Raw genomic sequence first — 288,358 nt, forward strand, 5'->3', positions numbered from 1 at the left:
TTGTGTGAAGTCAGTACTACTAGTCCTGCTTTCTTGTTATGTGCATTTGCATGGAATATATTCTTCCATCTTCTGACTTTCAATTGATATCTGTTCCTCTTTCTAAAGTAGGTCTCTTGTATGCTTCATAATGTAGGGTCTTGTTATATTATCCCACCTGACAATATATATCTTTTGATTGAACCACAATGTCCATTAACCATTGTGATAATTATTGATAGACTGGTGTTTATTTCCATTTTGAACTTCATTTTCCAGTTGATTTGGTATTTCCTTTTTGTTCATTTCTTTTTCTTTTTGTGGCTTGATAAGTTTTCTTTTATCTTGATTTCCTTTTGGCTTTGTGACTTCATTGTAAGATTTTGACTTATGGTTACATTGTTTTGTATTTATATTGACCCGTACAATATCTGTTTAATTTAACTGATAAGAATACAAACTCTTACCCATTTTACAGAAAACAGAAAGAAGGAGAAAATACTCTGTACTGTCCTGTTTCACTCTCTGGCCCTTAAAAATTTTGATGTCCTGTTTTACAGCATCATATTTATTCTGTTGTAAGTAATTTTAGTTATTGCCTTTCTAATTATACTTTTCTCTTTTCTATGGCATCCTGCTTCCTTTTAAATTAGAGTAGATCTTTCATTATTTCTTTTTCTCTTTCTAAATTCTTTTAGTATTTCCTTTTGTGGAAGTTATTTATCTCTCCTTCTATTCTAAAAGATCGCCTTGCTTGATAAAGTATCTTAGATTAAAATTTTCTTTCATTCAGGACTTTGAATATGTCTTGCCACTGCATTCTGCCTGCTGTATTTGTGTAGGAAAGGAGTTTAAAAATATTATGTATATAATTATATATATATGTTAAGAACATCTAGAAATGAAGGTAACAAGTAAGGTGAAAACCTATACGTTAAAAAACAGAAAATATTGGTGAAGGAAATTAAAACTGATCCAAAGGAATGAAAAGATCTCTTATGTTAATGTTGTGAAACAATGTGGTTGAAACAAACATACTAATCAAAGAAATCTATATTTAGTGTGATTCATGTCAAAATACCTATGAGATTTTTCCATTAAGTAGAATAAATAATTTCAAAATTTATATGTAACCACTAAGAACATGAGTTGCCAAAATAATCTTGAAAAAGAGTATTAAAACTAATGGTGTAAAGATCTCTGATGTTAAACAGTCCTACAAAGCTTTAGTAATTAAAACAAAATGATACTGGCTCAGAAACAGACACCAATCTATAGAAGAGTATAGAGCAACCAGATATAATCCTTCACACCTATGATCAATTAACCCATGAAAATTGAAGCAAGAGTATAAAATGAAGTAAAGACATTCTCCTCAATAATTAGTGCTGGGGAGATTGAACATGTAAAAACTTGATTAGAATATTTCCTCACATTGTACACAGTCCATGAGCACAGAATATCTTTCTATTTATTTTGTTTACATATATTTCTTGCCCCTGTAATTTATACATCTATGTTTAGTTCTTTTATTTCACTTAACAAATTTATTCCTATTTTATTCTTGTTGGTATAAATTCACACACAATTGTTTTCCTAATTTATCTTTCTGATAATTTGTTGTTACTATATAAAAATGCAACATATATATGTATATTGATTTTGTATTCTGCAAGTTTACTATGTTTGTTCATTGGTTCTAACAGTCACTGGAGGAGCCTATGGAGTTTTCTATCTATGCAGAATTATGTCATCTGTAAAAACTTTACTGCTTTTTTACAAGTTGGATGCCTTTTATATTTTTCTTGACTAGTTTTTCTGACTAAGACTTCTAGTAGTGTAATTTAGGACTTGTCAAAATGAGCTACTTTTTCTTATCACTAGACCAGAGGAAAAGCTTCCTGTATGTTAACATTGAACTTGATGTTAGTCATGGGTTTTTCCTATAAGGCTTTTATTATGTTTAGTTACATTCTATCTAGAGCAAATTTGTAAAGAATATTTTTATAAAAAATTAAGATCTGATCTGTCAATAATTCTCCTACATTTATTGAGATTGTTATTTTTTAATTCTTTCTTTTTTAATGGTGGTGTAACATATATTCATTTTTGTATGTTAAATAATATTTATGAATGAGCACTAAATCCAACTTAACTATACTTAATAATACTTATAATATGCCATGAAGTCTGGTTGCTATTATTTATTTAGAATGGAATTTACAGATAGTGAAGAAAAATTTTACATTGTAGTTTGAGTGTATATTTATTTATTTAAAAATTTTATCACTCATTTTGAATTTGGCTTATAATTAATGGAATTTATTTCTAAATAAAGAATATAAATTTTGGAAGAACTGGATTTACTACAGTTTACTGATACAGAACATAGCTATTATTTACAATTAGTACACAAAGCACTTCCCTTAAATTGCTGTATTATACTTACAATGCCAACTGTTTAAGGACTGGGAAACATATTGCTTCCTAAAATGCATTACCTGGTCTTTCCACGTCAACCAACATATACTGTTATTTCTTTGTTTTTTGATTCTTTGTCCTTTAATGGATTCAATGCTGATAGAATGCAGGACCTTGTCCATAACTGTATTTATTAACATCATTTTGAAACACTTAACAGAATCCACAAGAAAATGGATTATAAAGATGACAAGAAAAATTTTTCCTTCTAGGGACTGAGAAACCTCTGAGTGAAAGAATGGCAAAAAATAAACATTTGTAAATATACAATAAGGTTGGCTCTTCTGTAATTTAGAGTAGAATATTAAATTACATTTATTACTAATAGCACTGAATTACAATTTAAAACAAAAATTGACCCGTTTGGAATTTCTTACATTTGATTTATTATTTTAATCTAATTTTATTTCATAAATATTTAACATTTATTTATAAACATACCAAATAAACTGATATTTATTCTTCTCATGTTTTGAATATAGTTACTTATTGTAATCAACACAGATAAATACCTACTTCCATTTCCAAATCAAATTATATTTCAGTTTAATTACAAATGATGATGAAATAGTTTTACATTTTCTGTACAGGTTTTGCACAAATTTCACTTTAAATTCCATAACTTTAAAATTATTTTATATATTTTGTGCATTATTTATACTCTGTTCACGGATCTGGTATAAATTTGTGTACAAAACTATGGAGATTGGATTTATTTCATAGACCCCAAAATTAAATTATTTAAAAAGATATTGTGTGGATAATATTTGCATATCACACTATAAAAATAAGCATCCTATATGTTTCATATTAACTGGATGAATGAGAAGTAAACACTAGCTGAATGTTACACTTGAGTTGCTAGGAGACAACTCATTTTGAGATGTCACATCTACTAAGGTTGAGAACCATTGTTATAGACTAGCAGTTTATCTGTGCAGGCCTGCCAAAGCAGCATTTGAAGCTGCAGTGCTCAAAATCATGCAGATTAGGAAAGAAGCTGTAGAAAAAGTTATTTGAGATGGCACATATTTCTTCAGAAATTCAGGATGTGTCTAGTAAATTTAGACCAACAGGTTCAGAAAACTCTGGTAAATCTCTATTGTGTGATCAATCATTCTCTGGGGACTTGGACTTGAGATCTATGTTTGAAGAAAATGCTTTTCAGACTTTGTCTGAAAAATCCTTGATAAAAACACCATGTTAGGCACTTTGTGTCTCTGAACCAGATGAAGATAATGATTTTCGTTCACTGAGATTTACAAAAAAACACTGGAAAATGGCTGGGAATGACCAATTTAAATCCATCTGGTGGGATGATAATGGAACTTCCATAGTGATTGATGAAGATGTCTTTAAGAAGGAAGTTTTGGAAATAAAGCCCCCTTTCAGAATATTTGGAACTGGAAGTATGAAAAGTTTAGTTAGACAGCTTAATCTTTATAGGTTTAGTAAAGTGCAGCAGAATTTTCAAAGGTCTGCTTGTCTAGCTGACTTTCTGGCAGAAGCAAAAGAAGTCTCTGTTTTAAGCAAGGTATTTGGAAATTTTTGTTACCAATTGGTAACTTATATATAAAATTTTATTTTATACATCAATCTTCGGTAATATGAATGTAAAGCTGGATTTTGAAAATTGTATAAAACTACTAGTGTTTAAATCCATTATTTTTTTCTGAAAAATGAGGACAGTGCCTTAAGTAGTCAAGATTATGAGAAACTTTGCTTGCAACTATGAATCTTACCAGAAATCTAAATATAGGTAGAAAAGCTGCTTTTAAAAAGTGGCATTCACCATTACTGCAAATGCTAACTCCTAAAATTTCATGAGTATAATATTTAAATATGCATTTTCCAAACAAGGAACTTCAAAATATCGTCAGCAATGTTCATATTCTGATGATATTATCTTTGCATAGTAAACGTGAAATCTGAGGTTTTATAGGTTAGGCTTATTGTAGCCTTCTATTTTGGATAAAAATTACTAAAATCTTTCTCCTTTGGTTGTAGCTGCACTTCTATCATAATCCAAATTTTAAACGAGCCTGTCCCCAGCTTTTAGTGAGAATAAAAAGAAGAGTTGAGATTAAAAATGCCTCTCTGTTATCTTCATTGGCTGTAGTTTCCAAAAAGAAGCACTTTAAAGCAGGGTGTAATGTGGATAATAATAATTCTATTTTTCTGGCTGACACTAGTGGAGAATGTGCATTTTTACTTTCTACAAATTTAAACATGCCTCTAATAAGAAAGCCCTCAACTAGCCACATAATATGTGATATAAATAACCCAATCAGAGGTGATTTTTCTCCTCCATCATCAATGTCAGTAAGACCACCAGAACAAATTGTAGAGGATCAACGTGCTATTTTAAATCAGTTGACCACTGTCAACGGGCACTCTCAAAGCAGCTACACGGAAGCAAATGGCCGTGTTTTGAACTTCATTACAACTACAGCTTCTACTTCTCAGTACAGGATCTTGTCTCCCATACTGAGCAATTATAATGGACTGATGGTGGAGCCTTCAAATTTTCCAAATAGATATCACAACATATCTGCAGATGAAGGTCATTTTTCGAAAGTTCAACAAGGGAGCAACCCACGGTTTACAGTGCCAGTGATATCTGATACATCAGCTACCTTTCTTTCAACGACAATTCATCAGCCATCTTCAGTTTATGAACGTCATCCCAATTACAAATGATCTACCAGATGACTACCAGTTTATGCAGAATAACAAAGATTAAAACTGATGTTGGCAAATATCAATAAATATCTGCAAATTTCTTATTTGAACAATAAACATAGTTGTGTACCACTATTTTCTTTACTTTATTTTTAAATAGAATTAAGAGTTAAAAGGGAGACTAAGTTACCATTTAAAGAAAAAAGAGATATTTTATTGATATGATCATTTGATGGAAAAATATAGTAAATTTAAATAATTTCTTGTAAGGAAGATGAGAAAATGGAAGAATTTGTAAAAAGACTGAAACATGGAGAGAAGGAAAAGTACTAAGTGGTTCTGGTTCATCCGGGAAAGTGTTAAAAGTGTTAAGTTAGGATAGGTTGGAACAGGAGATAAATGCAGGAACCTGCCCAGGGATCATGGTCTCTATAATGTCATCCCTGGAATCATAAATGTCACATGATATAGTCTCAGATGGCACATTCGTCATGTGGTAGACTATAAGAAGTAATTTTATCTATGGTCTTCTTTGTGCTGTTCTCAAAGCATTCCAATTGGTGCTTTCAATTCCTGCCCTCAACTGCCTACACTATATTTTCTAGTCAATACTTTCTGTTGCTTTTATGTTCCAGCCAAAGACAAGCTTACATCCTCAGGGTGTCTCTTAATGCCTTTCCAAATCTAAGACCACAACTCAACTTAGTTTAGTCATTTCTTTATAAATCTGGCATCTGACTACCTTGGCATGTCTTTATGTTTCACTGTATCTGGAGATCCATGCAGGCAAATGCTTGTCAGCTATTTTAGCTGCAACCTCACCACATTTCAACAACTCATCCTTCGACTTTGGGTGTCCTCCTTTTACCTACTTAGAATTTTTCTGTCTATTCCCCTTTCCCTGTCTAACATGGATACCAGGACACTAAGCACAGTACATGCCACAGGATGCATTTTAGTATTTAGTGAATGAAAAACACATGTTGACTTAAAGCAAAATCTTCTTTCCTGAAACAACAAAACTCTCATGGATTTCAAACTATTTTGTTATGTTCTTTACTCTTTGCCACAAACTAGCTGTTTTCATAGCCCAAGGACTAGTCACTCGAGATAGTAAATAGAAGTAGGTAAGGAGACAAAGTATTATTTCTTCTTAATTCCTGACTCCAGAGGCCTAAAGCATTCCATTCTCATTTGCTGGAATTTTTCCTGTCTCTTCATCACCCATCCACCCCAAATTATCTGATTCTCTTCCACATACCAATAAATCTACTGCCTTCTAATTAATTTACTTCTTAGAATTAGAGATTTGTCCAGAAGAGACATTGCCAGTGCAAACATTTAATTTAGGTTTATACACCCCACATAACTTGTGCCGATTCTAACATTCACACAGTAAGTATCTAAGAGGTATTAGCCCCTTGGATGAGGTGGTCATATTCAGTAACCAGATTGCAGTCTAAAATGTGTGAACTACTAGGAGGCAAGGATGGTAGAATTAAAAATTTGTCCAACTTCAAGAATACCAAATTTCTGCAGATACTAGGAAATATAAAATATCCATGGAAGACTTTGACTATTTCCCATTGATTTAAAATAAACGGTGAAGCATTTTCAGAATGTGAAATGCCAAGATATGCTGGAAAATTGTAGGCAAGGTCAGGGAGCATAAGGCTTCTTCTCACAATGATGCAGCCAGTGTCATCTGATAAGACTGAAATGGCAACATTGAGTCCTGAAACTGTGTCATCAATTGTGAAGAAAGCCTTTGATAATCTGGAGAACTTGAAAATATGCCAGGGTAATCTCTAGCAACATCCCACCAATATGACCTTTACCAAAAGAAGAAAAGAGCCCACTTGCAGCTGGAGAACTCTGTCTGGACAGCAGTGGCTGTTACTACAACAGGAACATCAAGCTTCTTTATTTGTCAACACAACCCTAATGGTGGAAATTTTGTTGCTTACATTAGCAGTCAAGGGTTCAAATGGGCTGGTTCAGTAGCTAGTTTCCATCTCTCTTATCAGAAAGTGTGTCTTAATGTGATCATCTTAACAAGGTTCTATACTGATAAGTCAAAAGCTGCAGTTTAAATTCAAAATTAGAAATTCTAAGGAAGAATATTATTTGTCCATCTGTAATTTTCTACCAGGGTAAAGCTAGACTATTTGCAAAAGTACAAAAGTTGGCTGGTGATTGAAAACTATACTCTGAGCTCTGTCCACTGAATTCTTCCCACTAAATACTACAAATCTGTCTACCACTGTGTGTGTATGAAGATGGATTGTTAAGCAGTAACTAAGTTTGTCTTAGTTTAGTCATCCGCGAATTATTCCTCTGCATCTGGCAGAATCTCTGTGAAATAAGAGATTCATTGAACCACCAGGTTTTCTTCAGATCAGGGAGAGAGAGATTATATTTTTTCCAGTATTCTAATTGTTATCTGTTCATTGAATCCCGAGTTGATACTAGGGCCAAGCCACTGAACCCTTGAATTGGACTGAGGCATATACATTTTCCAGTCCCCAGAACAGAGCACAGGACTGTGTCTCCTTTTTAATTTAAGCTTATGTCTAATTTTTTTCTCTTATTTTCATTGTTGACACAACTTATTTTGGCTTTGAACACCCGTTGACTAATTTATAGAGACTGAACCACTGACTTATTCCTGTTCACTTAGAAATTGCAATAACCTATCTTTCCTATGACTACCTGGAATAGAGTGAGCATAGTCATAATTTTGAAAGCAGTTCTCTGTCCTAATAATGCAGAAACTTTACACTTCTTTGCCCAGCACTTGAGCAAGAATTATTGTTTTGGATCTCAGGGATTATCCTCACATCCCCTAATGCAACCATGAGAAAACACCACATTGTTTTCCAAAATGTAGTCTTTGTCAGTATTGCATTCCCATTGCAAAACCGTTAAGAATTGTAGGAGTTCTGAGATTTTTCCATGCTGAGATTTTTAGCAACCTTGCATATTCATTTCCTACAGATGATATCAGGGAGATGAGACCATCGGTCACAGACAGTGAACTTTGTCACTCAGAGCGAGAGCAGCCAGGGTTAAATTTGAATCCATTCCCTAATCTCAGATGAATACACAGAGTGAAATTTTGATGCCTGCAAAAAGAGTGGGCTGTTAACATGAAGAAAATTTAAGGCATGGTAAAGCACTAATTTTATTATTATCTTTATGCATAATTTATTAGAATCACTTACTTATTATTATCTTTACCTACGATAAGTATATCATGACTCAAGTTTACTTACTGCAAAAACAATCATGAGAAATGACATGGGAAAAAATGACCATTGAATTTCCATTTTTCCTTCCGCTTTTATTGAGATATAATTAGCATAAAACATTGTGTAAGTTTAGGTGCACAGGATAGTGATTTGATTTATAAGTATCATGAAATAAATATCATAGCTTCTTTAGGGAGAATTCATTATCTCATTTAGATACAAATTCAAAGAAATACATTTTGTATTTTTGTTGTGATGAGAAAACATATGGTCTAATCTCTTAACAACTTTCATATAGAACATAAAGCAGTATTAATTGTAATTTTCATGTTACTATGATTCATCCCTAGAACACGTTTATTTTTCGGCTGGTGGTGTGTAGCATTTGAGTGCCTGAATCAATTTCTCCTTTCCCAACCCCGACTCTGTTAACTACAAATCAAATTTTTTTTCTATAAGTATGTTTGTTTGTTTTTCAAGTGTACTTTAAAGTATAAAACTGTTTGTTTCTCTTACATAACATACTGTTTGCTATTTTTAATACATTTAAAACTGATCACAATATTAAATCTATTTATTATATTTTGCTATTTAAAATATTTCATAGTTATTGACTATTCCCCATACTGTATATTTCTCTTCCCTGACTCGTTTAATTTGCAACTGGAAAATTTTCTCTCTTAATTATCCTCAACTATTTCTTTTTCTTCACCACATTTCCCTCCTTCTTGTGAGCAACCTGTTTTTTCTATATCTATATCTCCATTTCTGTTTTGTTATGTTCATTTGTTTTAATTTCCAAATATGTGTAAAACCATTCAGCATTTGTCATTCTCTCTCTGACTTATTTAACTTAGCGTATTACCCTCTTAGTCTACCCATTTGTTGCAAATGACAAGAACTTATTCTTTTTAGAGCTAAGTAATAACCCACTGAATTATATAGATATATTAATATATATATATATTTAGTGTGTTTATATATTATATATATATATAAATCTCTAGTTAATAGATGGGTTGATATATATACTATAAGCACACATCTTCTTTACCCATCATCTATTGATGAGCAATTAATTTTCTTCTATATCCTGGCTATTGTAAATAATGCCACAGTGAATATAGGTTTGAATTTTTCTTTCCTGATTAGTGTTTTTATTTTCTTGCAATAAGTATCCAGATATGGAAATGTTGGATCATATTTCATTTTTAATTTTTAGATAAAATTCCATACTGTTTTCCACAGTGGCAGCACAAATTTACATTCACTCAAGTAGTGAATTAGGGTGCTTTTACTTACATCCTCACCAAAACTTATATTTTTATCTTTTTGATAATAGTCATTCTGACAGGACTGACATAAAATCTCATTGTGTTATGGACTTGCATTTTTCAGATGGTTAGTTATATTTACTGATTTCATGTGCCTGTTTGTTACTTTCCCCCACTGAATATTCATTTTTAAAATGGTCTAAATGACCATAAATCTCTGATTTCATTTTTAGGCATTGCATTGTGTTCCATTATTCTGTTTCTTCCGTGCCACTACCATATTCTTTTTAGTACTGTTGCTTTGTATTATAGATTAAAAATAGGGATAGTGATACATCCTCTTTGTACTATGTCAAAGTTGTTTGTGTTTTTAGTTTGGTTGTTTTCTTTCCTTTTCTTTTTTCTGTGATTTCAACTCTTTTGTGTTTACATGTAAATTTAAGAATTAATTATTTTAAGTGTCTGAAAATGCCCTTGGTATTTTCAAAGGCTCTTAATTTAATTTGTGTAATTTCTTGTCTAGTACTGTCACTTAAACAATATTTTTCCTAATCTATTAACAGAGTATATCCTTTCATCTGTTTGCATTATGTTCAATTTGTGTTATAAATATTTTATAGCTTTTTGAGACTAGTCCTTTACCTCCTTGGATGGATACATTTCTTGATTTTTTTTGTAATGTAACTCTAAATGATACAGTTCCCTTACTTTCTCTGTCTGTTAGCTTGTTGTTAGTGTGTAGAAATGCAAGATTTCTGTATGTTAATTTTACATTCTGAAATTTTACCAAATGCATTGATAAGCCCTCGTAGTATAGTGGCATCTTATTTAGGATTTCTTTTTAAAGTATTTCATCTGCAAACACATTCTTTTACTCCTTTTCTGAAATAGCTAATTTTATTTACTTTTATTTTGGATAGCTATGGCTAGAATTTCCAATACGATACTTAATAAAAGTGGTAAGAGTGAGCATTCTTGACTTCCTCCTGCTCTTAAAGGAGATGACTTCAGCTTTTAATCAGTGAGTGTCATGTTAGATGAGTTCTTATCATATATGACCTTAACTGTGTTGAAGTATGTTTCCTTATGCCCACTTTGAGGAGAAATATAATCTTAAATAGATACTGAATATGTCACAATATTTTATGACTCTTTCTAGGTGACCATGTAATATTTATTCTTCAAATTGTTAGTGTGATGTATCATATTAATTAATTTCTGGGTAATGAATTACTTTTGCATGCCTGGAAGGAAATGGACTTAATCATAATGTATAAACCTTTTAATGTATTGTTTGCTTTGCTAACATTTTAGTGATAATAGTGTGATACAGATAGGTGGTGTAGGAATCCTTCCTTCCTCTTCAAAATTTTGGAATTCTCAGAGACGTATTTTTGATTGCTCTTCTCTAAATTTTTGGCAGGAGTCACCTGTGAAGATGAGTAGGGCTGGAATTTTGTTTCATGGGAGATTTTATTTAATTACTTATTCAATTTCATTAGTGATAATCTGTTCATATTTTCTATTTCTCATTCCATCCTGGAGATTAAGTGTTTCTAAGACATTGTCCATTTCTTCTAGGTTATCCATTTTTATTGGCATATAATTTGTTCTGTCTTCTTTGTGATGCTTTGTGTTACTTTGATATAAGCTGAAACTTCTCATTTATTTTGGAGCTTATTAATCTGTACTCTCTAATTTGCTCATGAGTCTAGTTACAGTTTATCAATTTTATTTTTCTTTCAAAAGGCATTATTTAGTTTGATTAGATGTTTCTATTTTTAATCTTTATTTTATTAATTTATGTTCTGACCTTTCAGCTGTCTTTCCTTCTAATTACTAGTTTGTTTATTATTTTGCTACATCTTTTATTTGTAAGATTATGTTATTTAAGAGAGATGTTTCTTCTTTGTATAAGTGGGATTATTTTGCTATAAGCATCCCTATTAATACTCCTTTGGCTATACCCCATGGACTTTGTTTTTGTAGTCATATTTCTTTATATATTTTTTCTTTGATTTATACAGCAATCCATTTGTTGTTTAATATTGTATGATTTATCCTCCACACTTTACTATTTTTCCCAGGTTTCTATTTTTAGTAAATTTCTATTCTCACAGAATCCATAAGTTTCTTCACAAAACAAGGAGAAAAATACTAAAATTTATACAAAAATATGAAATGCACAAGTTTTCTAAAATTATCTTTCAAAAATGAACAAAGTTGTGGGTATTATCCTCCCTGACTTTAGAACATACTACAAGGCTACAGTAATGAAAACATCAAAATATTGCTCTAAAAGAAACACATACATCAATGGAACAAAATAAAGAGTCCTAAAATAAACACACACACATATGGTCAATTAGTCTACAATGAAGGAGGCAAGAGTATACAATGGAAAAAAGGCAGTCTCTTCAACAAGTAGTTATGGGAAAACTGGACAGTACATGTAAAATGAAGGTGCAAGAGCACTTCCTTCCATAATATATAAAATAAGATAAAAATGGATTAATTTCCTAAATGGAAAGACTGAAACTATACAATTTCTGACCAAAAACAGGAGCAGAACTGACTTTGAGATAAATCAAGGCAATATTTGTTTTTGATCTACCTCCTAAGTAGAAAAAAAGGAAAACTAAAAATAACAATTTTTAGTTTACTGAGGAAGCAATAGATGTACTATGTGTTATTGAGATTCCACTTCTTGTATAAGTGTGAAGTGCAAAACCTTTTGCAGAGCAAATGAAAGCTTCAATATGTAGCATATCAGACTCAATATTTAAAAACAAAGGCCACAAGTTAAAAATAATTTAAGGATCTTCATGGAAAATTTTCAAAAACACACATGTGGATGATTTTCATGCACATAAATAGAAACGTAACGTTGTTACTCATTAGGAAATTGTAAATCAAAACCAGGATGAAATATAATCTCACAGCAACCAAAATGGTTATTAAAAAAATTCTTCAAATGACAAACATTAATAAGAAAGTCGATAAGAGGGAACCCAGGTACAATTTTGGTGGCAATATAAATTGATACATCCACTTTAAAAAATGTATGGAGAGTGCCCAGAAAATTTGTAATAGAAACATTATTTCTTGCAACTATTCAAGTTTTGGTACAAATCTGAAAAAAATGAAAACATTAAATTTAAAGGATATATTAACCTCAATGTTCTTAACAACATCATTTATAATAGCCAAGGATAGATGCACAACTCAAATGCCCATCAACGGATGATTGGCTGAAGTAGATGTGAAATATAGATAACATAATAAATACTTAGTCATTGTCATATCAAAAAATAAAATTCTGCCTTTCAGAGCAATGAGACTGGACCCAGACAGTGTTACACATAGGAAAATAAGTCATAGGGAGAAAAACACTCTACGTTATCATTTACATGAGGAAACTAAAGATATAAGAGAAATAATCATAAAAAATAGAAACAGAATCACATATATATGTGTAGTGTACCAAGTAGTGGTATCATGTGGGGACAGGGAAGAAGGATGGAGAAGACAGAAATGTGCAAGCTTCTAGTTATAAATTAGAGAAGCAACAGGGCTGTATTTACAGCATAGAAATATATTTTAATATATTAAATGACTTTAAAGAGATTATAGTCATATACTATAGTAAAATGTGCATGTATGTGGGAAAAGCATTGAAGAAAAGACCCCAGGAAAAACAAAATATTGTGTAGAACTCTGATATTAAGGGAGGTGATTTGTTCACTTTCTTTACTGTTCTTAAAATTTCCATAGTAGAATTTAAGCTTTTAAATGAAAAAGCATATACTTTTGAAAAAGTGATATAAATTAAATTTATTTCTGTCTCTCCCCTTAAATCAACAATCAGTGAAACGATCACATCTCAACAAAAATAACTACAACACAAAACAATACTCCAGAACGCATGTGTACAGCTGAAGTTTGGTGGGCTAAAACACATAAAGGTGGCTGAACTGAGGGAAGAGCAGGGTTGTTGCCTGCGTCCAAAGCCCACTGACTAGGGTATCTGAGCCCACAGATTCAGAGTACCCAGTAGATACAGGGTCTCAGTGATTCACACAGTTTTAGCCTCCAAGTTCACCAGTACACATGGTCACAGGTAACTAGGAGGGAGCCACAATGGAGACAGAAATTCCATCCTTCAGACACTCAGACATTCATGACACTGTCCCTACTCCCCATTCAAAGTGGTGGAGAAAAGGTACCTTGCAACACTGGATATGGCAAAGGCACTTGCCTGAATCCAACTACCCACCTGTGTTTACACATTTCTTCATTGTGTACACTGAGTCTCAAGGGATATCAAATAAAAGGAAGGGTTTGCTGTCCCAGGGACAACAGTGGCATTAACCTCCATAGAATTCTAAGAAGTTACAATGAAAGCACATGTTTTATCCAAAAAGTAGCGACTGAAAAGTGCCATTTTGAAATATTATCAGAGGTAGATCAGGTAAGTAAAACCAAAAATTGTGCAATATTACAAACTACCAGATAACAACAGGAAAGAATCCAACTCCCAATCTGTTATTTAGTGTCATCAGAGCAAAAATTTACTAAAACCATGACCAATCACAGTAACATTATAACGCACACACACACACAGATACACACGCACAGAAATCGAAACAGACGCACACACACACACACACACAATTTCAACACTGCAACAAACTTAAAGTTATGGAATATTGCCATATAACTAATAGGGGATCCAGAGACATATCATACAGAAACTCAATACAAAAAACAAAACCCAGAAAGCAGTTTACTCAGCTCTGGATTAAAATAAATGATGATAAGGTATATATTACCTAAGAGATTGAAACTATAAAATAACCAAACATTATTGGAGGACCAGATGAACTTAGTAAATGAGATGAAGAATGCAACAGAAAGCATTGGAAGAAGACTGTCTTTGTGAAAGAGAGATTAGCAAACTCCCCAATACAAAACTGGAAATGAAAGGAGATGGCAGAGATACAAGATATTGAAAAGTGAGAAAATTCTATAATAGCCATCAGATTTCTTCAAGAAGTGCACATTAGAGTGAAATTCTGGATGGAGAAGAAACTTAGATGGCAGCTGATGGTTTATTTTAAGAAGTAATAGTTGATAAATTCGCAAACCTGGGTAAGGAACTGATATACAAGTGTGTGAGCCAAGAAAACACCAATAACTTTAAGACAAAGAGACCTCCTTCAATATATGTGATATGCAAATTGGCAAGTCAATGACAGAGTAAAATTTTAAATGCAGCCAAAAAAGGTTATGATAATCTACAAAGGAACCCCCATTAGGCTATCAGCAGTTTTCTGAGCAGAAAACATATGCCAAGTGTAAATAAAATGACATTTTCAAAATACTGAAATAAGAAATCTCTCACTGAGCGGCCCCCCGCCTTTCGGGCAGGAACACAACCCCTGACCGAGGTGCTGGGAGAGGGCACGACCCGCCCTCCTGACTGGCCAGTCTGCAACATCTGACTGCGGCATCCGGAGGGGCAGTGACCCGCCCGCCCGCAGCAGAGGAGAGCTGCATCTGATCCCGTGTTAGGAGTAGGCGAAATCTGCTTGCCCACAGGTGCTGGGAGCAGCACAGAAGAGGGCGCCAACGGAGGGCCTATGAAAACAAACTGAGCTTCCAAAACAGGACGAAGACAGAAGGACTTCACATTAAAAGCACACAGACTCCAGGAGAACACCGACAACCCCCTTTTTTTTTGTTTTGTTTTGTTTTTTAAATCTGCTTTTACCTGTTATATTTTCAATTACTCTCTTAATTTTTACTTCTTAATTCATTTCTATTTCTCTTGGGTTTTGATGTCCTGTTATTGATTAGAAACAGGTTTCAAATACATCTATTCATCTCCCCACCCCCCCTTTTTTTAAAGGTTTAAAAAAGGACGTCTCAACCTGATTAATACTCTGCTTCAACTCGCTCTTCTATTATTCATTATACACTGTTTTCAAACCCTCTTTCTCCCTTCTTTTAAAAATCTTTCTCTCTCTCTCTTTTTTTCTTTGTGTTTTTTTCTACGTTCTATTCCTAAATAGGCATTAGATAGATAAAATCCTTAAGATCCAAAATAGACAACTGATACTCCATAAACCACAGTGCCAAAGAGGTATGAGCAAGATGAAGAAGCAGAGAATCCTTTCCCAATTAAAAGAACAAGAGGAATCCCCTGAAAGAAAGATCAATGAAATAGACATCGATAGTCTACTAGATCAAGATTTCAAAAAAGGAGTGATCAAATTGCTGAAGGAATTAAAAGAGATAGTGTTTAGAGATATAAAATATGTCAAAAATGAAATTGAAGCTATAAAGAAGAGCCAAGTAGAATGGGTAAACTCATTGACAGAGATGAGGAATGATCTAATAGCTGTACAAAGCCGACTAGTTAATGCAGAGGAACGAATTAGTGATCTAGAAGACAGGGCAACAGAAAGCACCCATTCAGAAGAACTACAAGATAAGCAAATAAAAAATAATGATAATAGCATAAGGGACCTATGGGATAATATAAAGCACCCCAATCTTTGCATAATAGGGGTCCCAGAAGGGGAAGAAGGATCAAAGGGGATTGAAAAGGTTTTTGAAGAAATCATGACTGAAAACTTACCAAACTTAAAGAAGGAATCAGATATACAAGTACAGGAAGCTCAGAGGGTCCCAAACAGGAAGAACCCAAATAGACCCATACCAAGACATATCATAATGAAGATGGCCAGAGTCAAGGATAAAGAAATGATTCTAAAGGCAGCAAGAGAAAAGAAAAGAGTGAATTACAAGGGAACCCCCATAAGGCTCTCAGCTGATTTCTCTACACAAACACTACAGGCCAGAAGGGAGTGGCAAGATATATACAAAGCCCTGAATGAAAAAAAGATGCAGCCTACGATACTTTATCCAGCAAGGCTATCCTTTAGGAGAGAAGGAGAAATAAAGAGTTTCAAAGACAAAAAAAAGCTGCAGGAGTTTAGCAACACTAAACCCATGCTAAAAGAAATATTGAAAGGGCTATTCTAAATAGAAAAGCAGCAGGATGCTACAGAAATGAGAAACGTACAACTGGAAAGGTGATAACTCATGAATTCCAAATAAAGAAAACACGAAATTATAAAAGAAGACATACAAATCACTGAAAGTGGGAGAGGGAGGCAGGGAAATATACAATTTTTTTCTTTCTTTTTTAAATTTTTTTAACAGTAGGATGGGTTTGAGATCATGTTATTATCAGTTTAATAAAAACGGGTATAGGTTAATAGATTTACAAAAAAGTGTAACCACAAGTCAAAAATTTACAAGGGAGTCACAAAAATTAAATAAATCCATGATAATACAAAGGAAAATTACCAAACCACAAAAGGAAGAAGAAAGGAACAAAGAGGATATACCAATTCAACTGCAAAGATAAGTTCAAAATGGCAATAAACACATATCTATCATTAATTACTGTAAATGTTAATGGACTAAATGCTCCCATCAAAAGACATAGAGTGGCAGAGTGGATAATAAAGCAAGAACCTTCAATATGCTGTATAAAAGAGACCCACTTTAGGGTGAAGGACACATATAGATTGAGAGTGAAAGGATGGAAAAGGATATTCCATGCAAATGGAAAAGCCAAAAAAGCAGGTGTTGCAGTACTGATTTCAGACAAAATAGACTTTAAAACAAAGGCCATAAAGAAAGATAAAGAAGGACATTTTATAATGATTAAAGGAGTGATACAAGATGAAGATATTACACTCGTTAATATATATGCATTCAATATAGGAGCACCTAAGTACATACAAGAATTACTAACAGAGATAAAGGGGGATATTGATGGGAATACAATCATAGTTGGAGATTTTAACACTGCATTAACATCACTAGACAGATCTTCCAGACAGAAAATAAACAAGGCAACAGAGAAATTAAACACTACAATAGAAAAACTACATTTGGTGGATATTTTCAGAGATTTACACCCCCCAAAAATAGAATATACATTCTTTTCAAGTGCACATGGAACATTTTCCAGGATCGCTCTTGTACTTAGACACAAAAGAAACCTCAACAAATTTAAGAAGATAGAAATTATCTCAAGCATCTTTACTGACCACAATGCCATGAAACTGGAAATCAACAACAGAGAAACAAAGGAGAAAAAAAGAAAATCATGGAGATTAAACAATATGTTATTGAAAAAACAATTGATCAATGAGGAAATCAAAGCTGAAATTAAAAAATATGTTGAGACAAATGATAATGAAAGCAAAACCACTCAAAACCTATGGGACACAGCAAAGGCAGTGCTAAGGGGGAAGTTTATAGCGATACAGGCCTTCCTCAAAAAAGAAGAACAATTCAAATAAACAAGTTAACACACCTCTTGAATCAATTAGAAAAAGAACAAAAAGCCCCAAAAAGCAGCAGAAGGAAGGAAATAATAAAGATCAGAGAGGAATTAAATACAATAGAGATTAACAAGACCATAGAAAAAATCAACCAAACCAAAAGCTGGTTTTTTGAAAAAGTAAATAAAATCAACAAACCTCTGGCCAAACTCACAAAGAAGAAAAAAGAGAGAGCACAAATTAGCAAACTAAGAAAGGAAAATGGAGAAATTGCAACAAACAAAATAGGAATACAGAATATCATACGAGAATATTATGAAAAACTATATGGAACCAAACTGGATAACCTAGAGGAGATGGACAAGTTTCTGGAAATATACTGTCCACCAAAACTGAATCAAGAAGAAACTGAACACTTGAAAAATCCGATCACTAGAAAGGATATAGAAATAGCAATTAAAAACCTCCCTATAAATAAAAGTTCAGGACCGGATGGCTTCACCGGGGAATTCTACAAAACATACAAAGAAGAACTCATATCAGTCCTTCTCAAACTCTTCCAGACGATTGAAAAGGAGGGAATACTCCCAAACTCATTCTATGAAGCCACCATCACCCTGATACCAAAACCAGGCAAAGACACTACAAAAAAAGAGAATTATAGGCCAATATCACTGATGAATATAGAGGCCAAAATCCTCACCAAAATTTTAGCAAATAGAATCCAACAACACATAAAAAAGATTATTCATCATGATCAAGTGGGGTTCATCACTGGGACACAAGGCTGGTTCAACATACGGAAATCAATCAATGTAATACGTCACATCAACAAGAGAAAGGACAAAAACCACATGATCATCTCAATGGATGCACAAAAAGCATTTTATAAAATTCAACACCCATTTATGATAAAAACTCTCGCCAAAGTGGGTATAGAGGGAACATATCTCAACATAATAAAAGCTATATATGACAAATCTATAGCCAGCATAGTTCTCAACAGTGAAAAACTCAAAAGCTTCCCACTAAAATCTAGGACAAGACAAGAATGCCCACTATCACCACTCGTATTCAATATAATCCTGGAAGTCCTAGCCACAGCAATCAGTCAAGAGAAAGAAATAAAAGGGATCCAAATTGGAAGAGAAGAGGTAAAAGTGTCATTATATGCTGACAACATGTTACTATATATAGAAAATCCTAAAAGGTCCACAAAAAAGCTACTAGAGCTGATCGAAGAATTCAGCAAGGTAGCAGGTTACAAAATTAATGTTCAAAAATCAGTTGCCTTTCTTTACACTAACGATAAATCAACAGAAAAAGAAAGTAAAGAAACAATCCCCTTTAAAATAGCACCCAAAGTAATAAAATATCTGGGAATAAATCTAACCAAGGAGGCGAAATTATTATACACAGAAAACTATAAACCATTGATGAAGGAAATTAAAGAAGACTTTAAAAAATGGAAAGATATTCCATGCTCCTGGATTGGAAGAATCAATATTGTTAAAATGGTCACACTGCCCAAGGCAATCTACATATTTAATGCAATCCCTATCCAATTACCCAGGACATATTTCACAGAACTAGAACAAATCATAATAAAATTTATATGGAACCATCAAAGACCTAGAATTGCTAAAGCATTATTGAAGAGAAAGAAAGAGGCTGGAGGAATAACTCTCCCAGTCTTCAGACAATTCTACAGAGCTACAGTCATCAAGACAGCATGGTATTGGTACCAAAACAGACATATAGACCAATGGAACAGAATAGAGAGCCCAGAAATGAACCCACAAACTTTTGGTCAACTCATCTTCGACAAAGTAGGCAAGAATATACAATGGAATAAAGACAGTCTCTTCAGCAAATGGTGTTGGGAAAACTGGACAGCAGCATGTAAAACAATGAAGCTAGAACACACCCTTACACCATATACAAAAATCAACTTAAAATGGATTAAAGACTTAAACATAAGACAAGATACAATAAACCTCCTAGAGGAAAACATAGGCAAAACATTATCTGACATACATTTCAAAAATTTTCTCCTAGAAGAAATAAAAGCAAGAATAAACAAATGGGACCTAATGAAACTTACAAGCTTCCGCAGAGCAAAGGAAACCAGAAATAAAACAAGAAGAAAACTTACAGAATGGGAGAAAATTTTTGCAAGTGAAACTGACAAAGGCTTGATCTCCAAAATATATAAGCAGCACATATGACTCAATAAAAAAAAAATAAACAACCCAATCGAAAAATGGGCAGAAGACCTAAACAAGCAACTCTCCTAGGAAGACATACAAATGATCAAAAAGCACATAAAAAATGTTCAATATCACTAATTATCAGAGAAATGCAAATCAAAACTACAATGAGGTATCACCTCACACCAGTCAGAATGGCCATCATTCAAAAATCCAAAAGTGACAAATGCTGGAGAGGCTGTGGAGAAAGGGGAACACTCCTACACTGCTGGTGGGAATGCAGTTTGGTGCAGCCACTATGGGAAACAGTGTGGAGATTCCTCAAAAGACTAGGAATAGACTTACCATATGACCCAGGAGTCCCACTCCTGGGCTTGTACCCAGAAAGAAATCTACTTCAGGATGACACCTGCACCCCAATGTTCATAGCAGCACTATTTACAATAGCCAAAACATGGAAACACCTAAATGTCCATCAACAGGTGACTGGATAAAGAAGATGTGGTATATTTATACAATGGAATACTACTCAGCCATAAAAACCGACAACATAATGCCATTTGCAGCAACATGGATGCTCCTAGAGAATGTCATTCTAAGTGAAGTAAGCCAGAAAGAGAAAGAAAAATACCATATGAGATCGCTCATATGTGGAATCAAAAAACAAAAACAAACAAACAAACAAAAACAAAGCATAAATACAGGACAGAAATAGACTCATGGACGGAGAATACAGACTTGTGGTTACCGGGGGGGGTAGAGGGTGGGAAGGGATAGACTGGGATTTCAAAATTGTAGAATAGATAAACAAGATTACACTGTATAGCACAGGGAAATATACACAAAATGTTATGATAAATCACAGAGAAAAAAAAGAAATCTCTACTTTGCACAGTTATCACTTAGGTGTAAAGTGAATATAAAAACTTTACCAGACAAACAAAACCTGAATGAGATATAAAACAAAACCGAGACACCTTACAAGAGGTGCAGAAAAGAGCTCTCCTGAAAAGAATAAAATGGCAAAAATACGCAAAACATTGAACAAAATACTAAGTAGAGACCACGAGAAAGTTGCAACTGTTTCTTTGGGTATGTTTTTAAACGCTACTATTCTATATGTATTAAAGAGAGGAAAATAGGAAATCATTTGCAATAAATGTAGATACATCAATCTGGTATGATGTTCACAAAAGTTAAAGAAATAATTTGAGTCAGTATTCATAAAAGGAAAAGAGTGAAAATAAAACAATATTAAAGGAAGATGCTATCAGTGGAAAAAGGACTAAATTATACACGAGATGTTTTATTTTTAATTGACATATGGTAGATGTACTATATTGTCTTGTTTCATATGTACGGCATAGTGATTCCAACCACATTGTAGATTATATTGCATTATAATTTATTACAATAATTGTAACATACAATTATTATATGTTATTGTGTATAATTCCCTGATCTATAGAGATTATCCTTGTTGCTTATCTCCTTAATGTATACTTCTTTGAATCTGTCAATGCCTACCATTAAATACTGTTTCCCTTCCCCTTTGGTAAACATAAATTTTTTCCATATCTTTCAGTCTGCTTCAGTCTTGTCTATCTAATCTCTCTATCTCTATACCATATCTCAATCAATCTATCTATCGATCTGTCATCTATTATCTATCTATCTATCTATCTATCTATCTATCTATCTATCTATCTATCTATCATGTATCTATGTATCTTTCTATGTATCTATTGATCTGTCATCTATCAATAGATATCTATAAATAGATGTACCCAGATATTTGTTATTATTTAGATTCCACATATAAATTATATTATTTACTTTTGTCTTTGTCTAAGTTACTTCACTAAGCACAATATTTACTAAGCCCATTTATGATGCTGAAATAGCAATGTGTTATACTTTTTCATGGCTGAGTAATATTCCATTGCATATTTATAGAAACATCACATATTCTTAAGTCCATATTCAACAGTGGACTCTTGGATTGCTTCCGTGCCTTGCATATTATAAACAGTGCTGTTGTGAACATTGGTTCTTCTCAATTTAATGTTTTTCCCGAGATTTCTCCTAGGAGAGGTATTACTGTTTCATATGGTAGTTCTATTTTAACTTTTTAAAAAATCTGAATACTGTTTTCCATAGAAGTTGTACCAATTTATATTCCTACCAAAGTATACAAGAGATTTGTTTCCTCCACATCGTCTCCAACACTTTCTATTTGAAGACTTTTTGATAATAGCCATTTGACCAGTGTGAAATGATACCTCATTGTGGTTTTGAACTGCAATTACCAATAATTATTATTGTTGTGCATTTTTATCACTTGCCTATTACTCATCTGTATGTTTTCTTTGGAAAAATATTAACTAAGGTACTCTGCTCTTTTTTTGATTGGGTTTTTTTTTCACATTGATTTGGGTAACTTAAATCCATATTACATCTATTAACCTACATCTATTAACCCCTGGTCACTTGCATTGTTTGCAAATATGTTCTCCAATTACACAGGCAATGAATTCATTTCATTGATAGTGCCCTTAGCTGTGCAGAAGTTTTCAAGTTTGTTTATGTCTCACTTGCTTATTTTTGCTTTTATTTCTTTTGCCTTAGGAGACTGATATAAGAAAGTGTTCCTATGATATATATCGAATTGAGTATCACCTATATAACATTCTGGCAGTTTTATAGTATCAGGTCTTACATTTAGGTCCTTAATAAACTTGGAGTTTATTTTTGTATATGATGTCTGGGAATGCTCTAATATCACTGTTTTACATGTAGATGTCCAGCTTTCCCAACACCATTCATTGACAAGACTGTCTTTTCTCCATTGTGTACTCTTGCCTCTTTTATCATTGGTTCATTACTCATAGGTGTGTGGAATTATTTCTAGGCTCTCTATCTGTTTTTATTGATTATATCTCTGTGCCAATGCCATGCTGTTTTTATTACTGTAGGCTTATAATATACTAAGTAATCCGGCAGGTTTATACCTCCAGAGTTGTTGTTTTTTCTAAAGACAACTTTGGCAATTTTTAATGGTTTCATGTAAATCGTAGAGTTATTTATTTTCTTGTTCTGTGTGAAATACTACAGCTTTGTAACAGGAGTTGCCATAAATCTATAGGTTTCTTTGTGTAGTACGGCCATGTTAGCAATATTAACTCCTTCAATCCAAGAGCACAAGGCATCTTTTCATTTCTTTGAGTCATTTTTAATTTCTTTGTCAATTTTTTTTTAATTTTCAGTGTGTAGGTCTTTCATATATGTGGTTACATTTATTCCAAGATGTTTGGTGGGATGGGATTTTAAAAAGTATTGCTTTCAATGGCCATTTTATGGTATCTCATGATTAATGTGTAGAAATGCAAGAGACTACTTTACATTAATCTTGTACCCTGCTCTGTTGCTGAAATTATTGTTCATAATAGTCTCTGTGGAGCACTTAGGACTCTGTGTAGATTGTTATGTCTTCAGTACTGGTGACAATTTTGCCTCTTTCTTTCCATTTGGTATTTCTTTTACTTCTTTTTCTTTCCTTTCCTTTCTTCTTTTACTCTGGAACAGAAGTCCTGAGAGTAGAAATACTTGTGTTGTTCCTGAATTTACCCAGAAGACATTCAGCCTTTCCCCTGGGTATTATAAATTGTTAAAAAATGGCCTTTAGTATGTTGAGAGATATTCCCAATGTAATCACATTCAGGAGAGTTCTGATCATGAATGTATGTCAAATTTTGTCTAATGATTTTTCTGTGTGTATTGACATGTTCCTGTGAATTTTGTCCTTCCATATTAAATTTTTGTCATGCTGATTGACTTATGTATGTTGAACCATCTTTGTGACCCTGGAAGGAATCGAACTGATCCTTGTGTATAATCCTTTCTATGTATTCCTGGATTAATTTGTTGATGTTCTGTTGAGGATTTTTTAATATATATTCATCAAGGATATTTGCTTTACATTTTCATTTTTTTTGTAGTGTCTGTGACTGGTTTTGTTTTCATGGTATTGGTGGCTTCATAGAATAACTGAAGGAATTTTCCTTCCTCCATCATTTTTTGAAATAGTTGGGAGGAAAGAGGTTTTAGTGAATGCATCCAGGCATTTTTTTCAAGGGGTGTTTTTAAAATTATAGATATTATTTAACTTATACTGATTGCTCTTTCAAGTTTATTGTTTTCTCTTTATTCAGTGTTGGCAAGCTGTACGTTTCAAGAAATTTGTCCATTTCTTTAAGGTCCAGTTGTTTGTCACATAACTGCTCAGAGTGCTTTCATAATCTTTGTTTGCATTTCTGTAATATCAGATGTTATTTCAACTGTTTCATTTCTTATTTTGTTTGTGTCCACTCTGTATTTCTTGATAAGCCTGGCTAAATGCTTATCAGTTTGTTAATATTTTTAAGAAAAATTAAAGCTGTTGATTTTATGACATTTAATTTATTTTTTAATTTTTTATTTATTTTGAACCTAATCATTAAAGATTTCTCATTCTACTGCCTTTGGGTTTTGTTTGTTCTTATTTGTAGTTATTTTTGGAGGTAAGCTTGGTCCTTTGTGTCAGGTTTTTCTTTTTCCTTGTAGAAGGCCTGAATTGTTCTAAACTTCCCACTTAGATTTGCTTTTGCTGCATCCTATGCCTTTTATGAAGCTGTGTTTTCACTGTAATTTGTTCCGAGGTATGACTTTATTACCTCTTTGATTTCATCATTGACCTTGTTTTATTTTATTTTTTTAAAGGATGTGGTTTAATCTCATGTTGGTGCTTTTCATGTTCTTCTTTCTAGAGTTGATGCATAGTTTCATACTTTTTTTGTATGGAAAAATACTTGCTGTAAACTATATTTGCTTAAAGTTCCTGAGGCTCTTTTCATGACATAGTATGTGGTTAATTCCTTAGAAAACATCCTGTGCACACTTGAGAAGCTTATGTGTTCTTCTTTTCTGATGCAGTGTCCAATAACTCATTTAGGCTCAAATGATCTAATATGTTATTAAGACCTCTGTTTCCTTAAAGATATTCTTTCAGGGTGATCTGGCCATCAGAATAGTGAGGTGTTAAATTCATCTACTATTATTGTTTTATACTGAATTAATTACTTCATGTTTACTAATATATCTTTTTATACATATGATCTACACTTTTGGATCCATATATAATTTAGTGAGTGTAATACTCTTTTTTAATGTTGATCTCTTATTTCTTTATGTATTCTTATATTTACCTTTCATTGTGACCCTTATTTTAAAATGTATTTTGTATGATTTGAGCATTGCAATCTGCACTTTCTTGTCATTTCCATGAAATATCTTTTGTATCTATTTCCTGGCTGTGTTTATCTTCCACCATAAAGTGAGAAATTTTGGGGTGGGATGCCAAGATCGTGGAGGAGAAGGATGCTTGTAGCTCACCCTTTCTCACAAATGCACCAAGACTCATCCACAGACCCACTCAATTAACCAGAGAACTTGCAGAACTCTGATAGAACATTTTCCTCTTCAAAAGATAAAGATGCAAAATATCTGGTAGGAGAAAAGGAAGAAAGAAAGAAGAAAAGGCAAAACAGATTGGGACAGTTCCCACAGGGAGGGAGCAGCTAAGAAGGACTGATGCTTATTCACTGGGTCTCCCTTCTCCAACTGGGGGTTCGGCAGGACGGAGAGGAAGCCTCCAAGGATTGGATCTCTACAGAGTATAAGTTGATTGACAGAACCAAGTTAAACAGGCACAGAGGATCCTTGTGACACCCAGACCAATATGCATCCTATCAGCTGAGGGCAGGGCCATGCTTCACGAGCAAGGTGGAAGATGGGGATGGCTGCACTGAGGCAGCCCAGGGGAATGGAGGGGTCTGTGTGCCATTGCTATGGGCCCACAGGGCAGAAAAACCTAGGCCTTCCATAAAACAACAGGGCAGACATGCCCTGGGAGGGGAAAGGTGCATTCCCCATCTCTGAAAACCCACAGAATTTTCTAGGTGAAGAGAGCTGGGGCTCAGACACAGCCACCATACCCTCTGGAGCTTTGCACACAGGTGGCAGTGGGGGTAAAACCTGCATCCACTCCTAAGGACTTAGTAGCCTCAAGAGCATGATGGGGACTTGTCTACAGCATAAGGCAGATAGGATACTTCCGTCCTATTTCCACAGAGAATGTGCTCTACCAAGATAAACAAGAAGCTGGGTTCTGGTGCAAACAGTGACAGGGATGTTCCTTAGTCTACCCTGAGCCCAATCCGGTGTGCAAACCTGAGGCGGAGCATAGAGTGGTAAAGAGCAGTGGAGAGACTGGCAACCTGAGGGGCTGTTGGACCCCCACCTTTTGGGATGGAATGCAGCCCCTGACCACGTGGCTGTGAGAGGTCTTGATGCCTAATCCTGCCTGGTCAGTCTGAAACATCTGACTGTAACATCGGGTAGGGCAGTGACAAGCCAGTCCACAGTAAAGAGAGCTGCTTGGGAACAAGTGTTGGGAGTAGGAGAGATCTGCTTGCTGACAGGCCCTGGGAGCAGCACAGAGGCGGGCTCCAATGGAGGGCCAATGGAAAAAGCAAGTTGAGCTTCCAAAACAGGATGAATAGAGAAAGAGTTCACATTAAAAGTACACAATATCCAGGAGGACACTGAACACCCCCTTGTTTTAATCTGTTTTCACCTGTTCCATTTTCTATTACCCTCTTAATTTTTAATTTTTCTGCAGATATAAATACCCCCATTTTAATCCCTTTGAAATTTATAAAAATATTTTTATTATTATTATTTTTCAAAATTGTGCTTCAACTTGCTTTCATATTATTTATTATACAATGTCTTCAAATCTTTATTTCTCCCTTCTTTAAAATTCTTTATCTCTCTCTCTCAATTTTGTCTTTTCTTAGTTGTATTACTACATAGGAATTAGGTTGATAAACACTTTTAGGACCACAGTAGATAACTGATACTCCATAAACCACAGTGCCAGAGAGGTAGGAGCAAGATGAATAAGCAGAGAAACAAGTTGCAATTAAAAGAACAAGAGAAATCCCCTGAAAGAATGAACAGTGAAATAGGATTGATAGCCTACAACATCATGATTTCAAAAAAGGAGAGATCAAATTATTGAAGTAAATAAAAGATAGGGTTTAGAGATATAAAATATGTTAAAAGTGAAATGGAAGCTATAAAGAAGAGTCGAGTAAAATAGGTAAACCCTTTGACTGAGATGAGGAATTAACTAAAGGTGTCACAAAGCTGACAAGACAATGCAGAGGAACTACTTAGTGACTTAGAAGACAGGACAGTACAAAACATCCAATCAGAAGAGCTAGAAGAGAAACAATGGGAAACAAATGAAAAAATCATAAGAGACCTATGGGATAATATAAAGCATGTCAATCTTGGCATGATAGAAGTCCCAGAAGGGGAGGATAGATCAAAGGGAATTGCAAAGGTGTTTGAAGAAATGATGACTGAGAACTTCCCAAACATAAAAAAGGAATCAGATATCCAACTACAGGAAGCTCAGAGTGTTTCAAACAGGAAGAATCCAAATACAGCCACACCAAGACATATAATTAAGATGGTCATAGTCAAGTATAAAGAAATAATCCAAAAGGAAGCAAGAGAAAGTATACATTGAGTTACAAAGGAATTCCCTTAAGGTTCACACCTGATTTCACTACAACAATACTACAGGCCTGAAGGGACTGGAAAGATATATACAAAGTCCTGAATGAAAAAAACTGATATACACTAGGATACTTTAACCAGCAGGGCTGCCCTTTTTGGTAGAAGGAGACATAAAGATTTTCACAGACAAGAAAAACTACAAGAGTTTAGCAACACTAGACCCATGCTAGAAGAAATATTGAAAGGTCTACTCTAAATAAAAAAGCAGCAGAATGCTTCAGAAATGTGAAACTCATAGCTGGAAACGTGATAACTCATGAATTACAAATAAAACACACACAAAATTTTAAAATAAGACATCCAAATCATTGAGAATGTTAGGGGGAGGCAGGAAAAGGGAGAATTTTTTTTTGGTCTTTCGTTTTAAAATTTTTTGTTCTCGGCAGGATGGGTTTGAGACCATGTTACTATCAGTTTAATAAAAGCAGTTATAGTAGTTCTCTAAAAGACTTATAAAAAGGGTAACAAGAAGAAAAAAACTTATCAGGGTGTCACTAAAACTAAATAAAATTCATGATAATACAGAGGAAAATGACCAAACCATAAAAGGAAAAATGAAAGGAACAAAGAGGAAATACCAAATCAACTGCAAAAATAAGGTCAAATTGGCAATAAACACAAGCATATCATCAATTATTTTAAATGTTAGAGGGCTAAATGCTCCAGTCAAAGTCATAGAGTGGCAGGTTGGATAATAAAGCAAGAACCTTAAATATGCTGCATACAAGAGACCCACTTCAGAGATAAGGACACATATAAATTGAGAGTGAAAGGATGGAAAAGTGTATTCCATTCAAACGGAAAAGCCAAAAAAGCAGGGGTTGCAGTACTGATTTCAGAGAAAATATTCTTTAAAACAAATACCCATAAAGAAATATAAAGAAGGACATTTTGTAATGATTGAAAGAGTGATACAAGATGAGGATAGCACACTCATTAATACATATGCACCAAATAGATGAGCACCTAAGCACATAAAATAATTACTAACAGATATAAAGGGGGATAGCAATGGGATTCTAATCACAGCTGGAGATTTCAACACTGCATTAACATCACTGTACAGATCACCGAAACAGAAAATATATTAGGCAAAAGAGAACTGAAATAATACAATAGAAATATTAAACTTGGTGGATATTTTCAAAGCATTGCAGCCCCCACAAAATAGTACATACATTCTTCTCAAGTGCACATGGGATATTTTCCAGGATTCATGATATAGTTGGGCACAAAGGAAACCTCAGCAATTTTAAGAATATAGAAACTACCTCAAGCATCTTTACTGACCACAATCACATGAAGCTAGAAATCAACAACAGAGAAACAAAGAAGAACAAAGGAAGACATGGAGATTAAACAATATGTTATTAAAAAACAAATGGGTCAATGAAGAAATCAAAGCTGCAATGAAAAAGTACCTTGAGACAAAAGAAAATGAAAGCAAAACCACAGAAAATTTATGGGACAGAGCAAAAGCAGTGCTGAGATGGGTGTTTAGAGTGATATAGGCCTTATTCAAAAAAGAAGAAGAATCACAAATAAACAATTTAACCCACCAGCAGAATGAACTAGAAAAAGAAGGAAAAAAAAACCTGAAGGGCAGCAGAAGGAAGGAAATCACAAATATTGGTGAGGAAATAAATAAAATAGAGATTTAAAAGACTATAGGAAAAAATTCAACCAATCCAAAAGCTGGTTTTCTGAAAAAGTAAGTAAAATCGACAAACCTCTGGCAAAACTCAAAAAGAAGAAAAGAGAGAGAGCACAAATTAGCAAAATAAAAAGGAGAATGGAGAAATTACAACAAATAAAGAAGAAACACAGAATATCATACGAAAATATTATGAAAAGTATGTGGAAACAAACTGGATAACCTACAGGAGATGAGCAAGTTTCTGGAAAAATACTGTCCACCAAGAATGAATGAAGAAGAAACTGACCCCTTGAACAAGCAGAGCACTAGAAATGAAATCAAAATAGCAATATAAAACCTCCCTACAAATAATAGTCGAGGACCGGACGGCTTCATTGTGGAATTCTACCAAACATACAAAGAAGAGCTCATACCATTCCTTTTCAAACTCCTCCAGAAGATTGAAAAGGAAGGAATACTCCCAAAGCCATTCTATGAATTCAAAATCACCCTGAGACCACAATCAGAAGGCACTACTAAAAAAGAGGATTATAGGCCAATATCACTGATGAACACAGACGCCAAAATCCTCATCAAAACAGTAGCAAAGAGAATCCAACAACACAGAAGAAAGATTATGCATCATGACCAAGTGGGGATTATGACAGGGACACAGGGATGGTTCAACATATGCAAATCAATCCATGTAATACAGCACATCAACAAGAGGAAGGACCAAAACCACATAATCTTCTCAGGAAAAGCATTTTATAATATTCAACACCAACGTATGATAAAAACTCACCAAAGTGGGCATAGAGGGAACATATCTCAGCATCATGAAAGCTATAGATAACAAACCTACAGCTAGCATAGTACTCAATGGTGAGAAAGTTAAAATCTTCCCACTAAAATCTGGGACAAGACAAGGATGCACACTATCACCATTCCAACTCTATATAAACTTGGAAGTCCTAGCCACAGCAACCAAACAAGAGAGAGAAATAAAAGGGATGAAAATTGGAAAGGAAGAGGAAAAAGTCTCACTATATGCAGATAGTATGTCACTATATATAGGAAACCCTGCGAGATCCAGACAAAAACTTCTACAGCTGATAGAAGAATTCAGCAAGGTAGCAGGTTACAAGACTAAGGTTCAAAAATCAGTGGCATTATTTATGCTAATGATTCAGATAATACTATAGAGCTACAGTCAAAATGACAGCAATGTATTGGAAGGAAAACAGACATATAGGCCAATGGAACAGAATAGAGAACCCAGAAAATAACCCACAAACTTTTGGTAAATTAATCTTCGAACAAAGAGGCAAGAAAATACAATGGAATAGAGACAGTCCCTTCAGCAACTGGTGTTGGGAAAACTGGAGAGCAGCATGAAAATCAATGAAACTAGAACAATCCCAATGAAGCTAGAACACCATACCCAAAAATAAACTCAGAATGGTACAAAGGCTTAACCATAAGTCAAGATAAAATAAACCTCCTAGAGGAAAATATAGGCAAAATATTATCTGACATAAGTCTCAAAAATTTTCTCATAGAAGAAATAAAATCAAGAAAAAACAAATGAGACCTAATGAAACTTACAAGCTTCTGTACAGTAAAGAAACCAGAAGTGAAACAAAAAAACAACCTACGGAATGGGAAAAAATTTGAATATGAAACCAAAAAATGCTTGATCTCCAGAGTATATAAGCAGCTCATCCAACTGAACAAGAAAAAATAAACCACCCAATGGAAAAATGGGCAGGAGACCTAAATAAGCAATTCTCCAAGGAAGACATAAAAATGATCAAAAGGCACATCAGAAAATGCTCAATATCACTGATTTTCAGAGAAATGCAAATCAAAACTACAGTGGGTATCACCTCATAACAGTCAGAATGGTCATCATTCAAAAATACACAAATGACAAATTCTGGAAAGTCTTTGGAGAAAAGGGTACAGTCCTTCACTGCTGGTGGCAATGCAGTTTGGTGTAGCCACTGTGGAAAACAGGATGGAGATTCCTCAAAAGCCTAGGAATATACTGACCGTATGACTCAGGAATCCCGCCCCAGGGCATAAATACAGAAGGAACCCTAATTCAGGATGACACCTGCACCCCAATGTTCATAGCCATCACTATTTACAATAGCCAGGACATGGAAAAAACCTAAATGTCCATCGACTGTTGACTGGATAAAGAAGAGGCGGTATATTTATACAATGGAACACTAGATAACCATATAAACCTATTACATAATGCCATTTTCAGCAACCTGGATGCTCCTGGAGAAAATCAGTCTAAGTGAAGTAAGCCAGATAGAGAAAGAAAAATACCATATGAGATGGCTCTTCAGTGGAATCTAAAAACAAAACAAAACAAAACAAAACAAAACAAAACAAAACAGAAATACAAAACTAAATAAACTCGCAGACATAGAATACAAAGTTTGGTTGCCATGGGGCTGGGGGTGGAAAGAGATAGACTGGGAGGTCAAAATTGTAGAATAGTTAACAGGATTGTACTTTATAGCACAGGGAAATATATAAAAGATCTTACGGCAGCCCACAGAGGAAAAATGGGACTACAAGTGTATATATGTTCATTGTAACTGCAAAATTGTGCTCAACGCTGGAATTTGAGACAACTTTGTAAAATGACTCTAAATCAATAAAAAAGTTAAAAAACATAATCTTAAATATTACAGGTGTAAATATAAATTAGAGAGAAAAAAAATACAAAAGAGTAATAAAACCAAAGATTTTGTTTTAAGATTTCTTTTTAAAATAAACAAAATCAAAAAACCTCTAGCCATGTGCATCATGAAGAAAAGAGAGATGCTCCAAAGAAATAAAGTAAGAAATAAAAGAAGAGAAATAACAATTGTTACCTCAGATATACAAAAAAGGGAACATTTTGTCAACAATTACAAGCCGAAAAACTGGACAACTTAGAAGAAATAGACAAATGTCTAGAAAGAGACAGAGATAAGGAGAAACAAACAATTTGAACAAACTGATTACTAGATGAAAGATAGAATCTGCAATTAAAAAAAATCGTTAAAAACTAGTGCAGATTTAAACAGCTCCCGTGGAGAACTGTTCAAAAATACAAAGCAGAACTTATACTCTTCAAAGTATTGAAAAATATTAAAGATGTGGGAAACTCCCAAATTAATTTTATGATAGAAAAGCCAACAAAGTACATGCAAAGAGAACTTCAAGCTAATATATTTGATTGATTTAGATGCAAAAATTCTACAAAATATTATTAGCAAACTAAATCCAGCAATACATAAAATGAATCATACACCATGATCAACTTGGATTCATTGCAGAATCAAAAGAGAGGTTCAACATACACAAATCAATCAGTTTGATACACCATATTAAGAGAAGAAAAAGAAAATGACTTGATCATCCCAATAAATCCATAAAAATTATTTCACAAAATTCAATATTTATTAATTAATACAGCACAATAGCAACAACAACAACAACAACAACAGAAACCTCTTACCAAAGTAGTATACAGGAAATAACTCTCAACATAACTGAAGTCATTAATTGCAGACCCACAGACAACATAATATGCAAAAGTGAAAAACTGAAAGCCAAATTAAGGAATAAAACAAGGATGCCCATTCTCACCATTTCTATTAAACACAGTATGGGATGTCCGAGAAACAGCAATCGTAGTAGAAGAAAATTTATTCAAGTTGGATTGAATGAAGTAAAACTGTTATTATTTTAGATGACACAATAGTCTATATAGAGAACGCTAAAAATTCTCCACACCAGAACAACTAAAACTATAAAGACATTTAGCAAACTTCCATCATTCATGATTAATGTACAAAAACTATCACATTTCTTTAAACTAAAAATGAAATATTTCATAATTTTAAAAAATCCATATGAAATCAAATCAAAAAATGAAAAACATATGGAAAAACCAAGATAATAAATTCAATAGGAAACTGAAAAACAAATTTGAAGATGATGCAAAGAAATGGAAAGAAATCTCAAGGTCTTAGTTTAGAGGAATTATATTGTTAAAATATATTTACTACAAAAGATGTCTACAAATATAAAGTGATTCATATCAAAATACATGATATTTTCCACAGAAACAAAAAAAGTCCAAAGATTTATAATGAACTGCAAAAGAACCAGAACTGCAAAAGGAACAATGAGGAAAAAGATCAAAGATGGATGCATAACCCACACCCCTCCCAGATCCCAGATTTTATTACAAAAATACAGTAATTAAAACAGCACAATACTGGAAAAAAAAAAACAATGTATATCACTGGAATATAACACAGATGCAGAAATAAAACATCACACCTATGGTCAACTAAACTATGACAAAGGAAACAAAAACATACAATGCCTAAAACACAGTCTTCAGCAAGTTATGTTGAGAAAACTAGACAGCTACATGTAAATCAATGGAATTAGAACACTCCCTCACAGTGTACAAAAATAAAATCAAAATATTTTAAATATCTGAATCTAATACATGAGACAATGTAACTCCTGGAAATTAACATAGGCAAAAAAAGAGATAAAATGTCATGAAAGTTTCTTATGTCACTCTCCAAAGCTGAAAACAGTAAAAGCAAAATAATCAAATAGGTCCTAATTAAATTTAAAAGCTTGTACACAGCAAAATATACTGAATGAAAAGATGAACTTCCAAATGGGAGAAAACATTAGGAAACAATTCAATCAATAAGAGGCTAATTTCTAAAATACACATATCATTCATTCAACTCCATTTCAAAAATCTACAAACAACTCAGCCAGAAAACGAGCAGAAAACAATTCCCAAAAGAAGACACACCGATGACAAACAGGAATATAAAAACATGCACACATTGCTAATCATTATACAAAGACTAGACAAAAATTAAATAATGTTTTTCTTCACACTAGTGAGAAGGGCTGTCACCCAAATGTCTACAAATAATAAAGACTGTCGAGGTTGCATAGAAAAAGGGACTCTCCAACGCTGTTGGTGGGAATGAAAATTTGTGCAAACACTTTGGAAACAGTACGGAAGTTCTTTAAATAATAAAAATAGACCTATCATATCACCCGGCAATCCCACTCCTGGGCATATAAAACATAAAACCTGAAAACAAAGAATCCAAGGGTAAAACATAAGAAGTACACTTGACTTAATTTGATTTTTCATATCTCTCATCTGTCAAGGGAAGCAGAAGAAATTAACAAAAGATGATTACATCAGTTTAAACAGATTTACACTGCAGAAGAAATGATCAATAAAATGAAAAGTCAGCCAACACAATGGGAGAATATATTTGCAAGTGATATTTTCCAATCAAGTGTTAATATCCAATATATATGGTAAACTCATATGCCACAACAATAAAAAACCCCAAGCAATCCAATTGAAAAAATTGTCCATAGGAACTGAATAGATAGATATGAATCAATTTTCTGTGGAATACATGCAGTTGGCTTAATGACACATGAAAATATATTCAGAGTTATAAATTATTAGGAAAGTCATAACCCAAAAATGAGGCAAAACCTCACATTTGTCAGAAGGCTCTCATTAAAAAGAAAAGAAATAGATGTTGGTGAGATTGTGGAGAAAAAGGAACACCGTGGACACTGCTGATAGGAATGCAAAGTATTGATTCCATTGCATATATACATCAAATTTTCTTCATCCATTTGTCTGTCAAGGGATGTTAGGTTTGCAGGCCCCTGTCTAAAGGCTCTAGAGTGTAAGCCCATGGGCTGAACTGATAAACAAGCTGTGAGGAATGTCACATATCCAGGCTGGAGAAGAAATGGCCTACTCAATGTTTCCACTATGGATGGATGGATAGCCTATTCTCGGTAAGATCCTTAGAGGAGGACAACATAAGACAGGCACAGCCGGCTGGAGAAGAGATGGCCTACTTAATGAAGTTCCGTGATGATCTTTAAAGCCTTCCTTTATCATTTAACATCCTGTGCTTACTGCAGAAGCATGGGGACGTAAAGAGCTTAAGATTATTAACATTGTTATAACTTAGATGATATGTGAGGCATTGTGCATGTCCTATATAAACCCTTTTTCTATGAATCAATAGACAGATAACTACTTCGCTTCTCTCCACACAGTGTTTGTGTGTATATGATATCGTGCCACTGACAGGGTTAATTTAATTTGTTGGGAGTATCTTAAAAGGATGTTGCATTATATACAATGTCCTTTCTGCACCTATTGAGATGATTATGTGAGTTTTATTTCTCATTCTATTAGTGTGGCATGTCACCTTTATTGATTTGAATACTTTGAAGTATCCTTAAACCCAGGGATAAATCCCTTTACTCATGTAAGTGTATGATACATCAAATGTGTTTTTTAATTCATTTTGCTTGTGTTTTGTTGAGTATTTTGGCACATATATTCATCAGGGATAATATGCTATATTTTGTATATAATGTCTTTTCTAGCATTGTTATGCAAATAATGCTGGCATCATAAAACAAGTTTGGAGTCTTTCACCCCCTTCAAGTTCTTGGAAGATTTGGGGAAGAATTGGTGAAAAATTGTCTACAAATATATGACAGAATTCACCAGTAAAGTCATCTTGTAAATTTTTTCTGATTTGGGATGTTTGGATTACTGATTTACTCATACACACTTTTGTTCTATTTCACTTTATAATTTCTTCTTCATTCTGTATTGGAAGACACATGTTTCTGGGAACTTGTCATTAGTTCTTGGTCATTAAAATCATTGGCTAGTGGTAATTTCTTATGATGCTATGCATCTCTACAACATCAGTGGTAATATTTTCTCTTTTATTTCTAATTTTATTTGAGTCTTAATTTTCTTAGAAAACCTAAACCTTTGTCCACTTTTTGTTAAAAAGAAACAGACTTAGGTATAAAATTTTCATCTTTTCAATTGTTTCTCTTATTATTTGCCTTAATCTCATTCATTCAGTTTTCTTGTTTATTCTTTCTGTTTTATCCTAAATTCTTCATGTGTAAAGTTAAGTAGTGTGAATCTTTTTATTTCTTTTATTATTAAATTTTATTTATTCATTTAGTATTAATTTATTTATTTGTTTATTTATTTGTTTACATAATAATTTATTTATCTTTGAAGGACTGCCATTTACAATGTGTCAATCTGTAGTGTAGAGCACAGTGTCCCCGTAAACGCAGATATTTTTGTGCCTATTAAAGATTACTTCACGATACTTAACTTACTGCCCTGTGTCATAGAAGAGAAATTTTGAAAAAATCTATTTTTATATATAATGGATAACATTTATAAATCTACAGCTCCCAAATATATCCTCTCACAGCCCCTTTCCGCAGTAATCATAAAATTGTTTAGCTTATCTGCGAGTGTGTTTCAGTTTTGAAGATGAAATCATCCAAATTTTTTTTAAGGCTCCACATATGTCTTGTCATGTATTATTTTTCTTTCTCTTTCTGGCTAACTTCAATTAGAATGACACTTTATGGGGACATCAATTTGCTGCAAATGTCATTGTTTATCATTTTTTATTGCAAAATATTATTCCACTGTGTAAATACGACATAACTTCTGAATACTCTCATCTGTTTTTGGAAAATGACCTTGCTTCCATGTCATGGCTGTTGTATACAGCAGTGCTAAGAACATCAGGGTGCAGGTGTCTTTTTGAATTACTGTTCCCTTTGATATATACCCAGAAGTGGGATTGCTGGAATGTATATTGTCAATTTTTATTCTTTTGAGGAATACCCATCCTGTATTCCACAATGACTGCACCAAACTACATTCCTTCCCACAGTGTAGGAGGGTTCCCTTTCTCCACAGCTTCCCCAGCATTTATTGTCTGTAGACTTTGAATGATGGCCATTGAGACTATTGTGAGGTGATACTTCATTATAATTTTGAATTGCCCTTCTCTGATAATGATAGTGAGAAATTATTTTTTTTCATATTGCTATGTGGCATTTCTATGTCTCTAATTGAGAATTGCTTGTTTAGGGCTTCTGCCCATTTTCAGATTGGGTTTCTTTTTTTTTAGGTTTTATGAAGTATTTATATTTTAGAAATTAAGACTTTGTTAGTTGCATCACTTCTAAATATTTTCTTTAATCATGTAGTTTGTCATTTTGCTTTGTTTATGGTTCCCTTTCTCTGCAAAAGCTTTTAAGTTTAATTAGGTCCCATTTATTAATTTTGCTCTTACATCCATTACCTGGGTAGTCAGTTCTAGGGGATCATTGATGAGATTTACCTCAAAGAGTTTTGTGTATGTTTTCTTCTAGGAGATTTATTTTGTCTTGCCTTACATTTAAATCTTCAAGCCATTTTCAGTTTATTCTTGTGTATGGAGTGAAGGAGAGTTCTACTCCATTGCTCTGCATGCTGCTATCCAGTTTTCCCAACACCAGTTGGTGAAGAGATCCTCTTTTCTCTGTCATATTCCTGGCTACTCTGTCAAAGATTAATAGAACATAGGCCTGTAGATTTATTCCTAGGCCCTCTATTCTGTTCCATTGGTCAACATGCCTGTATCTGTACCAATATCATGTCATTTTGATTATTCTAACCATGCAATAGTTTATGGAGTCATGGTGGTTTATTCCTCCAGACTCTTTCTTTTTCTTTAATATTGCTTTGGGAATTATGTATCTTTTATGAATCTATGTATATCTTAGGATCATTTGTTTCAGTCCTAAAAAGAAATATTTTGCATAATTTGATAGGAAATCACATTTAGTCTGTGGATTGCCTTGGGCAGTATGGCCATTTTATCAATATTGTTTCTTCCATTACAAGATCATTGGATATCTTTCCAATTCTTCAAATCTTTTTTGATTTCCTCAATGTTTTCTTGTTCTCCATGTATAAGCCATTCACCTCTTTGATCAGATTTATTCTTAAGCATTTTATAGTTTTGGGTGCAGTTATAGAAGCGGTTGCTTCTATACTTTGTTTTCCTGTTGATTCAATGTTAGTGTAAAGAAATGCAATTGGTTTTTGTACATTACTATGGGTACCTTGCCCAGTTCCCTTTTCAGCCTAAGCAAATTTTTGTGAAGATTTTACACTTTTCTATATATAGTGTCATGTCTGCATATCGTGACAATTTTACCTCTTCTTTTACAGTCTGAAATTTTACTTCTTTTTCTTGCCTGATCATTGTGGCTAGGACTTCCAAGACTATATTGAATTGAAATTGTGAGAATGGGCAACCTTGACTTGTCTCAGGTTTTTGTGGGAAGGGTTTCAGTTTTTCACCACTAAGTATTTTGCTGGCTATATGTTTGTCATTAATAGCTTTCATAATGTTGAGATATGGTCCCTCTATTCCCACTGTGATAAGAACTTTTATTGCAAAAAGGGGTTAAATTTTATCAAATACTTTCTCTGCATCTACTGAGATGATCATGTAGTTTTTTGTCCTCTCTGTTGTTGATATGGTGTATAACAGTTGATTGATTGATTTGTATATGTTAAACCATCCTTGTATTCCTGGGGTGAACGTAACTTGACCATGGTGCATGATCTTTTTTTACATGCTGTTGGATTCTGTTTGTTAATAGTTTCTTAAGGACATTTACATCTAGGTTTATCAATGATATTGGCCTAAAATTTTCTCTTGGGGAAGTGTCTTTGTCTGGTTTTGATACCATGTTGATGGCCTTATGGTGTGAGTTTGGGAGTACTCTCCGTATCAATCTTTTGGGAGAGATTGAGGAAGACTGGTATGGATTTTTCTTTGTATGTTTGGTCAAATTCCACAGTGAAGTTACTTGGGTCTGAATTTTGTTTTCAGAGATTTTTTTTTTTATTTATAATGCCATTCCATTTCTGGTGATCTGTCTGTTCAAATGGTCAATTTCTTCTCGATGCAATAATGGTTGGCTAATGTTCCCAGAAACTTCTCCATGTCTCCTTGGATATTCAGTTTGTTTCCATGCAGTTTTTCATGGTATTCCCTTATGATATTATGCAAATTTATTGTACTCTTTGTAGTTTCTCCATTTTCATTTCTTATGTTATTTGTGTTCTTTCTCTTTTCTTATTGGTGAGCCAGTCCAGAGTTTTGTCAATTTTGTTTACTATTTCAAAAAAGAGTTTTAATGATTTTTTCTATTTTTTAATTTGCATTTCAATTCTTCCTTGATCTTTCTCATTTCCCTCTTTCTGCTGACTTTTGGTTTTGTTTGCTCTTCTTTTCATGATTAGTTTACATAGAATGTTAGATTATTTATTTGAAATTGCTCTTCTACTTTGAGGAGGAACTTGTCACTCTGAACTTCCCTCTTAAGCCTGCTTTAACTGTATTCCATAGACTTTGATTAGTGTTTTGTCATATTTCTCGAGATTTTTTTTCATTTCTTCTTTTACTTCTTCACCTCCCCCCTTATTTTAGTACCATGTTGTTTAATCTACACACTGTCATTTTTCTCCCTGTTTTTCTGTGATTGATTTCTAGGTTCATGGTATTATACTCAGAAAAGATGCTTGAAATTATTTTTATCTTCTTAATATTGTTGAGGCTTCTTCTGTGCCTGAGTACATAAACTATCCTAGGAAATGTTCCATGTGCACTGGAAAAGAAAGTATATTCTGTTTTGGGAAGAAGTACTGTTTTGAAAATATCAACCATCATCAATTTTTTTTTGTAACATTTAGTATCTTTGTTCCCTTGTTAACTTTCTTTCTGTAAGCCCAGTCTAGTAATGGTAATGGGGAGTCATAGTCTACTTCTGTGAGTGTGTTCCCATCGATTTCTCCATTTTTATCTATTAGTATTTGCTTTATGTATTAAGGTGCTCCTATATTGAGTGCATATATCTTAATGAGTATAATACCTTCATTTTGTATTGCTTCTTTAATCATTATATCATGTCCCTGTTTATCTTTCTCTATGGTCTTTGGTGTAAAGTCTATTTTGTGTGAAGTCAGTACTGCTAGTCCTGCTTTCTTGTCATGTCCATTTGCATGGAATATATTTTTCCATCTTCTGAATTTCAATTGATGTGTGTTCCTCTTTCTAAAGTGGGTCTCTAGAATGCTTCATAATGTAGGGTCTTGTTATATTATCCCACATGACAATATATATCTTTTGATTGAACCACTTAGTGTATTAACTTTTGCAACAATTATTCGGAGACTGGTGTTTATTTCCATTTTGAACTTCTTTTTCCAGTTGACTTGGTATTTCCTTTTTTTCATTTCTTTTTCTTTTTGTGGCTTTATAAGTTTTCTTTAATTATCTTGGTTTCTTTTTGGCTTTGTGACTTCATTTTAAGCTGTTGACTTATGGTTACCATGTTTTGCATGTATATTGACCTGTTACTACATTTGTTTATTTTAACTGATAGGAATACAAACTCTATCCCATTCTACAGAGAACAGAAACAAGAAGAAAATACTCTGTATTGTCTTGTTTCACTTTCTGACCCTTAAACATTTTCATGTCCTGTTTTACAACATCATGTTTAATCTGTTGTAAATCATTGCAGCTATTGCCTTTCTAATTATGCCTTTCTCCCTTCTGTAGTATCCTGCTTCTTTTTTTTTTTTTTAGGGTAAACCTTTCATTATTTCTTTTTCTGTTGCAAAATTCTTTTAGTATTTGCTTTTGTGGAAGTTATTTATCTCTCCTTCTATTCTAAAGGATAGCCTTGCTAGATAAATTATCTTAGATTACAGCTTTCTTTCATTCAGGACTTTGAATATGTCTTGTCACTGCCTTCTGCCACTTGTATTTGCGTAGGAAACGTGTTTACAAATAAATATATATAATTATATATATATGTAAAGAATACCTAGAAATGAAGTTAACAAATAAGGAGAAAACTTTTACATTAAAAAATAAAAAACATCTATGAAGGAAATTAAAATTGATCCAAAGAAATGAAAAGATCTCTTATGTTAATGATGTGAAACAATGTGGTTGAAACAACCATACTACACAAAGCAATCTACATTTCGTGTGATTCATGTCAAAACACCCATGAGATTTTCCATTTAATAGAACAGATAATTTCAAAATTTATATGTATTCACAAAGACCATGTGTTGCGAAAATAATCTTGAAAATAGTGTATTAAATCTAATGGTGTAAATTTCTATGATGTCAAACAGCCCTACAAACTTTAGTAATTTAAACAACATGATACTGGCTCAAAAACAGACGCCAATCAATAGAAGAGAGTAGAGCAACCAGATATAATCCCTCACACGTCTGATCAATTAACCCATGAAAAATGAAGCAAGTGTATAAAGAAAGTGTATAAAAGAAAAGACATTCTCCTCAATAAGTAGTGCTGGGGTGATTGAACATGTAAAAGATAGATTAGAATAGCTCCACAAATTGTATACAATCCATAAGCACAGAATATCTTTCTAATTATTTTGTTTACTTATATTTCTTGCCCCTGCAATTTATTGATCTATGTTTATTTATTTTATATCAATTATCAAATGTATTCCTATTTTATTCTTTTTTGTATAAATATATACACAATTGTTTTCCTAATTTCCCTTTCTGACAATATGTTGTTACTATATAAAAATGTAACGGATATTTGTATATTGATTTTGTATTCTGCAAGTTTACTAAGTTTGTTCATTATTTCTAACAGTCACTGGAGGAGTATATGGACTTTTCCATCTATGTATAATTATGTCAACTGTAAAAATTTTACTGCTTTTTTGCAAGTTGGATACCTTTTATATTTTGTATTGACTAGTTGTTCTGGCTAGGACTTCTTGTAGTGTAATTTAGGACAAGTGAGAATGAGCTACTTTTTCTTATTCCTGGACCAGAGGAAAACCTACCTGAATGTTTACATTGAACTTAATGATAGACATGGGTTTTTCATAAATTGTTTTTATTATGTTTAGTTACATTCTGTCTAAAGTGAATTTGTTAAGAATATTTTTATAAAAAATTAAGATCAGATCTGTCAATAATTTTCCTACATATTTTGAGATTTTTATTTTTGAATTCTCTGTGTTTTAAGGGATGGTATGACATATATTGATTTGCATACATTAAATAATATTTATGAATCAGGACTAAATGCAACTTAACTATAGTTTCTAATACTTATATTATGCATGATTTCATGTTGCTAATGCTGATTTAGAATGGAATATACACATACTGAAGGAAAAATTTACATTGTGGCTTGAGTTTATATTTATTTATTTAAAATTTTATCTCTCATTTTGAATTTGGCTTATGTTTAATTGAATTTATTTATAAATACAGAATATAACTTTTGGTAGAACTTGATTTACTACAGTTAACTGATACAAAATATAGCTATTGTTTAAAATAAGTGAACAAATCACTTGCCTCAAAATGTCATATTTTGCTAACAATGCCAACTGTTTCAGGTCTGAGAAACATAATGCTTCCTAGAATGCATAACGTGGTCTTTTCCACCCCAACCTACATATACTGTTATTTCTCTGTTTTTTGATTGTTTGTTTGCCCCTTAATGGCATCAATGCTTATAGAACCCAGGATCTTGTGCATAAGTGTATTTATCAACATCATTTTGGAAAACATAACAGAAGCCACAAGAGTATGGATTATAAAGATGACAAGAAAATTTATTCTTCTAAGGACTTAAAACCTCTGAGTGAAAGAATGGCAAAAATAAACATTTGTAAATATACAATAAGGTTGGCTCTTTTGTAATTTTAAAGTAGAATATTAAATTACAATTGTTTTAAATATAGCACTGAATTAGAATTTAAAACAAAAATTCCCCCCTTTGGGATTTCTTAAATTTGATTGATTATATTAATCTCATTTTATTTCAGAAATATTTACCATTTATTTATAAACATACCAGATAAACTGATATTTATTCTGCCCATGTTTTGAATATAGAGCTACTTATTGTAAAGTACACAGATAAATAACTACTTCCATTTCCAAATCAAATTATGTTTCACTTTAATTACAAATTATAATAAAATAGTTATACATTCTCTGAACAGGTTTTACACAAATTTCACTTTAAATTCCAAAACTTAAAATTTATTTTATATATTTTTGGCATTATTTATACTCTGTTCACAAATCAGGTATAAATTTCTGTATAAAAGAATGGAGATTTGTTTTATTTCACAGACACTAAAATTAAATTATTTAAAAAGATTTTGTGGGGATAATATTTGCAGATAACACTATAAAAATAAGCATCCTATATATTTCAATTTAACTGGATGAATGAGAAGTAAACACTGGCTGAATGTTACACTTGAGTTTCTAGGAGACCAGGCATTTTGTGATGTCACAGCTTCTCAGGGTGAGAAACATTGTGACGGCCTAGCAGTTTATCTGTGCAGGCCTGCCAAAGCAGCATTTGAAGCTGCAGTGCTCAAAATTATGCAGATTAGAAAAGTGGCTGTAGAAAAAGTTATTTGAAATGGCACATATTTCTTCAGAAATTCAAGATGTGTCTCGTAAAGATGGACCAACTGGTTCAGGAAACTCCGGTAGATCTCTATTGTGTGATCAAACATTCTCTGGGGACTTGGATTTGAGGTCTATGATTGAAGAAATTGCTTTTCAGACTTTGTCTGAAGAATCCTTGATAAAAAGACCATGTTACACACTTTGTGCCTCTGAACCAGATGAAGATAATGATTTTTGTTCTCTGACATTTCTAATAAAACACTCGAAAATGGCTGGGAGTGACCAATTTAAATCCATCTGGTGGGATGATAATGGAACTTCCATAGTGATTGATGAAGATGTCTTTAAGAAGGAAGTTTTGGTAAAAAATACCCTTTTTATAATATTTGAAACTGGAAGTATGAAAAGTTTACTTAGACTGCTTAACCTTTATGGGTTTAGTAAAGTGCAGCAGAATTTTCAAAGATCTGCCTTTCTAGCTGACTTTCTGGCAAAAGAAAAGATGTCTCTGTTTTAAGCAACATATTCAGTAATTTTAGTTACCACGTGTTAACTTATATATAAAATTTTATTTTATATATCAATCTATGGTAATATAAATGTAAAGCTAGATTTTGAAAATTGTATAAAACTCCAAAGTTAAATCCTTTATTTTTTCTAAAAAAAGAGGACAGTGCCATAAGTATTCAAGATTATAAGAAACTTTGCTTGGAACTACGAATCTTAACAGAAATCTAAATAAATGTATTAAAGCTGCTTTTGAAAATTGGCATTCACCATTACTGCAAATGCTAACTTCTTAAATTTGATGTCTATACTTTTAAAGTGTGTATTTTCCAAATAAGGAATATCAAAATATCGTCAGCTGTGCATAGTAAACATGAAATAAGAGGTTTTATACATTACACTTATTGTATTTTGGTTTAAAATATTACTAAAATATTTCTCCTTTGGTTTTAGCTGCAGTTCTATCAAAATCCAAATTTTAAATGAGGCTTTCTCCCACTTTTTGTGAGAATAAAAAGAAGGGTTGCGATTACAAATGCCTCTCTGGTATCTTCATTGGTTGAAGATTTCAAAAAGAATCACTTTAAAGGAGGGGGTAATGTGGATAATTATAATTCTGTTTTTGTGGCTGACACTAGTGGTGAAAGTGCATTTTTACATTCTGCAAATTTAAACATGCCTCTAATAAGAAAGCCCTCAACTAGCCACATAATTGGAGATACCACTACCCTGATCAGAGGTGATATTTCTCCTCCATCATCAATGTCATTTAGACCACCAGAACAAATTGCAGTGTATCAAAGTGCTCTTTTAAATTGGTTGACCACTGTCCACGGGCACTCTCAAAGCAGCTACACTGAAGCAAATGGTCGTGTTGTGAACTTCATTACAACTACAACTTCTATTTCCAGGACAGCAACTTGTCTCCCATACAGAGCAATTATTTTGGACTGATGGTGGAACCTTGTAACTTTCCAAATAGATATCACAACATATCTGCCAATGAAGGTCGTTTTTCTAAACTTCAACTAGGGAGCAACGCACGGTTTCCCATGCCAGTGAGAGCTGATACATCAGCCACCTCTCTTTCAAGGCCAACTCATCAGCCATCTTCAGTTTATAAACGTCATTCTAATTACAACTTATCTGCCAGAGGACTACCATATTATGTAGAATAAAAAAGATTAAAATTGATGTTGGCAAATGTCGACAAATATCTGCAATTTTGTTATTTGAAAAATTAACATAGTTGTGTACCTTCATTTTATTTATTTTCTTTTTAAATAGAGTTAAGAGTTAAACGGGAGACAAAGATACCATTTAAAAAAAGATATTTGATTGATATGATCATTTGATGGAAAATAATGGGAGTAAATTTTAGTGCTTTCTTGTAAGAAAGAAGAGAAAATGGAAGAATTTGGAAAAACACTAAAACATGGAGAGAGGGAAAAGTACTAAATGGTTTCTAGTTCATCGTGGAAAGTATTAAAAGAGTTAAGTTAAGATAGGTTGCAACAGGAGATTAATGCAGGAACCAGCCCAGGGATCATTTCTCTATTATGTCATCCCTGGAGTCATAAAGGTCACATGATGTAGTCTCAGATGGCACATTCAGCATGTGGTAGAATTTAAGAAGTAATTTTATCTATGGTCTTCTTTGTGCTGTTATCAAAGCATTCTAATTGGTGCTTTCATTTCCTGCCCTCAGGAGTCTACACTATATTTTCTAGTCAATAGTTTATGTTGCATTTATCTTCCAGTGAAAGAAAAGCTTAAGTCTTCAGGGTGGCATTTAATATCTTTCTAAATCTAAGCACACAAGCTCAAATTAGTTTAGTCATTTCTTTATAAATCTGGCATCTGATTACCTTGGCATATCTTTAAGTTTCACTGTATCTGGAGATATATCCAGGCAAATGATTGTCAACTATTTCAGCTGCAAACTCACCACTTTTGCTCCAGCTCATCCTTGGACTTTGGGTGTCCTCCTTTTACCTACTTAGACTTTCCGAGTCTCAGCACAGAAACCACCTCTTCCAGATGTTTCCTGTCTATCCCCCTTTCCTTGTCTAACTTGGATACCAGCACAGTAAGCACAGCACATGCCACAGGATGCATTTTAATATTTAGTCAATGAGAAATACATGTTGACTTTAAGCAAAATCTACTTTCCAGAAACAACAAAACTTTCATGGTTTTCAAACTATTTCATTACGGTCTTTACTCTTCACCACAAACTAGCTCTTTTCATAGACCAAGGACTAGTCACTCAAGACAGTAAGTGGAGGTAGGTACAAGATACAGGTATTATTTTCTCCTTAATTCATGCCTCCAGAGGCCTAAAGCATTCCATTCTCATTTGCTGGATTTTTTCCTGTCTCTTCATCACCCACCCACCCCAAAATAGCTGATTCTCTTCCCCATACCAATAACTATACTGCCTTTAATTAATTTACTTCTTAGAATTAGAGCTTTCTCCAGAAGAGAAATTGTCATTGCAAACATTTAATATAGGTTTATACACACCACATAATTTGTGCCCCTTCTAACCTTCACAATGGAAGTATCTAAGTGGTACTAGCCCCTTGGTTATGGTGGTGGTATCCAGTAACCAAATTGCAATCTATAATGTGTGGACTAGAAGGAGGTGTGGGTGGTAGAATAAAAAATATGTCCGAATGCAAGAATACCAAATTTCTGCAGATATTATGAAATATAAAATATTCATGGAAGGCTTTGACAATTTCCCATTAATCTAAAATAATAGGTATAGCATTTTCAGAGTGTGAAATGCTCTGAAATGCTGGAAAATTTGTAGTCAATGTCAGGGAACCTAAGACTTCTGCTCACAATCTTGCAGCCAGTGTCATCTGATAAGACTGGAATGGCAAATATGAGTCCTTAATATGTGTCACCAATTGTGAAGAAAGCCTTTTATAATCTGGAGAATGGGCAAATTGGCCAGGGTAAACTCTAGCAACATCCCACCAATATGACCTTTACCAAGAGAAGAAATGAGCCCACTTGCAGCAGGAGAACTCTTTCTGGAGAGCAGTGGTTGTTCCTACAACAGAAACGTCAAGATTTTAAGTTTGTCAGCTCATCTCTGATGGTGGCTATGTTGTTGCTTACATTAGCAGTCTGGGGTTCAGATGGGCTGGTTCAGCAGCAAGTTTCCAGCTCTCTTACCAGAGAATGGGTCTTACCGTGAACATCTTAACAAGGTTCTATACTGATAAGTCACAAGCTACAGTTTACTTTCAAAATTAAAAATCCTAAAGGAGAATATTGTTTGTTTGTCCATTTGTAGTTTTCTACCTGGGAGAAGCTAGACTATTGACTAAAGTACAAAAGTTGGCTGTTGCATTGAAAACTATTCTCTGAGCTCTGCCCACTGAATTCTTCCCACTAAATACTACAAATCTGTCTACCACTGTGTGTTTGTGTGAAGATGGATTGTTAGGCAGTAACTAAGTTTGTCTTATTTGAATCATCAGTGAATTATTCCCCTGCATCTGGCAGATTCTCTGTGAATTAAGAGATTTATTGAGCCACCAGATTTTCTTCAGATCAGGGAGAGGTAGATTATATTTCTCCCACAATACTAATTGTTAACTTTACATTGAATCTCAAGCTGATGCTAGGGACAAGCCACTGAACCCTGGAATTGGACTGAGGCATATACATTCCCCATTCCCCAGAGCCCAGTGCAGGACTGTGTCACCTTTTTAATTTAAGCTTATGTCTAAGTATTTTTGCTTTAAATTTTGATTGTTGGCACAACTTATTTTGGCTTTGAACACCCGTTGACTAATTTATAGAGACTGAAACTCTGACTTATTCCCGTTCATCTAGAAATTGCAATAACCTTCCTTTCCTTGGACTACCTGTAATAGAGTGAGCATAGTCATCATTTTGAAAGCAGTCCTCAGTCCTAATAATGCAGAACCTTTACACTTCTTTGCCCAGGACTTGAGCAAGAATGTTTGTTGTGGATCTCAGGGATTATCCTCACATCCCCTAATGCAAACATGAGAAAACTTCACATCTTTATCCAAAATCAAGCTTTTGTCAGTATTGCATTCCCATTGCAAAACAGTTAACAATTGTAGGAGTTCTGAGATTTTACCATGCTGAGATTTTTAGCAACCTACCATGTTCATTTCCTACAGATGCTGTCGGGGAGATGAGACCACGGTTCAGAGACAGTGAACTTTATCACTCACAGCAAGAGCAGCCAGTTTTAAATTTGTATCCATTCCCTAATCTCAGATGAATACACACAGGGAAATTTTGATGCCTATAGAAGCAGTGGGCTGTTTACATGAAGAAAGTTTAAGGCATGGTAAAACACTAATTTTATTTTTATCTTTATGTATAATTTATTAGAATCACTTATTTATTAGTATCTTTACCTAGGATAAGTATACCATGACTCAAGTTTACTTGCTACAAAAACAATCATGAGAAATGACATGGGAAAAAATGACCATTGAATTTTCATTTTTCCTTTTGCATTTATTGATGTTTAATTGGCATAAAACATTGTGTAAGTTTTGGTGCACAGGATAGTGATTTGATTTACACGTATCATGAAATAACTATCATGGCAACTTTAGGGAGAATTCATTATTTCTTTTAGATACAATTTTAAAGAAATACAATTTGTCATTTTGTTGCGATGTGAAAACTTATGGTCTGCACTCTTATCAACATTCATATAGAACATAAAGCAGTATTAATTATAATTTTCATGTTACTATGGGGCATCCCTAGAACACGTTTATTTTACGGCTGGAGATTTGGAGCTTTCAAGTGTATTAATCAAATTCTCATTTACCAACCCCTGCCTCTGTTAACTACAAATCTATTTTTTCTATAAGTATGTTTCTTTGTTTTTGAAGTGTACTTTAATCTATAACACTGTCTTAGTTTCTCTTACACAACATACTGTTTGCTATTTTTATTACATTTCCAACTGATCACCAGAATATATCTAGTATGGATATGTTGCTATTTAAAGATATTTCATTCTTATTGACTACTCCCCATACAGTAAATTTCTTGTCCCTGACTCATTTTATTTGCAACTGGAAATTTTTCTCTCTTCATTATCCTCAACTTTTTCTTTTCCTCACCCCATTTCCCTCTTTCTTGTGAAAAACCTGTTTCTTTCTATATCTATATTTGCTTCTCAGTGTTGTTATGTCCATTTGTTTTAAATTCTAATTATAAGTAAAATCATTCAAGAATTGTCATTCAATTTCTGAGATATTTCACTTAGCCTATTACCTTCTTGGTCTACCCATTTGCTGCAAATGACAAGAACTTATTCTTTTTAGAGCTGAGTAATAACCCATTGTATTTTATGTGTGTGTGTGCATATATATATATTTATAAAATGCCTATATATAGTGTGTGTATATATATACATAAATATAGATAAATCTGTAATTAAGCTGTGTAGATATATATAGTATAAACACACATCTTCTTTATTCATCATCTATTGATGTGCAATTAATTTGCTTCTATACCCTGTCTATTGTGAATAATGCTGCAATGAATATATGGTTGAATATATCTTTTCTAATTAGTGTTTTTATTTTCTTGGAATAAGTATCCAGTTATGGAAATGTTGGATAATATTTCATTTTTAATTTTTAGATAAAGCTCCATGTTGTCTTCCACAGTGGCAGCACATATATACATTCACTCCAGCAGTGCATCAGGGTCGTTTTTCTTACATCCTCACCAATAGTTAAGTTTGTTTTCTTTTTGATAATAGTCGTTCTGACAGGAGTGACATAAAATCTCACTGTGTTATGGACTTGCATTTTTCTGATGTTTAGTGATGTTGATGGGGTTCATATGCTTGTTGGTTACATTTACCCCACTGTAAATTCATGTTTTGTAATGGGCTAAGTGACCATAACTGTCTGATTTCATTTTCAGGCTTTCTTTGTTTTTCATTATTCTGTTTGTTCTGTGCCACAACCATATTCTTTTCATTACTGTTTCTTGTATTATAGTTTAAAATCAGGGACAGTGATACATCCTCTTCGTTCTTTGTCAAAGTTGTTAGTGTTTTTAGTTTGTTTTCCTTTCTTTCTTATTTTTTTAGTGATTTCAACTCTTTTGTGTTTACATGTAAATCTTAGAATTATTTTTTGTAAGTGTCTGAAAATGCCCTTGCTAGTTTGATAGGCACTGATTTTAATTGATGTATTTTCTTGGCTTGTTCTGTCATTTAAACAATATTTTTTCCTAATCTATGAACACAGTATATCCTTTCATGTGTTTGCATTATCTTCAATTTCTTTTGTAAATACATTATAGTTTCCTGAGTACAGGTATTTTACCTCCTTGGTTGGATACATTTCTTGATTTTTTTTGTAATGCAACTGTAAATTAGACAGTTCCCCCAATTTCTCTATCTGTTAGCTTCTTGTTAGTGTGTAGAAATGCAAGATTTCTGTATGTTAATTTTACATTCTGAAATTTTACCAAATGCATTGATAAACCCCAGTAGTTTTGTGGTGTCTTCTTTAGGATTTCTGTTTAAAGTATTTCATCTACAGATTCTTTTACTGCTTTTCTGAAATAGCTATATTGTATTTACTTTTATTTTGGAAAGCTATGTGTAGAATTTCCAATACTATACTGAATAACAGTGGTAAGAGTGAGCATTCTTGTCTTCTTCCTGCTCTTATTGGAGATGCTTTCAGTTTTTAATCAGTGAGTGTCATATTAACTGAGTTCTTGTCATGTATGACCTTGACTGTGTTGAGGTATGTTTCCTCATGCCCACTTTGAGGAGAAATATAAGCATAAATAGATGCTGAATTTGTCAATATATTTTATGACTCTTTTGAGGTGACCATACAGTATTTATTTTTCAATTTGTTAGTTGGGTGTATCATATTGATTAATTTGTGGGTAATGTATCACTTTTGCATCCCTGGAATAAAAGAGACTTAAACATACTGTATAATCCTCTTAATCTATTGTTTGCTTTGCTAACATTTTAGTGATGATTTTTGCATCTATGCTTATCAGTAGTATCTAACCTGTACATTTATTAGGTATTTGTTCCAGTTTTAGTAGTAGTGTGATACAGTAATTTGGAGTAGGAAGCCTTCCTTCCTCTGCAAATTTTTGGAATTCTCTGAGAAGCATAGGTGATAGCTCTTCTCTAAATGTTTGGAAGAAGTCACCTGAGAAGCTGTCTAGTCTTGGAATTTTGTTTCTTTGGAGATTCTGTATAATTACTTATTCAATTTCATTAGTGAAAATCTGTTAATATTTTCTATTTCTCATTCCATCCTGGAATTTTGGTCTTTCTAATATATTGTCCATTTCTTCAAGGGATTCCAATTTTATGTCATATAATTTGTTGTATCATCTTATGATGCTTTGTGTTACTTTGATATAAGCTGTAACTTCTCATTTATTTTGGATCTTTTTTATCTGTACTCTCTTTTTTGCTCATGAGTCTTGTTAAATTTTATCAGTTATATTTATCTTTCAAAAGCCATTATGTAGTTTGTTTAGATGTTTCTGTTTTTAACCTTTATTTTATTTATTTATGTTTCTACCTTTCTGCTGTCTTTCCTTCTACTAACAAGTTCATTTATTATTTTGCTACATCGTTGTTTGTAAGATTATGTTATAAGAGAGAGATGTTTCTTATTTGTATAAGTGGGATTATTTTGCTATAAGCATCCCTATTAATACTGCTTTTGCTATACTCCATGGACTTTGTTTTTGTTGTCATATTTCTTTATGTATTTTATCTTTGATTTATGCAGCAATCCATTTGTTGTTTTATATTGTATGATTTATCCTCCACATTTTACAATTTTTCTCAGGTTTTTCCTTTTAGTAAACTTCAGTTCTCATAGAAGCCGTATGTTTCTTCACAAAGCAAGGAGAAAAATAATAAAATTTATACAAAATTCTGAATGACCAAAATTTTCTAGTTATCTTTGAAAAATGAACAAAACTGTGTGTATTATCCTCCCTGACTTTAGAACTTACTACAAAGCTACAGTAATCAAAACATCAAAATATATCACTAAAGAGTCACATAGATCAATGGAACAAAATAAATAGTCCTAAAATAAACCCACACACATATGGTCAATTAGTCTACAATGAAGCATGCAAGAGTATACAATGGAAAAAGGCAGTCTCTTCAACAATTAGTTCTGGGAAAAATGGACAGTACATGTAAAATGAAGATGTAAGAGCACTTTCTTCCATAGTATACAAAATAAGAGAGAAATTGATTAATTTCCTAAAGGTAAAACCTGAAAGTTTAAAATTTCTGACCAAGAACAGGAGCAGAACTGCCTTTGAGATAAATCATAGCAATATTTATTTTTGATCTATTTCCTAAGTAAAAAAAAAAGAGGAAAACTAACCATAACAGTTTTTAATTTTACTGAGGAAATAATAGGTGTATTATGTGATACAGGGATTCCACTTCTTGTATAAGTGTGAAGTGCAAAATCTTTTGCAGAGCAAAGGAAACATTCAGCAAGACTTATGACAATACACAGAATTGAAGGAAGAATTTCAGACAATGAAAACAACAAGGTGTTAATATCCATCTTGTATATATAGCACATTAGAGAAAATATTTAAAAACAAAGACCCCACTTAAAAACAGTTGAAGGATCTTCATGGAAACTTTTCAAAAACAGACATGTGTATGATTTTCATGCACATAAAAAGAAACATAACGTTGCTATTCATTAGGAAAACATAAATAAAAACCAGAATGAAATATAATCTCACAGCAACCAAAATTGCTATTAAAAAAAGTCTTCAAATGACAAACATTAATAAGAATGTTGATAAAAGGGAACTCAGGTACACTGTTGGTGGAAATATAAATTGATGCATCCACTATTATAAAAGAGTGGACTGTGTGAAGAAAACTAGAAATAGAAGCATTATATTTTACAGCAATTCCATTTTTTGATATAATTCCGAATAAAATGAAAACATAAACATTAAAGGATATATTACCCAAATGTTCTTAACATTATCATTTATAATAGCCAAGGAGAGAAGCACAACTCAACTGCCCATCAACAGATGATTGGCTGAAGTAGATGTGAGATATAGATAACATAATAAATACTTAGCAATTGTCATATCAAAAAATAAAATTCTGCTATTTGAAACAATGTGACTGGACCCAGAATGTGTTGCACATAGGAAAATAAGTCATACAGAGAAAAACTCTCTACATTACCACTTACATGAGGAAACTAAAGATATAAGAGAAATAATCATAAAAAAACCAGAAACAGAATCACATATATATGTGTAGTGTACCAATTAGTGGTTTCCATTGGGGACAGGGAAGAAGGATCAGGAAGACAGAAATATGCAAGCTACTAGTTATATATTAGTGAAGCAACAGGGCTATATTTACCGCACAGAGAAATATTTTAATAATTTAAAAGATTTTAAAGAGACTATAGGCATATATTATACTAAAATGTGCATGCATGTGGGAAAAACATTGAAGAAAAGAACCCAGGAAAAACAAAATATTTTGTAGTACTCTGATATAAAGGGAAGTGATTTATTCACTTTCTTTACTGTTTTATAATGTCCTTATTAGAATTTAAGCTTTTAAATGAAAAATTACAGACTGAATAAAGTGACATAAGTTTAAACTATTTGTCTCTCTCTTTAAATCTACAGTCAGTGAAATGATCACATCTCAACAAAAATTACTACAACACAAAACAATACTCCAGAACATATATGTACATCTGAAGTTTGGTGGGCTAAAACACATAAATTAGGCTGAAATGAGGGAAGAGCAGAGTTGGTGACTGCCACCAAGGTCCACTTACTATGGTATCTGAGCCCACAGTTTCAGAGTAACATGTAGAAACAGGGTCTCATTGGTTCACACAGATTCAGCCTCCAACTGCACCAGTATTCATGGTCAAAATTAACTTGGAGGGAGCCGTAATGCAGACAGAATTTCCATCCTTTAGACACTCAGACATTCATGATACTCTCCTTAATCCCCATTCACAGTGGTAGAGACAATGTACCTTGCAACATTGGACATGGCAAAGGCAATTGCCTGATTCCAACTACCCACCTGTTTTACACCATTCCTCAATGTGTGCACTGAATCTTAAGGGATATAAGATAAAAGGAAGGGTTCACAGGCCCAGTGACAACAGTGGCATTAACTACCAGAGTTTTCTAAGAAGTGATAATGTAAGCAATCTTTTATCCAGACAATTGCGACTTGAATGTGCCATTTTGAAATATTATCAGAGGTAGCTCAGGTAAGTAAAACCAAAAATTGTGTAATATTACAAACTACCAAAAACAAAAGCAATGACTCCAAATTCCAATCTGATTTTGCTGTCAGCAGAGCAATAATTCACCAGGATCATGACCAATCACAGTAACATTATAGGGCATGCACACACACAGATACAAACACACAGACACCGACACAGACACAGACACACTCGCACAGGCACATACACACACACATGCTCACGCACACACCGAATGTCAACCCTGCAGGGAACAAACTTAAAGTCATGGAATATTGACATATAATTAATACAGAATCCAAAGAGCTGTCATAAAGAAACTCAATATAAAAAACAAAACTCAGAAAGCAGTTTAGTGAGATCAGGAATAAAATAAATCTTGATAAGGTATACATTACCTAAGAGACTGAATCTATAAAACAAATAAACATTATTGGAAGACCAGATGAACTTAATAAATGAGATGAACAATGCAACAGAAAGCACTGTAAGAAGACTGTCTTTGTGGAAGAGAGATTAGCAAACTCACCAATACAATACCAGGAATGATAGGAGAGGGCAAAGATACAAGATAATAAAAAGTGAGGAAATTCTACAATAGCCATCAGACTTCTTCAGGAAGTGCACATTAGAGTGAAATTCTGGAGGGAGAAGAAAGTTAGAAGGCAGCTGATGGTTTATTTAAAGAAGTAATAGTTGATTACTTCCCGAACCTGGGTAAGGAACTGATATACAAGTCCGTGAGCCAACAAAACACCAACAACTTTAAGACAAAGACACCTCCTTCAAGATACGTCATATGACAATTGGCAAGTCAATGACAGAGTAAAATTTAAAACGCAGCCAAAGAAAGTTATGATAATCTACAAAGAAGCCCCCATTAGGCTATCAGCATATTGCTGAGAAGAAAACAGATGCCAAGGGTAATTAAAATGACATTTTCAAACTACTGAAATAAGAAATATCTCACCCAAGAATACTCTACTTTACACAGTTATCACTTAGATATAAAGTGAAAATAAAGACTTTACCAGAAAAACTAACCTGAGTGAGATGTAAAAAACAAAACCGAGGCACCTTAAAAGAGGTGCAGAAAAGAGGTATTCTAAGAAAAATAAAATGGCAAATATACGCAAAACATTGAGCAAAATACTAAGCAGAGACCACCAGGAATTTGAAACTGTTTATTTGGGTATGTTTTTAAATGCTACTCTTCTATATGAATTAAAGAGAGAAATATAGGAAATCAGTTGCAATAAATATAGATACATCTATCTGGTAACATGTTCACAAAAGAAACAGAAATAATTTGAGTCAGTAATAATAAAAGGAAAAGAGTAAAAAAAAACAAAATTAAAGGAAGTTGCTATCAGCAGAGAAAGGTCTAAATTATACAAGCGATGTTTTATTTTTAATTAAAGTAGATTTGATGAACTATAATATGTAGATTCAGATGTACAACATAGTGATTCCAACCACTTTGTTGATTGTATTTCATTATAATTTATTACAATAATTGTAACATACAATGATTATAAGTTATTGTGTGTAATTCCCTGATCTATACAGATCATCTTTGTTGCTTATCTCCTTTACGTATACTAATTTTTGTCTGTCAGTGTCCTACCATTTAATTGTCTATCCCTTCCACTTTGGTAAACACAAATGTTTTCCCGTATTTTTCAGTCTGCTTCAGTCTTGCCTATCTAAACTCTATATCTCTCTACCATGTCTCTATCAATCAATCAATCTATCTATCTATCAATCAATCTATCTATTTATCTATCTATCATCTATCTATGTATCTATATATCTATCTGTCTGTCTGTCTACCTATCTATCTATCATGTATCTATGTATCTTTCCTTCTATGTATCTATTTATCACTCATCTATCAATAGATAGCTATAGATAGATGTACACAGATATTTGTTATTCTTTAGATTCCACTTATAGATTATATTATATATTTTTGTATTTGTCTAAGTTACTTCACTAAGAACAATATTTACTAGGTCCATTCATGATGCTGAAATAGCAATGTGTTATACTTTTTCATGGCTGAGAAATATTCCATTGCATATTTATAGAAACATCATATCTTCTTAAGTCCATAGTCTACTGTGGACTCTTGGAATGCTTCCCTGTCTTGCATATTATAAACAGTGCTGTTGTGAACATTGGTTCTTCTCAATTTAGGGTTTTTTCCCCAGATTTTTCCTAGGAGAGTTATTACTGCTTCATTTGGTAATTCTGTTTTAGGATTTGAACAAATCTGAATACTCTTTTCCATAGAAGTTGTACCAATTTACATTCCTACCAAGAGTATACAAGAGATTTGTTTCCTCAACATCATCTCCAATACTTTCTATTTGTAGAACTTTTGATAATAGCCATGTGGCCAGTGTGAAGTGATACCTCATTGTGGTTTTGAACTGAAATTAACTAAAAATTATTAATGATCATTTTTATCACTTGCATGTTACTCATCTGCATATTTCCATTGGAAAAATATTAACTCAGATACTCTGCTCATTTTTTGATTGGGTTTTTGTTTTTCATGTTGAGTTGTGTAACCTAAATCCATGTTACATCTATTAACCTACATCTATTAACCCCTGGTCACTTGCATTGTTTGCAAATATGTTTTTCAATTACACAGGCAGTGTTTTCATTTCATTCAAAGTGTCGTTAGCTGTGCAGAAGTTTTCAAGTTTATTTAGGTCCCACTTGCTTATTTTTGCTTTTATTTCTTTTACCTTAGGAGACTGATATAATAAAATATTCCTATGATATATATCCAATAGGGTATCACTATATCCCTTTCTAGCAGTGTTATAGTATCAGGTCTTACATTTAGGTCCTTAATACACTTGGAGTTTATTTTTGTATATGATGTCAGGGAATGCTCTCATTTCACTGTTTTACATGTAGATATCCAGCTTTCTCAACAACATCCATTGACGAGACTGTCTTTTCTCCATTGTGTACTCTTGCCTTTTTTATCATTGATTCATTGCTCATAGGTGTGTGGAATTATTTCTAGGCTGTCTATCTGATTTTATTGATTATATCTCTGTGCAAATGCCATGCTGTATTTATCACTGTAGCTTTGTTGTATAGTAAGGAATCTGGGAATTTTATACCTCCAGATTTGTTGTTTATTCTCAAGATCATTTGGAGAATTTTTAATGGTTTCATGTAAAACTTAGAGTTATTTATTTTCTGGTACTGTGGGAAATACTACATTTTTGTAACAGGAATTTCACTAAATATGTAGTTTTCTATGTGTAGTACGGCAATGTTAACAATGTTAACACCTTCAATCCAAGAGCACAAGACATCTTTCTAATTTTTTGAATCATTTTTAATTTCTTTGTCAATGTTTTTTAATTTTCAGTGTGTAGATCTTTCATATATATGGTTACATTTATTCCAAGGTATTTGGGGGGAAGGGATTTTAAATAATATTGTTTTCAACGTCCATTTTAGGGTATCTCATGATTAATGTGTAGAAATGCAAGAGACTACTTTACATTAATCTTGCACCCTGCTCCCTTGTTGAAATTATTTATTGTTCATATTAATCTGTGTGGAGCCCTTAGGACTCTATGTAGATTGTTATGTCATCAGTACTGGTGACAATTTTGCCTTTTTCTCTCCATTTTGCATTTCTTTTACTTCTTTTTCTTTCCTTTTCCTTTCTTCTTTTACTATGGAACAGAAGTTCTGAGAGTAGGAATCCTTGTCATGTTCCCAAATTTACCCAGAAGTCTTTCTGCTTTTCCCCAAAGTATTATAAATTTTTATAAATGTCCTTTAGTATGTTGAGAGATGTTCCCATTGTAATCTCTTTCATGAGAGTTCTGATCATTAATGTATGTTGAATTTTGTGTAATGCTTTTTCTGTGTGTATTGATATGGTCCTGTTAATTTAGTCCTTCCATTATTAAAAATGTGTCTTGCTGATTGACTTGTGTATGTTGAGCCATCCCTGTGACTCTGGAAGGAATCAAATTGATCATTGTGTATAATCCTTTCTATGAATTGCTGGATTAATTTGTTGATGTATTTTGGATTTTTAATGTATATTCGTCAAGGATATTGGCTTTACATTTTCTTTTGTTTTTTTTGGTAGTGTCTTTGACAGGTTATGTTATCATGGTATTGGTGGCCTCATAGAATAACTTTGGGAATGTTCCTTCTTCCTACATTTTTTGAAATAGATGAGAGGAAAGAGTTTTTAGTGAAGACATCCAGGCATTTTGTTCAAGTGGTGTTTTTAACATTATAGATTATATTTAACTTATACTGATTGCTCTTTTCAAGTTTTCAGTTTGCTCTTTATTCAGTGTTGACAGGCTGTACATTTCAAGAAATTTGCCCATTTATTTAAGGTCGTCCAGTTTTTGTCACATAACTGCTCAAAGTGCTTTCAAAATCTTTGTTTGCATTTCTGTGCTATCAGATATTATTTCTTCTGTTTCATTTCTTATTTTGCATGGTTCCACTCTGTATTTCTTGATAAGCCTGGCTAAATGATTATCAATTTGTTAATATTTTTAAGAAACAAAAGCTGTTGATTTTATGAATTTTAATTTATATGTTAATTTTTATTTTATTTATTCTCAACCTAATCATTAAAGATTTCTCATTCTACTCACTTTGGGTTTTGTTTGTTCATATGTCTAGTTATTTTTGGTGGCATGTTTGTCCTTTGTGTGAGGGTTTCCTTTTTCCTAGTAGAAAGCCAGAATTGTTCTAAACTTCCCTCTTAGATTTGCATTTGCTGCATCCCATACATTTTTTGAAGCTGTGTTTTCATTGTAATTTGTCTCCAGGCATGATTTTATTACTTCTTTGATTTAATCATTGACCTTATTTTATGTTATATTTTAAAGGATGTGGTTTAATCTCATGTTTGTGCTTTTCCTGTTCTTCTTTCTACAGTTGATGCATAGTTTCATAATATTGTGTATTGAAAAATACATGCTGTAATATATATTTGCTTAAAATTCCTAAGGCTCATTTCATGACATAATATGTGGTTAATTCCTAAGATAACATACTGTGCACACTTGAGAAATTATGTGTTCCCCTTTTCTGATGCAGTGTACAATATCTCAGGTTCAAATGATATAATTTGCCAATAAGACCTCTGTTTCCTTACAGATACTCTTTCTGGATGATAGGTCTATCAGAATAGTGAGGTGTTAAACTCATCTACTATTATTATTTTATAATGAATTAATTCCTTCATGTCTACTATTATATCTTTTTATACTTAGGATCTACATTGTTGGGTTCATATATAATTCAATGAGTGTAAAGCTCTATTTTTATATTGATCTCTTCTTCTGTATATAATCTCATATTTATATTTCATTGTGGCCCTTATTTTAAAATGTATTTTCTATGAGTTGAGCATTGCAATCTGCACTTTCTTGTCATTTCCATGGAATATCTTTTCCATCTTTTTACTGGTTGCTTTTATTTTCCACCATAAAGTGAGACTTTTTGTGGGGGAATGCAAGATGGTGGAGCCAAAGGATCCTCATAGCTAACCCTTTCCCACAAATGCACCAAGACTCATCCAGAGACCCACTCGGCTAACCAGAGAACCTGCAAGACTCTGATACAGCATTGTCCTCTTCAAAAGATAAAGATGCAAAAAATATGGTAGGAGAAAATGAAGAAAGAAAGAAGAAAAGGCAAAACAGATTGGGACAAGTCCCACAGTGAGGGAGCAGCAAAGAAGGACTGGCGCTCATTCACTGGGTCTCCCCTCTCCAACTGATAGGTCGGTATGATGGAGGGGGAGCCTCCAAGGATTAGACCTCTACAGACTATAAGTTGACTGACAGTACTAAGTTAAACAGGCACAGAGAATCCTTGTGACACCCACCCCAATATGAATCTAGGCAGCTGGTGGCAGGGCCATGCTGCCCAAGCTGGGTGGAAAATGGGGATGGCTGTTCTGGGGCACCCTGGGTGAATGGACGGGACTGTGTGCCATTCCTGTGGGTGCACAGGGCAGGACATCTTGGGCCCTCCATTTAGCAACAGGGCTGACGTTCCCTGGGAGGGGAAGGGTACATTCCCCATCTCTGAAAATCCATAAAAGTTTCTAGGACAAGAGAGCTTGGGCTCAGACACAGCCACCATGCTCTCTGGTGTTTTGTACCCAGGCAACAGCGAGAGCAAAACCTGCATTCACTCCTAAGGACTTAGACTCAAGTGCCAGATGGGTACTTGTCTACAGCCTGAGGCAGATAAGATCATTCCGTCCTATTTCCTCAGAGAACTTGCTCCACCAGGACAAACAAGGAGATGGGTTTTGGCCCAGATCAGTGACAGGGCATAGTGCAGTATAGAGACCGGCACCCTCAGGGTGCTATTGGCCCCCCACCTTTTGGGATGGAACGCAGCCCCTGACCATGTGGCTGGGAGATGGTGTGATGCCCAATCCTGCCTTGTCATTCTGAAACATCTGACTGAGGCATTAGTCAGGTCAGTGACAAGCCAGTACTTAATAAAGAGAGCTTCACTGGAACAAGTGTTGGGAGAAGGAGTGATCTGCTTGCCGACAGGCCCTGGGAGCAGCACAGATAAGGGCTCCAATGGAGGGCCTCTGGAAAAAGCAAGCTGAGCTTCCAAAACAGGATGAATTCAGAAAGACTTCACTTTAAAATTACACAGTCTCCAGGAGGACACTGACCACCCCCTAGGTTTAATCTGATTTTTCCTTTTCCATTTTCTATTACTCTCTTAATTTTTACTTCTTAAGCAAATATTTATACCCCCATTTAAATCCCATTTCAATTTTTAAAAATATTTTTATTATTATTATTTTTCTAAATTCTGCTTCAACTTGCTCTTCTATTATGTATTATAGAATGTCTTCAAACATTTATTTCCCCTTCTTTAAAATTCTTTGTCTCCCTCACTCTTTTTTCTCTTTTTTAGTTGTATTAATAATTAGGCATTAGGTAGATAAACTCATTTAGTACCACAGTAGGTAACTGATACTCCATAAATCACAGTCCCAGAGAGGTAGGAACAAGATGAAAAAGCAGAGAAACCATTCCCAATAAAAAGAACAGGAGAAATCCCCTGAAAGAACGATCAGAAAAATAGATATCGATAGCCTTCTAGATCAAGATTTCAAAAGAGGATTGATCAAATTACTGAAGGAAATAAAAGATAGTGTTTAGAGATATAAAATGTGATAAAAATGAAATGGAAGCTATAAAGAAGATCCGAGTAGAATAGGTAAAACCGTTGAATGAGATGAGAAATGATCTAAAGGTGTCACAAACCTGGCTACGTAACGCAGAGGAATGAATTAGTGACCTAGAAGACAGGACAATAGAAAGCACCCAATCTGAAGAGTTACAAGAGAAACAATGAGAGACAAAAGAAAAAAGCATAAGAGACATATGAGATAACAGAAAGCATTCCAAATTTTGCAGGATAGAATTCCCAGAAGGGGAGGAATGATCAAAGGCGATTGCAAAGGTTTTTGTAGAAATCATGACTGACAACTTCCCAAACTTAAAGAAGGAATCAGATATCCAAGTACAGGAAGCTCAGAGTGTCCCAAACAGGAAGAATCCAAATAAACCCACACCTAGACATAATTAAGACGACCAGAGTCAAGGATAAAGAAATGATCCTAAAGGCAGCAAGAGATTAGCAAAGAGTGAGTTACAAGGGAATTACAATAGGCTCACAGCTGATTTCACAACACAAATACTAAAGGCCAGAAGGGAGTGGAAAGATATATTCAAAGTCCTGAATGAAAAAATGATATAAACTAGGATACTTTAACCAGCTAGGCTATCCTGTATGGTAGAAGGGTACATAAAGAATTTCACAGACAAAAAAATCTACAAGAGTTTAGCAACACTAGACCCATGCTAAAAGTAATATTGAAAGATCTACTCTAAAAAGTAAAGCAGCAGGATGCTACAAATATGTGAAATTCATAGCTGGAAAGGTGAAAACTCATGAACTACAATTAAAATAAACACAAAATTTTAAACAACACATACAAATCATTGAGAGTGAGAAAGGTAGGCAGGAAAATAGAGAAAAAAATTTTGGTCTTTCCTTTTAAAATATTTTGTTCTCAGTAGGATGGTATTGAGATCATATTATTATCAGTTTAATAAAATCAGTTATAGTAATGGTCTAATACACTTATATAAAAGGGTAAAAACAAGGCAAAAATTTATTCCTGGAGTCACTGAAACTAAATAAATTTCATGATAATAAAAAGGAAAATGACCAAACCAAAATAGGAAGATGAAACGAACGAAGTGGAAATACAAAATCAGCAGCAAAGATAAGGTCAAAATGGCAATAAACACAAACATATCATCGATTATTTTAAAAGTTAATGGACTAAATGCTCCTGTCAAATCATTGAGTGATAGGCTGGATAATAAAACAAGAATCTTCAATATGCTGAATACAAGAGACCCACTTCAGAGAGAAGGAAACACATAGATTGAGAGTGACAGGCTGGAAATGGTTATTCCATACAAATGGAAAAGCCAGAAAAGCAGGTGTTGCAGTACTGACTTCAGAGAAAACAGTCTTTAAAGCAAAGGCCATAAAGAATGATAAAGAAGGACATTTTATAATGATTGAAGGAGTGATACAAGATGAGGATAGCACACTCATTAATACATATGCACCAAATAGAGGACTACCAAAGTACATAAAATAATTACTAACAGATATAAGGGGGATAGTGATGGGGAACTAATAATTGTTGGAGATTTCAACACTGCATTTAAATCACTGGACTTATCATCGATACAGAAAATAAATTAGGCAATAGAGAATTTAAGTAATACAATAGAAATATTACACTTGGTGGATATATTCACAGCATTGCACCCCCCACAAAATAGTATATATATTCCTTTCAAGTGCACATGGGACATTTTCCAGGATTCATGATATACTTGGTACAAAAGAAACCTCAGCAATTTTAAGAAGACAGAAATTACCTCAAGCATATTTACTGACCACAATGCCATGAAGCTAGAAATCAACAACAGAGAAACAAAGGAGAACAAAAGGAAAACATGGAGATTAAACAAAATGTTATAAAAAAACAAATGGGTCAAAGAAGAAATCAAACCTGAAATGAAAAAGTACTTTGAGACAAAAGAATATTAAAGAAAAACCACACTAACCTTATGGGACACAGCAAAAGCAGTATTGAGAAGGGAGTTAATAGTGATACAGGCCTTCCTTAAATAAGAAGAAAAATCACAAATGAACAATTTAACCCATCAGGAGAATGAACTAGAAAAAGAAGGACAAAAAACCCCAAAAGGCGTCAGAAGGAAGGAAATCATAAATATTGGGGAGGAAATGGGTAAAATAGAGTTTAAAAAGACCATAGGAAAAATTCAACCAATCCAAAGGCTGGTTTTTCAAAAAAGCAAGTAAAATCGACAAACCTTTGGCCAAACTCAAAAAGAAGAATACAGAGACAGCACAAATTAGCAAAATAACGTAGGAGAATTGAGAAATTACAACTAATAAAATAGAAATACAGAATATCATATGAGAATGTTATGAAATTTATGTGGAAACAAACTGGATAACCTAGAGTAGATGGACAAGTTTCTGGAAACATACTGTCCACCAAGACTGAATTAAGAAGAAACTGACCCCTTGAACAAACAGAGCATGAGAAATGAAATCAAAATAGCAATATAAAACCTCCCTACAAATAACAGTCTAGGACCGGACAGCTTCACTGTGGATTTCTACCAAACATGCAGAGAAGAACTCATACCAGTCCTTCTCAAACTCTTCCAGAAGATTGAAAAGGGAGGAATACTCCCAAAGTCATTCTTTGGATCCACAATCACCCTGATACCACAACCAGGAAAAGACACTACCAAATAAGAGAATTAGAAGCCAATATCACTGATGAACACAGATGCCAAAATTCTCACCTAAATATTAGCAAATATAATCCAACAACACAGAAAAAAGATTATACAACATGACCAAGTGGGGATCATGCCAGGGACAAAGGGGTAGTTCAACATATGCAAATCAATCAATGTAATGCAGCACATCAACAAGAGAAAGGAACAAAACCCCATGATCATCTCAAAAGATGCAGGAAAAGCATTTGATAAAATTCAACACACACTTACAATAGATAGTCTCACCAAAGTGGGAATAGAGGCAACATATCTCAGCATCATGAATGCTATAGATTACAAACCTACAGCCAGCATAGTACTCAATGGTGAGAAAGTTAAAATCTTCCCAATAAAATCTGGGACAAGACAAGGATGCACACTATCACCACTCCTACTCAACATAGACTTGGAAGTCCTAGCCACAGCAATCAAACAAGAGAAAGAAGTAAAAGGAATGCAAATTGGAAAGGAAGAGGTAAAAATCTCATGATATGCAGATAATGTTACTATATATAGAAAACCCTACAAGATCCAGACAAACACTCCCACAGCTGATCAAAGAATTCATCAATGCAGCTGGTTACAAGATTAAGGTTCAAAAATCAGTGGCATTTTTTACACTAAAGATTCAGATAATACTATAGAGCTTAAGTCAACATGACAGCACTGTATTGGTAGGAAAAGATACATATATTCCAATGGAACAGAATAGAGAGCCCAGAAATGAACCCACAAACTTTTGGTCAATTAATCTTCAACAAAGGAGGCAAGGAAATACAATGGAATAGAGACAGGCCCTTCAGGATCTGGTGTTGGGAAAACTGGACAGCATCATGTAAATCAAAGAAGCTAGAGCACTCCCAATGAAGCTAGAACACCATACACAAAAATAAACTCAGAATGGATCAAAGACTTATACATAAGAGAAGATACAATAAACCTCCTAGAGGAAAACATAGGCAAAACAATATCTGACATATGTCTCATAAATTTTCTCGTAGAAAAACTAAAAGCAAGAATAAACAAATGAGACCTAATGAAACTTAAAGCTTCTGCACAGTAAAGAAACCAGAACTAAAACAAAAAGACAACCTACGGAATGGGAAAAAATTTGAATATCAAACCGACGAAGGCTTGATCTCCAGAGTATATAAGCAGCTCATCCAACTGAATAAGAAAAAATAAGCTACACAATGCAAAAATGGGCAGAAGACCTAAACAAGCAATTCTCCAAGGAAGACATACAAATGATCAAAAGGCACATCAGAAAGTACTCAATATCACTGATTATCAGAGAAATGCAAATCAAAACTGCAATGAGGTATCAACTCACACCAGACAGAAAGGCCATCATCCAAAAATCCACAAATGACAAATGCTGGAGAGGCTGTGGAGAAAAGGGAACCGTCCTTCACTGCTGGGGGCAATGCAGTTTGGTGCAGCCACTGTGGAAAACAGGATGGAGATTCCTCAAAAGTCTTGGAATAGATGTACCATATGACCGAGGAATCCCGCTCCTGACCATAAATCATGAAGGAACCCTACTTTAGGATGACACCTGCACCCCAATTTTCATAGCCAGCACTATTTACAATAGCCAAGACATGGAAACAGCCTAAATGGCCATCGAAAGTTAACTGGATAAAGAAGAGTTCATATATTTTTACAATGGAGTACTGGTCAGCCATATAAACCAACAACATAATGCCATTTTCAGCAACATGGATGCTCCTGGAGAAAATCAGTCTAAGTGAAGTAAGCCAGAAAGAGAAAGAAAAATACCATATGAGATTGCTCATATATTGAATCCAAAACAAAACAAAACAAAACAAGAAAACTCAAATACAAAACAGAAATAGACACACAGACATATAATAAAAAGTTTTGGTGGCCAAGGTGGCGGGGGGTGGGAATAGATAGACTGGGAGTTCTATGTTGTAGAATAGATAAACAGGATTGAATTATATAGCACAGGGAAATATATAAAAGATCTTACGGCCACCCACAGAGGAAAAAAATGGGACAATAAATTTATATATGTTCATTGCAACTGGAAAATTGTGCTGTACGCTGGAATTGGAGACAACTTTGTAAAATGACTGTAAATCAATAAAAAAACTTAGAAACAGAAAAAACATGATCCTAAATATTACAGGTGTAAATATAAAATAGAGAGAAAAATAAAACTATGCAAAAGAGCAGTAAAATCAAAGATTTTTTATTTTTTTTAAGATAAGCAAAATCAAAAAACCTCTAGCCAGGTGCATCATGAAGAAAAGAGAGATGCTCCAAAGAAATAAAGGAATAAATAAAAGAAAAGAAATAACAACTATTCCCACAGGTATACAAAAAAGGGATAATTTGTCAACACTTACATGCCAATAAACTGGACAACTTAGAAGAAATAGACAAGTGTCTAGAAAGAGACAGAGATAAGGAGAAACAAGTAATTTGAACAAACTGTTTACTAGAAGAAAGATAGAATCTGCATTTTAAAAAATCGTTAAATAGAAGTGCAGATTTAAGAAACTCCCATGGAGAACTGTACAAAAATACAAAGCAGAACTTATACTCTTCAAACTATTAAAAAATACTGAAGATGTGGGAAACTACAAAATTCTATGTAACTTTCATCACCCTGATAGTAAAGTCAGCAAACAAAGTAGAGGCAAAGGGAACTTCAAGCCAGTAAATTTGATAGATTTAGAAGCAAAAATTCTACAAAATATTATTAGCAAACTATATTCAGCAATACCTAAAATGAATCATACACCATGGTCAACTTGGATTCATTGAAGGGTCACAAGAGATTTTCAAATACACAAATCAATCTGTTTGATACATCACATTAACAAAAGGAAAAGAGAAAATGACGTGGTCATCCCAATAAATCCATAAAAAGTATTTCACAAAATTCAACATTTGTTCATTAAAACAGTAATAACAGCAACAACAACAAAAACAGCAACAACAGAAACCTCTTACATGAGTAGAATTCAGGAAATATATCTCAACATAACTAAAGTCATTAATTACAATCCCACAGACAACATAATATGCCAGAATGAAAAACTGAAAGCCAAATTGAGGAATAAGACAAGGTTGCCCAATCTCACCAATTCTATTAAACACAGTATGGGAAGTCCTAGCAACAGCAGTCGGGCAAGAAAAAAATTTATTCAAGTTGGAATGAATGAAGTAAAACTGTTATTATTTTAGATGACATGATAATATATATAGAGATCCCTAAAGATTCTCCAAACCAAAACAACTAAATCTAATAAAGAGATTTAGCAGTTGCATGATTCATGATTAATATACAAAAACTGTCACATTTTTTACACTAACAATGAAATATTCCAATTTTAAAAAATCCATATGAAATCAGATCATAAAATGAAAACTCTATGGAAAATCCAAGATAATAAAATCTATAGGGCACTGATAAAAAATTTGAAGATGATGCAAAGAAATGGAAAGAAATCTCAAAGTCTTAGATTAGAGGAATTAATAATGTTAACATATACACACAACAGTATGTCTACCGATATAATGTGGTTCAGATCGAACTACATGATATTTTCCACAGAAGTAAAAACAGTCCTATGATTTGTATGGAACTGCAAAAGAAACAGAACTGCCAAGGAAAGAATGAGGAAAAAGAACAAATTTGGAGGCATAACCCATAACCCTCCCAGATCTCAGACTATATTACAAAAATACAGTAATCAAAACAGCACAATACTGGATAACAAACAAACATCTATATCAATGGAACAGAACACAGAGGCAGAAATATAACATCACACCTATGGTCAACTAAACTATGAGAAAGGAAACAAAAATAAACAATGCCTTAAAGACAGTCTTCAGCAAGTGATGTAGAGAAAGCTAGACAGCTACATGTAAATCAAAGAAATAAGAACACTCCATCACACTGTATAAAGATAAACTCAAAATGTTTTAAATATATGAATCTAATACATAACAGAATAAAACTCCTGGAAACTAACATAGGCAAAACAAGACAAAAATCGTAGCAAAATTTTCTCATGTCACAATCCCAAGCTGAAAACAATAAAGGCAAACTAAACAAATAGGTCCTAATTAAACTTAAAAGCTTCTACACAGCAAAATAAATAGAATGAAAGTTGAAGTTCCAAATGGCAGAAAACATTATGAAAGAATGCAATCAAAAATTGGCTAATTTCTAAAATACTCAAATCGTTCATTCAACTCCATTTCAAAAATCTACAAACATCTCAGCCAGAAAATGAGCAGAAGACAATTCCCTAAAAAAGACACACAGATGACAAACAGGAACATAAAAATGTGCACACATTGCTAATCATTATACAAAGGCAAGACAAAAATAAAATAATGTTATACCTCACTCTAGTGAGAAGGGCTGTCATTCAAATATCTACAAATAATAAAGACTAGGGAGGTTGTGGAGAAAAGGGACTCTCCAATGCTGCTGGTGGGAATGAAAATTTGTGCAACCACTTTGGAAACAGTATGGAAGTTCCTTTAAATAATAAAAATAGACCTATCCTATGACCCAGCAATCCCACTCCTGGACATATAAAATATAAACCTGAAAACAAAGAATCCTAGGGTAAAACATAAGAAGTACACTTGACTTAATTTGATTCTTTATATGTCTCCTCTGGCAAGGGAAGCAGAAGCAAAACTAACAAAATATGATTAGATCACTCTAAACAGATTTACACTGAAGAAGAAATGATCAATGAAATGAAAAGTCAACCAACACAATGGGAGAATATATTTGCAAGTGATATTTTCCAATCAAGTGTTAATATCCAAAATATATGGCAAACTCTTACCCCAAACAAAAACGAACAGACCAAAGAATCCAAATAAAAGAAAATGTCCATAAGGAACTGAATAGATAGATCTGAATCAATTATCTGTAGAAAACATACAGTTGGCTAAATGACACATGAAAATATGTTCAGAGTTATAAATTATTAGGAAAGTCATAAACCAAAAATGAGACAAGACCTCACAATTGTCAGAAAGCTCTCAACAAAAAGAAAATATATATATGTTGGTGAGATTGTGGAGAAAAAGGAACACCGTGCACACTGTTGATAGGAATGCAAAATATTGATTCCATTGCATATATACATCAAATTTTCATCATCCATTTTTCTGTCAAGGGATGTCGAGTTTGTAGGCCCCTGTCTGAATGCTCTAGGGAATAAGCCCATGGGCTGAACTGATAAATAAGCTGCGAGGAATTCACATATCCAGGCTGGATGAGAAATGGCCTACTCAATGTATCCAGTATGGATGACTGGATAGCCAATGCTGGGTAAGATCCTCAGAGGAGGACAACCTAAGTCAGGCAAAGCCGGCTGGATAAGAGGTGGCCTACTTAATGAAGTTCCATGATGAACTTTAAAACAATCCTTGATCATTTAACATCCTGCACTTACTGCAGGAGCATGGGGACATAAATAGCTTAAGATTATTATCATTGTTATAACTTAGATGATATGTGAGTCATTGTGCAAGTCCTATATAAACCCTTCTTCTAAGAATCAATAAACAGAGAACTGCTTCGCTTCTCTCCACACAGTGTTTGTGTGTAAATGATATCGTGCCAGTGACAGGATTAATTTAATTTGTTGGGAGTATCATAAAAGGATGTTGCATTGTATACAATACACTTTCTGCACCTTTTGAGACGATTGTGAGTTTTATTTCTCATTCTATTAGTGTGGCATGTCACCTTTATTGATTTGAATATTTTGAAGTATTGTTAAACCAAGGGATAATTCCCTTTACTTATGTATGTGTATGATACATTAAATGTGTTGTTGAATTCATTTTGCTTGTTTTTTGTTGAGAATTTTGGCACATATGTTCATCAGGGATAATATTGTATATATTACATCTAATGTCCTTTCTAGCATTTTAGTGCAAATAAAGCTCACATTATAAAACATGTTTGGAATCTTTCACACCCTTCAAATTCTGGGATGATTTGGGGAAGAATTGGTGATATTTGATTTCAAATATATGACAGAATTCACCAGTAAATTAGTCTTGTAAATTTTTTCTGCTTTGGGAAGTTGGGATTATTGATTTACTCAAACACTCTTTTGCTCTATTTTACTTTCTAATTTCTTCTTGATTCAGGATTGGAAGACATGTTTCTGGGAATTTGTCTTTTGTTCTAAGTCATTCAAATCGTTGACTAGTGGTAATTTCTTTTGATGCTTTGCATCTCTACAACATCAGTGGTAATATCTTCTCTTTAATTTCTAATTTTATTTGAGTCTTTATTTTCTTAGCCAACCTAAAATTTGTCCAGTTTATGTTGAAAAGAAACAGACTTAGGTATTTTCTTTTTTATCTTTTCAATTGTTTCTGTTGTTATTTGTCTTACTCCCATTCATTCAATTTTCTTCTTTATTCTTTCTGTTGTTTCCTAGATTCTTGAGATGTAAAGTTAAGTATTGTGTATCTTTGTATATCATTTATTATTATATATTTTTATTTATTTATTATTTATTTATTTATTTATTTACATATTTTTTCATTTATTTATCATTGAATTACTGCCATTTACAATGTGTCAATCTGTGGTGTATAACACAGTGTCCCGTACATGCATATAATTGAGTGCCTATTAAACATTACCTCACGATATTTAAATTATTGCCCTGTGTCTTACAGGAGAAATTTTGAAAAAAATCTATTTTTATATATAGTGGATAACATTTTTAAATCTACAGCTCCCAAATATATCCTCTCACAGCCCCTTTTCACAGTAATCATAAAATTGTTTAGTAGATCTGCAAGTGTGTTTCAGTTTTGTAGATGAAATCATAGTGTTCTCACCCAAATATTTTCTAAGGTTCCACATATGTCATGTCTTGTATTATTTTTCTTTCTCTTTCTGTCTAACTTCAATTAGGATGACACTTTTTGGGAACATCCATTTTGCTGGAAAAGTCATTGTTTTATCATTTTTCATTGCAGAATATTATTCCATTGTATAAATATGACATAATTTCTGAATACTGTCATCTGTTTTTGGGAATTATGTTGCTTCCATGTCGTGGCTGTTGTTTATAGCACTGTGAAGAACATTGCGGCGCAGGTATCTTTTTGAATTAGGGTTCCCTTTGATATATACCCAGAAGTGGAATTGCTGGATCGTATCTTAAGTCTATTTTCAGTCTTTTGAGGAATCCCCATCCTGGTTTCCACAATGACTGCACCAAACTACATTCCTTCCAAAAGTGTAGGAGGGTTCACTTTCTCCACAGCTACCCCAGCATTTAAAGTTTGTGGACTTTTGAATGATGGCCATTGTGACTATTGTGAGGTGATACTTCATTATAGTTTTGAATAACCCTTCTCTGATTATGATAGTGAGCAATTTTCTTTTTCATATTTGTATGTGGCATTTGTGTGTCTCTATTGGAGAATGGCTTGTTTAGGGCTTCTGCCCATTTTCAGATTGGGTTTCTTGTTTTTATTTTTTTATTACTATTAGGATGTATGAAGTCTTTATATTTTAGAAATTAAGACTTTGTCAGTTGCATCACTTCTAAATATTTTCTTTAATCCTGTTGTTTGTCATTTTGCATTTTTTATGGTTCCCTTTGCTGTGCAAAAGCTTATAAGTTTAATTAGGTCCCATTTATTAATTTTGCTCTTACATCAATTACATAGGTAGGTTCTTCTAGGAGATCATTGCTGAGATTTATCTCAGAGTGTATTGCCTATGTTTTCTTCTAGGAGTTTAACTGTGTCTTGCCTTTCATTTAAGTCTTCAAGCCATTTTGAGTTTATTCTTGTGTATGGAGTGGTGGAGTGTTCTAACTCCATTGCTCTGCATGCTGCTATCCAGTTTTCCCAATGCCAGTTGGTGAAGGGATCATCATTCTTTGTCATTTTCCTTTCTACTCTGTCAAAGATTAATTGAACATAGGCCTGTAGATTTCTTCCTAGGCCCTCTATTCTGTTCCATTGGTCCATATGCCTATTTCTATATCAATGTCATGTCATTTTGATTATTATAACTCTGCAATACTCTATGGAGACCTGGTGGTTAATTCTTCCAGCCTCTTTCTTTTTCTTTAATATTGCTTTGGAAATTATGGATCTTTTATGACTCTATGTAAATCTTAGCATCATTTGTTTCAGTCCTTAAAAGAAATGTTTTGCATAATTTGATAGGAAATCACATTAAGTCTGTGGACTGCCTTGGGCATTGTGACCATTTTAACCATAATGTTTATTCCATTACAAGACCATTGGGTATCTTTTCAATACTTCAAATGTTTTTTGATTTCTTCAATCAATCTTTTCTAGTTCTCCATGTATAATTCATTCACCTCTCTGGTCATATTTATTCTTAAGCATTTTATTATTTTCAGTGCAGTTATTAAAGCGGTTGTTTCTACACTTTGTTTTCCTGTTGATTCAATGGTAGTGTAAAGAAATCAAATTGGTATTTGACCTTACTCTGGGTACATTGCCCTGTTCCTTTTTTAGCCTTAGTAAATTTTTGTGAAGCTTTTATATTTTTCTATATATAGTGTCATGTGTGCATATTGTGAAAATTTACCTCTTCTTTTCCAGTCTGAACATTTAATTTCTTTTTCTTGCCTGATCGTTGTGGCTAGGAATTCCAAGACTATATTGAATTGAAATTGTGAGAATGGGAAACTTTGTCTTGTCTCAGGATTTTGTGGGAAGGTTTCAGTTTTTCACAATTGAGTATTTTGCTGGCTATATATTTGTCATAATTAGCTTTTATTATGTTGAGATATGGTCCCTCTATTCCCACTGTGATAAGAACTTTTATTGCAAATAGATGTTAAATTTTATCAAATGCTTTCTCTGCATCTACTGAGATGCTCATGTGGTTTTTTGTCCTCTCTGTTGTTGATATGGTGTATCACAATTGATTGATTGATTTACGTATGATAAACCATCATTTTTTTCCTGGGATGAACCTAAGTTGACTACGGTGTATAATCTTTTTTTACATGCTGTTGGATTCAGTATGTAATAATTTCTTAAGGACATTTACATTTATGTTTATCAATGATATTTGCCTATAGATTTCTCTTGGGGCAGTGTCTTTGTCTGGTTTTGGTATCAGATTGAAGTTGGCCTTACAGTGTGAGTTTGGGAATACTCTCTCTATATCAATCTTTTGGAAGAGTTTGAGGAGGACTGATATGTATTATTCTTTGTATGTTTGTTCCAATTCCGAAGTGAAGCTATTTGGGTCTGAATTTGTTTGCAGAGATTTTTTATTTTATTGATAATTTTTTTCGATTTCTGGTGATCGGACTGTTCAAATGGTTAATTTCTTCTTGATGCAATATAGGTGGGCTGAATATTTCCAAAAACTTCTCCATTATTTCCTGGTTATCCAGTTTGTTTCCATACATTTGCTCATGGTATTCACTTATGATATTATGCAAATTTGTTGTACACGTTTTAGTTTCTCCATTTTCATTTATTATGTTAATTGTGTTCTCTCTCTTTTTTTGTTGGTGGGTCTGTCCAGAGTTTTGTCAATTTTGTTTGCTATTTCAAAAAATAGTTTGATTGATTTTTTCTATTTTCTAATCTGTAATTCAATTTTTCTTCCTTGATCTTTCTTATTTCCCACTTTGTGCTGACCTTTGGCTTTTTTTAATCTTCTTTTCATGATTAGTTTACATAGAACGTAAGATTATTTATTTGTAATTGCTGTTCTACATTGAAGAGGGCCGTGTCACTTTCAACTTCCCTCTTAAGCCAGCTTTAACTGTTTTCCATAGACTTTGTGTAGTGTTTTGTCATAATTGTCAAGATATTTTTTAATTACTTCTTTTCCTTCATCACCTCCCAGCCTTGGAATAGAATCACATTTTTTAATGTACATGTTTTCATATTTTCTCACAATTTTTCAGTGATAGAATTCTAGTTTCATGGTATTATACTCAGAAAAGTTGCCTAAAATAATTTTTATCTTCTTAAATTTGTTGACGCTTTTTCTTTGCCTGAGTCAATCCTAGAAAATGTACCATCTGCACTGGAAAAGAATGTATATACTGTTTTGGGAAGTAGTACTTCTACATTCATAACCTGGGTTGGGATGGTTTGGTTTGAGGCACAGGATGCACAACAGCTCTGTGGTTGTCTTCATGCATCCGGGCCACAAGGATGAGAGGACAAGGAAGAGTGGTCAAAGTCCACAGCATGAGAAAATGAAGCATTCCTCTCAGCATTATATCCCAAAAGCAGATGCTACATTTTGGATGGCACAGAAATGGTACGGCACAAAGGACACCAAGGTCGGTCTGCGGGATCATTCCAGCAGGCACTGATATATGACATCCATAGGTATGTTTCCACTGGTGTTTCTGTAGACAGACAAGCTCTGGGAAGAACTAGTTTCATTGGGACATTCCCATGGAACTAGAGAGCAAAAGCACACTCTCAGTTTGCTGTTTTGGTAACACTCCAAAATGAAATAGAGCCGAATGCAGAGCTGAGAAGCTTTAGAAGCTTTAATTCCACAAGAGGAAGTGTCCTGTGCACTTTCAGAATTGAGAGATCAGCATAATAAATGTGTGGTTATGCTAATCGAAATAGTATGGGGTGTTAATCACAAACAAAGGAAACAACAGCAATTGGAAATATGCCAGACAACACACACAGGAACAGGACATGGCATCAATGTCTAGGAGAAATTGTCCTCACAGAAATCCCATGGAATTGCGTAGTGCCAAGAGTCTAAAATTTTCACTTAACAAAACATAGAATTCTGCATTAGATACCTGATATTACCTGACCAGTACAGATGAAGAAGTACAGTAAAAGAAACAGGAAGTACCATTTTCAGTTCCAAAGAGAATGAAGGCACAAAAGATAAGCTTTCAAACAACTAGACTGCAAAACGCTACCAGAGCAAGTATTGAAAACAGAGGTGAGGGAAACACTGAAGAACAACAGGGTCTCAGAATCACAAAAGGCAGAATACCAGAAAAGGGGAAGAGAAAGTCTCAAGACGAGCCAAAAACTATCAGAAAACTCAGTGGATGAGATAATATCAGGGCTAAAATTCAGTCCTAAGCAGACTAGATAATGCAAAGGGATGCGTGAATGTCTGTGAAGACAGGGGAACAGAAATCCCTCGGTCACAAGCACACATAGAAAAGCAAGTGCAAACCAATGAACACATTGCTGTTGAATCCTGGGTAAGAAAAGGCATGAAAGACAAGGAGTCATAAGAGTCCCAGATGGAAAAGCAAGAGATAAAGAGAAAAAAATATCTGAAAAGATATCTGAAAAAAAAATTTGACTGAAACTTGCTTAAAGCCAAGAAAGAATCATCTATTCAGATTCAGGAAGTACACAGTGTCCAAAGGAGGTGGAATCCCAATAGAACTACCAGCAGCGGTATGATTCATATCAACAGAGTTCACGAGCACCCCAGTGATTAAAATTGCACCTGGAGGAAAACAACATAGTCACCAGAGTACATCCAGAGGGGTTTCAGCTGATATATTGGCAGCAATATTGTAGGACATGGAGGAGTGCCAGGACATAGACCATATCCTGAATGGCAAAATGCTGCCATCTCTGGTAGCCTATGACACATGACCCCCATTTCTAATAATGGCAGAGATAGAGAATTCCACAGACCGGCAAATCTTAAAAGAATTCAGCAGTTCGAAACTTTTCCTAAAAGAAAGGTTGAGAATATTCCCCTGAATAGAAAAGCAGCAAGATGAAATGGAAAAGAAGCAAACCATTATTGGAAATGCAAGAAGAGCTTGAGTGGCAAAGAAGAAACAATAAGGCAAGGAGGACATCAAAACCCTAATGATGGGAGAGGGAAGCAGGAAATCCTAGGTGATTGGAAGCACTTTCTTAAGTGAATCAGCTTATATGACTCTCTCTTTGAAGCGAACGGAGAGATGAATGGCATGACATTTTGCTAAACAAACGAGAAGCAGGCCAACAAAGAATCAAACAGACAAACAAGTAACAAAAGGGTACGGTTGACTGACATATACCAAGGGAACCATGATTATTCAAAAGAAAATACTCAAGGTGATGTGAAGGATCATTTAGCACGCATCGACCTAGTATCGCGGCTTGCATATATTCAACACACTTGTTTTTGTAAATCGAAGGCGTGCATTTCTATTCATAAATATTGATTCATAAGAGCATATTGTGACCTAAACCAAATGCCGATTTGGTATCAGATGGATTCCTAGTCAGTGATATATACTTGCAAGTCTTCCAACAGGATGAATGAATGCCATATTATACCCTACATAGAGAAGAAATGGCATAAGCCTATAACAAAGACAAGTAGCTCTGCAAAAGTGTACCAAGAGCAAAAGGGATAGACATTAAAGTGCACATTGTTGTTGGTTTCATCTCTTGGAGTTTCAGCCCCAATGAAAGCAATGGATCCATGTCCTGAGATTGTGGGGGTTTCAGCAGAAATCAACCAACGTATATGTATCCCGGATGTACGGGTATTACAGGAACATAAGATTCTTTATTGGGTCTCTGTGTACTGTGAAGTGTAAGAAAGTTAAAAGACGTGTGGAACCATCAACTGAAAATGGACACACTTCCCTCCTTTGGTATTGTGCACACAAATCAGAACAAAAGGATACAGGGGAGAACAAAGGCCCATGGGACGCTAGTGGGTAGAATCACATTTGCCTTAGGAACCTCTCGTCGGATGCAGCCACTCCCCTAACACTGACAAGAGGCAGCAGGCTTTGGGGGTGGCAGTTAGCGGTTGGATTCCAGGTGGAATGTTGGTGTGTACCGCGAGGCTTGTTGTGGCTGGTGGATCCTAGGTAACCGGGCAGAGTTCTGTGGGTGGATCAGTGTGATGGAGGGGCTGCCGCCCTCTGTGGAGCATGGCTTAGTTCTTTCGTCTGGGAAGCTGTGTAAGTTCGAGATTCTGCTGCTCTTCCCCTAAGACCTGAGTTCACGGGTAAGTTTCCAGAACCTGAAAGGCAGACAGTGGAAGATCAGCCTATCATCAGCTTACTGGTAAGGCTCCAAAGTACTTTCAGACTTGCCCAGTCATGTTGAAGTTGACTTTATGGGAGAAACGAAGAGAAGCTGGCCAAAAAGCTGGCTGCACGGACTGAGGAGAGATGCGAACACACTGAATAGAAATATTCTGCTACAATGGAGAATACTGGCCTGGAGACAGCTGTAGACAATACCAGGATCGAAAGACATTAATGAGACATATTGAACCTTGCTGATACTGGCAGAAACATACAGAGTGCCAACGTGGACTTGAGGAAGTTCATCAATTCTCTGCTCCAAGAACGGGTCCAAGATGCCTGACGTCTAAAAGAGAAGAGATGGCAGAGATGATCAAAACGCTCATGTTCTTGGAAGAGGTCGTGAGAATCCACACTTCCCAAGGGGCATTTCCAAGCCATTCAGACCAAAATGAACCAAGCCCAGGTAAGCCTTATTCCAGGTTTGGGCCTAGCTAGCAAGCACTTTCTCTTCCCTCCCCTCCACTCAGGCATCCATTTTGAAGGATCAGTACCTGACCTGCAATGAGCCAGTAAGAGAAATGCAAGCCCCTCCTAGAATCAGAGTTCCTCCTGCTTCACACTCTGTGAACAACAGTGAACTCCTTAAAGGTCAAATAGTCTCGACTGAAATAGATAGGAATTGAATACTTAGCTCACACCTAGAAACGATGTCCTTCCTCTAGATTCAGCAAATGCTGGGTTTATGTCTACTCTGGGGTGAAGGGAATGTGGTAAGTGAGGGGAATCTTTGATTGAACTTGAATATGTATTAGGCCTCATATTTTCAAGACAGTATAGGTAAATATTATAAGTCTGATAGTGAGCTGAAATGTAAAATTCGCCAAAGACATTAAAGATTCAGCTTATGTGGACCGTCCTTCACTTGATTCAAGCCCCCGGGGCACTATATCATGGAGGAGCAGACTTGGTTGCGTTAAATGACTTTAACCAACATGATCGGAAGATTAAGCGTTCTCATCACGGATAGAAAAACACCTGGTTCTCAATAGCCTAACATAGCTGCAACAGGGTTCTCAAAACTATAATGCTTCTAGGTGGTTTTGGATTCAAACCTAAATGTATATATTTGGGTTGATTTCTTTTGTATTTTCCTAGAGTGGGATGTTACACCTAGAAATGCCAACACTGGCCAGTAGGAGTCATTGGGAGTAAAGGGCACAACATGCACAAGTGAATCCAATGTTGGGGGTTATTGCTATTTTCCAATAGATATTTCATGTTTCCTGTTAGTTTCGGTGGCTTCAACAGGAAAGAGTTGACATGACTGCCTCAACAGTTTGGACTGCTAGTTTAGATTCTATCTGTCTATGTTTTCCTTGGAGCTGACAAAATGTTACCAAAAATGACAAGTCTCACTTCTAGGTCAATTTAGAAAGTTTCAAAAACTAACTTAATTTCCGTATAACTTCCAAAACATGTAAATCAATTCTATTAAGATTTTTAAAGCCTGCAAATGAGATATCAACACAATGTCAAAACTGGAGTCTTTGGACAATCCCTCCCAACACGGCTATATGGAAACAAATAACAAAACAAAACACATTTCTGTGAACTGTATCTGGAAAGTGTCGATTCATCGATGCCCAGTTGGCAGAGAAGCTGTTCAACCTGCGCTCACTCGTTCCCATGTACACAGAAATGGAAACATCCACTCACACAGCCCTTGGCACAGGACACTTGCAGAAGAGAGGTCTGTTAGTTCCAAAGACAGGATGAGACCACAGAACACCTGGAAGTTGTAGAAGGCAAAGCAGGGAATGGAAGCAAGTGCAGGGTCTGATCCCTGGTGATGGAGCAGCAAAGGTGAAACTCTGTTTATCTTGGACCCACAAATTCAAGCGGACAGGAGACTTGGGATTGAATGTGATGTGCTGAGTGTTAGAAGAGTGCAGAGCAGATGCTTGGATGACAGAATTCAAAGAAACCAGTGCAAAATATACCCACATTTGAATCTGAGACCAAGATCCGAGCTGCCAAATTTGAGGTAGCAGAGGAAACGGTCAGTGAGGGATAGGGCTACAGATGACGGCACACGCTGAATCTCAGGGATCTGGAGTGCGTTGTGGGATGTGGTGGGTTGAATCAAGAGAGCAAACCAAACTGTGTACCAATGATAAAACAACCACACTGGCCGCGCGGTTGAGATTACCGATATGTCCCATGGCCACACCCAGTGCATCTGCAGGACCAGGGACCAATTGGGCATTTTGCCAATAGAGCACGTGTGGGGCTGAATCAGAGCTATCGTGCATCTGGTCTGAGGGATCCAGGGGGCCTTGGGTTTGAAATCAGAATAAAAAGCCTTAGGATCTGCTACATTCATAACCTGGGCTGGGATTATGGTTTGGTTTGAGGCACAGGGTTTGCAACAGCTCTGTGTATTCCTTCGTGCACAGGTGCCACAAGGATGAGAGAACAAAGAAGAGTGGTCCAAGTGCACAGCGTGAGAAGAGGAAGCATTTCCTTCATCATTATCTCCCAAAAGCCGATTCTACATTTTCGATGGCACCGGAACGGTACGGCACCGAGGACACCAAGGTAAGTCTGTGGGATCATTCCAGCAGGCCCTGATGTGTGACAACCATAGATCTGCTTCCAATGGTGTTTCTGTAAACAGAGAATCTGTGGGAAGAACTGGTTTAATTGGGATATTCCCGTGGCACTACAAAGCACAAACGGACTCTCAGTTGGCTGTTTTGGAAACACTCCAAAATGACACAGAACAGAATGCAGAGCTGAGAACCTTTAGAAGTTTCATTTCCACAAGAGGAAGTGTCCTGTGCACTTTCAGAAATTTAAGATAAGCATAAACAAAATGAGGGTATGCTAATCGAAACAGTATGGGGTGTTCATCACAACAAAGGAAACATCAGCAATTGGAGGTGTACCAGACAACACACACAGGAACAGGACATGGCATCAATGTCTAGGAGAAATAGTCCTCACAGTAATCCCATGGAATTGCGTAGAGGAAAGAGTCTAAAGTTTTCCCATAACAAAGCCATAGAAGTCTACATTAGATACCTGATATTACCAGAGCAGTAGAGACGAAGAAGTACAGTAAAAGAAGAAGGAAGTACCATTTTCAGTTCCACAGAGATTGAAGGCCAAAAAGATAAACTTTCAAACAACTAGACTGCAAAATGCAATCCAGAGCAATTATTGAAAAGGGAGGTGAGGGAAACCCTGAAGAACAACAGTGTCTCAGAATCACGAAAGGCAGAATACCAGAAAAGGGGAAGAGAAAGTCGAAAGACGAGCCAAATAATATCAGCAAACTCAATGGATGAGATAATATCAGGGGTAAAATTCAGTCCTAAGCACAATAGATAATGCAGAGGGACGCGTGAATGACTGTGAAGACAGGGTAACAGAAATCTCTCGTTCACAAGCACACATAGGAAAGCAAGTGCAAACCAATGAACACAATGCTGTTGAATCCTGGGGTAAGATAAGGCATGAAAAACTAGAATTCGTAAGAGTCTCAGATGGAAAAGCAAGAGAGAAAGAAACACAAAATGTCTGAAAAGTGATCTGTAGAATAATCAGACTGAAACTTGTTGAAAGCCAAGAGAGAATCATTTATGCGATTTCAGGAAGTACACAGCGTTCAAAGGAGGTGGAATCCCAATAGACCTACCAGCAGCTGTAGGAGTCAAATCAACAAAGTTCATGAGCATTCCAGTGATTTAAAATGCGCCTGGAGGAAAACAACATAGTCACAAGAGAACCTCCAGAGGGGTTTCAGCTGATATCTCGGCAGAAATATTGCAGGACAGGGAGGAGTGCCAGGACACAGACCATATCCTGAATGGCCAAATGCTGACATCTAGGGTAGCCTAGGCCACATGACCGCCATTTCTAATAACGGCAGAGCTAGAGAATTCCACAGACCGGCCAATCTTAAAAGAATTCAGCAGTTCGAACCTTATCCTAAAAGAAAGGTTGAGAATTCTCCCCTGAATAGAAAAGCAGCAAGATGAAATGGAAAGAAGAAAACCATTACTGGAAATGCAAGAAGAGCATGAGTGGCAAAAAGAAACAAGAAGAAGGCAAGGAGGATATCAAAACCCTAAAGACGGGAGAGGGAAGCAGGAAATCCTAGGTGATTGGAAGCACTGTCTTAAGTGAATCAGCTTATATGACTCTCTGTTGGAAGCGAACGGAGAGATGCATGGCCTGACGTGATTGCAAAACAAACGAGAAGCAGACCAACAAAGAATAAAACCAACAAACAAGCACCCAAAGGGTACGGTTGGCTGACAGATACCAAGGGAACCATGATTATTCAAAAGAAAATACTCAAGGTGATGTCAAGGATCATTCAGCCCGCATCGAACCAGTATCGCGGCTTGAATGTACTCAGCACACTTGTATTCGGAAATCAGAGGCGTGCATTCATATTCGTAAATATTGATTCATAAGAGCATATAGTGACCTACCCAAATGCCGATTTGGAGTCAAATGGATTCCTAGTCCGTGATATAGACTTGCAAGTCTTCCAACAGGATGAATGAACGCCATATTCTACCCTACGTCGAGAAGAAATGGCATAAGCCTATCACAAAGACAAGTAGCTCTGCAAAAGTGTACTAAGTGCAAAAGAGACAGACAGCAAAGTGCACATTGGGGTTGGTTTCATTTCTAGGAAATTCAGCCCCCATGAAACCAATGGATCCATGTCCTGAGAATGCGGGGGTTTCAGCAGAAATCAACCGACGGATATGTATTCCGGGTGTCCGGATATTACAGAAAAAATAGTTTCCTGTAGTGGGTCTCTGTGTACTGTGAACTGTTAGACAGTTTAAAGACGTGTGAAAACATCAACTGAAAATGGACACACTTCCCTCCGTTGGTACTGTGCATAGAGATCTTAACAAAAGAGAAGAGGGAAGAACAAAGGCCCATGGGACGCTAGTGGGTAGAATCACATTTACCTTAGGAACCTCTCGTCGGGTGCAGCCCCTCCCCCAACACTGACAAGATGCAGCAGCCATTGGGGATGGCAGTTAGCGGTTGGATTCCAGGTGGAATGTTGGTGTGTACCGCGAGGCTTGTTGTGGCTGGTGGATCCTAGGTAACCGGGCAGAGTTCTGTGGGTGGATCAGTGTGATGGAGGGGCTGCCGCCCTCTGTGGAGCTTGGCTTAGGTCTTAGGTCCGGGAAGCTGTGTCAGTTCAAGATATTGCTGCTGCCCAAAGACCTGAGTTCACGGGTTAGTTTCCAGAACCTGAAAGGGCAGACAGTGGAAGATCTGCCTGTCATCAGCTTACTGGTGAGGCTCCGAGGTACTGTCAGAATTGCCCAGTCCTGTTGAAGTCGACTTTAGGGGAGACACGAAGAGAAGCTGGCCGAAAAGCTGGCTGAACGGATTGAGGAGAGATGCGAACACATTGATGAGAGATGTTGTGCTACAGTGGAGAATACTGGCCTGGAGACAGCTGTAGAGGATACCAGGCTCGAAAGATTTTCATGAGACATATTGAACCTCGCTGATCCTGGCAGAAACCTACGGAGTGCCAACGTGGACTTGAGGAAGTTCCTCGATTCTCTGCTCCAAGAACGGGTCCAAGATCCCTGACGTCTGCAAAAGAAGAGATGGCAGAGATGATCAAAATGCTCATGTTCTTGGAAGAGGTCGTGAGAATCCACACGTCCCAAGGGTCATTTCCAAGCCCTAGAGACCAAAATGCACCAAGCCCAGGTAAGCCTTTTCCCAGGTTGGGGCCTAGCTATCAAGCACTTGCCCTTCCCTCACCTCTACTCAGGCATCCATCAGAAGGATCAGAACCTGAGCTGCAATGAAGCCAGTACGAGAATGGCAAGCCCCTCCTAGAACCAGAGTTCCTCTAGCTTCACACTCTATGAACAACAGTGATCTCCTTAAAGGTCAAATACCCTCGACTGAAATATATAGGGATTGAATACTTAACTCCCACAAAGAAACGATGGCCTTCCACTAGATTCCGCAATTGCTGGGTTTATGTCTTCTCTGGGGTGAAGGGAGTGTGGTAAGTGAGGGGAATCTTTGACTGAACTTGAATATGTATTAGGCCTCAGTTTTTCAAGACAGTCTAGGTAAATATTAGAATCAGATAGTGAACTGAACTGTAAAAGTCGCCAATGACATTAAAGACACAGCTATGTGGACATTCTTTCACTTGAGTCAAGCCCCCAGGGGCACTATATCATGTGGTGCAGACTTGGTTGCGTTCAATTGCTTTACCCAACATGATCGGATGATTAAAGTATCTCATCACTGATAGGAGAACACCTGGTACTCAATAGCCTGGCATAGCTGCAGCAGGGTTCCCTGAGCTACAATGCCTCTAGTTGCTTTTGGATTCAAACCTAAATGTATTTATTTGGTTTGTTTTCACTTGTATTTTCCTAGAGAGGGATGTTACCCCTAGAAATGCCAACATTGGCCAGTAGGTGTCATTGGGAGTAAAGTGCACCACATGCACAAGTATATCCAAGGTTGGGGTTATTTCATATTTCCAATAGTTATTTCATGGTTCCTGTTGGGTTCAGAGGCTTCAACCGTAAAGAGCTGACATGACCCCTTTAACAGTTTGGAATGCTAGTTTGCATTCTATCTGTCTAGGTTTTCCGTAGAGCTGACAAAATGTTAGAAAATTGACAAGTCTGGCTTCTAGGTCGATTGAGTGTGTTTCAAAAAGTAACTTCATTTTCGTATAACTCCTAAAACATGTAAATGAATTCTGCTAAACTTCTTAAAGACAGCAAATGAGATATGAACACAATGTCAAAAAAGGGGTCTTCGGAAAATCCCTCCCACCACGGCTGTATAGAAACAAAGAGCTAAGCAAATATCACATTTCTGTGAAATGTATCTGGATAGTGTAGATTCATCGATGCCCAGGTGGCAGAGAAGAAGTGCAACCTGCACTCACTCGCTCCCATGAACAGAGGAATGGAAACACCAACTCACCCAGCATTTGGCACAGGATACTGGCCGAAGAGAGGTCTGTTATTTCCAAAGACAGGATGAGGCCTCAGGACACCTGGAAGCAGGAGAAGGCAAAGCAGGGAATGGAAACCAGTGCAGGGTCTGACCCCTGGTAATGGAGCAGCAAGGGTGAACTGTGTTTAATTTGGACGCACACTCTCAAGCGGACAGGAGACATGGGATTGAAGGTGATGTGCTGAGATTTACAAGAGTGCACAGCAGATGCTTGGCTGACAGGACTCCAAAACCAGCGCAAAATATCCCCACAGTTGATTCGGAGTCCAAGATCCCAGCTGCCACATTTGAGGTAGCAGAGGCAATGGTCAGTGAGGGATAGGGCTACGGATGATGGCACACGCTGAGTCTCAGGGATCTGGAGTGCACTGTGGGATGTGGTGGGTCGAATCAAGAGAGCAAACCGAACTGTGTACAAATGATAAAGCAACCACACTGGTCGCGCGGTTGAGATTACTGATATGGCCCATGGCCACACACAGTACATTTGCAGGACCAGGGACCAATTGGGCATTTTGCCAATAGAGCACGTGTGGGGCTGAATCAGAGCTATCGTGCATCTGGTCTGAGTGGTCCAGGGGGCCTTGGTTTTGAAATCAGAATGAAAAGCCTTAGGATCTGCTACATTCATAACCTGGGCTGTGATTATGGTTTGGTTTGAGGCACAGGATGCGCAACACCTCTGTGATTGCTTTCGTGAACACGTGCCACAATGATGAGAGGACAAGGAAGGGTGGTTCAAGACCACAGCATGAGAAGAGGAAGCATTTCCTTCAGCACTACCTCCCAAAAACAGATGCTACATTTTGGATGGCACCGGCACGGTACGGCACCGAGGACACCAAGGTAGGTCTGCGGGATCATTCCAGCAGGCCCTGATATGTGACATCCATAGATATACTTCCACTGGTGTTTCTGTAGACAGAGAAGCTCTGAGAAGAACTGCTTTCATTGGGACATTCCCGAGGCACTACAAATCACAAGCGCACTCTCAGTTTGCTGTTTTGGAAACACTCCAAAATGACATAGAGCAGAATGCAGAGCTGAGAACCTTTAGAAGCTTCATTTCCACAAGAGGAAGTGTCCTGCGCACTTTCAGAATTGTGAGATAAACATAATCAAAATGAAGTTATGCTAATCGAAATAGGATGGGATGTTCATCAAAACTAATGCAACACCAGCAATTGGAGATATACCAGACAACACACACAGGAACACGATATGGCATCAATGTCTAGGAGAAATTGTCCTCAAAGAAATCCCATGGAATTGCGTAGAGCCAAGAGTCTAAAATTTTCACTTAACCAAGCTCTAGAAGTCTACATTAGATACCTGATATTACCTGACCTGTAGAGATGAAGAAGAACAGTAAAAGAAACAGGAAGTACCATTTTCAGTTCCAAAGATTTTGAAGGACCAAAAGATAAGATTTTAAACAACTAGACTGCAAAACGCTATCCAGGCCAGGTGTTGAAATTGGAGGTCAGGGAAACACTGAAAAACAACAGTGTCTCAGAATCACATAAGGCAGAATACCGGGAAAGGGGAAGAGAATGTCTAAAGACGAGCCAAAAAATATCAGGAAACTCAATGGATGTGATAATATCAGGGCTAAAATTTAGTCGTAAGCAGACTAGATAATGCAGAGGGACGCGTGAATGACTGTGAAGACATGGGATCAGAAAAACCTCGGTCAGAAGCAGACATAGGAAAGCAAGTGCAAAGCAATGTAAACATTGCTGTTGAACCCTGGGTTAAGACAGGGCATGAAAGACTAGAATTCATAAGGGTCCCAGATGGAAAAGCAAGAGATAAGGAAACAAAAAATGTCTGAAAGTTTATCTGTAGAAAAATCAGACTGAAACTTCCTGAAAGCCAAGAAAGAATCATGTATGCGAATTCAGGAATTACACAGCATCCAAAGGAGGTGGAATCCCAATAGACCTACCAGCAGCTGTATGATTCAAATCAACAAAGCTCACGAATATCACAGTGATTTAAAATGCACCTGGAGGAAACAACATAGTCACAAGGGAACCTCAAGAGGGGATTCAGCTGATATCTCGGCAGCAATATTGCAGGAGAGGGAGGAGTGCCAGGACACAGACCATATCCTGAATGGCCAAATGCTGCCACCTAGGGGAGCCTATGCCACATGACCGCCATTCCTAATAACGGCAGAGCTAGAAAATTCCACAAACCGGCAAATCTTAAAAGAATTCAGCAGTTCAAAACTTATCCTACAAGAATGGTTGAGAAATCTACCCTGAATAGAAAAGCAGCAAGATGAAATGGAAAGAAGAAACCATTATTGGAAATGCAAGAAGAGCATGAGTGGCAAAGAAGAAACAAGAAGAAGGCAAGGAGGACATCAAAACCCTAAAGATGGGAGAGGGAAGCAGGAAATCATAGGTGATTGGAAGCACTCTCTTAAGTGAATCAGCTTATTTGACTCTCTGTTTCAAGCTTAAGGAGAGATGCATGGCCTGTCGTGTTTGCAATACAAGCGAGAAGCAGACCAACAAAGAATCAAACCAACAAACAAACACCAAAATGGTACGGTTGGCTGATATTTACCAAGGGAACCATGATTATTCAAAAGAAAATACTTAAGGTGATGTCAAGGATCATTCAGCATGCATCGACCCATTATCGCGGCTTGCATGTACTCAGCACACTTGTATTCGGAGGCGTGCATTCATATTCGTAAATTTTGATTCATAAGAACATATCGTGACCTAACCCTAATGCCGATTTGGAATCAAATGGATTCCTAGTCCGTGATGTAGACTTGTATGTCTTCCAACAGGATGAAGGAATGCCATATTCTAGGCTACGTAGAGAAGAATTGTAAGAAGCCTATAACAAAGGCAAGTAGCTCTGCCAAAGTGTACTAAGAGCAAAAGAGACTGACAGCAAAGTGCACATTGGGGTTGGTTTCATTTCTTGGAATTTCAGCCCCCATGAAACCAATGGATCCATGTCCTGAGAGTGCGGGTGTTTCAGCAGAAATCAGGCGACGCATATGTATTCCGGGTGTACGGATATTATAGGAACATAAGTCTCCTTTAGTGGGTCTCTGTGTACTGTGAACTGTTAGAAAGTTTAAAGACGTGTGAAACCATCAACTGAAAAGGGACACACTTCCCTCCATTGGTACTGTGCATAGAGATCTGAACAAAAGGAAAGAGGGAAGAAGAAAGGCCCATGGGACGCTAGTGGGTAGAATCACATTTACCTTAGGAACTTCTCGTCGGATGCAGCCCCTCCCCCAACACTGACAAGATGCAGCAGCCATTGGGGATGGCAGTTAGCGGTTGGATTCCAGGTGGAATGTTGGTGTGTACCGCTTGGCTTGTTGTGGCTGTTGGATCCTAGGTAACCGGGCAGAGTTCTGTGGGTGGATCAGTGTGATGGAGGGGCTGCCGCCCTCTGTGGAGCTTGGCTTAGGTGTTTGGTCCGGGAAGCTGTGTAAGTTCGAGATACTGCTGCTGCCCAAAGACCTGAGGTCACAGGTCAGTTTCCAGAACCTGAAAGGGCAGACAGTGGAAGATCTGCCTGTCATCAGCTTACTGGTGAGGCTCCGAGGTACTTTCAGACTTGCCCAGTCCTGGTGAAGTCAACTTTAGGGGAGACACGAAGAGAAGCTGGCCGAAAAGCTGGCTGAACGGATTGAGGAGAGATGCGAACACATGGATGAGAGATGTTCTGCTACAATGGAGAATACTGGCGTGGAGACAGCTGTAGAGGATACCAGGCTCAAAAGACATTCATGAGACATATTGAACCTCGCTGATACTGGCAGAAACATACGGAGTGCCAACGTGGACTTGAGGAAGTTCCTCAATTCTCTTCTCCAAGAACGGGTCCAAGGTCCCTGACGTCTGCAAGAGAAGAGATGGCAGAGATGATCAAAACGCTCCTGTTCTTGGAAGAGGTCATGGGAATCCACACTTCCCAAGGGGCCTTCCCAAGCCATTCAGACCAGAATTCACCAAGCCCAGGTAAGCCTTTTCCCAGGTTTGGGCCTAGCTAGCAAGCACTTGCCTTCCCTCCCCTCCACACAGGCATCCATTTTGAAGGATCAGTAGCTGAGCTGCAATGAAGCCATTACGAGTAAAACAAGCCCCTCCTAGAATCAGAGTTCCTCCAGCTTCACACTCTGTGAACAACAGTGAACTCCTTAAAGGTCCAATAAGCTTGGCTGAAATAGATAGGAATTGAATACTTAGCTCACACCTAGAAACGATGGCCTTCCGCTAGATTCAGCAAATGTTGTGTTTATGTCTTCCCTGGGGTGAAGGGAGTGTGGTAAGAGAGGGGAATCTGACTGAACTTGAATCTGTATTAGGCCTCAATTTTTCAAGACAGTATAGGTAAAGAGTACAAGTCAGAAAGAGAACTGTACTGTAAAAGTCGCCAATGATATAAAAGACACAGCTTATGTGGATCGTCTTTCACTTGAGTCAAGCCCCCGTGGGCACTATATCATGCGGGTGCAGACTTGGTTGCGTTAAATGGCTTTACCCAACATGATCGGATGATTAAGCGTTCTCATCACTGATAGAAGAACACCTGGTTCTCCATAGACTAGCATAATTGCAGCAGGGTTCTCCTAGCTAGAATGCCTCTAGGTGCTTTTGGATTCAAACCTACACGTATATATTTGGTTTCTTTCCTCTTGTATTTTCCTAGAGAGGGATGTTACCCCTTGAAATGCCAATATTGGCCAGTAGGTGTCATTGGGAGTAAAGGGCACCAATGCACAAGTGTATCCAAGTTTGGGGGTTATTTCAAGTTTCCAATAGTTATTTCATGGTTCCTGTTGGTTTCGGAGGCTTCAACCGTAAAGAGCCGACATGAACCCTTTAACAGTTTGGACTGCCAATTTGCATTCTCTCTGTCTAGGTTTTCCGTCGAGCTGACAAAATGTTACCAAAATTGACAAGTCTGGCTTCTAGGTCGATTGAGTGTGTTTCAAAAAATAACTTCATTTTCGTATAACTCCCAAAACATGTAAATGAATTCTTTTAAACTTCTTAAAGACTGCAAATGAGATATCAACACAATGTCAAAACAGGTGTATTCGGACCATCCCTCCCACCACGGCTGTATAGAAACAAAGAGCTGAGCAAATATCACATTTCTGTGAAATGTATCTGGATAGTGTTGATTCATCGATGCCCAGTTGGCAGAGAAGAAGTGCAACCTGCACTCACTCGCTCCCATGAACAGAGCAATGGAAACATCCACTCACCCAGCCCTTGGCACAGGACACTTGCCGAAGAGAGGTCTGTTACTTCCAAAGACAGGATGAGGCCTCAGGACACCTGGAAGCAGGAGAAGGCAAAGCAGGAAATGGAATCCAGTGAGGGTCTGACCCCTGGTGATGGAGCAACAAGGGTGAAACTCTGTTTAACTTGGACGCACACTCTCAAGCGGACAGGAGACATGGGATAGAAGGTGATGTGCTGAGATTTACAAGAGTGCACAGCAGATGCTTGGCTGACAGAACTCAAAGAAACCAGCGCAAAATATCCCCACAGTTGATTCGGAGTCCAAGATCCCAGCTGCCACATTTGAGGTAGCAGAGGCAACGTTCTGTGAGGGATAGGGCTACGAATGATGGCACACGCTGAGTCTCAGGGATCTGGAGTGCATTGTGGGATGTGGTGGGTCGAATCAAGAGAGCAAACCAAAATGTGTACCAATGATAAAGCATCAAAACTGGTCACGTGGTTGAGATTACCAATATGTCCCATGGCCACACCCAGTGCATCTGCAGGACCAGGGACCAATTGGGCATTTTGCCAATAGAGCACGTGTGGGGCTGAATCAGAGATATCGTTCATCTGGTCTGAGGGATCCAGGGGGCCTTGGTTTTGAAATCAGAATGAAAAGACTTAGGATCTGCTACATTCATAACCTGGGCTGGGATTATGGTTTGGTTTGAGGCACAGGATGCGCAACAGCTGTGTGGTTGCCTTCGTGCACCCGTGCCACAAGGATGAGAGGACAAGGAAGAGTGGTCCAAGTCCACAGCGTTAGAAGAGGAAGCATTACCTACAGCATTATCTCCCTAAAGCGGATGCTACATTTTGGATGGCACCAGCACGGTACGGCACCGAGGACACCAAGGTAGGTCTGCGGGATCATTCCAGCAGGCCCTGATATGTGACATCCATAGATATGCTTCCACTGGTGTTTCTGTAGACAGAGAAGCTCTGAGAAGAACTGCTTTCATTGGGACATTCCCGTGGAACTACAAAGCACAAGCGCACTCTCAGTTTGCTGTTTTGGAAACACTCCAAAATGACATAGAGCAGAATGCAGAGCTGAGAACCTTTAAAAGCTTCATTTCCACAAGAGGAAGTGTCCTGCGCACTTTCAGAATTGTGAGATAAGCATTATCAAAATGAAGTTATGCAAATCGAAATAGTATTGGTTTTTCATCAAAACTAATGCAACAACAGCAATTGGAGATATACCAGACAACACACACAGGAACACGATATGGCATCAATGTCTAGGAGAAATTGTCCGCACAGAAATCCCATGGAATTGCGTAGAGCCAAAAGTCTAAAATTTTCACTTAACAAAGCCCTAGAAGTCCACATTACATACCTGATATTACCTGAGCAGTAGAGGTGAAGAAGTACAGTAAAAGAAACAGGAAGTACCATTTTCAGTTCCAAAGATATTGAAGGCCCAAAAGATAAGCTTTCAAACAACTAGACTGCAAAACGCTATCCAGACCATGTGTTGAAAATGGAGGTCAGGAAATCACTGAAAAACAACAGTGTCTCAGAATCACATAAGGCAGAATACCGGAAAAGGGGAAGAGAAAGTCTAAAGACGAGCCAAAAAATATCAGGAAACTCAATGGATGTGATAATATCAGGGCTAAAATTTAGTCGTAAGCAGACTAGATAATGCAGAGGGACGCGTGAATGACTGTGAAGACATGGGATCAGAAAAACCTCGGTCAGAAGCAGACATAGGAAAGCAAGTGCAAAGCAATGTAAACATTGCTGTTGAACCCTGGGTTAAGACAGGGCATGAAAGACTAGAATTCATAAGGGTCCCAGATGGAAAAGCAAGAGATAAGGAAACAAAAAATGTCTGAAAGTTTATCTGTAGAAAAATCAGACTGAAACTTCCTGAAAGCCAAGAAAGAATCATGTATGCGAATTCAGGAATTACACAGCATCCAAAGGAGGTGGAATCCCAATAGACCTACCAGCAGCTGTATGATTCAAATCAACAAAGCTCACGAATATCACAGTGATTTAAAATGCACCTGGAGGAAACAACATAGTCACAAGGGAACCTCAAGAGGGGATTCAGCTGATATCTCGGCAGCAATATTGCAGGAGAGGGAGGAGTGCCAGGACACAGACCATATCCTGAATGGCCAAATGCTGCCACCTAGGGGAGCCTATGCCACATGACCGCCATTCCTAATAACGGCAGAGCTAGAAAATTCCACAAACTGGCAAATCTTAAAAGAATTCAGCAGTTCAAAACTTATCCTACAAGAATGGTTGAGAAATCTACCCTGAATAGAAAAGCAGCAAGATGAAATGGAAAGAAGAAACCATTATTGGAAATGCAAGAAGAGCATGAGTGGCAAAGAAGAAACAAGAAGAAGGCAAGGAGGACATCAAAACCCTAAAGATGGGAGAGGGAAGCAGGAAATCATAGGTGATTGGAAGCACTCTCTTAAGTGAATCAGCTTATTTGACTCTCTGTTTCAAGCTTAAGGAGAGATGCATGGCCTGTCGTGTTTGCAATACAAGCGAGAAGCAGACCAACAAAGAATCAAACCAACAAACAAACACCAAAATGGTACGGTTGGCTGATATTTACCAAGGGAACCATGATTATTCAAAAGAAAATACTTAAGGTGATGTCAAGGATCATTCAGCATGCATCGACCCATTATCGCGGCTTGCATGTACTCAGCACACTTGTATTCGGAGGCGTGCATTCATATTCGTAAATTTTGATTCATAAGAACATATCGTGACCTAACCCTAATGCCGATTTGGAATCAAATGGATTCCTAGTCCGTGATGTAGACTTGTATGTCTTCCAACAGGATGAAGGAATGCCATATTCTAGGCTACGTAGAGAAGAATTGTAAGAAGCCTATAACAAAGGCAAGTAGCTCTGCCAAAGTGTACTAAGAGCAAAAGAGACTGACAGCAAAGTGCACATTGGGGTTGGTTTCATTTCTTGGAATTTCAGCCCCCATGAAACCAATGGATCCATGTCCTGAGAGTGCGGGTGTTTCAGCAGAAATCAGGCGACGCATATGTATTCCGGGTGTACGGATATTATAGGAACATAAGTCTCCTTTAGTGGGTCTCTGTGTACTGTGAACTGTTAGAAAGTTTAAAGACGTGTGAAACCATCAACTGAAAAGGGACACACTTCCCTCCATTGGTACTGTGCATAGAGATCTGAACAAAAGGAAAGAGGGAAGAAGAAAGGCCCATGGGACGCTAGTGGGTAGAATCACATTTACCTTAGGAACTTCTCGTCGGATGCAGCCCCTCCCCCAACACTGACAAGATGCAGCAGCCATTGGGGATGGCAGTTAGCGGTTGGATTCCAGGTGGAATGTTGGTGTGCACCGCGAGGCTTGTTGTGGCTGTTGGATCCTAGGTAACCGGGCAGAGTTCTGTGGGTGGATCAGTGTGATGGAGGGGCTGCCGCCCTCTGTGGAGCTTGGCTTAGGTGTTTGGTCCGGGAAGCTGTGTAAGTTCGAGATACTGCTGCTGCCCAAAGACCTGAGGTCACAGGTCAGTTTCCAGAACCTGAAAGGGCAGACAGTGGAAGATCTGCCTGTCATCAGCTTACTGGTGAGGCTCCGAGGTACTTTCAGACTTGCCCAGTCCTGGTGAAGTCAACTTTAGGGGAGACACGAAGAGAAGCTGGCCGAAAAGCTGGCTGAACGGATTGAGGAGAGATGCGAACACATGGATGAGAGATGTTCTGCTACAATGGAGAATACTGGCGTGGAGACAGCTGTAGAGGATACCAGGCTCAAAAGACATTCATGAGACATATTGAACCTCGCTGATACTGGCAGAAACATACGGAGTGCCAACGTGGACTTGAGGAAGTTCCTCAATTCTCTTCTCCAAGAACGGGTCCAAGGTCCCTGACGTCTGCAAGAGAAGAGATGGCAGAGATGATCAAAACGCTCCTGTTCTTGGAAGAGGTCATGGGAATCCACACTTCCCAAGGGGCCTTCCCAAGCCATTCAGACCAGAATTCACCAAGCCCAGGTAAGCCTTTTCCCAGGTTTGGGCCTAGCTAGCAAGCACTTGCCTTCCCTCCCCTCCACACAGGCATCCATTTTGAAGGATCAGTAGCTGAGCTGCAATGAAGCCATTACGAGTAAAACAAGCCCCTCCTAGAATCAGAGTTCCTCCAGCTTCACACTCTGTGAACAACAGTGAACTCCTTAAAGGTCCAATAAACTTGGCTGAAATAGATAGGAATTGAATACTTAGCTCACACCTAGAAACGATGGCCTTCCGCTAGATTCAGCAAATGTTGTGTTTATGTCTTCCCTGGGGTGAAGGGAGTGTGGTAAGAGAGGGGAATCTGACTGAACTTGAATCTGTATTAGGCCTCAATTTTTCAAGACAGTATAGGTAAAGAGTACAAGTCAGAAAGAGAACTGTACTGTAAAAGTCGCCAATGATATAAAAGACACAGCTTATGTGGATCGTCTTTCACTTGAGTCAAGCCCCCGTGGGCACTATATCATGCGGGTGCAGACTTGGTTGCGTTAAATGGCTTTACCCAACATGATCGGATGATTAAGCGTTCTCATCACTGATAGAAGAACACCTGGTTCTCCATAGACTAGCATAATTGCAGCAGGGTTCTCCTAGCTAGAATGCCTCTAGGTGCTTTTGGATTCAAACCTACACGTATATATTTGGTTTCTTTCCTCTTGTATTTTCCTAGAGAGGGATGTTACCCCTTGAAATGCCAATATTGGCCAGTAGGTGTCATTGGGAGTAAAGGGCACCAATGCACAAGTGTATCCAAGTTTGGGGGTTATTTCAAGTTTCCAATAGTTATTTCATGGTTCCTGTTGGTTTCGGAGGCTTCAACCGTAAAGAGCCGACATGAACCCTTTAACAGTTTGGACTGCCAATTTGCATTCTCTCTGTCTAGGTTTTCCGTCGAGCTGACAAAATGTTACCAAAATTGACAAGTCTGGCTTCTAGGTCGATTGAGTGTGTTTCAAAAAATAACTTCATTTTCGTATAACTCCCAAAACATGTAAATGAATTCTTTTAAACTTCTTAAAGACTGCAAATGAGATATCAACACAATGTCAAAACAGGTGTATTCGGACCATCCCTCCCACCACGGCTGTATAGAAACAAAGAGCTAAGCAAATATCACATTTCTGTGAAATGTATCTGGATAGTGTTGATTCATCGATGCCCAGTTGGCAGAGAAGAAGTGCAACCTGCACTCACTCGCTCCCATGAACAGAGCAATGGAAACATCCACTCACCCAGCCCTTGGCACAGGACACTTGCCGAAGAGAGGTCTGTTACTTCCAAAGACAGGATGAGGCCTCAGGACACCTGGAAGCAGGAGAAGGCAAAGCAGGAAATGGAATCCAGTGAGGGTCTGACCCCTGGTGATGGAGCAACAAGGGTGAAACTCTGTTTAACTTGGACGCACACTCTCAAGCGGACAGGAGACATGGGATAGAAGGTGATGTGCTGAGATTTACAAGAGTGCACAGCAGATGCTTGGCTGACAGAACTCAAAGAAACCAGCGCAAAATATCCCCACAGTTGATTCGGAGTCCAAGATCCCAGCTGCCACATTTGAGGTAGCAGAGGCAACGTTCTGTGAGGGATAGGGCTACGAATGATGGCACACGCTGAGTCTCAGGGATCTGGAGTGCATTGTGGGATGTGGTGGGTCGAATCAAGAGAGCAAACCAAAATGTGTACCAATGATAAAGCATCAAAACTGGTCACGTGGTTGAGATTACCAATATGTCCCATGGCCACACCCAGTGCATCTGCAGGACCAGGGACCAATTGGGCATTTTGCCAATAGAGCACGTGTGGGGCTGAATCAGAGATATCGTTCATCTGGTCTGAGGGATCCAGGGGGCCTTGGTTTTGAAATCAGAATGAAAAGACTTAGGATCTGCTACATTCATAACCTGGGCTGGGATTATGGTTTGGTTTGAGGCACAGGATGCGCAACAGCTGTGTGGTTGCCTTCGTGCACCCGTGCCACAAGGATGAGAGGACAAGGAAGAGTGGTCCAAGTCCACAGCGTTAGAAGAGGAAGCATTACCTACAGCATTATCTCCCTAAAGCGGATGCTACATTTTGGATGGCACCAGCACGGTACGGCACCGAGGACACCAAGGTAGGTCTGCGGGATCATTCCAGCAGGCCCTGATATGTGACATCCATAGATATGCTTCCACTGGTGTTTCTGTAGACAGAGAAGCTCTGAGAAGAACTGCTTTCATTGGGACATTCCCGTGGAACTACAAAGCACAAGCGCACTCTCAGTTTGCTGTTTTGGAAACACTCCAAAATGACATAGAGCAGAATGCAGAGCTGAGAACCTTTAAAAGCTTCATTTCCACAAGAGGAAGTGTCCTGCGCACTTTCAGAATTGTGAGATAAGCATTATCAAAATGAAGTTATGCAAATCGAAATAGTATTGGTTTTTCATCAAAACTAATGCAACAACAGCAATTGGAGATATACCAGACAACACACACAGGAACACGATATGGCATCAATGTCTAGGAGAAATTGTCCGCACAGAAATCCCATGGAATTGCGTAGAGCCAAAAGTCTAAAATTTTCACTTAACAAAGCCCTAGAAGTCCACATTACATACCTGATATTACCTGAGCAGTAGAGGTGAAGAAGTACAGTAAAAGAAACAGGAAGTACCATTTTCAGTTCCAAAGATATTGAAGGCCCAAAAGATAAGCTTTCAAACAACTAGACTGCAAAACGCTATCCAGACCATGTGTTGAAAATGGAGGTCAGGAAATCACTGAAAAACAACAGTGTCTCAGAATCACATAAGGCAGAATACCGGAAAAGGGGAAGAGAAAGTCTAAAGACGAGCCAAAAAATATCAGGAAACTCAATGGATGTGATAATATCAGGGCTAAAATTTAGTCGTAAGCAGACTAGATAATGCAGAGGGACGCGTGAATGACTGTGAAGACATGGGATCAGAAAAACCTCGGTCAGAAGCAGACATAGGAAAGCAAGTGCAAAGCAATGTAAACATTGCTGTTGAACCCTGGGTTAAGACAGGGCATGAAAAACTAGAATTCATAAGGGTCCCAGATGGAAAAGCAAGAGATAAGGAAACAAAAAATGTCTGAAAGTTTATCTGTAGAAAAATCAGACTGAAACTTCCTGAAAGCCAAGAAAGAATCATGTATGCGAATTCAGGAATTACACAGCATCCAAAGGAGGTGGAATCCCAATAGACCTACCAGCAGCTGTATGATTCAAATCAACAAAGCTCACGAATATCACAGTGATTTAAAATGCACCTGGAGGAAACAACATAGTCACAAGGGAACCTCAAGAGGGGATTCAGCTGATATCTCGGCAGCAATATTGCAGGAGAGGGAGGAGTGCCAGGACACAGACCATATCCTGAATGGCCAAATGCTGCCACCTAGGGGAGCCTATGCCACATGACCGCCATTCCTAATAACGGCAGAGCTAGAAAATTCCACAAACCGGCAAATCTTAAAAGAATTCAGCAGTTCAAAACTTATCCTACAAGAATGGTTGAGAAATCTACCCTGAATAGAAAAGCAGCAAGATGAAATGGAAAGAAGAAACCATTATTGGAAATGCAAGAAGAGCATGAGTGGCAAAGAAGAAACAAGAAGAAGGCAAGGAGGACATCAAAACCCTAAAGATGGGAGAGGGAAGCAGGAAATCATAGGTGATTGGAAGCACTCTCTTAAGTGAATCAGCTTATTTGACTCTCTGTTTCAAGCTTAAGGAGAGATGCATGGCCTGTCGTGTTTGCAATACAAGCGAGAAGCAGACCAACAAAGAATCAAACCAACAAACAAACACCAAAATGGTACGGTTGGCTGATATTTACCAAGGGAACCATGATTATTCAAAAGAAAATACTTAAGGTGATGTCAAGGATCATTCAGCATGCATCGACCCATTATCGCGGCTTGCATGTACTCAGCACACTTGTATTCGGAGGCGTGCATTCATATTCGTAAATTTTGATTCATAAGAACATATCGTGACCTAACCCTAATGCCGATTTGGAATCAAATGGATTCCTAGTCCGTGATGTAGACTTGTATGTCTTCCAACAGGATGAAGGAATGCCATATTCTAGGCTACGTAGAGAAGAATTGTAAGAAGCCTATAACAAAGGCAAGTAGCTCTGCCAAAGTGTACTAAGAGCAAAAGAGACTGACAGCAAAGTGCACATTGGGGTTGGTTTCATTTCTTGGAATTTCAGCCCCCATGAAACCAATGGATCCATGCCGTGAGAGTGCGGGTGTTTCAGCAGAAATCAGGCGACGCATATGTATTCCGGGTGTACGGATATTATAGGAACATAAGTCTCCTTTAGTGGGTCTCTGTGTACTGTGAACTGTTAGAAAGTTTAAAGACGTGTGAAACCATCAACTGAAAAGGGACACACTTCCCTCCATTGGTACTGTGCATAGAGATCTGAACAAAAGGAAAGAGGGAAGAAGAAAGGCCCATGGGACGCTAGTGGGTAGAATCACATTTACCTTAGGAACTTCTCGTCGGATGCAGCCCCTCCCCCAACACTGACAAGATGCAGCAGCCATTGGGGATGGCAGTTAGCGGTTGGATTCCAGGTGGAATGTTGGTGTGTACCGCGAGGCTTGTTGTGGCTGTTGGATCCTAGGTAACCGGGCAGAGTTCTGTGGGTGGATCAGTGTGATGGAGGGGCTGCCGCCCTCTGTGGAGCTTGGCTTAGGTGTTTGGTCCGGGAAGCTGTGTAAGTTCGAGATACTGCTGCTGCCCAAAGACCTGAGGTCACAGGTCAGTTTCCAGAACCTGAAAGGGCAGACAGTGTAAGATCTGCCTGTCATCAGCATACTGGTGAGGCTCCGAGGTACTTTCAGACTTGCCCAGTCCTGGTGAAGTCAACTTTAGGGGAGACACGAAGAGAAGCTGGCCGAAAAGCTGGCTGAACGGATTGAGGAGAGATGCGAACACATGGATGAGAGATGTTCTGCTACAATGGAGAATACTGGCGTGGAGACAGCTGTAGAGGATACCAGGCTCAAAAGACATTCATGAGACATATTGAACCTCGCTGATACTGGCAGAAACATACGGAGTGCCAACGTGGACTTGAGGAAGTTCCTCAATTCTCTTCTCCAAGAACGGGTCCAAGGTCCCTGACGTCTGCAAGAGAAGAGATGGCAGAGATGATCAAAACGCTCCTGTTCTTGGAAGAGGTCATGGGAATCCACACTTCCCTAGGGGCCTTCCCAAGCCATTCAGACCAGAATTCACCAAGCCCAGGTAAGCCTTTTCCCAGGTTTGGGCCTAGCTAGCAAGCACTTGCCTTCCCTCCCCTCCACACAGGCATCCATTTTGAAGAATCAGTAGCTGAGCTGCAATGAAGCCATTACGAGTTAAACAAGCCCCTCCTAGAATCAGAGTTCCTCCAGCTTCACACTCTGTGAGCAACAGTGAACTCCTTAAAGGTCCAATAAACTTGGCTGAAATAGATAGGAATTGAATACTTAGCTCACACCTAGAAACGATGGCCTTCCGCTAGATTCAGCAAATGTTGTGTTTATGTCTTCCCTGGGGTGAAGGGAGTGTGGTAAGAGAGGGGAATCTGACTGAACTTGAATCTGTATTAGGCCTCAATTTTTCAAGACAGTATAGGTAAAGAGTACAAGTCAGAAAGAGAACTGTACTGTAAAAGTCGCCAATGATATAAAAGACACAGCTTATGTGGATCGTCTTTCACTTGAGTCAAGCCCCCGTGGGCACTATATCATGCGGGTGCAGACTTGGTTGCGTTAAATGGCTTTACCCAACATGATCGGATGATTAAGCGTTCTCATCACTGATAGAAGAACACCTGGTTCTCCATAGACTAGCATAATTGCAGCAGGGTTCTCCTAGCTAGAATGCCTCTAGGTGCTTTTGGATTCAAACCTACATGTATATATTTGGTTTCTTTCCTCTTGTATTTTCCTAGAGAGGGATGTTACCCCTTGAAATGCCAATATTGGCCAGTAGGTGTCATTGGGAGTAAAGGGCACCAATGCACAAGTGTATCCAAGTTTGGGGGTTATTTCAAGTTTCCAATAGTTATTTCATGGTTCCTGTTGGTTTCGGAGGCTTCAACCGTAAAGAGCCGACATGAACCCTTTAACAGTTTGGACTGCCAATTTGCATTCTATCTGTCTAGGTTTTCCGTCGAGCTGACAAAATGTTACCAAAATTGACAAGTCTGGCTTCTAGGTCGATTGAGTGTGTTTCAAAAAATAACTTCATTTTCGTATAACTCCCAAAACATGTAAATGAATTCTTTTAAACTTCTTAAAGACTGCAAATGAGATATCAACACAATGTCAAAACAGGTGTATTCGGACCATCCCTCCCACCACGGCTGTATAGAAACAAAGAGCTAAGCAAATATCACATTTCTGTGAAATGTATCTGGATTGTGTTGATTCATCGATGCCCAGTTGGCAGAGAAGAAGTGCAACCTGCACTCAATCGCTCCCATGAACAGAGCAATGGAAACATCCACTCACCCAGCCCTTGGCACAGGACACTTGCCGAAGAGAGGTCTGTTACTTCCAAAGACAGGATGAGGCCTCAGGACACCTGGAAGCAGGAGAAGGCAAAGCAGGAAATGGAATCCAGTGAGGGTCTGACCCCTGGTGATGGAGCAACAAGGGTGAAACTCTGTTTAACTTGGACGCACACTCTCAAGCGGACAGGAGACATGGGATAGAAGGTGATGTGCTGAGATTTACAAGAGTGCACAGCAGATGCTTGGCTGACAGAACTCAAAGAAACCAGCGCAAAATATCCCCACAGTTGATTCGGAGTCCAAGATCCCAGCTGCCACATTTGAGGTAGCAGAGGCAACGTTCTGTGAGGGATAGGGCTACGAATGATGGCACACGCTGAGTCTCAGGGATCTGGAGTGCATTGTGGGATGTGGTGGGTCGAATCAAGAGAGCAAACCAAAATGTGTACCAATGATAAAGCATCAAAACTGGTCACGTGGTTGAGATTACCAATATGTCCCATGGCCACACCCAGTGCATCTGCAGGACCAGGGACCAATTGGGCATTTTGCCAATAGAGCACGTGTGGGGCTGAATCAGAGATATCGTTCATCTGGTCTGAGGGATCCAGGGGGCCTTGGTTTTGAAATCAGAATGAAAAGACTTAGGATCTGCTACATTCATAACCTGGGCTGGGATTATGGTTTGGTTTGAGGCACAGGATGCGCAACAGCTGTGTGGTTGCCTTCGTGCACCCGTGCCACAAGGATGAGAGGACAAGGAAGAGTGGTCCAAGTCCACAGCGTTAGAAGAGGAAGCATTACCTACAGCATTATCTCCCTAAAGCGGATGCTACATTTTGGATGGCACCAGCACGGTACGGCACCGAGGACACCAAGGTAGGTCTGCGGGATCATTCCAGCAGGCCCTGATATGTGACATCCATAGATATGCTTCCACTGGTGTTTCTGTAGACAGAGAAGCTCTGAGAAGAACTGCTTTCATTGGGACATTCCCGTGGAACTACAAAGCACAAGCGCACTCTCAGTTTGCTGTTTTGGAAACACTCCAAAATGACATAGAGCAGAATGCAGAGCTGAGAACCTTTAAAAGCTTCATTTCCACAAGAGGAAGTGTCCTGCGCACTTTCAGAATTGTGAGATAAGCATTATCAAAATGAAGTTATGCAAATCGAAATAGTATTGGTTTTTCATCAAAACTAATGCAACAACAGCAATTGGAGATATACCAGACAACACACACAGGAACACGATATGGCATCAATGTCTAGGAGAAATTGTCCGCACAGAAATCCCATGGAATTGCGTAGAGCCAAAAGTCTAAAATTTTCACTTAACAAAGCCCTAGAAGTCCACATTACATACCTGATATTACCTGAGCAGTAGAGGTGAAGAAGTACAGTAAAAGAAACAGGAAGTACCATTTTCAGTTCCAAAGATATTGAAGGCCCAAAAGATAAGCTTTCAAACAACTAGACTGCAAAACGCTATCCAGACCATGTGTTGAAAATGGAGGTCAGGAAATCACTGAAAAACAACAGTGTCTCAGAATCACATAAGGCAGAATACCGGAAAAGGGGAAGAGAAAGTCTAAAGACGAGCCAAAAAATATCAGGAAACTCAATGGATGTGATAATATCAGGGCTAAAATTTAGTCGTAAGCAGACTAGATAATGCAGAGGGACGCGTGAATGACTGTGAAGACATGGGATCAGAAAAACCTCGGTCAGAAGCAGACATAGGAAAGCAAGTGCAAAGCAATGTAAACATTGCTGTTGAACCCTGGGTTAAGACAGGGCATGAAAGACTAGAATTCATAAGGGTCCCAGATGGAAAAGCAAGAGATAAGGAAACAAAAAATGTCTGAAAGTTTATCTGTAGAAAAATCAGACTGAAACTTCCTGAAAGCCAAGAAAGAATCATGTATGCGAATTCAGGAATTACACAGCATCCAAAGGAGGTGGAATCCCAATAGACCTACCAGCAGCTGTATGATTCAAATCAACAAAGCTCACGAATATCACAGTGATTTAAAATGCACCTGGAGGAAACAACATAGTCACAAGGGAACCTCAAGAGGGGATTCAGCTGATATCTCGGCAGCAATATTGCAGGAGAGGGAGGAGTGCCAGGACACAGACCATATCCTGAATGGCCAAATGCTGCCACCTAGGGGAGCCTATGCCACATGACCGCCATTCCTAATAACGGCAGAGCTAGAAAATTCCACAAACCGGCAAATCTTAAAAGAATTCAGCAGTTCAAAACTTATCCTACAAGAATGGTTGAGAAATCTACCCTGAATAGAAAAGCAGCAAGATGAAATGGAAAGAAGAAACCATTATTGGAAATGCAAGAAGAGCATGAGTGGCAAAGAAGAAACAAGAAGAAGGCAAGGAGGACATCAAAACCCTAAAGATGGGAGAGGGAAGCAGGAAATCATAGGTGATTGGAAGCACTCTCTTAAGTGAATCAGCTTATTTGACTCTCTGTTTCAAGCTTAAGGAGAGATGCATGGCCTGTCGTGTTTGCAATACAAGCGAGAAGCAGACCAACAAAGAATCAAACCAACAAACAAACACCAAAATGGTACGGTTGGCTGATATTTACCAAGGGAACCATGATTATTCAAAAGAAAATACTTAAGGTGATGTCAAGGATCATTCAGCATGCATCGACCCATTATCGCGGCTTGCATGTACTCAGCACACTTGTATTCGGAGGCGTGCATTCATATTCGTAAATTTTGATTCATAAGAACATATCGTGACCTAACCCTAATGCCGATTTGGAATCAAATGGATTCCTAGTCCGTGATGTAGACTTGTATGTCTTCCAACAGGATGAAGGAATGCCATATTCTAGGCTACGTAGAGAAGAATTGTAAGAAGCCTATAACAAAGGCAAGTAGCTCTGCCAAAGTGTACTAAGAGCAAAAGAGACTGACAGCAAAGTGCACATTGGGGTTGGTTTCATTTCTTGGAATTTCAGCCCCCATGAAACCAATGGATCCATGTCCTGAGAGTGCGGGTGTTTCAGCAGAAATCAGGCGACGCATATGTATTCCGGGTGTACGGATATTATAGGAACATAAGTCTCCTTTAGTGGGTCTCTGTGTACTGTGAACTGTTAGAAAGTTTAAAGACGTGTGAAACCATCAACTGAAAAGGGACACACTTCCCTCCATTGGTACTGTGCATAGAGATCTGAACAAAAGGAAAGAGGGAAGAAGAAAGGCCCATGGGACGCTAGTGGGTAGAATCACATTTACCTTAGGAACTTCTCGTCGGATGCAGCCCCTCCCCCAACACTGACAAGATGCAGCAGCCATTGGGGATGGCAGTTAGCGGTTGGATTCCAGGTGGAATGTTGGTGTGTACCGCGAGGCTTGTTGTGGCTGTTGGATCCTAGGTAACCGGGCAGAGTTCTGTGGGTGGATCAGTGTGATGGAGGGGCTGCCGCCCTCTGTGGAGCTTGGCTTAGGTGTTTGGTCCGGGAAGCTGTGTAAGTTCGAGATACTGCTGCTGCCCAAAGACCTGAGGTCACAGGTCAGTTTCCAGAACCTGAAAGGGCAGACAGTGGAAGATCTGCCTGTCATCAGCTTACTGGTGAGGCTCCGAGGTACTTTCAGACTTGCCCAGTCCTGGTGAAGTCAACTTTAGGGGAGACACGAAGAGAAGCTGGCCGAAAAGCTGGCTGAACGGATTGAGGAGAGATGCGAACACATGGATGAGAGATGTTCTGCTACAATGGAGAATACTGGCGTGGAGACAGCTGTAGAGGATACCAGGCTCAAAAGACATTCATGAGACATATTGAACCTCGCTGATACTGGCAGAAACATACGGAGTGCCAACGTGGACTTGAGGAAGTTCCTCAATTCTCTTCTCCAAGAACGGGTCCAAGGTCCCTGACGTCTGCAAGAGAAGAGATGGCAGAGATGATCAAAACGCTCCTGTTCTTGGAAGAGGTCATGGGAATCCACACTTCCCAAGGGGCCTTCCCAAGCCATTCAGACCAGAATTCACCAAGCCCAGGTAAGCCTTTTCCCAGGTTTGGGCCTAGCTAGCAAGCACTTGCCTTCCCTCCCCTCCACACAGGCATCCATTTTGAAGGATCAGTAGCTGAGCTGCAATGAAGCCATTACGAGTAAAACAAGCCCCTCCTAGAATCAGAGTTCCTCCAGCTTCACACTCTGTGAACAACAGTGAACTCCTTAAAGGTCCAATAAACTTGGCTGAAATAGATAGGAATTGAATACTTAGCTCACACCTAGAAACGATGGCCTTCCGCTAGATTCAGCATATGTTGTGTTTATGTCTTCCCTGGGGTGAAGGGAGTGTGGTAAGAGAGGGGAATCTGACTGAACTTGAATCTGTATTAGGCCTCAATTTTTCAAGACAGTATAGGTAAAGAGTACAAGTCAGAAAGAGAACTGTACTGTAAAAGTCGCCAATGATATAAAAGACACAGCTTATGTGGATCGTCTTTCACTTGAGTCAAGCCCCCGTGGGCACTATATCATGCGGGTGCAGACTTGGTTGCGTTAAATGGCTTTACCCAACATGATCGGATGATTAAGCGTTCTCATCACTGATAGAAGAACACCTGGTTCTCCATAGACTAGCATAATTGCAGCAGGGTTCTCCTAGCTAGAATGCCTCTAGGTGCTTTTGGATTCAAACCTAAATGTATATATTTGGTTTCTTTCCTCTTGTATTTTCCTAGAGAGGGATGTTACCCCTTGAAATGCCAATATTGGCCAGTAGGTGTCATTGGGAGTAAAGGGCACCAATGCACAAGTGTATCCAAGTTTGGGGGTTATTTCAAGTTTCCAATAGTTATTTCATGGTTCCTGTTGGTTTCGGAGGCTTCAACCGTAAAGAGCCGACATGAACCCTTTAACAGTTTGGACTGCCAATTTGCATTCTCTCTGTCTAGGTTTTCCGTCGAGCTGACAAAATGTTACCAAAATTGACAAGTCTGGCTTCTAGGTCGATTGAGTGTGTTTCAAAAAATAACTTCATTTTCGTATAACTCCCAAAACATGTAAATGAATTCTTTTAAACTTCTTAAAGACTGCAAATGGGATATCAACACAATGTCAAAACAGGTGTATTCGGACCATCCCTCCCATCACGGCTGTATAGAAACAAAGAGCTAAGCAAATATCACATTTCTGTGAAATGTATCTGGATAGTGTTGATTCATCGATGCCCAGTTGGCAGAGAAGAAGTGCAACCTGCACTCACTCGCTCCCATGAACAGAGCAATGGAAACATCCACTCACCCAGCCCTTGGCACAGGACACTTGCCGAAGAGAGGTCTGTTACTTCCAAAGACAGGATGAGGCCTCAGGACACCTGGAAGCAGGAGAAGGCAAAGCAGGAAATGGAATCCAGTGAGGGTCTGACCCCTGGTGATGGAGCAACAAGGGTGAAACTCTGTTTAACTTGGACGCACACTCTCAAGCGGACAGGAGACATGGGATAGAAGGTGATGTGCTGAGATTTACAAGAGTGCACAGCAGATGCTTGGCTGACAGAACTCAAAGAAACCAGCGCAAAATATCCCCACAGTTGATTCGGAGTCCAAGATCCCAGCTGCCACATTTGAGGTAGCAGAGGCAACGTTCTGTGAGGGATAGGGCTACGAATGATGGCACACGCTGAGTCTCAGGGATCTGGAGTGCATTGTGGGATGTGGTGGGTCGAATCAAGAGAGCAAACCAAAATGTGTACCAATGATAAAGCATCAAAACTGGTCACGTGGTTGAGATTACCAATATGTCCCATGGCCACACCCAGTGCATCTGCAGGACCAGGGACCAATTGGGCATTTTGCCAATAGAGCACGTGTGGGGCTGAATCAGAGATATCGTTCATCTGGTCTGAGGGATCCAGGGGGCCTTGGTTTTGAAATCAGAATGAAAAGACTTAGGATCTGCTACATTCATAACCTGGGCTGGGATTATGGTTTGGTTTGAGGCACAGGATGCGCAACAGCTGTGTGGTTGCCTTCGTGCACCCGTGCCACAAGGATGAGAGGACAAGGAAGAGTGGTCCAAGTCCACAGCGTTAGAAGAGGAAGCATTACCTACAGCATTATCTCCCTAAAGCGGATGCTACATTTTGGATGGCACCAGCACGGTACGGCACCGAGGACACCAAGGTAGGTCTGCGGGATCATTCCAGCAGGCCCTGATATGTGACATCCATAGATATGCTTCCACTGGTGTTTCTGTAGACAGAGAAGCTCTGAGAAGAACTGCTTTCATTGGGGCATTCCCGTGGAACTACAAAGCACAAGCGCACTCTCAGTTTGCTGTTTTGGAAACACTCCAAAATGACATAGAGCAGAATGCAGAGCTGAGAACCTTTAAAAGCTTCATTTCCACAAGAGGAAGTGTCCTGCGCACTTTCAGAATTGTGAGATAAGCATTATCAAAATGAAGTTATGCAAATCGAAATAGTATTGGTTTTTCATCAAAACTAATGCAACAACAGCAATTGGAGATATACCAGACAACACACACAGGAACACGATATGGCATCAATGTCTAGGAGAAATTGTCCGCACAGAAATCCCATGGAATTGCGTAGAGCCAAAAGTCTAAAATTTTCACTTAACAAAGCCCTAGAAGTCCACATTACATACCTGATATTACCTGAGCAGTAGAGGTGAAGAAGTACAGTAAAAGAAACAGGAAGTACCATTTTCAGTTCCAAAGATATTGAAGGCCCAAAAGATAAGCTTTCAAACAACTAGACTGCAAAACGCTATCCAGACCATGTGTTGAAAATGGAGGTCAGGAAATCACTGAAAAACAACAGTGTCTCAGAATCACATAAGGCAGAATACCGGAAAAGGGGAAGAGAAAGTCTAAAGACGAGCCAAAAAATATCAGGAAACTCAATGGATGTGATAATATCAGGGCTAAAATTTAGTCGTAAGCAGACTAGATAATGCAGAGGGACGCGTGAATGACTGTGAAGACATGGGATCAGAAAAACCTCGGTCAGAAGCAGACATAGGAAAGCAAGTGCAAAGCAATGTAAACATTGCTGTTGAACCCTGGGTTAAGACAGGGCATGAAAGACTAGAATTCATAAGGGTCCCAGATGGAAAAGCAAGAGATAAGGAAACAAAAAATGTCTGAAAGTTTATCTGTAGAAAAATCAGACTGAAACTTCCTGAAAGCCAAGAAAGAATCATGTATGCGAATTCAGGAATTACACAGCATCCAAAGGAGGTGGAATCCCAATAGACCTACCAGCAGCTGTATGATTCAAATCAACAAAGCTCACGAATATCACAGTGATTTAAAATGCACCTGGAGGAAACAACATAGTCACAAGGGAACCTCAAGAGGGGATTCAGCTGATATCTCGGCAGCAATATTGCAGGAGAGGGAGGAGTGCCAGGACACAGACCATATCCTGAATGGCCAAATGCTGCCACCTAGGGGAGCCTATGCCACATGACCGCCATTCCTAATAACGGCAGAGCTAGAAAATTCCACAAACCGGCAAATCTTAAAAGAATTCAGCAGTTCAAAACTTATCCTACAAGAATGGTTGAGAAATCTACCCTGAATAGAAAAGCAGCAAGATGAAATGGAAAGAAGAAACCATTATTGGAAATGCAAGAAGAGCATGAGTGGCAAAGAAGAAACAAGAAGAAGGCAAGGAGGACATCAAAACCCTAAAGATGGGAGAGGGAAGCAGGAAATCATAGGTGATTGGAAGCACTCTCTTAAGTGAATCAGCTTATTTGACTCTCTGTTTCAAGCTTAAGGAGAGATGCATGGCCTGTCGTGTTTGCAATACAAGCGAGAAGCAGACCAACAAAGAATCAAACCAACAAACAAACACCAAAATGGTACGGTTGGCTGATATTTACCAAGGGAACCATGATTATTCAAAAGAAAATACTTAAGGTGATGTCAAGGATCATTCAGCATGCATCGACCCATTATCGCGGCTTGCATGTACTCAGCACACTTGTATTCGGAGGCGTGCATTCATATTCGTAAATTTTGATTCATAAGAACATATCGTGACCTAACCCTAATGCCGATTTGGAATCAAATGGATTCCTAGTCCGTGATGTAGACTTGTATGTCTTCCAACAGGATGAAGGAATGCCATATTCTAGGCTACGTAGAGAAGAATTGTAAGAAGCCTATAACAAAGGCAAGTAGCTCTGCCAAAGTGTACTAAGAGCAAAAGAGACCGACAGCAAAGTGCACATTGGGGTTGGTTTCATTTCTTGGAATTTCAGCCCCCATGAAACCAATGGATCCATGTCCTGAGAGTGCGGGTGTTTCAGCAGAAATCAGGCGACGCATATGTATTCCGGGTGTACGGATATTATAGGAACATAAGTCTCCTTTAGTGGGTCTCTGTGTACTGTGAACTGTTAGAAAGTTTAAAGACGTGTGAAACCATCAACTGAAAAGGGACACACTTCCCTCCATTGGTACTGTGCATAGAGATCTGAACAAAAGGAAAGAGGGAAGAAGAAAGGCCCATGGGACGCTAGTGGGTAGAATCACATTTACCTTAGGAACTTCTCGTCGGATGCAGCCCCTCCCCCAACACTGACAAGATGCAGCAGCCATTGGGGATGGCAGTTAGCGGTTGGATTCCAGGTGGAATGTTGGTGTGTACCGCGAGGCTTGTTGTGGCTGTTGGATCCTAGGTAACCGGGCAGAGTTCTGTGGGTGGATCAGTGTGATGGAGGGGCTGCCGCCCTCTGTGGAGCTTGGCTTAGGTGTTTGGTCCGGGAAGCTGTGTAAGTTCGAGATACTGCTGCTGCCCAAAGACCTGAGGTCACAGGTCAGTTTCCAGAACCTGAAAGGGCAGACAGTGGAAGATCTGCCTGTCATCAGCTTACTGGTGAGGCTCCGAGGTACTTTCAGACTTGCCCAGTCCTGGTGAAGTCAACTTTAGGGGAGACACGAAGAGAAGCTGGCCGAAAAGCTGGCTGAACGGATTGAGGAGAGATGCGAACACATGGATGAGAGATGTTCTGCTACAATGGAGAATACTGGCGTGGAGACAGCTGTAGAGGATACCAGGCTCAAAAGACATTCATGAGACATATTGAACCTCGCTGATACTGGCAGAAACATACGGAGTGCCAACGTGGACTTGAGGAAGTTCCTCAATTCTCTTCTCCAAGAACGGGTCCAAGGTCCCTGACGTCTGCAAGAGAAGAGATGGCAGAGATGATCAAAACGCTCCTGTTCTTGGAAGAGGTCATGGGAATCCACACTTCCCAAGGGGCCTTCCCAAGCCATTCAGACCAGAATTCACCAAGCCCAGGTAAGCCTTTTCCCAGGTTTGGGCCTAGCTAGCAAGCACTTGCCTTCCCTCCCCTCCACACAGGCATCCATTTTGAAGGATCAGTAGCTGAGCTGCAATGAAGCCATTACGAGTAAAACAAGCCCCTCCTAGAATCAGAGTTCCTCCAGCTTCACACTCTGTGAACAACAGTGAACTCCTTAAAGGTCCAATAAACTTGGCTGAAATAGATAGGAATTGAATACTTAGCTCACACCTAGAAACGATGGCCTTCCGCTAGATTCAGCAAATGTTGTGTTTATGTCTTCCCTGGGGTGAAGGGAGTGTGGTAAGAGAGGGGAATCTGACTGAACTTGAATCTGTATTAGGCCTCAATTTTTCAAGACAGTATAGGTAAAGAGTACAAGTCAGAAAGAGAACTGTACTGTAAAAGTCGCCAATGATATAAAAGACACAGCTTATGTGGATCGTCTTTCACTTGAGTCAAGCCCCCGTGGGCACTATATCATGCGGGTGCAGACTTGGTTGCGTTAAATGGCTTTACCCAACATGATCGGATGATTAAGCGTTCTCATCACTGATAGAAGAACACCTGGTTCTCCATAGACTAGCATAATTGCAGCAGGGTTCTCCTAGCTAGAATGCCTCTAGGTGCTTTTGGATTCAAACCTAAATGTATATATTTGGTTTCTTTCCTCTTGTATTTTCCTAGAGAGGGATGTTACCCCTTGAAATGCCAATATTGGCCAGTAGGTGTCATTGGGAGTAAAGGGCACCAATGCACAAGTGTATCCAAGTTTGGGGGTTATTTCAAGTTTCCAATAGTTATTTCATGGTTCCTGTTGGTTTCGGAGGCTTCAACCGTAAAGAGCCGACATGAACCCTTTAACAGTTTGGACTGCCAATTTGCATTCTCTCTGTCTAGGTTTTCCGTCGAGCTGACAAAATGTTACCAAAATTGACAAGTCTGGCTTCTAGGTCGATTGAGTGTGTTTCAAAAAATAACTTCATTTTCGTATAACTCCCAAAACATGTAAATGAATTCTTTTAAACTTCTTAAAGACTGCAAATGAGATATCAACACAATGTCAAAACAGGTGTATTCGGACCATCCCTCCCACCACGGCTGTATAGAAACAAAGAGCTAAGCAAATATCACATTTCTGTGAAATGTATCTGGATAGTGTTGATTCATCGATGCCCAGTTGGCAGAGAAGAAGTGCAACCTGCACTCACTCGCTCCCATGAACAGAGCAATGGAAACATCCACTCACCCAGCCCTTGGCACAGGACACTTGCCGAAGAGAGGTCTGTTACTTCCAAAGACAGGATGAGGCCTCAGGACACCTGGAAGCAGGAGAAGGCAAAGCAGGAAATGGAATCCAGTGAGGGTCTGACCCCTGGTGATGGAGCAACAAGGGTGAAACTCTGTTTAACTTGGACGCACACTCTCAAGCGGACAGGAGACATGGGATAGAAGGTGATGTGCTGAGATTTACAAGAGTGCACAGCAGATGCTTGGCTGACAGAACTCAAAGAAACCAGCGCAAAATATCCCCACAGTTGATTCGGAGTCCAAGATCCCAGCTGCCACATTTGAGGTAGCAGAGGCAACGTTCTGTGAGGGATAGGGCTACGAATGATGGCACACGCTGAGTCTCAGGGATCTGGAGTGCATTGTGGGATGTGGTGGGTCGAATCAAGAGAGCAAACCAAAATGTGTACCAATGATAAAGCATCAAAACTGGTCACGTGGTTGAGATTACCAATATGTCCCATGGCCACACCCAGTGCATCTGCAGGACCAGGGACCAATTGGGCATTTTGCCAATAGAGCACGTGTGGGGCTGAATCAGAGATATCGTTCATCTGGTCTGAGGGATCCAGGGGGCCTTGGTTTTGAAATCAGAATGAAAAGACTTAGGATCTGCTACATTCATAACCTGGGCTGGGATTATGGTTTGGTTTGAGGCACAGGATGCGCAACAGCTGTGTGGTTGCCTTCGTGCACCCGTGCCACAAGGATGAGAGGACAAGGAAGAGTGGTCCAAGTCCACAGCGTTAGAAGAGGAAGCATTACCTACAGCATTATCTCCCTAAAGCGGATGCTACATTTTGGATGGCACCAGCACGGTACGGCACCGAGGACACCAAGGTAGGTCTGCGGGATCATTCCAGCAGGCCCTGATATGTGACATCCATAGATATGCTTCCACTGGTGTTTCTGTAGACAGAGAAGCTCTGAGAAGAACTGCTTTCATTGGGGCATTCCCGTGGAACTACAAAGCACAAGCGCACTCTCAGTTTGCTGTTTTGGAAACACTCCAAAATGACATAGAGCAGAATGCAGAGCTGAGAACCTTTAAAAGCTTCATTTCCACAAGAGGAAGTGTCCTGCGCACTTTCAGAATTGTGAGATAAGCATTATCAAAATGAAGTTATGCAAATCGAAATAGTATTGGTTTTTCATCAAAACTAATGCAACAACAGCAATTGGAGATATACCAGACAACACACACAGGAACACGATATGGCATCAATGTCTAGGAGAAATTGTCCGCACAGAAATCCCATGGAATTGCGTAGAGCCAAAAGTCTAAAATTTTCACTTAACAAAGCCCTAGAAGTCCACATTACATACCTGATATTACCTGAGCAGTAGAGGTGAAGAAGTACAGTAAAAGAAACAGGAAGTACCATTTTCAGTTCCAAAGATATTGAAGGCCCAAAAGATAAGCTTTCAAACAACTAGACTGCAAAACGCTATCCAGACCATGTGTTGAAAATGGAGGTCAGGAAATCACTGAAAAACAACAGTGTCTCAGAATCACATAAGGCAGAATACCGGAAAAGGGGAAGAGAAAGTCTAAAGACGAGCCAAAAAATATCAGGAAACTCAATGGATGTGATAATATCAGGGCTAAAATTTAGTCGTAAGCAGACTAGATAATGCAGAGGGACGCGTGAATGACTGTGAAGACATGGGATCAGAAAAACCTCGGTCAGAAGCAGACATAGGAAAGCAAGTGCAAAGCAATGTAAACATTGCTGTTGAACCCTGGGTTAAGACAGGGCATGAAAGACTAGAATTCATAAGGGTCCCAGATGGAAAAGCAAGAGATAAGGAAACAAAAAATGTCTGAAAGTTTATCTGTAGAAAAATCAGACTGAAACTTCCTGAAAGCCAAGAAAGAATCATGTATGCGAATTCAGGAATTACACAGCATCCAAAGGAGGTGGAATCCCAATAGACCTACCAGCAGCTGTATGATTCAAATCAACAAAGCTCACGAATATCACAGTGATTTAAAATGCACCTGGAGGAAACAACATAGTCACAAGGGAACCTCAAGAGGGGATTCAGCTGATATCTCGGCAGCAATATTGCAGGAGAGGGAGGAGTGCCAGGACACAGACCATATCCTGAATGGCCAAATGCTGCCACCTAGGGGAGCCTATGCCACATGACCGCCATTCCTAATAACGGCAGAGCTAGAAAATTCCACAAACCGGCAAATCTTAAAAGAATTCAGCAGTTCAAAACTTATCCTACAAGAATGGTTGAGAAATCTACCCTGAATAGAAAAGCAGCAAGATGAAATGGAAAGAAGAAACCATTATTGGAAATGCAAGAAGAGCATGAGTGGCAAAGAAGAAACAAGAAGAAGGCAAGGAGGACATCAAAACCCTAAAGATGGGAGAGGGAAGCAGGAAATCATAGGTGATTGGAAGCACTCTCTTAAGTGAATCAGCTTATTTGACTCTCTGTTTCAAGCTTAAGGAGAGATGCATGGCCTGTCGTGTTTGCAATACAAGCGAGAAGCAGACCAACAAAGAATCAAACCAACAAACAAACACCAAAATGGTACGGTTGGCTGATATTTACCAAGGGAACCATGATTATTCAAAAGAAAATACTTAAGGTGATGTCAAGGATCATTCAGCATGCATCGACCCATTATCGCGGCTTGCATGTACTCAGCACACTTGTATTCGGAGGCGTGCATTCATATTCGTAAATTTTGATTCATAAGAACATATCGTGACCTAACCCTAATGCCGATTTGGAATCAAATGGATTCCTAGTCCGTGATGTAGACTTGTATGTCTTCCAACAGGATGAAGGAATGCCATATTCTAGGCTACGTAGAGAAGAATTGTAAGAAGCCTATAACAAAGGCAAGTAGCTCTGCCAAAGTGTACTAAGAGCAAAAGAGACTGACAGCAAAGTGCACATTGGGGTTGGTTTCATTTCTTGGAATTTCAGCCCCCATGAAACCAATGGATCCATGTCCTGAGAGTGCGGGTGTTTCAGCAGAAATCAGGCGACGCATATGTATTCCGGGTGTACGGATATTATAGGAACATAAGTCTCCTTTAGTGGGTCTCTGTGTACTGTGAACTGTTAGAAAGTTTAAAGACGTGTGAAACCATCAACTGAAAAGGGACACACTTCCCTCCATTGGTACTGTGCATAGAGATCTGAACAAAAGGAAAGAGGGAAGAAGAAAGGCCCATGGGACGCTAGTGGGTAGAATCACATTTACCTTAGGAACTTCTCGTCGGATGCAGCCCCTCCCCCAACACTGACAAGATGCAGCAGCCATTGGGGATGGCAGTTAGCGGTTGGATTCCAGGTGGAATGTTGGTGTGTACCGCGAGGCTTGTTGTGGCTGTTGGATCCTAGGTAACCGGGCAGAGTTCTGTGGGTGGATCAGTGTGATGGAGGGGCTGCCGCCCTCTGTGGAGCTTGGCTTAGGTGTTTGGTCCGGGAAGCTGTGTAAGTTCGAGATACTGCTGCTGCCCAAAGACCTGAGGTCACAGGTCAGTTTCCAGAACCTGAAAGGGCAGACAGTGGAAGATCTGCCTGTCATCAGCTTACTGGTGAGGCTCCGAGGTACTTTCAGACTTGCCCAGTCCTGGTGAAGTCAACTTTAGGGGAGACACGAAGAGAAGCTGGCCGAAAAGCTGGCTGAACGGATTGAGGAGAGATGCGAACACATGGATGAGAGATGTTCTGCTACAATGGAGAATACTGGCGTGGAGACAGCTGTAGAGGATACCAGGCTCAAAAGACATTCATGAGACATATTGAACCTCGCTGATACTGGCAGAAACATACGGAGTGCCAACGTGGACTTGAGGAAGTTCCTCAATTCTCTTCTCCAAGAACGGGTCCAAGGTCCCTGACGTCTGCAAGAGAAGAGATGGCAGAGATGATCAAAACGCTCCTGTTCTTGGAAGAGGTCATGGGAATCCACACTTCCCAAGGGGCCTTCCCAAGCCATTCAGACCAGAATTCACCAAGCCCAGGTAAGCCTTTTCCCAGGTTTGGGCCTAGCTAGCAAGCACTTGCCTTCCCTCCCCTCCACACAGGCATCCATTTTGAAGGATCAGTAGCTGAGCTGCAATGAAGCCATTACGAGTAAAACAAGCCCCTCCTAGAATCAGAGTTCCTCCAGCTTCACACTCTGTGAACAACAGTGAACTCCTTAAAGGTCCAATAAACTTGGCTGAAATAGATAGGAATTGAATACTTAGCTCACACCTAGAAACGATGGCCTTCCGCTAGATTCAGCAAATGTTGTGTTTATGTCTTCCCTGGGGTGAAGGGAGTGTGGTAAGAGAGGGGAATCTGACTGAACTTGAATCTGTATTAGGCCTCAATTTTTCAAGACAGTATAGGTAAAGAGTACAAGTCAGAAAGAGAACTGTACTGTAAAAGTCGCCAATGATATAAAAGACACAGCTTATGTGGATCGTCTTTCACTTGAGTCAAGCCCCCGTGGGCACTATATCATGCGGGTGCAGACTTGGTTGCGTTAAATGGCTTTACCCAACATGATCGGATGATTAAGCGTTCTCATCACTGATAGAAGAACACCTGGTTCTCCATAGACTAGCATAATTGCAGCAGGGTTCTCCTAGCTAGAATGCCTCTAGGTGCTTTTGGATTCAAACCTAAATGTATATATTTGGTTTCTTTCCTCTTGTATTTTCCTAGAGAGGGATGTTACCCCTTGAAATGCCAATATTGGCCAGTAGGTGTCATTGGGAGTAAAGGGCACCAATGCACAAGTGTATCCAAGTTTGGGGGTTATTTCAAGTTTCCAATAGTTATTTCATGGTTCCTGTTGGTTTCGGAGGCTTCAACCGTAAAGAGCCGACATGAACCCTTTAACAGTTTGGACTGCCAATTTGCATTCTCTCTGTCTAGGTTTTCCGTCGAGCTGACAAAATGTTACCAAAATTGACAAGTCTGGCTTCTAGGTCGATTGAGTGTGTTTCAAAAAATAACTTCATTTTCGTATAACTCCCAAAACATGTAAATGAATTCTTTTAAACTTCTTAAAGACTGCAAATGGGATATCAACACAATGTCAAAACAGGTGTATTCGGACCATCCCTCCCACCACGGCTGTATAGAAACAAAGAGCTAAGCAAATATCACATTTCTGTGAAATGTATCTGGATAGTGTTGATTCATCGATGCCCAGTTGGCAGAGAAGAAGTGCAACCTGCACTCACTCGCTCCCATGAACAGAGCAATGGAAACATCCACTCACCCAGCCCTTGGCACAGGACACTTGCCGAAGAGAGGTCTGTTACTTCCAAAGACAGGATGAGGCCTCAGGACACCTGGAAGCAGGAGAAGGCAAAGCAGGAAATGGAATCCAGTGAGGGTCTGACCCCTGGTGATGGAGCAACAAGGGTGAAACTCTGTTTAACTTGGACGCACACTCTCAAGCGGACAGGAGACATGGGATAGAAGGTGATGTGCTGAGATTTACAAGAGTGCACAGCAGATGCTTGGCTGACAGAACTCAAAGAAACCAGCGCAAAATATCCCCACAGTTGATTCGGAGTCCAAGATCCCAGCTGCCACATTTGAGGTAGCAGAGGCAACGTTCTGTGAGGGATAGGGCTACGAATGATGGCACACGCTGAGTCTCAGGGATCTGGAGTGCATTGTGGGATGTGGTGGGTCGAATCAAGAGAGCAAACCAAAATGTGTACCAATGATAAAGCATCAAAACTGGTCACGTGGTTGAGATTACCAATATGTCCCATGGCCACACCCAGTGCATCTGCAGGACCAGGGACCAATTGGGCATTTTGCCAATAGAGCACGTGTGGGGCTGAATCAGAGATATCGTTCATCTGGTCTGAGGGATCCAGGGGGCCTTGGTTTTGAAATCAGAATGAAAAGACTTAGGATCTGCTACATTCATAACCTGGGCTGGGATTATGGTTTGGTTTGAGGCACAGGATGCGCAACAGCTGTGTGGTTGCCTTCGTGCACCCGTGCCACAAGGATGAGAGGACAAGGAAGAGTGGTCCAAGTCCACAGCGTTAGAAGAGGAAGCATTACCTACAGCATTATCTCCCTAAAGCGGATGCTACATTTTGGATGGCACCAGCACGGTACGGCACCGAGGACACCAAGGTAGGTCTGCGGGATCATTCCAGCAGGCCCTGATATGTGACATCCATAGATATGCTTCCACTGGTGTTTCTGTAGACAGAGAAGCTCTGAGAAGAACTGCTTTCATTGGGACATTCCCGTGGAACTACAAAGCACAAGCGCACTCTCAGTTTGCTGTTTTGGAAACACTCCAAAATGACATAGAGCAGAATGCAGAGCTGAGAACCTTTAAAAGCTTCATTTCCACAAGAGGAAGTGTCCTGCGCACTTTCAGAATTGTGAGATAAGCATTATCAAAATGAAGTTATGCAAATCGAAATAGTATTGGTTTTTCATCAAAACTAATGCAACAACAGCAATTGGAGATATACCAGACAACACACACAGGAACACGATATGGCATCAATGTCTAGGAGAAATTGTCCGCACAGAAATCCCATGGAATTGCGTAGAGCCAAAAGTCTAAAATTTTCACTTAACAAAGCCCTAGAAGTCCACATTACATACCTGATATTACCTGAGCAGTAGAGGTGAAGAAGTACAGTAAAAGAAACAGGAAGTACCATTTTCAGTTCCAAAGATATTGAAGGCCCAAAAGATAAGCTTTCAAACAACTAGACTGCAAAACGCTATCCAGACCATGTGTTGAAAATGGAGGTCAGGAAATCACTGAAAAACAACAGTGTCTCAGAATCACATAAGGCAGAATACCGGAAAAGGGGAAGAGAAAGTCTAAAGACGAGCCAAAAAATATCAGGAAACTCAATGGATGTGATAATATCAGGGCTAAAATTTAGTCGTAAGCAGACTAGATAATGCAGAGGGACGCGTGAATGACTGTGAAGACATGGGATCAGAAAAACCTCGGTCAGAAGCAGACATAGGAAAGCAAGTGCAAAGCAATGTAAACATTGCTGTTGAACCCTGGGTTAAGACAGGGCATGAAAGACTAGAATTCATAAGGGTCCCAGATGGAAAAGCAAGAGATAAGGAAACAAAAAATGTCTGAAAGTTTATCTGTAGAAAAATCAGACTGAAACTTCCTGAAAGCCAAGAAAGAATCATGTATGCGAATTCAGGAATTACACAGCATCCAAAGGAGGTGGAATCCCAATAGACCTACCAGCAGCTGTATGATTCAAATCAACAAAGCTCACGAATATCACAGTGATTTAAAATGCACCTGGAGGAAACAACATAGTCACAAGGGAACCTCAAGAGGGGATTCAGCTGATATCTCGGCAGCAATATTGCAGGAGAGGGAGGAGTGCCAGGACACAGACCATATCCTGAATGGCCAAATGCTGCCACCTAGGGGAGCCTATGCCACATGACCGCCATTCCTAATAACGGCAGAGCTAGAAAATTCCACAAACCGGCAAATCTTAAAAGAATTCAGCAGTTCAAAACTTATCCTACAAGAATGGTTGAGAAATCTACCCTGAATAGAAAAGCAGCAAGATGAAATGGAAAGAAGAAACCATTATTGGAAATGCAAGAAGAGCATGAGTGGCAAAGAAGAAACAAGAAGAAGGCAAGGAGGACATCAAAACCCTAAAGATGGGAGAGGGAAGCAGGAAATCATAGGTGATTGGAAGCACTCTCTTAAGTGAATCAGCTTATTTGACTCTCTGTTTCAAGCTTAAGGAGAGATGCATGGCCTGTCGTGTTTGCAATACAAGCGAGAAGCAGACCAACAAAGAATCAAACCAACAAACAAACACCAAAATGGTACGGTTGGCTGATATTTACCAAGGGAACCATGATTATTCAAAAGAAAATACTTAAGGTGATGTCAAGGATCATTCAGCATGCATCGACCCATTATCGCGGCTTGCATGTACTCAGCACACTTGTATTCGGAGGCGTGCATTCATATTCGTAAATTTTGATTCATAAGAACATATCGTGACCTAACCCTAATGCCGATTTGGAATCAAATGGATTCCTAGTCCGTGATGTAGACTTGTATGTCTTCCAACAGGATGAAGGAATGCCATATTCTAGGCTACGTAGAGAAGAATTGTAAGAAGCCTATAACAAAGGCAAGTAGCTCTGCCAAAGTGTACTAAGAGCAAAAGAGACTGACAGCAAAGTGCACATTGGGGTTGGTTTCATTTCTTGGAATTTCAGCCCCCATGAAACCAATGGATCCATGTCCTGAGAGTGCGGGTGTTTCAGCAGAAATCAGGCGACGCATATGTATTCCGGGTGTACGGATATTATAGGAACATAAGTCTCCTTTAGTGGGTCTCTGTGTACTGTGAACTGTTAGAAAGTTTAAAGACGTGTGAAACCATCAACTGAAAAGGGACACACTTCCCTCCATTGGTACTGTGCATAGAGATCTGAACAAAAGGAAAGAGGGAAGAAGAAAGGCCCATGGGACGCTAGTGGGTAGAATCACATTTACCTTAGGAACTTCTCGTCGGATGCAGCCCCTCCCCCAACACTGACAAGATGCAGCAGCCATTGGGGATGGCAGTTAGTGGTTGGATTCCAGGTGGAATGTTGGTGTGTACCGCTTGGCTTGTTGTGGCTGTTGGATCCTAGGTAACCGGGCAGAGTTCTGTGGGTGGATCAGTGTGATGGAGGGGCTGCCACCCTCTGTGGAGCTTGGCTTAGGTGTTTGGTCCGGGAAGCTGTGTAAGTTCGAGATACTGCTGCTGCCCAAAGACCTGAGGTCACAGGTCAGTTTCCAGAACCTGAAAGGGCAGACAGTGGAAGATCTGCCTGTCATCAGCTTACTGGTGAGGCTCCGAGGTACTTTCAGACTTGCCCAGTCCTGGTGAAGTCAACTTTAGGGGAGACACGAAGAGAAGCTGGCCGAAAAGCTGGCTGAACGGATTGAGGAGAGATGCGAACACATGGATGAGAGATGTTCTGCTACAATGGAGAATACTGGCGTGGAGACAGCTGTAGAGGATACCAGGCTCAAAAGACATTCATGAGACATATTGAACCTCGCTGATACTGGCAGAAACATACGGAGTGCCAACGTGGACTTGAGGAAGTTCCTCAATTCTCTTCTCCAAGAACGGGTCCAAGGTCCCTGACGTCTGCAAGAGAAGAGATGGCAGAGATGATCAAAACGCTCCTGTTCTTGGAAGAGGTCATGGGAATCCACACTTCCCAAGGGGCCTTCCCAAGCCATTCAGACCAGAATTCACCAAGCCCAGGTAAGCCTTTTCCCAGGTTTGGGCCTAGCTAGCAAGCACTTGCCTTCCCTCCCCTCCACACAGGCATCCATTTTGAAGGATCAGTAGCTGAGCTGCAATGAAGCCATTACGAGTAAAACAAGCCCCTCCTAGAATCAGAGTTCCTCCAGCTTCACACTCTGTGAACAACAGTGAACTCCTTAAAGGTCCAATAAGCTTGGCTGAAATAGATAGGAATTGAATACTTAGCTCACACCTAGAAACGATGGCCTTCCGCTAGATTCAGCAAATGTTGTGTTTATGTCTTCCCTGGGGTGAAGGGAGTGTGGTAAGAGAGGGGAATCTGACTGAACTTGAATCTGTATTAGGCCTCAATTTTTCAAGACAGTATAGGTAAAGAGTACAAGTCAGAAAGAGAACTGTACTGTAAAAGTCGCCAATGATATAAAAGACACAGCTTATGTGGATCGTCTTTCACTTGAGTCAAGCCCCCGTGGGCACTATATCATGCGGGTGCAGACTTGGTTGCGTTAAATGGCTTTACCCAACATGATCGGATGATTAAGCGTTCTCATCACTGATAGAAGAACACCTGGTTCTCCATAGACTAGCATAATTGCAGCAGGGTTCTCCTAGCTAGAATGCCTCTAGGTGCTTTTGGATTCAAACCTAAATGTATATATTTGGTTTCTTTCCTCTTGTATTTTCCTAGAGAGGGATGTTACCCCTTGAAATGCCAATATTGGCCAGTAGGTGTCATTGGGAGTAAAGGGCACCAATGCACAAGTGTATCCAAGTTTGGGGGTTATTTCAAGTTTCCAATAGTTATTTCATGGTTCCTGTTGGTTTCGGAGGCTTCAACCGTAAAGAGCCGACATGAACCCTTTAACAGTTTGGACTGCCAATTTGCATTCTCTCTGTCTAGGTTTTCCGTCGAGCTGACAAAATGTTACCAAAATTGACAAGTCTGGCTTCTAGGTCGATTGAGTGTGTTTCAAAAAATAACTTCATTTTCGTATAACTCCCAAAACATGTAAATGAATTCTTTTAAACTTCTTAAAGACTGCAAATGGGATATCAACACAATGTCAAAACAGGTGTATTCGGACCATCCCTCCCACCACGGCTGTATAGAAACAAAGAGCTAAGCAAATATCACATTTCTGTGAAATGTATCTGGATAGTGTTGATTCATCGATGCCCAGTTGGCAGAGAAGAAGTGCAACCTGCACTCACTCGCTCCCATGAACAGAGCAATGGAAACATCCACTCACCCAGCCCTTGGCACAGGACACTTGCCGAAGAGAGGTCTGTTACTTCCAAAGACAGGATGAGGCCTCAGGACACCTGGAAGCAGGAGAAGGCAAAGCAGGAAATGGAATCCAGTGAGGGTCTGACCCCTGGTGATGGAGCAACAAGGGTGAAACTCTGTTTAACTTGGACGCACACTCTCAAGCGGACAGGAGACATGGGATAGAAGGTGATGTGCTGAGATTTACAAGAGTGCACAGCAGATGCTTGGCTGACAGAACTCAAAGAAACCAGCGCAAAATATCCCCACAGTTGATTCGGAGTCCAAGATCCCAGCTGCCACATTTGAGGTAGCAGAGGCAACGTTCTGTGAGGGATAGGGCTACGAATGATGGCACACGCTGAGTCTCAGGGATCTGGAGTGCATTGTGGGATGTGGTGGGTCGAATCAAGAGAGCAAACCAAAATGTGTACCAATGATAAAGCATCAAAACTGGTCACGTGGTTGAGATTACCAATATGTCCCATGGCCACACCCAGTGCATCTGCAGGACCAGGGACCAATTGGGCATTTTGCCAATAGAGCACGTGTGGGGCTGAATCAGAGATATCGTTCATCTGGTCTGAGGGATCCAGGGGGCCTTGGTTTTGAAATCAGAATGAAAAGACTTAGGATCTGCTACATTCATAACCTGGGCTGGGATTATGGTTTGGTTTGAGGCACAGGATGCGCAACAGCTGTGTGGTTGCCTTCGTGCACCCGTGCCACAAGGATGAGAGGACAAGGAAGAGTGGTCCAAGTCCACAGCGTTAGAAGAGGAAGCATTACCTACAGCATTATCTCCCTAAAGCGGATGCTACATTTTGGATGGCACCAGCACGGTACGGCACCGAGGACACCAAGGTAGGTCTGCGGGATCATTCCAGCAGGCCCTGATATGTGACATCCATAGATATGCTTCCACTGGTGTTTCTGTAGACAGAGAAGCTCTGAGAAGAACTGCTTTCATTGGGACATTCCCGTGGAACTACAAAGCACAAGCGCACTCTCAGTTTGCTGTTTTGGAAACACTCCAAAATGACATAGAGCAGAATGCAGAGTTGAGAACCTTTAAAAGCTTCATTTCCACAAGAGGAAGTGTCCTGCGCACTTTCAGAATTGTGAGATAAGCATTATCAAAATGAAGTTATGCAAATCGAAATAGTATTGGTTTTTCATCAAAACTAATGCAACAACAGCAATTGGAGATATACCAGACAACACACACAGGAACACGATATGGCATCAATGTCTAGGAGAAATTGTCCGCACAGAAATCCCATGGAATTGCGTAGAGCCAAAAGTCTAAAATTTTCACTTAACAAAGCCCTAGAAGTCCACATTACATACCTGATATTACCTGAGCAGTAGAGGTGAAGAAGTACAGTAAAAGAAACAGGAAGTACCATTTTCAGTTCCAAAGATATTGAAGGCCCAAAAGATAAGCTTTCAAACAACTAGACTGCAAAACGCTATCCAGACCATGTGTTGAAAATGGAGGTCAGGAAATCACTGAAAAACAACAGTGTCTCAGAATCACATAAGGCAGAATACCGGAAAAGGGGAAGAGAAAGTCTAAAGACGAGCCAAAAAATATCAGGAAACTCAATGGATGTGATAATATCAGGGCTAAAATTTAGTCGTAAGCAGACTAGATAATGCAGAGGGACGCGTGAATGACTGTGAAGACATGGGATCAGAAAAACCTCGGTCAGAAGCAGACATAGGATAGCAAGTGCAAAGCAATGTAAACATTGCTGTTGAACCCTGGGTTAAGACAGGGCATGAAAGACTAGAATTCATAAGGGTCCCAGATGGAAAAGCAAGAGATAAGGAAACAAAAAATGTCTGAAAGTTTATCTGTAGAAAAATCAGACTGAAACTTCCTGAAAGCCAAGAAAGAATCATGTATGCGAATTCAGGAATTACACAGCATCCAAAGGAGGTGGAATCCCAATAGACCTACCAGCAGCTGTATGATTCAAATCAACAAAGCTCACGAATATCACAGTGATTTAAAATGCACCTGGAGGAAACAACATAGTCACAAGGGAACCTCAAGAGGGGATTCAGCTGATATCTCGGCAGCAATATTGCAGGAGAGGGAGGAGTGCCAGGACACAGACCATATCCTGAATGGCCAAATGCTGCCACCTAGGGGAGCCTATGCCACATGACCGCCATTCCTAATAACGGCAGAGCTAGAAAATTCCACAAACCGGCAAATCTTAAAAGAATTCAGCAGTTCAAAACTTATCCTACAAGAATGGTTGAGAAATCTACCCTGAATAGAAAAGCAGCAAGATGAAATGGAAAGAAGAAACCATTATTGGAAATGCAAGAAGAGCATGAGTGGCAAAGAAGAAACAAGAAGAAGGCAAGGAGGACATCAAAACCCTAAAGATGGGAGAGGGAAGCAGGAAATCATAGGTGATTGGAAGCACTCTCTTAAGTGAATCAGCTTATTTGACTCTCTGTTTCAAGCTTAAGGAGAGATGCATGGCCTGTCGTGTTTGCAATACAAGCGAGAAGCAGACCAACAAAGAATCAAACCAACAAACAAACACCAAAATGGTACGGTTGGCTGATATTTACCAAGGGAACCATGATTATTCAAAAGAAAATACTTAAGGTGATGTCAAGGATCATTCAGCATGCATCGACCCATTATCGCGGCTTGCATGTACTCAGCACACTTGTATTCGGAGGCGTGCATTCATATTCGTAAATTTTGATTCATAAGAACATATCGTGACCTAACCCTAATGCCGATTTGGAATCAAATGGATTCCTAGTCCGTGATGTAGACTTGTATGTCTTCCAACAGGATGAAGGAATGCCATATTCTAGGCTACGTAGAGAAGAATTGTAAGAAGCCTATAACAAAGGCAAGTAGCTCTGCCAAAGTGTACTAAGAGCAAAAGAGACTGACAGCAAAGTGCACATTGGGGTTGGTTTCATTTCTTGGAATTTCAGCCCCCATGAAACCAATGGATCCATGTCCTGAGAGTGCGGGTGTTTCAGCAGAAATCAGGCGACGCATATGTATTCCGGGTGTACGGATATTATAGGAACATAAGTCTCCTTTAGTGGGTCTCTGTGTACTGTGAACTGTTAGAAAGTTTAAAGACGTGTGAAACCATCAACTGAAAAGGGACACACTTCCCTCCATTGGTACTGTGCATAGAGATCTGAACAAAAGGAAAGAGGGAAGAAGAAAGGCCCATGGGACGCTAGTGGGTAGAATCACATTTACCTTAGGAACTTCTCGTCGGATGCAGCCCCTCCCCCAACACTGACAAGATGCAGCAGCCATTGGGGATGGCAGTTAGCGGTTGGATTCCAGGTGGAATGTTGGTGTGTACCGCGAGGCTTGTTGTGGCTGTTGGATCCTAGGTAACCGGGCAGAGTTCTGTGGGTGGATCAGTGTGATGGAGGGGCTGCCGCCCTCTGTGGAGCTTGGCTTAGGTGTTTGGTCCGGGAAGCTGTGTAAGTTCGAGATACTGCTGCTGCCCAAAGACCTGAGGTCACAGGTCAGTTTCCAGAACCTGAAAGGGCAGACAGTGGAAGATCTGCCTGTCATCAGCTTACTGGTGAGGCTCCGAGGTACTTTCAGACTTGCCCAGTCCTGGTGAAGTCAACTTTAGGGGAGACACGAAGAGAAGCTGGCCGAAAAGCTGGCTGAACGGATTGAGGAGAGATGCGAACACATGGATGAGAGATGTTCTGCTACAATGGAGAATACTGGCGTGGAGACAGCTGTAGAGGATACCAGGCTCAAAAGACATTCATGAGACATATTGAACCTCGCTGATACTGGCAGAAACATACGGAGTGCCAACGTGGACTTGAGGAAGTTCCTCAATTCTCTTCTCCAAGAACGGGTCCGAGGTCCCTGACGTCTGCAAGAGAAGAGATGGCAGAGATGATCAAAACGCTCCTGTTCTTGGAAGAGGTCATGGGAATCCACACTTCCCAAGGGGCCTTCCCAAGCCATTCAGACCAGAATTCACCAAGCCCAGGTAAGCCTTTTCCCAGGTTTGGGCCTAGCTAGCAAGCACTTGCCTTCCCTCCCCTCCACACAGGCATCCATTTTGAAGGATCAGTAGCTGAGCTGCAATGAAGCCATTACGAGTAAAACAAGCCCCTCCTAGAATCAGAGTTCCTCCAGCTTCACACTCTGTGAACAACAGTGAACTCCTTAAAGGTCCAATAAACTTGGCTGAAATAGATAGGAATTGAATACTTAGCTCACACCTAGAAACGATGGCCTTCCGCTAGATTCAGCAAATGTTGTGTTTATGTCTTCCCTGGGGTGAAGGGAGTGTGGTAAGAGAGGGGAATCTGACTGAACTTGAATCTGTATTAGGCCTCAATTTTTCAAGACAGTATAGGTAAAGAGTACAAGTCAGAAAGAGAACTGTACTGTAAAAGTCGCCAATGATATAAAAGACACAGCTTATGTGGATCGTCTTTCACTTGAGTCAAGCCCCCGTGGGCACTATATCATGCGGGTGCAGACTTGGTTGCGTTAAATGGCTTTACCCAACATGATCGGATGATTAAGCGTTCTCATCACTGATAGAAGAACACCTGGTTCTCCATAGACTAGCATAATTGCAGCAGGGTTCTCCTAGCTAGAATGCCTCTAGGTGCTTTTGGATTCAAACCTAAATGTATATATTTGGTTTCTTTCCTCTTGTATTTTCCTAGAGAGGGATGTTACCCCTTGAAATGCCAATATTGGCCAGTAGGTGTCATTGGGAGTAAAGGGCACCAATGCACAAGTGTATCCAAGTTTGGGGGTTATTTCAAGTTTCCAATAGTTATTTCATGGTTCCTGTTGGTTTCGGAGGCTTCAACCGTAAAGAGCCGACATGAACCCTTTAACAGTTTGGACTGCCAATTTGCATTCTCTCTGTCTAGGTTTTCCGTCGAGCTGACAAAATGTTACCAAAATTGACAAGTCTGGCTTCTAGGTCGATTGAGTGTGTTTCAAAAAATAACTTCATTTTCGTATAACTCCCAAAACATGTAAATGAATTCTTTTAAACTTCTTAAAGACTGCAAATGAGATATCAACACAATGTCAAAACAGGTGTATTCGGACCATCCCTCCCACCACGGCTGTATAGAAACAAAGAGCTGAGCAAATATCACATTTCTGTGAAATGTGTCTGGATAGTGTTGATTCATCGATGCCCAGTTGGCAGAGAAGAAGTGCAACCTGCACTCACTCGCTCCCATGAACAGAGCAATGGAAACATCCACTCACCCAGCCCTTGGCACAGGACACTTGCCGAAGAGAGGTCTGTTACTTCCAAAGACAGGATGAGGCCTCAGGACACCTGGAAGCAGGAGAAGGCAAAGCAGGAAATGGAATCCAGTGAGGGTCTGACCCCTGGTGATGGAGCAACAAGGGTGAAACTCTGTTTAACTTGGACGCACACTCTCAAGCGGACAGGAGACATGGGATAGAAGGTGATGTGCTGAGATTTACAAGAGTGCACAGCAGATGCTTGGCTGACAGAACTCAAAGAAACCAGCGCAAAATATCCCCACAGTTGATTCGGAGTCCAAGATCCCAGCTGCCACATTTGAGGTAGCAGAGGCAACGTTCTGTGAGGGATAGGGCTACGAATGATGGCACACGCTGAGTCTCAGGGATCTGGAGTGCATTGTGGGATGTGGTGGGTCGAATCAAGAGAGCAAACCAAAATGTGTACCAATGATAAAGCATCAAAACTGGTCACGTGGTTGAGATTACCAATATGTCCCATGGCCACACCCAGTGCATCTGCAGGACCAGGGACCAATTGGGCATTTTGCCAATAGAGCACGTGTGGGGCTGAATCAGAGATATCGTTCATCTGGTCTGAGGGATCCAGGGGGCCTTGGTTTTGAAATCAGAATGAAAAGACTTAGGATCTGCTACATTCATAACCTGGGCTGGGATTATGGTTTGGTTTGAGGCACAGGATGCGCAACAGCTGTGTGGTTGCCTTCGTGCACCCGTGCCACAAGGATGAGAGGACAAGGAAGAGTGGTCCAAGTCCACAGCGTTAGAAGAGGAAGCATTACCTACAGCATTATCTCCCTAAAGCGGATGCTACATTTTGGATGGCACCAGCACGGTACGGCACCGAGGACACCAAGGTAGGTCTGCGGGATCATTCCAGCAGGCCCTGATATGTGACATCCATAGATATGCTTCCACTGGTGTTTCTGTAGACAGAGAAGCTCTGAGAAGAACTGCTTTCATTGGGACATTCCCGTGGAACTACAAAGCACAAGCGCACTCTCAGTTTGCTGTTTTGGAAACACTCCAAAATGACATAGAGCAGAATGCAGAGCTGAGAACCTTTAAAAGCTTCATTTCCACAAGAGGAAGTGTCCTGCGCACTTTCAGAATTGTGAGATAAGCATTATCAAAATGAAGTTATGCAAATCGAAATAGTATTGGTTTTTCATCAAAACTAATGCAACAACAGCAATTGGAGATATACCAGACAACACACACAGGAACACGATATGGCATCAATGTCTAGGAGAAATTGTCCGCACAGAAATCCCATGGAATTGCGTAGAGCCAAAGGTCTAAAATTTTCACTTAACAAAGCCCTAGAAGTCCACATTACATACCTGATATTACCTGAGCAGTAGAGGTGAAGAAGTACAGTAAAAGAAACAGGAAGTACCATTTTCAGTTCCAAAGATATTGAAGGCCCAAAAGATAAGCTTTCAAACAACTAGACTGCAAAACGCTATCCAGACCATGTGTTGAAAATGGAGGTCAGGAAATCACTGAAAAACAACAGTGTCTCAGAATCACATAAGGCAGAATACCGGAAAAGGGGAAGAGAAAGTCTAAAGACGAGCCAAAAAATATCAGGAAACTCAATGGATGTGATAATATCAGGGCTAAAATTTAGTCGTAAGCAGACTAGATAATGCAGAGGGACGCGTGAATGACTGTGAAGACATGGGATCAGAAAAACCTCGGTCAGAAGCAGACATAGGAAAGCAAGTGCAAAGCAATGTAAACATTGCTGTTGAACCCTGGGTTAAGACAGGGCATGAAAGACTAGAATTCATAAGGGTCCCAGATGGAAAAGCAAGAGATAAGGAAACAAAAAATGTCTGAAAATTTATCTGTAGAAAAATCAGACTGAAACTTCCTGAAAGCCAAGAAAGAATCATGTATGCGAATTCAGGAATTACACAGCATCCAAAGGAGGTGGAATCCCAATAGACCTACCAGCAGCTGTATGATTCAAATCAACAAAGCTCACGAATATCACAGTGATTTAAAATGCACCTGGAGGAAACAACATAGTCACAAGGGAACCTCAAGAGGGGATTCAGCTGATATCTCGGCAGCAATATTGCAGGAGAGGGAGGAGTGCCAGGACACAGACCATATCCTGAATGGCCAAATGCTGCCACCTAGGGGAGCCTATGCCACATGACCGCCATTCCTAATAACGGCAGAGCTAGAAAATTCCACAAACCGGCAAATCTTAAAAGAATTCAGCAGTTCAAAACTTATCCTACAAGAATGGTTGAGAAATCTACCCTGAATAGAAAAGCAGCAAGATGAAATGGAAAGAAGAAACCATTATTGGAAATGCAAGAAGAGCATGAGTGGCAAAGAAGAAACAAGAAGAAGGCAAGGAGGACATCAAAACCCTAAAGATGGGAGAGGGAAGCAGGAAATCATAGGTGATTGGAAGCACTCTCTTAAGTGAATCAGCTTATTTGACTCTCTGTTTCAAGCTTAAGGAGAGATGCATGGCCTGTCGTGTTTGCAATACAAGCGAGAAGCAGACCAACAAAGAATCAAACCAACAAACAAACACCAAAATGGTACGGTTGGCTGATATTTACCAAGGGAACCATGATTATTCAAAAGAAAATACTTAAGGTGATGTCAAGGATCATTCAGCATGCATCGACCCATTATCGCGGCTTGCATGTACTCAGCACACTTGTATTCGGAGGCGTGCATTCATATTCGTAAATTTTGATTCATAAGAACATATCGTGACCTAACCCTAATGCCGATTTGGAATCAAATGGATTCCTAGTCCGTGATGTAGACTTGTATGTCTTCCAACAGGATGAAGGAATGCCATATTCTAGGCTACGTAGAGAAGAATTGTAAGAAGCCTATAACAAAGGCAAGTAGCTCTGCCAAAGTGTACTAAGAGCAAAAGAGACTGACAGCAAAGTGCACATTGGGGTTGGTTTCATTTCTTGGAATTTCAGCCCCCATGAAACCAATGGATCCATGTCCTGAGAGTGCGGGTGTTTCAGCAGAAATCAGGCGACGCATATGTATTCCGGGTGTACGGATATTATAGGAACATAAGTCTCCTTTAGTGGGTCTCTGTGTACTGTGAACTGTTAGAAAGTTTAAAGACGTGTGAAACCATCAACTGAAAAGGGACACACTTCCCTCCATTGGTACTGTGCATAGAGATCTGAACAAAAGGAAAGAGGGAAGAAGAAAGGCCCATGGGACGCTAGTGGGTAGAATCACATTTACCTTAGGAACTTCTCGTCGGATGCAGCCCCTCCCCCAACACTGACAAGATGCAGCAGCCATTGGGGATGGCAGTTAGCGGTTGGATTCCAGGTGGAATGTTGGTGTGTACCGCGAGGCTTGTTGTGGCTGTTGGATCCTAGGTAACCGGGCAGAGTTCTGTGGGTGGATCAGTGTGATGGAGGGGCTGCCGCCCTCTGTGGAGCTTGGCTTAGGTGTTTGGTCCGGGAAGCTGTGTAAGTTCGAGATACTGCTGCTGCCCAAAGACCTGAGGTCACAGGTCAGTTTCCAGAACCTGAAAGGGCAGACAGTGGAAGATCTGCCTGTCATCAGCTTACTGGTGAGGCTCCGAGGTACTTTCAGACTTGCCCAGTCCTGGTGAAGTCAACTTTAGGGGAGACACGAAGAGAAGCTGGCCGAAAAGCTGGCTGAACGGATTGAGGAGAGATGCGAACACATGGATGAGAGATGTTCTGCTACAATGGAGAATACTGGCGTGGAGACAGCTGTAGAGGATACCAGGCTCAAAAGACATTCATGAGACATATTGAACCTCGCTGATACTGGCAGAAACATACGGAGTGCCAACGTGGACTTGAGGAAGTTCCTCAATTCTCTTCTCCAAGAACGGGTCCGAGGTCCCTGACGTCTGCAAGAGAAGAGATGGCAGAGATGATCAAAACGCTCCTGTTCTTGGAAGAGGTCATGGGAATCCACACTTCCCAAGGGGCCTTCCCAAGCCATTCAGACCAGAATTCACCAAGCCCAGGTAAGCCTTTTCCCAGGTTTGGGCCTAGCTAGCAAGCACTTGCCTTCCCTCCCCTCCACACAGGCATCCATTTTGAAGGATCAGTAGCTGAGCTGCAATGAAGCCATTACGAGTAAAACAAGCCCCTCCTAGAATCAGAGTTCCTCCAGCTTCACACTCTGTGAACAACAGTGAACTCCTTAAAGGTCCAATAAACTTGGCTGAAATAGATAGGAATTGAATACTTAGCTCACACCTAGAAACGATGGCCTTCCGCTAGATTCAGCAAATGTTGTGTTTATGTCTTCCCTGGGGTGAAGGGAGTGTGGTAAGAGAGGGGAATCTGACTGAACTTGAATCTGTATTAGGCCTCAATTTTTCAAGACAGTATAGGTAAAGAGTACAAGTCAGAAAGAGAACTGTACTGTAAAAGTCGCCAATGATATAAAAGACACAGCTTATGTGGATCGTCTTTCACTTGAGTCAAGCCCCCGTGGGCACTATATCATGCGGGTGCAGACTTGGTTGCGTTAAATGGCTTTACCCAACATGATCGGATGATTAAGCGTTCTCATCACTGATAGAAGAACACCTGGTTCTCCATAGACTAGCATAATTGCAGCAGGGTTCTCCTAGCTAGAATGCCTCTAGGTGCTTTTGGATTCAAACCTAAATGTATATATTTGGTTTCTTTCCTCTTGTATTTTCCTAGAGAGGGATGTTACCCCTTGAAATGCCAATATTGGCCAGTAGGTGTCATTGGGAGTAAAGGGCACCAATGCACAAGTGTATCCAAGTTTGGGGGTTATTTCAAGTTTCCAATAGTTATTTCATGGTTCCTGTTGGTTTCGGAGGCTTCAACCGTAAAGAGCCGACATGAACCCTTTAACAGTTTGGACTGCCAATTTGCATTCTCTCTGTCTAGGTTTTCCGTCGAGCTGACAAAATGTTACCAAAATTGACAAGTCTGGCTTCTAGGTCGATTGAGTGTGTTTCAAAAAATAACTTCATTTTCGTATAACTCCCAAAACATGTAAATGAATTCTTTTAAACTTCTTAAAGACTGCAAATGAGATATCAACACAATGTCAAAACAGGTGTATTCGGACCATCCCTCCCACCACGGCTGTATAGAAACAAAGAGCTGAGCAAATATCACATTTCTGTGAAATGTGTCTGGATAGTGTTGATTCATCGATGCCCAGTTGGCAGAGAAGAAGTGCAACCTGCACTCACTCGCTCCCATGAACAGAGCAATGGAAACATCCACTCACCCAGCCCTTGGCACAGGACACTTGCCGAAGAGAGGTCTGTTACTTCCAAAGACAGGATGAGGCCTCAGGACACCTGGAAGCAGGAGAAGGCAAAGCAGGAAATGGAATCCAGTGAGGGTCTGACCCCTGGTGATGGAGCAACAAGGGTGAAACTCTGTTTAACTTGGACGCACACTCTCAAGCGGACAGGAGACATGGGATAGAAGGTGATGTGCTGAGATTTACAAGAGTGCACAGCAGATGCTTGGCTGACAGAACTCAAAGAAACCAGCGCAAAATATCCCCACAGTTGATTCGGAGTCCAAGATCCCAGCTGCCACATTTGAGGTAGCAGAGGCAACGTTCTGTGAGGGATAGGGCTACGAATGATGGCACACGCTGAGTCTCAGGGATCTGGAGTGCATTGTGGGATGTGGTGGGTCGAATCAAGAGAGCAAACCAAAATGTGTACCAATGATAAAGCATCAAAACTGGTCATGTGGTTGAGATTACCAATATGTCCCATGGCCACACCCAGTGCATCTGCAGGACCAGGGACCAATTGGGCATTTTGCCAATAGAGCACGTGTGGGGCTGAATCAGAGATATCGTTCATCTGGTCTGAGGGATCCAGGGGGCCTTGGTTTTGAAATCAGAATGAAAAGACTTAGGATCTGCTACATTCATAACCTGGGCTGGGATTATGGTTTGGTTTGAGGCACAGGATGCGCAACAGCTGTGTGGTTGCCTTCGTGCACCCGTGCCACAAGGATGAGAGGACAAGGAAGAGTGGTCCAAGTCCACAGCGTTAGAAGAGGAAGCATTACCTACAGCATTATCTCCCTAAAGCGGATGCTACATTTTGGATGGCACCAGCACGGTACGGCACCGAGGACACCAAGGTAGGTCTGCGGGATCATTCCAGCAGGCCCTGATATGTGACATCCATAGATATGCTTCCACTGGTGTTTCTGTAGACAGAGAAGCTCTGAGAAGAACTGCTTTCATTGGGACATTCCCGTGGAACTACAAAGCACAAGCGCACTCTCAGTTTGCTGTTTTGGAAACACTCCAAAATGACATAGAGCAGAATGCAGAGCTGAGAACCTTTAAAAGCTTCATTTCCACAAGAGGAAGTGTCCTGCGCACTTTCAGAATTGTGAGATAAGCATTATCAAAATGAAGTTATGCAAATCGAAATACTATTGGTTTTTCATCAAAACTAATGCAACAACAGCAATTGGAGATATACCAGACAACACACACAGGAACACGATATGGCATCAATGTCTAGGAGAAATTGTCCGCACAGAAATCCCATGGAATTGCGTAGAGCCAAAAGTCTAAAATTTTCACTTAACAAAGCCCTAGAAGTCCACATTACATACCTGATATTACCTGAGCAGTAGAGGTGAAGAAGTACAGTAAAAGAAACAGGAAGTACCATTTTCAGTTCCAAAGATATTGAAGGCCCAAAAGATAAGCTTTCAAACAACTAGACTGCAAAACGCTATCCAGACCATGTGTTGAAAATGGAGGTCAGGAAATCACTGAAAAACAACAGTGTCTCAGAATCACATAAGGCAGAATACCGGAAAAGGGGAAGAGAAAGTCTAAAGACGAGCCAAAAAATATCAGGAAACTCAATGGATGTGATAATATCAGGGCTAAAATTTAGTCGTAAGCAGACTAGATAATGCAGAGGGACGCGTGAATGACTGTGAAGACATGGGATCAGAAAAACCTCGGTCAGAAGCAGACATAGGAAAGCAAGTGCAAAGCAATGTAAACATTGCTGTTGAACCCTGGGTTAAGACAGGGCATGAAAGACTAGAATTCATAAGGGTCCCAGATGGAAAAGCAAGAGATAAGGAAACAAAAAATGTCTGAAAGTTTATCTGTAGAAAAATCAGACTGAAACTTCCTGAAAGCCAAGAAAGAATCATGTATGCGAATTCAGGAATTACACAGCATCCAAAGGAGGTGGAATCCCAATAGACCTACCAGCAGCTGTATGATTCAAATCAACAAAGCTCACGAATATCACAGTGATTTAAAATGCACCTGGAGGAAACAACATAGTCACAAGGGAACCTCAAGAGGGGATTCAGCTGATATCTCGGCAGCAATATTGCAGGAGAGGGAGGAGTGCCAGGACACAGACCATATCCTGAATGGCCAAATGCTGCCACCTAGGGGAGCCTATGCCACATGACCGCCATTCCTAATAACGGCAGAGCTAGAAAATTCCACAAACCGGCAAATCTTAAAAGAATTCAGCAGTTCAAAACTTATCCTACAAGAATGGTTGAGAAATCTACCCTGAATAGAAAAGCAGCAAGATGAAATGGAAAGAAGAAACCATTATTGGAAATGCAAGAAGAGCATGAGTGGCAAAGAAGAAACAAGAAGAAGGCAAGGAGGACATCAAAACCCTAAAGATGGGAGAGGGAAGCAGGAAATCATAGGTGATTGGAAGCACTCTCTTAAGTGAATCAGCTTATTTGACTCTCTGTTTCAAGCTTAAGGAGAGATGCATGGCCTGTCGTGTTTGCAATACAAGCGAGAAGCAGACCAACAAAGAATCAAACCAACAAACAAACACCAAAATGGTACGGTTGGCTGATATTTACCAAGGGAACCATGATTATTCAAAAGAAAATACTTAAGGTGATGTCAAGGATCATTCAGCATGCATCGACCCATTATCGCGGCTTGCATGTACTCAGCACACTTGTATTCGGAGGCGTGCATTCATATTCGTAAATTTTGATTCATAAGAACATATCGTGACCTAACCCTAATGCCGATTTGGAATCAAATGGATTCCTAGTCCGTGATGTAGACTTGTATGTCTTCCAACAGGATGAAGGAATGCCATATTCTAGGCTACGTAGAGAAGAATTGTAAGAAGCCTATAACAAAGGCAAGTAGCTCTGCCAAAGTGTATTAAGAGCAAAAGAGACCGACAGCAAAGTGCACATTGGGGTTGGTTTCATTTCTTGGAATTTCAGCCCCCATGAAACCAATGGATCCATGTCCTGAGAGTGCGGGTGTTTCAGCAGAAATCAGGCGACGCATATGTATTCCGGGTGTACGGATATTATAGGAACATAAGTCTCCTTTAGTGGGTCTCTGTGTACTGTGAACTGTTAGAAAGTTTAAAGACGTGTGAAACCATCAACTGAAAAGGGACACACTTCCCTCCATTGGTACTGTGCATAGAGATCTGAACAAAAGGAAAGAGGGAAGAAGAAAGGCCCATGGGACGCTAGTGGGTAGAATCACATTTACCTTAGGAACTTCTCGTCGGATGCAGCCCCTCCCCCAACACTGACAAGATGCAGCAGCCATTGGGGATGGCAGTTAGCGGTTGGATTCCAGGTGGAATGTTGGTGTGTACCGCGAGGCTTGTTGTGGCTGTTGGATCCTAGGTAACCGGGCAGAGTTCTGTGGGTGGATCAGTGTGATGGAGGGGCTGCCGCCCTCTGTGGAGCTTGGCTTAGGTGTTTGGTCCGGGAAGCTGTGTAAGTTCGAGATACTGCTGCTGCCCAAAGACCTGAGGTCACAGGTCAGTTTCCAGAACCTGAAAGGGCAGACAGTGGAAGATCTGCCTGTCATCAGCTTACTGGTGAGGCTCCGAGGTACTTTCAGACTTGCCCAGTCCTGGTGAAGTCAACTTTAGGGGAGACACGAAGAGAAGCTGGCCGAAAAGCTGGCTGAACGGATTGAGGAGAGATGCGAACACATGGATGAGAGATGTTCTGCTACAATGGAGAATACTGGCGTGGAGACAGCTGTAGAGGATACCAGGCTCAAAAGACATTCATGAGACATATTGAACCTCGCTGATACTGGCAGAAACATACGGAGTGCCAACGTGGACTTGAGGAAGTTCCTCAATTCTCTTCTCCAAGAACGGGTCCAAGGTCCCTGACGTCTGCAAGAGAAGAGATGGCAGAGATGATCAAAACGCTCCTGTTCTTGGAAGAGGTCATGGGAATCCACACTTCCCAAGGGGCCTTCCCAAGCCATTCAGACCAGAATTCACCAAGCCCAGGTAAGCCTTTTCCCAGGTTTGGGCCTAGCTAGCAAGCACTTGCCTTCCCTCCCCTCCACACAGGCATCCATTTTGAAGGATCAGTAGCTGAGCTGCAATGAAGCCATTACGAGTAAAACAAGCCCCTCCTAGAATCAGAGTTCCTCCAGCTTCACACTCTGTGAACAACAGTGAACTCCTTAAAGGTCCAATAAACTTGGCTGAAATAGATAGGAATTGAATACTTAGCTCACACCTAGAAACGATGGCCTTCCGCTAGATTCAGCAAATGTTGTGTTTATGTCTTCCCTGGGGTGAAGGGAGTGTGGTAAGAGAGGGGAATCTGACTGAACTTGAATCTGTATTAGGCCTCAATTTTTCAAGACAGTATAGGTAAAGAGTACAAGTCAGAAAGAGAACTGTACTGTAAAAGTCGCCAATGATATAAAAGACACAGCTTATGTGGATCGTCTTTCACTTGAGTCAAGCCCCCGTGGGCACTATATCATGCGGGTGCAGACTTGGTTGCGTTAAATGGCTTTACCCAACATGATCGGATGATTAAGCGTTCTCATCACTGATAGAAGAACACCTGGTTCTCCATAGACTAGCATAATTGCAGCAGGGTTCTCCTAGCTAGAATGCCTCTAGGTGCTTTTGGATTCAAACCTAAATGTATATATTTGGTTTCTTTCCTCTTGTATTTTCCTAGAGAGGGATGTTACCCCTTGAAATGCCAATATTGGCCAGTAGGTGTCATTGGGAGTAAAGGGCACCAATGCACAAGTGTATCCAAGTTTGGGGGTTATTTCAAGTTTCCAATAGTTATTTCATGGTTCCTGTTGGTTTCGGAGGCTTCAACCGTAAAGAGCCGACATGAACCCTTTAACAGTTTGGACTGCCAATTTGCATTCTCTCTGTCTAGGTTTTCCGTCGAGCTGACAAAATGTTACCAAAATTGACAAGTCTGGCTTCTAGGTCGATTGAGTGTGTTTCAAAAAATAACTTCATTTTCGTATAACTCCCAAAACATGTAAATGAATTCTTTTAAACTTCTTAAAGACTGCAAATGAGATATCAACACAATGTCAAAACAGGTGTATTCGGACCATCCCTCCCACCACGGCTGTATAGAAACAAAGAGCTGAGCAAATATCACATTTCTGTGAAATGTGTCTGGATAGTGTTGATTCATCGATGCCCAGTTGGCAGAGAAGAAGTGCAACCTGCACTCACTCGCTCCCATGAACAGAGCAATGGAAACATCCACTCACCCAGCCCTTGGCACAGGACACTTGCCGAAGAGAGGTCTGTTACTTCCAAAGACAGGATGAGGCCTCAGGACACCTGGAAGCAGGAGAAGGCAAAGCAGGAAATGGAATCCAGTGAGGGTCTGACCCCTGGTGATGGAGCAACAAGGGTGAAACTCTGTTTAACTTGGACGCACACTCTCAAGCGGACAGGAGACATGGGATAGAAGGTGATGTGCTGAGATTTACAAGAGTGCACAGCAGATGCTTGGCTGACAGAACTCAAAGAAACCAGCGCAAAATATCCCCACAGTTGATTCGGAGTCCAAGATCCCAGCTGCCACATTTGAGGTAGCAGAGGCAACGTTCTGTGAGGGATAGGGCTACGAATGATGGCACACGCTGAGTCTCAGGGATCTGGAGTGCATTGTGGGATGTGGTGGGTCGAATCAAGAGAGCAAACCAAAATGTGTACCAATGATAAAGCATCAAAACTGGTCACGTGGTTGAGATTACCAATATGTCCCATGGCCACACCCAGTGCATCTGCAGGACCAGGGACCAATTGGGCATTTTGCCAATAGAGCACGTGTGGGGCTGAATCAGAGATATCGTTCATCTGGTCTGAGGGATCCAGGGGGCCTTGGTTTTGAAATCAGAATGAAAAGACTTAGGATCTGCTACATTCATAACCTGGGCTGGGATTATGGTTTGGTTTGAGGCACAGGATGCGCAACAGCTGTGTGGTTGCCTTCGTGCACCCGTGCCACAAGGATGAGAGGACAAGGAAGAGTGGTCCAAGTCCACAGCGTTAGAAGAGGAAGCATTACCTACAGCATTATCTCCCTAAAGCGGATGCTACATTTTGGATGGCACCAGCACGGTACGGCACCGAGGACACCAAGGTAGGTCTGCGGGATCATTCCAGCAGGCCCTGATATGTGACATCCATAGATATGCTTCCACTGGTGTTTCTGTAGACAGAGAAGCTCTGAGAAGAACTGCTTTCATTGGGACATTCCCGTGGAACTACAAAGCACAAGCGCACTCTCAGTTTGCTGTTTTGGAAACACTCCAAAATGACATAGAGCAGAATGCAGAGCTGAGAACCTTTAAAAGCTTCATTTCCACAAGAGGAAGTGTCCCGCGCACTTTCAGAATTGTGAGATAAGCATTATCAAAATGAAGTTATGCAAATCGAAATAGTATTGGTTTTTCATCAAAACTAATGCAACAACAGCAATTGGAGATATACCAGACAACACACACAGGAACACGATATGGCATCAATGTCTAGGAGAAATTGTCCGCACAGAAATCCCATGGAATTGCGTAGAGCCAAAAGTCTAAAATTTTCACTTAACAAAGCCCTAGAAGTCCACATTACATACCTGATATTACCTGAGCAGTAGAGGTGAAGAAGTACAGTAAAAGAAACAGGAAGTACCATTTTCAGTTCCAAAGATATTGAAGGCCCAAAAGATAAGCTTTCAAACAACTAGACTGCAAAACGCTATCCAGACCATGTGTTGAAAATGGAGGTCAGGAAATCACTGAAAAACAACAGTGTCTCAGAATCACATAAGGCAGAATACCGGAAAAGGGGAAGAGAAAGTCTAAAGACGAGCCAAAAAATATCAGGAAACTCAATGGATGTGATAATATCAGGGCTAAAATTTAGTCGTAAGCAGACTAGATAATGCAGAGGGACGCGTGAATGACTGTGAAGACATGGGATCAGAAAAACCTCGGTCAGAAGCAGACATAGGAAAGCAAGTGCAAAGCAATGTAAACATTGCTGTTGAACCCTGGGTTAAGACAGGGCATGAAAGACTAGAATTCATAAGGGTCCCAGATGGAAAAGCAAGAGATAAGGAAACAAAAAATGTCTGAAAGTTTATCTGTAGAAAAATCAGACTGAAACTTCCTGAAAGCCAAGAAAGAATCATGTATGCGAATTCAGGAATTACACAGCATCCAAAGGAGGTGGAATCCCAATAGACCTACCAGCAGCTGTATGATTCAAATCAACAAAGCTCACGAATATCACAGTGATTTAAAATGCACCTGGAGGAAACAACATAGTCACAAGGGAACCTCAAGAGGGGATTCAGCTGATATCTCGGCAGCAATATTGCAGGAGAGGGAGGAGTGCCAGGACACAGACCATATCCTGAATGGCCAAATGCTGCCACCTAGGGGAGCCTATGCCACATGACCGCCATTCCTAATAACGGCAGAGCTAGAAAATTCCACAAACCGGCAAATCTTAAAAGAATTCAGCAGTTCAAAACTTATCCTACAAGAATGGTTGAGAAATCTACCCTGAATAGAAAAGCAGCAAGATGAAATGGAAAGAAGAAACCATTATTGGAAATGCAAGAAGAGCATGAGTGGCAAAGAAGAAACAAGAAGAAGGCAAGGAGGACATCAAAACCCTAAAGATGGGAGAGGGAAGCAGGAAATCATAGGTGATTGGAAGCACTCTCTTAAGTGAATCAGCTTATTTGACTCTCTGTTTCAAGCTTAAGGAGAGATGCATGGCCTGTCGTGTTTGCAATACAAGCGAGAAGCAGACCAACAAAGAATCAAACCAACAAACAAACACCAAAATGGTACGGTTGGCTGATATTTACCAAGGGAACCATGATTATTCAAAAGAAAATACTTAAGGTGATGTCAAGGATCATTCAGCATGCATCGACCCATTATCGCGGCTTGCATGTACTCAGCACACTTGTATTCGGAGGCGTGCATTCATATTCGTAAATTTTGATTCATAAGAACATATCGTGACCTAACCCTAATGCCGATTTGGAATCAAATGGATTCCTAGTCCGTGATGTAGACTTGTATGTCTTCCAACAGGATGAAGGAATGCCATATTCTAGGCTACGTAGAGAAGAATTGTAAGAAGCCTATAACAAAGGCAAGTAGCTCTGCCAAAGTGTATTAAGAGCAAAAGAGACCGACAGCAAAGTGCACATTGGGGTTGGTTTCATTTCTTGGAATTTCAGCCCCCATGAAACCAATGGATCCATGTCCTGAGAGTGCGGGTGTTTCAGCAGAAATCAGGCGACGCATATGTATTCCGGGTGTACGGATATTATAGGAACATAAGTCTCCTTTAGTGGGTCTCTGTGTACTGTGAACTGTTAGAAAGTTTAAAGACGTGTGAAACCATCAACTGAAAAGGGACACACTTCCCTCCATTGGTACTGTGCATAGAGATCTGAACAAAAGGAAAGAGGGAAGAAGAAAGGCCCATGGGACGCTAGTGGGTAGAATCACATTTACCTTAGGAACTTCTCGTCGGATGCAGCCCCTCCCCCAACACTGACAAGATGCAGCAGCCATTGGGGATGGCAGTTAGCGGTTGGATTCCAGGTGGAATGTTGGTGTGTACCGCGAGGCTTGTTGTGGCTGTTGGATCCTAGGTAACCGGGCAGAGTTCTGTGGGTGGATCAGTGTGATGGAGGGGCTGCCGCCCTCTGTGGAGCTTGGCTTAGGTGTTTGGTCCGGGAAGCTGTGTAAGTTCGAGATACTGCTGCTGCCCAAAGACCTGAGGTCACAGGTCAGTTTCCAGAACCTGAAAGGGCAGACAGTGGAAGATCTGCCTGTCATCAGCTTACTGGTGAGGCTCCGAGGTACTTTCAGACTTGCCCAGTCCTGGTGAAGTCAACTTTAGGGGAGACACGAAGAGAAGCTGGCCGAAAAGCTGGCTGAACGGATTGAGGAGAGATGCGAACACATGGATGAGAGATGTTCTGCTACAATGGAGAATACTGGCGTGGAGACAGCTGTAGAGGATACCAGGCTCAAAAGACATTCATGAGACATATTGAACCTCGCTGATACTGGCAGAAACATACGGAGTGCCAACGTGGACTTGAGGAAGTTCCTCAATTCTCTTCTCCAAGAACGGGTCCAAGGTCCCTGACGTCTGCAAGAGAAGAGATGGCAGAGATGATCAAAACGCTCCTGTTCTTGGAAGAGGTCATGGGAATCCACACTTCCCAAGGGGCCTTCCCAAGCCATTCAGACCAGAATTCACCAAGCCCAGGTAAGCCTTTTCCCAGGTTTGGGCCTAGCTAGCAAGCACTTGCCTTCCCTCCCCTCCACACAGGCATCCATTTTGAAGGATCAGTAGCTGAGCTGCAATGAAGCCATTACGAGTAAAACAAGCCCCTCCTAGAATCAGAGTTCCTCCAGCTTCACACTCTGTGAACAACAGTGAACTCCTTAAAGGTCCAATAAACTTGGCTGAAATAGATAGGAATTGAATACTTAGCTCACACCTAGAAACGATGGCCTTCCGCTAGATTCAGCAAATGTTGTGTTTATGTCTTCCCTGGGGTGAAGGGAGTGTGGTAAGAGAGGGGAATCTGACTGAACTTGAATCTGTATTAGGCCTCAATTTTTCAAGACAGTATAGGTAAAGAGTACAAGTCAGAAAGAGAACTGTACTGTAAAAGTCGCCAATGATATAAAAGACACAGCTTATGTGGATCGTCTTTCACTTGAGTCAAGCCCCCGTGGGCACTATATCATGCGGGTGCAGACTTGGTTGCGTTAAATGGCTTTACCCAACATGATCGGATGATTAAGCGTTCTCATCACTGATAGAATAACACCTGGTTCTCCATAGACTAGCATAATTGCAGCAGGGTTCTCCTAGCTAGAATGCCTCTAGGTGCTTTTGGATTCAAACCTAAATGTATATATTTGGTTTCTTTCCTCTTGTATTTTCCTAGAGAGGGATGTTACCCCTTGAAATGCCAATATTGGCCAGTAGGTGTCATTGGGAGTAAAGGGCACCAATGCACAAGTGTATCCAAGTTTGGGGGTTATTTCAAGTTTCCAATAGTTATTTCATGGTTCCTGTTGGTTTCGGAGGCTTCAACCGTAAAGAGCCGACATGAACCCTTTAACAGTTTGGACTGCCAATTTGCATTCTCTCTGTCTAGGTTTTCCGTCGAGCTGACAAAATGTTACCAAAATTGACAAGTCTGGCTTCTAGGTCGATTGAGTGTGTTTCAAAAAATAACTTCATTTTCGTATAACTCCCAAAACATGTAAATGAATTCTTTTAAACTTCTTAAAGACTGCAAATGAGATATCAACACAATGTCAAAACAGGTGTATTCGGACCATCCCTCCCACCACGGCTGTATAGAAACAAAGAGCTAAGCAAATATCACATTTCTGTGAAATGTATCTGGATAGTGTTGATTCATCGATGCCCAGTTGGCAGAGAAGAAGTGCAACCTGCACTCACTCGCTCCCATGAACAGAGCAATGGAAACATCCACTCACCCAGCCCTTGGCACAGGACACTTGCCGAAGAGAGGTCTGTTACTTCCAAAGACAGGATGAGGCCTCAGGACACCTGGAAGCAGGAGAAGGCAAAGCAGGAAATGGAATCCAGTGAGGGTCTGACCCCTGGTGATGGAGCAACAAGGGTGAAACTCTGTTTAACTTGGACGCACACTCTCAAGCGGACAGGAGACATGGGATAGAAGGTGATGTGCTGAGATTTACAAGAGTGCACAGCAGATGCTTGGCTGACAGAACTCAAAGAAACCAGCGCAAAATATCCCCACAGTTGATTCGGAGTCCAAGATCCCAGCTGCCACATTTGAGGTAGCAGAGGCAACGTTCTGTGAGGGATAGGGCTACGAATGATGGCACACGCTGAGTCTCAGGGATCTGGAGTGCATTGTGGGATGTGGTGGGTCGAATCAAGAGAGCAAACCAAAATGTGTACCAATGATAAAGCATCAAAACTGGTCACGTGGTTGAGATTACCAATATGTCCCATGGCCACACCCAGTGCATCTGCAGGACCAGGGACCAATTGGGCATTTTGCCAATAGAGCACGTGTGGGGCTGAATCAGAGATATCGTTCATCTGGTCTGAGGGATCCAGGGGGCCTTGGTTTTGAAATCAGAATGAAAAGCCTTAGGATCTGCTACATTCATAACCTGGGCTGGGATTATGGTTTGGTTTGAGGCACAGGATGCGCAACAGCTGTGTGGTTGCCTTCGTGCACCCGTGCCACAAGGATGAGAGGACAAGGAAGAGTGGTCCAAGTCCACAGCGTTAGAAGAGGAAGCATTACCTACAGCATTATCTCCCTAAAGCGGATGCTACATTTTGGATGGCACCAGCACGGTACGGCACCGAGGACACCAAGGTAGGTCTGCGGGATCATTCCAGCAGGCCCTGATATGTGACATCCATAGATATGCTTCCACTGGTGTTTCTGTAGACAGAGAAGCTCTGAGAAGAACTGCTTTCATTGGGACATTCCCGTGGAACTACAAAGCACAAGCGCACTCTCAGTTTGCTGTTTTGGAAACACTCCAAAATGACATAGAGCAGAATGCAGAGCTGAGAACCTTTAAAAGCTTCATTTCCACAAGAGGAAGTGTCCTGCGCACTTTCAGAATTGTGAGATAAGCATTATCAAAATGAAGTTATGCAAATCGAAATAGTATTGGTTTTTCATCAAAACTAATGCAACAACAGCAATTGGAGATATACCAGACAACACACACAGGAACACGATATGGCATCAATGTCTAGGAGAAATTGTCCGCACAGAAATCCCATGGAATTGCGTAGAGCCAAAAGTCTAAAATTTTCACTTAACAAAGCCCTAGAAGTCCACATTACATACCTGATATTACCTGAGCAGTAGAGGTGAAGAAGTACAGTAAAAGAAACAGGAAGTACCATTTTCAGTTCCAAAGATATTGAAGGCCCAAAAGATAAGCTTTCAAACAACTAGACTGCAAAACGCTATCCAGACCATGTGTTGAAAATGGAGGTCAGGAAATCACTGAAAAACAACAGTGTCTCAGAATCACATAAGGCAGAATACCGGAAAAGGGGAAGAGAAAGTCTAAAGACGAGCCAAAAAATATCAGGAAACTCAATGGATGTGATAATATCAGGGCTAAAATTTAGTCGTAAGCAGACTAGATAATGCAGAGGGACGCGTGAATGACTGTGAAGACATGGGATCAGAAAAACCTCGGTCAGAAGCAGACATAGGAAAGCAAGTGCAAAGCAATGTAAACATTGCTGTTGAACCCTGGGTTAAGACAGGGCATGAAAGACTAGAATTCATAAGGGTCCCAGATGGAAAAGCAAGAGATAAGGAAACAAAAAATGTCTGAAAGTTTATCTGTAGAAAAATCAGACTGAAACTTCCTGAAAGCCAAGAAAGAATCATGTATGCGAATTCAGGAATTACACAGCATCCAAAGGAGGTGGAATCCCAATAGACCTACCAGCAGCTGTATGATTCAAATCAACAAAGCTCACGAATATCACAGTGATTTAAAATGCACCTGGAGGAAACAACATAGTCACAAGGGAACCTCAAGAGGGGATTCAGCTGATATCTCGGCAGCAATATTGCAGGAGAGGGAGGAGTGCCAGGACACAGACCATATCCTGAATGGCCAAATGCTGCCACCTAGGGGAGCCTATGCCACATGACCGCCATTCCTAATAACGGCAGAGCTAGAAAATTCCACAAACCGGCAAATCTTAAAAGAATTCAGCAGTTCAAAACTTATCCTACAAGAATGGTTGAGAAATCTACCCTGAATAGAAAAGCAGCAAGATGAAATGGAAAGAAGAAACCATTATTGGAAATGCAAGAAGAGCATGAGTGGCAAAGAAGAAACAAGAAGAAGGCAAGGAGGACATCAAAACCCTAAAGATGGGAGAGGGAAGCAGGAAATCATAGGTGATTGGAAGCACTCTCTTAAGTGAATCAGCTTATTTGACTCTCTGTTTCAAGCTTAAGGAGAGATGCATGGCCTGTCGTGTTTGCAATACAAGCGAGAAGCAGACCAACAAAGAATCAAACCAACAAACAAACACCAAAATGGTACGGTTGGCTGATATTTACCAAGGGAACCATGATTATTCAAAAGAAAATACTTAAGGTGATGTCAAGGATCATTCAGCATGCATCGACCCATTATCGCGGCTTGCATGTACTCAGCACACTTGTATTCGGAGGCGTGCATTCATATTCGTAAATTTTGATTCATAAGAACATATCGTGACCTAACCCTAATGCCGATTTGGAATCAAATGGATTCCTAGTCCGTGATGTAGACTTGTATGTCTTCCAACAGGATGAAGGAATGCCATATTCTAGGCTACGTAGAGAAGAATTGTAAGAAGCCTATAACAAAGGCAAGTAGCTCTGCCAAAGTGTATTAAGAGCAAAAGAGACCGACAGCAAAGTGCACATTGGGGTTGGTTTCATTTCTTGGAATTTCAGCCCCCATGAAACCAATGGATCCATGTCCTGAGAGTGCGGGTGTTTCAGCAGAAATCAGGCGACGCATATGTATTCCGGGTGTACGGATATTATAGGAACATAAGTCTCCTTTAGTGGGTCTCTGTGTACTGTGAACTGTTAGAAAGTTTAAAGACGTGTGAAACCATCAACTGAAAAGGGACACACTTCCCTCCATTGGTACTGTGCATAGAGATCTGAACAAAAGGAAAGAGGGAAGAAGAAAGGCCCATGGGACGCTAGTGGGTAGAATCACATTTACCTTAGGAACTTCTCGTCGGATGCAGCCCCTCCCCCAACACTGACAAGATGCAGCAGCCATTGGGGATGGCAGTTAGCGGTTGGATTCCAGGTGGAATGTTGGTGTGTACCGCGAGGCTTGTTGTGGCTGTTGGATCCTAGGTAACCGGGCAGAGTTCTGTGGGTGGATCAGTGTGATGGAGGGGCTGCCGCCCTCTGTGGAGCTTGGCTTAGGTGTTTGGTCCGGGAAGCTGTGTAAGTTCGAGATACTGCTGCTGCCCAAAGACCTGAGGTCACAGGTCAGTTTCCAGAACCTGAAAGGGCAGACAGTGGAAGATCTGCCTGTCATCAGCTTACTGGTGAGGCTCCGAGGTACTTTCAGACTTGCCCAGTCCTGGTGAAGTCAACTTTAGGGGAGACACGAAGAGAAGCTGGCCGAAAAGCTGGCTGAACGGATTGAGGAGAGATGCGAACACATGGATGAGAGATGTTCTGCTACAATGGAGAATACTGGCGTGGAGACAGCTGTAGAGGATACCAGGCTCAAAAGACATTCATGAGACATATTGAACCTCGCTGATACTGGCAGAAACATACGGAGTGCCAACGTGGACTTGAGGAAGTTCCTCAATTCTCTTCTCCAAGAACGGGTCCAAGGTCCCTGACGTCTGCAAGAGAAGAGATGGCAGAGATGATCAAAACGCTCCTGTTCTTGGAAGAGGTCATGGGAATCCACACTTCCCAAGGGGCCTTCCCAAGCCATTCAGACCAGAATTCACCAAGCCCAGGTAAGCCTTTTCCCAGGTTTGGGCCTAGCTAGCAAGCACTTGCCTTCCCTCCCCTCCACACAGGCATCCATTTTGAAGGATCAGTAGCTGAGCTGCAATGAAGCCATTACGAGTAAAACAAGCCCCTCCTAGAATCAGAGTTCCTCCAGCTTCACACTCTGTGAACAACAGTGAACTCCTTAAAGGTCCAATAAACTTGGCTGAAATAGATAGGAATTGAATACTTAGCTCACACCTAGAAACGATGGCCTTCCGCTAGATTCAGCAAATGTTGTGTTTATGTCTTCCCTGGGGTGAAGGGAGTGTGGTAAGAGAGGGGAATCTGACTGAACTTGAATCTGTATTAGGCCTCAATTTTTCAAGACAGTATAGGTAAAGAGTACAAGTCAGAAAGAGAACTGTACTGTAAAAGTCGCCAATGATATAAAAGACACAGCTTATGTGGATCGTCTTTCACTTGAGTCAAGCCCCCGTGGGCACTATATCATGCGGGTGCAGACTTGGTTGCGTTAAATGGCTTTACCCAACATGATCGGATGATTAAGCGTTCTCATCACTGATAGAAGAACACCTGGTTCTCCATAGACTAGCATAATTGCAGCAGGGTTCTCCTAGCTAGAATGCCTCTAGGTGCTTTTGGATTCAAACCTAAATGTATATATTTGGTTTCTTTCCTCTTGTATTTTCCTAGAGAGGGATGTTACCCCTTGAAATGCCAATATTGGCCAGTAGGTGTCATTGGGAGTAAAGGGCACCAATGCACAAGTGTATCCAAGTTTGGGGGTTATTTCAAGTTTCCAATAGTTATTTCATGGTTCCTGTTGGTTTCGGAGGCTTCAACCGTAAAGAGCCGACATGAACCCTTTAACAGTTTGGACTGCCAATTTGCATTCTCTCTGTCTAGGTTTTCCGTCGAGCTGACAAAATGTTACCAAAATTGACAAGTCTGGCTTCTAGGTCGATTGAGTGTGTTTCAAAAAATAACTTCATTTTCGTATAACTCCCAAAACATGTAAATGAATTCTTTTAAACTTCTTAAAGACTGCAAATGAGATATCAACACAATGTCAAAACAGGTGTATTCGGACCATCCCTCCCACCACGGCTGTATAGAAACAAAGAGCTAAGCAAATATCACATTTCTGTGAAATGTATCTGGATAGTGTTGATTCATCGATGCCCAGTTGGCAGAGAAGAAGTGCAACCTGCACTCACTCGCTCCCATGAACAGAGCAATGGAAACATCCACTCACCCAGCCCTTGGCACAGGACACTTGCCGAAGAGAGGTCTGTTACTTCCAAAGACAGGATGAGGCCTCAGGACACCTGGAAGCAGGAGAAGGCAAAGCAGGAAATGGAATCCAGTGAGGGTCTGACCCCTGGTGATGGAGCAACAAGGGTGAAACTCTGTTTAACTTGGACGCACACTCTCAAGCGGACAGGAGACATGGGATAGAAGGTGATGTGCTGAGATTTACAAGAGTGCACAGCAGATGCTTGGCTGACAGAACTCAAAGAAACCAGCGCAAAATATCCCCACAGTTGATTCGGAGTCCAAGATCCCAGCTGCCACATTTGAGGTAGCAGAGGCAACGTTCTGTGAGGGATAGGGCTACGAATGATGGCACACGCTGAGTCTCAGGGATCTGGAGTGCATTGTGGGATGTGGTGGGTCGAATCAAGAGAGCAAACCAAAATGTGTACCAATGATAAAGCATCAAAACTGGTCACGTGGTTGAGATTACCAATATGTCCCATGGCCACACCCAGTGCATCTGCAGGACCAGGGACCAATTGGGCATTTTGCCAATAGAGCACGTGTGGGGCTGAATCAGAGATATCGTTCATCTGGTCTGAGGGATCCAGGGGGCCTTGGTTTTGAAATCAGAATGAAAAGCCTTAGGATCTGCTACATTCATAACCTGGGCTGGGATTATGGTTTGGTTTGAGGCACAGGATGCGCAACAGCTGTGTGGTTGCCTTCGTGCACCCGTGCCACAAGGATGAGAGGACAAGGAAGAGTGGTCCAAGTCCACAGCGTTAGAAGAGGAAGCATTACCTACAGCATTATCTCCCTAAAGCGGATGCTACATTTTGGATGGCACCAGCACGGTACGGCACCGAGGACACCAAGGTAGGTCTGCGGGATCATTCCAGCAGGCCCTGATATGTGACATCCATAGATATGCTTCCACTGGTGTTTCTGTAGACAGAGAAGCTCTGAGAAGAACTGCTTTCATTGGGACATTCCCGTGGAACTACAAAGCACAAGCGCACTCTCAGTTTGCTGTTTTGGAAACACTCCAAAATGACATAGAGCAGAATGCAGAGCTGAGAACCTTTAAAAGCTTCATTTCCACAAGAGGAAGTGTCCTGCGCACTTTCAGAATTGTGAGATAAGCATTATCAAAATGAAGTTATGCAAATCGAAATAGTATTGGTTTTTCATCAAAACTAATGCAACAACAGCAATTGGAGATATACCAGACAACACACACAGGAACACGATATGGCATCAATGTCTAGGAGAAATTGTCCGCACAGAAATCCCATGGAATTGCGTAGAGCCAAAAGTCTAAAATTTTCACTTAACAAAGCCCTAGAAGTCCACATTACATACCTGATATTACCTGAGCAGTAGAGGTGAAGAAGTACAGTAAAAGAAACAGGAAGTACCATTTTCAGTTCCAAAGATATTGAAGGCCCAAAAGATAAGCTTTCAAACAACTAGACTGCAAAACGCTATCCAGACCATGTGTTGAAAATGGAGGTCAGGAAATCACTGAAAAACAACAGTGTCTCAGAATCACATAAGGCAGAATACCGGAAAAGGGGAAGAGAAAGTCTAAAGACGAGCCAAAAAATATCAGGAAACTCAATGGATGTGATAATATCAGGGCTAAAATTTAGTCGTAAGCAGACTAGATAATGCAGAGGGACGCGTGAATGACTGTGAAGACATGGGATCAGAAAAACCTCGGTCAGAAGCAGACATAGGAAAGCAAGTGCAAAGCAATGTAAACATTGCTGTTGAACCCTGGGTTAAGACAGGGCATGAAAGACTAGAATTCATAAGGGTCCCAGATGGAAAAGCAAGAGATAAGGAAACAAAAAATGTCTGAAAGTTTATCTGTAGAAAAATCAGACTGAAACTTCCTGAAAGCCAAGAAAGAATCATGTATGCGAATTCAGGAATTACACAGCATCCAAAGGAGGTGGAATCCCAATAGACCTACCAGCAGCTGTATGATTCAAATCAACAAAGCTCACGAATATCACAGTGATTTAAAATGCACCTGGAGGAAACAACATAGTCACAAGGGAACCTCAAGAGGGGATTCAGCTGATATCTCGGCAGCAATATTGCAGGAGAGGGAGGAGTGCCAGGACACAGACCATATCCTGAATGGCCAAATGCTGCCACCTAGGGGAGCCTATGCCACATGACCGCCATTCCTAATAACGGCAGAGCTAGAAAATTCCACAAACCGGCAAATCTTAAAAGAATTCAGCAGTTCAAAACTTATCCTACAAGAATGGTTGAGAAATCTACCCTGAATAGAAAAGCAGCAAGATGAAATGGAAAGAAGAAACCATTATTGGAAATGCAAGAAGAGCATGAGTGGCAAAGAAGAAACAAGAAGAAGGCAAGGAGGACATCAAAACCCTAAAGATGGGAGAGGGAAGCAGGAAATCATAGGTGATTGGAAGCACTCTCTTAAGTGAATCAGCTTATTTGACTCTCTGTTTCAAGCTTAAGGAGAGATGCATGGCCTGTCGTGTTTGCAATACAAGCGAGAAGCAGACCAACAAAGAATCAAACCAACAAACAAACACCAAAATGGTACGGTTGGCTGATATTTACCAAGGGAACCATGATTATTCAAAAGAAAATACTTAAGGTGATGTCAAGGATCATTCAGCATGCATCGACCCATTATCGCGGCTTGCATGTACTCAGCACACTTGTATTCGGAGGCGTGCATTCATATTCGTAAATTTTGATTCATAAGAACATATCGTGACCTAACCCTAATGCCGATTTGGAATCAAATGGATTCCTAGTCCGTGATGTAGACTTGTATGTCTTCCAACAGGATGAAGGAATGCCATATTCTAGGCTACGTAGAGAAGAATTGTAAGAAGCCTATAACAAAGGCAAGTAGCTCTGCCAAAGTGTATTAAGAGCAAAAGAGACCGACAGCAAAGTGCACATTGGGGTTGGTTTCATTTCTTGGAATTTCAGCCCCCATGAAACCAATGGATCCATGTCCTGAGAGTGCGGGTGTTTCAGCAGAAATCAGGCGACGCATATGTATTCCGGGTGTACGGATATTATAGGAACATAAGTCTCCTTTAGTGGGTCTCTGTGTACTGTGAACTGTTAGAAAGTTTAAAGACGTGTGAAACCATCAACTGAAAAGGGACACACTTCCCTCCATTGGTACTGTGCATAGAGATCTGAACAAAAGGAAAGAGGGAAGAAGAAAGGCCCATGGGACGCTAGTGGGTAGAATCACATTTACCTTAGGAACTTCTCGTCGGATGCAGCCCCTCCCCCAACACTGACAAGATGCAGCAGCCATTGGGGATGGCAGTTAGCGGTTGGATTCCAGGTGGAATGTTGGTGTGTACCGCGAGGCTTGTTGTGGCTGTTGGATCCTAGGTAACCGGGCAGAGTTCTGTGGGTGGATCAGTGTGATGGAGGGGCTGCCGCCCTCTGTGGAGCTTGGCTTAGGTGTTTGGTCCGGGAAGCTGTGTAAGTTCGAGATACTGCTGCTGCCCAAAGACCTGAGGTCACAGGTCAGTTTCCAGAACCTGAAAGGGCAGACAGTGGAAGATCTGCCTGTCATCAGCTTACTGGTGAGGCTCCGAGGTACTTTCAGACTTGCCCAGTCCTGGTGAAGTCAACTTTAGGGGAGACACGAAGAGAAGCTGGCCGAAAAGCTGGCTGAACGGATTGAGGAGAGATGCGAACACATGGATGAGAGATGTTCTGCTACAATGGAGAATACTGGCGTGGAGACAGCTGTAGAGGATACCAGGCTCAAAAGACATTCATGAGACATATTGAACCTCGCTGATACTGGCAGAAACATACGGAGTGCCAACGTGGACTTGAGGAAGTTCCTCAATTCTCTTCTCCAAGAACGGGTCCAAGGTCCCTGACGTCTGCAAGAGAAGAGATGGCAGAGATGATCAAAACGCTCCTGTTCTTGGAAGAGGTCATGGGAATCCACACTTCCCAAGGGGCCTTCCCAAGCCATTCAGACCAGAATTCACCAAGCCCAGGTAAGCCTTTTCCCAGGTTTGGGCCTAGCTAGCAAGCACTTGCCTTCCCTCCCCTCCACACAGGCATCCATTTTGAAGGATCAGTAGCTGAGCTGCAATGAAGCCATTACGAGTAAAACAAGCCCCTCCTAGAATCAGAGTTCCTCCAGCTTCACACTCTGTGAACAACAGTGAACTCCTTAAAGGTCCAATAAACTTGGCTGAAATAGATAGGAATTGAATACTTAGCTCACACCTAGAAACGATGGCCTTCCGCTAGATTCAGCAAATGTTGTGTTTATGTCTTCCCTGGGGTGAAGGGAGTGTGGTAAGAGAGGGGAATCTGACTGAACTTGAATCTGTATTAGGCCTCAATTTTTCAAGACAGTATAGGTAAAGAGTACAAGTCAGAAAGAGAACTGTACTGTAAAAGTCGCCAATGATATAAAAGACACAGCTTATGTGGATCGTCTTTCACTTGAGTCAAGCCCCCGTGGGCACTATATCATGCGGGTGCAGACTTGGTTGCGTTAAATGGCTTTACCCAACATGATCGGATGATTAAGCGTTCTCATCACTGATAGAAGAACACCTGGTTCTCCATAGACTAGCATAATTGCAGCAGGGTTCTCCTAGCTAGAATGCCTCTAGGTGCTTTTGGATTCAAACCTAAATGTATATATTTGGTTTCTTTCCTCTTGTATTTTCCTAGAGAGGGATGTTACCCCTTGAAATGCCAATATTGGCCAGTAGGTGTCATTGGGAGTAAAGGGCACCAATGCACAAGTGTATCCAAGTTTGGGGGTTATTTCAAGTTTCCAATAGTTATTTCATGGTTCCTGTTGGTTTCGGAGGCTTCAACCGTAAAGAGCCGACATGAACCCTTTAACAGTTTGGACTGCCAATTTGCATTCTCTCTGTCTAGGTTTTCCGTCGAGCTGACAAAATGTTACCAAAATTGACAAGTCTGGCTTCTAGGTCGATTGAGTGTGTTTCAAAAAATAACTTCATTTTCGTATAACTCCCAAAACATGTAAATGAATTCTTTTAAACTTCTTAAAGACTGCAAATGAGATATCAACACAATGTCAAAACAGGTGTATTCGGACCATCCCTCCCACCACGGCTGTATAGAAACAAAGAGCTAAGCAAATATCACATTTCTGTGAAATGTATCTGGATAGTGTTGATTCATCGATGCCCAGTTGGCAGAGAAGAAGTGCAACCTGCACTCACTCGCTCCCATGAACAGAGCAATGGAAACATCCACTCACCCAGCCCTTGGCACAGGACACTTGCCGAAGAGAGGTCTGTTACTTCCAAAGACAGGATGAGGCCTCAGGACACCTGGAAGCAGGAGAAGGCAAAGCAGGAAATGGAATCCAGTGAGGGTCTGACCCCTGGTGATGGAGCAACAAGGGTGAAACTCTGTTTAACTTGGACGCACACTCTCAAGCGGACAGGAGACATGGGATAGAAGGTGATGTGCTGAGATTTACAAGAGTGCACAGCAGATGCTTGGCTGACAGAACTCAAAGAAACCAGCGCAAAATATCCCCACAGTTGATTCGGAGTCCAAGATCCCAGCTGCCACATTTGAGGTAGCAGAGGCAACGTTCTGTGAGGGATAGGGCTACGAATGATGGCACACGCTGAGTCTCAGGGATCTGGAGTGCATTGTGGGATGTGGTGGGTCGAATCAAGAGAGCAAACCAAAATGTGTACCAATGATAAAGCATCAAAACTGGTCACGTGGTTGAGATTACCAATATGTCCCATGGCCACACCCAGTGCATCTGCAGGACCAGGGACCAATTGGGCATTTTGCCAATAGAGCACGTGTGGGGCTGAATCAGAGATATCGTTCATCTGGTCTGAGGGATCCAGGGGGCCTTGGTTTTGAAATCAGAATGAAAAGACTTAGGATCTGCTACATTCATAACCTGGGCTGGGATTATGGTTTGGTTTGAGGCACAGGATGCGCAACAGCTGTGTGGTTGCCTTCGTGCACCCGTGCCACAAGGATGAGAGGACAAGGAAGAGTGGTCCAAGTCCACAGCGTTAGAAGAGGAAGCATTACCTACAGCATTATCTCCCTAAAGCGGATGCTACATTTTGGATGGCACCAGCACGGTACGGCACCGAGGACACCAAGGTAGGTCTGCGGGATCATTCCAGCAGGCCCTGATATGTGACATCCATAGATATGCTTCCACTGGTGTTTCTGTAGACAGAGAAGCTCTGAGAAGAACTGCTTTCATTGGGACATTCCCGTGGAACTACAAAGCACAAGCACACTCTCAGTTTGCTGTTTTGGAAACACTCCAAAATGACATAGAGCAGAATGCAGAGCTGAGAACCTTTAAAAGCTTCATTTCCACAAGAGGAAGTGTCCTGCGCACTTTCAGAATTGTGAGATAAGCATTATCAAAATGAAGTTATGCAAATCGAAATAGTATTGGTTTTTCATCAAAACTAATGCAACAACAGCAATTGGAGATATACCAGACAACACACACAGGAACACGATATGGCATCAATGTCTAGGAGAAATTGTCCGCACAGAAATCCCATGGAATTGCGTAGAGCCAAAAGTCTAAAATTTTCACTTAACAAAGCCCTAGAAGTCCACATTACATACCTGATATTACCTGAGCAGTAGAGGTGAAGAAGTACAGTAAAAGAAACAGGAAGTACCATTTTCAGTTCCAAAGATATTGAAGGCCCAAAAGATAAGCTTTCAAACAACTAGACTGCAAAACGCTATCCAGACCATGGGTTGAAAATGGAGGTCAGGAAATCACTGAAAAACAACAGTGTCTCAGAATCACATAAGGCAGAATACCGGAAAAGGGGAAGAGAAAGTCTAAAGACGAGCCAAAAAATATCAGGAAACTCAATGGATGTGATAATATCAGGGCTAAAATTTAGTCGTAAGCAGACTAGATAATGCAGAGGGACGCGTGAATGACTGTGAAGACATGGGATCAGAAAAACCTCGGTCAGAAGCAGACATAGGAAAGCAAGTGCAAAGCAATGTAAACATTGCTGTTGAACCCTGGGTTAAGACAGGGCATGAAAGACTAGAATTCATAAGGGTCCCAGATGGAAAAGCAAGAGATAAGGAAACAAAAAATGTCTGAAAGTTTATCTGTAGAAAAATCAGACTGAAACTTCCTGAAAGCCAAGAAAGAATCATGTATGCGAATTCAGGAATTACACAGCATCCAAAGGAGGTGGAATCCCAATAGACCTACCAGCAGCTGTATGATTCAAATCAACAAAGCTCACGAATATCACAGTGATTTAAAATGCACCTGGAGGAAACAACATAGTCACAAGGGAACCTCAAGAGGGGATTCAGCTGATATCTCGGCAGCAATATTGCAGGAGAGGGAGGAGTGCCAGGACACAGACCATATCCTGAATGGCCAAATGCTGCCACCTAGGGGAGCCTATGCCACATGACCGCCATTCCTAATAACGGCAGAGCTAGAAAATTCCACAAACCGGCAAATCTTAAAAGAATTCAGCAGTTCAAAACTTATCCTACAAGAATGGTTGAGAAATCTACCCTGAATAGAAAAGCAGCAAGATGAAATGGAAAGAAGAAACCATTATTGGAAATGCAAGAAGAGCATGAGTGGCAAAGAAGAAACAAGAAGAAGGCAAGGAGGACATCAAAACCCTAAAGATGGGAGAGGGAAGCAGGAAATCATAGGTGATTGGAAGCACTCTCTTAAGTGAATCAGCTTATTTGACTCTCTGTTTCAAGCTTAAGGAGAGATGCATGGCCTGTCGTGTTTGCAATACAAGCGAGAAGCAGACCAACAAAGAATCAAACCAACAAACAAACACCAAAATGGTACGGTTGGCTGATATTTACCAAGGGAACCATGATTATTCAAAAGAAAATACTTAAGGTGATGTCAAGGATCATTCAGCATGCATCGACCCATTATCGCGGCTTGCATGTACTCAGCACACTTGTATTCGGAGGCGTGCATTCATATTCGTAAATTTTGATTCATAAGAACATATCGTGACCTAACCCTAATGCCGATTTGGAATCAAATGGATTCCTAGTCCGTGATGTAGACTTGTATGTCTTCCAACAGGATGAAGGAATGCCATATTCTAGGCTACGTAGAGAAGAATTGTAAGAAGCCTATAACAAAGGCAAGTAGCTCTGCCAAAGTGTATTAAGAGCAAAAGAGACCGACAGCAAAGTGCACATTGGGGTTGGTTTCATTTCTTGGAATTTCAGCCCCCATGAAACCAATGGATCCATGTCCTGAGAGTGCGGGTGTTTCAGCAGAAATCAGGCGACGCATATGTATTCCGGGTGTACGGATATTATAGGAACATAAGTCTCCTTTAGTGGGTCTCTGTGTACTGTGAACTGTTAGAAAGTTTAAAGACGTGTGAAACCATCAACTGAAAAGGGACACACTTCCCTCCATTGGTACTGTGCATAGAGATCTGAACAAAAGGAAAGAGGGAAGAAGAAAGGCCCATGGGACGCTAGTGGGTAGAATCACATTTACCTTAGGAACTTCTCGTCGGATGCAGCCCCTCCCCCAACACTGACAAGATGCAGCAGCCATTGGGGATGGCAGTTAGCGGTTGGATTCCAGGTGGAATGTTGGTGTGTACCGCGAGGCTTGTTGTGGCTGTTGGATCCTAGGTAACCGGGCAGAGTTCTGTGGGTGGATCAGTGTGATGGAGGGGCTGCCGCCCTCTGTGGAGCTTGGCTTAGGTGTTTGGTCCGGGAAGCTGTGTAAGTTCGAGATACTGCTGCTGCCCAAAGACCTGAGGTCACAGGTCAGTTTCCAGAACCTGAAAGGGCAGACAGTGGAAGATCTGCCTGTCATCAGCTTACTGGTGAGGCTCCGAGGTACTTTCAGACTTGCCCAGTCCTGGTGAAGTCAACTTTAGGGGAGACACGAAGAGAAGCTGGCCGAAAAGCTGGCTGAACGGATTGAGGAGAGATGCGAACACATGGATGAGAGATGTTCTGCTACAATGGAGAATACTGGCGTGGAGACAGCTGTAGAGGATACCAGGCTCAAAAGACATTCATGAGACATATTGAACCTCGCTGATACTGGCAGAAACATACGGAGTGCCAACGTGGACTTGAGGAAGTTCCTCAATTCTCTTCTCCAAGAACGGGTCCAAGGTCCCTGACGTCTGCAAGAGAAGAGATGGCCGAGATGATCAAAACGCTCCTGTTCTTGGAAGAGGTCATGGGAATCCACACTTCCCAAGGGGCCTTCCCAAGCCATTCAGACCAGAATTCACCAAGCCCAGGTAAGCCTTTTCCCAGGTTTGGGCCTAGCTAGCAAGCACTTGCCTTCCCTCCCCTCCACACAGGCATCCATTTTGAAGGATCAGTAGCTGAGCTGCAATGAAGCCATTACGAGTAAAACAAGCCCCTCCTAGAATCAGAGTTCCTCCAGCTTCACACTCTGTGAACAACAGTGAACTCCTTAAAGGTCCAATAAACTTGGCTGAAATAGATAGGAATTGAATACTTAGCTCACACCTAGAAACGATGGCCTTCCGCTAGATTCAGCAAATGTTGTGTTTATGTCTTCCCTGGGGTGAAGGGAGTGTGGTAAGAGAGGGGAATCTGACTGAACTTGAATCTGTATTAGGCCTCAATTTTTCAAGACAGTATAGGTAAAGAGTACAAGTCAGAAAGAGAACTGTACTGTAAAAGTCGCCAATGATATAAAAGACACAGCTTATGTGGATCGTCTTTCACTTGAGTCAAGCCCCCGTGGGCACTATATCATGCGGGTGCAGACTTGGTTGCGTTAAATGGCTTTACCCAACATGATCGGATGATTAAGCGTTCTCATCACTGATAGAAGAACACCTGGTTCTCCATAGACTAGCATAATTGCAGCAGGGTTCTCCTAGCTAGAATGCCTCTAGGTGCTTTTGGATTCAAACCTAAATGTATATATTTGGTTTCTTTCCTCTTGTATTTTCCTAGAGAGGGATGTTACCCCTTGAAATGCCAATATTGGCCAGTAGGTGTCATTGGGAGTAAAGGGCACCAATGCACAAGTGTATCCAAGTTTGGGGGTTATTTCAAGTTTCCAATAGTTATTTCATGGTTCCTGTTGGTTTCGGAGGCTTCAACCGTAAAGAGCCGACATGAACCCTTTAACAGTTTGGACTGCCAATTTGCATTCTCTCTGTCTAGGTTTTCCGTCGAGCTGACAAAATGTTACCAAAATTGACAAGTCTGGCTTCTAGGTCGATTGAGTGTGTTTCAAAAAATAACTTCATTTTCGTATAACTCCCAAAACATGTAAATGAATTCTTTTAAACTTCTTAAAGACTGCAAATGAGATATCAACACAATGTCAAAACAGGTGTATTCGGACCATCCCTCCCACCACGGCTGTATAGAAACAAAGAGCTAAGCAAATATCACATTTCTGTGAAATGTATCTGGATAGTGTTGATTCATCGATGCCCAGTTGGCAGAGAAGAAGTGCAACCTGCACTCACTCGCTCCCATGAACAGAGCAATGGAAACATCCACTCACCCAGCCCTTGGCACAGGACACTTGCCGAAGAGAGGTCTGTTACTTCCAAAGACAGGATGAGGCCTCAGGACACCTGGAAGCAGGAGAAGGCAAAGCAGGAAATGGAATCCAGTGAGGGTCTGACCCCTGGTGATGGAGCAACAAGGGTGAAACTCTGTTTAACTTGGACGCACACTCTCAAGCGGACAGGAGACATGGGATAGAAGGTGATGTGCTGAGATTTACAAGAGTGCACAGCAGATGCTTGGCTGACAGAACTCAAAGAAACCAGCGCAAAATATCCCCACAGTTGATTCGGAGTCCAAGATCCCAGCTGCCACATTTGAGGTAGCAGAGGCAACGTTCTGTGAGGGATAGGGCTACGAATGATGGCACACGCTGAGTCTCAGGGATCTGGAGTGCATTGTGGGATGTGGTGGGTCGAATCAAGAGAGCAAACCAAAATGTGTACCAATGATAAAGCATCAAAACTGGTCACGTGGTTGAGATTACCAATATGTCCCATGGCCACACCCAGTGCATCTGCAGGACCAGGGACCAATTGGGCATTTTGCCAATAGAGCACGTGTGGGGCTGAATCAGAGATATCGTTCATCTGGTCTGAGGGATCCAGGGGGCCTTGGTTTTGAAATCAGAATGAAAAGACTTAGGATCTGCTACATTCATAACCTGGGCTGGGATTATGGTTTGGTTTGAGGCACAGGATGCGCAACAGCTGTGTGGTTGCCTTCATGCACCCGTGCCACAAGGATGAGAGGACAAGGAAGAGTGGTCCAAGTCCACAGCATTAGAAGAGGAAGCATTACCTACAGCATTATCTCCCTAAAGCGGATGCTACATTTTGGATGGCACCAGCACGGTACGGCACCGAGGACACCAAGGTAGGTCTGCGGGATCATTCCAGCAGGCCCTGATATGTGACATCCATAGATATGCTTCCACTGGTGTTTCTGTAGACAGAGAAGCTCTGAGAAGAACTGCTTTCATTGGGACATTCCCGTGGAACTACAAAGCACAAGCACACTCTCAGTTTGCTGTTTTGGAAACACTCCAAAATGACATAGAGCAGAATGCAGAGCTGAGAACCTTTAAAAGCTTCATTTCCACAAGAGGAAGTGTCCTGCGCACTTTCAGAATTGTGAGATAAGCATTATCAAAATGAAGTTATGCAAATCGAAATAGTATTGGTTTTTCATCAAAACTAATGCAACAACAGCAATTGGAGATATACCAGACAACACACACAGGAACACGATATGGCATCAATGTCTAGGAGAAATTGTCCGCACAGAAATCCCATGGAATTGCGTAGAGCCAAAAGTCTAAAATTTTCACTTAACAAAGCCCTAGAAGTCCACATTACATACCTGATATTACCTGAGCAGTAGAGGTGAAGAAGTACAGTAAAAGAAACAGGAAGTACCATTTTCAGTTCCAAAGATATTGAAGGCCCAAAAGATAAGCTTTCAAACAACTAGACTGCAAAACGCTATCCAGACCATGGGTTGAAAATGGAGGTCAGGAAATCACTGAAAAACAACAGTGTCTCAGAATCACATAAGGCAGAATACCGGAAAAGGGGAAGAGAAAGTCTAAAGACGAGCCAAAAAATATCAGGAAACTCAATGGATGTGATAATATCAGGGCTAAAATTTAGTCGTAAGCAGACTAGATAATGCAGAGGGACGCGTGAATGACTGTGAAGACATGGGATCAGAAAAACCTCGGTCAGAAGCAGACATAGGAAAGCAAGTGCAAAGCAATGTAAACATTGCTGTTGAACCCTGGGTTAAGACAGGGCATGAAAGACTAGAATTCATAAGGGTCCCAGATGGAAAAGCAAGAGATAAGGAAACAAAAAGTGTCTGAAAATTTATCTGTAGAAAAATCAGACTGAAACTTCCTGAAAGCCAAGAAAGAATCATGTATGCGAATTCAGGAATTACACAGCATCCAAAGGAGGTGGAATCCCAATAGACCTACCAGCAGCTGTATGATTCAAATCAACAAAGCTCACGAATATCACAGTGATTTAAAATGCACCTGGAGGAAACAACATAGTCACAAGGAAACCTCCAGAGGGGTTTCAGCTGATATCTCGGCAGCAATATTGCAGGAGAGGGAGGAGTGCCAGGACACAGACCATATCCTGAATGGCCAAATGCTGCCACCTAGGGGAGCCTATGCCACATGACCGCCATTCCTAATAACGGCAGAGCTAGAAAATTCCACAAACCGGTAAATCTTAAAAGAATTCAGCAGTTCAAAACTTATCCTACAAGAATGGTTGAGAAATCTACCCTGAATAGAAAAGCAGCAAGATGAAATGGAAAGAAGAAACCATTATTGGAAATGCAAGAAGAGCATGAGTGGCAAAGAAGAAACAAGAAGAAGGCAAGGAGGACATCAAAACCCTAAAGATGGGAGAGGGAAGCAGGAAATCATAGGTGATTGGAAGCACTTTCTTAAGTGAATCAGCTTATTCGACACTCTGTTTCAAGCTTAAGGAGAGATGCATGGCCTGTCGTGTTTGCAATACAAGCGAGAAGCAGACCAACAAAGAATCAAACCAACAAACAAACACCAAAATGGTACGGTTGGCTGATATTTACCAAGGGAACCATGATTATTCAAAAGAAAATACTTAAGGTGATGTCAAGGATCATTCAGCATGCATCGACCCATTATCGCGGCTTGCATGTACTCAGCACACTTGTATTCGGAGGCGTGCATTCATATTCGTAAATTTTGATTCATAAGAACATATCGTGACCTAACCCTAATGCCGATTTGGAATCAAATGGATTCCTAGTCCGTGATGTAGACTTGTATGTCTTCCAACAGGATGAAGGAATGCCATATTCTAGGCTACGTAGAGAAGAATTGTAAGAAGCCTATAACAAAGGCAAGTAGCTCTGCCAAAGTGTACTAAAAGCAAAAGAGACTGACAGCAAAGTGCACATTGGGGTTGGTTTCATTTCTTGGAATTTCAGCCCCCATGAAACCAATGGATCCATGTCCTGAGAGTGCGGGTGTTTCAGCAGAAATCAGGCGACGCATATGTATTCCGGGTGTACGGATATTATAGGAACATAAGTCTCCTTTAGTGGGTCTCTGTGTACTGTGAACTGTTAGAAAGTTTAAAGATGTGTGAAACCGTCAACTGAAAAGGGACACACTTCCCTCCATTGTTACTGTGCATAGAGATCTGAACAAAAGGAAAGAGGGAAGAAGAAAGGCCCATGGGACGCTAGTGGGTAGAATCACATTTACCTTAGGAACCTCTCGTCGGATGCAGCCCCTCCCCCAACACTGACAGGATGCAGAAGCCATTGGGGATGGCAGTTAGCGGTTGGATTCCAGGTGGAATGTTGGTGTGTACCGTGAGGCTTGTTGTGGCTGTTGGATCCTAGGTAACCGGGCAGAGTTCTGTGGGTGGATCAGTGTGATGGAGGGGCTGCCGCCCTCTGTGGAGCTTGGCTTAGGTGTTTGGTCCGGGAAGCTGTGTAAGTTCGAGATACTGCTGCTGCCCAAAGACCTGAGGTCACAGGTCAGTTTCCAGAACCTGAAAGGGCAGACAGTGGAAGATCTGCCTGTCATCAGCTTACTGGTCAGGCTCCGAGGTACTTTCAGACTTGCCCAGTCCTGGTGAAGTCGACTTTAGGGGAGACACGAAGAGAAGCTGGCCGATAAGCTGGCTGCACGGATTGAGGAGAGATGCGAACACATGGATGAGAGATGTTCTGCTACAATGGAGAATACTGGCGTGGAGACAGCTGTAGAGGATACCAGGCTCAAAAGACATTCATGAGACATATTGAAACTCACTGATACAGGCAGAAACATACGGAGTTCCAACGTGGACTTGAGGAAGTTCCTCAATTCTCTTCTCCAATAACGGGTCCAAGGTCCCTGACGTCTGAAGGAGAAGAAATGGCAGAGATGATCAAAACGCTCCTGTTCTTGGAAGAGGTCGTGAGAATCCACACGTCCCAAGGGGCATTCCCAAGCCATTCAGACCAAAATTCAACAAGCCCAGGTAAGCCTTTTCCCAGGTTTGGGCCTAGCTAGTGAGCACTTGCCCTTGCCTCCCCTCCACTCAGGCATCCATTTTGAAGGATCAGTACCTGAGCTGCAATGAAGCCATTACGAGAAGAGCAAGCCCCTCGTAGAATCAGAGTTCCTCCAGCTTCACTCTCTGTGAACAACAGTGAACACCTTAAAGGTCAAATAGTCTCGGCTGAAATAGATAAAATTGAATACTTAGCTCACACCTAGAAACGATGTCCTTCCGCTAGATTCAGCAAATGTTGTGTTTCTGTCTTCCCTGGGGTGAAGGGAGTGTGGTAAGTGAGGGGAATCTTTGACTGAACATGAATCTGTATTAGGCTTCAGTTTTTCAAGACAGTGAAGGTAAATAGTACAAGTCAGAAAGTGAACTGAACTGTAAAAGTCGCCAATGACATTAAAGACACAGCTTATGTGGATCGTCTTTCACTTGAGTCAAGCCCCCGGGGGCACTATATCATGGGGGTGCAGACTTGGTTGCGTTAAATGGCTTTAAACTACAGGATCGGATGATTAAGCGTTCTCAACACTGATAGAAAAACACCTGGTTCTCAATAGACTAGCATAACTGCAGCAGAATTCTCCTAGCTAGAATGCCTCTAGGTGCTTTTGGATTCAAACCTAAATGTATATATTTGGTTTGTTTCCTCTTGTATTTTCCTAGAGAGGGATGTTACCCCTTGAAATGCCAACATTGGCCAGTAGGTGTCATTGGGATACAGGGCACCACATGCACAAGTGTATCCAAGGTTGGGGGTTATTCCATGTTTCCAAAAGTTATTTCATGGTTCCTGTTGGTTTCGGAGGCTTCAACCTTAAAGAGCTGACATGACCCCTTGAACAGTTTGGACTGCTAGTTTGCATTCTATCTGTCTAGCTTTTCCGTCGAGCTGACACAATGTTACCAAAATTGACAAGTCTGGCTTCTAGGTCGATTGAGTGTGTTTCAAAAAATAACTCCATTTTCGTATAACTCCCAAAACATGTAAATGAGTTCTGTTAAACTTCTTAAAGACTGCAAATGGGATATCAACACAATGTCAAAAGAGTTGTCTTCGGACAATCCCTCCCACCACGGCTGTATAGAAACAAAGAGCTAAGCAAATATCACATTTCTGTGAAATGTATCTGGATAGTGTTGATTCATCGATGCCCAGTTGGCAGAGAAGAAGTGCAACCTGCACTCACTCGCTCCCATGTACAGAGCAATGGAAACATCCACTCACCCAGTCCTTGGCATAGGACACTGGCCGAAGAGAGGTCTGTTACTCCCAAAGACAGGATGAGGCCTCAGGACACCTGGAAGCAGGAGAAGGCAAAGCAGGGAATGGAAACCAGTGCAGGTTCGGACCCCTGGTGATGGAGCAACGAGGGTGAAACTCTGTTTAACTTGGACGCACACTCTCAAGCGGACAGGAGACATGGGTTTGAAGGTGATGTGCTGAGATTTACAAGAGTGCACAGCAGATGCTTGGCTGAGAGAACTCAAAGATACCAGCGCAAAATATCCCCACAGTTAATTCTGAGACCAAGATCCCAGCTGCCAAATTTGAGGTAGCAGAGGCAATGGTCAGTGAGGCATAGAGCTACGGATGATGGCACACGCTGAGTCTCAGGGATCTGGAGTGCGTTGTGGGATGTGGTGGGTCGAATCAAGAGAGCAAACCGAACTGTGTACCGATAATAAATCAACCACACTGGTCACGCGGTTGCGATTACCGATATGTCCCATGGCCACACCCAGTACATCTGCAGGACCAGGGACCAATTGGGATTTTTGCCAATAGAGCACGTGTGGGGCTGAATCAGAGATATCGTGCATCTGGTCTGAGGGATCCAGGGGGCCTTGAATTTGAAATCAGAATGAAAAGCCTTAGGATATGCTACATTTATAACCTGGGCTGGGATTATGGTTTGGTTTGAGTCACAGGATGCGCAACAACTCTGTGGTTGCCTTCGTGCACCCGTGCCACAAGGATGAGAGGACAAGGAAGAGTGGTCCAAGTCCACAGCGCGAGAAGAGGAAGCATTCCCTTCAGCACTATCTCCCAAAAGCGGATGCTACATTTTGGATGGCACCGGCACGGTATGGCACCTAGGACAACAAGGAAGGTCTGCGGGATCATTCCAGCAGGCCCTGATATGTGACATCCATAGATATGCTTCCACTGGTGTTTCTGTAGACAGAGAAGCTCTGGAAAGAACTGATTTCATTGGGACATTCCCGTGGCAATAAAAAGCAGAAGAGCACTCTCAGTTTGCTCTTTTGGAAACACTCCAAAATGACATAGAGACGAATGCAGAGCTGAGAACTTTTAGAAGCTTCATTTCCACAAGAGGAAGTGTCCTGTGCACTTTCAGAAGTGTGAGATAAGTATAATCAAAATGAAGTTATGCTAATCGAAGTAGAATGGGTTGTTCATCACAACTAATGCAACACCAGCAATTGGAGATATACCAAACAACACACACAGGTACAGGTTATGGCATCAATGCCTAGGAGAAATTGTCCTCACAGAAATCCCATGGAATTGCGTAGAGACAAGAGTCTAAAATTTTCAATTAACAAAGCCCTAGAAGTCTACATTAGATACCTGATATTACCTGACCAGTAGAGATGAAGAAGAACAGTAAAAGAAACAGGAAGTACCATTTTCAGTTCCAAAGATATTGAAGGCGCAACAGATAAGCTTTCAAACAACTAGTCTGCAAAACGCTATCCAGAACAAGTGTTGAAAATGAAGGTCAGGAAAACACTGAAGAACACCAGTGTCTCAGAATCACAAAAGGCAGAATACCAGAAAAGGGGAAGAGAAAGTCTCAACACGAGCCAAAAATATCAGGAAACTCAATGGTTGTGATAATATCAGGGCTAGAATTCAGTCCTTAGCAGACTAGATAATGCAGAGGGACGCGTGAATGACTGTGAAGACAGGGGAAGAGAAAAACCTCGGTCAGAAGCAGACATAGGAAAGCAAGTGCAAACAAATGAAAACATTGCAGTTGAACCCTGGGTTAAGACAGGGCATGAAAGAATAGAAATCATGAGTCCCAGATGGAAAAGCAAGAGATAAAGAAACAAAAAGTGTCTGAAAATTTATCTGTAGAAAAATCAGACTGAAACTTGCTGAAAGCCAAGAAAGAATCATCTATGTGAATTCAGGAATTACACAGCATCCGAAGGAGGTGGAATCCCAATAGACCTACCAGCAGCTGTATGATTCAAATCAACAAAGTTCACGAATATCCGAGTGATTTAAAATGCACCTGGAGGAAACAACATAGTCACAAGGAAACCTCCAGAGGGGTTTCAGCTGATATCTCGGCAGCAATATTGCAGGACAGGGAGGAGTGCCAGGACACAGACCATATCCTGAATGGCCAAATGCTGCCACCTAGGGTAGCCTATGCCACATGAACACCATTTCAAATAACGGCAGAGCTAGAGAATTCTACAGACCGTCAAATCTTAAAAGAATTCAGCAGTTCAAAAGTTTTTCTAAAAGAAAGGTTGAGAAAACTCCCCTGAATAGAAAAGCAGCAAGATGGAATGGAAAGAAGAAACCATTATTGGAAATGCAAGAAGAGCATGTGTGGCAGAGAAGAAAGAAGAAGAACTTAAGGAAGACATCAAAACCCTAAAGATGGGAGAGGGAAGCAGGAAATCATAGGTGATTGGAGGCACTCTCTTTAGTGAATCAGCTTATTTGACTCTGTTTGAAGCGAAAGGAGAGATGCATGGCCTGACGTGTTTGCAAAACAAGCGAGAAGAAGACCAACAAAGAATCAAACCAACAAACAAGCACCAAAATGGTATGGTTGGCTGACATATACAAAGGGAACCATGATTATTCAAAAGAAAATACTCAAGGTGAGGTCAAGGGTCATTCAGAACGCATCGACCCAGTATCGTGGCTTGCATGTACTCAGCACACTTGTATTCGGAAATCAGAAGCGTGCATTCATATTCGTAAATTTTGATTCATAAGAGCATATCGTGACTTAACACTAATGCCGATTTGGAATCAAATGGATTCCTAGTCCGTGATGTAGACTTGTATGTCTTCCAACAGGATGAAGGAATGCCATATTCTAGGCTACGTAGAGAAGAAATGTAAGAAGCCTATAACAAAGGCAAGTAGCTCTGCCAAAGTGTACTAAGTGCAAAAGAGACCGACAGCAAAGTGCACATTGGGGTTGGTTTCATTTCTTGGAATTTCAGCTCCCATGAATCCAATGGATCCATGTCCTGAGAGTGTGGGTGTTTCAGCAGAAATCAGGCGACGCATATGTATTCCGGGTGTACGGATATTATAGGAACATAAGTCTCCTTTAGTGGGTCCCTGTGTACTGTGAACTGTTAGAAAGTTTAAAGACGTGTGAAACAATCAACTGAAAAGGGACACACTTCCCTCCATTGGTACGGTGCATAGAGCTCTGAACAAAAGGAAAGAGGGAAGAAGAAAGGCCCATGGGACACTAGTGGGTAGAATCACATTTACCTTAGGAACCTCTCGTCGGATGCAGCCCCTCCCCCAACACTGACAAGATGCAGCAGCCATTGGGGATGGCAGTTAGCGGTTGGATTCCAGGTGGAATGTTGGTGTGTACCGCGAGGCTTGTTGTGGCTGTTGGATCCTAGGTAACCGGGCAGAGTTCTGTGGGTGGATCAGTGTGATGGAGGGGCTGCCGCCCTCTGTGGAGCTTGGCTTAGGTGTTTGGTCCGGGAAGCTGTGTAAGTTCGAGATACTGCTGCTGCCCAAAGACCTGAGGTCACAGGTCAGTTTCCAGAACCTGAAAGGGCAGACAGTGGAAGATCTGCCTGTCATCAGCTTACTGGTCAGGCTCCGAGGTACTTTCAGACTTGCCCAGTCCTGGTGAAGTCGACTTTAGGGGAGACACGAAGAGAAGCTGGCCGATAAGCTGGCTGCACGGATTGAGGAGAGATGCGAACACATGGATGAGAGATGTTCTGCTACAATTGAGAATACTGGCATGGAGACAGCTGTAGAGGATACCAGGCTCAAAAGACATTCATGAGACATATTGAAACTCACTGATACAGGCAGAAACATAAGGAGTGCCAACGTGGACTTGAGGAAGTTCCTCAATTCTCTTCTCCAAGAACGGGTCCAAGGTCCCTGACGTCTGAAGGAGAAGAAATGGCAGAGATGATCAAAACGCTCCTGTTCTTGGAAGAGGTCGTGAGAATACACACGTCCCAAGGAGCATTCCCAAGCCATTCAGACCAAAATTCAACAAGCCCAGGTAAGCCTTTTCCCAGGTTTGGGCCTAGCTAGTGAGCACTTGCCCTTGCCTCCCCTCCACTCAGGCATCCATTTTGAAGGATCAGTACCTGAGCTGCAATGAAGCCATTACGAGAAGAGCAAGCCCCTCGTAGAATCAGAGTTCCTCCAGCTTCACTCTCTGTGAACAACAGTGAACACCTTAAAGGTCAAATAGTCTCGGCTGAAATAGATAAAATTGAATACTTAGCTCACACCTAGAAACGATGTCCTTCCGCTAGATTCAGCAAATGTTGTGTTTCTGTCTTCCCTGGGGTGAAGGGAGTGTGGTAAGTGAGGGGAATCTTTGACTGAACATGAATCTGTATTAGGCTTCAGTTTTTCAAGACAGTGAAGGTAAATAGTACAAGTCAGAAAGTGAACTGAACTGTAAAAGTCGCCAATGACATTAAAGACACAGCTTATGTGGATCGTCTTTCACTTGAGTCAAGCCCCCGGGGGCACTATATCATGGGGGTGCAGACTTGGTTGCGTTAAATGGCTTTAAACTACAGGATCGGATGATTAAGCGTTCTCAACACTGATAGAAAAACACCTGGTTCTCAATAGACTAGCATAACTGCAGCAGGATTCTCCTAGCTAGAATGCCTCTAGGTGCTTTTGGATTCAAACCTAAATGTATATATTTGGTTTGTTTCCTCTTGTATTTTCCGAGAGAGGGATGTTACCCCTTGAAATGCCAACATTGGCCAGTAGGTGTCATTGGGATACAGGGCACCACATGCACAAGTGTATCCAAGGTTGGGGGTTATTCCATGTTTCCAAAAGTTATTTCATGGTTCCTGTTGGTTTCGGAGGCTTCAACCTTAAAGAGCTGACATGACCCCTTGAACAGTTTGGACTGCTAGTTTGCATTCTATCTGTCTAGCTTTTCCGTCGAGCTGACACAATGTTACCAAAATTGACAAGTCTGGCTTCTAGGTCGATTGAGTGTGTTTCAAAAAATAACTCCATTTTCGTATAACTCCCAAAACATGTAAATGAGTTCTGTTAAACTTCTTAAAGACTGCAAATGGGATATCAACACAATGTCAAAAGAGTTGTCTTCGGACAATCCCTCCCACCACGGCTGTATAGAAACAAAGAGCTAAGCAAATATCACATTTCTGTGAAATGTATCTGGATAGTGTTGATTCATCGATGCCCAGTTGGCAGAGAAGAAGTGCAACCTGCACTCACTCGCTCCCATGTACAGAGCAATGGAAACATCCACTCACCCAGCCCTTAGCATAGGACACTGGCCGAAGAGAGGTCTGTTACTCCCAAAGACAGGATGAGGCCTCAGGACACCTGGAAGCAGGAGAAGGCAAAGCAGGGAATGGAAACCAGTGCAGGTTCGGACCCCTGGTGATGGAGCAACGAGGGTGAAACTCTGTTTAACTTGGACGCACACTCTCAAGCGGACAGGAGACATGGGTTTGAAGGTGATGTGCTGAGATTTACAAGAGTGCACAGCAGATGCTTGGCTGAGAGAACTCAAAGATACCAGCGCAAAATATCCCCACAGTTAATTCTGAGACCAAGATCCCAGCTGCCAAATTTGAGGTAGCAGAGGCAATGGTCAGTGAGGCATAGAGCTACGGATGATGGCACACGCTGAGTCTCAGGGATCTGGAGTGCGTTGTGGGATGTGGTGGGTCGAATCAAGAGAGCAAACCGAACTGTGTACCGATAATAAATCAACCACACTGGTCACGCGGTTGCGATTACCGATATGTCCCATGGCCACACCCAGTACATCTGCAGGACCAGGGACCAATTGGGATTTTTGCCAATAGAGCACGTGTGGGGCTGAATCAGAGATATCGTGCATCTGGTCTGAGGGATCCAGGGGGCCTTGAATTTGAAATCAGAATGAAAAGCCTTAGGATATGCTACATTTATAACCTGGGCTGGGATTATGGTTTGGTTTGAGTCACAGGATGCGCAACAACTCTGTGGTTGCCTTCGTGCACCCGTGCCACAAGGATGAGAGGACAAGGAAGAGTGGTCCATGTCCACAGCGCGAGAAGAGGAAGCATTCCCTTCAGCACTATCTCCCAAAAGCGGATGCTACATTTTGGACGGCACCGGCACGGTATGGCACCTAGGACAACAAGGAAGGTCTGCGGGATCATTCCAGCAGGCCCTGATATGTGACATCCATAGATATGCTTCCACTGGTGTTTCTGTAGACAGAGAAGCTCTGGAAAGAACTGATTTCATTGGGACATTCCCGTGGCAATAAAAAGCAGAAGAGCACTCTCAGTTTGCTCTTTTGGAAACACTCCAAAATGACATAGAGACGAATGCAGAGCTGAGAACTTTTAGAAGCTTCATTTCCACAAGAGGAAGTGTCCTGTGCACTTTCAGAAGTGTGAGATAAGTATAATCAAAATGAAGTTATGCTAATCGAAGTAGAATGGGTTGTTCATCACAACTAATGCAACACCAGCAATTGGAGATATACCAAACAACACACACAGGTACAGGTTATGGCATCAATGCCTAGGAGAAATTGTCCTCACAGAAATCCCATGGAATTGCGTAGAGACAAGAGTCTAAAATTTTCAATTAACAAAGCCCTAGAAGTCTACATTAGATACCTGATATTACCTGACCAGTAGAGATGAAGAAGAACAGTAAAAGAAACAGGAAGTACCATTTTCAGTTCCAAAGATATTGAAGGCGCAACAGATAAGCTTTCAAACAACTAGTCTGCAAAACGCTATCCAGAACAAGTGTTGAAAATGAAGGTCAGGAAAACACTGAAGAACACCAGTGTCTCAGAATCACAAAAGGCAGAATACCAGAAAAGGGGAAGAGAAAGTCTCAACACGAGCCAAAAATATCAGGAAACTCAATGGTTGTGATAATATCAGGGCTAGAATTCAGTCCTTAGCAGACTAGATAATGCAGAGGGACGCGTGAATGACTGTGAAGACAGGGGAAGAGAAAAACCTCGGTCAGAAGCAGACATAGGAAAGCAAGTGCAAACAAATGAAAACATTGCAGTTGAACCCTGGGTTAAGACAGGGCATGAAAGAATAGAAATCATGAGTCCCAGATGGAAAAGCAAGAGATAAAGAAACAAAAAGTGTCTGAAAATTTATCTGTAGAAAAATCAGACTGAAACTTGCTGAAAGCCAAGAAAGAATCATCTATGTGAATTCAGGAATTACACAGCATCCGAAGGAGGTGGAATCCCAATAGACCTACCAGCAGCTGTATGATTCAAATCAACAAAGTTCACGAATATCCGAGTGATTTAAAATGCACCTGGAGGAAACAACATAGTCACAAGGAAACCTCCAGAGGGGTTTCAGCTGATATCTCGGCAGCAATATTGCAGGACAGGGAGGAGTGCCAGGACACAGACCATATCCTGAATGGCCAAATGCTGCCACCTAGGGTAGCCTATGCCACATGAACACCATTTCAAATAACGGCAGAGCTAGAGAATTCTACAGACCGTCAAATCTTAAAAGAATTCAGCAGTTCAAAAGTTTTTCTAAAAGAAAGGTTGAGAAAACTCCCCTGAATAGAAAAGCAGCAAGATGGAATGGAAAGAAGAAACCATTATTGGAAATGCAAGAAGAGCATGTGTGGCAGAGAAGAAAGAAGAAGAACTTAAGGAAGACATCAAAACCCTAAAGATGGGAGAGGGAAGCAGGAAATCATAGGTGATTGGAAGCACTCTCTTTAGTGAATCAGCTTATTTGACTCTGTTTGAAGCGAAAGGAGAGATGCATGGCCTGACGTGTTTGCAAAACAAGCGAGAAGAAGACCAACAAAGAATCAAACCAACAAACAAGCACCAAAATGGTATGGTTGGCTGACATATACAAAGGGAACCATGATTATTCAAAAGAAAATACTCAAGGTGAGGTCAAGGGTCATTCAGAACGCATCGACCCAGTATCGTGGCTTGCATGTACTCAGCACACTTGTATTCGGAAATCAGAAGCGTGCATTCATATTCGTAAATTTTGATTCATAAGAGCATATCGTGACTTAACACTAATGCCGATTTGGAATCAAATGGATTCCTAGTCCGTGATGTAGACTTGTATGTCTTCCAACAGGATGAAGGAATGCCATATTCTAGGCTACGTAGAGAAGAAATGTAAGAAGCCTATAACAAAGGCAAGTAGCTCTGCCAAAGTGTACTAAGTGCAAAAGAGACCGACAGCAAAGTGCACATTGGGGTTGGTTTCATTTCTTGGAATTTCAGCTCCCATGAATCCAATGGATCCATGTCCTGAGAGTGTGGGTGTTTCAGCAGAAATCAGGCGACGCATATGTATTCCGGGTGTACGGATATTATAGGAACATAAGTCTCCTTTAGTGGGTCCCTGTGTACTGTGAACTGTTAGAAAGTTTAAAGACGTGTGAAACAATCAACTGAAAAGGGACACACTTCCCTCCATTGGTACGGTGCATAGAGCTCTGAACAAAAGGAAAGAGGGAAGAAGAAAGGCCCATGGGACGCTAGTGGGTAGAATCACATTTACCTTAGGAACCTCTCGTCGGATGCAGCCCCTCCCCCAACACTGACAAGATGCAGCAGCCATTGGGGATGGCAGTTAGCGGTTGGATTCCAGGTGGAATGTTGGTGTGTACCGCGAGGCTTGTTGTGGCTGTTGGATCCTAGGTAACCGGGCAGAGTTCTGTGGGTGGATCAGTGTGATGGAGGGGCTGCCGCCCTCTGTGGAGCTTGGCTTAGGTGTTTGGTCCGGGAAGCTGTGTAAGTTCGAGATACTGCTGCTGCCCAAAGACCTGAGGTCACAGGTCAGTTTCCAGAACCTGAAAGGGCAGACAGTGGAAGATCTGCCTGTCATCAGCTTACTGGTCAGGCTCCGAGGTACTTTCAGACTTGCCCAGTCCTGGTGAAGTCGACTTTAGGGGAGACACGAAGAGAAGCTGGCCGATAAGCTGGCTGCACGGATTGAGGAGAGATGCGAACACATGGATGAGAGATGTTCTGCTACAATTGAGAATACTGGCATGGAGACAGCTGTAGAGGATACCAGGCTCAAAAGACATTCATGAGACATATTGAAACTCACTGATACAGGCAGAAACATAAGGAGTGCCAACGTGGACTTGAGGAAGTTCCTCAATTCTCTTCTCCAAGAACGGGTCCAAGGTCCCTGACGTCTGAAGGAGAAGAAATGGCAGAGATGATCAAAACGCTCCTGTTCTTGGAAGAGGTCGTGAGAATACACACGTCCCAAGGAGCATTCCCAAGCCATTCAGACCAAAATTCAACAAGCCCAGGTAAGCCTTTTCCCAGGTTTGGGCCTAGCTAGTGAGCACTTGCCCTTGCCTCCCCTCCACTCAGGCATCCATTTTGAAGGATCAGTACCTGAGCTGCAATGAAGCCATTACGAGAAGAGCAAGCCCCTCGTAGAATCAGAGTTCCTCCAGCTTCACTCTCTGTGAACAACAGTGAACACCTTAAAGGTCAAATAGTCTCGGCTGAAATAGATAAAATTGAATACTTAGCTCACACCTAGAAACGATGTCCTTCCGCTAGATTCAGCAAATGTTGTGTTTCTGTCTTCCCTGGGGTGAAGGGAGTGTGGTAAGTGAGGGGAATCTTTGACTGAACATGAATCTGTATTAGGCTTCAGTTTTTCAAGACAGTGAAGGTAAATAGTACAAGTCAGAAAGTGAACTGAACTGTAAAAGTCGCCAATGACATTAAAGACACAGCTTATGTGGATCGTCTTTCACTTGAGTCAAGCCCCCGGGGGCACTATATCATGGGGGTGCAGACTTGGTTGCGTTAAATGGCTTTAAACTACAGGATCGGATGATTAAGCGTTCTCAACACTGATAGAAAAACACCTGGTTCTCAATAGACTAGCATAACTGCAGCAGGATTCTCCTAGCTAGAATGCCTCTAGGTGCTTTTGGATTCAAACCTAAATGTATATATTTGGTTTGTTTCCTCTTGTATTTTCCTAGAGAGGGATGTTACCCCTTGAAATGCCAACATTGGCCAGTAGGTGTCATTGGGATACAGGGCACCACATGCACAAGTGTATCCAAGGTTGGGGGGTATTCCATGTTTCCAAAAGTTATTTCATGGTTCCTGTTGGTTTCGGAGGCTTCAACCTTAAAGAGCTGACATGACCCCTTGAACAGTTTGGACTGCTAGTTTGCATTCTATCTGTCTAGCTTTTCCGTCGAGCTGACACAATGTTACCAAAATTGACAAGTCTGGCTTCTAGGTCGATTGAGTGTGTTTCAAAAAATAACTCCATTTTCGTATAACTCCCAAAACATGTAAATGAGTTCTGTTAAACTTCTTAAAGACTGCAAATGGGATATCAACACAATGTCAAAAGAGTTGTCTTCGGACAATCCCTCCCACCAGGGCTGTATAGAAACAAAGAGCTAAGCAAATATCACATTTCTGTGAAATGTATCTGGATAGTGTTGATTCATCGATGCCCAGTTGGCAGAGAAGAAGTGCAACCTGCACTCACTCGCTCCCATGTACAGAGCAATGGAAACATCCACTCACCCAGCCCTTAGCATAGGACACTGGCCGAAGAGAGGTCTGTTACTCCCAAAGACAGGATGAGGCCTCAGGACACCTGGAAGCAGGAGAATGCAAAGCAGGGAATGGAAACCAGTGCAGGTTCGGAGCCCTGGTGATGGAGCAACGAGGGTGAAACTCTGTTTAACTTGGACGCACACTCTCAAGCGGACAGGAGACATGGGTTTGAAGGTGATGTGCTGAGATTTACAAGAGTGCACAGCAGATGCTTGGCTGAGAGAACTCAAAGAAACCAGCGCAAAATATCCCCACAGTTAATTCTGAGACCAAGATCCCAGCTGCCAAATTTGAGGTAGCAGAGGCAACGGTCAGTGAGGCATAGAGCTACGGATGATGGCACACGCTGAGTCTCAGGGATCTGGAGTGCGTTGTGGGATGTGGTGGGTCGAATCAAGAGAGCAAACCGAACTGTGTACCGATAATAAATCAACCACACTGGTCGCGCGGTTGCGATTACCGATATGTCCCATGGCCACACCCAGTACATCTGCAGGACCAGGGACCAATTGGGATTTTTGCCAATAGAGCACGTGTGGGGCTGAATCAGAGATATCGTGCATCTGGTCTGAGGGATCCAGGGGGCCTTGAATTTGAAATCAGAATGAAAAGCCTTAGGATATGCTACATTCATAACCTGGGCTGGGATTATGGTTTGGTTTGAGTCACAGGATGCGCAACAACTCTGTGGTTGCCTTCGTGCACCCGTGCCACAAGTATGAGAGGACAAGGAATAGTGGTCCAAGTCCACAGCGCGAGAAGAGGAAGCATTCCCTTCAGCACTATCTCCCAAAAGCGGATGCTACATTTTGGATGGCACCGGCACGGTATGGCACCTAGGACAACAAGGAAGGTCTGCGGGATCATTCCAGCAGGCCCTGATATGTGACATCCATAGATATGCTTCCACTGGTGTTTCTGTAGACAGAGAAGCTCTGGAAAGAACTGATTTCATTGGGACATTCCCGTGGCAATAAAAAGCAGAAGAGCACTCTCAGTTTGCTCTTTTGGAAACACTCCAAAATGACATAGAGACGAATGCAGAGCTGAGAACTTTTAGAAGCTTCATTTCCACAAGAGGAAGTGTCCTGTGCACTTTCAGAAGTGTGAGATAAGTATAATCAAAATGAAGTTATGCTAATCGAAGTAGAATGGGTTGTTCATCACAACTAATGCAACACCAGCAATTGGAGATATACCAAACAACACACACAGGTACAGGTTATGGCATCAATGCCTAGGAGAAATTGTCCTCACAGAAATCCCATGGAATTGCGTAGAGACAAGAGTCTAAAATTTTCAATTAACAAAGCCCTAGAAGTCTACATTAGATACCTGATATTACCTGACCAGTAGAGATGAAGAAGAACAGTAAAAGAAACAGGAAGTACCATTTTCAGTTCCAAAGATATTGAAGGCGCAACAGATAAGCTTTCAAACAACTAGTCTGCAAAACGCTATCCAGAACAAGTGTTGAAAATGAAGGTCAGGAAAACACTGAAGAACACCAGTGTCTCAGAATCACAAAAGGCAGAATACCAAAAAGGGGAAGAGAAAGTCTCAACACGAGCCAAAAATATCAGGAAACTCAATGGTTGTGATAATATCAGGGCTAGAATTCAGTCCTTAGCAGACTAGATAATGCAGAGGGACGCGTGAATGACTGTGAAGACAGGGGAAGAGAAAAACCTCGGTCAGAAGCAGACATAGGAAAGCAAGTGCAAACAAATGAAAACATTGCAGTTGAACCCTGGGTTAAGACAGGGCATGAAAGAATAGAAATCATGAGTCCCAGATGGAAAAGCAAGAGATAAAGAAACAAAAAGTGTCTGAAAATTTATCTGTAGAAAAATCAGACTGAAACTTGCTGAAAGCCAAGATAGAATCATCTATGCGAATTCAGGAATTACACAGCATCCGAAGGAGGTGGAATCCCAATAGACCTACCAGCAGCTGTATGATTCAAATCAACAAAGTTCACGAATATCCGAGTGATTTAAAATGCACCTGGAGGAAACAACATAGTCACAAGGAAACCCCCAGAGGGGTTTCAGCAGATATCTCGGCAGCAATATTGCAGGACAGGGAGGAGTGCCAGGACACAGACCATATCCTGAATGGCCAAATGCTGCCACCTAGGGTAGCCTATGCCACATGAACACCATTTCAAATAACGGCAGAGCTAGAGAATTCTACAGACCGGCAAATCTTAAAAGAATTCAGCAGTTCAAAAGTTTTTCTAAAAGAAAGGTTGAGAAAACTCCCCTGAATAGAAAAGCAGCAAGATGGAATGGAAAGAAGAAACCATTATTGGAAATGCAAGAAGAGCATGTGTGGCAGAGAAGAAAGAAGAATAACTTAAGGAGGACATCAAAACCCTAAAGATGGGAGAGGGAAGCAGGAAATCATAGGTGATTGGAAGCACTCTCTTAAGTGAATCAGCTTATTTGACTCTGTTTGAAGCGAAAGGAGAGATGCATGGCCTGACGTGTTTGCAAAACAAGCGAGAAGAAGACCAACAAAGAATCAAACCAACAAACAAGCACCAAAATGGTATGGTTGGCTGACATATACAAAGGGAACCATGATTATTCAAAAGAAAATACTCAAGGTGAGGTCAAGGGTCATTCAGAACGCATCGACCCAGTATAGTGGCTTGCATGTACTCAGCACACTTGTATTCGGAAATCAGAAGCGTGCATTCATATTCGTAAATTTTGATTCATAAGAGCATATCGTGACTTAACACTAATGCCGATTTGGAATCAAATGGATTCCTAGTCCGTGATGTAGACTTGTATGTCTTCCAACAGGATGAAGGAATGCCATATTCTAGGCTACGTAGAGAAGAAATGTAAGAAGCCTATAACAAAGGCAAGTAGCTCTGCCAAAGTGTACTAAGTGCAAAAGAGACCGACAGCAAAGTGCACATTGGGGTTGGTTTCATTTCTTGGAATTTCAGCTCCCATGAATCCAATGGATCCATGTCCTGAGAGTGTGGGTGTTTCAGCAGAAATCAGGCGACGCATATGTATTCCGGGTGTACGGATATTATAGGAACATAAGTCTCCTTTAGTGGGTCCCTGTGTACTGTGAACTGTTAGAAAGTTTAAAGACGTGTGAAACCATCAACTGAAAAGGGATACAATTCCCTCCATTGGTACGGTGCATAGAGCTCTGAACAAAAGGAAAGAGGGAAGAAGAAAGGCCCATGGGACGCTAGTGGGTAGAATCACATTTACCTTAGGAACCTCTCGTCGGATGCAGCCCCTCCCCCAACACTGACAAGATGCAGCAGCCATTGGGGATGGCAGTTAGCGGTTGGATTCCAGGTGGAATGTTGGTGTTTACCGCGAGGCTTGTTGTGGCTGTTGGATCCTAGGTAACCGGGCAGAGTTCTGTGGGTGGATCAGTGTGATGGAGGGGCTGCCGCCCTCTGTGGAGCTTGGCTTAGGTGTTTGGTCCGGGAAGCTGTGTAAGTTTGAGATACTGCTGCTGCCCAAAGACCTGAGGTCACAGGTCAGTTTCCAGAACCTGAAAGGGCAGACAGTGGAAGATCTGCCTGTCATCAGCTTACTGGTCAGGCTCCGAGGTACTTTCAGACTTGCCCAGTCCTGGTGAAGTCGACTTTAGGGGAGACACGAAGAGAAGCTGGCCGATAAGCTGGCTGCACGGATTGAGGAGAGATGCGAACACATGGATGAGAGATGTTCTGCTACAATGGAGAATACTGGCGTGGAGACAGCTGTAGAGGATACCAGGCTCAAAAGACATTCATGAGACATATTGAAACTCACTGATACAGGCAGAAACATACGGAGTTCCAACGTGGACTTGAGGAAGTTCCTCAATTCTCTTCTCCAAGAACGGGTCCAAGGTCCCTGACGTCTGAAGGAGAAGAAATGGCAGAGATGATCAAAACGCTCCTGTTCTTGGAAGAGGTCGTGAGAATCCACACGTCCCAAGGGGCATTCCCAAGCCATTCAGACCAAAATTCAACAAGCCCAGGTAAGCCTTTTCCCAGGTTTGGGCCTAGCTAGTGAGCACTTGCCCTTGCCTCCCCTCCACTCAGGCATCCATTTTGAAGGATCAGTACCTGAGCTGCAATGAAGCCATTACGAGAAGAGCAAGCCCCTCGTAGAATCAGAGTTCCTCCAGCTTCACTCTCTGTGAACAACAGTGAACACCTTAAAGGTCAAATAGTCTCGGCTGAAATAGATAAAATTGAATACTTAGCTCACACCTAGAAACGATGTCCTTCCGCTAGATTCAGCAAATGTTGTGTTTCTGTCTTCCCTGGGGTGAAGGGAGTGTGGTAAGTGAGGGGAATCTTTGACTGAACATGAATCTGTAATAGGCTTCAGTTTTTCAAGACAGTGAAGGTAAATAGTACAAGTCAGAAAGTGAACTGAACTGTAAAAGTCGCCAATGACATTAAAGACACAGCTTATGTGGATCGTCTTTCACTTGAGTCAAGCCCCCGGGGGCACTATATCATGGGGGTGCAGACTTGGTTGCGTTAAATGGCTTTAAACTACAGGATCGGATGATTAAGCGTTCTCAACACTGATAGAAAAACACCTGGTTCTCAATAGACTAGCATAACTGCAGCAGGATTCTCCTAGCTAGAATGCCTCTAGGTGCTTTTGGATTCAAACCTAAATGTATATATTTGGTTTGTTTCCTCTTGTATTTTCCTAGAGAGGGATGTTACCCCTTGAAATGCCAACATTGGCCAGTAGGTGTCATTGGGATACAGGGCACCACATGCACAAGTGTATCCAAGGTTGGGGGTTATTCCATGTTTCCAAAAGTTATTTCATGGTTCCTGTTGGTTTCGGAGGCTTCAACCTTAAAGAGCTGACATGACCCCTTGAACAGTTTGGACTGCTAGTTTGCATTCTATCTGTCTAGCTTTTCCGTCGAGCTGACACAATGTTACCAAAATTGACAAGTCTGGCTTCTAGGTCGATTGAGTGTGTTTCAAAAAATAACTCCATTTTCGTATAACTCCCAAAACATGTAAATGAGTTCTGTTAAACTTCTTAAAGACTGCAAATGGGATATCAACACAATGTCAAAAGAGTTGTCTTCGGACAATCCCTCCCACCACGGCTGTATAGAAACAAAGAGCTAAGCAAATATCACATTTCTGTGAAATGTATCTGGATAGTGTTGATTCATCGATGCCCAGTTGGCAGAGAAGAAGTGCAACCTGCACTCACTCACTCCCATGTACAGAGCAATGGAAACATCCACTCACCCAGCCCTTAGCATAGGACACTGGCCGAAGAGAGGTCTGTTACTCCCAAAGACAGGATGAGGCCTCAGAACACGTGGAATCAGGAGAAGGCAATGCAGGGAATGGAAACCAGTGCAGGTTCGGACCCCTGGTGATGGAGCAACGAGGGTGAAACTCTGTTTAACTTGGACGCACACTCTCAAGCGGACAGGAGACATGGGTTTGAAGGTGATGTGCTGAGATTTACAAGAGTGCACAGCAGATGCTTGGCTGAGAGAACTCAAAGAAACCAGCGCAAAATATCCCCACAGTTAATTCTGAGACCAAGATCCCAGCTGCCAAATTTGAGGTAGCAGAGGCAACGGTCAGTGAGGCATAGAGCTACGGATGATGGCACACGCTGAGTCTCAGGGATCTGGAGTGCGTTGTGGGATGTGGTGGGTCGAATCAAGAGAGCAAACCGAACTGTGTACCGATAATAAATCAACCACACTGGTCGCGCGGTTGCGATTACCGATATGTCCCATGGCCACACCCAGTACATCTGCAGGACCAGGGACCAATTGGGATTTTTGCCAATAGAGCACGTGTGGGGCTGAATCAGAGATATCGTGCATCTGGTCTGAGGGATCCAGGGGGCCTTGAATTTGAAATCAGAATGAAAAGCCTTAGGATATGCTACATTCATAACCTGGGCTGGGATTATGGTTTGGTTTGAGTCACAGGATGCGCAACAACTCTGTGGTTGCCTTCGTGCACCCGTGCCACAAGTATGAGAGGACAAGGAATAGTGGTCCAAGTCCACAGCGCGAGAAGAGGAAGCATTCCCTTCAGCACTATCTCCCAAAAGCGGATGCTACATTTTGGATGGCACCGGCACGGTATGGCACCTAGGACAACAAGGAAGGTCTGCGGGATCATTCCAGCAGGCCCTGATATGTGACATCCATAGATATGCTTCCACTGGTGTTTCTGTAGACAGAGAAGCTCTGGAAAGAACTGATTTCATTGGGACATTCCCGTGGCAATAAAAAGCAGAAGAGCACTCTCAGTTTGCTGTTTTGGAAACACTCCAAAATGACATAGAGACGAATGCAGAGCTGAGAACTTTTAGAAGCTTCATTTCCACAAGAGGAAGTGTCCTGTGCACTTTCAGAAGTGTGAGATAAGTATAATCAAAATGAAGCTATGCTAATCGAAGTAGAATGGGTTGTTCATCACAACTAATGCAACACCAGCAATTGGAGATATACCAAACAACACACACAGGTACAGGTTATGGCATCAATGCCTAGGAGAAATTGTCCTCACAGAAATCCCATGGAATTGCCTAGAGACAAGAGTCTAAAATTTTCAATTAACAAAGCCCTAGAAGTCTACATTAGATACCTGATATTACCTGACCAGTAGAGATGAAGAAGAACAGTAAAAGAAACAGGAAGTACCATTTTCAGTTCCAAAGATATTGAAGGCGCAAAAGATAAGCTTTCAAACAACTAGTCTGCAAAACGCTATCCAGAACAAGTGTTGAAAATGAAGGTCAGGAAAACACTGAAGAACACCAGTGTCTCAGAATCACAAAAGGCAGAATACCAGAAAAGGGGAAGAGAAAGTCTCAACACGAGCCAAAAATATCAGGAAACTCAATGGTTGTGATAATATCAGGGCTAACATTCAGTCCTTAGCAGACTAGATAATGCAGAGGGACGCGTGAATGACTGTGAAGACAGGGGAAGAGAAAAACCTCGGTCAGAAGCAGACATAGGAAAGCAAGTGCAAACAAATGAAAACATTGCAGTTGAACCCTGGGTTAAGACAGGGCATGAAAGAATAGAAATCATGAGTCCCAGATGGAAAAGCAAGAGATAAAGAAACAAAAAGTGTCTGAAAATTTATCTGTAGAAAAATCAGACTGAAACTTGCTGAAAGCCAAGAAAGAATCATCTATGTGAATTCAGGAATTACACAGCATCCGAAGGAGGTGGAATCCCAATAGACCTACCAGCAGCTGTATGATTCAAATCAACAAAGTTCACGAATATCCGAGTGATTTAAAATGCACCTGGAGGAAACAACATAGTCACAAGGAAACCTCCAGAGGGGTTTCAGCTGATATCTCGGCAGCAATATTGCAGGACAGGGAGGAGTGCCAGGACACAGACCATATCCTGAATGGCCAAATGCTGCCACCTAGGGTAGCCTATGCCACATGAACACCATTTCAAATAACGGCAGAGCTAGAGAATTCTACAGACCGGCAAATCTTAAAAGAATTCAGCAGTTCAAAAGTTTTTCTAAAAGAAAGGTTGAGAAAACTCCCCTGAATAGAAAAGCAGCAAGATGGAATGGAAAGAAGAAACCATTATTGGAAATGTAAGAAGAGCATGTGTGGCAGAGAAGAAAGAAGAAGAACTTAAGGAGGACATCAAAACCCTAAAGATGGGAGAGGGGAGCAGGAAATCATAGGTGATTGGAAGCACTCTCTTAAGTGAATCAGCTTATTTGACTCTGTTTGAAGCGAAAGGAGAGATGCATGGCCTGACGTGTTTGCAAAACAAGCGAGAAGAAGACCAACAAAGAATCAAACCAACAAACAAGCACCAAAGTGGTATGGTTGGCTGACATATACAAAGGGAACCATGATTATTCAAAAGAAAATACTCAAGGTGAGGTCAAGGGTCATTCAGAACGCATCGACCCAGTATCGTGGCTTGCATGTACTCAGCACACTTGTATTCGGAAATCAGAAGTGTGCATTCATATTCGTAAATTTTGATTCATAAGAGCATATCGTGACCTAACACTAATGCCGATTTGGGATCAAATGGATTCCTAGTCCGTGATGTAGACTTGTATGTCTTCCAACAGGATGAAGGAATGCCATATTCTAGGCTACGTAGAGAAGAAATGTAAGAAGCCTATAACAAAGGCAAGTAGCTCTGCCAAAGTGTACTAAGTGCAAAAGAGACCGACAGCAAAGTGCACATTGGGGTTGGTTTCATTTCTTGGAATTTCAGCTCCCATGAATCCAATGGATCCATGTCCTGAGAGTGTGGGTGTTTCAGCAGAAATCAGGCGACGCATATGTATTCCGGGTGTACGGATATTATAGGAACATAAGTCTCCTTTAGTGGGTCCCTGTGTACTGTGAACTGTTAGAAAGTTTAAAGACGTGTGAAACCATCAACTGAAAAGGGATACACTTCCCTCCATTGGTACGGTGCATAGAGCTCTGAACAAAAGGAAAGAGGTAAGAAGAAAGGCCCATGGGACGCTAGTGGGTAGAATCACATTTACCTTAGGAACCTCTCGTCGGATGCAGCCCCTCCCCCAACACTGACAAGATGCAGCAGCCATTGGGGATGGCAGTTAGCGGTTGGATTCCAGGTGGAATGTTGGTGTTTACCGCGAGGCTTGTTGTGGCTGTTGGATCCTAGGTAACCGGGCAGAGTTCTGTGGGTGGATCAGTGTGATGGAGGGGCTGCCGCCCTCTGTGGAGCTTGGCTTAGGTGTTTGGTCCGGGAAGCTGTGTAAGTTCGAGATACTGCTGCTGCCCAAAGACCTGAGGTCACAGGTCAGTTTCCAGAACCTGAAAGGGCAGACAGTGGAAGATCTGCCTGTCATCAGCTTACTGGTCAGGCTCCGAGGTACTTTCAGACTTGCCCAGTCCTGGTGAAGTCGACTTTAGGGGAGACACGAAGAGAAGCTGGCCGATAAGCTGGCTGCACGGATTGAGGAGAGATGCGAACACATGGATGAGAGATGTTCTGCTACAATGGAGAATACTGGTGTGGAGACAGCTGTAGAGGATACCAGGCTCAAAAGACATTCATGAGACATATTGAAACTCACTGATACAGGCAGAAACATACGGAGTGCCAACGTGGACTTGAGGAAGTTCCTCAATTCTCTTCTCCAAGAACGGGTCCAAGGTCCCTGACGTCTGAAGGAGAAGAAATGGCAGAGATGATCAAAACGCTCCTGTTCTTGGAAGAGGTCGTGAGAATCCACACGTCCCAAGGGGCATTCCCAAGCCATTCAGACCAAAATTCAACAAGCCCAGGTAAGCCTTTTCCCAGGTTTGGGCCTAGCTAGTGAGCACTTGCCCTTGCCTCCCCTCCACTCAGGCATCCATTTTGAAGGATCAGTACCTGAGCTGCAATGAAGCCATTACGAGAAGAGCAAGCCCCTCGTAGAATCAGAGTTCCTCCAGCTTCACTCTCTGTGAACAACAGTGAACACCTTAAAGGTCAAATAGTCTCGGCTGAAATAGATAAAATTGAATACTTAGCTCACACCTAGAAACGATGTCCTTCCGCTAGATTCAGCAAATGTTGTGTTTCTGTCTTCCCTGGGGTGAAGGGAGTGTGGTAAGTGAGGGGAATCTTTGACTGAACATGAATCTGTATTAGGCTTCAGTTTTTCAAGACAGTGAAGGTAAATAGTACAAGTCAGAAAGTGAACTGAACTGTAAAAGTCGCCAATGACATTAAAGACACAGCTTATGTGGATCGTCTTTCACTTGAGTCAAGCCCCCGGGGGCACTATATCATGGGGGTGCAGACTTGGTTGCGTTAAATGGCTTTAAACTACAGGATCGGATGATTAAGCGTTCTCAACACTGATAGAAAAACACCTGGTTCTCAATAGACTAGCATAACTGCAGCAGGATTCTCCTAGCTAGAATGCCTCTAGGTGCTTTTGGATTCAAACCTAAATGTATATATTTGGTTTGTTTCCTCTTGTATTTTCCTAGAGAGGGATGTTACCCCTTGAAATGCCAACATTGGCCAGTAGGTGTCATTGGGATACAGGGCACCACATGCACAAGTGTATCCAAGGTTGGGGGTTATTCCATGTTTCCAAAAGTTATTTCATGGTTCCTGTTGGTTTCGGAGGCTTCAACCTTAAAGAGCTGACATGACCCCTTGAACAGTTTGGACTGCTAGTTTGCATTCTATCTGTCTAGCTTTTCCGTCGAGCTGACACAATGTTACCAAAATTGACAAGTCTGGCTTCTAGGTCGATTGAGTGTGTTTCAAAAAATAACTCCATTTTCGTATAACTCCCAAAACATGTAAATGAGTTCTGTTAAACTTCTTAAAGACTGCAAATGGGATATCAACACAATGTCAAAAGAGTTGTCTTCGGACAATCCCTCCCACCACGGCTGTATAGAAACAAAGAGCTAAGCAAATATCACATTTCTGTGAAATGTATCTGGATAGTGTTGATTCATCGATGCCCAGTTGGCAGAGAAGAAGTGCAACCTGCACTCACTCGCTCCCATGTACAGAGCAATGGAAACATCCACTCACCCAGCCCTTAGCATAGGACACTGGCAGAAGAGAGGTCTGTTACTCCCAAAGACAGGATGAGGCCTCAGGACACCTGGAAGCAGGAGAATGCAAAGCAGGGAATGGAAACCAGTGCAGGTTCGGACCCCTGGTGATGGAGCAACGAGGGTGAAACTCTGTTTAACTTGGACGCACACTCTCAAGCGGACAGGAGACATGGGTTTGAAGGTGATGTGCTGAGATTTACAAGAGTGCACAGCAGATGCTTGGCTGAGAGAACTCAAAGAAACCAGCGCAAAATATCCCCACAGTTAATTCTGAGACCAAGATCCCAGCTGCCAAATTTGAGGTAGCAGAGGCAACGGTCAGTGAGGCATAGGGCTACGGATGATGGCACACGCTGAGTCTCAGGGATCTGGAGTGCGTTGTGGGATGTGGTGGGTCGAATCAAGAGAGCAAACCGAACTGTGTACCGATAATAAATCAACCACACTGGTCGCGCGGTTGCGATTACCGATATGTCCCATGGCCACACCCAGTACATCTGCAGGACCAGGGACCAATTGGGAATTTTGCCAATAGAGCACGTGTGGGGCTGAATCAGAGATATCGTGCATCTGGTCTGAGGGATCCAGGGGGCCTTGAATTTGAAATCAGAATGAAAAGCCTTAGGATATGCTACATTCATAACCTGGGCTGGGATTATGGTTTGGTTTGAGTCACAGGATGCGCAACAACTCTGTGGTTGCCTTCGTGTACCCGTGCCACAAGGATGAGAGGACAAGGAAGAGTGGTCCAAGTCCACAGCGCGAGAAGAGGAAGAATTCCCTTCAGCACTATCTCCCAAAAGCGGATGCTACATTTTGGATGGCACCGGCACGGTACGGCACCTAGGACAACAAGGAAGGTCTGCGGGATCATTCCAGCAGGCCCTGATATGTGACATCCATAGATATGCTTCCACTGGTGTTTCTGTAGACAGAGAAGCTCTGGGAAGAACTGATTTCATTGGGACATTCCCGTGGCAATAAAAAGCAGAAGAGCACTCTCAGTTTGCTGTTTTGGAAACACTCCAAAATGACATAGAGAAGAATGCAGAGCTGAGAACTTTTAGAAGCTTCATTTCCACAAGAGGAAGTGTCCTGTGCACTTTCAGAAGTGTGAGATAAGTATAATCAAAATGAAGTTATGCTAATCGAAGTAGAATGGGTTGTTCATCACAACTAATGCAACACCAGCAATTGGAGATATACCAAACAACACACACAGGTACAGGTTATGGCATCAATGCCTAGGAGAAATTGTCCTCACAGAAATCCCATGGAATTGCGTAGAGACAAGAGTCTAAAATTTTCAATTAACAAAGCCCTAGAAGTCTACATTAGATACCTGATATTACCTGAGCAGTAGAGATGAAGAAGAACAGTAAAAGAAACAGGAAGTACCATTTTCAGTTCCAAAGATATTGAAGGCGCAACAGATAAGCTTTCAAACAACTAGTCTGCAAAACGCTATCCAGAACAAGTGTTGAAAATGAAGGTCAGGAAAACACTGAAGAACACCAGTGTCTCAGAATCACAAAAGGCAGAATACCAGAAAAGGGGAAGAGAAAGTCTCAACACGAGCCAAAAATATCAGGAAACTCAATGGTTGTGATAATATCAGGGCTAGAATTCAGTCCTTAGCAGACTAGATAATGCAGAGGGACGCGTGAATGACTGTGAAGACAGGGGAAGAGAAAAACCTCGGTCAGAAGCAGACATAGGAAAGCAAGTGCAAACAAATGAAAATATTGCAGTTGAACCCTGGGTTACGACAGGGCATGAAAGAATAGAAATCATGAGTCCCAGATGGAAAAGCAAGAGATAAAGAAACAAAAAGTGTCTGAAAATTTATCTGTAGAAAAATCAGACTGAAACTTGCTGAAAGCCAAGAAAGAATCATCTATGCGAATTCAGGAATTACACAGCATCCGAAGGAGGTGGAATCCCAATAGACCTACCAGCAGCTGTATGATTCAAATCAACAAAGTTCACGAATATCCGAGTGATTTAAAATGCACCTGGAGGAAAACATAGTCACAAGGAAACCTCCAGAGGGGTTTCAGCTGATATCTCGGCAGCAATATTGCAGGACAGGGAGGAGTGCCAGGACACAGACCATATCCTGAATGGCCAAATGCTGCCACCTAGGGTAGCCTATGCCACATGAACACCATTTCAAATAACGGCAGAGCTAGAGAATTCTACAGACCGGCAAATCTTAAAAGAATTCAGCAGTTCAAAAGTTTTTCTAAAAGAAAGGTTGAGAAAACTCCCCTGAATAGAAAAGCAGCAAGATGGAATGGAAAGAAGAAACCATTATTGGAAATGCAAGAAGAGCATGTGTGGCAGAGAAGAAAGAAGAAGAACTTAAGGAGGACATCAAAACCCTAAAGATGGGAGAGGGAAGCAGGAAACCATAGGTGATTGGAAGCACTCTCTTAAGTGAATCAGCTTATTTGACTCTGTTTGAAGCGAAAGGAGAGATGCATGGCCTGACGTGTTTGCAAAACAAGCGAGAAGAAGACCAACAAAGAATCAAACCAACAAACAAGCACAAAAATGGTATGGTTGGCTGACATATACAAAGGGAACCATGATTATTCAAAAGAAAATACTCAAGGTGAGGTCAAGGGTCATTCAGAACGCATCGACCCAGTATCGTGGCTTGCATGTACTCAGCACACTTGTATTCGGAAATCAGAAGCGTGCATTCATATTCGTAAATTTTGATTCATAAGAGCATATCGTGACCTAACACTAATGCCGATTTGGAATCAATTGGATTCCTAGTCCGTGATGTAGACTTGTATGTCTTCCAACAGGATGAAGGAATGCCATATTCTAGGCTTCGTAGAGAAGAAATGTAAGAAGCCTATAACAAAGGCAAGTAGCTCTGCCAAAGTGTACTAAGTGCAAAAGAGACCGACAGCAAAGTGCACATTGGGGTTGGTTTCATTTCTTGGAATTTCAGCCCCCATGAATCCAATGGATCCATGTCCTGAGAGTGCGGGTGTTTCAGCAGAAATCAGGCGACACATATGTATTCCGGGTGTACGGATCTTATAGGAACATAAGTCTCCTTTAGTGGGTCCCTGTGTACTGTGAACTGTTAGAAAGTTTAAAGACGTGTGAAACAATCAACTGAAAAGGGACACACTTCCCTCCATTGGTACGGTGCATAGAGCTCTGAACAAAAGGAAAGAGGGAAGAAGAAAGGCCCATGGGACGCTAGTGGGTAGAATCACATTTACCTTAGGAACCTCTCGTCGGATGCAGCCCCTCCCCCAACACTGACAAGATGCAGCAGCCATTGGGGATGGCAGTTAGCGGTTGGATTCCAGGTGGAATGTTGGTGTGTACCGCGAGGCTTGTTGTGGCTGTTGGATCCTAGGTAACCGGGCAGAGTTCTGTGGGTGGATCAGTGTGATGGAGGGGCTGCCGCCCTCTGTGGAGCTTGGCTTAGGTGTTTGGTCCGGGAAGCTGTGTAAGTTCGAGATACTGCTGCTGCCCAAAGACCTGAGGTCACAGGTCAGTTTCCAGAACCTGAAAGGGCAGACAGTGGAAGATCTGCCTGTCATCAGCTTACTGGTGAGGCTCCGAGGTACTTTCAGACTTGCCCAGTCCTGGTGAAGTCGACTTTAGGGGAGACACGAAGAGAAGCTGGCCGATAAGCTGGCTGCACGGATTGAGGAGAGATGCGAACACATGGATGAGAGATGTTCTGCTACAATGGAGAATACTGGCGTGGAGACACCTCTAGAGGATACCAGGCTCAAAAGACATTCATGAGACATATTGAAACTCACTGATACAGGCAGAAACATACGGAGTGCCAACGTGGACTTGAGGAAGTTCCTCAATTCTCTTCTCCAATAACGGGTCCAAGGTCCCTGACGTCTGAAGGAGAAGAAATGGCAGAGATGATCAAAACGCTCCTGTTCTTGGAAGAGGTCGTGAGAATCCACACGTCCCAAGGGGCATTCCCAAGCCATTCAGACCAAAATTCAACAAGCCCAGGTAAGCCTTTCCCAGGTTTGGGCCTAGCTAGTGAGCACTTGCCCTTGCCTCCCCTCCACTCAGGCATCCATTTTGAAGGATCAGTACCTGAGCTGCAATGAAGCCATTACGAGAAGAGCAAGCCCCTCGTAGAATCAGAGTTCCTCCAGCTTCACTCTCTGTGAACAACAGTGAACACCTTAAAGGTCAAATAGTCTCGGCTGAAATAGATAAAATTGAATACTTAGCTCACACCTAGAAACGATGTCCTTCCGCTAGATTCAGCAAATGTTGTGTTTCTGTCTTCCCTGGGGTGAAGGGAGTGTGGTAAGTGAGGGGAATCTTTGACTGAACATGAATCTGTATTAGGCTTCAGTTTTTCAAGACAGTGAAGGTAAATAGTACAAGTCAGAAAGTGAACTGAACTGTAAAAGTCGCCAATGACATTAAAGACACAGCTTATGTGGATCGTCTTTCACTTGAGTCAAGCCCCCGGGGGCACTATATCATGGGGGTGCAGACTTGGTTGCGTTAAATGGCTTTAAACTACAGGATCGGATGATTAAGCGTTCTCAACACTGATAGAAAAACACCTGGTTCTCAATAGACTAGCATAACTGCAGCAGGATTCTCCTAGCTAGAATGCCTCTAGGTGCTTTTGGATTCAAACCTAAATGTATATATTTGGTTTGTTTCCTCTTGTATTTTCCTAGAGAGGGATGTTACCCCTTGAAATGCCAACATTGGCCAGTAGGTGTCATTGGGATACAGGGCACCACATGCACAAGTGTATCCAAGGTTGGGGGTTATTCCATGTTTCCAAAAGTTATTTCATGGTTCCTGTTGGTTTCGGAGGCTTCAACCTTAAAGAGCTGACATGACCCCTTGAACAGTTTGGACTGCTAGTTTGCATTCTATCTGTCTAGCTTTTCCGTCGAGCTGACACAATGTTACCAAAATTGACAAGTCTGGCTTCTAGGTCGATTGAGTGTGTTTCAAAAAATAACTCCATTTTCGTATAACTCCCAAAACATGTAAATGAGTTCTGTTAAACTTCTTAAAGACTGCAAATGGGATATCAACACAATGTCAAAAGAGTTGTCTTCGGACAATCCCTCCCACCACGGCTGTATAGAAACCAAGAGCTAAGCAAATATCACATTTCTGTGAAATGTATCTGGATAGTGTTGATTCATCGATGCCCAGTTGGCAGAGAAGAAGTGCAACCTGCACTCACTCGCTCCCATGTACAGAGCAATGGAAACATCCACTCACCCAGCCCTTAGCATAGGACACTGGCCGAAGAGAGGTCTGTTACTCCCAAAGACAGGATGAGGCCTCAGGACACCTGGAAGCAGGAGAATGCAAAGCAGGGAATGGAAACCAGTGCAGGTTCGGACCCCTGGTGATGGAGCAACAAGGGTGAAACTCTGTTTAACTTGGTCGCACACTCTCAAGCGGACAGGAGACATGGGTTTGAAGGTGATGTGCTGAGATTTACAAGAGTGCACAGCAGATGCATGGCTGAGAGAACTCAAAGAAACCAGCGCAAAATATCCCCACAGTTAATTCTGAGACCAAGATCCCAGCTGCCAAATTTGAGGTAGAAGAGGCAACGGTCAGTGAGGCATAGAGCTACGGATGATGGCACACGCTGAGTCTCAGGGATCTGGAGTGCGTTGTGGGATGTGGTGGGTCGAATCAAGAGAGCAAACCGAACTGTGTACCAATAATAAATCAACCACACTGGTCGCGCGGTTGCGATTACCGATATGTCCCATGGCCACACCCAGTGCATCTGCAGGACCAGGGACCAATTGGGAATTTTGCCAATAGAGCACGTGTGGGGCTGAATCAGAGATATCGTGCATCTGGTCTGAGGGATCCAGGGGGCCTTGGTTTTGAAATCAGAATGAAAAGCCTTAGGATATGCTACATTCATAACCTGGGCTGGGATTATGGTTTGGTTTGAGGCACAGGATGCGCAACAACTCTGTGGTTGCCTTCGTGCACCCGTGCCACAAGGATGAGAGGACAAGGAAGAGTGGTCCAAGTCCACAGCGTGAGAAGAGGAAGAATTCCCTTCAGCACTATCTCCCTAAAGCGGATGCTACATTTTGGATGGCACCGGCAAGGTACGGCACCTAGGGTAGCCTATGCCACATGAACACCATTTCAAATAACGGCAGAGCTAGAGAATTCTACAGACCGGCAAATCTTAAAAGAATTCAGCATTTCAAAAGTTTTTCTAAAAGAAAGGTTGAGAAAACTCCCCTGAATAGAAAAGCAGCAAGATGGAATGGAAAGAAGAAACCATTATTGGAAATGTAAGAAGAGCATGTGTGGCAGAGAAGAAAGAAGAAGAACTTAAGGAGGACATCAAAACCCTAAAGATGGGAGAGGGAAGCAGGAAATCATAGGTGATTGGAAGCACTCTCTTAAGTGAATCAGCTTATTTGACTCTGTTTGAAGCGAAAGGAGAGATGCATGGCCTGACGTGTTTGCAAAACAAGCGAGAAGAAGACCAACAAAGAATCAAACCAACAAACAAGCACCAAAATGGTATGGTTGGCTGACATATACAAAGGGAACCATGATTATTCAAAAGAAAATACTCAAGGTGGGGTCAAGGGTCATTCAGAACGCATCGACCCAGTATCGTGGCTTGCATGTACTCAGCACACTTGTATTCGGAAATCAGAAGCGTGCATTCATATTCGTAAATTTTGATTCATAAGAGCATATCGTGACCTAACACTAATGCCGATTTGGAATCAAATGGTTTCCTAGTCCGTGAGGTAGACTTGTATGTCTTCCAACAGAATGAAGGAATGCCATATTCTAGGCTACGTAGAGAAGAAATTTAAGAAGCCTATAACAAAGGCAAGTAGCTCTGCCAAAGTGTACTAAGTGCAAAAGAGACCGACAGCAAAGTGCACATTGGGGTTGGTTTCATTTCTTGGAATTTCAGCCCCCATGAATCCAATGGATCCATGTCCTGAGATTGTGGGTGTTTCAGCAGAAATCAGGTGACGCATATGTATTCTGGGTGTACGGATATTATAGGAACATAAGCCTCCTTTAGTTGGTCCCTGTGTACTGTGAACTGTTAGAAAGTTTAAAGACGTGTGAAACCATCAACTGAAAAGGGACACACTTCCCTCCATTGGTACGGTGCATAGAGCTCTGAACAAAAGGAAAGAGGGAAGAAGAAAGGCCCATGGGACGCTAGTGGGTAGAATCACATTTACCTTAGGAACCTCTCGTCGGATGCAGCCCCTCCCCCAACACTGACAAGATGCAGCAGCCATTGGGGATGGCAGTTAGCGGTTGGATTCCAGGTGGAATGTTGGTGTTTACCGCGAGGCTTGTTGTGGCTGTTGGATCCTAGGTAACCGGGCAGAGTTCTGTGGGTGGATCAGTGTGATGGAGGGGCTGCCGCCCTCTGTGGAGCTTGGCTTAGGTGTTTGGTCCGGGAAGCTGTGTAAGTTCGAGATACTGCTGCTGCCCAAAGACCTGAGGTCACAGGTCAGTTTCCAGAACCTGAAAGGGCAGACAGTGGAAGATCTGCCTGTCATCAGCTTACTGGTCAGGCTCCGAGGTACTTTCAGACTTGCCCAGTCCTGGTGAAGTCGACTTTAGGGGAGACACGAAGAGAAGCTGGCCGATAAGCTGGCTGCACGGATTGAGGAGAGATGCGAACACATGGATGAGAGATGTTCTGCTACAATGGAGAATACTGGCGTGGAGACAGCTGTAGAGGATACCAGGCTCAAAAGACATTCATGAGATATATTGAAACTCACTGATACAGGCAGAAACATACGGAGTGCCAACGTGGACTTGAGGAAGTTCCTCAATTCTCTTCTCCAAGAACGGGTCCAAGGTCCCTGACGTCTGAAGGAGAAGAAATGGCAGAGATGATCAAAACGCTCCTGTTCTTGGAAGAGGTCGTGAGAATCCACACGTCCCAAGGGGCATTCCCAAGCCATTCAGACCAAAATTCAACAAGCCCAGGTAAGCCTTTTCCCAGGTTTGGGCCTAGCTAGTGAGCACTTGCCCTTGCCTCCCCTCCACTCAGGCATCCATTTTGAAGGATCAGTACCTGAGCTGCAATGAAGCCATTACGAGAAGAGCAAGCCCCTCGTAGAATCAGAGTTCCTCCAGCTTCACTCTCTGTGAACAACAGTGAACACCTTAAAGGTCAAATAGTCTCGGCTGAAATAGATAAAATTGAATACTTAGCTCACACCTAGAAACGATGTCCTTCCGCTAGATTCAGCAAATGTTGTGTTTCTGTCTTCCCTGGGGTGAAGGGAGTGTGGTAAGTGAGGGGAATCTTTGACTGAACATGAATCTGTATTAGGCTTCAGTTTTTCAAGACAGTGAAGGTAAATAGTACAAGTCAGAAAGTGAACTGAACTGTAAAAGTCGCCAATGACATTAAAGACACAGCTTATGTGGATCGTCTTTCACTTGAGTCAAGCCCCCGGGGGCACTATATCATGGGGGTGCAGACTTGGTTGCGTTAAATGGCTTTAAACTACAGGATCGGATGATTAAGCGTTCTCAACACTGATAGAAAAACACCTGGTTCTCAATAGACTAGCATAACTGCAGCAGGATTCTCCTAGCTAGAATGCCTCTAGGTGCTTTTGGATTCAAACCTAAATGTATATATTTGGTTTGTTTCCTCTTGTATTTTCCTAGAGAGGGATGTTACCCCTTGAAATGCCAACATTGGCCAGTAGGTGTCATTGGGATACAGGGCACCACATGCACAAGTGTATCCAAGGTTGGGGGTTATTCCATGTTTCCAAAAGTTATTTCATGGTTCCTGTTGGTTTCGGAGGCTTCAACCTTAAAGAGCTGACATGACCCCTTGAACAGTTTGGACTGCTAGTTTGCATTCTATCTGTCTAGCTTTTCCGTCGAGCTGACACAATGTTACCAAAATTGACAAGTCTGGCTTCTAGGTCGATTGAGTGTGTTTCAAAAAATAACTCCATTTTCGTATAACTCCCAAAACATGTAAATGAGTTCTGTTAAACTTCTTAAAGACTGCAAATGGGATATCAACACAATGTCAAAAGAGTTGTCTTCGGACAATCCCTCCCACCACGGCTGTATAGAAACAAAGAGCTAAGCAAATATCACATTTCTGTGAAATGTATCTGGATAGTGTTGATTCATCGATGCCCAGTTGGCAGAGAAGAAGTGCAACCTGCACTCACTCGCTCCCATGTACAGAGCAATGGAAACATCCACTCACCCAGCCCTTAGCATAGGACACTGGCCGAAGAGAGGTCTGTTACTCCCAAAGACAGGATGAGGCCTCAGGACACCTGGAAGCAGGAGAATGCAAAGCAGGGAATGGAAACCAGTGCAGGTTCGGACCCCTGGTGATGGAGCAACGAGGGTGAAACTCTGTTTAACTTGGACGCACACTCTCAAGCGGACAGGAGACATGGGTTTGAAGGTGATGTGCTGAGATTTACAAGAGTGCACAGCAGATGCTTGGCTGAGAGAACTCAAAGAAACCAGCGCAAAATATCCCCACAGTTAATTCTGAGACCAAGATCCCAGCTGCCAAATTTGAGGTAGCAGAGGCAACGGTCAGTGAGGCATAGAGCTACGGATGATGGCACACGCTGAGTCTCAGGGATCTGGAGTGCATTGTGGGATGTGGTGGGTCGAATCAAGAGAGCAAACCGAACTGTGTACCGATAATAAATCAACCACACTGGTCGCGCGGTTGCGATTACCAATATGTCCCATGGCCACACCCAGTACATCTGCAGGACCAGGGACCAATTGGGAATTTTGCCAATAGAGCACGTGTGGGGCTGAATCAGAGATATCGTGCATCTGGTCTGAGGGATCCAGGGGGCCTTGAATTTGAAATCAGAATGAAAAGCCTTAGGATATGCTACATTCATAACCTGGGCTGGGATTATGGTTTGGTTTGAGTCACAGGATGCGCAACAACTCTGTGGTTGCCTTCGTGCACCCGTGCCACAAGGATGAGAGGACAAGGAAGAGTGGTCCAAGTCCACAGCGCGAGAAGAGGAAGCATTCCCTTCAGCACTATCTCCCAAAAGCGGATGCTACATTTTGGATGGCACCGGCACGGTACGGCACCTAGGACAACAAGGAAGGTCTGCGGGATCATTCCAGCAGGCCCTGATATGTGACATCCATAGATATGCTTCCACTGGTGTTTCTGTAGACAGAGAAGCTCTGGAAAGAACTGATTTCATTGGGACATTCCCGTGGCAATAAAAAGCAGAAGAGCACTCTCAGTTTGCTGTTTTGGAAACACTCCAAAATGACATAGAGAAGAATGCAGAGCTGAGAACTTTTAGAAGCTTCATTTCCACAAGAGGAAGTGTCCTGTGCACTTTCAGAAGTGTGAGATAAGTATAATCAAAATGAAGTTATGCTAATCGAAGTAGAATGGGTTGTTCATCACAACTAATGCAACACCAGCAATTGGAGATATACCAAACAACACACACAGGTACAGGTTATGGCATCAATGCCTAGGAGAAATTGTCCTCACAGAAATCCCATGGAATTGCGTAGAGACAAGAGTCTAAAATTTTCAATTAACAAAGCCCTAGAAGTCTACATTAGATACCTGATATTACCTGACCAGTAGAGATGAAGAAGAACAGTAAAAGAAACATGAAGTACCATTTTCAGTTCCAAAGATATTGAAGGCGCAACAGATAAGCTTTCAAACAACTAGTCTGCAAAACGCTATCCAGAACAAGTGTTGAAAATGATGGTCAGGAAAACACTGAAGAACACCAGTGTCTCAGAATCACAAAAGGCAGAATACCAGAAAAGGGGAAGAGAAAGTCTCAACACGAGCCAAAAATATCAGGAAACTCAATGGTTGTCATAATATCAGGGCTAGAATTCAGTCCTTAGCAGACTAGATAATGCAGAGGGACGCGTGAATGACTGTGAAGACAGGGGAAGAGAAAAACCTCGGTCAGAAGCAGACATAGGAAAGCAAGTGCAAACAAATGAAAATATTGCAGTTGAACCCTGGGTTAAGACAGGGCATGAAAGAATAGAAATCATGAGTCCCAGATGGAAAAGCAAGAGATAAAGAAACAAAAAGTGTCTGAAAATTTATCTGTAGAAAAATCAGACTGAAACTTGCTGAAAGCCAAGAAAGAATCATCTATGCGAATTCAGGAATTACACAGCATCCGAAGGAGGTGGAATCCCAATAGACCTACCAGCAGCTGTATGATTCAAATCAACAAAGTTCACGAATATCCGAGTGATTTAAAATGCACCTGGAGGAAAACATAGTCACAAGGAAACCTCCAGAGGGGTTTCAGCTGATATCTCGGCAGCAATATTGCAGGACAGGGAGGAGTGCCAGGACACAGACCATATCCTGAATGGCCAAATGCTGCCACCTAGGGTAGCCTATGCCACATGAACACCATTCCAAATAACGGCAGAGCTAGAGAATTCTACAGACCGGCAAATCTTAAAAGAATTCAGCAGTTCAAAAGTTTTTCTAAAAGAAAGGTTGAGAAAACTCCCCTGAATAGAAAAGCAGCAAGATGGAATGGAAAGAAGAAACCATTATTGGAAATGCAAGAAGAGCATGTGTGGCAGAGAAGAAAGAAGAAGAACTTAAGGAGGACATCAAAACCCTAAAGATGGGAGAGGGAAGCAGGAAATCATAGGTGATTGGAAGCACTCTCTTAAGTGAATCAGCTTATTTGACTCTGTTTGAAGCGAAAGGAGAGATGCATGGCCTGACGTGTTTGCAAAACAAGCGAGAAGAAGACCAACAAAGAATCAAACCAACAAACAAGCACCAAAATGGTATGGTTGGCTGACATATACAAAGGGAACCATGATTATTCAAAAGAAAATACTCAAGGTGAGGTCAAGGGTCATTCAGAACGCATCGACCCAGTATCGTGGCTTGCATGTACTCAGCACACTTGTATTCGGAAATCAGAAGCGTGCATTCATATTCGTATATTTTGATTCATAAGAGCATATCGTGACCTAACACTAATGCCGATTTGGAATCAATTGGATTCCTAGTCCGTGATGTAGACTTGTATGTCTTCCAGCAGGATGAAGGAATGCCATATTCTAGGCTATGTAGAGAAGAAATGTAAGAAGCCTATAACAAAGGCAAGTAGCTCTGCCAAAGTGTACTAAGTGCAAAAGAGACCGACAGCAAAGTGCACATTGGGGTTGGTTTCATTTCTTGGAATTTCAGCCCCCATGAATCCAATGGATCCATGTCCTGAGAGTGTGGGTGTTTCAGCAGAAATCAGGCGACGCATATGTATTCCGGGTGTACGGATATTATAGGAACATAAGTCTCCTTTAGTGGGTCCCTGTGTACTGTGAACTGTTAGAAAGTTTAAAGACGTGTGAAACCATCAACTGAAAAGGGACACACTTCCCTCCATTGGTACGGTGCATAGAGCTCTGTACAAAAGTAAAGAGGGAAGAAGAAAGGCCCATGGGACGCTAGTGGGTAGAATCACATTTACCTTAGGAACCTCTCGTTGGATGCAGCCCCTCCCCCAACACTGACAAGATGCAGCAGCCATTGGGGATGGCAGTTAGCGGTTGGATTCCAGGTGGAATGTTGGTGTGTACCGCGAGGCTTGTTGTGGCTGTTGGATCCTAGGTAACCGGGCAGAGTTCTGTGGGTGGATCAGTGTGATGGAGGGGCTGCCGCCCTCTGTGGAGCTTGGCTTAGGTGTTTGGTCCGGGAAGCTGTGTAAGTTCGAGATACTGCTGCTGCCCAAAGACCTGAGGTCACAGGTCAGTTTCCAGAACCTGAAAGGGCAGACAGTGGAAGATCTGCCTGTCATCAGCTTACTGGTCAGGCTCCGAGGTACTTTCAGACTTGCCCAGTCCTGGTGAAGTCGACTTTAGGGGAGACACGAAGAGAAGCTGGCCGATAAGCTGGCTGCACGGATTGAGGAGAGATGCGAACACATGGATGAGAGATGTTCTGCTACAATGGAGAATACTGGCGTGGAGACAGCTGTAGAGGATACCAGGCTCAAAAGACATTCATGAGACTTATTGAAACTCACTGATACAGGCAGAAACATACGGAGTGCCAACGTGGACTTGAGGAAGTTCCTCAATTCTCTTCTCCAATAACGGGTCCAAGGTCCCTGACGTCTGAAGGAGAAGAAATGGCAGAGATGATCAAAACGCTCCTGTTCTTGGAAGAGGTCGTGAGAATCCACACGTCCCAAGGGGCATTCCCAAGCCATTCAGACCAAAATTCAACAAGCCCAGGTAAGCCTTTCCCAGGTTTGGGCCTAGCTAGTGAGCACTTGCCCTTGCCTCCCCTCCACTCAGGCATCCATTTTGAAGGATCAGTACCTGAGCTGCAATGAAGCCATTACGAGAAGAGCAAGCCCCTCGTAGAATCAGAGTTCCTCCAGCTTCACTCTCTGTGAACAACAGTGAACACCTTAAAGGTCAAATAGTCTCGGCTGAAATAGATAAAATTGAATACTTAGCTCACACCTAGAAACGATGTCCTTCCGCTAGATTCAGCAAATGTTGTGTTTCTGTCTTCCCTGGGGTGAAGGGAGTGTGGTAAGTGAGGGGAATCTTTGACTGAACATGAATCTGTATTAGGCTTCAGTTTTTCAAGACAGTGAAGGTAAATAGTACAAGTCAGAAAGTGAACTGAACTGTAAAAGTCGCCAATGACATTAAAGACACAGCTTATGTGGATCGTCTTTCACTTGAGTCAAGCCCCCGGGGGCACTATATCATGGGGGTGCAGACTTGGTTGCGTTAAATGGCTTTAAACTACAGGATCGGATGATTAAGCGTTCTCAACACTGATAGAAAAACACCTGGTTCTCAATAGACTAGCATAACTGCAGCAGGATTCTCCTAGCTAGAATGCCTCTAGGTGCTTTTGGATTCAAACCTAAATGTATATATTTGGTTTGTTTCCTCTTGTATTTTCCTAGAGAGGGATGTTACCCCTTGAAATGCCAACATTGGCCAGTAGGTGTCATTGGGATACAGGGCACCACATGCACAAGTGTATCCAAGGTTGGGGGTTATTCCATGTTTCCAAAAGTTATTTCATGGTTCCTGTTGGTTTCGGAGGCTTCAACCTTAAAGAGCTGACATGACCCCTTGAACAGTTTGGACTGCTAGTTTGCATTCTATCTGTCTAGCTTTTCCGTCGAGCTGACACAATGTTACCAAAATTGACAAGTCTGGCTTCTAGGTCGATTGAGTGTGTTTCAAAAAATAACTCCATTTTCATATAACTCCCAAAACATGTAAATGAGTTCTGTTAAACTTCTTAAAGACTGCAAATGGGATATCAACACAATGTCAAAAGAGTTGTCTTCGGACAATCCCTCCCACCACGGCTGTATAGAAACAAAGAGCTAAGCAAATATCACATTTCTGTGAAATGTATCTGGATAGTGTTGATTCATCGATGCCCAGTTGGCAGAGAAGAAGTGCAACCTGCACTCACTCGCTCCCATGAACAGAGCAATGGAAACATCCACTCACCCAGCCCTTAGCATAGGACACTGGCCGAAGAGAGGTCTGTTACCCCCAAAGACAGGATGAGGCCTCAGGACACCTGGAAGCAGGAGAAGGCAAAGCAGAGTATGGAAACCAGTGCAGGTTCGGACCCCTGGTGATGGAGCAACAAGGGTGAAACTCTGTTTAACTTGGACGCACTCTCTCAAGCGGACAGGAGACATGGGTTTGAAGGTGATGTGCTGAGATTTACAAGAGTGCACAGCAGATGCTTGGCTGAGAGAACTCAAAGAAACCAGCGCAAAATATCCCCACAGTTAATTCTGAGACCAAGATCCCAGCTGCCAAATTTGAGGTAGCAGAGGCAATGGTCAGTGAGGCATAGAGCTACAGATGATGGCACACGCTGAGTCTCAGGGATCTGGAGTTTGTTGTGGGATGTGGTGGGTCGAATCAAGAGAGCAAACCGAACTGTGTACCAATAATAAATCAACCACACTGGTCGCGCGGTTGCGATTACCGATATGTCCCATGGCCACACCCAGTACATCTGCAGGACCAGGGACCAATTGGGAATTTTGCCAATAGAGCACGTGTGGGGCTGAATCAGAGATATCGTGCATCTGGTCTGAGGGATCCAGGGGGCCTTGAATTTGAAATCAGAATGAAAAGCCTTAGGATATGCTACATTCATAACCTGGGCTGGGATTATGGTTTGGTTTGAGTCACAGGATGCGCAACAACTCTGTGGTTGCCTTCGTGCACCCGTGCCACAAGGATGAGAGGACAAGGAAGAGTGGTCCAAGTCCACAGCGTGAGAAGAGGAAGAATTCCCTTCAGCACTATCTCCCAAAACGGATGCTACATTTTGGATGGCACCGGCAAGGTACGGCACCTAGGGTAGCCTATGCCACATGAACACCATTTCAAATAACGGCAGAGCTAGAGAATTCTACAGACCGGCAAATCTTAAAAGAATTCAGCATTTCAAAAGTTTTTCTAAAAGAAAGGTTGAGAAAACTCCCCTGAATAGAAAAGCAGCAAGATGGAATTGAAAGAAGAAACCATTATTGGAAATGTAAGAAGAGCATGTGTGGCAGAGAAGAAAGAAGAAGAACTTAAGGAGGACATCAAAACCCTAAAGATGGGAGAGGGAAGCAGGAAATCATAGGTGATTGGAAGCACTCTCTTAAGTGAATCAGCTTATTTGACTCTGTTTGAAGCGAAAGGAGAGATGCATGGCCTGACGTGTTTGCAAAACAAGCGAGAAGAAGACCAACAATGAATCAAACCAACAAACAAGCACCAAAATGGTATGGTTGGCTGACATATACAAAGGGAACCATGATTATTCAAAAGAAAATACTCAAGGTGAGGTCAAGGGTCATTCAGAACGCATCGACCCAGTATCGTGGCTTGCATGTACTCAGCACACTTGTATTCGGAAATCAGAAGCGTGCATTCATATTCGTAAATTTTGATTCATAAGAGCATATCGTGACCTAACACTAATGCCGATTTGGAATCAAATGGTTTCCTAGTCCGTGAGGTAGACTTGTATGTCTTCCAACAGGATGAAGGAATGCCATATTCTAGGCTACGTAGAGAAGAAATTTAAGAAGCCTATAACAAAGGCAAGTAGCTCTGCCAAAGTGTACTAAGTGCAAAAGAGGCCGACAGCAAAGTGCACATTGGGGTTGGTTTCATTTCTTGGAATTTCAGCCCCCATGAATCCAATGGATCCATGTCCTGAGATTGTGGGTGTTTCAGCAGAAATCAGGTGACGCATATGTATTCTGGGTGTACGGATATTATAGGAACATAAGCCTCCTTTAGTGGGTCCCTGTGTACTGTGAACTGTTAGAAAGTTTAAAGACGTGTGAAACCACCAACTGAAAAGGGACACACTTCCCTCCATTGGTACGGTGCATAGAGCTCTGAACAAAAGGAAAGAGGGAAGAAGAAAGGCCCATGGGACGCTAGTGGGTAGAATCACATTTACCTTAGGAACCTCTCGTCGGATGCAGCCCCTCCCCCAACACTGACAAGATGCAGCAGCCATTGGGGATGGCAGTTAGCGGTTGGATTCCAGGTGGAATGTTGGTGTGTACCGCGAGGCTTGTTGTGGCTGTTGGATCCTAGGTAACCGGGCAGAGTTCTGTGGGTGGATCAGTGTGATGGAGGGGCTGCCGCCCTCTGTGGAGCTTGGCTTAGGTGTTTGGTCCGGGAAGCTGTGTAAGTTCGAGATACTGCTGCTGCCCAAAGACCTGAGGTCACAGGTCAGTTTCCAGAACCTGAAAGGGCAGACAGTGGAAGATCTGCCTGTCATCAGCTTACTGGTGAGGCTCCGAGGTACTTTCAGACTTGCCCAGTCCTGGTGAAGTCGACTTTAGGGGAGACACGAAGAGAAGCTGGCCGATAAGCTGGCTGCACGGATTGAGGAGAGATGCGAACACATGGATGAGAGATGTTCTGCTACAATGGAGAATACTGGTGTGGAGACAGCTGTAGAGGATACCAGGCTCAAAAGACATTCATGAGACATATTGAAACTCACTGATACAGGCAGAAACATACGGAGTGCCAACGTGGACTTGAGGAAGTTCCTCAATTCTCTTCTCCAAGAACGGGTCCAAGGTCCCTGACGTCTGAAGGAGAAGAAATGGCAGAGATGATCAAAACGCTCCTGTTCTTGGAAGAGGTCGTGAGAATCCACACGTCCCAAGCTGCATTCCCAAGCCATTCAGACCAAAATTCAACAAGCCCAGGTAAGCCTTTTCCCAGGTTTGGGCCTAGCTAGTGAGCACTTGCCCTTGCCTCCCCTCCACTCAGGCATCCATTTTGAAGGATCAGTACCTGAGCTGCAATGAAGCCATTACGAGAAGAGCAAGCCCCTCGTAGAATCAGAGTTCCTCCAGCTTCACTCTCTGTGAACAACAGTGAACACCTTAAAGGTCAAATAGTCTCGGCTGAAATAGATAAAATTGAATACTTAGCTCACACCTAGAAACGATGTCCTTCCGCTAGATTCAGCAAATGTTGTGTTTCTGTCTTCCCTGGGGTGAAGGGAGTGTGGTAAGTGAGGGGAATCTTTGACTGAACATGAATCTGTATTAGGCTTCAGTTTTTCAAGACAGTGAAGGTAAATAGTACAAGTCAGAAAGTGAACTGAACTGTAAAAGTCGCCAATGACATTAAAGACACAGCTTATGTGGATCGTCTTTCACTTGAGTCAAGCCCCCGGGGGCACTATATCATGGGGGTGCAGACTTGGTTGCGTTAAATGGCTTTAAACTACAGGATCGGATGATTAAGCGTTCTCAACACTGATAGAAAAACACCTGGTTCTCAATAGACTAGCATAACTGCAGCAGGATTCTCCTAGCTAGAATGCCTCTAGGTGCTTTTGGATTCAAACCTAAATGTATATATTTGGTTTGTTTCCTCTTGTATTTTCCTAGAGAGGGATGTTACCCCTTGAAATGCCAACATTGGCCAGTAGGTGTCATTGGGATACAGGGCACCACATGCACAAGTGTATCCAAGGTTGGGGGTTATTCCATGTTTCCAAAAGTTATTTCATGGTTCCTGTTGGTTTCGGAGGCTTCAACCTTAAAGAGCTGACATGACCCCTTGAACAGTTTGGACTGCTAGTTTGCATTCTATCTGTCTAGCTTTTCCGTCGAGCTGACACAATGTTACCAAAATTGACAAGTCTGGCTTCTAGGTCGATTGAGTGTGTTTCAAAAAATAACTCCATTTTCGTATAACTCCCAAAACATGTAAATGAGTTCTGTTAAACTTCTTAAAGACTGCAAATGGGATATCAACACAATGTCAAAAGAGTTGTCTTCGGACAATCCCTCCCACCACGGCTGTATAGAAACAAAGAGCTAAGCAAATATCACATTTCTGTGAAATGTATCTGGATAGTGTTGATTCATCGATGCCCAGTTGGCAGAGAAGAAGTGCAACCTGCACTCACTCGCTCCCATGTACAGAGCAATGGAAACATCCACTCACCCAGCCCTTAGCATAGGACACTGGCCGAAGAGAGGTCTGTTACTCCCAAAGACAGGATGAGGCCTCAGGACACCTGGAAGCAGGAGAATGCAAAGCAGGGAATGGAAACCAGTGCAGGTTCGGACCCCTGGTGATGGAGCAACGAGGGTGAAACTCTGTTTAACTTGGACGCACACTCTCAAGCGGACAGGAGACATGGGTTTGAAGGTGATGTGCTGAGATTTACAAGAGTGCACAGCAGATGCTTGGCTGAGAGAACTCAAAGAAACCAGCGCAAAATATCCCCACAGTTAATTCTGAGACCAAGATCCCAGCTGCCAAATTTGAGGTAGCAGAGGCAACGGTCAGTGAGGCATAGAGCTACGGATGATGGCACACGCTGAGTCTCAGGGATCTGGAGTGCGTTGTGGGATGTGGTGGGTCGAATCAAGAGAGCAAACCGAACTGTGTACCGATAATAAATCAACCACACTGGTCGCGCGGTTGCGATTACCGATATGTCCCATGGCCACACCCAGTACATCTGCAGGACCAGGGACCAATTGGGAATTTTGCCAATAGAGCACGTGTGGGGCTGAATCAGAGATATCGTTCATCTGGTCTGAGGGATCCAGGGGGCCTTGAATTTGAAATCAGAATGAAAAGCCTTAGGATATGCTACATTCATAACCTGGGCTGGGATTATGGTTTGGTTTGAGTCACAGGATGCGCAACAACTCTGTGGTTGCCTTCGTGCACCCGTGCCACAAGGATGAGAGGACAAGGAAGAGTGGTCCAAGTCCACAGCGCGAGAAGAGGAAGCATTCCCTTCAGCACTATCTCCCAAAAGCGGATGCTACATTTTGGATGGCACCGGCACGGTACGGCACCTAGGACAACAAGGAAGGTCTGCGGGATCATTCCAGCAGGCCCTGATATGTGACATCCATAGATATGCTTCCACTGGTGTTTCTGTAGACAGAGAAGCTCTGGGAAGAACTGATTTCATTGGGACATTCCCGTGGCAATAAAAAGCAGAAGAGCACTCTCAGTTTGCTGTTTTGGAAACACTCCAAAATGACATAGAGACGAATGCAGAGCTGAGAACTTTTAGAAGCTTCATTTCCACAAGAGGAAGTGTCCTGTGCACTTTCAGAAGTGTGAGATAAGTATAATCAAAATGAAGTTATGCTAATCGAAGTAGAATTGGTTGTTCATCACAACTAATGCAACACCAGCAATTGGAGATATACCAAACAACACACACAGGTACAGGTTATGGCATCAATGCCTAGGAGAAATTGTCCTCACAGAAATCCCATGGAATTGCGTAGAGACAAGAGTCTAAAATTTTCAATTAACAAAGCCCTAGAAGTCTACATTAGATACCTGATATTACCTGACCAGAAGAGATGAAGAAGAACAGTAAAAGAAACAGGAAGTACCATTTTCAGTTCCAAAGATATTGAAGGCGCAACAGATAAGCTTTCAAACAACTAGTCTGCAAAACGCTATCCAGAACAAGTGTTGAAAATGAAGGTCAGGAAAACACTGAAGAACACCAGTGTCTCAGAATCACAAAAGGCAGAATACCAGAAAAGGGGAAGAGAAAGTCTCAACACGAGCCAAAAATATCAGGAAACTCAATGGTTGTCATAATATCAGGGCTAGAATTCAGTCCTTAGCAGACTAGATAATGCAGAGGGACGCGTGAATGACTGTGAAGACAGGGGAAGAGAAAAACCTCGGTCAGAAGCAGACATAGGAAAGCAAGTGCAAACAAATGAAAATATTGCAGTTGAACCCTGGGTTAAGACAGGGCATGAAAGAATAGAAATCATGAGTCCCAGATGGAAAAGCAAGAGATAAAGAAACAAAAAGTGTCTGAAAATTTATCTGTAGAAAAATCAGACTGAAACTTGCTGAAAGCCAAGAAAGAATCATCTATGCGAATTCAGGAATTACACAGCATCCGAAGGAGGTGGAATCCCAATAGACCTACCAGCAGCTGTATGATTCAAATCAACAAAGTTCACGAATATCCGAGTGATTTAAAATGCACCTGGAGGAAAACATAGTCACAAGGAAACCTCCAGAGGGGTTTCAGCTGATATCTCGGCAGCAATATTGCAGGACAGGGAGGAGTACCAGGACACAGACCATATCCTGAATGGCCAAATGCTGCCACCTAGGGTAGCCTATGCCACATGAACACCATTTCAAATAACGGCAGAGCTAGAGAATTCCACAAACCGGCAAATCTTAAAAGAATTCAGCAGTTCAAAACTTATCCTACAAGAATGGTTGAGAAATCTACCCTGAATAGAAAAGCAGCAAGATGAAATGGAAAGAAGAAACCATTATTGGAAATGCAAGAAGAGCATGAGTGGCAAAGAAGAAACAAGAAGAAGGCAAGGAGGACATCAAAACCCTAAAGATGGGAGAGGGAAGCAGGAAATCATAGGTGATTGGAAGCACTCTCTTAAGTGAATCAGCTTATTTGACTCTCTGTTTCAAGCTTAAGGAGAGATGCATGGCCTGTCGTGTTTGCAATACAAGCGAGAAGCAGACCAACAAAGAATCAAACCAACAAACAAACACCAAAATGGTACGGTTGGCTGATATTTACCAAGGGAACCATGATTATTCAAAAGAAAATACTTAAGGTGATGTCAAGGATCATTCAGCATGCATCGACCCATTATCGCGGCTTGCATGTACTCAGCACACTTGTATTCGGAGGCGTGCATTCATATTCGTAAATTTTGATTCATAAGAACATATCGTGACCTAACCCTAATGCCGATTTGGAATCAAATGGATTCCTAGTCCGTGATGTAGACTTGTATGTCTTCCAACAGGATGAAGGAATGCCATATTCTAGGCTACGTAGAGAAGAATTGTAAGAAGCCTATAACAAAGGCAAGTAGCTCTGCCAAAGTGTACTAAGAGCAAAAGAGACTGACAGCAAAGTGCACATTGGGGTTGGTTTCATTTCTTGGAATTTCAGCCCCCATGAAACCAATGGATCCATGTCCTGGGAGTGCGGGTGTTTCAGCAGAAATCAGGCGACGCATATGTATTCCGGGTGTACGGATATTATAGGAACATAAGTCTCCTTTAGTGGGTCTCTGTGTACTGTGAACTGTTAGAAAGTTTAAAGACGTGTGAAACCATCAACTGAAAAGGGACACACTTCCCTCCATTGGTACTGTGCATAGAGATCTGAACAAAAGGAAAGAGGGAAGAAGAAAGGCCCATGGGACGCTAGTGGGTAGAATCACATTTACCTTAGGAACTTCTCGTCGGATGCAGCCCCTCCCCCAACACTGACAAGATGCAGCAGCCATTGGGGATGGCAGTTAGCGGTTGGATTCCAGGTGGAATGTTGGTGTGTACCGCTTGGCTTGTTGTGGCTGTTGGATCCTAGGTAACCGGGCAGAGTTCTGTGGGTGGATCAGTGTGATGGAGGGGCTGCTGCCCTCTGTGGAGCTTGGCTTAGGTGTTTGGTCCGGGAAGCTGTGTAAGTTCGAGATACTGCTGCTGCCCAAAGACCTGAGGTCACAGGTCAGTTTCCAGAACCTGAAAGGGCAGACAGTGGAAGATCTGCCTGTCATCAGCTTACTGGTGAGGCTCCGAGGTACTTTCAGACTTGCCCAGTCCTGGTGAAGTCGACTTTAGGGGAGACACGAAGAGAAGCTGGCCGAAAAGCTGGCTGAACGGATTGAGGAGAGATGCGAACACATGGATGAGAGATGTTCTGCTACAATGGAGAATACTGGCGTGGAGACAGCTGTAGAGGATACCAGGCTCAAAAGACATTCATGAGACATATTGAACCTCGCTGATACTGGCAGAAACATACGGAGTGCCAACGTGGACTTGAGGAAGTTCCTCAATTCTCTTCTCCAAGAACGGGTCCAAGGTCCCTGACGTCTGCAAGAGAAGAGATGGCAGAGATGATCAAAACGCTCCTGTTCTTGGAAGAGTTCATGGGAATCCACACTTCCCAAGGGGCCTTCCCAAGCCATTCAGACCAGAATTCACCAAGCCCAGGTAAGCCTTTTCCCAGGTTTGGGCCTAGCTAGCAAGCACTTGCCTTCCCTCCCCTCCACACAGGCATCCATTTTGAAGGATCAGTAGCTGAGCTGCAATGAAGCCATTACGAGTAAAACAAGCCCCTCCTAGAATCAGAGTTCCTCCAGCTTCACACTCTGTGAACAACAGTGAACTCCTTAAAGGTCCAATAAGCTTGGCTGAAATAGATAGGAATTGAATACTTAGCTCACACCTAGAAACGATGGCCTTCCGCTAGATTCAGCAAATGTTGTGTTTATGTCTTCCCTGGGGTGAAGGGAGTGTGGTAAGAGAGGGGAATCTGACTGAACTTGAATCTGTATTAGGCCTCAATTTTTCAAGACAGTATAGGTAAAGAGTACAAGTCAGAAAGAGAACTGTACTGTAAAAGTCGCCAATGATATAAAAGACACAGCTTATGTGGATCGTCTTTCACTTGAGTCAAGCCCCCGTGGGCACTATATCATGCGGGTGCAGACTTGGTTGCGTTAAATGGCTTTACCCAACATGATCGGATGATTAAGCGTTCTCATCACTGATAGAAGAACACCTGGTTCTCCATAGACTAGCATAATTGCAGCAGGGTTCTCCTAGCTAGAATGCCTCTAGGTGCTTTTGGATTCAAACCTAAATGTATATATTTGGTTTCTTTCCTCTTGTATTTTCCTAGAGAGGGATGTTACCCCTTGAAATGCCAATATTGGCCAGTAGGTGTCATTGGGAGTAAAGGGCACCAATGCACAAGTGTATCCAAGTTTGGGGGTTATTTCAAGTTTCCAATAGTTATTTCATGGTTCCTGTTGGTTTCGGAGGCTTCAACCGTAAAGAGCCGACATGAACCCTTTAACAGTTTGGACTGCCAATTTGCATTCTCTCTGTCTAGGTTTTCCGTCGAGCTGACAAAATGTTACCAAAATTGACAAGTCTGGCTTCTAGGTCGATTGAGTGTGTTTCAAAAAATAACTTCATTTTCGTATAACTCCCAAAACATGTAAATGAATTCTTTTAAACTTCTTAAAGACTGCAAATGAGATATCAACACAATGTCAAAACAGGTGTATTCGGACCATCCCTCCCACCACGGCTGTATAGAAACAAAGAGCTGAGCAAATATCACATTTCTGTGAAATGTATCTGGATAGTGTTGATTCATCGATGCCCAGTTGGCAGAGAAGAAGTGCAACCTGCACTCACTCGCTCCCATGAACAGAGCAATGGAAACATCCACTCACCCAGCCCTTGGCACAGGACACTTGCCGAAGAGAGGTCTGTTACTTCCAAAGACAGGATGAGGCCTCAGGACACCTGGAAGCAGGAGAAGGCAAAGCAGGAAATGGAATCCAGTGAGGGTCTGACCCCTGGTGATGGAGCAACAAGGGTGAAACTCTGTTTAACTTGGACGCACACTCTCAAGCGGACAGGAGACATGGGATAGAAGGTGATGTGCTGAGATTTACAAGAGTGCACAGCAGATGCTTGGCTGACAGAACTCAAAGAAACCAGCGCAAAATATCCCCACAGTTGATTCGGAGTCCAAGATCCCAGCTGCCACATTTGAGGTAGCAGAGGCAACGTTCTGTGAGGGATAGGGCTACGAATGATGGCACACGCTGAGTCTCAGGGATCTGGAGTGCATTGTGGGATGTGGTGGGTCGAATCAAGAGAGCAAACCAAAATGTGTACCAATGATAAAGCATCAAAACTGGTCACGTGGTTGAGATTACCAATATGTCCCATGGCCACACCCAGTGCATCTGCAGGACCAGGGACCAATTGGGCATTTTGCCAATAGAGCACGTGTGGGGCTGAATCAGAGATATCGTTCATCTGGTCTGAGGGATCCAGGGGGCCTTGGTTTTGAAATCAGAATGAAAAGCCTTAGGATCTGCTACATTCATAACCTGGGCTGGGATTATGGTTTGGTTTGAGGCACAGGATGCGCAACAGCTGTGTGGTTGCCTTCGTGCACCCGTGCCACAAGGATGAGAGGACAAGGAAGAGTGGTCCAAGTCCACAGCGTTAGAAGAGGAAGCATTACCTACAGCATTATCTCCCTAAAGCGGATGCTACATTTTGGATGGCACCAGCACGGTACGGCACCGAGGACACCAAGGTAGGTCTGCGGGATCATTCCAGCAGGCCCTGATATGTGACATCCATAGATATGCTTCCACTGGTGTTTCTGTAGACAGAGAAGCTCTGAGAAGAACTGCTTTCATTGGGACATTCCCGTGGAACTACAAAGCACAAGCGCACTCTCAGTTTGCTGTTTTGGAAACACTCCAAAATGACATAGAGCAGAATGCAGAGCTGAGAACCTTTAAAAGCTTCATTTCCACAAGAGGAAGTGTCCTGCGCACTTTCAGAATTGTGAGATAAGCATTATCAAAATGAAGTTATGCAAATCGAAATAGTATTGGTTTTTCATCAAAACTAATGCAACAACAGCAATTGGAGATATACCAGACAACACACACAGGAACACGATATGGCATCAATGTCTAGGAGAAATTGTCCGCACAGAAATCCCATGGAATTGCGTAGAGCCAAAAGTCTAAAATTTTCACTTAACAAAGCCCTAGAAGTCCACATTACATACCTGATATTACCTGAGCAGTAGAGGTGAAGAAGTACAGTAAAAGAAACAGGAAGTACCATTTTCAGTTCCAAAGATATTGAAGGCCCAAAAGATAAGCTTTCAAACAACTAGACTGCAAAACGCTATCCAGACCATGTGTTGAAAATGGAGGTCAGGAAATCACTGAAAAACAACAGTGTCTCAGAATCACATAAGGCAGAATACCGGAAAAGGGGAAGAGAAAGTCTAAAGACGAGCCAAAAAATATCAGGAAACTCAATGGATGTGATAATATCAGGGCTAAAATTTAGTCGTAAGCAGACTAGATAATGCAGAGGGACGCGTGAATGACTGTGAAGACATGGGATCAGAAAAACCTCGGTCAGAAGCAGACATAGGAAAGCAAGTGCAAAGCAATGTAAACATTGCTGTTGAACCCTGGGTTAAGACAGGGCATGAAAGACTAGAATTCATAAGGGTCCCAGATGGAAAAGCAAGAGATAAGGAAACAAAAAATGTCTGAAAGTTTATCTGTAGAAAAATCAGACTGAAACTTCCTGAAAGCCAAGAAAGAATCATGTATGCGAATTCAGGAATTACACAGCATCCAAAGGAGGTGGAATCCCAATAGACCTACCAGCAGCTGTATGATTCAAATCAACAAAGCTCACGAATATCACAGTGATTTAAAATGCACCTGGAGGAAACAACATAGTCACAAGGGAACCTCAAGAGGGGATTCAGCTGATATCTCGGCAGCAATATTGCAGGAGAGGGAGGAGTGCCAGGACACAGACCATATCCTGAATGGCCAAATGCTGCCACCTAGGGGAGCCTATGCCACATGACCGCCATTCCTAATAACGGCAGAGCTAGAAAATTCCACAAACCGGCAAATCTTAAAAGAATTCAGCAGTTCAAAACTTATCCTACAAGAATGGTTGAGAAATCTACCCTGAATAGAAAAGCAGCAAGATGAAATGGAAAGAAGAAACCATTATTGGAAATGCAAGAAGAGCATGAGTGGCAAAGAAGAAACAAGAAGAAGGCAAGGAGGACATCAAAACCCTAAAGATGGGAGAGGGAAGCAGGAAATCATAGGTGATTGGAAGCACTCTCTTAAGTGAATCAGCTTATTTGACTCTCTGTTTCAAGCTTAAGGAGAGATGCATGGCCTGTCGTGTTTGCAATACAAGCGAGAAGCAGACCAACAAAGAATCAAACCAACAAACAAACACCAAAATGGTACGGTTGGCTGATATTTACCAAGGGAACCATGATTATTCAAAAGAAAATACTTAAGGTGATGTCAAGGATCATTCAGCATGCATCGACCCATTATCGCGGCTTGCATGTACTCAGCACACTTGTATTCGGAGGCGTGCATTCATATTCGTAAATTTTGATTCATAAGAACATATCGTGACCTAACCCTAATGCCGATTTGGAATCAAATGGATTCCTAGTCCGTGATGTAGACTTGTATGTCTTCCAACAGGATGAAGGAATGCCATATTCTAGGCTACGTAGAGAAGAATTGTAAGAAGCCTATAACAAAGGCAAGTAGCTCTGCCAAAGTGTACTAAGAGCAAAAGAGACTGACAGCAAAGTGCACATTGGGGTTGGTTTCATTTCTTGGAATTTCAGCCCCCATGAAACCAATGGATCCATGTCCTGAGAGTGCGGGTGTTTCAGCAGAAATCAGGCGACGCATATGTATTCCGGGTGTACGGATATTATAGGAACATAAGTCTCCTTTAGTGGGTCTCTGTGTACTGTGAACTGTTAGAAAGTTTAAAGACGTGTGAAACCATCAACTGAAAAGGGACACACTTCCCTCCATTGGTACTGTGCATAGAGATCTGAACAAAAGGAAAGAGGGAAGAAGAAAGGCCCATGGGACGCTAGTGGGTAGAATCACATTTACCTTAGGAACTTCTCGTCGGATGCAGCCCCTCCCCCAACACTGACAAGATGCAGCAGCCATTGGGGATGGCAGTTAGCGGTTGGATTCCAGGTGGAATGTTGGTGTGTACCGCTTGGCTTGTTGTGGCTGTTGGATCCTAGGTAACCGGGCAGAGTTCTGTGGGTGGATCAGTGTGATGGAGGGGCTGCCGCCCTCTGTGGAGCTTGGCTTAGGTGTTTGGTCCGGGAAGCTGTGTAAGTTCGAGATACTGCTGCTGCCCAAAGACCTGAGGTCACAGGTCAGTTTCCAGAACCTGAAAGGGCAGACAGTGGAAGATCTGCCTGTCATCAGCTTACTGGTGAGGCTCCGAGGTACTTTCAGACTTGCCCAGTCCTGGTGAAGTCGACTTTAGGGGAGACACGAAGAGAAGCTGGCCGAAAAGCTGGCTGAACGGATTGAGGAGAGATGCGAACACATGGATGAGAGATGTTCTGCTACAATGGAGAATACTGGCGTGGAGACAGCTGTAGAGGATACCAGGCTCAAAAGACATTCATGAGACATATTGAACCTCGCTGATACTGGCAGAAACATACGGAGTGCCAACGTGGACTTGAGGAAGTTCCTCAATTCTCTTCTCCAAGAACGGGTCCAAGGTCCCTGACGTCTGCAAGAGAAGAGATGGCAGAGATGATCAAAACGCTCCTGTTCTTGGAAGAGGTCATGGGAATCCACACTTCCCAAGGGGCCTTCCCAAGCCATTCAGACCAGAATTCACCAAGCCCAGGTAAGCCTTTTCCCAGGTTTGGGCCTAGCTAGCAAGCACTTGCCTTCCCTCCCCTCCACACAGGCATCCATTTTGAAGGATCAGTAGCTGAGCTGCAATGAAGCCATTACGAGTAAAACAAGCCCCTCCTAGAATCAGAGTTCCTCCAGCTTCACACTCTGTGAACAACAGTGAACTCCTTAAAGGTCCAATAAGCTTGGCTGAAATAGATAGGAATTGAATACTTAGCTCACACCTAGAAACGATGGCCTTCCGCTAGATTCAGCAAATGTTGTGTTTATGTCTTCCCTGGGGTGAAGGGAGTGTGGTAAGAGAGGGGAATCTGACTGAACTTGAATCTGTATTAGGCCTCAATTTTTCAAGACAGTATAGGTAAAGAGTACAAGTCAGAAAGAGAACTGTACTGTAAAAGTCGCCAATGATATAAAAGACACAGCTTATGTGGATCGTCTTTCACTTGAGTCAAGCCCCCGTGGGCACTATATCATGCGGGTGCAGACTTGGTTGCGTTAAATGGCTTTACCCAACATGATCGGATGATTAAGCGTTCTCATCACTGATAGAAGAACACCTGGTTCTCCATAGACTAGCATAATTGCAGCAGGGTTCTCCTAGCTAGAATGCCTCTAGGTGCTTTTGGATTCAAACCTAAATGTATATATTTGGTTTCTTTCCTCTTGTATTTTCCTAGAGAGGGATGTTACCCCTTGAAATGCCAATATTGGCCAGTAGGTGTCATTGGGAGTAAAGGGCACCAATGCACAAGTGTATCCAAGTTTGGGGGTTATTTCAAGTTTCCAATAGTTATTTCATGGTTCCTGTTGGTTTCGGAGGCTTCAACCGTAAAGAGCCGACATGAACCCTTTAACAGTTTGGACTGCCAATTTGCATTCTCTCTGTCTAGGTTTTCCGTCGAGCTGACAAAATGTTACCAAAATTGACAAGTCTGGCTTCTAGGTCGATTGAGTGTGTTTCAAAAAATAACTTCATTTTCGTATAACTCCCAAAACATGTAAATGAATTCTTTTAAACTTCTTAAAGACTGCAAATGAGATATCAACACAATGTCAAAACAGGTGTATTCGGACCATCCCTCCCACCACGGCTGTATAGAAACAAAGAGCTAAGCAAATATCACATTTCTGTGAAATGTATCTGGATAGTGTTGATTCATCGATGCCCAGTTGGCAGAGAAGAAGTGCAACCTGCACTCACTCGCTCCCATGAACAGAGCAATGGAAACATCCACTCACCCAGCCCTTGGCACAGGACACTTGCCGAAGAGAGGTCTGTTACTTCCAAAGACAGGATGAGGCCTCAGGACACCTGGAAGCAGGAGAAGGCAAAGCAGGAAATGGAATCCAGTGAGGGTCTGACCCCTGGTGATGGAGCAACAAGGGTGAAACTCTGTTTAACTTGGACGCACACTCTCAAGCGGACAGGAGACATGGGATAGAAGGTGATGTGCTGAGATTTACAAGAGTGCACAGCAGATGCTTGGCTGACAGAACTCAAAGAAACCAGCGCAAAATATCCCCACAGTTGATTCGGAGTCCAAGATCCCAGCTGCCACATTTGAGGTAGCAGAGGCAACGTTCTGTGAGGGATAGGGCTACGAATGATGGCACACGCTGAGTCTCAGGGATCTGGAGTGCATTGTGGGATGTGGTGGGTCGAATCAAGAGAGCAAACCAAAATGTGTACCAATGATAAAGCATCAAAACTGGTCACGTGGTTGAGATTACCAATATGTCCCATGGCCACACCCAGTGCATCTGCAGGACCAGGGACCAATTGGGCATTTTGCCAATAGAGCACGTGTGGGGCTGAATCAGAGATATCGTTCATCTGGTCTGAGGGATCCAGGGGGCCTTGGTTTTGAAATCAGAATGAAAAGCCTTAGGATCTGCTACATTCATAACCTGGGCTGGGATTATGGTTTGGTTTGAGGCACAGGATGCGCAACAGCTGTGTGGTTGCCTTCGTGCACCCGTGCCACAAGGATGAGAGGACAAGGAAGAGTGGTCCAAGTCCACAGCGTTAGAAGAGGAAGCATTACCTACAGCATTATCTCCCTAAAGCGGATGCTACATTTTGGATGGCACCAGCACGGTACGGCACCGAGGACACCAAGGTAGGTCTGCGGGATCATTCCAGCAGGCCCTGATATGTGACATCCATAGATATGCTTCCACTGGTGTTTCTGTAGACAGAGAAGCTCTGAGAAGAACTGCTTTCATTGGGACATTCCCGTGGAACTACAAAGCACAAGCGCACTCTCAGTTTGCTGTTTTGGAAACACTCCAAAATGACATAGAGCAGAATGCAGAGCTGAGAACCTTTAAAAGCTTCATTTCCACAAGAGGAAGTGTCCTGCGCACTTTCAGAATTGTGAGATAAGCATTATCAAAATGAAGTTATGCAAATCGAAATAGTATTGGTTTTTCATCAAAACTAATGCAACAACAGCAATTGGAGATATACCAGACAACACACACAGGAACACGATATGGCATCAATGTCTAGGAGAAATTGTCCGCACAGAAATCCCATGGAATTGCGTAGAGCCAAAAGTCTAAAATTTTCACTTAACAAAGCCCTAGAAGTCCACATTACATACCTGATATTACCTGAGCAGTAGAGGTGAAGAAGTACAGTAAAAGAAACAGGAAGTACCATTTTCAGTTCCAAAGATATTGAAGGCCCAAAAGATAAGCTTTCAAACAACTAGACTGCAAAACGCTATCCAGACCATGTGTTGAAAATGGAGGTCAGGAAATCACTGAAAAACAACAGTGTCTCAGAATCACATAAGGCAGAATACCGGAAAAGGGGAAGAGAAAGTCTAAAGACGAGCCAAAAAATATCAGGAAACTCAATGGATGTGATAATATCAGGGCTAAAATTTAGTCGTAAGCAGACTAGATAATGCAGAGGGACGCGTGAATGACTGTGAAGACATGGGATCAGAAAAACCTCGGTCAGAAGCAGACATAGGAAAGCAAGTGCAAAGCAATGTAAACATTGCTGTTGAACCCTGGGTTAAGACAGGGCATGAAAGACTAGAATTCATAAGGGTCCCAGATGGAAAAGCAAGAGATAAGGAAACAAAAAATGTCTGAAAGTTTATCTGTAGAAAAATCAGACTGAAACTTCCTGAAAGCCAAGAAAGAATCATGTATGCGAATTCAGGAATTACACAGCATCCAAAGGAGGTGGAATCCCAATAGACCTACCAGCAGCTGTATGATTCAAATCAACAAAGCTCACGAATATCACAGTGATTTAAAATGCACCTGGAGGAAACAACATAGTCACAAGGGAACCTCAAGAGGGGATTCAGCTGATATCTCGGCAGCAATATTGCAGGAGAGGGAGGAGTGCCAGGACACAGACCATATCCTGAATGGCCAAATGCTGCCACCTAGGGGAGCCTATGCCACATGACCGCCATTCCTAATAACGGCAGAGCTAGAAAATTCCACAAACCGGCAAATCTTAAAAGAATTCAGCAGTTCAAAACTTATCCTACAAGAATGGTTGAGAAATCTACCCTGAATAGAAAAGCAGCAAGATGAAATGGAAAGAAGAAACCATTATTGGAAATGCAAGAAGAGCATGAGTGGCAAAGAAGAAACAAGAAGAAGGCAAGGAGGACATCAAAACCCTAAAGATGGGAGAGGGAAGCAGGAAATCATAGGTGATTGGAAGCACTCTCTTAAGTGAATCAGCTTATTTGACTCTCTGTTTCAAGCTTAAGGAGAGATGCATGGCCTGTCGTGTTTGCAATACAAGCGAGAAGCAGACCAACAAAGAATCAAACCAACAAACAAACACCAAAATGGTACGGTTGGCTGATATTTACCAAGGGAACCATGATTATTCAAAAGAAAATACTTAAGGTGATGTCAAGGATCATTCAGCATGCATCGACCCATTATCGCGGCTTGCATGTACTCAGCACACTTGTATTCGGAGGCGTGCATTCATATTCGTAAATTTTGATTCATAAGAACATATCGTGACCTAACCCTAATGCCGATTTGGAATCAAATGGATTCCTAGTCCGTGATGTAGACTTGTATGTCTTCCAACAGGATGAAGGAATGCCATATTCTAGGCTACGTAGAGAAGAATTGTAAGAAGCCTATAACAAAGGCAAGTAGCTCTGCCAAAGTGTACTAAGAGCAAAAGAGACTGACAGCAAAGTGCACATTGGGGTTGGTTTCATTTCTTGGAATTTCAGCCCCCATGAAACCAATGGATCCATGTCCTGAGAGTGCGGGTGTTTCAGCAGAAATCAGGCGACGCATATGTATTCCGGGTGTACGGATATTATAGGAACATAAGTCTCCTTTAGTGGGTCTCTGTGTACTGTGAACTGTTAGAAAGTTTAAAGACGTGTGAAACCATCAACTGAAAAGGGACACACTTCCCTCCATTGGTACTGTGCATAGAGATCTGAACAAAAGGAAAGAGGGAAGAAGAAAGGCCCATGGGACGCTAGTGGGTAGAATCACATTTACCTTAGGAACTTCTCGTCGGATGCAGCCCCTCCCCCAACACTGACAAGATGCAGCAGCCATTGGGGATGGCAGTTAGCGGTTGGATTCCAGGTGGAATGTTGGTGTGTACCGCTTGGCTTGTTGTGGCTGTTGGATCCTAGGTAACCGGGCAGAGTTCTGTGGGTGGATCAGTGTGATGGAGGGGCTGCCGCCCTCTGTGGAGCTTGGCTTAGGTGTTTGGTCCGGGAAGCTGTGTAAGTTCGAGATACTGCTGCTGCCCAAAGACCTGAGGTCACAGGTCAGTTTCCAGAACCTGAAAGGGCAGACAGTGGAAGATCTGCCTGTCATCAGCTTACTGGTGAGGCTCCGAGGTACTTTCAGACTTGCCCAGTCCTGGTGAAGTCGACTTTAGGGGAGACACGAAGAGAAGCTGGCCGAAAAGCTGGCTGAACGGATTGAGGAGAGATGCGAACACATGGATGAGAGATGTTCTGCTACAATGGAGAATACTGGCGTGGAGACAGCTGTAGAGGATACCAGGCTCAAAAGACATTCATGAGACATATTGAACCTCGCTGATACTGGCAGAAACATACGGAGTGCCAACGTGGACTTGAGGAAGTTCCTCAATTCTCTTCTCCAAGAACGGGTCCAAGGTCCCTGACGTCTGCAAGAGAAGAGATGGCAGAGATGATCAAAACGCTCCTGTTCTTGGAAGAGGTCATGGGAATCCACACTTCCCAAGGGGCCTTCCCAAGCCATTCAGACCAGAATTCACCAAGCCCAGGTAAGCCTTTTCCCAGGTTTGGGCCTAGCTAGCAAGCACTTGCCTTCCCTCCCCTCCACACAGGCATCCATTTTGAAGGATCAGTAGCTGAGCTGCAATGAAGCCATTACGAGTAAAACAAGCCCCTCCTAGAATCAGAGTTCCTCCAGCTTCACACTCTGTGAACAACAGTGAACTCCTTAAAGGTCCAATAAGCTTGGCTGAAATAGATAGGAATTGAATACTTAGCTCACACCTAGAAACGATGGCCTTCCGCTAGATTCAGCAAATGTTGTGTTTATGTCTTCCCTGGGGTGAAGGGAGTGTGGTAAGAGAGGGGAATCTGACTGAACTTGAATCTGTATTAGGCCTCAATTTTTCAAGACAGTATAGGTAAAGAGTACAAGTCAGAAAGAGAACTGTACTGTAAAAGTCGCCAATGATATAAAAGACACAGCTTATGTGGATCGTCTTTCACTTGAGTCAAGCCCCCGTGGGCACTATATCATGCGGGTGCAGACTTGGTTGCGTTAAATGGCTTTACCCAACATGATCGGATGATTAAGCGTTCTCATCACTGATAGAAGAACACCTGGTTCTCCATAGACTAGCATAATTGCAGCAGGGTTCTCCTAGCTAGAATGCCTCTAGGTGCTTTTGGATTCAAACCTAAATGTATATATTTGGTTTCTTTCCTCTTGTATTTTCCTAGAGAGGGATGTTACCCCTTGAAATGCCAATATTGGCCAGTAGGTGTCATTGGGAGTAAAGGGCACCAATGCACAAGTGTATCCAAGTTTGGGGGTTATTTCAAGTTTCCAATAGTTATTTCATGGTTCCTGTTGGTTTCGGAGGCTTCAACCGTAAAGAGCCGACATGAACCCTTTAACAGTTTGGACTGCCAATTTGCATTCTCTCTGTCTAGGTTTTCCGTCGAGCTGACAAAATGTTACCAAAATTGACAAGTCTGGCTTCTAGGTCGATTGAGTGTGTTTCAAAAAATAACTTCATTTTCGTATAACTCCCAAAACATGTAAATGAATTCTTTTAAACTTCTTAAAGACTGCAAATGAGATATCAACACAATGTCAAAACAGGTGTATTCGGACCATCCCTCCCACCACGGCTGTATAGAAACAAAGAGCTGAGCAAATATCACATTTCTGTGAAATGTATCTGGATAGTGTTGATTCATCGATGCCCAGTTGGCAGAGAAGAAGTGCAACCTGCACTCACTCGCTCCCATGAACAGAGCAATGGAAACATCCACTCACCCAGCCCTTGGCACAGGACACTTGCCGAAGAGAGGTCTGTTACTTCCAAAGACAGGATGAGGCCTCAGGACACCTGGAAGCAGGAGAAGGCAAAGCAGGAAATGGAATCCAGTGAGGGTCTGACCCCTGGTGATGGAGCAACAAGGGTGAAACTCTGTTTAACTTGGACGCACACTCTCAAGCGGACAGGAGACATGGGATAGAAGGTGATGTGCTGAGATTTACAAGAGTGCACAGCAGATGCTTGGCTGACAGAACTCAAAGAAACCAGCGCAAAATATCCCCACAGTTGATTCGGAGTCCAAGATCCCAGCTGCCACATTTGAGGTAGCAGAGGCAACGTTCTGTGAGGGATAGGGCTACGAATGATGGCACACGCTGAGTCTCAGGGATCTGGAGTGCATTGTGGGATGTGGTGGGTCGAATCAAGAGAGCAAACCAAAATGTGTACCAATGATAAAGCATCAAAACTGGTCACGTGGTTGAGATTACCAATATGTCCCATGGCCACACCCAGTGCATCTGCAGGACCAGGGACCAATTGGGCATTTTGCCAATAGAGCATGTGTGGGGCTGAATCAGAGATATCGTTCATCTGGTCTGAGGGATCCAGGGGGCCTTGGTTTTGAAATCAGAATGAAAAGACTTAGGATCTGCTACATTCATAACCTGGGCTGGGATTATGGTTTGGTTTGAGGCACAGGATGCGCAACAGCTGTGTGGTTGCCTTCGTGCACCCGTGCCACAAGGATGAGAGGACAAGGAAGAGTGGTCCAAGTCCACAGCGTTAGAAGAGGAAGCATTACCTACAGCATTATCTCCCTAAAGCGGATGCTACATTTTGGATGGCACCAGCACGGTACGGCACCGAGGACACCAAGGTAGGTCTGCGGGATCATTCCAGCAGGCCCTGATATGTGACATCCATAGATATGCTTCCACTGGTGTTTCTGTAGACAGAGAAGCTCTGAGAAGAACTGCTTTCATTGGGACATTCCCGTGGAACTACAAAGCACAAGCGCACTCTCAGTTTGCTGTTTTGGAAACACTCCAAAATGACATAGAGCAGAATGCAGAGCTGAGAACCTTTAAAAGCTTCATTTCCACAAGAGGAAGTGTCCTGCGCACTTTCAGAATTGTGAGATAAGCATTATCAAAATGAAGTTATGCAAATCGAAATAGTATTGGTTTTTCATCAAAACTAATGCAACAACAGCAATTGGAGATATACCAGACAACACACACAGGAACACGATATGGCATCAATGTCTAGGAGAAATTGTCCGCACAGAAATCCCATGGAATTGCGTAGAGCCAAAAGTCTAAAATTTTCACTTAACAAAGCCCTAGAAGTCCACATTACATACCTGATATTACCTGAGCAGTAGAGGTGAAGAAGTACAGTAAAAGAAACAGGAAGTACCATTTTCAGTTCCAAAGATATTGAAGGCCCAAAAGATAAGCTTTCAAACAACTAGACTGCAAAACGCTATCCAGACCATGTGTTGAAAATGGAGGTCAGGAAATCACTGAAAAACAACAGTGTCTCAGAATCACATAAGGCAGAATACCGGAAAAGGGGAAGAGAAAGTCTAAAGACGAGCCAAAAAATATCAGGAAACTCAATGGATGTGATAATATCAGGGCTAAAATTTAGTCGTAAGCAGACTAGATAATGCAGAGGGACGCGTGAATGACTGTGAAGACATGGGATCAGAAAAACCTCGGTCAGAAGCAGACATAGGAAAGCAAGTGCAAAGCAATGTAAACATTGCTGTTGAACCCTGGGTTAAGACAGGGCATGAAAGACTAGAATTCATAAGGGTCCCAGATGGAAAAGCAAGAGATAAGGAAACAAAAAATGTCTGAAAGTTTATCTGTAGAAAAATCAGACTGAAACTTCCTGAAAGCCAAGAAAGAATCATGTATGCGAATTCAGGAATTACACAGCATCCAAAGGAGGTGGAATCCCAATAGACCTACCAGCAGCTGTATGATTCAAATCAACAAAGCTCACGAATATCACAGTGATTTAAAATGCACCTGGAGGAAACAACATAGTCACAAGGGAACCTCAAGAGGGGATTCAGCTGATATCTCGGCAGCAATATTGCAGGAGAGGGAGGAGTGCCAGGACACAGACCATATCCTGAATGGCCAAATGCTGCCACCTAGGGGAGCCTATGCCACATGACCGCCATTCCTAATAACGGCAGAGCTAGAAAATTCCACAAACCGGCAAATCTTAAAAGAATTCAGCAGTTCAAAACTTATCCTACAAGAATGGTTGAGAAATCTACCCTGAATAGAAAAGCAGCAAGATGAAATGGAAAGAAGAAACCATTATTGGAAATGCAAGAAGAGCATGAGTGGCAAAGAAGAAACAAGAAGAAGGCAAGGAGGACATCAAAACCCTAAAGATGGGAGAGGGAAGCAGGAAATCATAGGTGATTGGAAGCACTCTCTTAAGTGAATCAGCTTATTTGACTCTCTGTTTCAAGCTTAAGGAGAGATGCATGGCCTGTCGTGTTTGCAATACAAGCGAGAAGCAGACCAACAAAGAATCAAACCAACAAACAAACACCAAAATGGTACGGTTGGCTGATATTTACCAAGGGAACCATGATTATTCAAAAGAAAATACTTAAGGTGATGTCAAGGATCATTCAGCATGCATCGACCCATTATCGCGGCTTGCATGTACTCAGCACACTTGTATTCGGAGGCGTGCATTCATATTCGTAAATTTTGATTCATAAGAACATATCGTGACCTAACCCTAATGCCGATTTGGAATCAAATGGATTCCTAGTCCGTGATGTAGACTTGTATGTCTTCCAACAGGATGAAGGAATGCCATATTCTAGGCTACGTAGAGAAGAATTGTAAGAAGCCTATAACAAAGGCAAGTAGCTCTGCCAAAGTGTACTAAGAGCAAAAGAGACTGACAGCAAAGTGCACATTGGGGTTGGTTTCATTTCTTGGAATTTCAGCCCCCATGAAACCAATGGATCCATGTCCTGAGAGTGCGGGTGTTTCAGCAGAAATCAGGCGACGCATATGTATTCCGGGTGTACGGATATTATAGGAACATAAGTCTCCTTTAGTGGGTCTCTGTGTACTGTGAACAGTTAGAAAGTTTAAAGACGTGTGAAACCATCAACTGAAAAGGGACACACTTCCCTCCATTGGTACTGTGCATAGAGATCTGAACAAAAGGAAAGAGGGAAGAAGAAAGGCCCATGGGACGCTAGTGGGTAGAATCACATTTACCTTAGGAACTTCTCGTCGGATGCAGCCCCTCCCCCAACACTGACAAGATGCAGCAGCCATTGGGGATGGCAGTTAGCGGTTGGATTCCAGGTGGAATGTTGGTGTGTACCGCGAGGCTTGTTGTGGCTGTTGGATCCTAGGTAACCGGGCAGAGTTCTGTGGGTGGATCAGTGTGATGGAGGGGCTGCCGCCCTCTGTGGAGCTTGGCTTAGGTGTTTGGTCCGGGAAGCTGTGTAAGTTCGAGATACTGCTGCTGCCCAAAGACCTGAGGTCACAGGTCAGTTTCCAGAACCTGAAAGGGCAGACAGTGGAAGATCTGCCTGTCATCAGCTTACTGGTGAGGCTCCGAGGTACTTTCAGACTTGCCCAGTCCTGGTGAAGTCAACTTTAGGGGAGACACGAAGAGAAGCTGGCTGAAAAGCTGGCTGAACGGATTGAGGAGAGATGCGAACACATGGATGAGAGATGTTCTGCTACAATGGAGAATACTGGCGTGGAGACAGCTGTAGAGGATACCAGGCTCAAAAGACATTCATGAGACATATTGAACCTCGCTGATACTGGCAGAAACATACGGAGTGCCAACGTGGACTTGAGGAAGTTCCTCAATTCTCTTCTCCAAGAACGGGTCCAAGGTCCCTGACGTCTGCAAGAGAAGAGATGGCAGAGATGATCAAAACGCTCCTGTTCTTGGAAGAGGTCATGGGAATCCACACTTCCCAAGGGGCCTTCCCAAGCCATTCAGACCAGAATTCACCAAGCCCAGGTAAGCCTTTTCCCAGGTTTGGGCCTAGCTAGCAAGCACTTGCCTTCCCTCCCCTCCACACAGGCATCCATTTTGAAGGATCAGTAGCTGAGCTGCAATGAAGCCATTACGAGTAAAACAAGCCCCTCCTAGAATCAGAGTTCCTCCAGCTTCACACTCTGTGAACAACAGTGAACTCCTTAAAGGTCCAATAAGCTTGGCTGAAATAGATAGGAATTGAATACTTAGCTCACACCTAGAAACGATGGCCTTCCGCTAGATTCAGCAAATGTTGTGTTTATGTCTTCCCTGGGGTGAAGGGAGTGTGGTAAGAGAGGGGAATCTGACTGAACTTGAATCTGTATTAGGCCTCAATTTTTCAAGACAGTATAGGTAAAGAGTACAAGTCAGAAAGAGAACTGTACTGTAAAAGTCGCCAATGATATAAAAGACACAGCTTATGTGGATCGTCTTTCACTTGAGTCAAGCCCCCGTGGGCACTATATCATGCGGGTGCAGACTTGGTTGCGTTAAATGGCTTTACCCAACATGATCGGATGATTAAGCGTTCTCATCACTGATAGAAGAACACCTGGTTCTCCATAGACTAGCATAATTGCAGCAGGGTTCTCCTAGCTAGAATGCCTCTAGGTGCTTTTGGATTCAAACCTAAATGTATATATTTGGTTTCTTTCCTCTTGTATTTTCCTAGAGAGGGATGTTACCCCTTGAAATGCCAATATTGGCCAGTAGGTGTCATTGGGAGTAAAGGGCACCAATGCACAAGTGTATCCAAGTTTGGGGGTTATTTCAAGTTTCCAATAGTTATTTCATGGTTCCTGTTGGTTTCGGAGGCTTCAACCGTAAAGAGCCGACATGAACCCTTTAACAGTTTGGACTGCCAATTTGCATTCTCTCTGTCTAGGTTTTCCGTCGAGCTGACAAAATGTTACCAAAATTGACAAGTCTGGCTTCTAGGTCGATTGAGTGTGTTTCAAAAAATAACTTCATTTTCGTATAACTCCCAAAACATGTAAATGAATTCTTTTAAACTTCTTAAAGACTGCAAATGGGATATCAACACAATGTCAAAACAGGTGTATTCGGACCATCCCTCCCACCACGGCTGTATAGAAACAAAGAGCTAAGCAAATATCACATTTCTGTGAAATGTATCTGGATAGTGTTGATTCATCGATGCCCAGTTGGCAGAGAAGAAGTGCAACCTGCACTCACTCGCTCCCATGAACAGAGCAATGGAAACATCCACTCACCCAGCCCTTGGCACAGGACACTTGCCGAAGAGAGGTCTGTTACTTCCAAAGACAGGATGAGGCCTCAGGACACCTGGAAGCAGGAGAAGGCAAAGCAGGAAATGGAATCCAGTGAGGGTCTGACCCCTGGTGATGGAGCAACAAGGGTGAAACTCTGTTTAACTTGGACGCACACTCTCAAGCGGACAGGAGACATGGGATAGAAGGTGATGTGCTGAGATTTACAAGAGTGCACAGCAGATGCTTGGCTGACAGAACTCAAAGAAACCAGCGCAAAATATCCCCACAGTTGATTCGGAGTCCAAGATCCCAGCTGCCACATTTGAGGTAGCAGAGGCAACGTTCTGTGAGGGATAGGGCTACGAATGATGGCACACGCTGAGTCTCAGGGATCTGGAGTGCATTGTGGGATGTGGTGGGTCGAATCAAGAGAGCAAACCAAAATGTGTACCAATGATAAAGCATCAAAACTGGTCACGTGGTTGAGATTACCAATATGTCCCATGGCCACACCCAGTGCATCTGCAGGACCAGGGACCAATTGGGCATTTTGCCAATAGAGCACGTGTGGGGCTGAATCAGAGATATCGTTCATCTGGTCTGAGGGATCCAGGGGGCCTTGGTTTTGAAATCAGAATGAAAAGCCTTAGGATCTGCTACATTCATAACCTGGGCTGGGATTATGGTTTGGTTTGAGGCACAGGATGCGCAACAGCTGTGTGGTTGCCTTCGTGCACCCGTGCCACAAGGATGAGAGGACAAGGAAGAGTGGTCCAAGTCCACAGCGTTAGAAGAGGAAGCATTACCTACAGCATTATCTCCCTAAAGCGGATGCTACATTTTGGATGGCACCAGCACGGTACGGCACCGAGGACACCAAGGTAGGTCTGCGGGATCATTCCAGCAGGCCCTGATATGTGACATCCATAGATATGCTTCCACTGGTGTTTCTGTAGACAGAGAAGCTCTGAGAAGAACTGCTTTCATTGGGACATTCCCGTGGAACTACAAAGCACAAGCGCACTCTCAGTTTGCTGTTTTGGAAACACTCCAAAATGACATAGAGCAGAATGCAGAGCTGAGAACCTTTAAAAGCTTCATTTCCACAAGAGGAAGTGTCCTGCGCACTTTCAGAATTGTGAGATAAGCATTATCAAAATGAAGTTATGCAAATCGAAATAGTATTGGTTTTTCATCAAAACTAATGCAACAACAGCAATTGGAGATATACCAGACAACACACACAGGAACACGATATGGCATCAATGTCTAGGAGAAATTGTCCGCACAGAAATCCCATGGAATTGCGTAGAGCCAAAAGTCTAAAATTTTCACTTAACAAAGCCCTAGAAGTCCACATTACATACCTGATATTACCTGAGCAGTAGAGGTGAAGAAGTACAGTAAAAGAAACAGGAAGTACCATTTTCAGTTCCAAAGATATTGAAGGCCCAAAAGATAAGCTTTCAAACAACTAGACTGCAAAACGCTATCCAGACCATGTGTTGAAAATGGAGGTCAGGAAATCACTGAAAAACAACAGTGTCTCAGAATCACATAAGGCAGAATACCGGAAAAGGGGAAGAGAAAGTCTAAAGACGAGCCAAAAAATATCAGGAAACTCAATGGATGTGATAATATCAGGGCTAAAATTTAGTCGTAAGCAGACTAGATAATGCAGAGGGACGCGTGAATGACTGTGAAGACATGGGATCAGAAAAACCTCGGTCAGAAGCAGACATAGGAAAGCAAGTGCAAAGCAATGTAAACATTGCTGTTGAATCCTGGGTTAAGACAGGGCATGAAAGACTAGAATTCATAAGGGTCCCAGATGGAAAAGCAAGAGATAAGGAAACAAAAAATGTCTGAAAGTTTATCTGTAGAAAAATCAGACTGAAACTTCCTGAAAGCCAAGAAAGAATCATGTATGCGAATTCAGGAATTACACAGCATCCAAAGGAGGTGGAATCCCAATAGACCTACCAGCAGCTGTATGATTCAAATCAACAAAGCTCACGAATATCACAGTGATTTAAAATGCACCTGGAGGAAACAACATAGTCACAAGGGAACCTCAAGAGGGGATTCAGCTGATATCTCGGCAGCAATATTGCAGGAGAGGGAGGAGTGCCAGGACACAGACCAACTCCTGAATGGCCAAATGCTGCCACCTAGGGGAGCCTATGCCACATGACCGCCATTCCTAATAACGGCAGAGCTAGAAAATTCCACAAACCGGCAAATCTTAAAAGAATTCAGCAGTTCAAAACTTATCCTACAAGAATGGTTGAGAAATCTACCCTGAATAGAAAAGCAGCAAGATGAAATGGAAAGAAGAAACCATTATTGGAAATGCAAGAAGAGCATGAGTGGCAAAGAAGAAACAAGAAGAAGGCAAGGAGGACATCAAAACCCTAAAGATGGGAGAGGGAAGCAGGAAATCATAGGTGATTGGAAGCACTCTCTTAAGTGAATCAGCTTATTTGACTCTCTGTTTCAAGCTTAAGGAGAGATGCATGGCCTGTCGTGTTTGCAATACAAGCGAGAAGCAGACCAACAAAGAATCAAACCAACAAACAAACACCAAAATGGTACGGTTGGCTGATATTTACCAAGGGAACCATGATTATTCAAAAGAAAATACTTAAGGTGATGTCAAGGATCATTCAGCATGCATCGACCCATTATCGCGGCTTGCATGTACTCAGCACACTTGTATTCGGAGGCGTGCATTCATATTCGTAAATTTTGATTCATAAGAACATATCGTGACCTAACCCTAATGCCGATTTGGAATCAAATGGATTCCTAGTCCGTGATGTAGACTTGTATGTCTTCCAACAGGATGAAGGAATGCCATATTCTAGGCTATGTAGAGAAGAATTGTAAGAAGCCTATAACAAAGGCAAGTAGCTCTGCCAAAGTGTACTAAGAGCAAAAGAGACTGACAGCAAAGTGCACATTGGGGTTGGTTTCATTTCTTGGAATTTCAGCCCCCATGAAACCAATGGATCCATGTCCTGAGAGTGCGGGTGTTTCAGCAGAAATCAGGCGACGCATATGTATTCCGGGTGTACGGATATTATAGGAACATAAGTCTCCTTTAGTGGGTCTCTGTGTACTGTGAACTGTTAGAAAGTTTAAAGACGTGTGAAACCATCAACTGAAAAGGGACACACTTCCCTCCATTGGTACTGTGCATAGAGATCTGAACAAAAGGAAAGAGGGAAGAAGAAAGGCCCATGGGACGCTAGTGGGTAGAATCACATTTACCTTAGGAACTTCTCGTCGGATGCAGCCCCTCCCCCAACACTGACAAGATGCAGCAGCCATTGGGGATGGCAGTTAGCGGTTGGATTCCAGGTGGAATGTTGGTGTGTACCGCGAGGCTTGTTGTGGCTGTTGGATCCTAGGTAACCGGGCAGAGTTCTGTGGGTGGATCAGTGTGATGGAGGGGCTGCCGCCCTCTGTGGAGCTTGGCTTAGGTGTTTGGTCCGGGAAGCTGTGTAAGTTCGAGATACTGCTGCTGCCCAAAGACCTGAGGTCACAGGTCAGTTTCCAGAACCTGAAAGGGCAGACAGTGGAAGATCTGCCTGTCATCAGCTTACTGGTGAGGCTCCGAGGTACTTTCAGACTTGCCCAGTCCTGGTGAAGTCAACTTTAGGGGAGACACGAAGAGAAGCTGGCCGAAAAGCTGGCTGAACGGATTGAGGAGAGATGCGAACACATGGATGAGTGATGTTCTGCTACAATGGAGAATACTGGCGTGGAGACAGCTGTAGAGGATACCAGGCTCAAAAGACATTCATGAGACATATTGAACCTCGCTGATACTGGCAGAAACATACGGAGTGCCAACGTGGACTTGAGGAAGTTCCTCAATTCTCTTCTCCAAGAAAGGGTCCGAGGTCCCTGACGTCTGCAATAGAAGAGATGGCAGAGATGATCAAAACGCTCCTGTTCTTGGAAGAGGTCATGGGAATCCACACTTCCCAAGGGGCCTTCCTAAGCCATTCAGACCAGAATTCACCAAGCCCAGGTAAGCCTTTTCCCAGGTTTGGGCCTAGCTAGCAAGCACTTGCCTTCCCTCCCCTCCACACAGGCATCCATTTTGAAGGATCAGTAGCTGAGCTGCAATGAAGCCATTACGAGTAAAACAAGCCCCTCCTAGAATCAGAGTTCCTCCAGCTTCACACTCTGTGAACAACAGTGAACTCCTTAAAGGTCCAATAAACTTGGCTGAAATAGATAGGAATTGAATACTTAGCTCACACCTAGAAACGATGGCCTTCCGCTAGATTCAGCAAATGTTGTGTTTATGTCTTCCCTGGGGTGAAGGGAGTGTGGTAAGAGAGGGGAATCTGACTGAACTTGAATCTGTATTAGGCCTCAATTTTTCAAGACAGTATAGGTAAAGAGTACAAGTCAGAAAGAGAACTGTACTGTAAAAGTCGCCAATGATATAAAAGACACAGCTTATGTGGATCGTCTTTCACTTGAGTCAAGCCCCCGTGGGCACTATATCATGCGGGTGCAGACTTGGTTGCGTTAAATGGCTTTACCCAACATGATCGGATGATTAAGCGTTCTCATCACTGATAGGAGAACACCTGGTTCTCCATAGACTAGCATAATTGCAGCAGGGTTCTCCTAGCTAGAATGCCTCTAGGTGCTTTTGGATTCAAACCTAAATGTATATATTTGGTTTCTTTCCTCTTGTATTTTCCTAGAGAGGGATGTTAACCCTTGAAATGCCAATATTGGCCAGTAGGTGTCATTGGGAGTAAAGGGCACCAATGCACAAGTGTATCCAAGTTTGGGGGTTATTTCAAGTTTCCAATAGTTATTTCATGGTTCCTGTTGGTTTCGGAGGCTTCAACCGTAAAGAGCCGACATGAACCCTTTAACAGTTTGGACTGCCAATTTGCATTCTATCTGTCTAGGTTTTCCGTCGAGCTGACAAAATGTTACCAAAATTGACAAGTCTGGCTTCTAGGTCGATTGAGTGTGTTTCAAAAAATAACTTCATTTTCGTATAACTCCCAAAACATGTAAATGAATTCTTTTAAACTTCTTAAAGACTGCAAATGAGATATCAACACAATGTCAAAACAGGTGTATTCGGACCATCCCTCCCACCACGGCTTTATAGAAACAAAGAGCTGAGCAAATATCACATTTCTGTGAAATGTATCTGGATAGTGTTGATTCATCGATGCCCAGTTGGCAGAGAAGAAGTGTAACCTGCACTCACTCGCTCCCATGAACAGAGCAATGGAAACATCCACTCACCCAGCCCTTGGCACAGGACACTTGCCGAAGAGAGGTCTGTTACTTCCAAAGACAGGATGAGGCCTCAGGACACCTGGAAGCAGGAGAAGGCAAAGCAGGAAATGGAATCCAGTGAGGGTCTGACCCCTGGTGATGGAGCAACAAGGGTGAAACTCTGTTTAACTTGGACGCACACTCTCAAGCGGACAGGAGACATGGGATAGAAGCTGATGTGCTGAGATTTACAAGAGTGCACAGCAGATGCTTGGCTGACAGAACTCAAAGAAACCAGCGCAAAATATCCCCACAGTTGATTCGGAGTCCAAGATCCCAGCTGCCACATTTGAGGTAGCAGAGGCAACGTTCTGTGAGGGATAGGGCTACGAATGATGGCACACGCTGAGTCTCACGGATCTGGAGTGCATTGTGGGATGTGGTGGGTCGAATCAAGAGAGCAAACCAAAATGTGTACCAATGATAAAGCATCAAAACTGGTCACGTGGTTGAGATTACCAATATGTCCCATGGCCACACCCAGTGCATCTGCAGGACCAGGGACCAATTGGGCATTTTGCCAATAGAGCACGTGTGGGGCTGAATCAGAGATATCGTTCATCTGGTCTGAGGGATCCAGGGGGCCTTGGTTTTGAAATCAGAATGAAAAGACTTAGGATCTGCTACATTCATAACCTGGGCTGGGATTATGGTTTGGTTTGAGGCACAGGATGCGCAACAGCTGTGTGGTTGCCTTCGTGCACCCGTGCCACAAGGATGAGAGGACAAGGAAGAGTGGTCCATGTCCACAGCGTTAGAAGAGGAAGCATTACCTACAGCATTATCTCCCTAAAGCGGATGCTACATTTTGGATGGCACCAGCACGGTACGGCACCGAGGACACCAAGGTAGGTCTGCGGGATCATTCCAGCAGGCCCTGATATGTGACATCCATAGATATGCTTCCACTGGTGTTTCTGTAGACAGAGAAGCTCTGAGAAGAACTGCTTTCATTGGGACATTCCCGTGGAACTACAAAGCACAAGCGCACTCTCAGTTTGCTGTTTTGGAAACACTCCAAAATGACATAGAGCAGAATGCAGAGCTGAGAACCTTTAAAAGCTTCATTTCCACAAGAGGAAGTGTCCTGCGCACTTTCAGAATTGTGAGATAAGCATTATCAAAATGAAGTTATGCAAATCGAAATAGTATTGGTTTTTCATCAAAACTAATGCAACAACAGCAATTGGAGATATACCAGACAACACACACAGGAACACGATATGGCATCAATGTCTAGGAGAAATTGTCCGCACAGAAATCCCATGGAATTGCGTAGAGCCAAAAGTCTAAAATTTTCACTTAACAAAGCCCTAGAAGTCCACATTACATACCTGATATTACCTGAGCAGTAGAGGTGAAGAAGTACAGTAAAAGAAACAGGAAGTACCATTTTCAGTTCCAAAGATATTGAAGGCCCAAAAGATAAGCTTTCAAACAACTAGACTGCAAAACGCTATCCAGACCATGTGTTGAAAATGGAGGTCAGGAAATCACTGAAAAACAACAGTGTCTCAGAATCACATAAGGCAGAATACCGGAAAAGGGGAAGAGAAAGTCTATAGACGAGCCAAAAAATATCAGGAAACTCAATGGATGTGATAATATCAGGGCTAAAATTTAGTCGTAAGCAGACTAGATAATGCAGAGGGACGCGTGAATGACTGTGAAGACATGGGATCAGAAAAACCTCGGTCAGAAGCAGACATAGGAAAGCAAGTGCAAAGCAATGTAAACATTGCTGTTGAACCCTGGGTTAAGACAGGGCATGAAAGACTAGAATTCATAAGGGTCCCAGATGGAAAAGCAAGAGATAAGGAAACAAAAAATGTCTGAAAATTTATCTGTAGAAAAATCAGACTGAAACTTCCTGAAAGCCAAGAAAGAATCATGTATGCGAATTCAGGAATTACACAGCATCCAAAGGAGGTGGAATCCCAATAGACCTACCAGCAGCTGTATGATTCAAATCAACAAAGCTCACGAATATCACAGTGATTTAAAATGCACCTGGAGGAAACAACATAGTCACAAGGGAACCTCAAGAGGGGATTCAGCTGATATCTCGGCAGCAATATTGCAGGAGAGGGAGGAGTGCCAGGACACAGACCATATCCTGAATGGCCAAATGCTGCCACCTAGGGGAGCCTATGCCACATGACCGCCATTCCTAATAACGGCAGAGCTAGAAAATTCCACAAACCGGCAAATCTTAAAAGAATTCAGCAGTTCAAAACTTATCCTACAAGAATGGTTGAGAAATCTACCCTGAATAGAAAAGCAGCAAGATGAAATGGAAAGAAGAAACCATTATTGGAAATGCAAGAAGAGCATGAGTGGCAAAGAAGAAACAAGAAGAAGGCAAGGAGGACATCAAAACCCTAAAGATGGGAGAGGGAAGCAGGAAATCATAGGTGATTGGAAGCACTCTCTTAAGTGAATCAGCTTATTTGACTCTCTGTTTCAAGCTTAAGGAGAGATGCATGGCCTGTCGTGTTTGCAATACAAGCGAGAAGCAGACCAACAAAGAATCAAACCAACAAACAAACACCAAAATGGTACGGTTGGCTGATATTTACCAAGGGAACCATGATTATTCAAAAGAAAATACTTAAGGTGATGTCAAGGATCATTCAGCATGCATCGACCCATTATCGCGGCTTGCATGTACTCAGCACACTTGTATTCGGAGGCGTGCATTCATATTCGTAAATTTTGATTCATAAGAACATATCGTGACCTAACCCTAATGCCGATTTGGAATCAAATGGATTCCTAGTCCGTGATGTAGACTTGTATGTCTTCCAACAGGATGAAGGAATGCCATATTCTAGGCTACGTAGAGAAGAATTGTAAGAAGCCTATAACAAAGGCAAGTAGCTCTGCCAAAGTGTATTAAGAGCAAAAGAGACTGACAGCAAAGTGCACATTGGGGTTGGTTTCATTTCTTGGAATTTCAGCCCCCATGAAACCAATGGATCCATGTCCTGAGAGTGCGGGTGTTTCAGCAGAAATCAGGCGACGCATATGTATTCCGGGTGTACGGATATTATAGGAACATAAGTCTCCTTTAGTGGGTCTCTGTGTACTGTGAACTGTTAGAAAGTTTAAAGACGTGTGAAACCATCAACTGAAAAGGGACACACTTCCCTCCATTGGTACTGTGCATAGAGATCTGAACAAAAGGAAAGAGGGAAGAAGAAAGGCCCATGGGACGCTAGTGGGTAGAATCACATTTACCTTAGGAACTTCTCGTCGGATGCAGCCCCTCCCCCAACACTGACAAGATGCAGCAGCCATTGGGGATGGCAGTTAGCGGTTGGATTCCAGGTGGAATGTTGGTGTGTACCGCGAGGCTTGTTGTGGCTGTTGGATCCTAGGTAACCGGGCAGAGTTCTGTGGGTGGATCAGTGTGATGGAGGGGCTGCCGCCCTCTGTGGAGCTTGGCTTAGGTGTTTGGTCCGGGAAGCTGTGTAAGTTCGAGATACTGCTGCTGCCCAAAGACCTGAGGTCACAGGTCAGTTTCCAGAACCTGAAAGGGCAGACAGTGGAAGATCTGCCTGTCATCAGCTTACTGGTCAGGCTCCGAGGTACTTTCAGACTTGCCCAGTCCTGGTGAAGTCAACTTTAGGGGAGACACGAAGAGAAGCTGGCCGAAAAGCTGGCTGAACGGATTGAGGAGAGATGCGAACACATGGATGAGAGATGTTCTGCTACAATGGAGAATACTGGCGTGGAGACAGCTGTAGAGGATACCAGGCTCAAAAGACATTCATGAGACATATTGAACCTCGCTGATACTGGCAGAAACATACGGAGTGCCAACGTGGACTGGAGGAAGTTCCTCAATTCTCTTCTCCAAGAACGGGTCCGAGGTCCCTGACGTCTGCAAGAGAAGAGATGGCAGAGATGATCAAAACGCTCCTGTTCTTGGAAGAGGTCATGGGAATCCACACTTCCCAAGGGGCCTTCCCAAGCCATTCAGACCAGAATTCACCAAGCCCAGGTAAGCCTTTTCCCAGGTTTGGGCCTAGCTAGCAAGCACTTGCCTTCCCTCCCCTCCACACAGGCATCCATTTTGAAGGATCAGTAGCTGAGCTGCAATGAAGCCATTACGAGTAAAACAAGCCCCTCCTAGAATCAGAGTTCCTCCAACTTCACACTCTGTGAACAACAGTGAACTCCTTAAAGGTCCAATAAACTTGGCTGAAATAGATAGGAATTGAATACTTAGCTCACACCTAGAAACGATGGCCTTCCGCTAGATTCAGCAAATGTTGTGTTTATGTCTTCCCTGGGGTGAAGGGAGTGTGGTAAGAGAGGGGAATCTGACTGAACTTGAATCTGTATTAGGCCTCAATTTTTCAAGACAGTATAGATAAAGAGTACAAGTCAGAAAGAGAACAGTACTGTAAAAGTCGCCAATGATATAAAAGACACAGCTTATGTGGATCGTCTTTCACTTGAGTCAAGCCCCCGTGGGCACTATATCATGCGGGTGCAGACTTGGTTGCGTTAAATGGCTTTACCCAACATGATCGGATGATTAAGCGTTCTCATCACTGATAGAAGAACACCTGGTTCTCCATAGACTAGCATAATTGCAGCAGGGTTCTCCTAGCTAGAATGCCTCTAGGTGCTTTTGGATTCAAACCTAAATGTATATATTTGGTTTCTTTCCTCTTGTATTTTCCTAGAGAGGGATGTTACCCCTTGAAATGCCAATATTGGCCAGTAGGTGTCATTGGGAGTAAAGGGCACCAATGCACAAGTGTATCCAAGTTTGGGGGTTATTTCAAGTTTCCAATAGTTATTTCATGGTTCCTGTTGGTTTCGGAGGCTTCAACCGTAAAGAGCCGACATGAACCCTTTAACAGTTTGGACTGCCAATTTGCATTCTATCTGTCTAGGTTTTCCGTCGAGCTGACAAAATGTTACCAAAATTGACAAGTCTGGCTTCTAGGTCGATTGAGTGTGTTTCAAAAAATAACTTCATTTTCGTATAACTCCCAAAACATGTAAATGAATTCTTTTAAACTTCTTAAAGACTGCAAATGAGATATCAACACAATGTCAAAACAGGTGTATTCGGACCATCCCTCCCACCACGGCTTTATAGAAACAAAGAGCTGAGCAAATATCACATTTCTGTGAAATGTATCTGGATAGTGTTGATTCATCGATGCCCAGTTGGCAGAGAAGAAGTGTAACATGCACTCACTCGCTCCCATGAACAGAGCAATGGAAACATCCACTCACCCAGCCCTTGGCACAGGACACTTGCCGAAGAGAGGTCTGTTACTTCCAAAGACAGGATGAGGCCTCAGGACACCTGGAAGCAGGAGAAGGCAAAGCAGGAAATGGAATCCAGTGAGGGTCTGACCCCTGGTGATGGAGCAACAAGGGTGAAACTCTGTTTAACTTGGACGCACACTCTCAAGCGGACAGGAGACATGGGATAGAAGCTGATGTGCTGAGATTTACAAGAGTGCACAGCAGATGCTTGGCTGACAGAACTCAAAGAAACCAGCGCAAAATATCCCCACAGTTGATTCGGAGTCCAAGATCCCAGCTGCCACATTTGAGGTAGCAGAGGCAACGTTCTGTGAGGGATAGGGCTACGAATGATGGCACACGCTGAGTCTCAGGGATCTGGAGTGCATTGTGGGATGTGGTGGGTCGAATCAAGAGAGCAAACCAAAATGTGTACCAATGATAAAGCATCAAAACTGGTCACGTGGTTGAGATTACCAATATGTCCCATGGCCACACCCAGTGCATCTGCAGGACCAGGGACCAATTGGGCATTTTGCCAATAGAGCACGTGTGGGGCTGAATCAGAGATATCGTTCATCTGGTCTGAGGGATCCAGGGGGCCTTGGTTTTGAAATCAGAATGAAAAGACTTAGGATCTGCTACATTCATAACCTGGGCTGGGATTATGGTTTGGTTTGAGGCACAGGATGCGCAACAGCTGTGTGGTTGCCTTCGTGCACCCGTGCCACAAGGATGAGAGGACAAGGAAGAGTGGTCCAAGTCCACAGCGTTAGAAGAGGAAGCATTACCTACAGCATTATCTCCCTAAAGCGGATGCTACATTTTGGATGGCACCAGCACGGTACGGCACCGAGGACACCAAGGTAGGTCTGCGGGATCATTCCAGCAGGCCCTGATATGTGACATCCATAGATATGCTTCCACTGGTGTTTCTGTAGACAGAGAAGCTCTGAGAAGAACTGCTTTCATTGGGACATTCCCGTGGAACTACAAAGCACAAGCGCACTCTCAGTTTGCTGTTTTGGAAACACTCCAAAATGACATAGAGCAGAATGCAGAGCTGAGAACCTTTAAAAGCTTCATTTCCACAAGAGGAAGTGTCCTGCGCACTTTCAGAATTGTGAGATAAGCATTATCAAAATGAAGTTATGCAAATCGAAATAGTATTGGTTTTTCATCAAAACTAATGCAACAACAGCAATTGGAGATATACCAGACAACACACACAGGAACACGATATGGCATCAATGTCTAGGAGAAATTGTCCGCACAGAAATCCCATGGAATTGCGTAGAGCCAAAAGTCTAAAATTTTCACTTAACAAAGCCCTAGAAGTCCACATTACATACCTGATATTACCTGAGCAGTAGAGGTGAAGAAGTACAGTAAAAGAAACAGGAAGTACCATTTTCAGTTCCAAAGATATTGAAGGCCCAAAAGATAAGCTTTCAAACAACTAGACTGCAAAACGCTATCCAGACCATGTGTTGAAAATGGAGGTCAGGAAATCACTGAAAAACAACAGTGTCTCAGAATCACATAAGGCAGAATACCGGAAAAGGGGAAGAGAAAGTCTAAAGACGAGCCAAAAAATATCAGGAAACTCAATGGATGTGATAATATCAGGGCTAAAATTTAGTCGTAAGCAGACTAGATAATGCAGAGGGACGCGTGAATGACTGTGAAGACATGGGATCAGAAAAACCTCGGTCAGAAGCAGACATAGGAAAGCAAGTGCAAAGCAATGTAAACATTGCTGTTGAACCCTGGGTTAAGACAGGGCATGAAAGACTAGAATTCATAAGGGTCCCAGATGGAAAAGCAAGAGATAAGGAAACAAAAAATGTCTGAAAGTTTATCTGTAGAAAAATCAGACTGAAACTTCCTGAAAGCCAAGAAAGAATCATGTATGCGAATTCAGGAATTACACAGCATCCAAAGGAGGTGGAATCCCAATAGACCTACCAGCAGCTGTATGATTCAAATCAACAAAGCTCACGAATATCACAGTGATTTAAAATGCACCTGGAGGAAACAACATAGTCACAAGGGAACCTCAAGAGGGGATTCAGCTGATATCTCGGCAGCAATATTGCAGGAGAGGGAGGAGTGCCAGGACACAGACCAACTCCTGAATGGCCAAATGCTGCCACCTAGGGGAGCCTATGCCACATGACCGCCATTCCTAATAACGGCAGAGCTAGAAAATTCCACAAACCGGCAAATCTTAAAAGAATTCAGCAGTTCAAAACTTATCCTACAAGAATGGTTGAGAAATCTACCCTGAATAGAAAAGCAGCAAGATGAAATGGAAAGAAGAAACCATTATTGGAAATGCAAGAAGAGCATGAGTGGCAAAGAAGAAACAAGAAGAAGGCAAGGAGGACATCAAAACCCTAAAGATGGGAGAGGGAAGCAGGAAATCATAGGTGATTGGAAGCACTCTCTTAAGTGAATCAGCTTATTTGACTCTCTGTTTCAAGCTTAAGGAGAGATGCATGGCCTGTCGTGTTTGCAATACAAGCGAGAAGCAGACCAACAAAGAATCAAACCAACAAACAAACACCAAAATGGTACGGTTGGCTGATATTTACCAAGGGAACCATGATTATTCAAAAGAAAATACTTAAGGTGATGTCAAGGATCATTCAGCATGCATCGACCCATTATCGCGGCTTGCATGTACTCAGCACACTTGTATTCGGAGGCGTGCATTCATATTCGTAAATTTTGATTCATAAGAACATATCGTGACCTAACCCTAATGCCGATTTGGAATCAAATGGATTCCTAGTCCGTGATGTAGACTTGTATGTCTTCCAACAGGATGAAGGAATGCCATATTCTAGGCTACGTAGAGAAGAATTGTAAGAAGCCTATAACAAAGGCAAGTAGCTCTGCCAAAGTGTACTAAGAGCAAAAGAGACTGACAGCAAAGTGCACATTGGGGTTGGTTTCATTTCTTGGAATTTCAGCCCCCATGAAACCAATGGATCCATGTCCTGAGAGTGCGGGTGTTTCAGCAGAAATCAGGCGACGCATATGTATTCCGGGTGTACGGATATTATAGGAACATAAGTCTCCTTTAGTGGGTCTCTGTGTACTGTGAACTGTTAGAAAGTTTAAAGACGTGTGAAACCATCAACTGAAAAGGGACACACTTCCCTCCATTGGTACTGTGCATAGAGATCTGAACAAAAGGAAAGAGGGAAGAAGAAAGGCCCATGGGACGCTAGTGGGTAGAATCACATTTACCTTAGGAACTTCTCGTCGGATGCAGCCCCTCCCCCAACACTGACAAGATGCAGCAGCCATTGGGGATGGCAGTTAGCGGTTGGATTCCAGGTGGAATGTTGGTGTGTACCGCGAGGCTTGTTGTGGCTGTTGGATCCTAGGTAACCGGGCAGAGTTCTGTGGGTGGATCAGTGTGATGGAGGGGCTGCCGCCCTCTGTGGAGCTTGGCTTAGGTGTTTGGTCCGGGAAGCTGTGTAAGTTCGAGATACTGCTGCTGCCCAAAGACCTGAGGTCACAGGTCAGTTTCCAGAACCTGAAAGGGCAGACAGTGGAAGATCTGCCTGTCATCAGCTTACTGGTGAGGCTCCGAGGTACTTTCAGACTTGCCCAGTCCTGGTGAAGTCAACTTTAGGGGAGACACGAAGAGAAGCTGGCCGAAAAGCTGGCTGAACGGATTGAGGAGAGATGCGAACACATGGATGAGAGATGTTCTGCTACAATGGAGAATACTGGCGTGGAGACAGCTGTAGAGGATACCAGGCTCAAAAGACATTCATGAGACATATTGAACCTCGCTGATACTGGCAGAAACATACGGAGTGCCAACGTGGACTGGAGGAAGTTCCTCAATTCTCTTCTCCAAGAACGGGTCCGAGGTCCCTGACGTCTGCAAGAGAAGAGATGGCAGAGATGATCAAAACGCTCCTGTTCTTGGAAGAGGTCATGGGAATCCACACTTCCCAAGGGGCCTTCCCAAGCCATTCAGACCAGAATTCACCAAGCCCAGGTAAGCCTTTTCCCAGGTTTGGGCCTAGCTAGCAAGCACTTGCCTTCCCTCCCCTCCACACAGGCATCCATTTTGAAGGATCAGTAGCTGAGCTGCAATGAAGCCATTACGAGTAAAACAAGCCCCTCCTAGAATCAGAGTTCCTCCAGCTTCACACTCTGTGAACAACAGTGAACTCCTTAAAGGTCCAATAAACTTGGCTGAAATAGATAGGAATTGAATACTTAGCTCACACCTAGAAACGATGGCCTTCCGCTAGATTCAGCAAATGTTGTGTTTATGTCTTCCCTGGGGTGAAGGGAGTGTGGTAAGAGAGGGGAATCTGACTGAACTTGAATCTGTATTAGGCCTCAATTTTTCAAGACAGTATAGGTAAAGAGTACAAGTCAGAAAGAGAACTGTACTGTAAAAGTCACCAATGATATAAAAGACACAGCTTATGTGGATCGTCTTTCACTTGAGTCAAGCCCCCGTGGGCACTATATCATGCGGGTGCAGACTTGGTTGCGTTAAATGGCTTTACCCAACATGATCGGATGATTAAGCGTTCTCATCACTGATAGAATAACACCTGGTTCTCCATAGACTAGCATAATTGCAGCAGGGTTCTCCTAGCTAGAATGCCTCTAGGTGCTTTTGGATTCAAACCTAAATGTATATATTTGGTTTCTTTCCTCTTGTATTTTCCTAGAGAGGGATGTTACCCCTTGAAATGCCAATATTGGCCAGTAGGTGTCATTGGGAGTAAAGGGCACCAATGCACAAGTGTATCCAAGTTTGGGGGTTATTTCAAGTTTCCAATAGTTATTTCATGGTTCCTGTTGGTTTCGGAGGCTTCAACCGTAAAGAGCCGACATGAACCCTTTAACAGTTTGGACTGCCAATTTGCATTCTCTCTGTCTAGGTTTTCCGTCGAGCTGACAAAATGTTACCAAAATTGACAAGTCTGGCTTCTAGGTCGATTGAGTGTGTTTCAAAAATTAATTCCATTTTCGTATGACTCCCAAAACATGTAAATGAATTCTTTTAAACTTCTTAAAGACTGCAAATGAGATATCAACACAATGTCAAAACAGGTGTATTCGGACCATCCCTCCCACCACGGCTGTATAGAAACAAAGAGCTGAGCAAATATCACATTTCTGTGAAATGTATCTGGATAGTGTTGATTCATCGATGCCCAGTTGGCAGAGAAGAAGTGCAACCTGCACTCACTCGCTCCCATGAACAGAGCAATGGAAACATCCACTCACCCAGCCCTTGGCACAGGACACTTGCCGAAGAGAGGTCTGTTACTTCCAAAGACAGGATGAGGCCTCAGGACACCTGGAAGCAGGAGAAGGCAAAGCAGGAAATGGAATCCAGTGAGGGTCTGACCCCTGGTGATGGAGCAACAAGGGTGAAACTCTGTTTAACTTGGACGCACACTCTCAAGCGGACAGGAGACATGGGATAGAAGCTGATGTGCTGAGATTTACAAGAGTGCACAGCAGATGCTTGGCTGACAGAACTCAAAGAAACCAGCGCAAAATATCCCCACAGTTGATTCGGAGTCCAAGATCCCAGCTGCCACATTTGAGGTAGCAGAGGCAACGTTCTGTGAGGGATAGGGCTACGAATGATGGCACACGCTGAGTCTCAGGGATCTGGAGTGCATTGTGGGATGTGGTGGGTCGAACCAAGAGAGCAAACCAAAATGTGTACCAATGATAAAGCATCAAAACTGGTCACGTGGTTGAGATTACCAATATGTCCCATGGCCACACCCAGTGCATCTGCAGGACCAGGGACCAATTGGGCATTTTGCCAATAGAGCATGTGTGGGGCTGAATCAGAGATATTGTTCATCTGGTCTGAGGGATCCAGGGGGCCTTGGTTTTGAAATCAGAATGAAAAGACTTAGGATCTGCTACATTCATAACCTGGGCTGGGATTATGGTTTGGTTTGAGGCACAGGATGCGCAACAGCTGTGTGGTTGCCTTCGTGCACCCGTGCCACAAGGATGAGAGGACAAGGAAGAGTGGTCCAAGTCCACAGCGTTAGAAGAGGAAGCATTACCTACAGCATTATCTCCCTAAAGCGGATGCTACATTTTGGATGGCACCAGCACGGTACGGCACCGAGGACACCAAGGTAGGTCTGCGGGATCATTCCAGCAGGCCCTGATATGTGACATCCATAGATATGCTTCCACTGGTGTTTCTGTAGACAGAGAAGCTCTGAGAAGAACTGCTTTCATTGGGACATTCCCGTGGAACTACAAAGCACAAGCGCACTCTCAGTTTGCTGTTTTGGAAACACTCCAAAATGACATAGAGACGAATGCAGAGCTGAGAACCTTTAAAAGCTTCATTTCCACAAGAGGAAATGTCCTGTGCACTTTCAGAAGTGTGAGATAAGTATAATCAAAATGAAGTTATGCTAATCGAAGGAGAATGGATTGTTCATCACAACTAATGCAACACCAGCAATTGGAGATATACCAAACAACACACACAGGTACAGTTTATGGCATCAATGTCTAGGAGAAATTGTCCTCACAGAAATCCCATGGAATTGTGTAGAGACAAGAGTCTAAAATTTTCAATTAACAAAGCCCTAGAAGTCTACATTAGATACCTGATATTACCTGACCAGTAGAGATGAAGAAGAACAGTAAAAGAAACAGGAAGTACCATTTTCAGTTCCAAAGATATTGAAGGCGCAAAAGATAAGCTTTCAAACAACTAGTCTGCAAAACGCTATCCAGAACAAGTGTTGAAAATGAAGGTCAGGAAAACACTGAAGAACACCAGTGTCTCAGAATCACAAAAGGCAGAATACCAGAAAAGGGGAAGAGAAAGTCTCAACACGAGCCAAAAATATCAGGAAACTCAATGGTTGTGATAATATCAGGGCTAGAATTCAGTCCTTAGCAGACTAGATAATGCAGAGGGACGCGTGAATGACTGTGAAGACAGGGGAAGAGAAAAACCTCGGTCAGAAGCAGACATAGGAAAGCAAGTGCAAACAAATGAAAACATTGCAGTTGAACCGTGGGTTAAGACAGGGCATGAAAGAATAGAAATCATGAGTCCCAGATGGAAAAGCAAGAGATAAAGAAACAAAAAGTGTCTGAAATTTTATCTGTAGAAAAATCAGACTGAAACTTGCTGAAAGCCAAGAAAGAATCATCTATGCGAATTCAGGAATTACACAGCATCCGAAGGAGGTGGAATCCCAATAGACCTACCAGCAGCTGTATGATTCAAATCAACAAAGTTCACGAATATCCGAGTGATTTAAAATGCACCTGGAGGAAACAACATAGTCACAAGGAAACCTCCAGAGGGGTTTCAGCTGATATCTCGGCAGCAATATTGCAGGACAGGGAGGAGTGCCAGGACACAGACCATATCTGAATGGCCAAATGCTGCCACCTAGGGTAACCTATGCCACATGAACACCATTTCAAATAACGGCAGAGCTAGAGAATTCTACAGACCGGCAAATCTTAAAAGAATTCAGCAGTTCAAAAGTTTTTCTAAAAGAAAGGTTGAGAAAACTCCCCTGAATAGAAAAGCAGCAAGATGGAATGGAAAGAAGAAACCATTATTGGAAATGCAAGAAGAGCATGTGTGGCAGAGAAGAAAGAAGAAGAACTTAAGGAGGACATCAAAACCCTAAAGATGGGAGAGGGAAGCAGGAAATCATAGGTGATTGGAAGCACTCTCTTAAGTGAATCAGCTTATTTGACTCTGTTTGAAGCGAAAGGAGAGATGCATGGCCTGACGTGTTTGCAAAACAAGCGAGAAGAAGACCAACAAAGAATCAAACCAACAAACAAGCACCAAAATGGTATGGTTGGCTGACATATACAAAGGGAACCATGATTATTCAAAAGAAAATACTCAAGGTGAGGTCAAGGGTCATTCAGAACGCATCGACCCAGTATCGTGGCTTGCATGTACTCAGCACACTTGTATTCGGAAATCAGAAGCGTGCATTCATATTCGTAAATTTTGATTCATAAGAGCATATCGTGACCTAACACTAATGCCGATTTGGAATCAAATGGATTCCTAGTCCGTGATGTAGACTTGTATGTCTTCCAACAGGATGAAGGAATGCCATATTCTAGGCTACGTAGAGAAGAAATGTAAGAAGCCTATAACAAAGGCAAGTAGCTCTGCCAAAGTGTACTAAGTGCAAAAGAGACCGACAGCAAAGTGCACATTGGGGTTGGTTTCATTTCTTGGAATTTCAGCCCCCATGAATCCAATGGATCCATGTCCTGAGAGTGTGGGTGTTTCAGCAGAAATCAGGCGACGCATATGTATTCCGGGTGTACGGATCTTATAGGAACATAAGTCTCCTTTAGTGGGTCCCTGTGTACTGTGAACTGTTAGAAAGTTTAAAGACGTGTGAAACAATCAACTGAAAAGGGACACACTTCCCTCCATTGGTACGGTGCATAGAGCTCTGAACAAAAGGAAAGAGGGAAGAAGAAAGGCCCATGGGACGCTAGTGGGTAGAATCACATTTACCTTAGGAACCTCTCGTCGGATGCAGCCCCTCCCCCAACACTGACAAGATGCAGCAGCCATTGGGGATGGCAGTTAGCGGTTGGATTCCAGGTGGAATGTTGGTGTGTACCGCGAGGCTTGTTGTGGCTGTTGGATCCTAGGTAACCGGGCAGAGTTCTGTGGGTGGATCAGTGTGATGGAGGGGCTGCCGCCCTCTGTGGAGCTTGGCTTAGGTGTTTGGTCCGGGAAGCTGTGTAAGTTCGAGATACTGCTGCTGCCCAAAGACCTGAGGTCACAGGTCAGTTTCCAGAACCTGAAAGGGCAGACAGTGGAAGATCTGCCTGTCATCAGCTTACTGGTCAGGCTCCGAGGTACTTTCAGACTTGCCCAGTCCTGGTGAAGTCGACTTTAGGGGAGACACGAAGAGAAGCTGGCCGATAAGCTGGCTGCACGGATTGAGGAGAGATGCGAACACATGGATGAGAGATGTTCTGCTACAATGGAGAATACTGGCGTGGAGACAGCTGTAGAGGATACCAGGCTCAAAAGACATTCATGAGACATATTGAAACTCACTGATACAGGCAGAAACATACGGAGTGCCAACGTGGACTTGAGGAAGTTCCTCAATTCTCTTCTCCAATAACGGGTCCAAGGTCCCTGACGTCTGAAGGAGAAGAAATGGCAGAGATGATCAAAACGCTCCTGTTCTTGGAAGAGGTCGTGAGAATCCACACGTCCCAAGGGGCATTCCCAAGCCATTCAGACCAAAATTCAACAAGCCCAGGTAAGCCTTTTCCCAGGTTTGGGCCTAGCTAGTGAGCACTTGCCCTTGCCTCCCCTCCACTCAGGCATCCATTTTGAAGGATCAGTACCTGAGCTGCAATGAAGCCATTACGAGAAGAGCAAGCCCCTCGTAGAATCAGAGTTCCTCCAGCTTCACTCTCTGTGAACAACAGTGAACACCTTAAAGGTCAAATAGTCTCGGCTGAAATAGATAAAATTGAATACTTAGCTCACACCTAGAAACGATGTCCTTCCGCTAGATTCAGCAAATGTTGTGTTTCTGTCTTCCCTGGGGTGAAGGGAGTGTGGTAAGTGAGGGGAATCTTTGACTGAACATGAATCTGTATTAGGCTTCAGTTTTTCAAGACAGTGAAGGTAAATAGTACAAGTCAGAAAGTGAACTGAACTGTAAAAGTCGCCAATGACATTAAAGACACAGCTTATGTGGATCGTCTTTCACTTGAGTCAAGCCCCCGGGGGCACTATATCATGGGGGTGCAGACTTGGTTGCCTTAAATGGCTTTAAACTACAGGATCGGATGATTAAGCGTTCTCAACACTGATAGAAAAACACCTGGTTCTCAATAGACTAGCATAACTGCAGCAGGATTCTCCTAGCTAGAATGCCTCTAGGTGCTTTTGGATTCAAACCTAAATGTATATATTTGGTTTGTTTCCTCTTGTATTTTCCTAGAGAGGGATGTTACCCCTTGAAATGCCAACATTGGCCAGTAGGTGTCATTGGGATACAGGGCACCACATGCACAAGTTTATCCAAGGTTGGGGGGTATTCCATGTTTCCAAAAGTTATTTCATGGTTCCTGTTGGTTTCGGAGGCTTCAACCTTAAAGAGCTGACATGAACCCTTTAACAGTTTGGACTGCTAGTTTGCCTTCTATTTGTCTAGCTTTTCCGTCGAGCTGACACAATGTTACCAAAATTGACAAGTCTGGCTTCTAGGTCGATTGAGTGTGTTTCAAAAAATAACTCCATTTTCGTATAACTCCCAAAACATGTAAATGAGTTCTGTTAAACTTCTTAAAGACTGCAAATGGGATATCAACACAATGTCAAAAGAGTTGTCTTCGGACAATCCCTCCCACCACGGCTGTATAGAAACAAAGAGCTAAGCAAATATCACATTTCTGTGAAATGTATCTGGATAGTGTTGATTCATCGATGCCCAGTTGGCAGAGAAGAAGTGCAACCTGCACTCACTCGCTCCCATGTACAGAGCAATGGAAACATCCACTCACCCATCCCTTAGCATAGGACACTGGCCGAAGAGAGGTCTGTTAATCCCAAAGACAGGATGAGGCCTCAGGACACCTGGAAGCAGGAGAATGCAAAGCAGGGAATGGAAACCAGTGCAGGTTCAGACCCCTGGTGATGGAGCAACGAGGGTGAAACTCTGTTTAACTTGGACGCACACTCTCAAGCGGACAGGAGACATGGGTTTGAAGGTGATGTGCTGAGATTTACAAGAGTGCACAGCAGATGCTTGGCTGAGAGAACTCAAAGAAACCAGCGCAAAATATCCCCACAGTTAATTCTGAGACCAAGATCCCAGCTGCCAAATTTGAGGTAGCAGAGGCAACGGTCAGTGAGGCATAGAGCTACGGATGATGGCACACGCTGAGTCTCAGGGATCTGGAGTGCGTTGTGGGATGTGGTGGGTCGAATCAAGAGAGCAAACCGAACTGTGTACCGATAATAAATCAACCACACTGGTCGCGCGGTTGCGATTACCGATATGTCCCATGGCCACACCCAGTACATCTGCAGGACCAGGGACCAATTGGGATTTTTGCCAATAGAGCACGTGTGGGGCTGAATCAGAGATATCGTGCATCTGGTCTGAGGGATCCAGGGGGCCTTGAATTTGAAATCAGAATGAAAAGCCTTAGGATATGCTACATTCATAACCTGGGCTGGGATTATGGTTTGGTTTGAGTCACAGGATGCGCAACAACTCTGTGGTTGCCTTCGTGCACCCGTGCCACAAGGATGAGAGGACAAGGAAGAGTGGTCCAAGTCCACAGCGCGAGAAGAGGAAGCATTACCTTCAGCACTATCTCCCAAAAGCGGATGCTACATTTTGGATGGCACCGGCACGGTATGGCACCTAGGACAACAAGGAAGGTCTGCGGGATCATTCCAGCAGGCCCTGATATGTGACATCCATAGATATGCTTCCACTGGTGTTTCTGTAGACAGAGAAGCTCTGGAAAGAACTGATTTCATTGGGACATTCCCGTGGCAATAAAAAGCAGAAGAGCACTCTCAGTTTGCTGTTTTGGAAACACTCCAAAATGACATAGAGACGAATGCAGAGCTGAGAACTTTTAGAAGCTTCATTTCCACAAGAGGAAGTGTCCTGTGCACTTTCAGAAGTGTGAGATAAGTATAATCAAAATGAAGTTATGCTAATCGAAGTAGAATGGGTGGTTCATCACAACTAATGCAACACCAGCAATTGGAGATATACCAAACAACACACACAGGTACAGGTTATGGCATCAATGCCTAGGAGAAATTGTCCTCACAGAAATCCCATGGAATTGCGTAGAGACAAGAGTCTAAAATTTTCAATTAACAAAGCCCTAGAAGTCTACATTAGATACCTGATCTTACCTGACCAGTAGAGATGAAGAAGAACAGTAAAAGAAACAGGAAGTACCATTTTCAGTTCCAAAGATATTGAAGGCGCAAAAGATAAGCTTTCAAACAACTAGTCTGCAAAACGCTATCCAGAACAAGTGTTGAAAATGAAGGTCAGGAAAACACTGAAGAACACCAGTGTCTCAGAATCACAAAAGGCAGAATACCAGAAAAGGGGAAGAGAAAGTCTCAACACGAGCCAAAAATATCAGGAAACTCAATGGTTGTGATAATATCAGGGCTAGAATTCAGTCCTTAGCAGACTAGATAATGCAGAGGGACGCGTGAATGACTGTGAAGACAGGGGAAGAGAAAAACCTCGGTCAGAAGCAGACATAGGAAAGCAAGTGCAAACAAATGAAAACATTGCAGTTGAACCCTGGGTTAAGACAGGGCATGAAAGAATAGAAATCATGAGTCCCAGATGGAAAAGCAAGAGATAAAGAAACAAAAAGTGTCTGAAAATTTATCTGTAGAAAAATCAGACTGAAACTTGCTGAAAGCCAAGAAAGAATCATCTATGCGAATTCAGGAATTACACAGCATCCGAAGGAGGTGGAATCCCAATAGACCTACCAGCAGCTGTATGATTCAAATCAACAAAGTTCACGAATATCCGAGTGATTTAAAATGCACCTGGAGGAAACAACATAGTCACAAGGAAACCTCCAGAGGGGTTTCAGCTGATATCTCGGCAGCAATATTGCAGGACAGGGAGGAGTGCCAGGACACAGACCATATCCTGAATGGCCAAATGCTGCCACCTAGGGTAGCCTATGCCACATGAACACCATTCCAAATAACGGCAGACCTAGAGAATTCTACAGACCGGCAAATCTTAAAAGAATTCAGCAGTTCAAAAGTTTTTCTAAAAGAAAGGTTGAGAAAACTCCCCTGAATAGAAAAGCAGCAAGATGGAATGGAAAGAAGAAACCATTATTGGAAATGCAAGAAGAGCATGTGTGGCAGAGAAGAAAGAAGAAGAACTTAAGGAGGACATCAAAACCCTAAAGATGGGAGAGGGAAGCAGGAAATCATAGGTGATTGGAAGCACTCTCTTAAGTGAATCAGCTTATTTGACTCTGTTTGAAGCGAAAGGAGAGATGCATGGCCTGACGTGTTTGCAAAACAAGCGAGAAGAAGACCAAAAAAGAATCAAACCAACAAACAAGCACCAAAATGGTATGGTTGGCTGACATATACAAAGGGAACCATGATTATTCAAAAGAAAATACTCAAGGTGAGGTCAAGGGTCATTCAGAACGCATCGACCCAGTATCGTGGCTTGCATGTACTCAGCACACTTGTATTCGGAAATCAGAAGCGTGCATTCATATTCGTAAATTTTGATTCATAAGAGCATATCGTGACCTAACACTAATGCCGATTTGGAATCAAATGGATTCCTAGTCCGTGATGTAGACTTGTATGTCTTCCAACAGGATGAAGGAATGCCATATTCTAGGCTACGTAGAGAAGAAATGTAAGAAGCCTATAACAAAGGCAAGTAGCTCTGCCAAAGTGTACTAAGTGCAAAAGAGACCGACAGCAAAGTGCACATTGGGGTTGGTTTCATTTCTTGGAATTTCAGCCCCCATGAATCCAATGGATCCATGTCCTGAGAGTGTGGGTGTTTCAGCAGAAATCAGGCGACGCATATGTATTCCGGGTGTACGGATCTTATAGGAACATAAGTCTCCTTTAGTGGGTCCCTGTGTACTGTGAACTGTTAGAAAGTTTAAAGACGTGTGAAACCATCAACTGAAAAGGGACACACTTCCCTCCATTGGTACGGTGCATAGAGCTCTGAACAAAAGGAAAGAGGGAAGAAGAAAGGCCCATGGGACGCTAGTGGGTAGAATCACATTTACCTTAGGAACCTCTCGTCGGATGCAGCCCCTCCCCCAACACTGACAAGATGCAGCAGCCATTGGGGATGGCAGTTAGCGGTTGGATTCCAGGTGGAATGTTTGTGTTTACCGCGAGGCTTGTTGTGGCTGTTGGATCCTAGGTAACCGGGCAGAGTTCTGTGGGTGGATCAGTGTGATGGAGGGGCTGCCGCCCTCTGTGGAGCTTGGCTTAGGTGTTTGGTCGGGGAAGCTGTGTAAGTTCGAGATACTGCTGCTGCCCAAAGACCTGAGGTCACAGGTCAGTTTCCAGAACCTGAAAGGGCAGACAGTGGAAGATCTGCCTGTCATCAGCTTACTGGTCAGGCTCCGAGGTACTTTCAGACTTGCCCAGTCCTGGTGAAGTCGACTTTAGGGGAGACACGAAGAGAAGCTGGCCGATAAGCTGGCTGCACGGATTGAGGAGAGATGCGAACACATGGATGAGAGATGTTCTGCTACAATGGAGAATACTGGCGTGGAGACAGCTGTAGAGGATACCAGGCTCAAAAGACATTCATGAGACATATTGAAACTCACTGATACAGGCAGAAACATACGGAGTGCCAACGTGGACTTGAGGAAGTTCCTCAATTCTCTTCTCCAAGAACGGGTCCAAGGTCCCTGACTTCTGAAGGAGAAGAAATGGCAGAGATGATCAAAACGCTCCTGTTCTTGGAAGAGGTCGTGAGAATCCACACGTCCCAAGGGGCATTCCCAAGCCATTCAGACCAAAATTCAACAAGCCCAGGTAAGCCTTTTCCCAGGTTTGGGCCTAGCTAGTGAGCACTTGCCCTTGCCTCCCCTCCACTCAGGCATCCATTTTGAAGGATCAGTACCTGAGCTGCAATGAAGCCATTACGAGAAGAGCAAGCCCCTCGTAGAATCAGAGTTCCTCCAGCTTCACTCTCTGTGAACAACAGTGAATACCTTAAAGGTCAAATAGTCTCGGCTGAAATAGATAAAATTGAATACTTAGCTCACACCTAGAAACGATGTCCTTCCGCTAGATTCAGCAAATGTTGTGTTTCTGTCTTCCCTGGGGTGAAGGGAGTGTGGTAAGTGAGGGGAATCTTTGACTGAACATGAATCTGTATTAGGCTTCAGTTTTTCAAGACAGTGAAGGTAAATAGTACAAGTCAGAAAGTGAACTGAACTGTAAAAGTCGCCAATGACATTAAAGACACAGCTTATGTGGATCGTCTTTCACTTGAGTCAAGCCCCCGGGGGCACTATATCATGGGGGTGCAGACTTGGTTGCCTTAAATGGCTTTAAACTACAGGATCGGATGATTAAGCGTTCTCAACACTGATAGAAAAACACCTGGTTCTCAATAGACTAGCATAACTGCAGCAGGATTCTCCTAGCTAGAATGCCTCTAGGTGCTTTTGGATTCAAACCTAAATGTATATATTTGGTTTGTTTCCTCTTGTATTTTCCTAGAGAGGGATGTTACCCCTTGAAATGCCAACATTGGCCAGTAGGTGTCATTGGGATACAGGGCACCACATGCACAAGTGTATCCAAGGTTGGGGGTTATTCCATGTTTCCAAAAGTTATTTCATGGTTCCTGTTGGTTTCGGAGGCTTCAACCTTAAAGAGCTGACATGACCCCTTGAACAGTTTGGACTGCTAGTTTGCATTCTATCTGTCTAGCTTTTCCGTCGAGCTGACACAATGTTACCAAAATTGACAAGTCTGGCTTCTAGGTCGATTGAGTGTGTTTCAAAAAATAACTCCATTTTCGTATAACTCCCAAAACATGTAAATGAGTTCTGTTAAACTTCTTAAAGACTGCAAATGGGATATCAACACAATGTCAAAAGAGTTGTCTTCGGACAATCCCTCCCACCACGGCTGTATAGAAACAAAGAGCTAAGCAAATATCACATTTCTGTGAAATGTATCTGGATAGTGTTGATTCATCGATGCCCAGTTGGCAGAGAAGAAGTGCAACCTGCACTCACTCGCTCCCATGTACAGAGCAATGGAAACATCCACTCACCCAGCCCTTAGCATAGGACACTGGCCGAAGAGAGGTCTGTTACTCCCAAAGACAGGATGAGGCCTCAGGACACCTGGAAGCAGGAGAATGCAAAGCAGGGAATGGAAACCAGTGCAGGTTCGGACCCCTGGTGATGGAGCAACGAGGGTGAAACTCTGTTTAACTTGGTCGCACACTCTCAAGCGGACAGGAGACATGGGTTTGAAGGTGATGTGCTGAGATTTACAAGAGTGCACAGCAGATGCTTGGCTGAGAGAACTCAAAGAAACCAGCGCAAAATATCCCCACAGTTAATTCTGAGACCAAGATCCCAGCTGCCAAATTTGAGGTAGAAGAGGCAACGGTCAGTGAGGCATAGAGCTACGGATGATGGCACACGCTGAGTCTCAGGGATCTGGAGTGCGTTGTGGGATGTGGTGGGTCGAATCAAGAGAGCAAACCGAACTGTGTACCGATAATAAATCAACCACACTGGTCGCGCGGTTGCGATTACCGATATGTCCCATGGCCACACCCAGTACATCTGCAGGACCAGGGACCAATTGGGATTTTTGCCAATAGAGCACGTGTGGGGCTGAATCAGAGATATCGTGCATCTGGTCTGAGGGATCCAGGGGGCCTTGAATTTGAAATCAGAATGAAAAGCCTTAGGATATGCTACATTCATAACCTGGGCTGGGATTATGGTTTGGTTTGAGTCACAGGATGCGCAACAACTCTGTGGTTGCCTTCGTGCACCCGTGCCACAAGGATGAGAGGACAAGGAAGAGTGGTCCAAGTCCACAGCGCGAGAAGAGGAAGCATTCCCTTCAGCACTATCTCCCAAAAGCGGATGCTACATTTTGGATGGCACCGGCACGGTATGGCACCTAGGACAACAAGGAAGGTCTGCGGGATCATTCCAGCAGGCCCTGAAATGTGACATCCATAGATATGCTTCCACTGGTGTTTCTGTAGACAGAGAAGCTCTGGAAAGAACTGATTTCATTGGGACATTCCCGTGGCAATAAAAAGCAGAAGAGCACTCTCAGTTTGCTGTTTTGGAAACACTCCAAAATGACATAGAGACGAATGCAGAGCTGAGAACTTTTAGAAGCTTCATTTCCACAAGAGGAAGTGTCCTGTGCACTTTCAGAAGTGTGAGATAAGTATAATCAAAATGAAGTTATGCTAATCGAAGTAGAATGGGTTGTTCATCACAACTAATGCAACACCATCAATTGGAAATATACCAAACAACACACACAGGTACAGGTTATGGCATCAATGCCTAGGAGAAATTGTCCTCACAGAAATCCCATGGAATTGCGTAGAGACAAGAGTCTAAAATTTTCAATTAACAAAGCCCTAGAAGTCTACATTAGATACCTGAACTTACCTGACCAGTAGAGATGAAGAAGAACAGTAAAAGAAACAGGAAGTACCATTTTCAGTTCCAAAGATATTGAAGGCGCAAAAGATAAGCTTTCAAACAACTAGTCTGCAAAACGCTATCCAGAACAAGTGTTGAAAATGAAGGTCAGGAAAACACTGAAGAACACCAGTGTCTCAGGATCACAAAAGGCAGAATACCAGAAAAGGGGAAGAGAAAGTCTCAACACGAGCCAAAAATATCAGGAAACTCAATGGTTGTGATAATATCAGGGCTAGAATTCAGTCCTTAGCAGAATAGATAATGCAGAGGGACGCGTGAATGACTGTGAAGACAGGGGAAGAGAAAAACCTCGGTCAGAAGCAGACATAGGAAAGCAAGTGCAAACAAATGAAAACATTGCAGTTGAACCCTGGGTTAAGACAGGGCATGAAAGAATAGAAATCATGAGTCCCAGATGGAAAAGCAAGAGATAAAGCAACAAAAAGTGTCTGAAAATTTATCTGTAGAAAAATCAGACTGAAACTTGCTGAAAGCCTAGAAAGAATCATCTATGCGAATTCAGGAATTACACAGCATCCGAAGGAGGTGGAATCCCAATAGACCTACCAGCAGCTGTATGATTCAAATCAACAAAGTTCACGAATATCCGAGTGATTTAAAATGCACCTGGAGGAAACAACATAGTCACAAGGAAACCTCCAGAGGGGTTTCAGCTGATATCTCGGCAGCAATATTGCAGGACAGGGAGGAGTGCCAGGACACAGACCATATCCTGAATGGCCAAATGCTGCCACCTAGGGTAGCCTATGCCACATGAACACCATTCCAAATAACGGCAGACCTAGAGAATTCTACAGACCGGCAAATCTTAAAAGAATTCAGCAGTTCAAAAGTTTTTCTAAAAGAAAGGTTGAGAAAACTCCCCTGAATAGAAAAGCAGCAAGATGGAATGGAAAGAAGAAACCATTATTGGAAATGCAAGAAGAGCATGTGTGGCAGAGAAGAAAGAAGAAGAACTTAAGGAGGACATCAAAACCCTAAAGATGGGAGAGGGAAGCAGGAAATCATAGGTGATTGGAAGCACTCTCTTAAGTGAATCAGCTTATTTGACTCTGTTTGAAGCGAAAGGAGAGATGCATGGCCTGACGTGTTTGCAAAACAGGCGAGAAGAAGACCAACAAAGAATCAAACCAACAAACAAGCACCAAAATGATATGGTTGGCTGACATATACAAAGGGAACCATGATTATTCAAAAGAAAATACTCAAGGTGAGGTCAAGGGTCATTCAGAACGCATCGACCCAGTATCGTGGCTTGCATGTACTCAGCACACTTGTATTCGGAAATCAGAAGCGTGCATTCATATTCGTAAATTTTGATTCATAAGAGCATATCGTGACCTAACACTAATGCCGATTTGGAATCAAATGGATTCCTAGTCCGTGATGTAGACTTGTATGTCTTCCAACAGGATGAAGGAATGCCATATTCTAGGCTACGTAGAGAAGAAATGTAAGAAGCCTATAACAAAGGCAAGTAGCTCTGCCAAAGTGTACTAAGTGCAAAAGAGACCGACAGCAAAGTGCACATTGGGGTTGGTTTCATTTCTTGGAATTTCAGCTCCCATGAATCCAATGGATCCATGTCCTGAGAGTGTGGGTGTTTCAGCAGAAATCAGGCGACGCATATGTATTCCGGGTGTACGGATATTATAGGAACATAAGTCTCCTTTAGTGGGTCCCTGTGTACTGTGAACTGTTAGAAAGTTTAAAGACGTGTGAAACCATCAACTGAAAAGGGATACACTTCCCTCCATTGGTACGGTGCATAGAGCTCTGAACAAAAGGAAAGAGGGAAGAAGAAAGGCCCATGGGACGCTAGTGGGTAGAATCACATTTACCTTAGGAACTTCTCGTCGGATGCAGCCCCTCCCCCAACACTGACAAGATGCAGCAGCCATTGGGGATGGCAGTTAGCGGTTGGATTCCAGGTGGAATGTTTGTGTTTACCGCGAGGCTTGTTGTGGCTGTTGGATCCTAGGTAACCGGGCAGAGTTCTGTGGGTGGATCAGTGTGATGGAGGGGCTGCCGCCCTCTGTGGAGCTTGGCTTAGGTGTTTGGTCCGGGAAGCTGTGTAAGTTCGAGATACTGCTGCTGCCCAAAGACCTGAGGTCACAGGTCAGTTTCCAGAACCTGAAAGGGCAGACAGTGGAAGATCTGCCTGTCATCAGCTTACTGGTCAGGCTCCGAGGTACTTTCAGACTTGCCCAGTCCTGGTGAAGTCGACTTTAGGGGAGACACGAAGAGAAGCTGGCCAATAAGCTGGCTGCGCGGATTGAGGAGAGATGCGAACACATGGATGAGAGATGTTCTGCTACAATGGAGAATACTGGCGTGGAGACAGCTGTAGAGGATACCAGGCTCAAATGACATTCATGAGACATATTGAAACTCACTGATACAGGCAGAAACATATGGAGTGCCAACGTGGACTTGAGGAAGTTCCTCAATTCTCTTCTCCAATAACGGGTCCAAGGTCCCTGACGTCTGAAGGAGAAGAAATGGCAGAGATGATCAAAACGCTCCTGTTCTTGGAAGAGGTCGTGAGAATCCACACGTCCCAAGGGGCATTCCCAAGCCATTCAGACCAAAATTCAACAAGCCCAGGTAAGCCTTTTCCCAGGTTTGGGCCTAGCTAGTGAGCACTTGCCCTTGCCTCCCCTCCACTCAGGCATCCATTTTGAAGGATCAGTACCTGAGCTGCAATGAAGCCATTACGAGAAGAGCAAGCCCCTCGTAGAATCAGAGTTCCTCCAGCTTCACTCTCTGTGAACAACAGTGAATACCTTAAAGGTCAAATAGTCTCGGCTGAAATAGATAAAATTGAATACTTAGCTCACACCTAGAAACGATGTCCTTCCGCTAGATTCAGCAAATGTTGTGTTTCTGTCTTCCCTGGGGTGAAGGGAGTGTGGTAAGTGAGGGGAATCTTTGACTGAACATGAATCTGTATTAGGCTTCAGTTTTTCAAGACAGTGAAGGTAAATAGTACAAGTCAGAAAGTGAACTGAACTGTAAAAGTCGCCAATGACATTAAAGACACAGCTTATGTGGATCGTCTTTCACTTGAGTCAAGCCCCCGGGGGCACTATATCATGGGGGTGCAGACTTGGTTGCCTTAAATGGCTTTAAACTACAGGATCGGATGATTAAGCGTTCTCAACACTGATAGAAAAACACCTGGTTCTCAATAGACTAGCATAACTGCAGCAGGATTCTCCTAGCTAGAATGCCTCTAGGTGCTTTTGGATTCAAACCTAAATGTATATATTTGGTTTGTTTCCTCTTGTATTTTCCTAGAGAGGGATGTTACCCCTTGAAATGCCAACATTGGCCAGTAGGTGTCATTGGGATACAGGGCACCACATGCACAAGTGTATCCAAGGTTGGGGGTTATTCCATGTTTCCAAAAGTTATTTCATGGTTCCTGTTGGTTTCGGAGGCTTCAACCTTAAAGAGCTGACATGACCCCTTGAACAGTTTGGACTGCTAGTTTGCATTCTATCTGTCTAGCTTTTCCGTCGAGCTGACACAATGTTACCAAAATTGACAAGTCTGGCTTCTAGGTCGATTGAGTGTGTTTCAAAAAATAACTCCATTTTTGTATAACTCCCAAAACATGTAAATGAGTTCTGTTAAACTTCTTAAAGACTGCAAATGGGATATCAACACAATGTCAAAATAGTTGTCTTCGGACAATCCCTCCCACCAAGGCTGTATAGAAAAAAAGAGCTAAGCAAATATCACATTTCTGTGAAATGTATCTGGATAGTGTTGATTCATCGATGCCCAGTTGGCAGAGAAGAAGTGCAACCTGCACTCACTCGCTCCCATGTACAGAGCAATGGAAACATCCATTCACCCAGCCCTTAGCATAGGACACTGTCCGAAGGGAGGTCAGTTACTCCCAAAGACAGGATGAGGCCTCAGAACACGTGGAAGCAGGAGAAGGCAATGCAGGAAATGGAAACCAGTGCAGGTTCGGACCCCTGGTGATGGAGCAACGAGGGTGAAACTCTGTTTAACTTGGACGCACACTCTCAAGCGGACAGGAGACATGGGTTTGAAGGTGATGTGCTGAGATTTACAAGAGTGCACAGCAGATGCTTGGCTGAGAGAACTCAAAGAAACCAGCACAAAATATCTCCACAGTTAATTCTGAGACCAAGATCCAAGCTGCCAAATTTGAGGTAGCAGAGGCAACGGTCACTGAGGCATAGGGCTACGGATGATGGCACACGCTGAGTCTCAGGGATCTGGAGTGCGTTGTGGGATGTGGTGGGTCGAATCAAGAGAGCAAACCAAACTGTGTACCAATAATAAATCAACCACACTGGTTGCGTGGTTGCGATTACCGATATGTCCCATGGCCACACCCAGTACATCTGCAGGACCAGGGACCAATTGGGAATTTTGCCAAAAGAGCACGTGTGGGGCTGAATCACAGATATTGTGCATCTGGTCTGAGGGATCCAGGGGGCCTTGAATTTGAAATCAGAATGAAAAGCCTTAGGATATGCTACATTCATAACCTGGGCTGCGATTATGATTTGGTTTGAGTCACAGGATGCGCAACAACTCTGTGGTTGCTTTCGTGCACCCGTGCCACAAGGATGAGAGGACAAGGAAGAGTGGTCCAAGTCCACAGCGTGAGAAGAGGAAGCATTCCCTTCAGCACTATCTCCCAAAAGCGGATGCTACATTTTGGATGGCACCGGCACCGTACGGCACCTAGGACAACAAGGAAGGTCTGCGGGATCATTCCAGCAGTCCCTGATATGTGACATCCATAGATATGATTCCACTGGTGTTTCTGTAGACAGAGAAGCTCTGGAAAGAACTGATTTCATTGGGACATTCCCGTGGCAATAAAACGCAGAAGAGCACTCTCAGTTTGCTGTTTTGGAAACACTCCAAAATGACATAGAGACGAATGCAGAGCTGAGAACTTTTAGAAGCTTCATTTCCACAAGAGGAAGTGTCCTGTGCACTTTCAGAAGTGTGAGATAAGTATAATCAAAATGAAGTTATGCTAATCGAAGTAGTATGGGTTGTTCATCACAACTAATGCAACACCAGCAATTGGAGATATACCAAACAACACACACAGGTACAGGTTATGGCATCAATGCCTAGGAGAAATTGTCCTCACAGAAATCCCATGGAATTGCGTAGAGACAAGAGTCTAAAATTTTCAATTAACAAAGCCCTAGAAGTCTACATTAGATACCTGATATTACCTGACCAGTAGAGATGAAGAAGAACAGTAAAAGAAACAGGAAGTACCATTTTCAGTTCCAAAGATATTGAAGGCGCAAAAGATAAGCTTTCAAACAACTAGTCTGCAAAACGCTATCCAGAACAAGTGTTGAAAGTGAAGGTCAGGAAAACACTGAAGAACACCAGTGTCTCAGAATCACAAAAGGCAGAATACCAGAAAAGGGGAAGAGAAAGTCTCAACACGAGCCAAAAATATCAGGAAACTCAATGGTTGTGATAATATCAGGGCTAGAATTCAGTCCTTAGCAGACTAGATAATGCAGAGGGACGCGTGAATGACTGTGAAGACAGGGGAAGAGAAAAACCTCGGTCAGAAGCAGACATAGGAAAGCAAGTGCAAACAAATGAAAACATTGCAGTTGAACCCTGGGTTAAGACAGGGCATGAAAGAATAGAAATCATGAGTCCCAGATGGAAAAGCAAGAGATAAAGAAACAAAAAGTGTCTGAAAATTTATCTGTAGAAAAATCAGACTGAAACTTGCTGAAAGCCAAGAAAGAATCATCTATGCGAATTCAGGAATTACACAGCATCCGAAGGAGGTGGAATCCCAATAGACCTACCAGCAGCTGTATGATTCAAATCAACAAAGTTCACGAATATCCGAGTGATTTAAAATGCACCTGGAGGAAACAACATAGTCACAAGGAAACCTCCAGAGGGGTTTCAGCTGATATCTCGGCAGCAATATTGCAGGACAGGGAGGAGTGCCAGGACACAGACCATATCCTGAATGGCCAAATGCTGCCACCTAGGGTAGCCTATGCCACATGAACACCATTCCAAATAACGGCAGACCTAGAGAATTCTACAGACCGGCAAATCTTAAAAGAATTCAGCAGTTCAAAAGTTTTTCTAAAAGAAAGGTTGAGAAAACTCCCCTGAATAGAAAAGCAGCAAGATGGAATGGAAAGAAGAAACCATTATTGGAAATGCAAGAAGAGCATGTGTGGCAGAGAAGAAAGAAGAAGAACTTAAGGAGGACATCAAAACCCTAAAGATGGGAGAGGGAAGCAGGAAATCATAGGTGATTGGAAGCACTCTCTTAAGTGAATCAGCTTATTTGACTCTGTTTGAAGCGAAAGGAGAGATGCATGGCCTGACGTGTTTGCAAAACAAGCGAGAAGAAGACCAACAAAGAATCAAACCAACAAACAAGCACCAAAATGGTATGGTTGGCTGACATATACAAAGGGAACCATGATTATTCAAAAGAAAATACTCAAGGTGAGGTCAAGGGTCATTCAGAACGCATCGACCCAGTATCGTGGCTTGCATGTACTCAGCACACTTGTATTCGGAAATCAGAAGCGTGCATTCATATTCGTAAATTTTGATTCATAAGAGCATATCGTGACCTAACACTAATGCCGATTTGGAATCAAATGGATTCCTAGTCCGTGATGTAGACTTGTATGTCTTCCAACAGGATGAAGAAATGCAATATTCTAGGCTACGTAGAGAAGAAATGTAAGAAGCCTATAACAAAGGCAAGTAGCTCTGCCAAAGTGTACTAAGTGCAAAAGAGACCGACAGCAAAGTGCACATTGGGGTTGGTTTCATTTCTTGGAATTTCAGCCCCCATGAATCCAATGGATCCATGTCCTGAGAGTGTGGGTGTTTCAGCAGAAATCAGGCGACGCATATGTATACCGGGTGTACGGATATTATACGAACATAAGTCTCCTTTAGTGGGTCTCTGTGTACTGTGAACTGTTAGAAAGTTTAAAGACGTGTGAAACCATCAACTGAAAAGGGACACACTTCCCTCCATTGGTACGGTGCATAGAGCTCTGAACAAAAGGAAAGAGGGAAGAAGAAAGGCCCATGGGACGCTAGTGGGTAGAATCACATTTACCTTAGGAACCTCTCGTCGGATGCAGCCCCTCCCCCAACACTGACAAGATGCAGCAGCCATTGGGGATGGCAATTAGCGGTTGGATTCCAGGTGGAATGTTGGTGTTTACCGCGAGGCTTGTTGTGGCTGTTGGATCCTAGGTAACCGGGCAGAGTTCTGTGGGTGGATCAGTGTGATGGAGGGGCTGCCGCCCTCTGTGGAGCTTCGCTTAGGTGTTTGGTCCGGGAAGCTGTGTAAGTTCGAGATACTGCTGCTGCCCAAAGACCTGAGGTCACAGGTCAGTTTCCAGAACCTGAAAGGGCAGACAGTGGAAGATCTGCCTGTCATCAGCTTACTGGTCAGGCTCCGAGGTACTTTCAGACTTGCCCAGTCCTGGTGAAGTCGACTTTAGGGGAGACACGAAGAGAAGCTGGCCGATAAGCTGGCTGCACGGATTGAGGAGAGATGCGAACACATGGATGAGAGATGTTCTGCTACAATGGAGAATACTGGCGTGGAGACAGCTGTAGAGGATACCAGGCTCAAAAGACATTCATGAGACATATTGAAACTCACTGATACAGGCAGAAACATACGGAGTGCCAACGTGGACTTGAGGAAGTTCCTCAATTCTCTTCTCCAATAACGGGTCCATGGTCCCTGACGTCTGAAGGAGAAGAAATGGCAGAGATGATCAAAACGCTCCTGTTCTTGGAAGAGGTCGTGAGAATCCACACGTCCCAAGGGGCATTCCCAAGCCATTCAGACCAAAATTCAACAAGCCCAGGTAAGCCTTTTCCCAGGTTTGGGCCTAGCTAGTGAGCACTTGCCCTTGCCTCCCCTCCACTCAGGCATCCATTTTGAAGGATCAGTACCTGAGCTGCAATGAAGCCATTACGAGAAGAGCAAGCCCCTCGTAGAATCAGAGTTCCTCCAGCTTCACTCTCTGTGAACAACAGTGAACACCTTAAAGGTCAAATAGTCTCGGCTGAAATAGATAAAATTGAATACTTAGCTCACACCTAGAAACGATGTCCTTCCGCTAGATTCAGCAAATGTTGTGTTTCTGTCTTCCCTGGGGTGAAGGGAGTGTGGTAAGTGAGGGGAATCTTTGACTGAACATGAATCTGTATTAGGCTTCAGTTTTTCAAGACAGTGAAGGTAAATAGTACAAGTCAGAAAGTGAACTGAACTGTAAAAGTCGCCAATGACATTAAAGACACAGCTTATGTGGATCGTCTTTCACTTGAGTCAAGCCCCCGGGGGCACTATATCATGGGGGTGCAGACTTGGTTGCGTTAAATGGCTTTAAACTACAGGATCGGATGATTAAGCGTTCTCAACACTGATAGAAAAACACCTGGTTCTCAATAGACTAGCATAACTGCAGCAGGATTCTCCTAGCTAGAATGCCTCTAGGTGCTTTTGGATTCAAACCTAAATGTATATATTTGGTTTGTTTCCTCTTGTATTTTCCTAGAGAGGGATGTTACCCCTTGAAATGCCAACATTGGCCAGTAGGTGTCATTGGGATACAGGGCACCACATGCACAAGTGTATCCAAGGTTGGGGGGTATTCCATGTTTCCAAAAGTTATTTCATGGTTCCTGTTGGTTTCGGAGGCTTCAACCTTAAAGAGCTGACATGACCCCTTGAACAGTTTGGACTGCTAGTTTGCATTCTATCTGTCTAGCTTTTCCATAGAGCTGACACAATGTTACCAAAATTGACAAGTCTGGCTTCTAGGTCGATTGAGAGTGTTTCAAAAAATAACTCCATTTTCGTATAACTCCCAAAACATGTAAATGAGTTCTGTTAAACTTCTTAAAGACTGCAAATGGGATATCAACACAATGTCAAAATAGTTGTCTTCAGACAACCCCCCCACCACGGCTGTATAGAAACAAAGAGCTAAGCAAATATCACATTTCTGTGAAATGTATCTGGATAGTGTTGATTCATCGATGCCCAGTTGGCAGAGAAGAAGTGCAACCTGCACTCACTCGCTCCCATGTACAGAGCAATGGAAACATCCACTCACCCAGCCCTTAGCATAGGACACTGGCCGAAGAGAGGTCTGTTACTCCCAAAGACAGGATGAGGCCTCAGGACACCTGGAAGCAGGAGAATGCAAAGCAGGGAATGGAAACCAGTGCAGGTTCGGACCCCTGGTGATGGAGCAACAAGGGTGAAACTCTGTTTAACTTGGACGCACACTCTCAAGTGGACAGGAGACATGGGTTTGAAGGTGATGTGCTGAGATTTACAAGGGTGCACAGCAGATGCTTGGCTGAGAGAACTCAAAGAAACCAGCGCAAAATATCCCCACAGTTAATTCTGAGACCAAGATCCCAGCTGCCAAATTTGAGGTAGCAGAGGCAATGTTCAGTGAGGCATATAGCTACGGAGGATGGCACACTCTGAGTCTCAGGGATCTGGAGTGCGTTGTGGGATGTGGTGGGTCGAATCAAGAGAGCAAACCGAACTGTGTACCAATAATAAATCAACCACACTGGTCGCGCGGTTGCGATTACCGATATGTCCCATGGCCACACCCAGTACATCTGCAGGACCAGGGACCAATTGGGAATTTTGCCAATAGAGCACGTGTGGGGCTGAATCAGAGATATCGTGCATCTGGTCTGAGGGATCCAGGGGGCCTTGAATTTGAAATCAGAATGAAAAGCCTTAGGATATGCTACATTCATAACCTGGGCTGGGATTATGGTTTGGTTTGAGTCACAGGATGCGCAACAACTCTGTGGTTGCCTTCGTGCACCCGTGCCACAAGGATGAGAGGACAAGGAAGAGTGGTCCAAGTCCACAGCGTGAGAAGAGGAAGCATTCCCTTCAGCACTATCTCCCAAAAGCCGATGCTACATTTAGGATGGCACCGGCACGGTACGGCACCTAGGACAACAAGGAAGGTCTGCGGGATCATTCCAGCAGGCGCTGATATGTGACATCCATATATATGCTTCCACTGGTGTTTCTGTAGACAGAGAAGCTCTGGAAAGAACTGATTTCATTGGGACATTCCCGTGGCAATAAAAAGCAGAAGAGCACTCTCAGTTTGCTGTTTTGGAAACACTCCAAAATGACATAGAGAAGAATGCAGAGCTGAGAACTTTTAGAAGCTTCATTTCCACAAGAGGAAGTGTCCTGTGCACTTTCAGAAGTGTGAGATAAGTATAATCAAAATGAAGTTATGCTAATCGAAGTAGTATGGGTTGTTCATCACAACTAATGCAACACCAGCAATTGGAAATATACCAAACAACACACACAGGTACAGGTTATGGCATCAATGTCTAGGAGAAATTGTCCTCACAGAAATCCCATGGAATTGCGTAGAAACAAGAGTCTAAAATTTTCAATTAACAAAGCCCTAGAAGTCTACATTAGATACCTGATATTACCTGACCAGTAGAGATGAAGAAGAACAGTAAAAGAAACAGGAAGTACCATTTTCAGTTCCAAAGATATTGAAAGCGCAAAAGATAAGCTTTCAAACAACTAGTCTGCAAAACGCTATCCAGAACAAGTGTTGAAAATGAAGGTCAGGAAAACACTGAAGAACACCAGTGTCTCAGAATCACAAAAGGCAGAATACCAGAAAAGGGGAAGAGAAAGTCTCAACACGAGCCAAAAATATCAGGAAACTCAATGGTTGTCATAATATCACGGCTAAAATTCAGTCCTTAGCAGACTAGATAATGCAGAGGGACCCGTGAATGACTGTGAAAACAGGGGAAGAGAAAAACCTCGGTCAGAAGCAGACATAGGAAAGCAAGTGCAAACAAATGAAAACATTGCAGTTGAACCCTGGGTTAAGACAGGGCATGAAAGAATAGAAATCATGAGTCCCAGATGGAAAAGCAAGAGATAAAGAAACAAAAAATGTATGAAAATTTATCTGTAGAAAAATCAGACTGAAACTTGCTGAAAGCCAAGAAAGAATCATCTATGCGAATTCAGGAATTACACAGCATCCGAAGGAGGTGGAATCCCAATAGACCTACCAGCAGCTGTATGATTCAAATCAACAAAGTTCACGAATATCCGAGTGATTTAAAATGCACCTGGAGGAAACAACATAGTCACAAGGAAACCTCCAGAGGGGTTTCAGCTGATATCTCGGCAGCAATATTGCAGGACAGGGAGGAGTGCCAGGACACAGACCATATCCTGAATGGCCAAATGCTGCCACCTAGGGTAGCCTATGCCACATGAACACCATTCCAAATAACGGCAGAGCTAGAGAATTCTACAGACCGGCAAATCTTAAAAGAATTCAGCAGTTCAAAAGTTTTTCTAAAAGAAAGGTTGAGAAAACTCCCCTGAATAGAAAAGCAGCAAGATGGAATGGAAAGAAGAAACCATTATTGGAAATGCAAGAAGAGCATGTGTGGCAGAGAAGAAAGAAGAAGAACTTAAGGAGGACATCAAAACCCTAAAGATGGGAGAGGGAAGCAGGAAATCATAGGTGATTGGAAGCACTCTCTTAAGTGAATCAGCTTATTTGACTCTGTTTGAAGCGAAAGGAGAGATGCATGGCCTGACGTGTTTGCAAAACAAGCGAGAAGAAGAACAACAAAGAATCAAACCAACAAACAAGCACCAAAATGGTATGGTTGGCTGACATATACAAAGGGAACCATGATTATTCAAAAGAAAATACTCAAGGTGAGGTCAAGGGTCATTCAGAACGCATCGACCCAGTATCGTGGCTTGCATGTACTCAGCACACTTGTATTCGGAAATCAGAAGCGTGCATTCATATTCGTAAATTTTGATTCATAAGAGCATATCGTGACCTAAAACTAATGCCGATTTGGAATCAATTGGATTCCTAGTCCGTGATGTAGACTTGTATGTCTTCCAACAGGATGAAGGAATGCCATATTCTAGGCTATGTAGAGAAGAAATGTAAGAAGCCTATAACAAAGGCAAGTAGCTCTGCCAAAGTGTACTAAGTGCAAAAGAGTCCGACAGCAAAGTGCACATTGGGGTTGGTTTCATTTCTTGGAATTTCAGCCCCCATGAATCCAATGGATCCATGTCCTGAGAGTGTGGGTGTTTCAGCAGAAATCAGGCGACGCATATGTATTCCGGGTGTACGGATCTTATAGGAACATAAGTCTCCTTTAGTGGGTCCCTGTGTACTGTGAACTGTTAGAAAGTTTAAAGACGTGTGAAACCATCAACTGAAAAGGGACACACTTCCCTCCATTGGTACGGTGCATAGAGCTCTGAACAAAAGGAAAGAGGGAAGAAGAAAGGCCCATGGGACGCTAGTGGGTAGAATCACATTTACCTTAGGAACCTCTCGTCGGATGCAGCCCCTCCCCCAACACTGACAAGATGCAGCAGCCATTGGGGATGGCAATTAGCGGTTGGATTCCAGGTGGAATGTTGGTGTTTACCGCGAGGCTTGTTGTGGCTGTTGGATCCTAGGTAACCGGGCAGAGTTCTGTGGGTGGATCAGTGTGATGGAGGGGCTGCCGCCCTCTGTGGAGCTTGGCTTAGGTGTTTGGTCCGGGAAGCTGTGTAAGTTCGAGATACTGCTGCTGCCCAAAGACCTGAGGTCACAGGTCAGTTTCCAGAACCTGAAAGGGCAGACAGTGGAAGATCTGCCTGTCATCAGCTTACTGGTCAGGCTCCGAGGTACTTTCAGACTTGCCCAGTCCTGGTGAAGTCGACTTTAGGGGAGACACGAAGAGAAGCTGGCCGATAAGCTGGCTGCACGGATTGAGGAGAGATGCGAACACATGGATGAGAGATGTTCTGCTACAATGGAGAATACTGGCGTGGAGACAGCTGTAGAGGATACCAGGCTCAAAAGACATTCATGAGACATATTGAAACTCACTGATACAGGCAGAAACATACGGAGTGCCAACGTGGACTTGAGGAAGTTCCTCAATTCTCTTCTCCAAGAACGGGTCCAAGGTCCCTGACGTCTGAAGGAGAAGAAATGGCAGAGATGATCAAAACGCTCCTGTTCTTGGAAGAGGTCGTGAGAATCCACACGTCCCAAGGGGCATTCCCAAGCCATTCAGACCAAAATTCAACAAGCCCAGGTAAGCCTTTTCCCAGGTTTGGGCCTAGCTAGTGAGCACTTGCCCTTGCCTCCCCTCCACTCAGGCATCCATTTTGAAGGATCAGTACCTGAGCTGCAATGAAGCCATTACGAGAAGAGCAAGCCCCTCGTAGAATCAGAGTTCCTCCAGCTTCACTCTCTGTGAACAACAGTGAACACCTTAAAGGTCAAATAGTCTCGGCTGAAATAGATAAAATTGAATACTTAGCTCACACCTAGAAACGATGTCCTTCCGCTAGATTCAGCAAATGTTGTGTTTCTGTCTTCCCTGGGGTGAAGGGAGTGTGGTAAGTGAGGGGAATCTTTGACTGAACATGAATCTGTATTAGGCTTCAGTTTTTCAAGACAGTGAAGGTAAATAGTACAAGTCAGAAAGTGAACTGAACTGTAAAAGTCGCCAATGACATTAAAGACACAGCTTATGTGGATCGTCTTTCACTTGAGTCAAGCCCCCGGGGGCACTATATCATGGGGGTGCAGACTTGGTTGCGTTAAATGGCTTTAAACTACAGGATCGGATGATTAAGCATTCTCAACACTGATAGAAAAACACCTGGTTCTCAATAGACTAGCATAACTGCAGCAGGATTCTCCTAGCTAGAATGCCTCTAGGTGCTTTTGGATTCAAACCTAAATGTATATATTTGGTTTGTTTCCTCTTGTATTTTCCTAGAGAGGGATGTTACCCCTTGAAATGCCAACATTGGCCAGTAGGTGTCATTGGGATACAGGGCACCACATGCACAAGTGTATCCAAGGTTGGGGGTTATTCCATGTTTCCAAAAGTTATTTCATGGTTCCTGTTGGTTTCGGAGGCTTCAACCTTAAAGAGCTGACATGACCCCTTGAACAGTTTGGACTGCTAGTTTGCATTCTATCTGTCTAGCTTTTCCGTCGAGCTGACACAATGTTACCAAAATTGACAAGTCTGGTTTCTAGGTCGATTGAGTGTGTTTCAAAAAATAACTCCATTTTCGTATAACTCCCAAAACATGTAAATGAGTTCTGTTAAACTTCTTAAAGACTGCAAATGGGATATCAACACAATGTCAAAAGAGTTGTCTTCGGACAATCCCTCCCACCACGGCTGTATAGAAACAAAGAGCTAAGCAAATATCACATTTCTGTGAAATGTATCTGGATAGTGTTGATTCATCGATGCCCAGTTGGCAGAGAAGAAGTGCAACCTGCACTCACTCGCTCCCATGTACAGAGCAATGGAAACATCCACTCACCCAGCCCTTAGCATAGGACACTGGCCGAAGAGAGGTCTGTTACTCCCAAAGACAGGATGAGGCCTCAGGACACCTGGAAGCAGGAGAATGCAAAGCAGGGAATGGAAACCTGTGCAGGTTCGGACCCCTGGTGATGGAGCAACGAGGGTGAAACTCTGTTTAACTTGGACGCACACTCTCAAGCGGACAGGAGACATGGGTTTGAAGGTGATGTGCTGACATTTACAAGAGTGCACAGCAGATGCTTGGCTGAGAGAACTCAAAGAAACCAGCGCAAAATATCCCCACAGTTAATTCTGAGACCAAGATCCCTGCTGCCAAATTTGAGGTAGCAGAGGCAATGATCAGTGAGGCATAGAGCTACGGATGATGGCACACGCTGAGTCTCAGGGATCTGGAGTGCGTTGTGGGATGTGGTGGGTCGAATCAAGAGAGCAAACCGAACTGTGTACCGATAATAAATCAACCACACTGGTCACGCGGTTGCGATTACCGATATGTCCCATGGCCACACCCAGTACATCTGCAGGACCAGGGACCAATTGGGAATTTTGCCAATAGAGCACGTGTGGGGCTGAATCAGAGATATCGTGCATCTGGTCTGAGGGATCCAGGGGGCCTTGAATTTGAAATCAGAATGAAAAGCCTTAGGATATGCTACATTCATAACCTGGGCTGGGATTATGGTTTGGTTTGAGTCACAGGATGCGCAACAACTCTGTGGTTGCCTTCGTGCACCCGTGCCACAAGGATGAGAGGACAAGGAAGAGTGGTCCAAGTCCACAGCACGAGAAGAGGAAGCATTCCCTTCAGCACTATCTCCCAAAAGCGGATGCTACATTTTGGATGGCACCGGCACGGTACGGCACCTAGGACAACAAGGAAGGTCTGCGGGATCATTCCAGCAGGCCCTGATATGTGACATCCATAGATATGCTTCCACTGGTGTTTCTGTAGACAGAGAAGCTCTGGAAAGAACTGATTTCATTGGGACATTCCCGTGGCAATAAAAAGCAGAAGAGCACTCTCAGTTTGCTGTTTTGGAAACACTCCAAAATGACATAGAGAAGAATGCAGAGCTGAGAACTTTTAGAAGCTTCATTTCCACAAGAGGAAGTGTCCTGTGCACTTTCAGAAGTGTGAGATAAGTATAATCAAAATGAAGTTATGCTAATCGAAGTAGAATGGGTTGTTCATCACAACTAATGCAACACCAGCAATTGGAGATATACCAAACAACACACACAGTTACAGGTTATGGCATCAATGCCTAGGAGAAATGGTCCTCACAGAAATCCCATGGAATTGCATAGAGACAAGAGTCTAAAATTTTCAATTAACAAAGCCCTAGAAGTCTACATTAGATACCTGATATTACCTGACCAGTAGAGATGAAGAAGAACAGTAAAAGAAACAGGAAGTACCATTTTCAGTTCCAAAGACATTGAAGGCGCAAAAGATAAGCTTTCAAACAACTAGTCTGCAAAACGCTATCCAGAACAAGTGTTGAAAATGAAGGTCAGGAAAACACTGAAGAACACCAGTGTCTCAGAATCACAAAAGGCAGAATACTAGAAAAGGGGAAGAGAAAGTCTCAACACGAGCCAAAAATATCAGGAAACTCAATGGTTGTCATAATATCACGGCTAAAATTCAGTCCTTAGCAGGCTAGATAATGCAGAGGGACCCGTGAATGACTGTGAAGACAGGGGAAGAGAAAAACCTCGGTCAGAAGCAGACATAGGAAAGCAAGTGCAAACAAATGAAAACATTGCAGTTGAACCCTGGGTTAAGACAGGGCATGAAAGAATAGAAATCATGAGTCCCAGATGGAAAAGCAAGAGATAAAGAAACAAAAAATGTCTGAAAATTTATCTGTAGAAAAATCAGACTGAAACTTGCTGAAAGCCAAGAAAGAATCATCTATGCGAATTCAGGAATTACACAGCATCCGAAGGAGGTGGAATCCCAATAGACATACCAGCAGCTGTATGATTCAAATCAACAAAGTTCACGAATATCCGAGTGATTTAAAATGCACCTGGAGGAAACAACATAGTCACAAGGAAACCTCCAGAGGGGTTTCAGCTGATATCTCGGCAGCAATATTGCAGGACAGGGAGGAGTGCCAGGACACAGACCATATCCTGAATGGCCAAATGCTGCCACCTAGGGTAGCCTATGCCACATGAACACCATTTCAAATAACGGCAGACCTAGAGAATTCTACAGACCGGCAAATCTTAAAAGAATTCAGCAGTTCAAAAGTTTTTCTAAAAGAAAGGTTGAGAAAACTCCCCTGAATAGAAAAGCAGCAAGATGGAATGGAAAGAAGAAACCATTATTGGAAATGCAAGAAGAGCATGTGTGGCAGAGAAGAAAGAAGAAGAACTTAAGGAGGACATCAAAACCCTAAAGATGGGAGAGGGAAGCAGGAAATCATAGGTGATTGGAAGCACTCTCTTAAGTGAATCAGCTTATTTGACTCTGTTTGAAGCGAAAGGAGAGATGCATGGCCTGACGTGTTTGCAAAACAAGCGAGAAGAAGACCAACAAAGAATCAAACCAACAAACAAGCACCAAAATGGTATGGTTGGCTGACATATACAAAGGGAACCATGATTATTCAAAAGAAAATACTCAAGGTGAGGTCAAGGGTCATTCAGAACGCATCGACCCAGTATCGTGGCTTGCATGTACTCAGCACACTTGTATTCGGAAATCAGAAGCGTGCATTCATATTCGTAAATTTTGATTCATAAGAGCATATCGTGACCTAACACTAATGCCGATTTGGAATCAAATGGATTCCTAGTCCGTGATGTAGACTTGTATGTCTTCCAACAGGATGAAGGAATGCCATATTCTAGGCTACGTAGAGAAGAAATGTAAGAAGCCTATAACAAAGGCAAGTAGCTCTGCCAAAGTGTACTAAGTGCAAAAGAGACCGACAGCAAAGTGCACATTGGGGTTGGTTTCATTTCTTGGAATTTCAGCCCCCATGAATCCAATGGATCCATGTCCTGAGAGTGTGGGTGTTTCAGCAGAAATCAGGCGATGCATATGTATTCTGGGTGTACGGATATTATAGGAACATAAGTCTCCTTTAGTGGGTCCCTGTGTACTGTGAACTGTTAGAAAGTTTAAAGACGTGTGAAACCATCAACTGAAAAGGGACACACTTCCCTCCATTGGTACGGTGCATAGAGCTCTGAACAAAAGGAAAGAGGGAAGAAGAAAGGCCCATGGGACGCTAGTGGGTAGAATCACATTTACCTTAGGAACCTCTCGTCGGATGCAGCCCCTCCCCCAACACTGACAAGATGCAGCAGCCATTGGGGATGGCAGTTAGCGGTTGGATTCCAGGTGGAATGTTGGTGTGTACCGCGAGGCTTGTTGTGGCTGTTGGATCCTAGGTAACCGGGCAGAGTTCTGTGGGTGGATCAGTGTGATGGAGGGGCTGCCGCCCTCTGTGGAGCTTGGCTTAGGTGTTTGGTCCGGGAAGCTGTGTAAGTTCGAGATACTGCTGCTGCCCAAAGACCTGAGGTCACAGGTCAGTTTCCAGAACCTGAAAGGGCAGACAGTGGAAGATCTGCCTGTCATCAGCTTACTGGTCAGGCTCCGAGGTACTTTCAGACTTGCCCAGTCCTGGTGAAGTCGACTTTAGGGGAGACACGAAGAGAAGCTGGCCGATAAGCTGGCTGCACGGATTGAGGAGAGATGCGAACACATGGATGAGAGATGTTCTGCTACAATGGAGAATACTGGCGTGGAGACAGCTCTAGAGGATTCCAGGCTCAAAAGACATTCATGAGACATATTGAAACTCACTGATACAGGCAGAAACATACGGAGTGCCAACGTGGACTTGAGGAAGTTCCTCAATTCTCTTCTCCAATAACGGGTCCAAGGTCCCTGACGTCTGAAGGAGAAGATATGGCAGAGATGATCAAAACGCTCCTGTTCTTGGAAGAGGTCGTGAGAATCCACACGTCCCAAGGGGCATTCCCAAGCCATTCAGACCAAAATTCAACAAGCCCAGGTAAGCCTTTTCCCAGGTTTGGGCCTAGCTAGTGAGCACTTGCCCTTGCCTCCCCTCCACTCAGGCATCCATTTTGAAGGATCAGTACCTGAGCTGCAATGAAGCCATTACGAGAAGAGCAAGCCCCTCCTAGAATCAGAGTTCCTCCAGCTTCACTCTCTGTGAACAACAGTGAACACCTTAAAGGTCAAATAGTCTCGGCTGAAATAGATAAAATTGAATACTTAGCTCACACCTAGAAACGATGTCCTTCCGCTAGATTCAGCAAATGTTGTGTTTCTGTCTTCCCTGGGGTGAAGGGAGTGTGGTAAGTGAGGGGAATCTTTGACTGAACATGAATCTGTATTAGGCTTCAGTTTTTCAAGACAGTGAAGGTAAATAGTACAAGTCAGAAAGTGAACTGAACTGTAAAAGTCGCCAATGACATTAAAGACACAGCTTATGTGGATCGTCTTTCACTTGAGTCAAGCCCCCGGGGGCACTATATCATGGGGGTGCAGACTTGGTTGCCTTAAATGGCTTTAAACTACAGGATCGGATGATTAAGCGTTCTCAACACTGATAGAAAAACACCTGGTTCTCAATAGACTAGCATAACTGCAGCAGGATTCTCCTAGCTAGAATGCCTCTAGGTGCTTTTGGATTCAAACCTAAATGTATATATTTGGTTTGTTTCCTCTTGTATTTTCCTAGAGAGGGATGTTACCCCTTGAAATGCCAACATTGGCCAGTAGGTGTCATTGGGATACAGGGCACCACATGCACAAGTGTATCCAAGGTTGGGGGTTATTCCATGTTTCCAAAAGTTATTTCATGGTTCCTGTTAGTTTCGGAGGCTTCAACCTTAAAGAGCTGACATGACCCCTTGAACAGTTTGGACTGCTAGTTTGCATTCTATCTGTCTAGCTTTTCCGTAGAGCTGACACAATGTTACCAAAATTGACAAGTCTGGCTTCTAGGTCGATTGAGTGTGTTTCAAAAAATAACTCCATTTTCGTATAACTCCCAAAACATGTAAATGAGTTCTGTTAAACTTCTTAAAGACTGCAAATGGGATATCAACACAATGTCAAAAGAGTTGTCTTCGGACAATCCCTCCCACCACGGCTGTATAGAAACAAAGAGCTAAGCAAATATCACATTTCTGTGAAATGTATCTGGATAGTGTTGATTCATCGATGCCCAGTTGGCAGAGAAGAAGTGCAACCTGCACTCACTCGCTCCCATGTACAGAGCAATGGAAACATCCACTCACCCAGCCCTTAGCATAGGACACTGGCCGAAGAGAGGTCTGTTACTCCCAAAGACAGGATGAGGCCTCAGGACACCTGGAAGCAGGAGAATGCAAAGCAGGGAATGGAAACCAGTGCAGGTTCGGACCCCTGGTGATGGAGCAACGAGGGTGAAACTCTGTTTAACTTGGACGCACACTCTCAAGCGTACAGGAGACATGGGTTTGAAGGTGATGTGCTGAGATTTACAAGAGTGCACAGCAGATGCTTGGCTGAGAGAACTCCAAGAAACCAGTGCAAAATATCCCCACAGTTAATTCAGAGACCAAGATCCCAGCTGCCAAATTTGAGGTAGCAGAGGCAATGGTCAGTGAGGCATAGAGCTACGGATGATGGCACACGCTGAGTCTCAGGGATCTGGAGTGCGTTGTGGGATGTGGTGGGTCGAATCAAGAGAGCAAACCGAACTGTGTACCGATAATAAATCAACCACACTGGTCGCGCGGTTGCGATTACCGATATGTCCCATGGCCACACCCAGTGCATCTGCAGGACCAGGGACCAATTGGGCATTTTGCCAATAGAGCATGTGTGGGGCTGAATCAGAGATATTGTTCATCTGGTCTGAGGGATCCAGGGGGCCTTGGTTTTGAAATCAGAATGAAAAGACTTAGGATCTGCTACATTCATAACCTGGGCTGGGATTATGGTTTGGTTTGAGGCACAGGATGCGCAACAGCTGTGTGGTTGCCTTCGTGCACCCGTGCCACAAGGATGAGAGGACAAGGAAGAGTGGTCCAAGTCCACAGCGTTAGAAGAGGAAGCATTACCTACAGCATTATCTCCCTAAAGCGGATGCTACATTTTGGATGGCACCAGCACGGTACGGCACCGAGGACACCAAGGTAGGTCTGCGGGATCATTCCAGCAGGCCCTGATATGTGACATCCATAGATATGCTTCCACTGGTGTTTCTGTAGACAGAGAAGCTCTGAGAAGAACTGCTTTCATTGGGACATTCCCGTGGAACTACAAAGCACAAGCGCACTCTCAGTTTGCTGTTTTGGAAACACTCCAAAATGACATAGAGCAGAATGCAGAGCTGAGAACCTTTAAAAGCTTCATTTCCACAAGAGGAAATGTCCTGTGCACTTTCAGAAGTGTGAGATAAGTATAATCAAAATGAAGTTATGCTAATCGAAGGAGAATGGATTGTTCATCACAACTAATGCAACACCAGCAATTGGAGATATACCAAACAACACACACAGGTACAGTTTATGGCATCAATGTCTAGGAGAAATTGTCCTCACAGAAATCCCATGGAATTGTGTAGAGACAAGAGTCTAAAATTTTCAATTAACAAAGCCCTAGAAGTCTACATTAGATACCTGATATTACCTGACCAGTAGAGATGAAGAAGAACAGTAAAAGAAACAGGAAGTACCATTTTCAGTTCCAAAGATATTGAAGGCGCAAAAGATAAGCTTTCAAACAACTAGTCTGCAAAACGCTATCCAGAACAAGTGTTGAAAATGAAGGTCAGGAAAACACTGAAGAACACCAGTGTCTCAGAATCACAAAAGGCAGAATACCAGAAAAGGGGAAGAGAAAGTCTCAACACGAGCCAAAAATATCAGGAAACTCAATGGTTGTGATAATATCAGGGCTAGAATTCAGTCCTTAGCAGACTAGATAATGCAGAGGGACGCGTGAATGACTGTGAAGACAGGGGAAGAGAAAAACCTCGGTCAGAAGCAGACATAGGAAAGCAAGTGCAAACAAATGAAAACATTGCAGTTGAACCGTGGGTTAAGACAGGGCATGAAAGAATAGAAATCATGAGTCCCAGATGGAAAAGCAAGAGATAAAGAAACAAAAAGTGTCTGAAATTTTATCTGTAGAAAAATCAGACTGAAACTTGCTGAAAGCCAAGAAAGAATCATCTATGCGAATTCAGGAATTACACAGCATCCGAAGGAGGTGGAATCCCAATAGACCTACCAGCAGCTGTATGATTCAAATCAACAAAGTTCACGAATATCCGAGTGATTTAAAATGCACCTGGAGGAAACAACATAGTCACAAGGAAACCTCCAGAGGGGTTTCAGCTGATATCTCGGCAGCAATATTGCAGGACAGGGAGGAGTGCCAGGACACAGACCATATCCTGAATGGCCAAATGATGCCACCTAGGGTAACCTATGCCACATGAACACCATTTCAAATAACGGCAGAGCTAGAGAATTCTACAGACCGGCAAATCTTAAAAGAATTCAGCAGTTCAAAAGTTTTTCTAAAAGAAAGGTTGAGAAAACTCCCCTGAATAGAAAAGCAGCAAGATGGAATGGAAAGAAGAAACCATTATTGGAAATGCAAGAAGAGCATGTGTGGCAGAGAAGAAAGAAGAAGAACTTAAGGAGGACATCAAAACCCTAAAGATGGGAGAGGGAAGCAGGAAATCATAGGTGATTGGAAGCACTCTCTTAAGTGAATCAGCTTATTTGACTCTGTTTGAAGCGAAAGGAGAGATGCATGGCCTGACGTGTTTGCAAAACAAGCGAGAAGAAGACCAACAAAGAATCAAACCAACAAACAAGCACCAAAATGGTATGGTTGGCTGACATATACAAAGGGAACCATGATTATTCAAAAGAAAATACTCAAGGTGAGGTCAAGGGTCATTCAGAACGCATCGACCCAGTATCGTGGCTTGCATGTACTCAGCACACTTGTATTCGGAAATCAGAAGCGTGCATTCATATTCGTAAATTTTGATTCATAAGAGCATATCGTGACCTAACACTAATGCCGATTTGGAATCAAATGGATTCCTAGTCCGTGATGTAGACTTGTATGTCTTCCAACAGGATGAAGGAATGCCATATTCTAGGCTACGTAGAGAAGAAATGTAAGAAGCCTATAACAAAGGCAAGTAGCTCTGCCAAAGTGTACTAAGTGCAAAAGAGACCGACAGCAAAGTGCACATTGGGGTTGGTTTCATTTCTTGGAATTTCAGCCCCCATGAATCCAATGGATCCATGTCCTGAGAGTGTGGGTGTTTCAGCAGAAATCAGGCGACGCATATGTATTCCGGGTGTACGGATCTTATAGGAACATAAGTCTCCTTTAGTGGGTCCCTGTGTACTGTGAACTGTTAGAAAGTTTAAAGACGTGTGAAACAATCAACTGAAAAGGGACACACTTCCCTCCATTGGTACGGTGCATAGAGCTCTGAACAAAAGGAAAGAGGGAAGAAGAAAGGCCCATGGGACGCTAGTGGGTAGAATCACATTTACCTTAGGAACCTCTCGTCGGATGCAGCCCCTCCCCCAACACTGACAAGATGCAGCAGCCATTGGGGATGGCAGTTAGCGGTTGGATTCCAGGTGGAATGTTGGTGTGTACCGCGAGGCTTGTTGTGGCTGTTGGATCCTAGGTAACCGGGCAGAGTTCTGTGGGTGGATCAGTGTGATGGAGGGGCTGCCGCCCTCTGTGGAGCTTGGCTTAGGTGTTTGGTCCGGGAAGCTGTGTAAGTTCGAGATACTGCTGCTGCCCAAAGACCTGAGGTCACAGGTCAGTTTCCAGAACCTGAAAGGGCAGACAGTGGAAGATCTGCCTGTCATCAGCTTACTGGTCAGGCTCCGAGGTACTTTCAGACTTGCCCAGTCCTGGTGAAGTCGACTTTAGGGGAGACACGAAGAGAAGCTGGCCGATAAGCTGGCTGCACGGATTGAGGAGAGATGCGAACACATGGATGAGAGATGTTCTGCTACAATGGAGAATACTGGCGTGGAGACAGCTGTAGAGGATACCAGGCTCAAAAGACATTCATGAGACATATTGAAACTCACTGATACAGGCAGAAACATACGGAGTGCCAACGTGGACTTGAGGAAGTTCCTCAATTCTCTTCTCCAATAACGGGTCCAAGGTCCCTGACGTCTGAAGGAGAAGAAATGGCAGAGATGATCAAAACGCTCCTGTTCTTGGAAGAGGTCGTGAGAATCCACACGTCCCAAGGGGCATTCCCAAGCCATTCAGACCAAAATTCAACAAGCCCAGGTAAGCCTTTTCCCAGGTTTGGGCCTAGCTAGTGAGCACTTGCCCTTGCCTCCCCTCCACTCAGGCATCCATTTTGAAGGATCAGTACCTGAGCTGCAATGAAGCCATTACGAGAAGAGCAAGCCCCTCGTAGAATCAGAGTTCCTCCAGCTTCACTCTCTGTGAACAACAGTGAACACCTTAAAGGTCAAATAGTCTCGGCTGAAATAGATAAAATTGAATACTTAGCTCACACCTAGAAACGATGTCCTTCCGCTAGATTCAGCAAATGTTGTGTTTCTGTCTTCCCTGGGGTGAAGGGAGTGTGGTAAGTGAGGGGAATCTTTGACTGAACATGAATCTGTATTAGGCTTCAGTTTTTCAAGACAGTGAAGGTAAATAGTACAAGTCAGAAAGTGAACTGAACTGTAAAAGTCGCCAATGACATTAAAGACACAGCTTATGTGGATCGTCTTTCACTTGAGTCAAGCCCCCGGGGGCACTATATCATGGGGGTGCAGACTTGGTTGCCTTAAATGGCTTTAAACTACAGGATCGGATGATTAAGCGTTCTCAACACTGATAGAAAAACACCTGGTTCTCAATAGACTAGCATAACTGCAGCAGGATTCTCCTAGCTAGAATGCCTCTAGGTGCTTTTGGATTCAAACCTAAATGTATATATTTGGTTTGTTTCCTCTTGTATTTTCCTAGAGAGGGATGTTACCCCTTGAAATGCCAACATTGGCCAGTAGGTGTCATTGGGATACAGGGCACCACATGCACAAGTGTATCCAAGGTTGGGGGGTATTCCATGTTTCCAAAAGTTATTTCATGGTTCCTGTTGGTTTCGGAGGCTTCAACCTTAAAGAGCTGACATGAACCCTTTAACAGTTTGGACTGCTAGTTTGCCTTCTATTTGTCTAGCTTTTCCGTCGAGCTGACACAATGTTACCAAAATTGACAAGTCTGGCTTCTAGGTCGATTGAGTGTGTTTCAAAAAATAACTCCATTTTCGTATAACTCCCAAAACATGTAAATGAGTTCTGTTAAACTTCTTAAAGACTGCAAATGGGATATCAACACAATGTCAAAAGAGTTGTCTTCGGACAATCCCTCCCACCACGGCTGTATAGAAACAAAGAGCTAAGCAAATATCACATTTCTGTGAAATGTATCTGGATAGTGTTGATTCATCGATGCCCAGTTGGCAGAGAAGAAGTGCAACCTGCACTCACTCGCTCCCATGTACAGAGCAATGGAAACATCCACTCACCCATCCCTTAGCATAGGACACTGGCCGAAGAGAGGTCTGTTAATCCCAAAGACAGGATGAGGCCTCAGGACACCTGGAAGCAGGAGAATGCAAAGCAGGGAATGGAAACCAGTGCAGGTTCGGACCCCTGGTGATGGAGCAACGAGGGTGAAACTCTGTTTAACTTGGACGCACACTCTCAAGCGGACAGGAGACATGGGTTTGAAGGTGATGTGCTGAGATTTACAAGAGTGCACAGCAGATGCTTGGCTGAGAGAACTCAAAGAAACCAGCGCAAAATATCCCCACAGTTAATTCTGAGACCAAGATCCCAGCTGCCAAATTTGAGGTAGCAGAGGCAACGGTCAGTGAGGCATAGAGCTACGGATGATGGCACACGCTGAGTCTCAGGGATCTGGAGTGCGTTGTGGGATGTGGTGGGTCGAATCAAGAGAGCAAACCGAACTGTGTACCGATAATAAATCAACCACACTGGTCGCGCGGTTGCGATTACCGATATGTCCCATGGCCACACCCAGTACATCTGCAGGACCAGGGACCAATTGGGATTTTTGCCAATAGAGCACGTGTGGGGCTGAATCAGAGATATCGTGCATCTGGTCTGAGGGATCCAGGGGGCCTTGAATTTGAAATCAGAATGAAAAGCCTTAGGATATGCTACATTCATAACCTGGGCTGGGATTATGGTTTGGTTTGAGTCACAGGATGCGCAACAACTCTGTGGTTGCCTTCGTGCACCCGTACCTCAAGGATGAGAGGACAAGGAAGAGTGGTCCAAGTCCACAGCGCGAGAAGAGGAAGCATTACCTTCAGCACTATCTCCCAAAAGCGGATGCTACATTTTGGATGGCACCGGCACGGTATGGCACCTAGGACAACAAGGAAGGTCTGCGGGATCATTCCAGCAGGCCCTGATATGTGACATCCATAGATATGCTTCCACTGGTGTTTCTGTAGACAGAGAAGCCCTGGAAAGAACTGATTTCATTGGGACATTCCCGTGGCAATAAAAAGCAGAAGAGCACTCTCAGTTTGCTGTTTTGGAAACACTCCAAAATGACATAGAGACGAATGCAGAGCTGAGAACTTTTAGAAGCTTCATTTCCACAAGAGGAAGTGTCCTGTGCACTTTCAGAAGTGTGAGATAAGTATAATCAAAATGAAGTTATGCTAATCGAATTAGAATGGGTGGTTCATCACAACTAATGCAACACCAGCAATTGGAGATATACCAAACAACACACACAGGTACAGGTTATGGCATCAATGCCTAGGAGAAATTGTCCTCACAGAAATCCCATGGAATTGCGTAGAGACAAGAGTCTAAAATTTTCAATTAACAAAGCCCTAGAAGTCTACATTAGATACCTGATCTTACCTGACCAGTAGAGATGAAGAAGAACAGTAAAAGAAACAGGAAGTACCATTTTCAGTTCCAAAGATATTGAAGGCGCAAAAGATAAGCTTTCAAACAACTAGTCTGCAAAACGCTATCCAGAACAAGTGTTGAAAATGAAGGTCAGGAAAACACTGAAGAACACCAGTGTCTCAGAATCACAAAAGGCAGAATACCAGAAAAGGGGAAGAGAAAGTCTCAACACGAGCCAAAAATATCAGGAAACTCAATGGTTGTGATAATATCAGGGCTAGAATTCAGTCCTTAGCAGACTAGATAATGCAGAGGGACGCGTGAATGACTGTGAAGACAGGGGAAGAGAAAAACCTCGGTCAGAAGCAGACATAGGAAAGCAAGTGCAAACAAATGAAAACATTGCAGTTGAACCCTGGGTTAAGACAGGGCATGAAAGAATAGAAATCATGAGTCCCAGATGGAAAAGCAAGAGATAAAGAAACAAAAAGTGTCTGAAAATTTATCTGTAGAAAAATCAGACTGAAACTTGCTGAAAGCCAAGAAAGAATCATCTATGCGAATTCAGGAATTACACAGCATCCGAAGGAGGTGGAATCCCAATAGACCTACCAGCAGCTGTATGATTCAAATCAACAAAGTTCACGAATATCCGAGTGATTTAAAATGCACCTGGAGGAAACAACATAGTCACAAGGAAACCTCCAGAGGGGTTTCAGCTGATATCTCGGCAGCAATATTGCAGGACAGGGAGGAGTGCCAGGACACAGACCATATCCTGAATGGCCAAATGCTGCCACCTAGGGTAGCCTATGCCACATGAACACCATTCCAAATAACGGCAGACCTAGAGAAATCTACAGACCGGCAAATCTTAAAAGAATTCAGCAGTTCAAAAGTTTTTCTAAAAGAAAGGTTGAGAAAACTCCCCTGAATAGAAAAGCAGCAAGATGGAATGGAAAGAAGAAACCATTATTGGAAATGCAAGAAGAGCATGTGTGGCAGAGAAGAAAGAAGAAGAACTTAAGGAGGACATCAAAACCCTAAAGATGGGAGAGGGAAGCAGGAAATCATAGGTGATTGGAAGCACTCTCTTAAGTGAATCAGCTTATTTGACTCTGTTTGAAGCGAAAGGAGAGATGCATGGCCTGACGTGTTTGCAAAACAAGCGAGAAGAAGACCAAAAAAGAATCAAACCAACAAACAAGCACCAAAATGGTATGGTTGGCTGACATATACAAAGGGAACCATGATTATTCAAAAGAAAATACTCAAGGTGAGGTCAAGGGTCATTCAGAACGCATCGACCCAGTATCGTGGCTTGCATGTACTCAGCACACTTGTATTCGGAAATCAGAAGCGTGCATTCATATTCGTAAATTTTGATTCATAAGAGCATATCGTGACCTAACACTAATGCCGATTTGGAATCAAATGGATTCCTAGTCCGTGATGTAGACTTGTATGTCTTCCAACAGGATGAAGGAATGCCATATTCTAGGCTACGTAGAGAAGAAATGTAAGAAGCCTATAACAAAGGCAAGTAGCTCTGCCAAAGTGTACTAAGTGCAAAAGAGACCGACAGCAAAGTGCACATTGGGGTTGGTTTCATTTCTTGGAATTTCAGCCCCCATGAATCCAATGGATCCATGTCCTGAGAGTGTGGGTGTTTCAGCAGAAATCAGGCGACGCATATGTATTCCGGGTGTACGGATCTTATAGGAACATAAGTCTCCTTTAGTGGGTCCCTGTGTACTGTGAACTGTTAGAAAGTTTAAAGACGTGTGAAACCATCAACTGAAAAGGGACACACTTCCCTCCATTGGTACGGTGCATAGAGCTCTGAACAAAAGGAAAGAGGGAAGAAGAAAGGCCCATGGGACGCTAGTGGGTAGAATCACATTTACCTTAGGAACCTCTCGTCGGATGCAGCCCCTCCCCCAACACTGACAAGATGCAGCAGCCATTGGGGATGGCAGTTAGCGGTTGGATTCCAGGTGGAATGTTTGTGTTTACCGCGAGGCTTGTTGTGGCTGTTGGATCCTAGGTAACCGGGCAGAGTTCTGTGGGTGGATCAGTGTGATGGAGGGGCTGCCGCCCTCTGTGGAGCTTGGCTTAGGTGTTTGTTCGGGGAAGCTGTGTAAGTTCGAGATACTGCTGCTGCCAAAAGACCTGAGGTCACAGGTCAGTTTCCAGAACCTGAAAGGGCAGACAGTGGAAGATCTGCCTGTCATCAGCTTACTGGTCAGGCTCCGAGGTACTTTCAGACTTGCCCAGTCCTGGTGAAGTCGACTTTAGGGGAGACACGAAGAGAAGCTGGCTGATAAGCTGGCTGCACGGATTGAGGAGAGATGCGAACACATGGATGAGAGATGTTCTGCTACAATGGAGAATACTGGCGTGGAGACAGCTGTAGAGGATACCAGGCTCAAAAGACATTCATGAGACATATTGAAACTCACTGATACAGGCAGAAACATACGGAGTGCCAACGTGGACTTGAGGAAGTTCCTCAATTCTCTTCTCCAAGAACGGGTCCAAGGTCCCTGACTTCTGAAGGAGAAGAAATGGCAGAGATGATCAAAACGCTCCTGTTCTTGGAAGAGGTCGTGAGAATCCACACGTCCCAAGGGGCATTCCCAAGCCATTCAGACCAAAATTCAACAAGCCCAGGTAAGCCTTTTCCCAGGTTTGGGCCTAGCTAGTGAGCACTTGCCCTTGCCTCCCCTCCACTCAGGCATCCATTTTGAAGGATCAGTACCTGAGCTGCAATGAAGCCATTACGAGAAGAGCAAGCCCCTCCTAGAATCAGAGTTCCTCCAGCTTCACTCTCTGTGAACAACAGTGAACACCTTAAAGGTCAAATAGTCTCGGCTGAAATAGATAAAATTGAATACTTAGCTCACACCTAGAAACGATGTCCTTCCGCTAGATTCAGCAAATGTTGTGTTTCTGTCTTCCCTGGGGTGAAGGGAGTGTGGTAAGTGAGGGGAATCTTTGACTGAACATGAATCTGTATTAGGCTTCAGTTTTTCAAGACAGTGAAGGTAAATAGTACAAGTCAGAAAGTGAACTGAACTGTAAAAGTCGCCAATGACATTAAAGACACAGCTTATGTGGATCGTCTTTCACTTGAGTCAAGCCCCCGGGGGCACTATATCATGGGGGTGCAGACTTGGTTGCGTTAAATGGCTTTAAACTACAGGATCGGATGATTAAGCGTTCTCAACACTGATAGAAAAACACCTGGTTCTCAATAGACTAGCATAACTGCAGCAGGATTCTCCTAGCTAGAATGCCTCTAGGTGCTTTTGGATTCAAACCTAAATGTATATATTTGGTTTGTTTCCTCTTGTATTTTCCTAGAGAGGGATGTTACCCCTTGAAATGCCAACATTGGCCAGTAGGTGTCATTGGGATACAGGGCACCACATGCACAAGTGTATCCAAGGTTGGGGGTTATTCCATGTTTCCAAAAGTTATTTCATGGTTCCTGTTGGTTTCGGAGGCTTCAACCTTAAAGAGCTGACATGACCCCTTGAACAGTTTGGACTGCTAGTTTGCATTCTATCTGTCTAGCTTTTCCGTCGAGCTGACACAATGTTACCAAAATTGACAAGTCTGGCTTCTAGGTCGATTGAGTGTGTTTCAAAAAATAACTCCATTTTCGTATAACTCCCAAAACATGTAAATGAGTTCTGTTAAACTTCTTAAAGACTGCAAATGGGATATCAACACAATGTCAAAAGAGTTGTCTTCGGACAATCCCTCCCACCACGGCTGTATAGAAACAAAGAGCTAAGCAAATATCACATTTCTGTGAAATGTATCTGGATAGTGTTGATTCATCGATGCCCAGTTGGCAGAGAAGAAGTGCAACCTGCACTCACTCGCTCCAATGTACAGAGCAATGGAAACATCCACTCACCCAGCCCTTAGCATAGGACACTGGCCGAAGAGAGGTCTGTTACTCCCAAAGACAGGATGAGGCCTCAGGACACCTGGAAGCAGGAGAATGCAAAGCAGGGAATGGAAACCAGTGCAGGTTCGGACCCCTGGTGATGGAGCAACGAGGGTGAAACTCTGTTTAACTTGGTCGCACACTCTCAAGCGGACAGGAGACATGGGTTTGAAGGTGATGTGCTGAGATTTACAAGAGTGCACAGCAGATGCTTGGCTGAGAGAACTCAAAGAAACCAGCGCAAAATATCCCCACAGTTAATTCTGAGACCAAGATCCCAGCTGCCAAATTTGAGGTAGAAGAGGCAACGGTCAGTGAGGCATAGAGCTACGGATGATGGCACACGCTGAGTCTCAGGGATCTGGAGTGCGTTGTGGGATGTGGTGGGTCGAATCAAGAGAGCAAACCGAACTGTGTACCGATAATAAATCAACCACACTGGTCGCGCGGTTGCGATTACCGATATGTCCCATGGCCACACCCAGTACATCTGCAGGACCAGGGACCAATTGGGATTTTTGCCAATAGAGCACGTGTGGGGCTGAATCAGAGATATCGTGCATCTGGTCTGAGGGATCCAGGGGGCCTTGAATTTGAAATCAGAATGAAAAGCCTTAGGATATGCTACATTCATAACCTGGGCTGGGATTATGGTTTGGTTTGAGTCACAGGATGCGCAACAACTCTGTGGTTGCCTTCGTGCACCCGTGCCACAAGGATGAGAGGACAAGGAAGAGTGGTCCAAGTCCACAGCGCGAGAAGAGGAAGCATTCCCTTCAGCACTATCTCCCAAAAGCGGATGCTACATTTTGGATGGCACCGGCACGGTATGGCACCTAGGACAACAAGGAAGGTCTGCGGGATCATTCCAGCAGGCCCTGAAATGTGACATCCATAGATATGCTTCCACTGGTGTTTCTGTAGACAGAGAAGCTCTGGAAAGAACTGATTTCATTGGGACATTCCCGTGGCAATAAAAAGCAGAAGAGCACTCTCAGTTTGCTGTTTTGGAAACACTCCAAAATGACATAGAGACGAATGCAGAGCTGAGAACTTTTAGAAGCTTCATTTCCACAAGAGGAAGTGTCCTGTGCACTTTCAGAAGTGTGAGATAAGTATAATCAAAATGAAGTTATGCTAATCGAAGTAGAATGGGTTGTTCATCACAACTAATGCAACACCATCAATTGGAAATATACCAAACAACACACACAGGTACAGGTTATGGCATCAATGCCTAGGAGAAATTGTCCTCACAGAAATCCCATGGAATTGCGTAGAGACAAGAGTCTAAAATTTTCAATTAACAAAGCCCTAGAAGTCTACATTAGATACCTGAACTTACCTGACCAGTAGAGATGAAGAAGAACAGTAAAAGAAACAGGAAGTACCATTTTCAGTTCCAAAGATATTGAAGGCGCAAAAGATAAGCTTTCAAACAACTAGTCTGCAAAACGCTATCCAGAACAAGTGTTGAAAATGAAGGTCAGGAAAACACTGAAGAACACCAGTGTCTCAGGATCACAAAAGGCAGAATACCAGAAAAGGGGAAGAGAAAGTCTCAACACGAGCCAAAAATATCAGGAAACTCAATGGTTGTGATAATATCAGGGCTAGAATTCAGTCCTTAGCAGAATAGATAATGCAGAGGGACGCGTGAATGACTGTGAAGACAGGGGAAGAGAAAAACCTCGGTCAGAAGCAGACATAGGAAAGCAAGTGCAAACAAATGAAAACATTGCAGTTGAACCCTGGGTTAAGACAGGGCATGAAAGAATAGAAATCATGAGTCCCAGATGGAAAAGCAAGAGATAAAGCAACAAAAAGTGTCTGAAAATTTATCTGTAGAAAAATCAGACTGAAACTTGCTGAAAGCCTAGAAAGAATCATCTATGCGAATTCAGGAATTACACAGCATCCGAAGGAGGTGGAATCCCAATAGACCTACCAGCAGCTGTATGATTCAAATCAACAAAGTTCACGAATATCCGAGTGATTTAAAATGCACCTGGAGGAAACAACATAGTCACAAGGAAACCTCCAGAGGGGTTTCAGCTGATATCTCGGCAGCAATATTGCAGGACAGGGAGGAGTGCCAGGACACAGACCATATCCTGAATGGCCAAATGCTGCCACCTAGGGTAGCCTATGCCACATGAACACCATTCCAAATAACGGCAGACCTAGAGAATTCTACAGACCGGCAAATCTTAAAAGAATTCAGCAGTTCAAAAGTTTTTCTAAAAGAAAGGTTGAGAAAACTCCCCTGAATAGAAAAGCAGCAAGATGGAATGGAAAGAAGAAACCATTATTGGAAATGCAAGAAGAGCATGTGTGGCAGAGAAGAAAGAAGAAGAACTTAAGGAGGACATCAAAACCCTAAAGATGGGAGAGGGAAGCAGGAAATCATAGGTGATTGGAAGCACTCTCTTAAGTGAATCAGCTTATTTGACTCTGTTTGAAGCGAAAGGAGAGATGCATGGCCTGACGTGTTTGCAAAACAGGCGAGAAGAAGACCAACAAAGAATCAAACCAACAAACAAGCACCAAAATGGTATGGTTGGCTGACATATACAAAGGGAACCATGATTATTCAAAAGAAAATACTCAAGGTGAGGTCAAGGGTCATTCAGAACGCATCGACCCAGTATCGTGGCTTGCATGTACTCAGCACACTTGTATTCGGAAATCAGAAGCGTGCATTCATATTCGTAAATTTTGATTCATAAGAGCATATCGTGACCTAACACTAATGCCGATTTGGAATCAAATGGATTCCTAGTCCGTGATGTAGACTTGTATGTCTTCCAACAGGATGAAGGAATGCCATATTCTAGGCTACGTAGAGAAGAAATGTAAGAAGCCTATAACAAAGGCAAGTAGCTCTGCCAAAGTGTACTAAGTGCAAAAGAGACCGACAGCAAAGTGCACATTGGGGTTGGTTTCATTTCTTGGAATTTCAGCTCCCATGAATCCAATGGATCCATGTCCTGAGAGTGTGGGTGTTTCAGCAGAAATCAGGCGACGCATATGTATTCCGGGTGTACGGATATTATAGGAACATAAGTCTCCTTTAGTGGGTCCCTGTGTACTGTGAACTGTTAGAAAGTTTAAAGACGTGTGAAACCATCAACTGAAAAGGGATACACTTCCCTCCATTGGTACGGTGCATAGAGCTCTGAACAAAAGGAAAGAGGGAAGAAGAAAGGCCCATGGGACGCTAGTGGGTAGAATCACATTTACCTTAGGAACCTCTCGTCGGATGCAGCCCCTCCCCCAACACTGACAAGATGCAGCAGCCATTGGGGATGGCAGTTAGCGGTTGGATTCCAGGTGGAATGTTTGTGTTTACCGCGAGGCTTGTTGTGGCTGTTGGATCCTAGGTAACCGGGCAGAGTTCTGTGGGTGGATCAGTGTGATGGAGGGGCTGCCGCCCTCTGTGGAGCTTGGCTTAGGTGTTTGGTCCGGGAAGCTGTGTAAGTTCGAGATACTGCTGCTGCCCAAAGACCTGAGGTCACAGGTCAGTTTCCAGAACCTGAAAGGGCAGACAGTGGAAGATCTGCCTGTCATCAGCTTACTGGTCAGGCTCCGAGGTACTTTCAGACTTGCCCAGTCCTGGTGAAGTCGACTTTAGGGGAGACACGAAGAGAAGCTGGCCGATAAGCTGGCTGCACGGATTGAGGAGAGATGCGAACACATGGATGAGAGATGTTCTGCTACAATGGAGAATACTGGCGTGGAGACAGCTGTAGAGGATACCAGGCTCAAAAGACATTCATGAGACATATTGAAACTCACTGATACAGGCAGAAACATACGGAGTGCCAACGTGGACTTGAGGAAGTTCCTCAATTCTCTTCTCCAATAACGGGTCCAAGGTCCCTGATGTCTGAAGGAGAAGAAATGGCAGAGATGATCAAAACGCTCCTGTTCTTGGAAGAGGTCGTGAGAATCCACACGTCCCAAGGGGCATTCCCAAGCCATTCAGACCAAAATTCAACAAGCCCAGGTAAGCCTTTTCCCAGGTTTGGGCCTAGCTAGTGAGCACTTGCCCTTGCCTCCCCTCCACTCAGGCATCCATTTTGAAGGATCAGTACCTGAGCTGCAATGAAGCCATTACGAGAAGAGCAAGCCCCTCGTAGAATCAGAGTTCCTCCAGCTTCACTCTCTGTGAACAACAGTGAATACCTTAAAGGTCAAATAGTCTCGGCTGAAATAGATAAAATTGAATACTTAGCTCACACCTAGAAACGATGTCCTTCCGCTAGATTCAGCAAATGTTGTGTTTCTGTCTTCCCTGGGGTGAAGGGAGTGTGGTAAGTGAGGGGAATCTTTGACTGAACATGAATCTGTATTAGGCTTCAGTTTTTCAAGACAGTGAAGGTAAATAGTACAAGTCAGAAAGTGAACTGAACTGTAAAAGTCGCCAATGACATTAAAGACACAGCTTATGTGGATCGTCTTTCACTTGAGTCAAGCCCCCGGGGGCACTATATCATGGGGGTGCAGACTTGGTTGCCTTAAATGGCTTTAAACTACAGGATCGGATGATTAAGCGTTCTCAACACTGATAGAAAAACACCTGGTTCTCAATAGACTAGCATAACTGCAGCAGGATTCTCCTAGCTAGAATGCCTCTAGGTGCTTTTGGATTCAAACCTAAATGTATATATTTGGTTTGTTTCCTCTTGTATTTTCCTAGAGAGGGATGTTACCCCTTGAAATGCCAACATTGGCCAGTAGGTGTCATTGGGATACAGGGCACCACATGCACAAGTGTATCCAAGGTTGGGGGTTATTCCATGTTTCCAAAAGTTATTTCATGGTTCCTGTTGGTTTCGGAGGCTTCAACCTTAAAGAGCTGACATGACCCCTTGAACAGTTTGGACTGCTAGTTTGCATTCTATCTGTCTAGCTTTTCC

The 288,358-nt window shown here is 42.0% G+C and overlaps 8 long non-coding RNA genes across 8 annotated transcripts; all 8 read right to left on the minus strand.

Annotated features, from left to right (window-relative positions):
• Positions 1-83,330: 83,330 nt before the first annotated feature.
• Positions 83,331-198,122, minus strand: LOC140692850 (uncharacterized). Its single transcript, XR_012068458.1, has 3 exons — positions 197,975-198,122; positions 193,534-193,646; positions 83,331-83,471 (listed from the first exon to the last, which is right to left on the minus strand). It is a non-coding gene; the product is annotated as an uncharacterized lncRNA (long non-coding RNA).
• LOC140692853 (uncharacterized) lies at positions 125,741-130,702 on the minus strand. Its single transcript, XR_012068461.1, has 3 exons — positions 130,450-130,702; positions 127,177-127,302; positions 125,741-125,803 (listed from the first exon to the last, which is right to left on the minus strand). It is a non-coding gene; the product is annotated as an uncharacterized lncRNA (long non-coding RNA).
• LOC140692856 (uncharacterized) lies at positions 130,932-135,881 on the minus strand. The gene is made up of 3 exons (XR_012068464.1): positions 135,742-135,881; positions 132,469-132,541; positions 130,932-131,095 (listed from the first exon to the last, which is right to left on the minus strand). It is a non-coding gene; the product is annotated as an uncharacterized lncRNA (long non-coding RNA).
• LOC140692843 (uncharacterized) lies at positions 189,280-192,906 on the minus strand. The gene is made up of 3 exons (XR_012068448.1): positions 192,680-192,906; positions 190,704-190,830; positions 189,280-189,329 (listed from the first exon to the last, which is right to left on the minus strand). It is a non-coding gene; the product is annotated as an uncharacterized lncRNA (long non-coding RNA).
• Positions 198,123-198,441: 319 nt separating the features above from the next.
• On the minus strand, positions 198,442-200,069 carry LOC140692841 (uncharacterized). Its single transcript, XR_012068445.1, has 3 exons — positions 199,995-200,069; positions 198,828-198,940; positions 198,442-198,620 (listed from the first exon to the last, which is right to left on the minus strand). It is a non-coding gene; the product is annotated as an uncharacterized lncRNA (long non-coding RNA).
• A 34,128-nt stretch (positions 200,070-234,197) lies between these two features.
• LOC140692852 (uncharacterized) lies at positions 234,198-239,264 on the minus strand. Its single transcript, XR_012068460.1, has 3 exons — positions 239,012-239,264; positions 235,739-235,864; positions 234,198-234,365 (listed from the first exon to the last, which is right to left on the minus strand). It is a non-coding gene; the product is annotated as an uncharacterized lncRNA (long non-coding RNA).
• A 5,263-nt stretch (positions 239,265-244,527) lies between these two features.
• On the minus strand, positions 244,528-245,380 carry LOC140692848 (uncharacterized). The gene is made up of 3 exons (XR_012068456.1): positions 245,159-245,380; positions 244,860-244,950; positions 244,528-244,729 (listed from the first exon to the last, which is right to left on the minus strand). It is a non-coding gene; the product is annotated as an uncharacterized lncRNA (long non-coding RNA).
• Positions 245,381-276,346: 30,966 nt separating this feature from the next.
• LOC140692882 (uncharacterized) lies at positions 276,347-277,161 on the minus strand. Its single transcript, XR_012068486.1, has 3 exons — positions 276,940-277,161; positions 276,641-276,731; positions 276,347-276,558 (listed from the first exon to the last, which is right to left on the minus strand). It is a non-coding gene; the product is annotated as an uncharacterized lncRNA (long non-coding RNA).
• Positions 277,162-288,358: the final 11,197 nt, after the last annotated feature.

This window comes from Vicugna pacos, unplaced genomic scaffold (assembly GCF_048564905.1).
Source record: "Vicugna pacos unplaced genomic scaffold, VicPac4 scaffold_18, whole genome shotgun sequence".
NCBI lineage: Eukaryota > Metazoa > Chordata > Mammalia > Artiodactyla > Camelidae > Vicugna > Vicugna pacos.